General features: G+C 45.4%; 1 protein-coding gene across 2 annotated transcripts; it reads left to right on the forward strand.

The window, feature by feature from the left end:
- Nucleotides 1-98,224: 98,224 nt before the first annotated feature.
- Nucleotides 98,225-243,091, forward strand: LOC138581019 (polymerase delta-interacting protein 2-like). 2 transcript variants are annotated; one of them, XM_069652032.1, is made up of 11 exons: nt 98,225-98,428; nt 111,949-112,033; nt 139,133-139,230; nt 139,316-139,403; nt 143,792-143,861; nt 157,980-158,087; nt 158,688-158,824; nt 219,529-219,555; nt 231,542-231,667; nt 241,847-241,926; nt 242,161-243,091. In XM_069652032.1, exons 1-11 carry the CDS (start codon nt 98,274-98,276, stop codon nt 242,264-242,266), a joined length of 1,080 nt encoding a protein of 359 aa, XP_069508133.1. In that variant the 5' UTR covers nt 98,225-98,273; the 3' UTR covers nt 242,267-243,091. The 2 variants fall into 2 exon arrangements, with proteins under 2 accessions (XP_069508133.1, XP_069508134.1); XM_069652033.1 differs by having other exon boundaries at nt 98,230-98,428; nt 111,952-112,033.
- Nucleotides 243,092-271,496: the final 28,405 nt, after the last annotated feature.

Below are 271,496 nucleotides of genomic sequence, written 5' to 3' on the forward strand. Positions count from 1 at the left end.
TCGGGCTGGTCAACCGAGTTAGTGGCGCAACTATTTCAGAAAAGGAGGCGATGAAACGTCTGTAAAAGTTGGAAAAGCCCAAGAATGATTGAAGGGCTTTTACTGTAGTCGGGACAGGCCAATCCAGTACTGCCCGGACCTTGGAGGTGCACATAAGCACTCCCTTTTGTGATATTTGGAAACCCAAAAACTCCACAGACGATGCATGAAACACACACTTCTCCAGTTTTGCAAAGAGGGAGTGTTCTCTCAGACGGAGGAGAACAGAGCGTACATGGTGTATGTGTTGGGACAAGGTATCTGAATATATCAGGATGTCGTCCAAATATATTACGACGTAACAGTCCAACAGGTCCCTGAAAATGTCATTGACAAAGTGTTGGAACGTCGCTGGGGCGTTGCAAAGCCCGAAGGGCATTACACAGTATTCGTAAAGCCCGAATTTAGTTTTGAATGCCGTTTTCCATTCATCCCCCTCACGCATCCTCACCAAATTGTATGCTCCCCGTAAGTCCAACTTGGTGAAGATGGTAGAGGAGGTCATTTTATCAAGAAGCTCCGTAATGAGCGGTAGAGGATATTGGTTCTTGATTGTGACGTTATTAAGGGAACGATAATCGACACATGGACGTAAATCTCCTTCTTTTTTTTGTACGAAGAATATCGGGGAGGCCGCTGGTGAACGGGATGGACGTATGTGTCCCAAGCGTAATGCTTTGTCTATGTAATGTCGCAAGTGTTCTTCTTCCTTTCGAGCAAGGGAGTAGATACGACCATGTGGGATGACCGCCCCAGGTATAAGGTCAATGGGGCAGTCATAGTCTCGGTGTGGAGGCAGTTTTTCTGATAAGCCTTTGTCGAAGACATCCGAGTACTCTCGGTATTCCTCTGGAAGTACAGGGACTGGGATAGAGGATAAAGCACTGATGGAAGGTACACTTGCCACCAGGGCCAGGCAAGGGGAGAAGACTGCTGCCTCTTGAGTCCCTAGACATTTCTGACTGCAAAAAGAGGAAGAGAAGAGCACGGTTTGTTTAACCCAATTGATTACAGGGTTATGGGTTTGCAACCAGGATAGACCCAGAATCATACCAAACTGGGGGGCCGTAATGAGGTCAAAGGTGATGTATTCCGAATGACCCTGTAATGTGGACATTTGTAGTGCAGTGGTTTGTTCCGTGACTTGTCCGGATACCAAACCGGAACCGTCAACAGCATGTATGTCTTCAGGTCGTATTTTGGAAATTATAGGTAGCCCATAATGTTTAGCCAGGTTGGAATCCATATAATTCCCGCTAGCCCCTGAGTCTATCATTACCGGGTTGGAAAAAGAATTGACACCAGGGGCATTGAAGCACATAGTGAGATATACATGTGGAGACGGAAAACATGCATCCGAGCCCGGGTACGTTTGACTCATCCTAAAGGCCCGGTTTATGGACGAGTCCTGGCGTTTCCCGCCGGTTTAGTTGGTCTTTTAGGACATAGCCGTATATAATGTCCTGACTGGCCACAATAGAAACATAGGTTATTCAGTGCCCGTTTCTCTCGTTCAGCCTTAGACAATGGACCCCTGATGGCCCCAATTTGCATGGGTTCAACCTCGCCTTGAGGAATCGTAGTAGTGCTATCTGACCGGGAAGAGGTATGAATATCAGGGTACCGACGTTCGCCCCGTCTTTGCCGAATCCGAGCATCAACTTGGAGAACCAGGTCGAGTAACTCAGGAAAACCAGGTGGAAGGGCGGGCACCACTGACAAGGCGTCCTTTAGGTCCTCCGACAAACCTTTGTAGAAAACAGCCGCTTTCTTTTGTTCTGGCCAAGTGGTTTCAGCCGCCAACTGATTGAAACGGGCCAGGTAGGTCAACAGATCCGTCTTGCCTTGATTTATAGGTAAAAATTCTAAATCCGTGGTTTGTGCTTTGTATCGCATATCAAAAACGCTGTTCATGGATTGAATTAGCCGATCAAAGTCATAAAGAGCCGGATCATTAGCTTCCAACAAAGGATTAGCCCATGCTGTGGCAGTGCCGCCTAAATGGGAGAGAACGAAGGCCGCCTTAGTGGTAGCATCTGGAAACACCAAAGGACGACAAAGAAAGTGAAGGCGACATTGATTCACGAAAGTCCGATACGCCTTGGGATCCCCCAAAAAGCGTTCGGGTGGGGCCAAAGGAAATGGCCCAGGAAGAACCACCGGAGCTGGAGTTGGGGGAAATACAGGAGGAGGTGCCGCTGCAGCGCCATCCCCGAATTCCTCATCATGGGGTAATGGCTGCACAAAGCTCTGTAATACATCCATGCGTTGATGTAAGGTCGCATGGGTAGATGCCATATCGGTACGCAAGGCGGAAAAAGCCTGCATGAGAGCTGCCATCGGGTCAGATGCGGCTTCCATAACCAATAGGCGTTATGTTTGGGCTCCTAAATCTGTCACAACCCAGAGGTTGTTTTCTGGTTGTATGCAGTATTTCCTTTTGCTCAAGTAATCCTGGGCTTTTATGGAGATGCGCCCAAGACTTCTCTCCCAAGAGCTCAGCCTTCACGGATAAATAAACCTGACAGGTTGGGGGCTTGAGCGAAAAGGCCGGAGCAGAATCGTCAGAGCTAGAGGGACAAAGAACAAAACAAAGAAAACAGTTGTTCAGAAAAATGCAGCCAAGTAGTGTTGGATAACAAACAGCCAACACCACCCCCAACCCCCACTCTTACCTGCACCGTAGAAATAATATACCAGTAACCTACTAGTATCGAATTGTAGGGAGGGAGGAGTGGAAGTTTGCCAGTATCTTATGGTCACCAGGGCGAAGACCGCAGAGCGTCCCAAGTAGGTTCAAGGCAATCCAAAGTATAAACAGCAGAGCGTCCCAAATAAAGGTTCAAAGCAATCCAAAGGTAAACAGCAAAGCGTCCCAAATAAAGGTTCAAAGTAATCCAAAAGGTAAACAGCAAAGCGTCCCAAAATATAGTTTGAAGCAACAGAAGTAAAAGGAAAATTGAATTGGGAAGTGAGCGTTCACTTCACGCTAATTTCCTTACGGAGATGTTCGAGGTATCGGGTCACCAAAGTTTAAGGATTTAGAATTAGGAGGTCGAGAATGAGTAAGCCGGGTTCAGAATATCCAAGGGGAACAATCGAGGGAGGTTGGCGTCGGGAAGCAGGTACGGACAAGGCGAAGGCAATAAGTTGATTCAGGCGCTGGTTAGTCAAGGATTCAAGAAACGGGTCCGGGAGCTCGCAACTAGCAACAGTTTAGGAGCACTCGATCTCTGAGTAGATGGGAGTTATATATCGTTCCCAACAAATGAAATCATCGCAACGTCACGCGTACTTCACGCGGCTATGATAGCAGGCGTTGTGGGAGTTGTAGTCTCAGGGACTTTTACTTGCCGAATAGCGCTCGGATAATCGCCAAGGCAATTTCCAACCTGGCCGGGTCGTGACATTACCACCATGGCCCTGTTGGATTGTGGCGCTGCAGGAGTGTTTATGGATACTATGTGGGCACAAAAACAAGGGCTCCCTCTTGTACAAAGGGAGGAAGTCCAGAAGGTTGAAGGAGTCGATGGTTCCCCGCTTTCGTCGGGTCCTATCACCCACTCCACAGAAACCATGACGGTTCGCATCTTCCACCATTCGGAACAGCTACAGTTTGACTTAATCCGAGCAGCGCATTTCCCAGTAATTCTTGGAATCCCCTGGTTGAGGATGCATAATCCGCTCATAGATTGGACACAGAACACTTTGGCCTTCACTTCCTCATTTTGTAAACACAATTGTGGACTCCATCCCTCAGAAGAGCCGGTACAGGTCCTTACTCCTCTACAAGAAGGGGTAAACGAGATTTGTAAGGTCCCTCCGGAATTGACCGAATTCTCGGACCTCTTCAAAGACAACTCGGTTTTGGAGCTACCCCCACATCGGCCGGAAGACTGTGCCATCGAGTTGCTGCCTGATGCCCTAGTGCCATTCAGTCCCATGTTCTCCTTATCTCTTATGGAAAAGAGGGCCCGTCGCAAATATTTGGATTCCCATTTAGTTAATGGCCTTATTCGACCTTCCAAATCCCTGGCCGGTGCTTCTCTCTTCTTCATACCTAAGAAGGATTCTTCGGAGCTAAGGCCCTGTATTGATTATCGTGGCCTTAACAAGGTCACGGTTCGAGACCGTTACCCCATGCCCTTGATAGCAGACATTCTGGAAGCAGTCCAGGGTTCCACAATATTTTCTAAGTTGGACCTCCGTAGTGCTTATCATCTCCTACGAATTAGACATGGGGATGAATGGAAGACTGCCTTTCGGACCCCGTTTGGCCTTTTTGAGTATCGGGTGATGCCGTTCGGCCTAGTAAACGCACCCGCCATATTCCAACGCTTTATGGATCGCCTGTTTTCCGATCTGTTGTGTTGCAGTGTCATAGTTTATTTGGATGACATCTTGGTGTTCTCGAAGACCGACTCTGAACACGTGTGTCATCTTCAGACAGTATTCCAGCGTTTACGGTCGCAACAGCTATTGGTCAAGCTTGAGAAATGCCTCTTCTACCAGCCCTCTATTCCATACTTAGGATACATCCTCTCTCAGAAAGGAATCTCTATGGATCCGAGGAAGGTATCTGCCATCTTCGACTGGCCGGTTCCTGCATCCCTAAAGGACGTCCAACAGTTTCTGGGGTTAGCCAATTTCTATAGAAAATTTATCAATCACTTCTCACAGATCGTGCTTCCCATAACCGCCCTACTGAAGAAGGATGCCAAGCCCTTTCTTTGGTCGGAATCGGCCAACCAAGCCTTTATGGATCTGAAGAAAAGATTCTGCTCAGCGCCGATTCTGTCTCAACCGGATCAGGATCAGCCCTTCATAGTTGAGGCCGACACCTCGGCCAACGCCTTGGGAGCTGTTCTCCTTCAACTTAAGGATGGCAAGGAACATCCGTTAGCCTATCTTTCTAAAACTCTTTCAACAAGCCAACGGAATTACTCTGTAATAGAAAAATAACTTTTGGCTCTCAAGGTCGCTTGTGAAGAATGGAGACACCTACTACAAGGCGGGACCCATCCTTTCGTACTGACCATAAGAACCTGAAGGTACTCAGAAGTATGGATTGTGTCAACTCAAGGCAGGCCCGTTGGGCACATTTCTTTAGCCAGTATGATTTCGCTATAACGTACATACCAGGCACTCAGAATAGTCTGGCCGATGCTTTATCCAGAAGTCAGTCTTCTGAGTACCTCACACCTCCAGTCTGTAACCCTCTGTTTCCCCGAAGCAGGATTGTGGGATTAGTTTCTTCCTTCCTGCAAGAAATCAAGATGGTAACCAGACCGGACTTAGTCACCTCAGTACCTGGGAATCTACGTCCACAGATCCGTTGGTCGGAAGGACTTTTGCTTGTGGGACAGCGTTTGTATGTTCCCTCCAAAACCCTACAGCGGAAGGTCCTGGTCTGGGGCCATAACCATGTGACCGCTGGACATAGAGGAGTTAAAGGAACTACAGAGTTGATCTCTCGCTCATTCTTTTGGCCATCGCTCTCCCAGGATGTGAGACATCACTGTAGAACATGTATGGTGTGCGCACGGAATAAGAATACAACCCACAAACCATATGGGTTATTGACGCAACCAGAATTACCCAACAGACCGTGGTCTCAGATTTCTACGGACTTCATTGTAGACCTGCCCTTATCCCAGGGTTCGACCTGTCTCATGGTTACCATAGACACGTTTACTAAACTGGCGCATTTTTCTGCACTACAAAGAATACCGTCCGCCGCTCAGATGGCGGAAGTTTTTCTTAGGGACATATTCAGACTCCATGGTCTTCCTGATAAAATCATCTCTGACAGAGGTAGTCAATATACATCTCGATTTTGGGGAGCCCTATGCCACCGACTAGGGATAGAAAGGGCTTTATCATCTGGCTTCCACCCCCAGACCAATGGTCAGACGGAGTGACTTAACGCCTCCCTCGAGCAATACCTTAGGTGTTACATCAACAAGAATCAGGACAATTGGGTTAGCCTTCTGCCCACAGCAGAATTCGCATACAATAACGCAGTACATTCGGCGACGGGTCTTAGCCCTTTTTTCTGTTCTTATGGGTTTCACCCTCGTAGTATACTTCCTGTATTTTCCTCACCCTCTAATATACCCACTATTGAATCTACCTTGGATCATGTAACGGCCGCACACTCTACCACTCAACGGAGTTTGGCGGCCGCTAGGCACAAGTATAAGGTTTTTTCTGATAGGGCTTGCTTGCCCTGCCCTGATTGGAAGGAGGGTGATCGGGTTTGGTTATCAACCAGATTCTTGCCTAGATGGGTGCATTCGACCAAATTGACCCCCCGATTTGTAGGGCCTTATAAGATCATCAAGAAGATCAATCCAGTTGCTTATAAATTACAGCTTCCCAAGTCCATGCACCGGGTACACCCGGTTTTTCACTCCTCCCTCCTCCGTCCTGTTGATCCCCACATTTCAGTTAAGGAGGCTACAGGGCTGTCTAGTTATGCCAAATCCCTGCCCGAAGAATACGAAGTATCGGCCATCCGTGATTCCAGATATCGCAGGGGCAGGTTGGAATACCTGGTTTCCTGGAAGAACTACCCCAGTTCCGAGGACTCCTGGGAGCCTAATTCCTATATTCATGCACCCAGACTAGTCAAGAGTTTTCACCGGGCTCATCCGGGTAAGCCCGGGGGGATCGGCTCTGGAGGGGGGCATACTGTCACGCTCGGCCGCCGTTGGCGGCTGTGGAGACGCTGGCGATGGGGCGGCCATTGATTCAGCCGTCACGCTGCCGGCGTCCGCATGTAGCGGTCTAGTCTTCCGCCCCTCCTCTGCGTAGCCCATTTAACGTCATCCAACCCGGAAGCCCGCGCGTTGCAACCTTCGCGTCAGGCTCCGGGTTGGTACGCTGCAGTTTTCCGTTCCGTGGCTGCTGCCACCGTTCTCTCCCTTTGCTTCTCTTCCCTTCTCATTCCATCTCCTTCCTCTCCTCATTGCCTCCCACATCCTTCTCGTTCTTCCTCTCCCTCGTCTTGGCTAGCGTGTGTTTTTTTCCCCGTGCACTCTCTCTGTGCCCGGTTCCCTGCTGCTCTCCTCTTTGCTTAGCCGCTCTGCTTTCTGAAGTAGGTCCTCCTGCCTTTGCCCTGCCCAGTGGTCCTGCCAAGCTCTACTATAAGACCTGCAACAAGGGTTTTTTTGTGCCTGCTCGGCTTTTTCCCCTACACCGGTCTACCCCGGTTCGGGGGCCCCCTTTGCCCCGAGTTAGAGGGGCAGGGTGGCTTCCTCTCGGGGTAGGTCTTATCATCAGACAAGAGAGCAAGCGGTCTGGAGAAGGAGATTTGGAGCAGAACCGGAAGAGATACCCCCAGGTGAGCAGGAAGGAATTAAAGAAAGACGGGAACATGGGTGAAGTAGGGAGAAAGTAGGAGTTTATCTGACAACAATTCATTTAAACGTTTGTCAAAATCCCTGCATCAGTGCATGGATTTTTCTTTCCTTTGCTGCTCCTTCCTGCTCCACTCGTTGTAGTGCTGTTTCCTGTGCGCGCTTCCTTTCCCCCTTCTGCTGCGCTGCACCTTCATCCGAAAGCTAGGATTCCTCGCTGGCTACACTCAAGCAGGAGGATGGGCTTCCTGTACCTCCCGCAGTAACTTCTTTCGCACCCTTTCAAGGCCGAACTCCTGTTCCGCCTCCTTTGACCATGCGAGCAGCTAACTCTACACGTCATAAGCTGGTGAGCAGAGAGGGCAAACATACATACTCGACACACATCCCTACCCCTTCCGGGGTTTGTACTAATAATGACTGAGACTTTGATTTTCGTGTTGGCAATAAAAAGGCAATCGATTTATATTGTACCATAAGCAAGTAAATCTGAAAACATATTTATAAGCTTTATTCATAAGATTTACTCATGAATAAAAACTCTCATCTCTGTTGGACTTTTGGGCACATGGACCAAAGGGTGATAAAGTTTTTGTTCTTATCTTTTTCCGGCCCCCAAGAGTGTCATGAGGCTGATGACACTCTCCTGTGGCAGAAGACAGCTTCCTCCTGGCCCATGCCTCCATCTTCTTTCCAAGACTGTGAGACAGAGTGCATTGTCCTGTTCTTCTCTCGTTGTATGTTTCTTGTCCTCCTCCTTCTTTAGGGGTGGCGGCATCGGGTGAAGAAAATAGTCTTCTGCATTCGCAGAATGACTTTGCTGCGCTGCATTCGGAGTGTTGTTCAAGCTGGAGATCAGCTCCAGCTGGCCCTCCTTATATCTGGAAAATATGCCCTGAAGCCATGCAGATGGCTGTAGGCTCGGGCACCTACACCGGCTGGCTGGTGCCGATGGCCATCCAAACATAGGTGTTATCCTCTCTTGCCTCTCTATCTTCTTTTGTTTATCCCTTCCTTCTTTCCTTACGCCCTGTTGTTGGCCACTATCCGCCACATTTTGGTGTTGTCGCCCCTCCCCTTCTGCACTTTGTTGTGAAAGCTCCTTTCCTGTCCCAGAAGGTGTTTGTTAAAATGCCTGAGTGCCTGCATGGGGGTACAGTGGGGACAGGAGAAGGGAGGGTCGAAGGGAGGGTAAAGGAGCTGGCTCCCTTCCCCTTGTTGCGTGGGACTGCTGAGTATGCACAGTGTTTGGCCCTCTACCCCAGCCTAAGCACCTGTGCCCTTAAGGTTCCATTGGGAGCAGAGATTGCAAACGTACATACTCGACACACATACCTAACCCTGCTGGGATTTGTACTAATAATGACCGAGCCTTTGGTTTTCGTGGTGGCAATAAAAAGGCTATGGGGGTCATTCTGAGGTGGGCGGTAAAGGGTTACCGGCACCGGTAAGGATGCCGGTGCCGGTAACCCCTTACCGCCCTATTTCGAGGTTCCCTAGCGGGACCCGCTAAAAACATCTGGTCAGACCAGACATCCTTAGCGGGTCCCGTTAGGGGACCAGGGAGCAAATAACGGGCCCGCTATTTGCAGGCCCGTTATTAGCGCCTTCCCCATTCCCATTGAGACCTATGGGGGCTCGAATGGGAATGGGGAATGGTATTCGGCATGGGGACTTACCGGGTCCGCATAGGTTGGAATGTCCCGGTAAGTCCCCATTCCGCCAACCCCGACCTGGACCCGAGTTTGGAGGCAGCCATGGTGCTAAAAGCACCATGGCTGCCTCCAAACTTGGAATGGCCCCAATGAATGTTGGACTTTTGAGCACATGGGCCAGGGGGTGATAAAGTTATTTGTTTTTATCTTTTTCCGACCCCCAAGAGTGTCATTAGGCTGATGAAGCTCTCCTGTGGCAGTAGGCAGCTTCCTCCTGGCCCGTGCCACCACACCTGGATAGGTTCCCAGCCATCCGGCTTCCCCCCAAAAGTTCTTAGCTTATCTATCCCCCTTTGCAGCTAATGGGATGAGGATCCCTAAATGGAAAAACGTCCAGACCTTTTATTGATGGGTTGACCCCGTTTAACATGCCCATTTCTCCACCTCCTTCCTCGAAGGAAGACCTATGAGAGTATTCTCTGACCAGGCCAGTGCTACCCCCACTCCCATCCATTGCGGAGTCCCCCAGGGCTCTTGTACCTCGCCTACTCTGTACAAGATTTTGACCCTACCTCTCTTCAATGACCTAGATAATCATGTTATAGCATATACCAACTATGCTGATGATACCCAAGTTCTCCTCTCCCTCTCAGGTTCCTATGAGCAGGAGGCAGCCACACTCAACAAAACGTATGCTCTTAGCCAGGGTTGGATGGCAACCAATTGTCTGTGCCTCAACGGGGACAAAACAGAACTCCTCCTGGTAGGCCCAAAAGAAATTCTCAATAAACTAGACAGTCAATACAGTTCCTTTAGCATTGAGAACACTGCAATCACCACCCTGACAGCGGTCAAAATGCTGAGAGTCTTCTTGGACTCCACCCTCTCGATGACACAGCAAGTCAACACCATCTCTTCATCAGCTGCACTTAGTACCAAGATCATAAATGCAGTCAAACCGTACCTCTCCTCCACAAACTGTCTAAACATAGCCAGAGCCAGCATTGGAACAGAATTGGACTACTGCAACGCCCTGTTTCTAGACACCTCATCCAAAAACCAGAACAAACTTCAAGTTACCCAAAATAACGCCATTAGAGGGGCATTAAGCATTCCAAAAAGAGAGCACATTTCCAAAGCTAGAAGGGACGTCCACTGGCTACCGGTTAAAGAAAGGATACTCTTTAAAACCCTTTCCATCACACACATGTGCCTCTCTCTCCCTGGTCCTCCCGACCTATCAGAGATAATTCACTGCACCACCTTTAACAGACCCAGGTGGGCCCAGCACTCTGATAAGCTCTCAATCCTCACCTTTAAAAGAGCCAAAGCCGGAGGCACAAGCTTCCCTTTCTTGGCTCTGAAAAATTGGAACGTGCTACCACGTTCACTTAGGAAGGAAACCTCATTCACAGCACTCCGCAGAGCGCTCAAAACCAAGCTCTTTAACTAAAATGTAAGAACCAACAGCTTCCCATGTAACCCTGGAAACTGTCCAATCCATACCCATTTCACTGCAAGTGTACGTACTATGGCCTACCTGTATTATTGACCGTATATTGCCTGACTGTTCCCACCTTTATACCATATGTTTGTTTAAGCAAAGCCTTCTGTAACAGCCCCATGATGCCTCAGGGCCGTTTAGGCGCTTTATAAATTCAAATAAATGAAAATACAAAAATACAAAAAAAATGTATATCTGAAAGAGAGGTTAGATGAGAAACTAATCCCAAGGTAGTTGAAGATGTGAACTTCTGGGCTAAGAACACTTTTACTATACATAAAGGAGGATTTTGGAGTCCCTCTTCCTTTGTAACAGGACATTACTGCCGATTTCTGGGCATTGACCTTTAGGCCTAAATCATCCATGATCCTTGAAACACTTGTGTATAGGCACGTTATAAATGCCTTATCATATCATGAAAGCAGTATAACCATGGATGAGTTTCTGGAAGGCTTGTGGCCTACGCATGATCAATACTGTATCATCTGTGTAGGCCATCAACGGTAACACTCTATTGCCCATCCTAGGAACATCTGGGGTCAAATTAAGTGGCCATATAGCCGTTTATATACAGAGTTGAAAGTAGGGGCACCAGGCACATTCCTGGCGCACACCCATCTCGAGTGTAAAAAAGTCTGTACAATGGCCATTTTTCCCGCTCCTGACACAAGCCTTTTTAGAATGATGGAGCCTTGTCAGAAGCGTAACTATCCCCGGTGGGCAGTTTATGAACCCAATCACACGCTACAGGTTAGCCCGACTAACCTTGTCAAAGGCGGTGCTCAGGTCCACAGGTTGGCCACATGTAAAAAGAGGTCAGCCGGGATAATTTCCGGACCTGGCGCCCTATACGCATTTTAAGCTTTCATAGCTGAAAATATTCCCTCCACTGCAAAGGGAAGCATAAGCTCCTTCACCCAAAACAGTTTTGCGTCATTATTCCCAGACGCGGGCACCTGGTCATGTGGAGCGGCATTCTCAATCGCAGCTTTTCTATATGCCAAAGGGTTTTTATAATGCGCCCTTGTCACAATAATATCAGTTATAGAACGGGCAGGGATCTTAAGAGCGGCCCACCCTTCTCTGCTGCTCTCGAATGGTGATTGTGAATACACTCGAGACATTGGATATTAAGGTCGATAACTTAGCCAAGTTATCATTCAATTCACCCCTCACGCCTAATAAAGTATTGCTCTCCTGCCAATTTATTGATATCATTTCATTCATTTTTTCCCCACGGTCAACGGCTGGCCATTTCTGCCTTCTCTTAGGTCTATCCACCGAGACTTCTCCCAAAAGCTGATTGATTGGGCAAATGCCTCAGTGTTAGTTTTAGTTTGAGGACAATTGGAAAGTGATCACGAACTATGTCCTCGGCTACATGCAAATCCAGCACCTGGCTCCAGATTTTTAAAGGGACATAGAAATAGTCAATAACAAAACTGCACTGAGCAGAAAGAAATTTTGCTTTTCCTGGTATATCTTTGGGGAAGCGACCATTCACTGATCGCATTGCCCAATCATGCAGATTCTACAATAGCCTAAACCCTTCAACACATTCTGGGGTCCAACATTATTGGCTTGGGGGGCCCCTACCAAGCAATCTTCAGTGCCATCAAAAAGAGCCAGGCAAACCCCATCCCTCATTTTCATATTAAAGTCCACCCAGTATTAGGACCAAGTCCTGGCTGCCTGCTATGCCTATCAATTCGACCATCACGCTTGCCAGCCCTGACAGGCACCTATTCATATATTGACGATGAGGGCTACTATAGAAATGTACCATTAAAATGTCCATTACATCAGCCCTCTTAATCCTAACCACTTTTAGAAAGGAGATTGGAATTTCCAGGTTAACAAATTCACTAGAATAAGTAGACTTGACCAATATGGACAAACCACCAAAACAACAATCCCGTGCAATTTTATGTGCGGGGGTACAATATCCCACATAGCCATCCAATATTCCATTGTCAAGAGACCATTTTTCCTGGAGCAGGACAACATCCGCCTGCTCAAGGAAGGCCAACTCATCAGTTCTAGCCAACCTGGTTTTAACTCCTGCCAGATTCCAAGAGATCATTTGAAGTGGGCAGGCCAAGGTTGCATCAGCCATGAATGATGGGCATGGAGTAATACTGATCCCCCTGCCAAGACTAGATTAATCTGGAAGAGCTACAAAATGCTCTTCTTTCATGGGGCTGGATGGACCCGGGGGAGGTACAAAGGGCTCTTCTTCCATGGGGTCACAGATTAATGTCAAGATATGATCCATTATTGTGGAAGTCTGTGGCAGTCAATCAATGGCTTCCATCTCTTTGAGGCACTCAAAACGATTTCTAAGGGGTAGGTGACAGGAGGACCCCAGTGGGCCTCTAGCATCATGGGTCATCGATGTGGGACCCCCTTGCACCATATTCGTCAAATCCGTATGGGCCATGTCCTGTGGGCACTGGGGCACCCTAGGGGTGAATTAACAGGCGGGAGCCTGCCTCCTGCCGACAATAGGCACCCCCTTGGCCGGATAGAAGGAGCTCAAAGAAACCAGCCAAGCAATAGTGCTATTCCCAAAGGCCCCCAGGTTAGAATTTACCATATAGTCAGTCATTCTGGGATTTGCAAAAGCCACTACAATACAATCCCCTTGAATGGATTTACTTGTCGAGCAGACCGAAGGGACCATTCTGGTCATAAGGACGTGGTTCGGATTAACAGGTCTGGCATTTAGATTAGTGTTTATCCAATGTACAGCGTTATGGGCCAAAGACTTACTATCCTCTGGTAGGCCCGCCCACAGCATTAACAATCACGGCAACTAGGGGTAGAGCTTCTGGGGGAAGTTGCAACGTATTGAAGTAAGGCCCAGTGGCGGAGCCAGGGTGGGTGCACCCACAAGCCTCCTGCTGGTGCCCTATTATCTTCCCCCTGGCACCAAAAGCTGTCTCCGCTACTGGTAAGGCCTTGTACCCAGAGGGTAAGGGGGTGCTTGCTGGCAATCAATCCTGGCTGCAGCCACTTCTATGGGTTTATGGACATCCACCCTGGGGACTGGCCTTGGCTTCCACTCCGACCCCAGAAGAAACCGCTTGCACAGTGTGATGAATCCTGCAGACTCATCACTAATCCCCAGCCTAAATTCTCCTCCCACATGGCCAGGGGAAGGCATCCATTACCTGATCCTGACCGTGGGGATGGTATTCTGAGGGTGGATCAAATGGGAGGATATGGCTGTCGGGGGAGAGTGGTGACTCCAACAGGAGAGAAGCAGTATTCCTCTCTTTCTTGCAAGGAAGATCCCTTAATTCTAAAGTTTTTGATGGCCCTTTGTCATTATTTAGAGCCATCTATACACATGAAATATGTATCCCTTCGGTGCAGGCCTTTAGACCAGTATGTTTCCATACTCAGCTGAGGCAATTTATCAGTGTTAGGCTGCCCTCTGCTGTCCAAATAGAAAACTGCACCCCAGTTGTAGAAAGAAACCTAGGCTATGGACCTATGTACTGAAACACACACGTAATATGTAAACAATATCAAGTAAGAACACATTTTTAGACTGGCTATTAGAAGTAGGCGATGGAAGAAGTGGTGCAACTATAAAGTTGCCTCCAGCCTGTTTGTTAAATACACAAGACCCTGTAGAACAACTCTATGGTGACATTAACTTCAACACTGTTCATTGTTTTTGCATTTTTATATAGCGCTACAAACCCTCAGGCATCTGAGTGGTGCTTACCCACAGTGTTTGGTGCTCATTTATCGACCTCGGAAGGATGAAAGACTGAGTTTGGCCCTGCCGGGATTCGAACCTGCATCAGCAGGCTCTGCACAGATGTCAAAGCGAGCGCTCTACTCTTCGAACCTGCATCAGCAGGCTCTGCACAGATGTCAAAGCGAGCGCTCTACTCGCTGTGCTATCTGACCGGCTGTTATAGCTCAGCCACTTAAAGGCAGAGCAATACTAACTGTTAAAAATGAGCATTCTTTGGAACTGAACAACAAAGTGTTAAACTGTATGCCAGGATAAGAAGTTGCTTACAAAAGTTGAGATACTATAGCAAACGATGAGCCAAGTGATCATCTAGCACACCCTGAAGAGTTCCTCAACAGCTTAACACCAAAAGGAATGCATCCTCGTGAGCTAAATCTGAAAGTAGGTGCCGCAATTATGCTACTGCGCAATCTTATGCCATCACGGGCACTCTGCAATGGAACAATCTTGACAATTACACATCATAGAGGCCCGTGTAATCGAATTAGATACTGTTCTTATACCGCACATACCTCTCATTTCATCTGATGCATCTGATGCAAATATGCCTTTCAAATTCGAAAGAAGACAGTTCACTGGTGAGTCAACCTAAACGAGTACTGGGGCCCGGGATGTGCAAATTATGATGAATCATATGGAGTCCTCACGAAAACCCTACCTAAAGTCTCCTCACAGGTGGCCAGGGAAAGGCAGACACTTCCAGATCCTGACCATGGGGGCCGTGGTAGCTGGGAGGATCACCTTGGAGGAGAAGGGCCCCAGGGAAACAGGAGGACTTCATGGGATGAGGTGCAGTACTTGTCTACCTCCAGGAAGGGACTATCATTAATGCCAGTACATGTAATTGCATGTTGTCAAAGAGAACAAGTACTCCCTAAAGTTAATTGAAACAATGTGAGTGAAGATAATTATAACCTGTCATGTATTAAGGGTGAGACAAACTCTTACAAAAATTATAACACTCCCAGAAATAGGAAATCCTATGGGTCTCACAAAAAGCATGCAGCGAGGTCTTTAAAAACTACCAATCTGAAACTGGAAAAGCCTCAGTCCTTTGTGAAACCAAACAAATATGTTGTTTCCTTGTGATACTCCTTGAATTAATATGCTTAAGGAGAAAAATGAACTTGGTGGGGAAATTATTATGAGAAAACGGACTTTTGTATTAGGAACTTCACGTCCCAGAATTCCCAGAGTACTGGGACAGAGAAGAGGGCTGCAGAGGCACAAAGTTGCAGAGTGCAGCCCATTAGGGTTTAGGACCCACACCTGAGAATGGCTGAGTGCCATAAAAGGTTCCCTCAGGTGCAGGCCATTAGACCAAGGTGGAAGAAGGGGAGGCAGCCACAGCAGAAGCAGCAGCAGCAGCAGCAGCAGGGGAGCAGTAGTAGTAGCAGTGTATGGAGACATATTGGAGTCTCCATGAGGCAGCAGAGAAAGAAGTTGTGGAAGAGTCAGGATGCTGGGAGCAGAGTGGCAAGAGAAACTGATACCTGTCCAAAGAGGGTTGAGTGGGCTCAAGATTTCAGCTGCAGAAGACACACAACGGAAGCGCACCTTTTTGTGACTTTCCCCATTGTGAAGAGTTCAGCGGTGGCAGACGAGCACCGGATCGCTGGGGAAGTTTCAGCTGAAGAGGTCGCACAGCCGGAAGCATACCTTTCTGTGACTTTTCCACTGTGAAGTGGTCCGAGGTGGCCGTCGAGCACGGGTTCGCTGGTGAAGTTGCGAGGTCTCTGAAAGCAGCCAGCGCAGGGTGCAGGAAGCTGTGCAGGCGAGGTGGCTGGACCACCTAGGAGAGCTAAAGCAGACGAGCTGGAAGCAGCAAGTGAAATGGATCTGCACGCCAAAACCGGTGAGTTAATTATTCTATTGTGACCCCGAAGCACTCTGTGACTGCCTGTTGCTTGAATGCAGTTTTCCTTCTGAATACTGAACTGATAAAAAAACCAGTTGATGATTGTAACACATACCAAGCTGATAGAAACCAAAGTAGTTGGCATAAAGAGACTGCCAAAATTCCATATGACTGTTGTATAGTGGATTACCCTAAAAACCAACCACACATAGGGGCAATATCTCCAGAAGGGAACTTGAACCATCATTGCCAAAGACAAAAGGGGCTCACATGCAGGCAATTGGTAAATAGTCAATGTTGCCTAAGCCAAAAGTGAATAACTCAGCCTAATAGCATGTATAAAGAATATTGCCCAGGTGTAGAGAATGCTTCAAACCCACATTGCCAAACATAGCCAAAGAAGTGTGAAGAAGAGTTATTATTTGTGTTTAGTTAATAATGCAAAGGTGGAACAGGATTGGCAGCAGGGCTGCCCTTCTGATAAAAGAGGTTCAGGAGGAAGGAAGCATAGCCTGTCTTGTGTGTGGCAAACTCTCAGGTGTAATAAATAGCGCTAGTGTTATTCTTGTTCTCTTTGAAGACATTCTTAAAGCTAATGGTGTGAAGAAGAAGACATTGCTAAAACCCTTTAAGGTGACCCTTACAGAAGTACTTAGCGATAGTAGTTGGGCCTGGCAAAGGAATATACCAGGTCCTAGAACTGTGTGCAAATTGGTTCTGTTCACGCAGGAGAGCATGCCCACACAGGGAACTGCAGTAGTTTATCTTGTTTGGCAGGACGGTATACCAGACCAAGAGCATTTGTAATAATTGGTTCTGTTGTGGCTGGAATAAACCTGAGCAGAGTGTTGTAGAAATGGTAAGTCTTGCATTAGAGTATACCAGGAGAAAACTAATAAAGTACTGTGGTGTAGCAAAAATTATGACAAAGTGGTGCCAAAATATCTTGACAAAGACATTTGTTTTGAAGCTAATTAAGTTTTAAAATATGCTTAATGATGTCTGTTTTGATGAAGCAGTAGTTAAGTTAAAGTGGTGCTAACATATCCTGACAAACACATTTGTTTTGAAGTTAATGAAGTTCTGAATTGTTCATTGTTGATACCAGGAAGCTGTCTGAAGACCTTGTGGAAAGAGGAACGCTTTGTTAAATAATTGTGAACCATCATTGGAATCCAAGCTGGAAGCCTTGTGTCGTCACATTGGATTAGAAGGAGAACTGGAGGGAGTGTAATGAAACAGGATTTCCTTATACTTTTTGAACATTTAAAGAAAGACCTGCTTCAATCTGGGGAAGGGGAGTTCGGCAAAGTTATCAGAAGAAGCAGCTATTGTGGTGTGGCTTATACTGTGATATTTGTTGTTGTTAAACTACCATATATTTCCTTATTGATTTATTGTGTATGTAAGTGTGTGGGACAGAAACCTTTTTGTTAGAGTGTTTTCTTTTAGTTTATTTTAGGCAGGACAATCCTTGTTAGGGTAGGGATATCCAACGTTTTCAAGTTAATAAAAATTGCATCTTTTGAAAACGTTTCACAAAGTTGTCCGCCTCACATTTCTGACCACTCACAGAATACATTCATGAACATTTGGGAAGAATTTTTGAATACAGATCAAATAGAATTGAACAGCAAAGGCAAATATGGTACAATTCTCCTAATATAAGATGTCAGTTAGGGGAAACCTGGATCCAGCATTGCCATGAGTCAAAAGATATTCTAAAAGAAACAAAGAGGCACAAGTTGTACAATTCTCCTAATATTTGATATCAGTTGGGGGAAACCTGGAACAAGCATCGCCATGAGCCAAGAGGTGCTGAAAGAAAGTTTGACAGGCAGAGCTTGAAAAAACCCTCATATATGTGATGTCAATATGGGGGAAGTTGGAACAAGTAATAACTGAAGTCAACAAAGTTTTACTATTGAAGAAATACAATTGAGTGCTGCCTAAGTGGAATGTGAACCTTGCAGAGACCTGATAAGAGCATCAGGTAGTGAACCTATTTTGAAAAGAGCAACCTGGCAGGAGAGCACACCAGGGGATCTGCATGAGCCAAAAAGGAGATATTCTTGGCAGGATAGTAAACCAGGATATTAAGAGTTTCACTTAAGAGGTTTCCTGGCAGGAGAATATATCGGCAAACTCCATTTTGAACTGGTGTGTTAAAGAGAAACTTTGTCATATTAAGTTGTTGTTTCAATGGAACATTTTGTCAACCAGAGAATTAGAAAATACTTGTGTTTTTTCATACTTTTACCCATATTGGAGAGAAGACATTTGTTTAACCATCCTGAAAAGTAGGAAAGACTTTCCTTTGCTATATTTCAACTAGTGTTGAGGAAAAGACATTCTGTTTTGCCATCCTGAAAGACTAGGAGAGACATTGTCTTTGTTATATTCTAACCAGGGTTGTGGAAGAGAAATTTGTTTTGCCATCCTTAAGAAAGTATTAGGTTAAAGAGACATTTTCATTACCTTTCAGAGACTACAACCCTCTGCATTGTACACAAGGCCTTCTGGGGCCTAGGGCCGCAATACCTTCAACTCTCTCTTCCTAAATATCTTCCTTCTCGAGCTCTTCGCTCATCTGCCCCCAACTCCCACACTGTCAGTCGCTTCTCCAAGCAACGAGTTGGTGGCATATTACTCTTGTCGGCTGGGGCCTTACTCTTCCTGCCTCCCTGAATATTGAGGAGAACCATCTCCGGTTCCGGAAGCACCTCAAAACCTTCCTCTTTGCCTCTGCGTTCTCTCCCCCTCTCCCCTGCTGATTTCCTGACTGAAACTGCTCGGGTGACCTGGGCACCCTTTCTGATCTCTGGCTCAGGACCCATCAATTTCCCACTTGCACTGCCTCTGTGGCAACCCCTGCACCTGGGGACCGTTGTTCTGTATCCCTGCAGTCCCCCTACCAGCACTTTGTCAGCACTTACTTGCCACTTGATGGCCGTTTATTTATTTTTTCTTATTTATTCCACTTTTCCCATGTACTGCACTTTCCCCGCTCCCTTCCCCCACGCACTTTTCCTTTTCCCCCCTTCCCATGCACTTGCGCGATCTGAATAACACTTGGCCTAGTAGGATCGTTGTCTGTCCTCCCTTTGTATCCCCCCCTTGCCTCGTCGCGCCTTGAAACACTTGTGTATAGGTGCATTATAAATACCATATCATATCATATCATATTGTTAAAGCAGAACATTTTGAACAATTTTCCTGAAATAATCAAGGGGAAGGGAGCCAACCCCTGGACACAAGGATTGTTTTGTTGAAGTTATATGTTGACCTTTATGCACATTTGTGTTGAGTTGAAATTCAAAATATTTACCTTTCATCTTTGATTGTGTATGGTAGTTTGAGGGTCAAATTTGGTGTGGACACTAGGTCAGCCTGCTTTAGTTTTAGTTTCATGGGAAGGGACACTCACTTTAGGATAGGGAAGTGAGGCCTTTATCCAAACCCCTTTCTGTTAATAAAATGACTGATGTTGGGAATATTACCATTTTGTGTCCGCCTCTTATTTTCAACCCCTCACATATGGTGTAAAAAGTGGCATGTTGAACTGGTTGATTGAAACTAGGAACCTAATAATAACATATTTGCCCTCGAATGAAAGTCATTATTCAATGAGAGGAGGATTGGGTACTTGAGATTAATCATAACAACCCCCGTCTAAGAATCAAACAGAAGATCCTGACGAAATTCACTTTTCCCATACACCACCAAAAACCTTTTTTCCATAGTCAACTTTTGTTAGATACCCTAAGGGTATCTGATTATAATATAAGACGACACAGCCAGATAAGATTGGTCATAAAATCAGAAATAGATCTACCTTCTAATCCCTCTACCAGTGTTTTTCCCAGCCTTAGAAGACCTGCTCCACAATTGAGAAAACTGGATGAGTTGCTAGAGCCTGTTTCTGTGTTGGGAATAGAAGAACATATAGAAGTAGACCCTTCTTCTGCAACAGAAGAAGTATTATCTTTCTTAACCCAACCAGCTAGAGATCTTGATGTAGTTTAAGACCCTTCTTTTGTGAGGAAGATAATCTTAGAACAACAAGTGGGGTGGCGACATTAGAAGGATTAGTGGCTCAGTTAACTACCCATAAGATTCAAGCAGAAACTAGATTTCATGAAGGATTGGATAAACTTATTGCATCTTCACAATGACACCTATTTCCACAGGGGATTCTACAACCCTATAGAGAAGGAGAAGACTTGGGGAACTTCTCTATAATTTTTTTTTGCAGTTGGCATGACAACTCCACTGCGAAGATGAATTGAAAACTTGTTATCTAGCCACCTTATTGAGAGGGGAAATTCAAAATTCTTATCAATTGTTAAACCTTACAGGAACAGCCACTTTCGATTTAATCAAAGAAGAGTTATTGAAAATTGTAGGACAAACAGAACATTTTTACTAACAAAATCTTCTGAGTATTAAGTTAAATGCAGATGAATCACCAGTAGAACTATCAGCTAGAATCCAGAATACCCTATCTCTGTGGTTAGGAAAAAACTGTGTTACCAGAAGTATTAGAGATCCAAACCCTAGAACAGTTTGTGAATTCTGTACCTCCCTAGTTACAGAAAGCTATTCTACAGTTGAATAAACCCAGTTTAACTTTAGTTGTTGAAACGTCTCAACATTTTGTAGAAGCCAACTGTCATGTTTGAGCCCTTCATGAAGTAGAAGAAGTTAAAAGAGACATGAAAGGATTTCCTGGGGGTCCCCTTTTTAAAGATAGAAATCAAGATAATTTATCCAAAATCAAAATAAAAGAATCTTTTAGAGGAGAAAAAAGACCCAGAGTAGTTAGAAATGATAGAATAGCCGAAGAAGCGCGACTACAAAAGCCTAACCCATTAGTATGTTTCTCGTGTCGGCAATCTGGACATCTAGCCCGACATTGCTCTTCTAACAGAAAGGAAGAACCAATGAAAATCGGATATATAATGGGACAAGATGGGGAAGATGAAGAGGTAGACGAGGAGGAAGTAGAAATTACTAGTAATTAATACCTTGCTAGTAATACATTTAAGACTCATGACTATGTCACAGTTAATCGAATTGCAGTCATAGCCTTACTCAATTCTGGAAGTAAACAAGCTGAAATAAGATCTTATTTAATATCCTCCCGAAATCACGAAAAAAAAGGAAACCCAATTAGAGTTACATGTGTACATGGGGATGACGAGGTTTACCATAGAACCCCAGTTAAAATCAGGGTTCAAGGAGAGACCACTAAAATCAATGCAGCCATCATTCCAGGTTCCTAATTTCGAAAGACTTCAAAGAAATACAAGTAAAGCCTCCCTTCTTTATCCTCCAGTTGGCTCATGGGAGAAAGAAGGATTTCTATTAACAGACCCTGTTTCGAATTGGGAAATTCAAACTCAGAAACCTCTTCCTCAGATGGAGAAGGCAATTGGTTCTTTCAAAACCAATGAACCTAGATCAGGAGACCGAGACATTAGGGGAAGGGTATGTGATGGACTCCTTAAGAGTCATCACTGATCCCCAGCCTAAAGTCTCCTTCCATGTGGCCAGGGGATGGCAGCTGGTACCTGATATTGACACCGTGGGTGGTATTCTGAGGGTGGATCACATAGGAGGAGATGGTGTCACGGGAGAGTGGTGACGCCAACAGGAGAGAAGCAGCATTCCTCTCTTTCTTGCAAGGAAGATCCCTTAATTCTAGAGTTTTTGATGTCCTCTTGTCATTATTCAGAAACATGTAATTATAAAAATCTGAAAACGACTTTGTTCAAACAAAACCCTATTCAGTCTTCATGTGGACATGATAAACTTAGAACATATCCAACATCTAATGTTTACAGTAATTGTTATCTAAACAAAAGTGTCCAACAAACTAATTAAAAATCCTTTGAAACTTCCTTGGACTCCACGACCCAGAAAGCCTCAAGTACTGAGATGAGGAAGATACGCAAGGAGTTAATGTGAAGCGAATGTGATACCAAGTGCAACGCGCAGTCTAGTTGTCAAGATCCAAGTCAGCTGCGTGGGACATTTAAACCTGGAAATCACCTACAGCTGACAGACTGCAGAAGGGGATAGCAAAAAGGCTGCAGACTGCACAGAGCGGGAAGAGGGTTCAGATGCAGAGGCAAACTCAGAGCAGTGGGAAGTGCAGGAAACATCTGCCGGGATCGAACTTGATTCGTTCAGTACCAGAGATGAGGAACTCCAGTGAGGTCAAGGTGCACTGTGCGCAACAGGACCAGGTGAGACTTGGTCCTGCAGAGCGGCAGTGTTTCCATCGGTGAAGGGCTGACACGCCGAATCGGAAGCCAAATGAGACTCTGCCAAGAAGGGACAGCTTTACTGATGGAACCAAGCAAGGGCAGGCCAATGTGCTGCCTGATTATAGTTATTTGCTGCCACCAAACGAAAATCGCCATTAAAGTACTTTACAGCTTTAAAATGGCTGACTGCTTCCTGATGTCTGCCTTCAACGCCCACTGAGGCCCCAGCAAGCCATCCTGATTGGCTGCCTTTACCTATTTGTCCTCACATTGGGCGCCGGCAGGCGAAGCCGGCCCATATCTCCCAAGGCCCATTGCAAGAAGGCTGTCTCCTGTGTCTATGCCTGTTTGTGTTTGCCATCTGCCAGACCCCCTGTCTGTCACTCACCAGGTAACTTCTATGCTCTTCCTGCATTATCACCATGATGTAATGCTTAGTCACATGCACCTACGACTGCCTACTACCACATTCGCCTGTGGCACTCTAGGAAATTACATTTAGTGTGCAAAAAGCACTCATTGCTGGACTATCCCAAAACTGTTTTGCTAATCCCCCTCAATTGCCTGCTTACCTAACTGTATCTTCATCACTTGAAACTGCCATGATTAACAGTCACATTAGCGACTTGCACTCATAGTAGCCTGTTTTCGCTCGCCTGACACTATAACCGCACACTGTATTTTAGTTACCAATGTGATTTCGAATCTAGGTGACCTCTATTGCCTATTTGCACCTATTTGCGTGCACACTGTATTTTTAGCTACCAATGTGATCTTGAATCTAGGTGACCGCTAATGCCTATTTGCACCTATTTGCCTGCACACTGTATTTTTAGCTACCAATGTGATCTTGAATCTAGGTGACCGCTATTGCCTATTTGCACCTATTTGCCTGCACACTGTATTTTTAGCTACCAATGTGATCTTGAATCTAGGTGACCGCTATTGCCTATTTGCACCTATTTGCCTGCACACTGTATTTTTAGCTACCAATGTGATCTTGGATCTAGGTGACCGCTATTGCCTATTTGCACCTATTTGCCTGCACACTGTATTTTTAGCTACCAATGTGATCTTGGATCTAGGTGACCACTATTGCCTATTTGCACCTATTTGCCTGCACACTGTATTTTTAGCTACCAATGTGATTTCGGATCTAGGTGACCTCCATTGCCTATTTGCACCTGTTTGCCTGCACACTGTATTTCTAGCTACCAATGTGATTTCGAATCTAGGTAACCTCTATTGCCTATTTGCACCTATTTGCCTGCACACTGTATTTTTAGCTACCAATGTGATCTTGAATCTAGGTGACCGCTATTGCCTATTTGCACCTATTTGCCTGCACACTGCCTTAGCCAAAAGTAAACTTGCCTACTGTTGATTGTGCACTGCCCTAGCTAAAGTAAACTTGCCTACTGTTGATTTTGCCCGGCCCAGCATAATCGCACTTGCCTATTGCTGCAATGTACTTCCACCTAGGTGCACATCCACCATGCTCTTCAGGGCGCTCCTTATACTGTACCACATTCTGCCCTCCGAAGCAGCAATTATCACCCAGCTTCGCACACGTCCGGTTTGGCCGACACACCTTCAGCCATCAGACAACTTACCGCTCCCTAGTCTTGCCCCCCGACCCTGCGCATGGCGACCCCCAGAATGGACCCTATGACACCTACCCTAGGCCTCCAGCACCTCAACACTGACACTAACCCATACTTCAATGACCCAGCCCTCTGGCTCAAACACTTTGCTAGTAAACCCACTCCGAATCAACCGTGTTCCTTATCTCTCAGAAACAAAAGATTAGGCACCAGATTCCGCATACGCCCCACCCGTAGTAACCTCCCCAAGCAAACATGACACACACCACCGTGCTCACCCACTGCACCCACCAATGGCAACCCCCCCTCTAAAGAGGCGAAACTGCCGATTATCAAAGGCGCCCTCATCAATGCCAGATCCCTCCCAGCGCACGCTCTAGATATAGCAGACCTTATAACACCTTCAGATCTTGACTTCATTGCCATAGCTGAAACTTGGCTTCATGCAGCATCCGGTCCCTCCTTGTCCCTTGCCATACCACCCGGCTTCGGCATCATGAGATGTGACCGCACCTCTGCTTCCCACACCAGAGGTGGTGGCTTAGCCATCATCCACAAAACCACTCTGGATTTAAGAGTATCGACCAACACTAAACTCAAGTCCGCTGAACTTTTATCAGTCAAACTCGCACTTACACCTAATCAAACAGCCACACTCCACCTAATCTACAGGCCCCCAGGCCCTGCACCCTCATTTGTCAGCGAAATTTCTACCCTCCTCCTTGATAATGCAAAAACGAATTCACAAATTATCATCCTTGGAGACCTCAACCTGGGACTTGGCGACCCCAAAGATCCCATTGCACTAGACTTGGAAAACGCCTTTTCTAATACTGGCTTCACCGTGCACATCCAAGAGCCCACGCACTCTAAAGGCAGGACCCTAGACTGGCTAGCCAGCTCTAACTGCAATATCAACGTCCTGGCCAACAATCCGTGCTTATGGTCAGACCACCACATCATCACTTTTAATATTGAAGCTTCCCCCCGTATCCCAACCTTGATAGCGCCTGCTCTCCCGACCAGAAATAAAAAGGACATAACCAAGGAGAAACTTCTCCCTCTACTACTCGCTTCGCTTAAAGCGGCCACTGACTCTTGTAATGACCCCACCAACCTAGCTGACATTTATAACTGTAGCATGCTCACAGCTATAGGCTCTATTGCCCCCATTAAACTGAGGAAGGCCAAACCACGGGCACACCTTAACTCTTGGTTCACTCCACAGTTAAGAGTACTCTGCAAAATCAAACGCTGTGCCGAAAATCGTTGGAAAAGTCACCCTTCTGACACGCACAAAGACGTTTTTTTCTTGGCATCGCTCACCTACAAAGCAGCCATTATAGAGGCGAAAAAAGAGTCCCTTGATAATCGCATCTTGCAAGCTGACTCCAACTCTAAGGAACTCTTTAAAATCCTAAAAGAGCTTGAAACTCCCGTTACCCCTCCTGACACTTGCATTAAAGATAGCAAATGGTGTGCTAACATTCAGGCAGCGTTACTGAATAAAATCACCATGCTTCAAGCTAAAATCATAGCTAAACAAGACACCCTGAAATTGGACAATCGCCCCCCTACCCTAGCTGGGGCCCTCTCCCCTGACTTGCCTAATCTCAAACGGTTCGCCTTCTCACCGCTCACCACTGCGGAGGTGGAAAACATTATCCTGAGGATCAAACCCTCCAACTGCCAGGGTGATCCCTGCCCTGCACCAATCATTAAGGAATCTGGCCACGATTTGGCCCCATTTATCACTTCCTTCATCAATGCCTCCTTTAAAACAGGAACTGTCCCTGACAACCTTAAGAACGCATGGGTGATCCCCCTGCTCAAAAAACCCTCCCTTGACCCTAGCATACCCACCAACTACAGACCTATTACTACTGTCCCGTTCCTGCTAAAAATCCTAGACCGTGCAGCATACTTGCAAATCCAAGAGTACTTGGAAGCCAATAATCTTCTAGGTCTTAGACAATCTGACTTCTGCCCCAGACACGGAACAGAGACAGCTCTACTAGACCTAAAAACTCAAATTGAAGTCTTAAAGGACAACGGCAAACTTGCCATGTTACTTCTACTTGACCTCTATGCGGTATTCGATTTGGTCAACCACCAAATCTTATGCAAGCATCTTCACTCTGCTGCCCATTTCTCTCCGGCAGCTACGGCCTGGATCAAATCATTCTTGAGTAATAGATCTATGCGGGTCTTTTCTCAATCTGCAGCTGCAGATCCTTCCCCTATTCACTGCGGCGTCCTCCAGGGCTCTTGCGTGTCGCCAACACTCTATAATGTTTTTACAAAACCACTCTTTGATGTACTTGACTACCTGGGTGTCTCTTACATGAATTACGCTGACGACACCCAGATACTCATTCCCATCACTGGTGACTACTTGGCTCTGAATGACGTCTACCTGGTCATCCAAGCTTGGATGGCACAACACCAGCTATGCCTCAATGATGACAAGACTGAGCTCCTCATCTTGGGCACCACGCAACGCCTTAGTAAACTTGAGCCGGCCTACCAATCATTTGTCATTGATGGCAACACCATCCAAGTTTCGAAAGACACTAAAACCTTAGGGTCTACCTTGACGCCACCTTATCCCTTTCCCGACAAACAAATGCAGTCAGATCTGCCTCAGCATACACCTGCAAACTCATTGCAGCCTGCAGGCCATTTCTGACTACCCCAAACTCTGTCACACTGGCCAGAGCCCTCATCATGGCTAAAATCGACTATGGTAGCGCCCTCTACCTAGGAACCAGCCAAGAGAATCTGAACAAATTGCAAATCTCCCAGAACAACGCCATTAGAGCGGCCCTAAACATCCCGCGAAACCACCACATCTCGGAATCTAGATCCAATCTACACTGGCTACCGGTCACACAGAGAATTGCACTGAAAGCCTTAGGCCTTACCCACAAATGCCTAGCTAACCAAGCCCCCCCGTATCTCTGCAGCCGGCTATCCCGCCACGCGCCTACCCGCCCTCAAAGAACCGCCCAGACCCACTGTTTAACCATCCCTAGGTTCAAATTACAAAAAGCGGGTGGATCAAGCTTCCCCGTCTTAGCTTCCAAGCTTTGAAATGCCCTTCCCCTCACCATCAGATCAGAAGAATGCTTTAGTGCCTTCAAGTCCAAAACGAAATCCTGGCTTTTCAATCAGCCTTGAAACTCAGATTTCGTATGTACATGGGAGCCCTGTCCCAGTAAAACGCCTGCTCTAATCTCCACTCTGTAAATGATGTATATTTCTGTATGTTCTGAATACTTTGCACTGTATCTAAATTTGAATATATGTATGCTCGTTATGTAACCATGTCCTAAGTTGCGCCCTGATGCCTCCGGGCCTGACGATGCGCGTTAAAAATAAAACAAATACAAATAAAACAAATACAAATACAAATACAACCTCCTTGCAGCAGCTAAACGGTAAACCGGTAACTTAACCTAAACGAGTAGCAGGCCCTGGGATGTGTGAATACATGAATGAACATTTGGGAAGCATTTTTGTATACCGAGCAAATCGAATTGAACAGCAAAGGCAAATATGGCACAATTCTCCTGATATGAGATGTCATTTGGGGGAAACCTGGAACCTGCATTGCCATAAGCCAAAAGACATTGTAAAATAAACAAAGAGGTAAAGGTTGTACAATTTGTCTGATATGAGATGTCAATTGGGGAAACCTGGAATAAGCATTGCCAAGAGCCAAGAGGTGCTGAAAGAAAGGTTGACAGAAGAGCTTGAAGAAACCCTCATATATGGGATGTCATTATGGCGGAAGTTGGAGCAAGTAATAACTGAAGTCAACCAAGTTTTACTATTGAAGAAGTGCAATTGAGTGATACCTGTAAGGAACTCATGGTGGTAACATTAAGACGGACAGAAGTGATCACAGTTCAAGGGTGTTTATTAAACTGTATATGCAGGATGAAAAAACACCTAATCTAAACCTAAATTTAAGATGGGAGCAAGCTACAACCATCAAATAATAATAAGGCAGTACTAATGGCGTCTTGTCAAAATAAAAGGGCCTATACTAAGAAATACCTATTGCCAATCCTTACGCTAAATACAAACAAAGACTGTGGGATGATGTTCATAAGAAAGAAAGAAGTTTTCACAAATAATACGTCTGGATGTGTTAGCCGGGGGTCTCCCTGCCCCACGTTTTGAGCACGGGATAAGGAGGGATTCTGGAGCCCACCACGCGCTCGAGCTTTCCCAGCACAAGCCAAGAGTTCCGCTCTCAACCATCAGAGCCTTCGGTGGTTAAGTCTCTTTCCTACAAAAAGTCTCTTGCCTGTGAGGACTTGATGTATTCCAAAATAATAACAAAAGTTCCTTTCTGCTTGTATGTTGGGTGATGTCTTTTCACCCCTGGATGCCCATCTTCCGGGCTCGGATCCACCAAAAGTTCTTTGACCTTCGGTAGTTAGATTTCTTGCTTCCGAGGTTCTGATGGGTTAAATATAATAAACAAAATCTTCCTTTCTGATTGTACTTGAGGTTATATCTCTTCGCCCCTGGGTCCCCCGCTCAGACTCCTCTCGAATGTGGGGCTCCCTCCGTTGGGTTCACCCTGGCTTGTATTCAAATGATTTCTCTGTTACAATCACGTGTTGGTGGTGTGAACGCTTCTCACTGCTGAAACCCTCTCTTCTGGGCTCAGACCCTTCTCGAATGCTTGCTGTCCCCCCGTCGGATTCACTACAGCCTTTTACAATGGGTGATAGCTTTACACCTCTGGATCCCCCTTTTCCAGGCTCAGACCCCTCTTGACTGTTTGCCTTCTCACCATCGGGTTCACTACGGCTTTCAACACAATCTCATCTGTGTGAATCATGAATTTGAATGTCTTTTTAAACAGTTCACTGTGGACATCCCTCTGCCGGGTTCACTCTTGTCAATACACTATTCATTGGGCTATTTGGCTTCGCCCCTCTTTATCGGGATCCCTCCGTCGGGTCCACACTCACCAACTTTGCCAATTACACAGTTTCTTGAATAGTTCTGTCGGTCCAAGACTTTTGATTGTACAGAGGATTTTACGAGACCCTGTTTGACCACTTTGACCCCTTCTGCACCTTTCCCAAGACTTCTGGTAATGGTAGTTTCAACAATAGGGTAGTCACCCCGAGTTTCCGGAGTGAGTACCCATGTGAATGGCTCCTCTGTAGCTGGTTTTCCCCTTTTGTATCAATAGCTCTTTGTACTTTCTCCAATTAGCCACTTGCTACTTTCGTTCAACACAGTTCGGTTTCTTATTGGCTCTACTCTTGACTCACCGGCTGTAATGAATGGCTTGGCCTTTTTCTATTCTGTAGCGCCATTAACCTCACTGCGCGGAGCTCTTCTTTGATTGCATTGAAACCCTTGATGGTCAAGTTTTTTGTCTGCATCAGCTCCCACATCGTAATCTGGAGCCATTTTGCGTTTGTGCTGGCCTGCACTGCTGGAATGATGGATGCAAAGAATATTTCTGTTCTGCTAAACAGTCTATGCTCTGGTGGGATTGCATCCATAGACTCGTCCATTTTTGATGATGCATAGTTTCCCCTCTTCACTCTTGTCAACTCTACAGACCGCTTATTTCTCTTGCTAGAGTCCATCTTGGGAAATCCATCTACTTTGATATCCTTCTGGGGTACTACTACCACTGGTTTGTTCAGGTTCACCAGGGAGCAAGTCCCCCCCTAGTTGGGTGGTAGTTTCAAGTATGATTTTGATCTGCAGGCCCAATAATGATCCATCAATACTGTTATTCCAACCTTCATACCTTGAACGTTTACTGTCTGCTTACGTTCCTTGTTTTCTCTAACCGTTTACTGGACCATCGTTCTGGAAGCATAATACTGCTCTTTTGATTGGTACTATAGGCATTGGCCCAGCTTCGTTCTCCACCCATGTTGGTAACTTTGCACTTGCTTCCCATTCTTTCAGGCATTTGTTGTTTTCTCTTGTACTATTCAAACTGGAATTGTTTGGAGCACATGTGCCTTGCTCCCCACCACTCCTTCTTTCCATCCGCCGGCTGTGTATACCTGTCCATACACCAGCATCTGTGGTCTTTCCAAGCATCCCGGTTCTCCTATCTCTACTGGTCTTCTTTTGGGACATAGTAACTCTTTTTGTGTTCCTACCCTTGTTTCTTCCTTTTGTGGACCTTCAGTTATGTATTCTATGGCCTGATATTTCTTCCAGTAATCACCCATCATTTCTAAAGTCTTTGTATAGTTATCTTCATTTGGAAAAGTCTTTTTGGACATCCATTTTAAGGTAGCACTTTTCCCTTGAAATCTTCCCCTTATGGTGCACAACGATAAATGCATGAGGCATTGTGCCCTTGCTGCTGGGATTTCAGTTGTCACAAAAGTTTTGGAGGCACTCATGGCATAGGGGATGGGAGAGCAGACATTACAGCTCTCACCAGTGGTTTCTTTACCTGCTTTGATCATGTGCTTGTACCACGTGTTATTAGATGCCCGGGCTGAATCAGTTAGATCTGAATCGCCCTGACTTAAATCTAGGTCTGCACTGCGTCTACTCCTCTTGACTGGTTTGGCAGTGCTTATTGCCCAACCTGATATGATGGCCATGCTTGCCTGGATTGGGGTTACGTTAGTAGGAGTCACAGCTTGTGCAGCTACAAAAAGTATTCTTCGTACCAGAATGTGGGTAAAGAGGTAGCAACAGCAGAAGGCATAAAATATCACATTTGCATCTTTAATAATGGTACCCATAACTTACTCCTCTTCAGTATCTTGTGTTGCTCCAAATGTGAAGAACCCCCCTGAAATTCCTCATAAATGCATGATCATGTTTTTAATCTATGTTAGACCAAGCTCTATGGGTGTAGTATTGTGTGAGGGCGATGAAGAACAGTCGTTCCCACACAATACATATTCTGGGGTCTGTGAGCACTTCCAGGACAGATTTCTATGATGAAGTCATGGGTAAGTTTGGGCCAGAAAATGCAAAAATCCATGAAAAGCTAGAATAGGAGGCGCCCTTCTCGCTTGTTCAGACTGTATGACAAATTGATCGAAGTGATCCTGGAAAGTTAGGGGCCTCTGGGAAATCATGGAACACAGAAATAACAGTTGCCACTTTCACAATGAATAGCGATTTGTAAACAAGACAGTTAATCTGAATGTACAGGAAGACCTTGCCCTGGTTCTCTGGCTCTAGAGCATGTGAGTCTTGGCTGCAAGTCTCTGCTTGTCTTTGTCTTGGTTTGGTATTTTGTTCTTCCTCTTGCCTAAAATTGCCCCTTTCTTCTTCGCGGCTGGGAGAGGTCTCTGTCTGACAGGGGTTCACGTCTCCAATGTAGTTGCAGGCTCTATTTCCTCATGTGTTAACTGCTCGATCGGTTGCTTCCTCCACGGTATAGGGGCCACTAAACCTGGGCTTATACCAGGTTCGGGTAAAGTTCCGTAGCAGCACAGAGTCCCCAGGGGAAATTGCTGCTAAGCGATTTTTGTTGGCCTCTGGGATTTTGTCCTCCTCGCTCTTCTTTGACTTCTCCCGCCGTACCTGCAGTTGGTGAGAAATAAAAGATGCACTAGCATCTTGGCATCTGTTAAGGCCCTAGTGGGAGGAGCCGGGGGTAGTCGCATGCGCCATTCGGTCACCATCTCATGGGGTGTTAAATAGTGGTCGGAACAAGGCTGGTTGAACAATGCGAACAGGGTTAAGGATAGACAATGTAGCCAACTCTTATTTAGAGTTGCTTTTATTTTGCCTATATTTTCTTTGAATAGGCCATCTAGGCATTCGCATACCCCATTCGCTTGTGGGTGATAAGACAGAAAAACGTATGCTGTATCCTCTGTAAGGTTGTTATGTGCTGGAAAAATGCATTAGCAAAGTGAGGACCATTGGCAGACCGCAATACCTCACACTCCCCAGCGTGGGAAAACCTCTCTGAACAGGAACTGTGCAGCTCTAAGAGCATTGGGGTGTGAATAGGGAACGGCCTCGATCCATCTGAAAAATTGACACACAACCACTATTATATAGTGGTAGCCATGACACACTTAGAGCATATCTATATAATGTACATGGAGGTGTTGAAAAGGACCTAGTGGATGAGGCCCCATCAATTTCCCACTTGCACTGCCTCTCTGGCAACCCCTGCACCTGGGGACCGTTGTTCTGTATCCCTGCAGTCCCCCTACCAGCACTTTGTCTGCACTTACTTGCCACTTGATGGCCGTTTATTTATTTTTTCTTATTTATTGCACTTTTCCCATGTACTGCACTTTCCCCGCTCCCTTCCCCCACGCACTTTTCCTTTTCCCCCCTTCCCATGCACTTGCGCGATCTGAATAACACTTGACCTAGTAGGATCGTTGTCTGTCCTCCCTTTGTATCCCCCCCTTGCCTCGTCGCGCCTTGAAACACGTGTGTATAGGCGCATTATAAATAGCATATCATATCATATCATATTGTTCAAGCAGAACATTTTGAACAATTTTCCTGAAATAATCAAGGGGAAGGGAGCCAACCCCTGGACACAAGGATTGTTTTGTTGAAGTTATATGTTGACCTTTATGCACATTTGTGTTGAGTTGAAATTCAAAATATTTACCTTTCATCTTTGATTGTGTATGGTAGTTTGAGGGTCAAATTTGGTGTGGACACTAGGTCAGCCTGCTTTAGTTTTAGTTTCATGGGAAGGGACACTCACTTTAGGATAGGGAAGTGAGGCCTTTATCCAAACCCCTTTCTGTTAATAAAATGACTGATGTTGGGAATATTACCATTTTGTGTCCGCCTCTTATTTTCAACCCCTCACATATGGTGTAAAAAGTGGCATGTTGAACTGGTTGATTGAAACTAGGAACCTAATAATAACATATTTGCCCTCGAATGAAAGTCATTATTCAATGAGAGGAGGATTGGGTACTTGAGATTAATCATAACAACCCCCGTCTAAGAATCAAACAGAAGATCTTGACGAAATTCACTTTTCCCATACACCACCAAAAACCTTTTTTCCATAGTCAACTTTTGTTAGATACCCTAAGGGTATCTGATTATAATATAAGACGACACAGCCAGATAAGATTGGTCATAAAATCAGAAATAGATCTACCTTCTAATCCCTCTACCAGTGTTTTTCCCAGCCTTAGAAGACCTGCTCCAACATTGAGAAAACTGGATGAGTTGCTAGAGCCTGTTTCTGTGTTGGGAATAGAAGAACATATAGAGGTAGACCCTTCTTCTGCAACAGAAGAAGTATTTTCTTTCTTAACCCAACCAGCTAGAGATCTTGATGTAGTTTAAGACCCTTCTTTTGTGAGGAAGATAATCTTAGAACAACAAGTGGGATGGCGACATTAGAAGGATTAGTGGCTCAGTTAACTACCCCTAAGATTCAAGCAGAAACTAGATTTCATGCAGGATTGGATAAACTTATTGCATCTTCACAATGACACCTATTTCCACAGGGGATTCTACAACCCTATAGAGAAGGAGAAGACTTGGGGAACTTCTCTATAATTTTTTTTGCAGTTGGCAAGACAACTCCACTGGGAAGATGAATTGAAAACTTGTTATCTAGCCACCTTATTGAGAGGGGAAATTCAAAATTCTTATCAATTGTTAAACCTTACAGGAACAGCCACTTTCGATGTAATCAAAGAAGAGTTATTGAAAAATGTAGGACAAACAGAACATTTTTACTAACAAAATCTTCTGAGTGAATCACCAGTAGAACTATCAGCTAGAATCCAGAATACCCTATCTCTGTGGTTAGGAAAAAACTGTGTTACCAGAAGTATTAGAGATCCAAACCCTAGAACAGTTTGTGAATTCTGTACCTGCCTAGTTACAGAAAGCTACTCTACAGTTAAATAAACCCAGCTTAACTTTAGTTGTTGAAACGTCTCAACATTTTGTAGAAGCCAACTGTCATGTTTGAGCCCTTCATGAAGTAGAAGAAGTTAAAAGAGACATGAAAGGATTTCCTGGGGGTCCCCTTTTTAAAGATAGAAATCAAGATAATTTATCCAAAATCAAAATAAAAGAATCTTTTAGAGGAGAAAAAAGACCCAGAGTAGTTAGAAATGATAGAATAGCCGAAGAAGCGCGACTACAAAAGCCTAACCCATTAGTATGTTTCTCGTGTCGGCAATCTGGACATCTAGCCCGACATTGCTCTTCTAACAGAAAGGAAGAACCAATGAAAATCGGATATATAATGGGACAAGATGGGGAAGATGAAGAGGTAGACGAGGAGGAAGTAGAAATTACTAGTAATTAATACCTTGCTAGTAATACATTTAAGACTCATGACTATGTCACAGTTAATCGAATTGCAGTCATGGCCTTACTCAATTCTGGAAGTAAACAAGCTGAAATAAGATCTTATTTAATATCCTCCCGAAATCACGAAAAAAAAGGAAACCCAATTAGAGTTACATGTGTACATGGGGATGACGAGGTTTACCATAGAACCCCAGTTACAATCAGGGTTCAAGGAGAGACCACTAAAATCAATGCAGCCATCATTCCAGGTTCCTAATTTCGAAAGACTTCAAAGAAATACAAGTAAAGCCTCCCTTCTTTATCCTCCAGTTGGCTCATGGGAGAAAGAAGGATTTCTATTAACAAACCCTGTTTCGAATTGGGAAATTCAAACTCAGAAACCTCTTCCTCAGATGGAGAAGGCAATTGGTTCTTTCAAAACCAATGAACCTAGATCAGGAGACCGAGACATTAGGGGAAGGGTATGTGATGGACTCCTTAAGAGTCATCACTGATCCCCAGCCTAAAGTCTCCTTCCATGTGGCCAGGGGATGGCAGCTGGTACCTGATATTGACACCGTGGGTGGTATTCTGAGGGTGGATCACATAGGAGGAGATGGTGTCACGGGAGAGTGGTGACGCCAACAGGAGAGAAGCAGCATTCCTCTCTTTCTTGCAAGGAAGATCCCTTAATTCTAGAGTTTTTGATGTCCTCTTGTCATTATTCAGAAACATGTAATTATAAAAATCTGAAAACGACTTTGTTCAAACAAAACCCTATTCAGTCTTCATGTGGACATGATAAACTTAGAACATATCCAACATCTAATGTTTACAGTAATTGTTATCTAAACAAAAGTGTCCAACAAACTAATTAAAAATCCTTTGAAACTTCCTTGGACTCCACGACCCAGAAAGCCTCAAGTACTGAGATGAGGAAGATAAGCAAGGAGTTAATGTGAAGCGAATGTGATACCAAGTGCAACGCGCAGTCTAGTTGTCAAGATCCAAGTCAGCTGCGCGGGACATTTAAACCTGGAAATCACCTACAGCTGACAGACTGCAGAAGGGGATAGCAAAAAGGCTGCAGACTGCACAGAGCGGGAAGAGAGTTCAGATGCAGAGGCAAACTCAGAGCAGTAGGAAGTGCGGGAAACATCTGCCGGGATCGAACTTGATTCGTTCAGTACCAGAGATGAGGGACTCCAGTGAGGTCAAGGTGCACTGTGCGCAACAGGACCACGTGAGACGTGGTCCTGCAGAGCGGCAGTGTTTCCATCGGTGAAGGGCTGACACGCCGAATCGGAAGCCAAACGAGACTCTGCCAAGAAGGGACAGCTTTACTGATGGAACCAAGCAAGGGCAGGCCAATGTGCTGCCTGATTATAGTTATTTGCTGCCACCAAACGAAAATCGCCATTAAAGTACTTTACAGCTTTAAAATGGCTGACTGCTTCCTGATGTCTGCCTTCAACGCCCACTGAGGCCCCAGCAAGCCATCCTGATTGGCTGCCTTTACCTATTTGTCCTCACATTGGGCGCCGGCAGGCGAAGCCGGCCCATATCTCCCAAGGCCCATTGCAAGAAGGCTGTCTCCTGTGTCTATGCCTATTTGTGTCTGCCATCTGCCAGACCCCTGTCTGTCACTCACCAGGTAACTTCTATGCTCTTCCTGCATTATCACCATGATGTAATGCCTAGTCACATGTACCTACGACTGCCTACTACCACATTCGCCTGTGGCACTCTAGGAAATTACATTTAGTGTGCAAAAAGCACTCATTGCTGGACTATCCCAAAACTGTTTTGCTAATCCCCCTCAATTGCCTGCTTACCTAACTGTATCTTCATCACTTGAAACTGCCATGATTAACAGTCACATTAGCGACTTGCACTCATAGTAGCCTGTTTTCGCTCGCCTGACACTATAACCGCACACTGTATTTTAGTTACCAATGTGATTTCGAATCTAGGTGACCTCTATTGCCTATTTGCACCTATTTGCCTGCACACTGTATTTTTAGCTACCAATGTGATCTTGAATCTAGGTGACCGCTATTGCCTATTTGCACCTATTTGCCTGCACACTGTATTTTTAGCTACCAATGTGATCTTGAATCTAGGTGACCGCTATTGCCTATTTGCACCTATTTGCCTGCACACTGTATTTTTAGCTACCAATGTGATCTTGAATCTAGGTGACCGCTATTGCCTATTTGCACCTATTTGCCTGCACACTGTATTTTTAGCTACCAATGTGATCTTGGATCTAGGTGACCGCTATTGCCTATTTGCACCTATTTGCCTGCACACTGTATTTTTAGCTACCAATGTGATCTTGGATCTAGGTGACCACTATTGCCTATTTGCACCTATTTGCCTGCACACTGTATTTTTAGCTACCAATGTGATTTCGGATCTAGGTGACCTCCATTGCCTATTTGCACCTGTTTGCCTGCACACTGTATTTCTAGCTACCAATGTGATTTCGAATCTAGGTAACCTCTATTGCCTATTTGCACCTATTTGCCTGCACACTGTATTTTTAGCTACCAATGTGATCTTGAATCTAGGTGACCGCTATTGCCTATTTGCACCTATTTGCCTGCACACTGCCTTAGCCAAAAGTAAACTTGCCTACTGTTGATTGTGCACTGCCCTAGCTAAAGTAAACTTGCCTACTGTTGATTTTGCCCGGCCCAGCATAATCGCACTTGCCTATTGCTGCAACGTACTTCCACCTAGGTGCACATCCACCATGCTCTTCAGGGCGCTCCTTATACTGTACCACATTCTGCCCTCCGAAGCAGCAATTATCACCCAGCTTCGCACACGTCCGGTTTGGCCGACACACCTTCAGCCATCAGACAACTTACCGCTCCCTAGTCTTGCCCCCCGACCCTGCGCATGGCGACCCCCAGAATGGACCCTATGACACCTACCCTAGGCCTCCAGCACCTCAACACTGACACTAACCCATACTTCAATGACCCAGCCCTCTGGCTCAAACACTTTGCTAGTAAACCCACTCCGAATCAACCGTGTTCCTTATCTCTCAGAAACAAAAGATTAGGCACCAGATTCCGCATACGCCCCACCCGTAGTAACCTCCCCAAGCAAACATGACACACACCACCGTGCTCACCCACTGCACCCACCAATGGCAAACCCCCCTCTAAAGAGGCGAAACTGCCGATTATCAAAGGCGCCCTCATCAATGCCAGATCCCTCCCAGCGCACGCTCTAGATATAGCAGACCTTATAACACCTTCAGATCTTGACTTCATTGCCATAGCTGAAACTTGGCTTCATGCAGCATCCGGTCCCTCCTTGTCCCTTGCCATACCACCCGGCTTCGGCATCATGAGATGTGACCGCACCTCTGCTTCCCACACCAGAGGTGGTGGCTTAGCCATCATCCACAAAACCACTCTGGATTTAAGAGTATCGACCAACACTAAACTCAAGTCCGCTGAACTTTTATCAGTCAAACTCGCACTTACACCTAATCAAACAGCCACACTCCACCTAATCTACAGGCCCTGCACCCTCATTTGTCAGCGAAATTTCTACCCTCCTCCTTGATAATGCAAAAACGAACTCACAAATTATCATCCTTGGAGACCTCAACCTGGGACTTGGCGACCCCAAAGATCCCATTGCACTAGACTTGGAAAACGCCTTTTCTAATACTGGCTTCACCGTGCACATCCAAGAGCCCACGCACTCTAAAGGCAGGACCCTAGACTGGCTAGCCGGCTCTAACTGCAATATCAACGTCCTGGCCAACAATCCGTGCTTATGGTCAGACCACCACATCATCACTTTTAATATTGAAGCTTCCCCCCGTATCCCAACCTTGATAGCGCCTGCTCTCCCGACCAGAAATAAAAAGGACATAACCAAGGAGAAACTTCTCCCTCTACTACTCGCTTCGCTTAAAGTGGCCACTGACTCTTGTAATGACCCCACCAACCTAGCTGACATTTATAACTGTAGCATGCTCACAGCTATAGACTCTATTGCCCCCATTAAACTGAGGAAGGCCAAACCACGGGCACACCTTAACTCTTGGTTCACTCCACAGTTAAGAGTACTCTGCAAAATCAAACGCTGTGCCGAAAATCGTTGGAAAAGTCACCCTTCTGACACGCACAAAGACGTTTTTTTCTTGGCATCGCTCACCTACAAAGCAGCCATTATAGAGGCGAAAAAAGAGTCCCTTGATAATCGCATCTTGCAAGCTGACTCCAACTCTAAGGAACTCTTTAAAATCCTAAAAGAGCTTGAAACTCCCGTTACCCCTCCTGACACTTGCATTAAAGATAGCAAATGGTGTGCTAACATTCAGGCAGCGTTACTGAATAAAATCACCATGCTTCAAGCTAAAATCATAGCTAAACAAGACACCCTGAAATTGGACAATCGCCCCCCTACCCTAGCTGGGGCCCTCTCCCCTGACTTGCCTAATCTCAAACGGTTTGCCTTCTCACCGCTCACCACTGCGGAGGTGGAAAACATTATCCTGAGGATCAAACCCTCCAACTGCCAGGGTGATCCCTGCCCTGCACCAATCATTAAGGAATCTGGCCACGATTTGGCCCCATTTATCACTTCCTTCATCAATGCCTCCTTTAAAACAGGAACTGTCCCTGACAACCTTAAGAACGCATGGGTGATCCCCCTGCTCAAAAAACCCTCCCTTGACCCTAGCATACCCACCAACTACAGACCTATTACTACTGTCCCGTTCCTGCTAAAAATCCTAGACCGTGCAGCATACTTGCAAATCCAAGAGTACTTGGAAGCCAATAATCTTCTAGGTCTTAGACAATCTGACTTCTGCCCCAGACACGGAACAGAGACAGCTCTACTAGACCTAAAAACTCAAATTGAAGTCTTAAAGGACAATGGCAAACTTGCCATGTTACTTCTACTTGACCTCTATGCGGTATTCGATTTGGTCAACCACCAAATCTTATGCAAGCATCTTCACTCTGCTGCCCATTTCTCTCCGGCAGCTACGGCCTGGATCAAATCATTCTTGAGTAATAGATCTATGCGGGTCTTTTCTCAATCTGCAGCTGCAGATCCTTCCCCTATTCACTGCGGCGTCCTCCAGGGCTCTTGCGTGTCGCCAACACTCTATAATGTTTTTACAAAACCACTCTTTGATGTACTTGACTACCTGGGTGTCTCTTACATGAATTACGCTGACGACACCCAGATACTCATTCCCATCACTGGTGACTACTTGGCTCTGAATGACGTCTACCTGGTCATCCAAGCTTGGATGGCACAACACCAGCTATGCCTCAATGATGACAAGACTGAGCTCCTCATCTTGGGCACCACGCAACGCCTTAGTAAACTTGAGCCGGCCTACCAATCATTTGTCATTGATGGCAACACCATCCAAGTTTCGAAAGACACTAAAACCTTAGGGTCTACCTTGACGCCACCTTATCCCTTTCCCGACAAACAAATGCAGTCAGATCTGCCTCAGCATACACCTGCAAACTCATTGCAGCCTGCAGGCCATTTCTGACTACCCCAAACTCTGTCACACTGGCCAGAACCCTCATCATGGCTAAAATCGACTATGGTAGCGCCCTCTACCTAGGAACCAGCCAAGAGAATCTGAACAAATTGCAAATCTCCCAGAACAACGCCATTAGAGCGGCCCTAAACATCCCGCGAAACCACCACATCTCGGAATCTAGATCCAATCTACACTGGCTACCGGTCACACAGAGAATTGCACTGAAAGCCTTAGGCCTTACCCACAAATGCCTAGCTAACCAAGCCCCCCCGTATCTCTGCAGCCGGCTATCCCGCCACGCGCCTACCCGCCCTCAAAGAACCGCCCAGACCCACTGTTTAACCATCCCTAGGTTCAAATTACAAAAAGCGGGTGGATCAAGCTTCCCCGTCTTAGCTTCCAAGCTTTGAAATGCCCTTCCCCTCACCATCAGATCAGAAGAATGCTTTAGTGCCTTCAAGTCCAAAACGAAATCCTGGCTTTTCAATCAGCCTTGAAACTCAGATTTCGTATGTACATGGGAGCCCTGTCCCAGTAAAACGCCTGCTCTAATCTCCACTCTGTAAATGATGTATATTTCTGTATGTTCTGAATACTTTGCACTGTATCTAAATTTGAATATATGTATGCTCGTTATGTAACCATGTCCTAAGTTGCGCCCTGATGCCTCCGGGCCTGACGATGCGCGTTAAAAATAAAACAAATACAAATAAAACAAATACAAATACAAATACAACCTCCTTGCAGCAGCTAAACGGTAAACCGGTAACTTAACCTAAACGAGTAGCAGGCCCTGGGATGTGTGAATACATGAATGAACATTTGGGAAGCATTTTTGTATACCGAGCAAATCGAATTGAACAGCAAAGGCAAATATGGCACAATTCTCCTGATATGAGATGTCATTTGGGGGAAACCTGGAACCTGCATTGCCATAAGCCAAAAGACATTGTAAAATAAACAAAGAGGTAAAGGTTGTACAATTTGTCTGATATGAGATGTCAATTGGGGAAACCTGGAATAAGCATTGCCAAGAGCCAAGAGGTGCTGAAAGAAAGGTTGACAGAAGAGCTTGAAGAAACCCTCATATATGGGATGTCATTATGGCGGAAGTTGGAGCAAGTAATAACTGAAGTCAACCAAGTTTTACTATTGAAGAAGTGCAATTGAGTGATACCTGTAAGGAACTCATGGTGGTAACATTAAGACGGACAGAAGTGATCACAGTTCAAGGGTGTTTATTAAACTGTATATGCAGGATGAAAAAACACCTAATCTAAACCTAAATTTAAGATGGGAGCAAGCTACAACCATCAAATAATAATAAGGCAGTACTAATGGCGTCTTGTCAAAATAAAAGGGCCTATACTAAGAAATACCTATTGCCAATCCTTACGCTAAATACAAACAAAGACTGTGGGATGATGTTCATAAGAAAGAAAGAAGTTTTCACAAATAATACGTCTGGATGTGTTAGCCGGGGGTCTCCCTGCCCCACGTTTTGAGCACGGGATAAGGAGGGATTCTGGAGCCCACCACGCGCTCGAGCTTTCCCAGCACAAGCCAAGAGTTCCGCTCTCAACCATCAGAGCCTTCGGTGGTTAAGTCTCTTTCCTACAAAAAGTCTCTTGCCTGTGAGGACTTGATGTATTCCAAAATAATAACAAAAGTTCCTTTCTGCTTGTATGTTGGGTGATGTCTTTTCACCCCTGGATGCCCATCTTCCGGGCTCGGATCCACCAAAAGTTCTTTGACCTTCGGTAGTTAGATTTCTTGCTTCCGAGGTTCTGATGGGTTAAATATAATAAACAAAATCTTCCTTTCTGATTGTACTTGAGGTTATATCTCTTCGCCCCTGGGTCCCCCGCTCAGACTCCTCTCGAATGTGGGGCTCCCTCCGTTGGGTTCACCCTGGCTTGTATTCAAATGATTTCTCTGTTACAATCACGTGTTGGTGGTGTGAACGCTTCTCACTGCTGAAACCCTCTCTTCTGGGCTCAGACCCTTCTCGAATGCTTGCTGTCCCCCCGTCGGATTCACTACAGCCTTTTACAATGGGTGATAGCTTTACACCTCTGGATCCCCCTTTTCCAGGCTCAGACCCCTCTTGACTGTTTGCCTTCTCACCATCGGGTTCACTACGGCTTTCAACACAATCTCATCTGTGTGAATCATGAATTTGAATGTCTTTTTAAACAGTTCACTGTGGACATCCCTCTGCCGGGTTCACTCTTGTCAATACACTATTCATTGGGCTATTTGGCTTCGCCCCTCTTTATCGGGATCCCTCCGTCGGGTCCACACTCACCAACTTTGCCAATTACACAGTTTCTTGAATAGTTCTGTCGGTCCAAGACTTTTGATTGTACAGAGGATTTTACGAGACCCTGTTTGACCACTTTGACCCCTTCTGCACCTTTCCCAAGACTTCTGGTAATGGTAGTTTCAACACTAGGGTAGTCACCCCGAGTTTCCGGAGTGAGTACCCATGTGAATGGCTCCTCTGTAGCTGGTTTTCCCCTTTTGTATCAATAGCTCTTTGTACTTTCTCCAATTAGCCACTTGCTACTTTCGTTCAACACAGTTCGGTTTCTTATTGGCTCTACTCTTGACTCACCGGCTGTAATGAATGGCTTGGCCTTTTTCTATTCTGTAGCGCCATTAACCTCATTGCGCGGAGCTCTTCTTTGATTGCATTGAAACCCTTGACGGTCAAGTTTTTTGTCTGCATCAGCTCCCACATCGTAATCTGGAGCCATTTTGCGTTTGTGCTGGCCTGCACTGCTGGAATGATGGATGCAAAGAATATTTCTGTTCTGCTAAACAGTCTATGCTCTGGTGGGATTGCATCCATAGACTCGTCCATTTTTGATGATGCATAGTTTCCCCTCTTCACTCTTGTCAACTCTACAGACCGCTTATTTCTCTTGCTAGAGTCCATCTTGGGAAATCCATCTACTTTGATATCCTTCTGGGGTACTACTACCACTGGTTTGTTCAGGTTCACCAGGGAGCAAGTCCCCCCCTAGTTGGGTGGTAGTTTCAAGTATGATTTTGATCTGCAGGCCCAATAATGATCCATCAATACTGTTATTCCAACCTTCATACCTTGAACGTTTACTGTCTGCTTACGTTCCTTGTTTTCTCTAACCGTTTACTGGACCATCGTTCTGGAAGCATAATACTGCTCTTTTGATTGGTACTATAGGCATTGGCCCAGCTTCGTTCTCCACCCATGTTGGTAACTTTGCACTTGCTTCCCATTCTTTCAGGCATTTGTTGTTTTCTCTTGTACTATTCAAACTGGAATTGTTTGGAGCACATGTGCCTTGCTCCCCACCACTCCTTCTTTCCATCCGCCGGCTGTGTATACCTGTCCATACACCAGCATCTGTGGTCTTTCCAAGCATCCCGGTTCTCCTATCTCTACTGGTCTTCTTTTGGGACATAGTAACTCTTTTTGTGTTCCTACCCTTGTTTCTTCCTTTTGTGGACCTTCAGTTATGTATTCTATGGCCTGATATTTCTTCCAGTAATCACCCATCATTTCTAAAGTCTTTGTATAGTTATCTTCATTTGGAAAAGTCTTTTTGGACATCCATTTTAAGGTAGCACTTTTCCCTTGAAATCTTCCCCTTATGGTGCACAACGATAAATGCATGAGGCATTGTGCCCTTGCTGCTGGGATTTCAGTTGTCACAAACGTTTTGGAGGCACTCATGGCATAGGGGATGGGAGAGCAGACATTACAGCTCTCACCAGTGGTTTCTTTACCTGCTTTGATCATGTGCTTGTACCACGTGTTATTAGATGCCCGGGCTGAATCAGTTAGATCTGAATCGCCCTGACTTAAATCTAGGTCTGCACTGCGTCTACTCCTCTTGACTGGTTTGGCAGTGCTTATTGCCCAACCTGATATGATGGCCATGCTTGCCTGGATTGGGGTTACGTTAGTAGGAGTCACAGCTTGTGCAGCTACAAAAAGTATTCTTCGTACCAGAATGAGGGTAAAGAGGTAGCAACAGCAGAAGGCATAAAATATCACATTTGCATCTTTAATAATGGTACCCATAACTTACTCCTCTTCAGTATCTTGTGTTGCTCCAAATGTGAAGAACCCCCCTGAAATTCCTCATAAATGCATGATCATGTTTTTAATCTATGTTAGACCAAGCTCTATGGGTGCAGTATTGTGTGAGGGCGATGAAGAACAGTCGTTCCCACACAATACATATTCTGGGGTCTGTGAGCACTTCCAGGACAGATTTCTATGATGAAGTCATGGGTAAGTTTGGGCCAGAAAATGCAAAAATCCATGAAAAGCTAGAATAGGAGGCGCCCTTCTCGCTTGTTCAGACTGTATGACAAATTGATCGAAGTGATCCTGGAAAGTTAGGGGCCTCTGGGAAATCATGGAACACAGAAATAACAGTTGCCACTTTCACAATGAATAGCGATTTGTAAACAAGACAGTTAATCTGAATGTACAGGAAGACCTTGCCCTGGTTCTCTGGCTCTAGAGCATGTGAGTCTTGGCTGCAAGTCTCTGCTTGTCTTTGTCTTGGTTTGGTATTTTGTTCTTCCTCTTGCCTAAAATTGCCCCTTTGTTCTTCGCGGCTGGGAGAGGTCTCTGTCTGACAGGGGTTCACGTCTCCAATGTAGTTGCAGGCTCTATTTCCTCATGTGTTAACTGCTCGATCGGTTGCTTCCTCCACGGTATAGGGGCCACTAAACCTGGGCTTATACCAGGTTCGGGTAAAGTTCCGTAGCAGCACAGAGTCCCCAGGGGAAATTGCTGCTAAGCGATTTTTGTTGGCCTCTGGGATTTTGTCCTCCTCGCTCTTCTTTGACTTCTCCCGCCGTACCTGCAGTTGGTGAGAAATAAAAGATGCACTAGCATCTTGGCATCTGTTAAGGCCCTAGTGGGAGGAGCCGGGGGTAGTCGCATGCGCCATTCGGTCACCATCTCATGGGGTGTTAAATAGTGGTCGGAACAAGGCTGGTTGAACAATGCGAACAGGGTTAAGGATAGACAATGTAGCCAACTCTTATTTAGAGTTGCTTTTATTTTGCCTATATTTTCTTTGAATAGGCCATCTAGGCATTCGCATACCCCATTCGCTTGTGGGTGATAAGACAGAAAAACGTATGCTGTATCCTCTGTAAGGTTGTTATGTGCTGGAAAAATGCATTAGCAAAGTGAGGACCATTGGCAGACCGCAATACCTCACACTCCCCAGCGTGGGAAAACCTCTCTGAACAGGAACTGTGCAGCTCTAAGAGCATTGGGGTGTGAATAGGGAACGGCCTCGATCCATCTGAAAAATTGACACACAACCACTATTATATAGTGGTAGCCATGACACACTTAGAGCATATCTATATAATGTACATGGAGGTGTTGAAAAGGACCTAGTGGATGAGGCCCCATCAATTTCCCACTTGCACTGCCTCTCTGGCAACCCCTGCACCTGGGGACCGTTGTTCTGTATCCCTGCAGTCCCCCTACCAGCACTTTGTCTGCACTTACTTGCCACTTGATGGCCGTTTATTTATTTTTTCTTATTTATTGCACTTTTCCCATGTACTGCACTTTCCCCGCTCCCTTCCCCCACGCACTTTTCCTTTTCCCCCCTTCCCATGCACTTGCGCGATCTGAATAACACTTGACCTAGTAGGATCGTTGTCTGTCCTCCCTTTGTATCCCCCCCTTGCCTCGTCGCGCCTTGAAACACGTGTGTATAGGCGCATTATAAATAGCATATCATATCATATCATATTGTTCAAGCAGAACATTTTGAACAATTTTCCTGAAATAATCAAGGGGAAGGGAGCCAACCCCTGGACACAAGGATTGTTTTGTTGAAGTTATATGTTGACCTTTATGCACATTTGTGTTGAGTTGAAATTCAAAATATTTACCTTTCATCTTTGATTGTGTATGGTAGTTTGAGGGTCAAATTTGGTGTGGACACTAGGTCAGCCTGCTTTAGTTTTAGTTTCATGGGAAGGGACACTCACTTTAGGATAGGGAAGTCAGGCCTTTATCCAAACCCCTTTCTGTTAATAAAATGACTGATGTTGGGAATATTACCATTTTGTGTCCGCCTCTTATTTTCAACCCCTCACATATGGTGTAAAAAGTGGCATGTTGAACTGGTTGATTGAAACTAGGAACCTAATAATAACATATTTGCCCTCGAATGAAAGTCATTATTCAATGAGAGGAGGATTGGGTACTTGAGATTAATCATAACAACCCCCGTCTAAGAATCAAACAGAAGATCTTGACGAAATTCACTTTTCCCATACACCACCAAAAACCTTTTTTCCATAGTCAACTTTTGTTAGATACCCTAAGGGTATCTGATTATAATATAAGACGACACAGCCAGATAAGATTGGTCATAAAATCAGAAATAGATCTACCTTCTAATCCCTCTACCAGTGTTTTTCCCAGCCTTAGAAGACCTGCTCCAACATTGAGAAAACTGGATGAGTTGCTTGAGCCTGTTTCTGTGTTGGGAATAGAAGAACATATAGAAGTAGACCCTTCTTCTGCAACAGAAGAAGTATTTTCTTTCTTAACCCAACCAGCTAGAGATCTTGATGTAGTTTAAGACCCTTCTTTTGTGAGGAAGATAATCTTAGAACAACAAGTGGGATTGCGACATTAGAAGGATTAGTGGCTCAGTTAACTACCCCTAAGATTCAAGCAGAAACTAGATTTCATGAAGGATTGGATAAACTTATTGCATCTTCACAATGACACCTATTTCCACAGGGGATTCTACAACCCTATAGAGAAGGAGAAGACTTGGGGAACTTCTCTATAATTTTTTTTGCAGTTGGCAAGACAACTCCACTGGGAAGATGAATTGAAAACTTGTTATCTAGCCACCTTATTGAGAGGGGAAATTCAAAATTCTTATCAATTGTTAAACCTTACAGGAACAGCCACTTTCGATGTAATCAAAGAAGAGTTATTGAAAAATGTAGGACAAACAGAACATTTTTACTAACAAAATCTTCTGAGTATTAAGTTAAATGCAGATGAATCACCAGTAGAACTATCAGCTAGAATCCAGAATACCCTATCTCTGTGGTTAGGAAAAAACTGTGTTACCAGAAGTATTAGAGATCCAAACCCTAGAACAGTTTGTGAATTCTGTACCTGCCTAGTTACAGAAAGCTATTCTACAGTTGAATAAACCCAGTTTAACTTTAGTTGTTGAAACGTCTCAACATTAGTTAGAAGCCAACTGTCATGTTTGAGCCCTTCATAAAGTAGAAGAAGTTAAAAGAGACATGAAAGGATTTCCTGGGGGTCCCCCTTTTAAAGATAGAAATCAAGATAATTTATCCAAAATCAAAATAAAAGAATCTTTTAGAGGAGAAAAAAGACCCAGAGTAGTTAGAAATGATAGAATAGCCGAAGAAGCGCGACTACAAAAGCCTAACCCAATAGTATGTTTCTCGTGTCGGCAATCTGGACATCTAGCCCGACATTGCTCTTCTAACAGAAAGGAAGAACCAATGAAAATCGGATATATAATGGGACAAGATGGGGAAGATGAAGAGGTAGACGAGGAGGAAGTAGAAATTACTAGTAATTAATACCTTGCTAGTAATACATTTAAGACTCATGACTATGTCACAGTTAATCGAATTGCGGTCATAGCCTTACTCAATTCTGGAAGTAAACAAGCTGAAATAAGATCTTATTTAATATCCTCCCGAAATCACGAAAAAAAAGGAAACCCAATTAGAGTTACATGTGTACATGGGGATGACGAGGTTTACCATAGAACCCCAGTTACAATCAGGGTTCAAGGAGAGACCACTAAAATCAATGCAGCCATCATTCCAGGTTCCTAATTTCGAAAGACTTCAAAGAAATACAAGTAAAGCCTCCCTTCTCTATCCTCCAGTTGGCTCATGGGAGAAAGAAGGATTTCTATTAACAGACCCTGTTTCGAATTGGGAAATTCAAACTCAGAAACCTCTTCCTCAGATGGAGAAGGCAATTGGTTCTTTCAAAACCAATGAACCTAGATCAGGAGACCGAGACATTAGGGGAAGGGTATGTGATGGACTCCTTAAGAGTCATCACTGATCCCCAGCCTAAAGTCTCCTTCCATGTGGCCAGGGGATGGCAGCTGGTACCTGATATTGACCCCGTGGGTGGTATTCTGAGGGTGGATCACATAGGAGGAGATGGTGTCACGGGAGAGTGATGACGCCAACAGGAGAGAAGCAGCATTCCTCTCTTTCTTGCAAGGAAGATCCCTTAATTCTAGAGTTTTTGATGTCCTCTTGTCATTATTCAGAAACATGTAATTATAAAAATCTGAAAACGACTTTGTTCAAACAAAACCCTATTCAGTCTTCATGTGGTCATGATAAACTTAGAACATATCCAACATCTAATGTTTACAGTAATTGTTATCTAAACAAAAGTGTCCAACAAACTAATTAAAAATCCTTTGAAACTTCCTTGGACTCCACGACCCAGAAAGCCTCAAGTACTGAGATGAGGAAGATAAGCAAGGAGTTAATGTGGAGCAAATGTGATACCAAGTGCAACGCGCAGTCTAGTTGTCAAGATCCAAGTCAACTGCGCGGGACATTTAAACCTGGAAATCACCTACAGCTGACAGACTGCAGAAGGGGATAGCAAAAAGGCTGCAGACTGCACAGAGCGGGAAGAGAGTTCAGATGCAGAGGCAAACTCAGAGCAGTGGGAAGTGCGGGAAACATCTGCCGGGATCGAACTTGATTCGTTCAGTACAAGAGATGAGGGACTCCAGTGAGGTCAAGGTGCACTGTGCGCAACAGGACCAGGTGAGACGTGGTCCTGCAGAGCGGCAGTGTTTCCATCGGTGAAGGGCTGACACGCCGAATCGGAAGCCAAACGAGACTCTGCCAAGAAGGGACAGCTTTACTGATGGAACCAAGCAAGGGCAGGCCAATGTGCTGCCTGATTATAGTTATTTGCTGCTGTCATGCCCCGCGTTCCTGCACACGGACGACTAGGGTCATCCGTTTCCATGTGGAAGTTGCCTTGGCGACTATTTCCAAGTCGCGGGACACGCCGCACTACATTTCCCAGCATTTCCCCTTTTTGCGATCACATGACACGCCGACAACGCGTCTCACGTCCTGGGAAAGATACTCGTACTTAACTCAGCTTGTCCATGCAACGAGTGCTCCTAAAACTAAGCAGTTAGTTGAAGTGCCCGATTCTCGTTATCCTGTTTTCTGAATCTCCTGGACCCGGCTCTTGCTTTAAGGACTATTCCATACGTCTCCTCCCTTACCATTTCTGGCGCCAAAACCCTCGACTGTTTTCCCTTTGGTAATCGAACCCCTGGCTTTGTATACGGATTGCTCTCTCCTGCTCCTGTTTGTTGTGACGCTTTCGGATTTGCTTCCTCATCACTGAACTTCCAATTAAGTTTTGTTTATCTCTGGCTGCTATCTCCACGGACTTCCTAATTCCCCTTCAATATTCTACGCATTCTGGATTGTTTAATGGTACTTTTCATTTTGTCACAAAACACATCACTCTACGCATCAACGTGACTATATGAACGCTCTCCTGATTCTACTGGTCACAACCTGGATTGCTTGCCTTCACTTCAGGGACGCTTTGCTGAATTGAACAAGGGATTGCTTTTTGGACACTAGCGGCGCCCTCGTGCCGTTCGGGTTAGGTGAATCTCTGCACTAACTTCTACCAACTGGGACCTTCTTCCTGCATCACCTGGTTTCCGTGGTGTGTTTGGACTTAGATAAGGTTGTGGGATTTCTTTCTGGCTAAGCAGGTAAGAGAGGGTAATTGTGGGTGGCTGGTCGCTGCATTTTGGATAACCTTAGTTATTCTATTGAATCATTGTTTTGTTTGCTCCCTTAGCTCTGTTGTCGCTGCTCCTGCCTTTTCGCTCAAGCCCCTGGCCTGTTAGTTATAATTAAATTCCTACAGGCTATGCTCTTGGGGGGGAAGTCTTGTTTAGCATCACGCGCAAGGTGTCCCGGAAGAATCTGGTTCGCTGCACGTTCAAGCTACCCCAGAGCGGAAGGGCTTCCCGAGAGTGGATGCTGACTGTATCCTTTACACGACTGTATCCTTTTATAAAGTTTGTCTAAACTGTGACAGATTTAGGAGCCTTATTCTATTTTTGCCTGTCGGTCATGGACACCGGAGCTGATCAAATGGCTACTTTGATGCAAGCATTTGCGGCTTTGCGTACCGACATGGCATCAGCACATGCGACCCTCCATCAGCGCATGGATGTACTACAGAGTTTCGTGCAGCCACTACCACCCGATGAGGAGTTTGATGATGCTGTTGCCGCGGCAGCTCCTCCTACACCCCAAGTTCAACCTCCTGCTTCAGCCCCCATTGTACTTCCTGGACCTTTCCCCTTGGCCCCTCCGGAACGCTTTTTTGGAGATCCAAAAAATATATCGGTCCTTCATAAATCAGTGCCGTCTGCATTTTCTGTGTCGGCCACTGGCATTTCCTGATGCTGTTACTAAAGCAGCGTTCCTTCTTTCCCATTTGGGAGGAACAGCAGCGGCTTGGGCTAACCCGTTACTCGAAGCCAACGACCCAGCCTTGTATGATTTTGATACCCTTATTCAATCCATGAATAGAGTATTCGACATGCGTTACAAGGCACAAACTTCCGATCTCGAGTTCCTTGCTATCAGCCAGGGCAAAACAGACCTTTTATCCTACCTTGCCCGCTTTAATCAGTTAGCAGCGGAAACTACATGGCCCGAACAGAAGAAAGCAGCCGTCTTCTATAAGGGACTTTCGGAAGAGTTAAAAGACGCTCTATCAGTGGTACCGGCTCTACCGTCCAGTTTTCCGGAACTGGTAGACTTGGTTTTACAGGTCGATGCTAGGCTACGACAGAGACGTGGCGAACGACGTATCCCTGATCTTCGTCTTCCAGCCAAGTCAGAAACCTCCTCTTCTGCCTCTCCAGGAGAGGTCGAACCGATGCAAATAGGAGCTGTCAGAGGTCCATTAACCAAAGCCGAACGGGAACGGCGTATGGTTAACAATCTATGTTTCTATTGTGGCCAGTCAGGCCACTTCATCCGTGTATGCCCTAGGCGACCTGTCAAGACGGCGGGAAACGCCAGGACTCGTCCTTAAGCCGAGCCCTAAGGATGAGTCACCAAACGGATGGCTCGGAACAACGTTCCCCCTCCTCACACATCTACCTGGCTATGTATTTTGTGATCCCTGGTGTGGAGCCTTTCACCAATCCAGTCATGATTGATTCGGGGGCTAACGGTAACTTTATGGATATACAGTTGGCTCGGTGCCATGGTTTAATGGTAGTTCCTAAGGTTAGCCCTGAGGAGGTGCATGCTGTAGACGGTTCTCGTCTGGTATCCGGATGGGTAACGGAACAGACAACCCCGCTTTGCATGTCCACCACAGAAGGCCACACTGAAAATATAGTGTTTGACCTTATTTCAGCCCCTCAGTTTGGGATCATTCTTGGTCTCCCCTGGCTTCGGACTCACAACCCTGTAATCGACTGGATCCAACAGACGGTGCATTTTTCTTCTGTGTTTTGTACCCAACATTGTCTGCAAAACCCAGATATGACGTCTGTTACTCCTTGTTTGGCTTTGGTGGCTAATGTCCCCTCCATTAATGCCACGCGGAGAGATCCAACGTCCGAACTGCCGACGGTATACAAGGACTTTTCTGATGTCTTTGACAAGGGACTATCAGAGAAACTCCCTCCACACCGTTGTTACGACTGCCCCATCGACTTAGTGCCTGGGGCAGTGGTGCCTCATGGTCGTGTCTACTCCTTAACCGTCCAAGAAGAGGAACATCTAAAGAAGTATGTGGATAAAGCATTGCGTCTGGGACATATTCGACCTTCCCGGTCCCCTGCTGCCTCTCCCATATTTTTTGTGCCAAAAAAGGAGGGGGACCTACGCCCTTGCGTAGATTATAGGGCCTTGAACAAGATAACAATAAAAAACCAGTACCCGCTACCCCTCATAACGGAACTACTTGACAAGATGACATCTTCCACCATTTATACCAAATTAGATCTCAGAGGGGCATATAATTTGGTTAGAATGCGAAGCGGTGATGAATGGAAAACCGCTTTTAAGACGAAGTTTGGGCTCTACGAATACTGTGTCATGCTCTTTGGGCTTTGTAACGCCCCAGCCACTTTTCAGCACTTCGTTAACGACATCTTTGGAGACATGCTGGATTGTTATGTAGTGATCTACTTAGACGACATCCTGATATTTTCGGATTCACTCACTCAACACATCCAGCATGTCCGCTCCGTGCTGCGGCGTTTACGTACTCACTCCCTCTATGCTAAGCTAGAGAAATGTGTGTTCCACGCCGCCTCAGTTGAGTTCTTAGGGTTCCAAATATCAGCAAAAGGGGTGCTCATGTGCACTTCCAAAGTCAAAGCTATGATGGACTGGCCGGTTCCGGACTCTGTAAAAGCGCTCCAGTCTTTTCTGGGTTTTTCAAATTTTTACAGACGCTTTATTGCCTCCTTCTCTGAAATAGTGGCACCTCTTACTCGTCTCACTAGTCCCAAAGTCCCCTTTGTTTGGGACAACGAAGCCCAGTCGGCCTTTGAGGCATTAAAAAAGGCCTTCACCACAGCTCCTGTTCTACAACACCCAAACTCCTCTCTCCCTTTTATAGTGGAGGCTGATGCCTCCGCAATAGCGGTGGGGGCCATCCTGTCTCAGACCTGCCCTGCTACACAGCGGTTGCATCCGGTGGCCTATTTCTCCCGAAAACTGTTCCCGGCTGAACGCAACTATACCGTTATGGAGAGAGAGTTTCTGGCAATTCGAGCGGCTTTCAAGGAGTGGAGGCACCATCTCCTGGGTGCTTGACACACCATAACGGTGTACTCTGACCATCGGAACCTCCAAGCTCTTTCACATGCAAAATGTACTAATGCCCGCCAAATACGTTGGCATTTGTTCTTCACACTATTCGATTTCACGGTTACATATCGCCCTGGGCTTCTACATGGGAAGGCGGATGCCCTATCCCGTGTCGGTACCGGTTTTAACACCCAGGACTCGGTGTCGCCTATATTGCCCTCGGGTTCTGTGGTATGTGTCTGTTCGGTCTCCGCCTCACTCCTTGACCGAGTATGACAGTGGACCAAAGATCATGCTTCTTTTCTCAATACTTTGGATGCCCGAATCGTTACGGGTCTTCCTTATGTTCATGGGCTTTTGTATTTACCTGATGACCAAACCAGACGGAAGGCCTTGGAATGGGCACATGATACCCCGTTGGCTGCGCACCCGGGTCAGCTTAAAACCTATGACCTGTTACACCGATGGTGCTGGTGGCCGGGCATGAAGAAAGATTCTGATTCATACGTATCCAAGTGTGCGGTGTGTATTCAATGCAAGAGACAACCTGGGAAACCTTTCGGTCTATTGATGAAGATGCCTCTCCCACCACATCCGTGGCATACGGTTACTCTTGATTTCGTGGTGGAACTCCCCTTGGTCAGGGGGATGTCGACTGTACTTGTAGTAGTGGATGTTTTCACAAAGATGGCACGGTTTATACCATTTTCTGGTCTACCTACTGCTCCATTGTTGGCTAAACTATTCTTCGATCATGTGGTGCGTTTCTTCGATCTTCCTACAATCATGGTTTCCGATCGGGGCACCCAGTTTACCTCACGGTTCTGGAGAGCCCTTACCCATTCCTTGGGCATAGATGCACGGCTTTCATCATCCTACCACCCTCAAACGGACGGACAAACCGAACGCACCAATGGCACCATGGAGCAGTACCTTTGTTGTCTGTGCTTGCAACATCAGACCGACTGGTTGTCCGTTCTGGGAACCGCAGAATTTGCTTATAATAACTCTCGGCACTCTTCAACAGGTTGTTCCCCGTTTTACGCTTTGTATGGTCTACACCCAAGGATTCTTCCGCATGTCCTACCTTCATTGGACCAGATCCCTGCTGCAAAATCTACAAGAGACACCTTGGTTGCTATACGCGATTCGATTATGTCTCATCTACTGGCTGCGCAGTCCCGGACAAAAAAACAAGCGGATAGGCATCGTTCACCTGCCCCCTCTTATGCACCGAGTGATCGTGCCTGGCTCTCTACCAAGCATCTCAACATTCGGGGTAAACAAAAGCTTTTGCCTCGCTATGTAGGTCCTTATAAGGTACTGCATTGTCTCAATCCTGTTGCAATCCGTTTGGACATTCCATCTCATTGGCGGATTCACCCTGTTTTCCATGTTTCCCTCCTCCGCCCCTTTGTACTTGGTACCCGGCTTTCTGTTGCTCCCGCTCCCATCGATGTGCAGGGGGAAGACGAATACGAAGTGCATGCTATACTGGACACTCGTCTGCGTCACGGAGTACGATCTTACCTGATTGATTGGAAAGGTTACGGCCCCGAAGATAGAACTTGGGAACCGGCCTCAAATGTGCATGCACCCCGGCTTTTGCGTGCCTTCTTTTTGAAAAGATTGCGTGCCCGCAGGGGTAGTCGCTCTTTGCGGAGGGGTACTGTCATCCCCCGCGTTCCTGCACACGGACGACTAGGGTCATCCGTTTCCATGTGGAAGTTGCCTTGGCGACTATTTCCAAGTCACGGGGCACGCCGCACTACATTTCCCAGCATTTCCCCTTTTTGCGATCACATGACACGCCGACAACGCGTCTCACGTCCTGGGAAAGATACTCGTACTTAACTCAGCTTGTCCATGCAACGGGTGCTCCTAAAACTAAGCAGTTAGTTGAAGTGCCCGATTCTCGTTATCCTGTTTTCTGAATCTCCTGGACCCGGCTCTTGCTTTAAGGACTATTCCATACGTCTCCTCCCTTACCATTTCTGGCGCCAAAACCCTCGGCTGTTTTCCCTTTGGTAATCGAACCCCTGGCTTTGTATACGGATTGCTCTCTCCTGCTCCTGTTTGTTGTGACGCTTTCGGATTTGCTTCCTGATAACTGAACTTCCAATTAAGTTTTTTTTATCTCTGGCTGCTATCTCCACGGACTTCCTAATTCCCCTTCAATATTCTACGCATTCTGGATTGTTTAATGGTACTTTTCATTTTGTCACAAAACACATCACTCTACGCATCAACGTGACTATATGAACGCTCTCCTGATTCTACTGGTCACTACCTGGATTGCTTACCTTCACTTCAGGGACGCTTTGCTGAATTGAACAAGGGATTGCTTTTTGGACACTAGCGGCACCCTCGTGCCGTTCGGGTTAGGTGAATCTCTGCACTCACTTCTACCAACTGGGACCTTCTTCCTGCATCACCTGGTTTCCGTGGTGTGTTTGGACTTACATAAGGTTGTGGGATTTCTTTCTGGCTAAGCAGGTAAGAGAGGGTAATTGTGGGTGGCTGGTCGCTGCATTTTGGATAACCTTAGTTATTCTATTGAATCATTGTTTTGTTTGCTCCCTTAGCTCTGTTGTCGCTGCTCCTGCCTTTTCGCTCAAGCCCCTGGCCTGTTAGTTATAATTAAATTCCTACAGGCTATGCTCTTGGGGGGGAAGTCTTGTTTAGCATCGCGCGCAAGGTGTCCCGGAATAATCTGGTTCGCTGCACGTTCAAGCTACCCCAGAGCGGAAGGGCTTCCCGAGAGTGGATGCTGACTGTATCCTTTACACGACTGTATCCTTTTATAAAGTTTGTCTAAACTGTGACAGCTGCCACCAAACGAAAATCGCCATTAAAGTACTTTACAGCTTTAAAATGGCTGACTGCTTCCTGATGTCTGCCTTCAACGCCCACTGAGGCCCCAGCAAGCCATCCTGATTGGCTGCCTTTACCTATTTGTCCTCACATTGGGCGCCGGCAGGCGAAGCCGGCCCATATCTCCCAAGGCCCATTGCAAGAAGGCTGTCTCCTGTGTCTATGCCTGTTTGTGTCTGCCGTCTGCCAGACCCCCTGTCTGTCACTCACCAGGTAACCTCTATGCTCTTCCTGCATTATCACCATGATGTAATGCCTAGTCACATGCACCTACGACTGCCTACTACCACATTCGCCTGTGGCACTCTAGGAAATTACATTTAGTGTACAAAAAGCACTCCTTGCTGGACTATCCCAAAACTGTTTTGCTAATCCCCCTCAATTGCCTGCTTACCTAACTGTATCTTCATCACTTGAAACTGCCATGATTAACAGTCACATTAGCGACTTGCACTCATAGTAGCCTGTTTTCGCTCGCCTGACACTATAACCGCACACTGTATTTTAGTTACCAATGTGATTTCGAATCTAGGTGACCTCTATTGCCTATTTGCACCTATTTGCCCGCACACTGTATTTTTAGCTACCAATGTGATCTTGAATCTAGGTGACCGTTATTGCCTATTTGCACCTATTTGCCTGCACACTGTATTTTTAGCTACCAATGTGATCTTGAATCTGGGTGACCGCTATCGCCTATTTGCACCTATTTGCCTGCACACTGTATTTTTAGCTACCAATGTGATCTTGAATCTAGGTGACCACTATTGCCCATTTGCACCTATTTGCCTGCACACTGTATTTTTAGCTACCAATGTGATCTTGAATCTAGGTGACCGCTATTGCCTATTTGCATCTATTTGCCTGCACACTGTATTTTTATCTACCAATGTGATCTTGAATCTAGGTGACCACTATTGCCTATTTGCACCTATTTGCCTGCACACTGTATTTTTAGCTACCAATGTGATTTCGGATCTAGGTGACCTCCATTGCCTATTTGCACCTATTTGCCTGCACACTGTATTTCTAGCTACCAATGTGATTTCGAATCTAGGTAACCTCTATTGCCTATTTGCACCTATTTGCCTGCACACTGTATTTTTAGCTACCAATGTGATCTTGAATCTAGGTGACCGCTATTGCCTATTTGCACCTATTTGCCTGCACACTGCCTTAGCCAAAAGTAAACTTGCCTACTGTTGATTGTGCACTGCCCTAGCTAAAGTAAACTTGCCTACTGTTGATTTTGCCCGGCCCAGCATAATCGCACTTGCCTATTGCTGCAACGTACCTCCACCTAGGTGCACATCCACCATGCTCTTCAGGGCGCTCCTTATACGGTACCACATTCTGCCCTCCGAAGCAGCAATTATCACCCAGCTTCGCACACGTCCGGTATGGCCGACACACCTTCAGCCATCAGACACCTTACCGCTCCCTAGTCTTGCCCCCCGACCCTGCACATGGCGACCCCCAGAATGGACCCTATGACACCTACCCTAGGCCTCCAGCACCTCAACACTGACACTAACCCATACTTCAATGACCCAGCCCTCTGGCTCAAACACTTCGCTAGTAAACCCACTCCGAATCAACCGTGTTCCTTATCTCTCAGAAACAAAAGATTAGGCACCAGATTCCGCATACGCCCCACCCGTAGTAACCTCCCCAAGCAAACACGACACACACCACCGTGCTCACCCACTGCACCCACCAATGGCAAACCCCCCTCTAAAGAGGCGAAACTGCCGATTATCAAAGGAGGCGCCCTCATCAATGCCAGATCCCTCCCAGCGCACGCTCTAGATATAGCAGACCTTATAACACCCAGTGTTCGAAGTGAGCGGGAGCGGTCGGGAGCGGTGCTCCTCTACTTTTTAAAATTACGTTTTACAGCTCCTATACTTTTACTTTAAAAAGAAACCGTTCCGGAATGGTTTTGTTTAAAATAAAAGTGTAGGAAGACGTTGCAGCTTGCACTTTCAGTGCATTGCACTGAACATTCCCTTAAACAGCAGGTGCACGTGTTTGGGGGTTTGTATTGTGTGTAAGAGGGGGTGTGGTGATGGGGTTTGTGGGGAGCGGGGGCAGGCCAGCAGGGAACATAGTTCCACTACTTCTTTTGGTACACTTCGACCACTGATAACACCTTCAGATCTTGACTTCACTGCCATAGCTGAAACTTGGCTTCATGCAGCATCCGGTCCCTCCTTGTCCCTTGCCATACCACCCGGCTTCGGCATCATGAGATGTGACCGCACCTCTGCTTCCCACACCAGAGGTGGTGGCTTAGCCATCATCCACAAAACCACTCTGGATTTAAGAGTATCGACCAACACTAAACTCAAGTCCGCTGAACTTTTATCAGTCAAACTCGCACTTACACCTAATCAAACAGCCACACTCCACCTAATCTACAGGCCCCCAGGCCCTGCACCCTCATTTGTCGGCGAAATTTCTACCCTCCTCCTTGATAATGCAAAAACTAACTCACAAATTATCATCCTTGGAGACCTCAACCTGGGACTTGGCGACCCCAAAGATCCCATTGCACTAGACTTGGAAAACGCCCTTTCTAATACTGGCTTCACCGTGCACATCCAAGAGCCCACGCACTCTAAAGGCAGGACCCTAGACTGGCTAGCCAGCTCTAACTGCAATATCAACGTCCTGGCCAACACGCCGTGCTTATGGTCAGACCACCACATCATCACTTTTAATATTGAAGCTTCCCCCCGTATCCCAACCTTGATAGCGCCTGCTCTCCCGACCAGAAATAAAAAGGACATAACCAAGGAGAAACTTCTCCCTCTGCTACTCCCTTCGCTTAAAGCGGCCACTGACTCTTGTAATGACCCCACCACCGTAGCTGACATTTATAACTGTAGCATGCTCACAGCTATAGACTCTATTGCCCCCATTAAACTGAGGAAGGCCAAACCACGGGCACACCTTAACTCTTGGTTCACTCCACAGTTAAGAGTACTCTGCAAAATCAAACGCTGTGCCGAAAATCGTTGGAAAAGTCACCCTTCTGACACGCACAAAGACGTTTTTTTCTTGGCATCGCTCACCTACAAAGCAGCCATTATAGAGGCGAAAAAAGAGTCCCTTAATAATCGCATCTTGCAAGCTGACTCCAACTCTAAGGAACTCTTTAAAATCCTAAAAGAGCTTGAAACTCCCGTTACCCCTCCTGACACTTGCATTAAAGATAGCAAATGGTGTGCTAACATTCAGGCAGCGTTACTGAATAAAATCACCATGCTTCAAGCTAAAATCATAGCTAAACAAGACACCCTGAAATTGGACAATCGCCCCCCTACCCTAGCTGGGGCCCTCTCCCCTGACTTGCCTAATCTCAAACGGTTCGCCTTCTCACCGCTCACCACTGCGGAGGTGGAAAACATTATCCTGAGGATCAAACCCTCCAACTGCCAGGGTGATCCCTGCCCTGCCCCAATCATTAAGGAATCTGGCCACGATTTGGCCCCATTTATCACTTTCTTCATCAATGCCTCCTTTAAAACAGGAACTGTCCCAGACAACCTTAAGAACGCATGGGTGATCCCCCTGCTCAAAAAACCCTCCCTTGACCCTAGCATACCCACCAACTACAGACCTATTACTACTGTCCCGTTCCTGCTAAAAATCCTAGACCGTGCAGCATACTTGCAAATCCAAGAGTACTTGGAAGCCAATAATCTTCTAGGTCTTAGACAATCTGACTTCTGCCCCAGACACGGAACAGAGACAGCTCTACTAGACCTAAAAACTCAAATTGAGGTCTTAAAGGACAACGGCAAACTTGCCCTGTTACTTCTACTTGACCTCTATGCGGTATTCGATTTGGTCAACCACCAAATCTTATGCAAGCATCTTCACTCTGCTGACCATTTCTCTCAGGCAGCTACGGCCTGGATCAAATCATTCTTGAGTAATAGATCTATGCGGGTCTTTTCTCAATCTGCAGCTGCAGATCCTTCCCCTATTCACTGCGGCGTCCTCCAGGGCTCTTGCGTGTCGCCAACACTCTATAATGTTTTTACAAAACCACTCTTTGATGTACTTGACTACCTGGGTGTCTCTTACATGAATTACGCTGACGACACCCAGATACTCATTCCCGTCACTGGTGACTACTTGGCTCTGAATGACGTCTACCTGGTCATCCAAGCTTGGATGGCACAACACCAGCTATGCCTCAATGATGACAAGACTGAGCTCCTCATCTTGGGCACTACGCAACGCCTTAGTAAACTTGAGCCGGCCTACCAATCATTTGTCATTGATGGCAACACCATCCAAGTTTTGAAAGACACTAAAACCTTAGGGTCTACCTTGACGCCACCTTATCCCTTTCCCGACAAACAAATGCAGTCAGATCTGCCTCAGCATACACCTGCAAACTCATTGCAGCCTGCAGGCCATTTCTGACTACCCCAAACTCTGTCACACTGGCCAGAACCCTCATCATGGCTAAAATCGACTATGGTAGCGCCCTCTACCTAGGAACCAGCCAAGAGAATCTGAACAAATTGCAAATCTCCCAGAACAACGCCATTAGAGCGGCCCTAAACATCCCGCGAAACCACCACATCTCGGAACCTAGATCCAATCTACACTGGCTACCGGTCACACAGAGAATTGCACTGAAAGCCTTAGGCCTTACCCACAAATGCCTAGCTAACCAAGCCCCCCCGTATCTCTGCAGCCGGCTATCCCGCCACGCGCCTACCCGCCCTCAAAGAACCGCCCAGACCCACTGTTTAACCATCCCTAGGTTCAAATTACAAAAAGCGGGTGGATCAAGCTTCCCCGTCTTAGCTTCCAAGCTTTGAAATGCCCTTCCCCTCACCATCAGATCAGAAGAATGCTTTAGTGCCTTCAAGTCCAAAACGAAATCCTGGCTTTTCAATCAGCCTTGAAACTCAGATTTCGTATGTACATGGGAGCCCTGTCCCAGTAAAACGCCTGCTCTAATCTCCACTCTGTAAATGATGTATATTTCTGTATGTTCTGAATACTTTGCACTGTATCTAAATTTGAATATATGTATGCTCGTTATGTAACCATGTCCTAAGTTGCGCCCTGATGCCTCCGGGCCTGACGATGCGTGTTGAAAATAAAACAAATACAAATAAAACAAATACAAATACAAATACAACCTCCTTGCAGCAGCTAAACGGTAAACCGGTAACTTAACCTAAACGAGTAGCAGGCCCTGGGATGTGTGAATACATGAATGAACATTTGGGAAGCATTTTTGTATACCGAGCAAATCGAATTGAACAGCAAAGGCAAATATGGCACAATTCTCCTGATATGAGATGTCATTTGGGGGAAACCTGGAACCTGCATTGCCATAAGCCAAAAGACATTGTAAAATAAACAAAGAGGTAAAGGTTGTACAATTTGTCTGATATGAGATGTCAATTGGGGAAACCTGGAATAAGCATTGCCAAGAGCCAAGAGGTGCTGAAAGAAAGGTTGACAGAAGAGCTTGAAGAAACCCTCATATATGGGATGTCATTATGGCGGAAGTTGGAGCAAGTAATAACTGAAGTCAACCAAGTTTTACTATTGAAGAAGTGCAATTGAGTGATACCTGTGAGGAACTCATGGTGGTAACATTAAGACGGACAGAAGTGATCACAGTTCAAGGGTGTTTATTAAACTGTATATGCAGGATGAAAAAACACCTAATCTAAACCTAAATTTAAGATGGGAGCAAGCTACAACCATCAAATAATAATAAGCCAGTACTAGTGGCGTCTTGTCAAAATAAAAGGGCCTATACTAAGAAATACCTATTGCCAATCCTTACGCTAAATACAACAAAGACTGTGGGATGATGTTCATAAGAAAGAAAGAAGTTTTCACAAATAATACGTCTGGATGTGTTAGCCGGGGGTCTCCCTGCCCCACGTTTTGAGCACAGGATAAGGAGGGATTCTGGAGCCCACCACGCGCTCGAGCTTTCCCAGCACAAGCCAAGAGTTCCGCTCTCAACCATCAGAGCCTTCGGTGGTTAAGTCTCTTTCCTACAAAAAGTCTCTTGCCTGTGAGGACTTGATGTATTCCAAAATAATAACAAAAGTTCCTTTCTGCTTGTATGTTGGGTGATGTCTTTTCACCCCTGGATGCCCATCTTCCGGGCTCGGATCCACCAAAAGTTCTTTGACCTTCGGTAGTTAGATTTCTTGCTTCCGAGGTTCTGATGGGTTAAATATAATAAACAAAATCTTCCTTTCTGATTGTACTTGAGGTTATATCTCTTCGCCCCTGGGTCCCCCGCTCAGACTCCTCTCGAATGTGGGGCTCCCTCCGTTGGGTTCACCCTGGCTTGTATTCAAATGATTTCTCTGTTACAATCACGTGTTGGTGGTGTGAACGCTTCTCACTGCTGAAACCCTCTTTTCTGGGCTCAGACCCTTTTCGAATGCTTGCTGTCCCCCCGTCGGATTCACTACAGCCTTTTACAATGGGTGATAGCTTTACACCTCTGGATCCCCCTTTTCCAGGCTCAGACCCCTCTTGACTGTTTGCCTTCTCACCATCGGGTTCACTACGGCTTTCAACACAATCTCATCTGTGTGAATCATGAATTTGAATGTCTTTTTAAACAGTTCACTGTGGACATCCTTCTGCCGGGTTCACTCTTGTCAATACACTATTCATTGGGCTATTTGGCTTCGCCCCTCTTTATCGGGATCCCTCCGTCGGGTCCACACTCACCAACTTTGCCAATTACACAGTTTCTTGAATAGTTCTGTCGGTCCAAGACTTTCGATTGTACAGAGCATTTTACGAGACCCTGTTTGACCACTTTGACCCCTTCTGCACCTTTCCCAAGACTTCTGGTAATGGTAGTTTCAACAATAGGGTAGTCACCCCGAGTTTCCGGAGTGAGTACCCATGTGAATGGCTCCTCTGTAGCTGGTTTTCCCCTTTTGTATCAATAGCTCTTTGTACTTTCTCCAATTAGCCACTTGCTACTTTCGTTCAACACAGTTCGGTTTCTTATTGGCTCTACTCTTGACTCACCGGCTGTAATGAATGGCTTGGCCTTTTTCTATTCTGTAGCGCCATTAACCTCACTGCGCGGAGCTCTTCTTTGATTGCATTGAACCCCTTGACGGTCAAGTTTTTTGTCTGCATCAGCTCCCACATCGTAATCTGGAGCCATTTTGCGTTTGTGCTGGCCTGCACTGCTGGAATGATGGATGCAAAGAATATTTCTGTTCTGCTAAACAGTCTATGCTCTGGTGGGATTGCATCCATAGACTCGTCCATTTTTGATGATGCATAGTTTCCCCTCTTCACTCTTGTCAACTCTACAGACCGCTTCTTTCTCTTGCTAGAGTCCATCTTGGGTAATCCATCTACTTTGATATCCTTCTGGGGTACTACTACCACTGGTTTGTTCAGGTTCACCAGGGAGCAAGTCCCCCCCAGTTGGGTGGTTGTTTCAAGTATGATTTTGATCTGCAGGCCCAATAATGATCCATCAATACTGTTATTCCAACCTTCATACCTTGAACGTTTACTGTCTGCTTACGTTCCTTGTTTTCTCTAACCTTTACTGGACCATCGTTCTGGAAGCATAATACTGCTCTTTTGATTGGTACTATAGGCATTGGCCCAGCTTCGTTCTCCACCCATGTTGGTAACTTTGCACTTGCTTCCCATTCTTTCAGGCATTTGTTGTTTTCTCTTGTACTATTCAAACTGGAACTGTTTGGAGCACATATGCCTTGCTCCCCACCACTCCTTCTTTCCATCCGCCGGCTGTGTATACCTGTCCATACACCAGCATCTGTGGCCTTTCCAAGCATCCCGGTTCTCCTATCTCTACTGGTCTTCTTTTGGGACATAGTAACTCTTTTTGTGTTCCTACCCTTGTTTCTTCCTTTTGTGGACCTTCAGTTATGTATTCTATGGCCTGATATTTCTTCCAGTAATCACCCATCATTTCTAAAGTCTTTATATAGTTATCTTCATATGGAAAAGTCTTTTTGGACATCCATTTTAAGGTAGCACTTTTCCCTTGAAATCTTCCCCTTATGGTGCACAACGATAAATGCATGAGGCATTGTGCCCTTGCTGCTGGGATTTCAGTTGTCACAAAAGTTTTGGAGGCACTCATGGCATAGGGGATGGGAGAGCAGACATTACAGCTCTCACCAGTGGTTTCTTTACCTGCTTTGATCATGTGCTTGTACCACGTGTTATTAGATGCCCAGGCTGAATCAGTTAGATCTGAATCGCCCTGACTTAAATCTAGGTCTGCACTGCGTCTACTCCTCTTGACTGGTTTGGCAGTGCTTATTGCCCGACTTGATATGATGGCCATGCTTGCCTGGATTGGGGTTACGTTAGTAGGAGTCACAGCTTGTGCAGCTACAAAAAGTATTCTTCGTACCAGAATGAGGGTAAAGAGGTAGCAACAACAGAAGGCATAAAATATCACATTTGCATCTTTAATAATGGTACCCGTAACTTACTCCTCTTCAGTATCTTGTGTTGCTCCAAATGTGAAGAACCCCCCTGAAATTCCTCATAAATGCATGATCATGTTTTTAATCTATGTTAGACCAAGCTCTATGGGTGTAGTATTGTGTGAGGGCGATGAAGAACAGTCGTTCCCACACAATACAGATTCTGGGGTCTGTGAGCACTTCCAGGACAGATTTCTATGATGAAGTCATGGGTAGGTTTGGGCCAGAAAATGCAAAAATGCATGAAAAGCTAGAATAGGAGGCGCCCTTCTCGCTTGTTCAGACTGTATGACAAATTGATCGAAGTGATCCTGGAAAGTTAGGGGCCTCTGGGAAATCATGGAACACAGAAATAACAGTTGCCACTTTCACAATGAATAGCGATTTGTAAACAAGACAGTTAATCTGAATGTACAGGAAGACCTTGCCCTGGTTCTCTGGCTCTAGAGCATGTGAGTCTTGGCTGCAAGTCTCTGCTTGTCTTTGTCTTGGTTTGGTATTTTGTTCTTCCTCTTGCCTCAAATTGCCCCTTTCTTCTTCGCGGCTGGGAGAGGTCTCTGTCTGACAGGGGTTCACGTCTCCAATGTAGTTGCAGGCTCTATTGCCTCATGTGTTAACTGCTCGATCAGTTGCTTCCTCCACGGTATAGGGGCCACTAAACCTGGGCTTATACCAGGTTCGGGTAAAGTTCCGTAGCAGCACAGAGTCCCCAGGGGAAATTGGTGCTAAGCGATTTTTGTTGGCCTCTGGGATTTTGTCCTCCTCGCTCTTCTTTGACTTCTCCCGCCGTACCTGCAGTTGGTGAGAAATAAAAGATGCACTAGCATCTTGGCATCTGTTAAGGCCCTAGTGGGAGGAGCCGGGCGTAGTCGCATGCGCCATTCGGTCACCATCTCATGGGGTGTTAAAAAGTGGTCGGAACAAGGCTGGTTGAACAATGCGAACAGGGCTAAGGATAGACAATGTAGCCAACTCTTATTTAGAGTTGCTTTTATTTTGCCTATATTTTCTTTCAATAGGCCATTTAGGAATTCGCATATCCCATTCGCTTGTGGGTGATAAGACAGGAAAACGTATGCTGTATCCTCTGTAAGGTTGTTATGTGCTGGAAAAATTCATTAGCAAAGTAAGGACCATTGGCAGACCGCAATACCTCACACTCCCCAGCGTGGCAAAACCTCTCTGAACAGGAACTGTGCAGCTCTAAGAGCATTGGGGTGTGAATAGGGACCGGCCTCGATCCATCGGAAAAATTGACACACAACCACTATTATATAGTGGTAGCCATGACACACTTAGAGCATATCTATATAATGTACATGGAGGTGTTGAAAAGGACCTAGTGGATGAGGTATGGCTCCTCTCACCATCCTCAGAGTATGCCCTGCAATAACACTCTTACAGGTAACACAATTGTCTACAAAGGCAGTCACATGTTCTGCTAAATTGGGACAAAACCACTCTTCCCCAATAGTGAGCAGAAAGTACATCCTTCCCCATGTGGGTAGGATGGTCTGTAATAACGACAGTGGCATCACAAGCTTACCTGTACTTTCCTATCGCCATAGGACTTCTGATGGAGATATAGAGTATTCCCTTCTCACCCATACTTCTTTTCCCTCCCTGGGTGTACTTCCCTGTAACTCCATTATCTGTGTGACAGGTAACTTGCTGAACCCTTCTGTAACACCATCATGCGCACATGAATACGTGTGTGAGGTGGAGTGTCAAAGTCTGAAATATCAACAAAATATGCTGCGCGCTTCTGCATTTGCTGCTTCATTGCCCCTGGAGACTGGGTCCTCCCCCCACATGTGGGCCTTGCACTTCACGACTGCTATGCCTGCTGGGAGTTGAAGTGACCTTATGAGTCTGGTGTGAGAAACCAGAAGGTGTCTCACCCACTAGTCCCCAGGGATCTGTCATCCTGATGCCCAGGACACGGCCATCGCATTTGGATCCAGTTACTGAACGTGGACCAGTGTGGGAGGATCACCTGGGTGAGGGTTCTTCGGGCAGTGGGACACCATATGGTGAGACGTGGTATCCCCTTCCCTGTAACACCTTTACTCCATCCTACCAGGTACGATATTAAGGAACTCTTCCCCCATCCCCCTTTTACAACACAAACACTTTCTCGTGGACAGCCCGCTATGAGAGAAAACAGCCTAACACCCGAGAAGTGTACCTGACGTGTTCCAATACAATAGTCAGGCGAGTGCAGGCAATTACTGACCATCACACACACCTGACTTCCATTAAGCTTCCCCAAACGGATAAACGGCAGAGTTCTAGAGCACACTGAGCGAGCCAAAGCACACGAGGAAACCTCAGTTTCGAGACATCAGCTGAAGGAGAGAGGAAAGAAAGCAAAACAGAAGGGGATCGCAAGGAGGGAAGTTCCCTTGACCTTTTCAACAAGGCAATGTTACTTTCCAGAAACCTCGAGAATAGAAAGCGTAAGACCAGGAAACCAGGCCAAAGAATCCTGCATTGTGTGTCAGAGCTACCCGGGGCCCTCCTGCATCAATAATCAAGGCGGGGAGAATCACCAACTGCCGTGGTAACGTCCTTGGCTTCAAGAACAAAGCAATGTCAGTGAAATCAACACATCCAGTGAGTTGGGGAGATCGATACAAAACTAGTCTGTGTTGAAGGCAAGGTTGCAAGCAGCAACATTGTATGGCGAGCACTGGAACGAACATGGTTAAAATGCGTGTGATAAGAGACGGAAGTAAAGTTGAACTACTTATGAGTGACTGAACTTTAAAAGCAAGATACAAGACAGAGTGGTCAGCTCTGCATGGGTGCTCAATTGAAAGTCTCTGTAAGTGATCCAGCTGAGAAGTGGCAAAAGTGAAAGTGAGAAAAAGGTTATATCAAGAAGAGAACAAGTAATTGTGAATTGAAGTGGTCCTACAATGGTTCAAGCAAAACCCTGCGCACAATCGAAAGTCTTTGATTTTGATGAAGTAGAGAAATTTCGTCCCCCTTGTTAATTTGCATATTTAAGTAACTTTGGGTCTCACCCTAAATTACTAGGGGAATCCACATGTGGACCCCTTGCTCACTATTCTTAGAGAGGCACAGCTCCACCCTACTGATGAGGTCCAACCAGACCGAAACACGCGTCTGGGGTTGCTATTGGTACTCTTGTTCAGAGGAAAATTGCCTAGCATTTTGGTACTGGACTGCTCCAGGGCAGGACAAAGACTGATATGTTTAGGATATTTCTCCTCTGTGAAAGATAGTGAGCTAAAGACTCTGGGTAAGTCTCTCGTAACCAGGACTAATGTGTGGCAGAGGTACTCCCACAACCCCTCTTTTTAATTTGCATATTTAGGTAACTTTGGGTCTCACCCTAAGTTACTAGTGGAAGCCAGACGTGGACCCCTTGCTCACTATTCTTAGAGAGGTACAGCTCCACCCTGCTGATGAGGTCCAACCAGACCGAAACACGTGTCTGGGGTTGCTGTTGGTACTCTTGTTCAGAGGAACATTGCCACAATTTCAGTGCTGGACTGCCCCAGGGCAGGACAAAGATTGATATGTTTAGGATATTTCTCCTCTGTGAAAGATAGTGAGCTAAAGACTCTGGGTAAGTCTCTCATAACCAGTACTAATGTCTTGCAGAGGGACTCCCAGGACCCCCGTTGTTAATTTGCATATTTAAGTAACTTTGGGTCTCACCCTAAGTTACGAGGGGAATCCAGACGTGGGCCCCTTCCTCACTATTCTTAGAGAGGCACAGCTCCACCCTACTGATGAGGTCCAACCAGACAGAAACATGTGTCTGGGGTTGCTGTTGGTACTCTGGTTCAGAGGAAAATTGCCTAGCATTTCGGTGCTGGACTGCACCAGGGCAGGACAAAGATCGATATGTTTAGAATATTTCTCCTCTGTGAAAGATAGTGAGCTAAAGACTCTCGGTAAGTCTCTCGTAACCAGGACTAATGTCTGGCAGAGGGACTCCAGGACCCCCCTTGTTCATTTGCAATGTCCAGCACCTCCTTCTGACATTATTGTAATTTCCCCTTATCTACCTTGTACCACTTCTATGCGTATACTGGCAATATAGGTACCAAGTCATTTCTGAACTGCATTTCTGACGTGCTGCAGATCAAAATATCATCAACGTACTGTATGATGGTACTTTCCAATTGTACGTTGCCTTGATCCATCTGGAGGACCCTATTGAATATGCAAGGTGACTCACAGTACCCTTGTGGGAGCCTTTTGTGTTTCCACTTCTGATTCCTATATAGGAAGGAAGTCAAGTCCTGAGACTCTGTGTGAAGTGGTATAGAGAAGAAAGCATTCTTCAAAACTATCACCGTGAAGTGGGTAGCTTCCATGGGAAAGCTACATAGAATTGTCGCTGGATTTGAAACTAACGGAAATTCTGCGTCAACAATCTGCTTCAAAGGGCGCAAGTCTGGTATAAAATGCCATCATCCGTGGTTGCCTTTTTCATAGGGTTCCCCTGGCGGTATTGCACTGTGATTCTGACCAATGCTGCGATTGTCTCATAGATGCCCTCATCTGCCTCTCTTGACAGGGGATACTGTTTTGCCCTTGGTAGAATTACTCCTGGTTTAAGCTTTATCTTTACTGCCCCTATCCCTTTCAGTAGCCCCATATCATAGGGACTTGTGGCCCATAAGACACTGGGTACCCTCTCAAGCCTTCCTAAAAAAAATCGTGGTTGTGCTTTCTGTACCATAGCCATTCTCTGTGGCACTTCCCTGGAGGGTGTTCTCACCCAATATGTAAAGCTGATGTCAAATACCACTTCATGATCTGATCAATCGTCTTGGAACAGGTCTTTGCCAGTCACGTCAGTCCACTTGTACCCTTCCACTACTGCAATCACTGTCCTCCAAGATCGTCCTGTGTCATCTGTCCCATGTAATGTTATCCTATCTTCCCCCACTATTACCGCCTAGAGTTCTATTGGGATCCCTTTCCCCTCAGGCTCATCTAATGGAACCTCTGGCCTGAATATATAATTGTTGGGTAATCACAATGGGCCTCATTACGACCCAGGCGGTAAGTTACCGCCTGGTTCGTACCTTTACCACCATGGCGTAAACAGCGTTTACGCCATGGTGGTTGGCGGACTTACCGCCCCATTCCGAGGTTGGCGGGGCGGTAAGTCCCCAATCCCCATTTACCCTTCCCCATTCCCATTTTTGCCCCATAGGGCATAATGGGAGTGGGGAAGGCGTTAATTACGCCACCGTAAATTACGGTGGAGTAATTAACAACAAGGTCCCTTAGCGCCATGGATTTTAACACCTGCTAAAAGCAGGTGTTAAAAGCTCCATGGCGCTAAGGGACCTTGTACTCAGGCGGTAAGGGTCGGCGATGTTTACGCTGCCGTAAACCCCTTACCGCCTGGGTCCTAATGAGGCCCAATAGCTTTCCCTGAATCCCTGGAAGCCATGCTATCAATACCTCCACTCCATATTGGAACAGTTCAATGTCTGCTGGCACCCCTATCTGTACCATGTGCCCACACTATGCCTGAATAATAACCCTCACATTCATGTAATTAATTCCCGGTGTTGAACACACTATCCCCTGGTCTGTAAATGAGATGATCATACTGAGCTTACTCATTATGTCTCTTCCCATTATGTTCACTAGTGTTTGTCGGAAATACAATAGTGGTCATGCTCCCCTATAGAGAGTGAGAGTATATCTGTAAAAGGAACCAAATACATCGCCCCAGAGAGTCCCGGCGCATTCATGGCATTGATTGGCGTTGCGTATCCCACTTCCCTGATACAGGATCTAGTTGCCCCCATGTTCACAAGAAAGGAAAAATTCTTGTCACCTATCTTCACCACTATGTGTGGTCCTCTGCCGTGTTGGGTATAACTGATAGGATTGCACACATCAGGTTCATCTGTGGGCTGTCTTTTTGTGGGTATAATGGCATCCCTTTGCCCATGAATGGGTTGCCCCCACAACAGTCGCCCCCCCAACTTCCGAATGGGAGTCAATCCCACAGAGTCTGCTGCTTGGGGTGGCTCCATGTGTCTCTGCATTTGCTGTGCAGGTGGTGCGTGTGGGTATGGCTGCACGGGTCCCTGCATTTGTTGTGCCTGTGTCATCGGCTGATAGAATTGCATGTAAGCATCTTGGGTCTGTGCCCGTCGCTGTGTTTGGTCCTGGGCATAATAGTCAGTCTGTTCTGCCTGGTATGTGGGTTGGTGTGGCATTTCCTCATTCTGTTGCATCCCACCTCTGCTCCTACACACTCGAGAAATGTGCCCTATCTGTCTGCACACCCAACACTTTGGTGGTCCCCCCATTGATCTCTGATAGCCCACTTGAATCCCCTCTGGTCCTTGCTGTATTTGATGTCTATACCCTCTTTCCCTGGGTGTTCCTCCTCTCCCTCTAAACCCTTGGTGCATGTCTCCCCGCAAAGCCTCCCCCCCATGGGTTGTGGCCTGTACTGCGTATGTGGTGGACCTGCTCTTTCCGCGCTAGTTAACATCTTCCCTTCCATTGTATACTTTGATAATTTCTTCTGTACTATCTTTGCTTCCTCCTGTTTTCTGTCCTCACACTTTATTCTTGCGTTCTCTTGCATTAGCCTACAATAGTGTAATATATTAAGCTGAAGTTCTGACCAAGGTTTGGCCTCCATCCCCACTAGTTTCTTAAGCTGATTTTGCACCAGTTCAGGTAACCCCTGACACAATATATGATAAACTAACCCTTCTGTTTTGTCCCATGGTTCACGTGTCTCCAACCTCCATTTCTCCTGAATATATTGAAGTGGATCCTCGTCCTCCCCGATTTTGAGTGCCATCATTGTGCTAATGTCTGAGGTATCTGGGTACTGCACCCTTAGAGCGTGCAACACAGCCGCTCAACAATTAATGAATGGCGAACCATTGTGCGCCGTGTTCTGTCCTGTTACTCAGGGGTAACCAGCACTTTTCCATACATCATCTGCAATCATCCAGAGAATTGCTGAAAGCAAACGCTTCATGTCACCAACCGCTAATGACGTCCCTGCTGTCAGTCTCTCTACCTCATATATCCACTTTCCAGCAGTCAACAATGGTAACTTGCATCTTAATTTGTCTTTGTCCATCTGCTGCCATGGTATATATTGTGGTTGCCCTCCTCCCTTCTCTAATAGTGGGCACTGTGCCAGTGAATCCTTCTGCTTTGTCTCCTGATTTCTTTGGTGCCGGTAAACGCCCTTGTCATTTCTCCTTTCTTTCACCCTGGCAGATCTCTAAGCTTCTGCGCATATGGGGTGATACCGCCTGTGCTGTGCAATATATCTTTGGGACGCTGTAGCCATCCCCCTCTGTCTTCCCTTAGTCCGTCCATGGCTTTGTCGTATCCCCATACTGTGTCAATTGCAACTTCCCAGCTCACACACCCTGTCTAGCTGCGACCTTCCCGTCCAATTTAAGCAATATCTGTCTGGCTACCCATTCATTCGGTACTATTGGCTCTTGCTCCTCAAGGCTTCACCCTTTCCCCAGGTCATTTTCATTTAGCCTTGCCTGGATCCCGCTCCGCTCTTTGCATTTGCTGCATGTGTGCTGCGATCCGTTAGTCACCTGTTCAGCTTCACTTTGCCCCTCCCTCTTGGTATATGCTGGAGGTGCAAATGTGTGATTGGTGTATCCTGCCCTGCATTTAATTCTCTCGCGGGGTATAATCCCTGGGTTCCCACTGCTGCTCCTTCGTTCTCTCTGTTTGAGGAGGAGGGGGAGCCGAGGGAGATTCACTTTCTGCCTCTCGCTGGCTCAGCATCCATTGTCGTCGTGCCAGGTCCCCTTCCTCGTCCTGAAACATTTTCCACAACTCTAATATGACCATTTGTTTGCTTAACATTTTCCCTGTAAGCTTTGTGTATGTATGTGTGTAATTGTTGCTACACACATTTGGAAAAGCTCCCCTCTTTTGGCCAGGGCGTTGCCAATTTGCCCTCTGTGCCACAGGTCCATTCCACGGTATATATGCAGATTGTGTCCTTATATCGCAGGAGGGGCTTGCACATATGCTGTAGGGGTATGTCCCTCATGTTTTTACCTGAATACATCATATATCAATACTTACTTGACCTCAAATTGGGATTTCGACACATCCCCTTTTAAGACACACTTAATGTCTTTCACCTCAATATCATGTAACAAATACCTCTTATGACCCTTAAATCACCACATTAACCTCAGTCTCTCCGGTTCTTGACCAATACCACGGGTGTGCTCCGTGCACTGCCCTTCTGCAGCTCCCCACCCCGAAGGCTCAACTGACAATTCTGCTTATGTGCTTTCCACGCTCCGCCCTAAAGGCGCAACCATGGTTTCAAAACTCGATTATAGTTTTCAGTCACCTAAAAGCTCTGCGCCCTTCGTGCTCCTTAAGTCCTACACAACAACCTTGTGGGTGATGTCACCTCTACAATGAGGAAGAAATCGCTGACACCTGTCCCTTCAATCCATCTGCTTAGATAGTCCCTGAACACAAGAACAAACCGGACAGAACATATAAATACCATATACGTGTGGCCACCTTCCTGCCTAACCAACAGGGAAAACCAATAATTCACGTGGTCTACCTGTATCTATAGCATCGCCTTATAGATAAAATGTCTCTGCAAGACTTAACTAGGAGAACACCTTCCGTGATACAGCATAGATTTGTCTGCTAAACCCTATACACAGCAATACCGTCATACATAACCCAAGCTACAACGTTCACACCACGGGAAATCCAATATTGACATACCTTTTGCAATCCGTACCCTTAAGTCATGGGTGCACAACATATGGCCCGCGGGCCAGTTGCGGCCGGCCATGCTGTTTTTTCCGGCCCGCGAGGCACAAAGACTTTCCTAATAGAGGGCAGCCCGCAAGCAGCATCGGCCGCCCTCCATTAGGAAAGTCTTTGTTGTCTTCCAGGCCGGACAAAACACTGGCCGTCATTGGCTCAGCACACACGCACCACGTCACTCCTACGAGCCACGTAGTGCATGTGTGCTGCACCAATGGAGTGCCAGCACTACGGCTGGCGTGGCCAGTAAGGCTTGATGCCCGAAGGCATTTCAGCCTTGCTTGCCACGCCAGCCGTAGTACGATTCCACTTATCTCGCCAGCGTTCCAGCTTTCAGCACGTCTCCGGTAAGTGGTCTGTGTGTTTGTGTTTGTGTGTCGGGTCTGTTCTGCTGTATGTTCGTGTTGTGTATGTTGAGATTGGGTGGTGGGGGGGCATGTCGGATGTGTATGAATGTTTGTTTTTGAGTGTTTGTGTTGTGTATGTTGAGATGGGGGTGGGGGGTGTCGGATGTGTATGAATGTTTGTTTTTGAGTGTTTGTGTTGTGTATGTTGAGATGGGGGTGGGGGGTGTCGGATGTGTATGAATGTTTGTTTTTGAGTGTTTGTGTTGTGTATGTTGAGATGGGGGTGGGGGGTGTCGGATGTGCATGAATGTTTGCTTTTGAATGTTCGTGTTGTGTATGTTGAGATGCATGTATGGGTGCATGCTTCAGAGTTTGTGTGCTGAGTTGGGGGGTTTGGGTCTGTATGGGTGCATGCTTGAGAGTGTGTGTGCTGAGTTGGGGGGTGGGGGTTCGGGTCTGTATGGGTGTATGGTGTATGCTTGAGAGTGTGTGCTGAGTTGGGGGGTGGGGGGTTCGGGTCTGTATGGGTGCATGTTTGAGAGTGCGTGTGCTGAGTTGGGGGGTGGGGGGTTCGGGTCTGTATGGGTGCATGTTTGAGAGTGTGCTGATTTGGGGGGTGGGGGGTTTGGGTCTGTATGGGTGCATGCTTGAGAGTGTGTGTGCTGAGTTGGGGGGTGGGGGTTTTGGGTCTGTATGGGTGCAAGGTGTATGCTTGAGAGTGTGTGCTGAGTTGGGGGGGTGGAGGGTTCGGGTCTGCATGTTTGAGAGTGTGTGTGCTGAGTTGGGGGGGGGTTCGGGTCTGTATGGGTGCATGTTTGAGAGTGTGCTGATTTAGGGGGTGGGGGTTTGGGTCTGTATGGGTGCATGCTTGAGAGTGTGTGTGCTGAGTTGGGGGGTGGGGTTTTTGGGTCTGTATGGGTGCAAGGTGTATGCTTGAGAGTGTGGGCTGAGTTGGGGGGGTGGAGGGTTCGGGTCTGTATGGGTGCATGTTTGAGAGTGTGTGTGCTGAGTTGGGGGGTGGGGGGTTCGGGTCTGTATGGGTGCATGTTTGAGAGTGTGCTGATTTGGGGGTGGGGGGTTCGGGTCTGTGTGGGTGCATGCTTGAGAGTGTGTGTGCTGAGTTGGGGGGTGGGGGTTCGGGTCTGTATGGGTGCATGGTGTATGCTTGAGAGTGTGTGGTGAGTTGGGGGGTGGGGGGTTCGGGTCTGTATGGGTGCATGCTTGTGAGTGTGTTTGGAGCATAGTGTTTGGTTGGGGGTGAGGGGAGCCATGGGGCATAGTGTTTAGTTGGGGTTAGGGGGCCATGGGGCATAGTGTTTGGCTGGGGGTGAGGGACAGTGGGCATAGTGTTTGCTTGAGGCGTGGGGGCCATAGGGCATGGGTGGGAGCCATAGGGCATAGTGTTTGGTTTGGGGTGAGGGACAGGGGACATAGTGTTTGGTTGGGGGTGAGGGACAGGGGGGATAGTGTTTGCTTGGGGGGTGAGGGACAGGGGGCATAGTGTTTGGTTGGGGGTGGGAGCCGTGGGGCATAGTGTTTGGTTGGGGTTGAGGGGGCCATGGGGCATAGTGTTTAGTTGGGGGTGAGGAGACCATGGGGCATAGTGTTTGGTTTGGGGTGAGAAGCCATGGGGCATAGTGTTTGGTTGGGGGTGAGGGACAGGGGGGATAGTGTTTGGTTGGGGATGAGGGACAGGGGGCATATTGTTTGCTTGGGGGGTGAGGAACAGGGGGCATAGTGTTTGGTTGGGGGTGAGGGCCATGGGGCATAGTGTTTGCTTGGGGGGTGAGGGACAGGGGGCATAGTGTTTGGTTGGGGGTGAGGGGCAGGGGGCATAGTGTTTGGTTGCGGGTGAGGGGGCCATGGGGCATAGTGTTTGGTTGGGGGTGGGAGCCATGGGGCATAGTGTTTGGTTGGGGTGAGGGACAGTGGGCATAGTGTTTGCTTGAGGTGTGGGGGCCATGGGGCATAGTGTTTGGTTGGGGGTGGGAGCCATGGGGCATAGTGTTTGGTTTGGGGTGAGGGGGCCATGGGCATAGTGTTTGGTTGGGGGTGAGGGACAGGGGGCATAGTGTTTGGTTGGGGGGTGAGGGACAGGGGGCATAGAGTTTGGTTGGGGGTGGGAGCCAAGGGGCATAGTGTTTGGTTGGGGGTGAGGGGGCCATGGGGCATAGTGTTTGGTTGGGGGTGAGGGGGCCATGGGGCATAGTGTTTGGTTGGGGGTGAAGGACAGGGGGCATAGTGTTTGCTTGGGGGGTGAGGGACAGGGCGCATAGTGTTTGGTTGGGGGTGGGAGCCATGGGGCATAGTGTTTGGTTGGGGGGGTGGGTGTCATGGGGCAAGGTGTTTGGTTGGGAGGTGGGGGCCATGGGGCATGGTGTTTGGTTGGGGGTGGGAGCCATGGGGCATAGTGTTAGGTTGGAGGCTTGGGGGCCATGGGGCATAGTGTTTGGGTGAGGGGTGGGAGCCATGGGGCATAGTGTTTGGTTGGGGGTGGGAGCCATGGGGCATAGTGTTGCTTTTCAAGAGTGAACCCAATAATAAAGCTAAAACAGGCACAGTTAGGAGATGTACATCCTTTGCTTTTTTGAGGAAACCCGACTCAACGAAGGCCATACTGCTCTTGGGCAAACCAAACAGCAAAGTATATCAGTCCAAAATAACGGAATGTCCAATCAAGGGTCAATAAAATATATATAATTTAATTAAACAGACGATATACAATAACTAAATCGAAATAAATGATAACAATGGAAAATGTATAGTACAAAATGTAAGTTTGAAATGCAATAACAATCGTTACCCCTCAAAAACATATTCTTTTTCCATGTGTTTAATACAAATTGGGGGTTGAAAAAGCCTCCTGACATGTCCCGCCTACTGCCCCGCCCACTTTTACTTTTCGGCCCACTATAGCCCTCATGTAAGGTACTTTCGGCCCTCTGTCAAAATCAGTTGTGCACCCCTGCCTTAAGTCAATCGTCTAAGCAGACTGCCCAAACTGATCTCCCCAAGACTGAATGTTCCCTAGCCAAGAGCAAAAGTCAAACAACACCACTCCTCACCAAACCAAAGCTCCAACACAAACATCAAGCTGAACCTGTCCACTCCCTCCCCTTTTTGCCATATAGCTGACTCTATACTTACACTCTGTCGTCCACTGATGTTGTTCGGACACTGACTCTTCCCCCAACCTGTTACGCTGCCTTTCCGGTCTGCTGGGCGTCCCCCGGAAAGTGAGCAGGAATTTCTCCAAGGTGATTCCTGGGGACATCTTCATGATGTGCACCTCCCGTGTGACTCTCAACTTCCGTGGGTCACCTCACGGCAGGACAAGACGGCCTCGCGCTGATCAAATGTAGCGAACCATCCTCTGCTACCATCTGTTAAGAGCTTGCGGATGGGGCCTCACAACATTTGTCCAGATACCTAGCAGAGGAACTTGGGCCCATAAAAAACTTCCCACTGCAAGAACGGAAGACTCAGCCATGGGGCAAAATATACTGGGCCTCATTATAAGTGTGCCAGTCTGGAAACACGGTGCCGGTAAGCTTACCGGCACCGTTGTTTCCAGAACGGCACACTACAACTCTGCCGGGCGGGTGCCCTCCTGCCCACAGAGCTTTCACGGAAGCACCGGCATCGTTAACAACGGTGCCGGTGCTTCCGTGCCCCCCATTCCTAAAGAGTCCCACAGGACTCTATGGGAATGGGGACTTACAATTTGCCGGCGCCTGACTTTCCGGTCCGCCGGGGTTGTAATCCCCCGGTTTTAGCGGGAAGTCAGGTGCCGGTAAATACTTACGGGTCTGGCGGCAACCCGCTGGTATCACTGGCCCGGTAACCACCGGACCCATAATGATATGATATGGCATTTATAACGCGCCTATACACAAGTGTTTCAAGGCGCGACTGTCTTTATTATCCAACACAGACACGGATCATACAGGACAAATCATTCTCCCGCATTCTCATTTTCTGAGCCTGTGTCACACGGTTTTATGCACGGGTGACGCCGCAAAAATCGGGTCCACGCCAAAAACCTACGGGGTGTCCTCATAGGTCAGTTTGGGTTGACACACGTCCAGATTTAGTCTGGACTGGCTGTTTTTTTTAAGCTGTATCTGGTTGTCCGGTGGACAGAAAATAAAACTAGATTGTATTCCTCCGGTGGGACAGCAGCCTGAGTTTCAAGTCTCAGAAGCCAGGGACATAGCAGGAACAACCTGTCAGGTTTTAAAGTGTGCGTCAGCCAGAGCTAAATGGGCTTCCCACAGTGTTCCTTTGAGCTGTGATTTACAGCTCTGGTGTCAAATAAGGGGTGCCCAGTAGATAGAAATTCAGGGAAAATGTGTCATGTGCCTTTCATGTGCAAAATTCCAACTCTGTGTACAAGTGCTACGTTGGGGCAATTCACGTTGATGGCCCATATGCATTCAAAGCCAAGCCCGGACAACATGTCTCACTAGCTATTTGGTCTATTTGCGAAAGAAAATGCCAACTGCATATTTATAGAATAAATTAATCTGCCTGCTTATTTGAAAGCAAAAAACCTGTGCTTGTTTGTAAAGCTGCACATTTTATTTACACCTACGCAAAACAGCATGCTGGATGCTTGTTTCAATAATGAAAAAAGCAAGCACCGTTTATTAATAATACGACCAGCCCGTGGTGAATAGGACACCCAGGCCTGCCTCCTTTTTGTATTCTGCCACTTATAGCTTTGCAGTGATAAATGGAAAGTCAAACTACGAATATCAGAATGCAGATAAACAGTCAGCAGAGGATGCACCGCCCACACCTGACAAGGTGTGAGTAAATATACATCTCCTCTTCACAACCACCATATCCTCTCAGGATAGCTCAGCGGCGACGTGCTCGCCTTTGAAGCAAGATGACACGAAGCAACTCAAGTTCGATCCCTGGGTCGCGCCCTCTGGCTATTAAGTGCGTTATAAATAACCCATCATGTCATATGGAGTACAGTGGCGGGAAACCAATCGGCCAGTATTTATTTGCTTTTTATCCAATGCCAAATTACGTTTTAGGAAAAGCTGACCTGCAAGTCCCAGAATGCAAACAACTGTTGAATGAGTAGCCAGGGCTAGATGAGAGGAGTTAGGCATGTTTTCAGACCACTTCTCATTACTTAAAGCTTTGTTGGAATGTACTCTCCTCTCTGTAGATCTATCTATCTAACTAATTTCAAGTGAGAGTTGCACCAATTGTGGCTTCCAGGCCCACATCAACCTTTAAAGCCTGCTACTTGTAGATCTCCATTTCCACCATTCCTTTGTCTAAAGGAGCAAGATATTTATAATATTGCTTGATGATTTGCTTAACAAATGCAAGAACAGAGATAAAAGGGGGAGATGTCACTACAGGCCAGTTTCTGTGAAAACAAGAGGAACCTGGAAAAGTCACTAACCAGCTCAGGCCCTTATCTCAGCTGACCAAATAAATATGATTCTGGTGGAAAATATGGCCTGGCAGCGTTTTATGACTGGCCTATGCCTCTAAAAGGTTGGTAGAGTTTAGGAACAGCCATCTTAATGTTAGATTTCTGAAAAACAGCTTTTAAACTTTCTTGCACCTACAAAATGAATTGGGTTGAAATTAATGGCACCGTGTCTTACAAATTGCAAAAGGCCATTCTGTTATTGGTGTGTGCTTCATAACATGGTGAAACAATCACTCTGTTTTTCTCCATGTGACTTTCCTTGGGAATGTTTTTTTAAATGTCATATTAGTTGTATAAAACAACCTTAAACAAACATGCCATTAGATAAATGCAATGCATGGACATTTTGTAAAGTTGGCTTAGTGTGTTAATGTACCTGCTTCAGTGATGTATGTTACACCTGCCGATCTCTGCTGCAGGTTCTTAAGCCACTGAGTTAGTTCAAGGATTTGCTAACATTTAAAGATTAAAATGAAGCTAGAGTGATATTTTTACAGCTGCTTTTAAAACTAATAACATTTTTAGAAATTAAATGATCAGTGTCATCTGTTTACCTGGCAGGATGAGGAAGGGGGCTTAATGCAGATCTTGGATCCAATGCTGTCAGAGCCAGCTCAGCTTTTCATTGGAAAACAGGAGAATATATCATGTGCCTTATACAATTGCCTCTCATCTGGGTATTGCATCAAAGGCACACTGCCTTTGTCCTTAATGGCGCACTATTACTGCTTCCAGCCAGCTAGATGTCCCTGGGAGGGTGCATTACATTGTCCTTATACTGCACCCTAATTGTGCATCACAACTGGGTGCCTTTTGTGGGCGTGTTCCATTGTTCTATACAGTGCACAAGCCAGTCGCGGAGGTATCTCAAACCTTGGTGCCTCTGATGGTGGGTTGAGTTTTCCCATATTGCATTCTGTTATGTTTTTTGGCCTGAGTGTGTCTTTGTGGGTGCTTTGCCCTATATTGATCTGTATAATGTTCCCATTGGGATATCCCAAACAAAAGGCCTTTTAATCCAGCATATTACATGTTGTTTGTCACATCTAGATATACCTGATGTTACTAGATCATGTCTGAGCTGTGCATTTTTATGTTTTTATGTATGAGGGGTCCCAGCAAAGGTGAATCGCATTGTTGTACTGTGCCCTGTTCTGTTCACAACCAGGTACCCCAAAAAACCCACTTACAACCGCCTACTCAACCATTCTCACTCATTACATATTGAGCAAACATGCCACAAATGGCTAGAGAAAACATCCTCCTTAAACACGCCAAAGCCTGACATCTTTCTAACCATTGTGGAAACCCCATCAATTAACTCAAACACCCTGACAAGTCAAACAATGGATGTCTCCCACGTGGAAACAATACGCTTCTGGTGTACACTCCAAACTGCAAGCGTGATTTATTTTCCTACCTTTTCTTTTGTACTAATTTTCATATCTATAAAAGGGGCGTATCAAGGGTGTGTGTCTTCTAAACATGTCGGTGGCGTTTCATGCCTAGTTTTTGCTTTCACACAAAGGTGGCAGCCCTAATTCTATGTCTAGACAGCAGGCTAGATTATGCTTCCTCACTTTACAGAGAAACTCGAGCAGCATTAAACATCAAACAATATATTAAAAATTCCACACAATAATGAACTACATTTGCCAAAAAATTGTCCTTTTTTGTAGTCCATTTTTGATACGTTTAAATTTAACCATGTGACATGTCTAGCCAATCCTCTCACTGCCGGTCCCATAACCTTCTCTACAACTCCTTGTCCCTCCTCTTTCTTTGCTGCTCGGGCAGCACTTAACTACTTTTATTATAATAATATTTCGATTGTGATTGACTGTGAAATGCATAGTTTATGTTAATGTTAAAGGATATTTGTACCGCACACTATCACCACCGGAGTGGTCCCCTGGCGCTATGGCGGCTCTGAAAAAGGGAAGGGGGGTAAGTTAGTGGGAATAAGCTGGAAAAGTGCAAGAGAGCAGAGATGTGCTGTTGGCAACCTCAGCCCGGTGGGTCAGTTGGCTGGGCTTGGGGTGTTTTACGGTCGGTAGTCGTCCTGTGCTGTTGTGCAAGTCTATGTGTGGTTTGGTTTGTTGTTGCAGTGTAGTGAAGTTTGTGCGGATTGATGTGTTGTAGGCTTGGGGTTGTGTTTGTTTAGAGTGTGAGTGGTGTATGCAGAGGGGTGAAATTGTTAGTGGAATGGTTAATTGGCATTGCTGTCCTTGCAATTATGTCTAGGTGTGATGCTTGCTATAATATCACTATTCTATCTAAGTGTGGCACTTGCTAACATTCACACTTCCATCTAGATGCATGCAGGCTAAGTTAAGAATTCCGTCTCAGTGTGGCACATGCCAACATTCACAATCCTATCTAGCTGTGGCACAGGCTAAGTTAAGAATTCCATCTAAGTGTGGGACATGCTAACATTCCCAATCCTATCTAGATGTGGCGCAGACTAAAGTTAGGAATTACATCTAAGTTTGGCGCCTGCTAATATTCACAATCCTACATAGGGAGAATTGTAATACTTTAATGTGGCGCACACGCACGCAAGTAAACTTTAACACGTTTTATGACAGAACGTTCCGTATAAAACTCTCAGAGAAGGCGTAACGGAACGTGAGAAGGTTCAGGCCTCATCAAGTGAGGAGAAGGGGGCGTTCTCACACGGAAGAGGGCTTGGCGTGACGTGATTCCATTCCGGTGCCAGCCCGAGTTCATTTCTGTGAAGAGAGCATTCCGAGGGAAAAGCATTAGAGATTATCAAGCAATTCAGATAGCAAAGGAATATTAATGATCACTCAACACAGTGCTGCAGACACCTGCTGTTACAATTATCACTCGGAAGAGAGAAAAGAACAGTAGAGAAGCGAAATAGTGCCACCAGGGGGGAGACAAATATATAACATTTGTTTATTAAAAGATTGACAGCATAAAGCAGAAGTGCTCAGCACAACAGACAGACACACACCCAAGCAAAACTGGAGATAAGGTAAACCCCTGACCCACATTGAGCTGCACATTGATGGGAACAGGTGTCACACTTCCACACTCCCCTTCTGCACGGACACCCAGAGACCCGATACCTGGGGGCTGGTCCCTACGGCGGGGTAGACCGTCCCTTTCAGTTAATAGTGCTCGTGTTCGCCTGCGTGCCGGTGGTCGTGCGCAGCACCATTGGCGCTGTTGGAATCGGGTGCATGGGGGTTTGCCATGGCACTTGTTGTCGCGGCATATCTGCCCCGCCTCCCGGTGTCTTGTCCTATGACGGGCATCCAAGAAAGAACGATCCTGTGGTCGCCCTCACGCAATTCCCACACAGGGATCACGTGACCAGGAAGTGCCGGCTTAAAAGCGACTCGCTTTGGTCACCCGGCGCTTCTCAGCTGTTCGTCAGCATTGGGCTACAGCTTTCTGGCAAACCTTTCTTGAATTCATGAAACTTGGACCCTGGATTTCGTTTTTGGAACCTCTACGTATCGGATTTTCCCATATTGGATTTGTTGCAAGGTGCTCTTTGTCTTTTGGATTACTCTGTCCTCGGATTTGTTTTTGGACTGCTTTTTCCTCGACCCTTGGCTTTGGCATTTTGAACTGAAAGAGACAGAAACAGCAAGTACTAAATCCACACCTGGTACTGTCAGTCTAGAAAAATGGATACCTCTCATATGTGACCGCAAACGTATTCTGATGGCCGTGGGCCAACCGTCTCATGCACAATATGACAGAATATAGGTTTCCGAGTTTGCCAATGAACGGCCATTTTGATGTAACAAGAATCGCCATTTTGTTATCTAACCATTGTTCATTGCTTTCTGTTCTTATTGCTTCACAGTACATTTTCTGCTTACACTGCTTGACTGTAAAACATTGTTGTCTGTACGTGAAAGGACAAGGCCGTAGGGCCGTAAGGATAACAAAAGTTTGTTGAAACACAACGTAGGCAGTGCCAGGAAGAATGCCCGGCTCCCTCCCGAATGTAGCCTTAAAGCAGAGCTGCAGGGCATTTAATCATTTCGCAGCTGCCAGCCAGTCTCGTTATATGGTAGAATATGTTAGAATAAAGCAGCTAAAGGCTTGAATTATGCTCTTCTTACGGCCCGCCCTTGCTGAGCCCCGTTAGAGCGTGTTGGCTCCCAGGACATGAATAGCACCTCATAGATAGCAAGGTCTGGAATGCAGCTCTTCCCCCGTATGTATCTCGGTGCCAAGAACAGAAGCGCTGTGTTTTATTCAACTACTGAAAGATGCCTCCGCACTCACAAATTGCAAATTGTTACTAGAATAGATATTTGAAGGTGTCATAGTTGTCGAAAGTGTCCATCATCACACCAAGTTCAAAGAAACCTAATAAAGGGGGGTATTAAACATGTCATAGCTGATTGTTTGATATGCATTTTGTATATATGTAACTGATGTACATAATTCACGCTCTTGCGTCCCTCGAGGTCTAGAGATACACGTCGCGGGGCGTGAGACCGAGTTGGTCAACTGAGACTTTTGCTTTGCAATAAACCCTAGCTTTGGGAATACAACCTTGTGTCTGGCGTATCCATCATGTGTGGTGACTCGCCTTGTTTCCATAGACGTAAGGGACCCCTAAGGGCCCCTTTCAAGATGGCGTCTGAATAGGGACCCTCCCCCACTTGTTCCATCGCATAGGCTGTAATTGAGTAAGGCGGAGAACGGCGAGGACGGGACGATCGAGCCGGGATCAAGAGGTGTTTGGGGCGCCCTGTAGAAGTGATGAGAGACTCCTTTGCAGATCTGCACACATCTGATCCCTGATCGACGTGCCTGGCTAGAACAAGGAGGCGACGGTCCCGAAACGAGGCGGAAGCCAAGAAACGCAGACACAACGTCATTGGGTGCATCAGTATACAGACGACTTGTGTCCGAAAGGACAAATTGACTTATCAGGTGAGTCATTCCCCGATTCAAAGTAATCCTGATATTGGTTGAGTTGACTTTGCAAAATCAAACGCCCTAGGTAAGGTTGATTAACCAGGGGGAAGGTTGAAACATGCCTGGGGTATTGTCCACCCTAGCAGGGTTTTTCCGCTGTGGTAGACAATCTTTGGAAGAAGGCCAAATTGTACCACCTGGGGGAACGCCGGCGTATGAGATGTATGTGAAGTATGGAGTGGGTGTGATAATATTCTGCGAGACTTGGCATAGGCAAACCAGAAAGCAACAAGGCCATCAGTGGCCGATTAATGGTAGTTTTGAGATAGCGAGAATAGATAACTTGGAAAGGGTGTTGATAAGAAAGAAAGCGCGTCCTGCAGCATTTGATATCGTTAAGGGCTGGAGAAGGGAAGCAATGCTCCGATTTAGAAGTAGAGCGAAGCATGCGCGCAGGCATAAATCAAAAGGTGAAGTAGCGGAAGAGAAAGAAGAGGAGGAGTGGACTGAGAGTCTTAGGAGGTCAGGTAGGCGTGACCAGTTGAATATAGAAAAAATATACCCACAACGAGAATTACACATAGCAGATGAATTGATAGAAAACATATTGACCCATACAAAACAAGGCCCAAGATCAGAAGTGAGGCCAGACACGTCAGTAACTAGTGCCCAAACCCTGCCCGTAGCCCAAGCTCTCCCCCCGGTAGCTCAAGCCCTCCCACAGCCACAGACTGCGCACGTAACACTTCCTATTAGCCAACCAGGCCCACAACACACACTCCCTGTTCCCATTGTCCCATCCGCACCTGCCACCTTAGACACAGACTCGGTACCATCCGTTCCTCCCGGGGTTGAAGTTGAAACCACGGGGGCGAGAGGCGGGACTGAACAACAGGGATGCACAAGGGTAACTCGCAGTGCGATCAGCAAAGAAAGGAAGGTGGAATTGCAGCAACAGGCAGAGATGTATATAGATGGAAATGATGGGACGACAACATTGGCTTCGATATATGACTTCCGAAGAAGCAACGAAAGACAGGTAGTGCTGGAATGCATGGGTGAATATTTGGTGGAGAAATGGAAACAGTTAATTGGGAAATTACCACCGCAGCGATTGTTAGATTTGTGTGCATTAGCACGCTGTAGGGAGAGGGATGAAGAAGTGAGAGAACATGTATATGGACTTTTTGAACCTAAAGATGAATTAGATAATGATTATGCCGAAATGTTTACTACACCTGGGTACAGGAGTAGGGATATCAGGAGACATAGGAAGGAAACTGTAGAGCCATATATACAACGACGACATTCAATGTCGTCAGGGCAGAGGGGCGACAAGTTGAAAGTATGTATACGAGGAGCGTTTAGATGGATGTCGGATCCCAGTATCCCCACAATGGAGCTACATGAGATATTTGATGAATATTCCATGCCCATGAAAAGAAAAGCATTGCAGTCGATGGCTGAACATTTATTAGACAAAGATATAAAAAATGATAAGGCCAGCCCACCCGAAATAATGGCAGTATATAAAAGAGCACTACAGCAAGGGACAGGAGAAACAGCCCTATCACTTGATCTGGGAATATTGTTACACATGAGACAAGGGGGCGGGACAGTAAGTGGGGCATTTCCTATGAGAGAGGTCCCACCTACCTTTGTGCCCAAAGTAGAGGTTCCCGCAGCGGGCAATGTAGCGGCGCAGGTAACACCAGCCCATTATACCGCCCAATATGTGCATGTCCCCTTTTCCAGACAGGAGGTGAACAACATAAAGCAGACGATTCCTGATATAAGAAAGAATCCTGCAGGGTTTTACAAGGAAGTAGAGTCCTGTCTGCAATCATCCGTGCTTACCATGGGTGACATAGACCTAATATTCCCAGTTATCCTGCCAACAGACATATGGAAACAAATAAGAAAGGTGGATGACACAACGACCTTTGGCGCCACATGGGCGGACTTGATAATAGAAGACAGGAATAAAGCGGTTGGAGGAACACCGGGACCGAACCTGGTAGCATTACCAGCACGAATAGTACAGAAATTGAAGGAAATTGTCCCAGAGAAAAGAATTCAATGGGACAAATTGACTGCACGTGTACAAGGCAAGGATGAGTTAGCTACAGATTATTTTAACAGATTTGAAGAAGTATTTATAGACTTCAGTGGGCAGGATGTGAGCTCGGAAGCGGGAAAGAGGTTATTTGTTGACAAATATGTGAGGGGGTTAAAACTTCCAATCCAGGATCTAATAATGACATCAGAGAGTGCATGGCAAGCAAAAACGCTGAAGAAAGTATTACACATGGCCCAATATTATGAGAACAGAGTGACTGCGGATAAAGAAAAAGAGGAGAAGGATAGGGTAAATCTGAAAACACTGGTGCTACTGCAGCAAGTAGTAGGACACAATAGAGGGAGAGGGAACGCACAAGGAAGGAGTAATTTGAATATGCATGGGGGAACAGTGGGACCAAATCAGTGTGCGTATTGTAAGGAGGAAGGACACTGGCGAGCGCAATGTCCGCATCTGCAGAACAGAATTGGGTCAGGTCAGAGGAGACAGCATAGAGGACACCAAGGAGCGAATGGACCAAATAGGAATAGTGTGCAGCAGCACCACAATAATGGAGGTAATCAAAACTAAGCCCAAAACCAAAATGCCCCTAACCAGAGCCAGGGACAGCAAAACCAACAGTATGGGAACCAGAGTGGGGGAAATAGAGGGAAGAGTGGGAACGTTTTCGATACACAGCCAAAAACCTATTACAGTAACAGCAATGATTACACATCGGACGATGTGTTATTTCCCGAATAGGACAGCCCAGGACAGGGGTCGGAACCAGTGTCTATTCCCGTGAATAGGAGAGGACCCTCGGTAGAAATGAGAGTCGGGAATGAGGAGCACCGCTTTCTTGTAGATACAGGAGCGCAAAAGTGTTCAATAGACCACCACTTGGTTCCGGATATACCACTGTCAGGGCAAAAGAATGTTTCCGTAGGGTTTGCAGGTACACCAGTCATAGACCCAGTGTCCCAACCAGTCCCAGTTACTATAGGACCATTCACTGAACATTGTCCTTTCCTTTTAACAGAAAATTGTGGGGAGAACATGTTGGGATTAAATTTGTTGAAAAAATTAGGTTCCGTTATACATTGCACGGCAGACGGGGATTTCCTAATGATTTGGCCACAAGATGCCCCTGTGTCAGAATTCATGTCTGAAAATTTACCAGGAGAACTAAGTAAAGTGCCAACCTGTATATGGGCAATGCATGGCAACGATGTAGGATGCTTGAAAATAGAGCCAGTAAAAATAATTTTGAAAGAAGGTGTTACCCTACCGCGAATTCCCCAATACAGAATTTCGGCTGAAGGTGAGAAAGGATTGAGGAGTATTGTTACAGATTTGGTGAAATTAGTGTTGATTGAAGAAATTACAGGCAGTACATGCAACAGCCCGATTCTTCCAGTTTATAAAAAAGGAGGCAATGAAGTACCATACCGTTTTATAATTGATTTGCGCACGCTAAACAAAGTAGTAGATCCACAATTTCCTTTAGTGCCAGATGTCACTACAATATTGACAATGATACCTGTTTCAGCAGAATATTTTAGTGTAGTTGATCTAAAAAATACGTTCTTCAGCATTCCAGTGGACAAGGACAGCAGATATTTGTTTGCGTTCACATTAGGAGGACGATCATTTACATTCACGCGGATTCCGCAAGGTTACGCGGAAAGTCCGAGTATTTACAGTAGAGCATTGAAAGAGCAGCTAGACATGCTAGACTTACCAGTGGGTTGTGTACTCTTGCAATACATAGATGATCTATTATTAGCTGCTGACACAGAGCAGATTTGTAAAGAAAGGACTGTATTACTACTGTCACACCTAGTGGCACATGGCCATAAAGCTAGTTTGAAGGAATTTCAATATAATCGAAAGGAGGTGGCCTATTTGGGCTACCTACTTTCGAAAGAAGGGAGAAGGCTAACGCCAGAACGCATAGAAAGTATTTCTTGTATGCCTATTCCAAAGACACAGAAAGGAGTCAGAGCCATAATAGGCATGGCTTCATATTGCCGACAATGGATTGGTAATTTTGCGTTAATTGTGAAACCAATGGTGAATTTGACTAGAAAGGATGCGGTTATGCCTTTACAGTCGATGAGGAATGTCAGAAAGCATTTGATCAATTGAAAACTGCATTATGTTCGGCTCCAGTTTTGGGCACGCCGAATTATGAGAAGGTTTTTAGACTGTTTGTGTGTGAAAGTGAAGGATGTGCATTGGTGCTTTTGACACAGGAACAAGGTGGAAGAAATAGACCATGCAGCTATTTTTCTTCTGCGCTGGACCATGTAGCGCGCGCACTACCACGATGTTTGCGATCTGTCGCAGCGGCTGCTGCGTCAGTGAAACAAACGGAAGGGATGGTTTGGGGCATACTTTAATTCTGATGGTGCCACATGCCATAGACGTTCTATTAAATAGGACACAGACGCAACACCTCACCTCTGCTAAATTGACAAGATATGAGATTATCTTGTTAGGGCACCATATCCAAATTATGAGGTGTAGTGCTTTGAATCCTGCAGAATTAATGCCACTACCCATAAAAGAAATTGGGCAGAATGAATCACAACCCCCCCCCCCCACGATTGCTTAATGGTCACTGAGGAAGAAACCAAGGGGAGAGTTGATTTAAGTGTTACCCCACAGAAAGAGGCAGATGGAGAGTTATTTTGTGATGGCTCATGTTTTAAATTACCTGATGGCACGACAACTGCCGCATACGCTATCACTACCCTAGAGAGCGTTGTAGAAAGCAAAAGAATACCCTACAACTCAGCACAAGCCGTAGAGATAATAGCATTAACCAGAGCCTGTGAGATTTCTGAAAATTTGAATATGAATATATATACTGATAGTCAGTATGCTTTTGGGGTGGTTCATAACGTTGGTCGACTCTGGGCTGAGAGAGGGTTTTTGACATCACATGGTGCCAAAATTCAACATGGCCCTTTGATTTACGATTGCTGTCTGCACTCACGCTTCCAAAACGCCTAGCAATAGTGAAATGCGAGGCACACAAAAAGGTAACATGCAAAGTAGGAGAGGGAAACACGTTTGCAGACAGAATTGCGAAACAAACTGCCACTGATTTAAATACCAAAATGATGACGGTTCAGACTGAGGAAGTACCCTGTATGATAGAAAATGGAGTTGCCACAGTCAAAGAAATGCAGGCCGAAGCTACGGCCAATGAAATACAAGGGTGGGCAGAGGGCTCTGCTGAGTTAGATCTGGAAGGTTGTTGGGTGGACAAGGGAACTAGAAACTGGATATTGCCAAATTCATATGTGACTGCAATGGTCACAATGGCCCACAGCCCTACCCACAGCTGTGCGAAAAAGATAATACAGCACCTATCCACAGTATGGCAGAATGTAAACATAAAGAAGAATGCAGAGAGGTTGGTGCAGAACTGTATCACATGTTTACAACACAATGTAGGAAAGGGAACAGTGACTCCAATAGGCAGTTTTGGCAGCCCTCTATGCCTTTTGAGGTGATCCAATTTGATTTCATAGAGATGGAGAGATGCCAAAATTTGAAATAGGTCCTATTGGTGATTTGTGCATTCAGTAAGTGGGTGGAGGCATATCCCTTAAAGGACTGCATAGTAATGAGCACGGCAAAAGTAATGCTTAAAGAATATTTTTCCCGTTTTGGCTTGCCCCGTGTGTTATGGTCAGATAATGGCCCACATTTTGTGGGTGCAGTGGTGCTACAGATATGTGTGGGTCTTCAGATCGATAAGAGATTCCATAGTTCAAGGCATCTGAGTTTGGCCGGTCTTGTGGAGAGGCACAATGGGATTCTCAAGTCAAAGATCAGTAAAATATGTGCGGGAAGCAAGTTGAGTTGGGTGGATGCATTACCAATAGCGCTATTATGCATGCATACGTCTGTACAGGCTAAAACGGGGCTCTCCCCGTATGAATCGTAATGGGGAGGCCGGCAAATGTTTGGTGCGCACCTCAGCCAAAACGACTTAGAGAGGTAGAACATCCTGTGCTTAGTACTTATTGTGGCCTTTTAATGCAGAAATTGCGTTTGATTCATCAGCAGGTGCAGGAGGCATTACCAGTGAGGTACACCGGTCCGGGGCACGCGCTGGAGCCAGGAGACTGGGTGCTGCTTTAAAATTTTGAAACAAAGTAATCGTTAGCACCCAGGTGGCGCGGCCCCTATCAAGTACTCTTGGCAACACAGACGGCGATACGGGTGGATGGACGGAAGTCGTGGATCCATGCCACCCAGGCCAAAAAGGTTCCAACGTCACTGAAAGACTTGCCTGACCCAGACGACGGGAAAGAGGCAACGGTCCCAGAAACAGAAGAAACTGTTGCCAGTAAGCAGCCACCAAATCTGCCCAAAAGAGAAGTGAAACTCGAAACAAAGCCTGAGACGACTGCCAAAAAAGGGGAAGGGCAAAGAGTGCCCCAACGTTGCCCAGCAGAATCGACATCACTGTTGGCCGACACGAAATCTGCCTTGCAAATACCAGCAGGAACTAAACGTGTACCCCTTTGGTGCCCACCAGCACTTGCCAGCACGCCAAAAACCGAATCTGCATCACTGACGCGGCGCACACCAGCACATGCAGTAGCGCCACAGGCTGACTTTGAGCCTGAATCTGGAAGTGCACCGGCACTGTTCACGGATCACACAATACCAGGAGTAAGGCGATACAATTTGTGGCCTCGAAAGACAAAGTGATCCACAGTTCTTTGGCGTTTATATCAACCTCTGGTTCTGCTCATGGACAAAGAAGGAACTAGAGGTGTAGAGGAGAGAAGCGTGAGAATTGTGCAAGTCAGATAATTCAAGACTTGCGGCTCCTCGGTGCGATCATAAAAAGTACATGTGTCTGGAACCAGAGCGGACAAGCTGGGCACACATGGTACTAAGGCAATAAGATAACTGATCAAAAGTCCTCTGAGCAGTATGAGAAAGGACAAGTGATCTTGCCTAAAAATAAATAAGCAAATTCAGGATATAAAGGATTGGCAGAACTGAACTGTGACAATTCTGTTGAACTTATTGACATCAGAGCAAGCGCAACGAAGAGAGATATCCACGACGAACTGTAATAAGGAAGAAGAAGGACGATGAGAAACATGTCGGGACCGGTTCCAGCCTCCTCCTGCACCACTGCTGAGAATGAGTCAATTACAAAGACTGTAAGCTTAAGAAAAACGCATGGTAAAAAGAATTGTATGCTGGCACTGACAATAATTATGTTCTTTATGAGCGTGGTAGCACCAATAACGACAGCCCTAGTATTATGGTATGTGGAATCGATACACCCATTAGAAATGTTTTTACCAATAGTTAATATATCCACTACGGAAAGCCCGGTTCAGGTGATTACTTATACCCTGCCCACAATGGAAGAAAGACACGGGGAAGGGTTTGGGAATAACACCTTTTTATTAATTATGAATATGACACATGCAATTCTGAAGAAAACAAATTGCTGGGTATGTGCCCATTTACCACAGCATGCTGGGAAAGGAATAGGTTGGTATGTACAGCCATTACCATTAAGTTCTGCATGTAGTGCATCTTTAAGTGCAATGTTCTATGGGAAATGGAATGAGAGTAGTACGGGTCAATTAGACAGAACCAACATGAATGAGTTTGACGAAGTAATAATGAAGCCTGTGGGTTGTTCCATATTCCACAAAGCACAAGTAATGGCCCCAGAGCCCACGAGGAAAAGTACGCGAAAGATAACACGACAAAATAGAGGAGATAGATTGTCCCCACCAGAAAAAACATCTGTAATGACGTTTCCTGTAAGAACAGACGGGGACAAAGATGCAATTCCCCCTTCTTACACAGTGAATTATAGCCCAAGAACTGTCTCTTTTTGTCTAAAAAAGAAAGGCTCCTTTTCAGTCGGAACATATACTAGGTGCATGAATACAGTGGTATTGAAATGGGAAATAGAACCAGTATATGTGGGAGATCCAGTTTATTTTATATGCGGAGAGAAAGCATATCCTTGGTTGCCCAGAAACTGGGGAGGTACATGTTACCTAGGTCTACTGTTCCCAGGAGTATTCCTCTTAGAAACAGCAGACATGGCCAGACTATCCAGAGCTAGAGTCAAAAGGACTAGCGAGGGTGTTTTGATAGCGACTGATGTAGCAAAATCATTCATTCCATTCTTGGGGCAGATAGTGAACTCCTATAATATAAGGCAGCTTTCCAGAATACTAAAAAATACCATAAACACAACGATAGATATACTATTTAACATGATGTTGGAAGAAAGAGGAATCAGGTTAATGACGCTGCAAAATAGAATGGCTCTCAATGTGATCCTGGTTGATCGTGGGGGAATTTGCAAAATAGTGGGATCAGCGTGTTGTGTATATGTAGATGACTATTCCCCTACAATCTTTGAAGCAATAAAGAAAATGCATGTCCTAAGTTCCGAACTCCCTACTGGAGAAGGAAGCTGGGGAATAGGGTCTTGGTTTTGGGGAATTTTGCGTTCTTGGGGATGGAAGTTGATTTCAATATTAGTAGTGGTGTTTGGAATATTCATAAAGTGCTGTTGTTGCATACACTGCCTACCAATAGTTTGCGCTGAGGTAACTGAGGGATGTACTAAGGGATGTAGGCATATGATGACAAAAAGAAAACAAACTCATGGTTGGGCTGACCAAGACACAAATGAGATGAAAACGGTAAAAGAATTGATGGCGGCTATAGATATTGATGAAAATGATGATGTTTACGATAGCATGCAAAATTTAGACATAAGTACTTCAGACTTATCACATTAGAGGAGGTTTCAATAAATAGATGAGACGTTTGGCATACGGCCAAAGGAGGGTTTGTCATTCTAGAAAAATTGATACCTCTCATATGTGACCGCAAACGTATTCTGATGGCCGTGGGCCAACCGTCTCATGCCCGATACGACAGAATATAGGTTTCCGAGTTTGCCAATGAACGGCCATTTTGAGGTAACAAGAATCGCCATTTTGTTTTCTAACCATTGCTCATTGCTTTCTGTTCTTATTGCTTCAAAGTACATTTTCTGCTTACACTGCTCGACTGTAAAACATTGTTGTCTGAACGTGAAAGGACAAGGCCGCAGGGCCGCGAGGATAACAAAAGTTTGTTGAAACACAACGTAGGCAGCGCCAGGAAGAATGCCCGGCTCCCTCCCGAATGTATCCTTGAAGCAGAGGTGCAGGGCCTTTAATCATTTTGCAGCTTGCTGCCAGTCTCGTTATATGGTAGAATATGTTAGAATAAAGCAGCTAAAGGCTTGAATTATTCTCTTCTTACGGCCCCCCTTTGCTGAGCCCCGTTAGAGCATGTCGGCTCCCAGGACATGAATAGCACCTCATAGATAGCAAGGTCTGGAATGCAACCCTTCCCCCGTATGTAGCTCGCTTCCAAAAACAGAAGCGCTGTGTTCTATTCAACAACTGAAAGATGCCTCCGCACTCACAAATTGCAAATTGTTACTAGAATAGATATTTGAAGGTGTCATAGTTGTCGAAAGTGTCCATCATCACACCAAGTTCAAAGAAACCTAATAAAGGGGGGGTATTAAACATGTCATAGCTGATTGTTTGATATGCATTTTGTATATATGTAACTGATTTATGTAATTCACGCTATTGCGTCCCTCGAGGTCTAGAGATACACGTCGCGGGGGGTGAGACCGAGTTGGCCAACTGAGACTTTTGCTTTGCAATAAACCCTAGCTTTGGGAATACAACCTCGTGTCTTGCGTATCTATCGTGTGTGGTGACTCGCCTTGTTTCCATAGATGTAAGGGACCCCTAGGGGCCCCTTTCAGTACTTCGTTTACTCCACAGGTGGGCTCTGGTGTTCAGCAACTACTTACCTGCTCTCCACTCATTGAACCACCAGAGGGAACAACTAGGTCAAGAGCTATCACCAACCAGTCCCCGGGTAAGATCTCCTTGGGTATACATATTGCCTGATAGATAGTGGTGTTTAAACATACTTAACCCTGTGTTTTCCATTGCTGTCACCCGGGACCCGGTGTTCTTTGTTCTCTCCTCCTGTGGCTCCAATAACCGGTCAGTGAGTTCTTTTACTCCTCTCTGACTGGTACTTGGGGATGGAGGTATACATGTCTACATGGACTCAGGTCGTGACAACAGGCCCAAGATCCCTGTGTTAAACCACCAGAGTGCTAAAAATTCACAGGTCTTGTGAGGAATATGAGGAACTCCGTAAATGGGCCGAACCAGGCAGGGATCAAGCTGTACACACGCTCCATGGCAGGATCTTGGTGGATGACTTAATAAAGTTCTCCCAAGGGATGCAAGCCCTAAGAGGAGAGACCCCTGACAGATACTATGAGGGGCAAAGGGGAAGAAAGCCTGAAAGGCGTGCAGCAGCCACACCCTCTGCCCCCCGGGCAAACCACATAGAAAGAAGGGTGGTGGGAAAGGAGTGAGGTCATGGGGTAGAAAGGAAATAGGCTATACAGATGTAGAGTCCAATTCCAAGGAAATGGAAAGCAGAGACATTAAAAAGGGCATTGACAGGTCGTTGCGTTCATGCCAGGGCAAAATTTTAGACATTCTGGGCCCTATTACAAAAATATGGCAAATGGCTGAAGAGGCGAAACAACCAGAACAGAAGGTGGGTCCAGATATATTAGCAGGCTGGGCACAAAGGGCGATATGCCTATTGGGCAATGCCAACAACGTAATGCTAACTACATAACGCTGCAGGTCGATATTAGTCAAAATTGACCCAAAGATGAGTGAACTGGCCACTGTAGAATCATCAATAGACAACAAGGGCAAGCTCTTCGGAGACTCATTCATTAAGGACATGGCAAAATTCGTCAATACGTATGCCGCCATAGACAAAGCCCAAGCATCTCTGAAAAGGGTGTTTAGACAGAAGGTTTTCGGAAGGGCTTGCAGAGGAAGGGGCCGCTCAGCCAGCCGCTACATATCATAGAGGTCCAACTACAGTAGCAGGGGCAACTGGAGAGACCAACAAGAGCGCAGACCCAACCCCTTCTTTCAGTCGAGAGGAAGGGGTAGAGGCAGAGGCTGGCAAGGAAACGGCAGAGGCCAGCAAAAAAACACAGGTGAGACTAAAAGAAAGGGTGCCGAAGGCCCAGGGAAACCAGAAATCCAAGTAATAGGGGGGAGGATGCCAGTGGTCCTAGAACAGTGGAGACAATTATCAGGAGATGCTTGGATAGAACAGACACTACAGGGATTACAACTAGAATTCTATCAGGAACCTGTGCAAAAAGCATACCCGAGACCTATACAGTTCAGCGAAGAAGACAAAAATGTGTTAAACAAAGACATTTTAGATCTAGAAAAGAAGGGAGCCATCACATAGGTGACAGATTCAACACTATGCTTCATAATCAACATGTTCTTGGTAAAGGGAAAGAGGAAACAGACCGGTGATAAACCTCAGAGACTTAAACACATTCATTATATATAGACATTTCAAGACGGAAGGAATCCATCTGCTGAGAGATATTTTGCAAGCAGGCGATTGGCTAGTGAGGATAGACCTCAAAGACGCCTGCTTAATGATACCAATTGCAAAGAAACATTGGAAGTTCCTGCAATTCCGGTGGGGAGGTCAAACGTGGGATTCACATGCCTCCCATTCGGGCTAGCGTCAGTGCCCTCAGCGTTTACGAAACTGATGAAAACAGTAGTCAGCCACTTAAGAGAGTAGGGCATCCGATTTATAGTGTACCTAGATGACATCTGTCTGATGTGTCAGGACAAAGTAAGACTAGAACAACAAGCAAAAGTAACCTTCCTACTATTACAGAACCTGAGGTTTTTAATAAATTGGGATAAATCGCAATTAGCACCAACTCAAACGATAAAATAGCTGGGATTCGTGATAGGCACTAGAGAGGCCACACCTATCTTACCAATACCAAAAGTGAACCTGATCAAGAAAGAGATATAAGCGTGACAGCTGAATATATTCCAGGACTGCAGAACGAAGTAGCAGACTAGAATTCGAGACACTTGAGGGATGCCAGCGACTGGCAACTAGACATAGAGGTATTTCAGACCTTGATGGTAATGAGGGGCCCATGCAGGACAGACCTGTTCGCATCCAGGTTGAACACTCAGTTGGATCGGTTCTTTAGCTGGAGACCAGACCTAGTGGCGGATGCATTTTTACAGAAGTGGGGTGCGGAGAGAGAATATGCCTTCCCTCCATTCGCAATGATTGCGAGGATGTTATCGCAGGTCAGGAGACAAAAGGCAACCCTAATACTGGTGACACCGGACTGGAAGAGTCAGGTGTGGTTCCTGGACCTTCTGGAATTATTGATAGAGGAACCCTTACTACTCCCTCTGTTCCCAGAGTTACTTTGGGACCCAGCAAGGGAAATTCATCCTCTGATTCAGGAAGGCAGCATGAGACTGATCGCTTGGTCGATTTCTGGCGAATCTGGCAGACGCCAGGACTTTCGGGAAACGCTGGGTGATTCATCAAGGAAGCCTGGGCACCAAGGAAGCCTACAGGTTGGCTTGGGCACGATGGAATGGCTGGTGTGTGGAAAGGCAAATATTGTGTACAACGTACATTTCCAACCAGCCTTAGCAGCACAAGGCAAAGACTACAGGACAGTGAACACGTGTAGTTCGACCATATCAACGGGCACCTCAAGATTGAGAATGCACCAGTGGGTGAGCACACATTAGTATGCAAACTTCTCAGAGGGGTAAGGCTGTTGACACCATCGAGGCCCAGATATTCCCAGACTTGGTATATTAACATGGTACTGAATTTAATAACTGGCTAGATAACGACCAGCTGTCGAGGAAGTCTTTATCAGCAAAGCTTACCACACTGCATTGTCTCATTTCGTGTAAGATAGTGTCAGATGTTAAGGCACTAGAAGTAGATCGGAAGTCATTTGGCCCATCAGGGGTCACCTTCTATGTAAACAAAAGGACAAAGACAAGTATCATGACAGTTGTTTATACAACATTCCCTTTCCCTGACCAACCCAGATTATGTCTGGTTCGTTGTCTGAAGGCTTACGACAGAGCAACAAATATTTTAAGACTGGCAGGGGTGACACAATTGTTGAAAGCAATTAGGAAACCTTTCAAGGCTGTGACAGCAGCAACCTTAGCCAGATGTGTCAAATGGTGCATGACACAAGCAGGGATTGATATTGGGACTTATGGGGCCCATTCAATCAGAGGAGCAATGGCATCAAAAGCTTTTAACGCAGGAGCTAGGTTAGAAGACATTCTAAAAACAGCAGACTGGTCTAGAGATTAACGTTTAAAGAATTTTACTTTAAAGCAATAGATCAGATGTCTACATTGGTGGTGGGTAAGCTTTGAACTAGCATAATCCGAGCCTCCGGTCTTGACATAGAATACTGATTTTCCAAACTAACGTTATAGAAAGTCAAGATTCTATTAAAGACAGAGGCGAAGGTTTATCCCGCCCAATTCATCAATGCAAATGTTGATATATATTTCTGATGTAATGTATAGAAAATAAGACTGTGGTGAGAATTACATTTGACGGAGAATCACCCTATCGTAGCTTGCTTCAGATTTGTTATATTATTATTTGACAGGAACTGAGGCTAAAGCAGCAGGATTGTGAGAACAACAAGAAGGAACAGAGTTGTGTTATGGCGTCTACCGGTTGGGCCGCGTGAGTAACGGTTGAGACAGACAAAGAAAGAGGAAGGACATGGAGTTGGAAAGAAGGTTATGGGACTGGCAGTGAGAGGATTGGCTGGACATGTCACATGGTTCAATTTAAAAATATCAAAAATGGACTACAAAAAAGGACAATTTCTTGGGAATCTGTATTGTGTGGAATTTGTTATATATTGTTTGATGATTAATGCTGCTCGAGTTTCGTTTCTCAGTAAAGAGAGAAAGCATAATCCTTCGCCTCCATGTCTTTATAGAATATTGACTTTCTATAACGCTAGTATGGAAAATCAGTATTATCAACGATGATGTGTGGAACCCGCATGCACCACAAACTGCTTCTGGTGCACCTCAACTGTAAGTGTCCAGCGAAACCATTTTGTAAAAGATAGCAACCCTACAGTGGAAATAAAATCAGCAAAATAATAATAAAATGATGAGACTTGTTCGAGAAATCAAGAGCTGATGCACTCAGAATTCGGTTTAACAGTAACGAGGCTGCTCATGAAAGTATGAGTTGTGTAACCGAATGGCAGACATGCCAAGTCTCCCGCAACTCGCGGGAGTTTCCAGCAGAGGGAGACAAACTCCAAAACTCGCTCAGGAAATTCTTTTCTCCCGCTTTCTGGAGAAAAATCTTCCTCCCATGGCAATGCACTTGGGGACTTGTCAGACTGGTGATAAATTCGTGAGTCGGCTAATTAAACACAATCGGGGCAAAGGATTATAATTCCACACCTAGTGCTGAAACAACGAGACAGAAGAGATTAGTATGCCCTGTCACAGTCCATCAAAAGGCCTTGCCTTTAAATGTCTGGGCTGGTTTTCCCCTTTAAATGCTGCCGATGTGCATGCTGGGATTGCAAGATGGCGGCCCCTATGGCCAGGTTGTTGTTACTATCATTGAACTGGCACCAGGCACTGAAATCCGCCGGGAGGCAGCAGTTCAGGAGCCTCGGGTCCAGGTAAGAACAGTTTAATGAAAAACCTTTTTCATTACGGAAAATACAGCGAGAAAGGACCCGCTGTCGAGCGACACTTGCGCTTCGGGAGATCTCCATGTCCTATCTCTGACAGTACAGGGCACTGCTGTAGAAAGCTTACCCTGCTGTAGCCCTTAGTGCTCACAGGGAAATGATAAACGCACGCTGCACTTCAGGCGCCCTTAAGCACTGGAGTCGTTGTTTGGGGGCACCCAAGCGCTTAGATGTCCAGTGGAGAGGCCACGCGTTCCTGTCTTTGTTTGGAATTGTGGGACATCTAGTTTTTCTTCCCCGCTTGAAATCTAGGAAACGTATAACGTCCCAATCCAAGGAGGAAAACTGGGCTGGGTACCTTTCTCACACATGGTCCTGGGAATTTTGAGAGTTCGGGCACCAACGTGCACATGAATTTGCTGGATGATGCTCAACCCTGTGTGGAATGCAGCTCATACGCTGTCCCGCGAACACTGAGCGGTCAATGGTAGCGAAAGCAACTACTGTCCGGAGGAAGCTCGCTAGGTCCCAAAGCACTACCTGCACTGTTGACATCATATAGTTCCTTAGAGTGGACCTGTCGTCGGGCTGTAATACTGAGGCAGAAAGTAAAGTTTTAAAAACGTGTATGCGCGCGAGAAAGAAGATCGGAAGTTGTTGGAGTGGCCGTGGCCGGAAATTAACGTGGGCGGAGGTCATGGCTCCGAATTATATTATTTTGACCATTCCGATTACATGTGGGCAAAGGGGTGATTCAAGGACCTATGAGTGACATGGGGCAACCATCGGGTAATGTCTGACATTGGGAGACGTGCAATGAGCTTAATAAGGGGGCATACATTGTGCAGTGAGGGTGGCTTAGGGCACAACTGCAGATGAGGTAACTGCCGTGTTATTGGAGGAATAACTGCATTTGTTTGGTCATTATTTCGCCTTGTTTTTTTAAATTCATTATTAATGTGCATTAGTTCCAAATGGAACGTTTCACATACAAATGAAACTCCTAAAAATAAAATGCACACCTCATTTACTACAGAGATTTCTTTACACCAAATCATTCACAACAAACAAAGCAGAACAATCGTTATGCCCTACTCTTCTTCAAGCTCAGGTTTTACACAATAGTCTCCCATATTCCAAACAGAGCGATCCATACAACGAAATCGTTAGTATTGAGGCAATATTTGCAAAACCCATTATTACATATTCTTGATCATGCACAAATCTAGACAGTGTATTTATATAATAGTCTCCCGATTTAGTACATTAAGTTCATATATGTTGCAGTGACTCAAGGATGTTAACCTTTTTACATAATCAGCATATTCTTGGGTCATGTGAAATATGCCGCTGTGGGTCCATGGTAGTCAAAGTTGGTAAATGGTCCAGTCAAACCAGTAGTATAAATCTTCTAATGACTAATGAGGGACATTTGATTAAATATCGCTGGGGTTTCATTAAGTAATATTGACTCATTTTATAACCTGGGTATCTCCTTAACGTGGCCAAATGGGAGAAATTCGGTCCCCGGTACCATACATCCAGTTTCCAATCTAGATCCAACTTCGTTTGAACAGATCTAGAGTGGACTTTTCCCGAAAAGAGTGGTGATTTCTACTGGTAGAGTTCTTAAACACCTTACCCAAACAGTTTAGAAGAGGGCACTTGAGCTCTTTAACAGCCTTTAAATACAATGCCCTCTTCTTTCTTTGCACTGTACCTCCCAACTATCTTAGGCCCAACTCAACGTATCAGCTCTGTATGTACAGCTTGGGGTAGATTCGAAATGGACAGCCAGAACCTGCCCTACACAACTTTTAGCCAGCTGTGGTCTGCCATCCCTATTGCCTCCAAACCATACGTTGCGGCCGGGCAAAAAGTTTTGTACACCATAATCGTTCCCACTGGATTATAACCTGCAGATTCATTAGCAAATTTCCTAATTAGGGCTGTTAACATACAGGCTCTTTGACGCTTTCCACTCACAAGCATAGTATATCCTCCACCAGGCTCAAATTTCAGTCCCTTATATTTATACTCGTGGACCAATTCCACCATGCCCCTAAGCATTCTTGTTATTCTGTGCACCCAGCTACCCAAGGGTTTTCTGGCACCCTATAAATAAACAAACTAGTTGGCTTCCATATAGCAACACACTTGGTTCTGCATATCCCCACATATGTGTGATCCATGATGAAAATTTCGTCAGCATATGCAAGCCACTCTGTATATCACCAATTTTAGGGGGGCAGTAAGGAGCAGATTTTAGGAGGACTGGTAGATCAGCCATATATAAATTGAGAGAGTTTGGGCCAGCACGCAGCCCCGTTTAACTCCCATATTTGTCATTACTGGGCCCGTTCTCACCCGTCTCCATTCAATTGTACTTGCACACTTGTTTCTGTGTGCAGCTGCATTGTAGTATACAGGAATCTCTCAGGTACCCCGAGATTCCTGTGTCGAAAGCAGATTTCAGATCTATGAACGCCACATATAATGGTGGATTTCCCTTTTCACAAGCTTTAGGGATAACCAGGTCTAGCAATGTTATGTTGCGAGCTGTTGCACATCCTTGTCTAAAGCTGGTCTGAAATGTGTCTAGTATACCCCTCTGGTCCATCCAACTTACCAGCACCAGTGACGCAAATATTTTTCCCATTATATCTAACATGGATCAGAGCTGGTAGTTGGATGGCAAAGTTCTAATCCCTTCTTTGAAGACTGGTATTAATATAGCTAGTCTCCAAAACAATGGGATTACGCCCTCAGCTGAAACTTTATCAAACACACTTTTGGTGTCCATATTTCAGGGTGCAATTTCAGCACCACACTCACTAAGCCATTCGGACCTGGTGCTCTGGATCTTTTGTATTCGTATATGAAGCTCAATGTCCAGATGATCATAAATCATCTCAAAGGGAGTTTCCCTCTTCATAATTTCCCTGGCTGTAACCTCGTTACGGCTATAATAGTTGTCTAAGACACATTTCTCCTACACATTTACTCGTATAGGATTGACCATCTGCCTTTGCATAGACTAAGTATCTCCCAGATTTCTTTAGTGTCTTTCCGGCCAATGCCTGTATCACTTTTTGCCATTTAACGCCCTTTATGGAATGTTTATGGTGTTTTGCCCAATGGGGGAAGCACATATCCTTATCCAAACATGCATTATATATATATATATATTTTTTAACCTTCTGCTTAACTTCCCTGTTTTTATAATGCCAGTGTTCCCCACCGCAGCAAACACCTTGGATAGATTTAAAGCCCAAGTTTCAATATCATTTTCATCCATATTATCCAAGTTGGGACATATCCCAATCTCCTCGAAGTACTTGGAGATTTTACTCGGGTTCTTCACTGACCAGTTTATTCTATTTGCGCCATGGTTCACTGCCCCCCAACCCCCAGCATCCACCTGGATCTTTAACATAAACAGAGTGTGAGCGCTTCTGCTATTTTCAACCGACCCCAATTTCCTAACCTGCCCAATTAGGGAAGGGCTGCAAAAAAGGACTCTGATTGTCAGTTTACCATTACCATACCTGGTATATCGCCAACGGTACAACCATTTAACATAAACAAATTACATTTGCTCACAAATTTCGACCAAGTTTACCGTGTCTATTGGGCTTGGCGTGAAGCAATTTGCTTTTGGGCAGCATCCACTTCTTTTGTATCTAGAAAATGGGCATTCAAGTCACTCACAAACAGTATTGCGTCTGTCTCTAGGGAGTACCAGTTTGCAAGAATATCAACAACGTTTTCAAAGATGTCCTGAGTATATCCACTGCCTGGAGGGTCGTGCATTTTTAATAGTAAGATTCTAGTTTGATGGCATTGGTTACCATTTAACAACTCAACTGCTAGGACATTGTTCTCGTTTGTCCAAGAAGCTAGGCGCTGAGCAGAGAATTTGTTGCTCACCCATGTAACCAAACTGCTAAATGGGTGACCACGCCCCCCCTCTTTTTAAGGCCAGATTTAGAAAGATTTGAAACCATTCTGCCACCAAGTACATGATGAGCCAGCTTTCTTGCAGCATAAAGATCTGAGTCTTTTTTGATAGCTGATATGATCCGCGGGCGTTTAAAAGATGTAGATGGCTGCAAGCGTTCCATGTAAGAGCTCTAATTCACCGTCCTTGCTGAAAATTACTCTGGAGGAATTTTGCTAGCAATAACCACCCATGTTGATCGTTTATGATGGGAGCAGTGTTATGTGTCGTGGCTTTAGCCCCTGAATTTGACCCTCTTTGCTCAGTCTATTTCGTCCTGCCTTCTATAGGGTGATGGTTTTCACGAGGTTGTATATCTGCAACAAAATCGAACCCTAGTTTAAGAAAAGAGGAATTTTGCATTCTGATCTTTTCCGCTAATGAACAATTAGTTCAGTGAATCCTCGTAGTATGCATCCTGGTACTTTCAATCATTTGCACAAAATCAAAATCGTTTGTGTCAAAAACTCTCAATAGTGGAATCTTCTGCAGCAAATTCAGGAAAACTGAGCGATTTTAGATTATTGGCATATAAACTAGTGATCACAAAAGTCTTAGGGTTGGACCACTTTCCACTTAGGTCATTGTCCATTGGATCTACAGTTACTGGTACTGTCCTCTTATTTGCCATTGTTGTGCTAACATTAAGTCTGTCGGGAGTGAAACACCTTTCACCAATAATCCCACAGCTGACCTCAGACACTGAGCTGGTGTCATCTCATTCTGTATCTTCGTCACTGTGGGCTTTGGGACCCTCCGATTGCTCTCTAAGGACCCAACTCATTAACATGCCCATTCATTTTACCTCTGTTTCGTTTCCTGCCTGCTTTCTTTTAGCTTTTTTTTGGTACTGACGCACTTGCTTCCTGCTCAATGAACACCTGCTGTTTGCTAGGCCCCCTTTTTTGGGACCTATTTATATTTGACTGTTTGAGCTTCTGCCTTGTTTTCTGGTAAATTTCTGAGCATGTACCATTCCCCTCCTCTTCATCAGTAATATCCTTCTCCCCTTTCTCAAGCTTACTAACTTTCCCCACCGGTATCAATTCCTTGAATGCATTGTAAGCTTGTTCCACCAATCTACTGGGTTGGATTTCCTGCTCTTGCGTGGTCTGTGTTCAAGGGGCTTGTTCCCTGAAAATGATCAATTGGGTCAAGTCCTTTTTGTCAAATAGAGAGTCAAACATCCAATTTTGTGCAGCAGCCTCTCCTGTCTCCTCTATCAAATATGGCGTTCCTCAAGGAGCATTGATGTCACCTCTCCTATTTAACCTATATATGCGTTCCTTTTGCTCATTATTGGAAGACCTAAGGGTCTACTTTACCAACTATGCCGATTACACGCAGTTGGTCATCAAGTTTAGTGGGGACTACCTTCGGGATTAACCGACACGAAATAACATCTGCAATGCCATTGAGGGGTGGATGTCATCCAACTGGTTTTTATGGCCATTTGTAGAGCGCATGGTTGCTCGTAGACATCATGGCGCTAGAGGAAAAAGCCCAACCACAGAACCACATAACTTGGCCAAGATAACCAACAGCTTAGAACACATATGTTTTTAATGCTTTTCGAAAAGCTAGATGATTTGGCAGCAGTTTCAAAGATGGGGGAAGAGTGCTCCGTAATTGTGCTGCTGCAATCGAAAATGCACAGCCGCCCACCCGAGTAAGGCGAAAAGGGGGCACACGCCGCATGCCTGGGGCGGTTAGGGACATAGCTCTCAAATGTGGCGCACAGATACTCTGCTCCCTGATCATGTAAGGCGTGATGAACAATGCAAAAGGCTTTTAACCTGAATGCACTGGGCCATAGGGAGCCAATGAAGGGTGCGCAAAATGGGGGGATATATGGGACCCATACAGGGTACCCGTTGCCACCCTGGCAGCCAGATTCTGGAGACTTGGTAATCGGCCTACCAACCCTTTGGGCTGCGCCAAGTACAAGGAGTTGCAGGAGTCCAGCCTACTCAGAATCAAAGCTGCCGCCACCGCGGGGCGTAGTCTGGTTGGAATCAGATGGAGCACCTTTCTTATGATTTTCAACTGAAAATACCCCATCTGACATACCGCAGAAACCTGGGCAGTTATGGACAAGTTGGGAGACATAGTAACCCCAATATATTTTACCTTGATCGAAGGTACCGGAAGCAAACCCCGAGAAGAGGACCAGAAGGAGGAAACCCAGAGTGAAGGATTGGGAGGGGAACCCACCACCAGCACCTCGGTTTTCTCCCCATTTAATTTCAACCAGTTTCGTCCCATCCACTCTCCCACAGCTGTCAGGCACTTATGCAGGGATGCCGACACCTCAGACTGATTAAGGTCGAGGCGTATCAGTAGTTGAGTATCGTCAGCGTACGAATAGTACCTGACGCCGAAGGAGAGAATAAGGTACAACAACAGAAGGATATAAATGTTGAAAAGAATGGGGGATAAGACAGATCCCTGGGAGACACCACAGCTAAGGTGTCGGGACAAAGATGTGAATGGGGGAAGAGAGAGAGTTTGGGATCTATCGGACAAAAAGGAGCTGGAAAAGGTCAATACCTGTGTCATGAACTGCAGAGCACGCCCCTTTTGGACTTCCTGGTCCCTGTCTCAACGGGGCTTGCACTCCATAGTCTCCCAACATGGCCGTCCAGTGTAAACACCTCTTTCCGCTCCATGCGCTGGACATAGCCTATTCTATTTATAGACCACGCCTTCCGCGGCTCCACGCGTCTCAATGCTATCACAAGTGGCTACCAGACGTCTGCACCTAGTTCGCAGCTTTGTTTCCTTGTCCGCGTTCCCTTCCTCTTTCTAGCCCTTTTCTTTTTCCCTGTTTCCTGGATTCCCGTGCAAGTACGTCTATACAAGACTCCTAGATTACACGAACCCGGAAGTGAACGCAACCTGGAGTCGGAGGAGACTCGAGCAGCCCTAGTAAAAGCCAGGTCCATCCGCAAGAAGACAGCGACCAAGGACCCCAACAAGGAACGGATCCAGGTGAGAAGGGGGGGAACTCCTTGACAACCTGACCCGGAACACCAATATGGGCCAGGCGGGTGAGCAGGGTGGCGTTGTCCATGGTGTCGAATGCCGCTAGAAGATCTAAAAGAATCAGGGCGCCGACACCCCTCCCCTGCCGTCGACCAGCCAGGCCATATCATCCTGCACTGAGACAGACACTCTCCGTGCCCCTGCCAGGGACGGAACCCTTGTCTTAATGGCAATAACAAAAACAAAGAGGGGATGGCTGGAAGGTTTAGAATGAATATTAACCACTGGCAATGCTCTGGGCAACCCTCCAGACCACTGTTCTTCGCCTGCCAAGCCATTACAGAAGGGGAAAGACATATGCAAATCAGGCTTGGCCCTACCCCAAAAGTGGCAGTCCAGCCCGAACTGCTAGGCCACATCCCTTCTGCACGAGACCACAAGCATCCCCAAGCATGTTTCACCCTTGTTGGGGCTCATCAGTGAGGAGTAGTTTGGGTCTCTAGGCCCAGCAGGCACGGGACCCATGTCTGGGCATTCCCGTCCCACTCGGGGTGACAAAGCAAAAACAAAGAGGTGATGGCTGGAAGGTTTAGAATGAATTTAAGCACTGGCAGGCAAAAAACGATGGTCTGGAGGGTTGCTCAGAGCGATGCCAGAGGTTAAGATTCATTCTAAACCTTCCAGCCATCACCTCTTTTGTTTTGTTAATGACAATAAGACTGAGCTATTGATCTTCGGCTCTCCCCAGGCTTGAGCAAAATTACATTCCGCCTTTGCAAATTTTATGCTCCAAGGCAACAAGATCCTGACACAATCAAAAGTGAAGACCTTGAGGGTCTACATGGAGGCCTCCTTGAATTCGGTTGCCCATGTACAAAACCTTTTGAAAGACCTGCAATTACCATCTCAGCCTCCTTCAGGCCATACGCCCATTTCTCAACAAAGAATTCAGTAACCATTGCTTGTGCAACGATACTGTCTAGGTCAGACTATTGTAACATTTTAGTAAGTGGAGCACCAAAATCCAACCTTCCAGTGTTTCGGGTTATCCGGAGCGATGCAGTCCGGGTAGCTATGACTATCCCAAGAAGATCCCACATATCCAACATTGGGAAAGAGATACACTGGCTATCTGTGCAGGGACGTATCCAGTTCAAAATGGGCCTACTAATACACCACTCTCTATATGGTAAGGCACCAGGATACCTTAAAGCACTGGTCATTCTCTACACACCGCCCAGAATCTGCGATCATCTTAGCTTGCCAATCTGCAGGTAATTAGTTAAGAGAGCCAGAGGATTAGGTAGATCCTTCCCGGCAATGGCACCCTCCTTCTGGAACTCGTTACCTCTGTCAATCAGAGCAACGTCCAATTTGAGCCACTTCAAAAATAAAAAGAGAAAACGCACCTTTTCATATACATTTCCCAGGGCTCTGTTCTTCTCCGCCTGCCTTCTAAACACCTAGGGTTAATCTATGTCGTCTTGTGTCCCGTGCTTATGTTGTCCTTTGTGTTAATGTTACGCCCTAATGCCTGCAGGCATTTGGACGCATTACAAATAAATCAAATAAAATAAATCTATACTCTGCAGTATTCCTCAATGAACATTCAATTCCTCATTCTTCATTCCACACAATTGGAGCAGTATTTTAACTGCAAACTGCAGCGTTGAAGGTCTGCAAATCTAACAAGCAACTACTATCCACACTCCACTCCTCACTCAATTTCCACAGACTGCCTGAACGACGCTGGGGAGACACTTAATCACACGTCGTCATTCTGTGCAGCTTCCTTGTCTGCAACTGCGTGCAAATCCTCAGTGTATTTGCACTGGCGCTTCTTTCGGTGGAGCAGACCCTTGCCCATTATCTAGATTAACCTAGATTAATTAAAGGGTTGTCCACCATTGAAATGTGAGTTATGATCACTGCATACCTTTTCACTAATTGGGTTTTGCAGCATTACTTTCTCTATTTAGTCTGATTGAAAATGGGCAGTTATTTTCCCACCTGTGTCTGCTGCTCAGACCTCAACGCTTCGAGTAGTGAGCTGCTAAGACGTGCTGGGATTTCCATCCCCAGCGTAGCCTCTATTACTTGGTGCACAGTGTCTCTTATCAAATGGGTCACTCTGGTGCGTGCGTTCCACAGATTATAGGAACTATTTTTTGTTTTCTGTTTGGCAGTCCTAATTTAAATTAACAGTTAATCTCCATTTAGCGCAGTTTAAGAGTCACACAGTAAGCGTTTGCGTTCTCAGTCCTACTTGCAACACTTGCAGGGCATTTTCATTGGACGTTTTGCCTTTTAATACTGTGGATGGAACATTTTCATTTTGCAAGCTAATTCCACTGGAGGAGTTACCCTTCTTGTTGGCAATTTCTCCAGTGGAATTAGTGCCTGTAGTTTTTCAGAGCAGTAAAAGTAGCAGTAATTCAGTTACCGTCACTTTTTGCTGTTACTGCAAAACTTTTAATTGGGACAAGTGTGTCTTACCTGCCACCATTGATTCAGTTAGCAGTGTACAGTGCTTAAAAAAAACAAAAAAAGAGAACGTTTACTAGTGTCGCACCTACACATCCAACAACGTCTTGTGGGTAGTGACCATGTTTTCTATGTTGCATGCGTTCATCATGAAAACATTTGTTTGCAATCTTGGTTACAGCAATTTCCTGTTGCTGATTGTTGAAAGGAGTTTTAGTTAAGGAAAATGTGTAAAAGGTATTTACAGTCCTTAATAACTGAAGAGACTATTGGCTTTTGTTATGCTTTTAATTGCGAGTGAAATGTTTACAAAAATTGGATTCTGCAGGCATACTTCTCATCCTTTAGGTGCATCATTAATGTCTATCACAATGACACTATCATGGCCGAAGGCTCTCAACTTACTCTTCTCCTTTTTGACCGGCACCTGCCTTCTCCCATTAACTTCCTCTCTTCTCCTGCTATTCCTCCTCTCACCTCTCCGCCCCTACCGACGCGAGTACCACATGCCTGTACCCCTCCTTGGAAAATTTTCTAAAGTGGTAATCGGCTTCACTTAGCTACTCTGAACGCTCGTTCTGCTGTCAAACACTCCTGACATATGTCTCCTTCTTGAAGACTTTGAACTCCATGTCCTCACCCTTACCAAGATGTGGTTCAATGCCAGCTCTGTCACTGCTCTTGACACACTCCTAAGGGCTACGTACTCCTCTCCAAACCCAGGCGTAACTGGCCTAGAGGGGGGGTGGCCCTGGTTTTCCCTGAATGGGTCCCTGCTTCTATCGTACCTACTCAGTCCTTCCCCTCTTTCAATCCTTTGTCTGTAGGCTCAGAGTCTCTTACTCTCTCACCCTCGCTACCATCTACAGGCCCCCTGGCCCCATCTCTCTTCCTCTCTGAATGGGCTAACCTCAGCGCCTCGCTCCTGATATCCTCTTCAAAACTCCTCCTCAGTGACTTCAATATCCACGTCGAGACTCCTGAATCAGCCACCTCACTGTTCCTTGACCTCTGTTAGTCCCTCTTTCTCACTATTCCGTCCGGTCCGACCCACTCTGCCGGACACACTCTGGATCCCTTAATCTCTGGAGACATCCCGGTCACCACCCCCTCTCCTGGTCTGACCACTCGCTCCTCTCCTCCTGCCTGGGGGTCCTCTGTCTGAGCTGCCACCCTGCCCCCGCACTGCCAACCTCCTTTTCAGTCATTCGACAGATGAAGCGAGTTACAGTCGCTGCTTTTGCTTCCACTTATCCCCCTCCGACCCCGGCTTCTGACTCTCCCTCTGTCCTTGCTAATCTTCACCTCTTCATCTCCAACACCCTCGACATCCTTCCTTGCTAACATTCACTGCTCCATCTCCAGCACCCTCGCCTTGCCCCCCCCTGTCTTGAGGATCTGCCTGAAGCCTGCCTCCAAGATCTAGCATCTCCTGAAAACATAAGGTGCATAGTTGCTGAACGGAAGTGGCAGACCTCAGGTTCATTCTCTGACAAACCGGCCTGTATCCTGTTCCAAAGGCCATATCGTGTATCTATCCGCTAGGGCCCACAGCCAAGCCTGCATCGCTGGAGCCACCAACAACATGGCAAAATCTGCAAGGAACTTGCCAATCCTACTGCAGTCTCCACCCCTCTCTTTTCTTACCATGCTCTCTGTACCGCTTTGGCCTCCCATTTCACATATAAAACTCAGGACATCCTGTCCCCACACTCCTCCAGTTCTCGTTCTCCTCGATCTCTCCTCTGACTTTGACACAGTCAACCATTCTATCCTCATAAAACTCTGCATCACGGACCAGGCACTGGATTGGCTGACCTCTTTCCTCACTAACCGCCCTTCCCAGTTGCAGCTGAGCCCTTTCTCCTCCACCACTTCACTCTGTACCTGTAGCATCCCCCAGGGCTCTTGCCACATTAACCGCCCTTCCCAGTTGCAGCTGAGCCCTTTCTCCTCCAGCACTTCACTCTGTACCTGCAGCATCCCCCAGGGCTCTATCCTCGCCAACCTCCCTTCCCAGTTGCAGCTGAGCCCTTTCTCCTCCAGCACTTCACTCTGTACCTGCAGCGTCCCCCAGGGTTCTATCCTGCCACCATGGCTCTTCAATATCTATCTCGCCCATCTTGCTCACCGTATCTCCTCCTCGTCTCATTTCCAGTGTTATGCTGATGACGCACAGCTTTCCTTCAAACTTCCCTCTACTTCTTCCTCCTCTCTCATCCCTGATTGTCTGACGGCTATCCAGGCACGATGTGCGGCTGATTTGGGGTTGAATGCTCGAAGCGGAACTGTTCGCGAGAGAAAAGATGAAGATGATTATTTTTTCGCAATATCTTCGGTATTTTCTCCCCTGAACATTACCGACTTACCCACACACCCACCCCCCTACTTACCTTGCATTCCGTCTCGCTTTGTCCCTGTGATCGGGAACTGGTGTGCAGGGTCCATTCCCTTTTTTTGTTTGTTTTTGTCTTGTTTGGGTGAGCTGCGGGGGTCAGGCCCAAATGCTTTTATTTTATTTATTTTGGGGGGGGGGGGGGACTGCGCGACAGCTGCGGGGGACAACCCCCCTCACAGTAGCAGCCCTAGACAGAATTGAAAAGACCTACCCAACCAAAAGTTAGAAGGTTGAACATTTGGTATTACCTTCTTTAGGACTTCCCTCCTTGCTTGGACCATCTACCCTCACCATCCTGTATGGCCAATAAACCTTTGGGGTCATCTTCGACTCCTCTCCTTCCTTCACCCCTCACATTTCAGACCTTGCCATGAAGGCCCACTTCCAGCTGCACCTCCCTAGAGGCATTCTCTTTTCCCTCACCTTTCCCCAGAAGCTCAATTTTTCCAGAGCTCTGGTCCTCTCTAGGCTGGACTACTGCAACATGCCTCTTCCTCAATCTCCCCTTTTCCTCCCTACGCCCCCATCAGCTAATCCAGAATAGGGCTGCAATACTCATCCTCGGCCTCAAGCCCAGGAACTGTATCTCTACAGCCCTAAGATCTCTCCACTGGCTCCCGGTGGCCGCGAGGATCAAATTCAAGACCCTCTGCATCATCCACAAGGCATTCTGGGGCCTGGGGGGCCTTGCTATCTCCAACTTTATCTCCCTAAATACTTCTTTGCTGGAGCCCTCCGCTCTTCTAACTCCAATTCTCTGCTTGTCAAATGCTTCTCCAAGCATAGAGTCGGGGGGGGGGGGGGTAGGTCTCTCCGGCTGGTGCCAGTCTTTGGAACAGCCTCCCTGCCCCTCTCAGACTTGTGCTGGACCTCCTCAAGTTCCAGAAACTTCTCAAAACTTTTCTCTCCCCTGCTACTCGCCCCACTGCCACGGAGACTGGCGGCCGGTACCTTCATGAATCTTGCAGGCTAGCAGGCCCCTGCCCAGTGCGCACCCCCCCCCGTCCCCTCCCAGCACTGTCCTTGTTCGCTGCCTACCTGGAGGCTGTGCATCACACCCTTGGGCTTCCTCTTCCCATGGCACCCCTCGGCACTTCCCCTCAGGGCTCTCAGCAGCACTTTCTCATAGCTTGCTCGTTCTCTACCTCCTGCACTTCTCTTCAATGCACTTGCCCGTCCGAATGCCACAAGTCCTATTAGGACCACAATTGTATATTTACTGTTTTTTTTTGTGCCCTCTTTATTAATTACTCCCCTTGTTCCCTACCCATTTTGTCTTGTGGTGCTTGGAAACACCATTTGTTGTACCGGCACCAAAGAAATGTATAAACAAGAGGCAATTAATTATCTGTTTTGTTGTGTTTACATACTACTCGTACTACTTGCATGGTGGCAGTGTATTGTTTGTAGATGTTTAACTGTTTCGCCCAAAGTGTTTTTTTTTTTTTTGTCTAGACAGTGCCCTGACTATAGAGCACTGATCGGACATGATTGGAAAAAGCTTACATTGATAGTCGTTCAGAACGTGCTGGGCATTACCGAATAAAGCTCACATTGCTGGGGTCCTATAGCGCTGTATAGGTGCTGCCTGGAGGTATTTATTATGACTCGAAGTGCTCAAAAATAATTATTTTCTCTTAGCAGGAATCGCCCAGGGAACCTAGTGTTGGAGGCTGTTGGTGTCTTTGAGACTCCCAAATCTCAAGGCCAGTATGATGCCGGTCAGGTGAGGTGACTGATACTACTTTGCTTCACTAATGCCTGCATTGTTCGTTCCTCCCTATACCGCACACTTCAGTTCCAAACATGGTGAAGACATTTTTATAAAATATGTGAGGGGTCTTTTACTGCTTTGGAGGGTCACAGATACATTTTCTCTGCAGTTTATCTACACTCCACCCACTATTAGGAAGGATGTTGCTTGTTTCAGATACTGAACATTGCACTGGGTTGTTGAAAACAACTGCAGCGAAGCAGAACATTCTGGTTTCACAGACATATATTCAAGCATCCACAGCCCACTTTTGTGTGTAATTGTGTTACTATGCTTTTGTACTGCGCGTAATCACCACCGTAGTAACTTCAAAGTCCGTGTAGTGTCTTGTACAGAGGGAAACCGTACCTTCGTCTGCTAGGGAGGAGAGCAAGAGTGACATAAGAAGGAGGGAACGCTAGGAAGGAGATTGCAGACACAAGGAGGGAGTCAGACAGAGGGGAAATGCTTTGTTTTGATCACTTATCATTGTGTATGCTTGTTAGTTCACATTTAATGGACCATCCATCTTCCAGGGAGATGTGACCCAGACAAAGATTTTGCATTAATAAGGGCATTGTGATTCCAAGCAGGTTTTGGAAAAATGATGGGCTGGAGATGGAGTAGTCTTAGATGTGTGAGGGCCTCTAGTGCTTGGTTGCCATTGTCTGTCTATTCTGCATACATGAATAGCAGTGGTTCCTTTGTTTTGCTCTGCTGCCTCATCCACTTGTCTCACCTCTCACCGAAGTAAGTACTCTAGGTTCTCCACCTCCCCTATGATCCATCTCTTGATCCTGACAATGTCCCGTTCACCCATGCACTACTATTACCATCCTTGCCTTCATCCCCAGCGGATAGTTATAATTTGGGGTTTCCTGATTGACCATGTTTCCCAGCCTATCTAGAATGGTGGGTTCTGCAATGTTTTCCATGATCACAATGACCCATGTCTGTGCAGGTTCTCCCTGCTTGTGCACCATTGCTGGGACTCGTCTGTTCATCTTAATGATATCCGCCATCAGAGTGACTGCCCCTGCAAAACTAGACAATGCTTCAGATACCACTGTACCACTTATCATGAATCCAATGCTGGTTGGCAGAACCCCCATCTGAGCACAGCTTCCTCGTAGGACACCATCATTGTATATTTGGGTCGCAAGTACACGTGGCCTCAATTGGGTGGATGCAAGAGAAGTGAAAATCTGTCAATGGCTGGCATAAAAGAAGGTAAAGGTCTGCCGCCTTTTCACAAATGGGGAGCTGATCAGCAATGATGCATTGACATGGCAATTACCCTCCCTGTATGATTTATGCCATCAACAGTGTGTATGTTGATGGCATGGGAGGCACAGGACATGTCCTGCGGTTATGAGACATATCTGTTAGGCGAATGCACGGCTACAGCTACCTCACTGATCAAGGAGCACTGTGCAATGACATGTGAAGACCTAGACCTACGTGCCTTCATGCATCTACAGGTTCAAGCAGATGGCATTGAGTAGGCTGCTGGTCACATGCCCAAACCCTGCCACTTGGGCATCCTCATTGCCTGCGTCCTTCATGAAGGACCGATGAAGACAAGGATCTCGCCTGATGGGGCCAAGAGCCAGGCTGCTAAACTGCTTTTCACCACCAAGTATTTGATACTGCTACTTGCCCAAAGACATCGCCATGTGTCTGCTCCCTCCAGCCTATCCTCACCCTCACTAGGGCTCGAATGACCAAGCTCCCTGGGCAGCCCTGGCATTCTATCCTAGGGAACCTCATCAATATCACACTTGCCCCCATCCAAAACCCACAGACCACACGCCATCTGCTGATCAAGGCTTGCTCAGCTGATCGTGACCTCCTCTCATACAACAAACTTGACACCATGTTAATCACTGAAACATGGTTTACAGCATCTGCCATCCAAATATGTTTGACGTACTCCTGCCCCACGGTTACTGTACCCAAAATGCTGATCGGGCAGGAGGTGGAGTGGCAATCATCCACAAGAGCGATTGGCCACGCCTGCTGGTTCCCTGTATCTCACAAGGAATCATCACCGTCCACCTCCTATAGAGGCCACCTTACCGGAGTGACTTTCATTGCTGACATCTCCAACGTACTCTCCTCTGCTGAATTAGCACACACTAATTATGTCTTTCTCTGAGATTTAGTTTCTGAGTCTCAAGCTAAACGCTCGAAGCACAATTCTCAACTGACCGGATCCATGGACTTAAAACAATTGTATTCTCCCCATGCACAACAAAGGCAACACCCTAGACAGACTTCGCATGTTCTCCCCCGCTCCTAATCACCTGCACTGACCACACCGCCATCCGGCTACCGGTCACCCACTCGACTACGTCCCACAAGGGTCGGGCTAAATGACCCCTCACTTGGTGGCACACATTCTAAACCTTCCCAGTCAATGAACTAGAGACAACTATGCAGTCTTCCACACCACAATGAATGCCTCGGTCCACCTAAAATTATTCAACAATTAACTGATTCACACTCGTGCCCCCTTAATAACCAACCACGCTGAGAAGAAGCCATCCACCACTTGATAAACCACTGATCTCGCCTCCAACAAACGCTCAATCTGAGTCCTAGAGAATGGTGGTGCAAAAAACGTAACCTTGGAGAACTCGCCAATTTCTGAGGTACCAACAACTCCGGAAAAATACGACAGTATTGAAATCTGAAAGATCATTAATCAACCACCCACCACATTGCCGTCCCCTGAACCCCAGCACGCACACTATATCTCTGAACCAAATTCTTTCCTCTTCTTCCTCCCCCCCCCCCCTTGATTCCCCCCATGGATATCCTAAAACCAATTGCCTCTATCAAACCTACTTCCTACACTGACGACATCCTAGCATCCATCATTAACCAATTGACAGGCCAGGCCTCCACATCATTAATGCCTCCCTCATAGAAGGTTATTTCTAGACACCCTCAATGCTCGTCTCACGTGACCTCTTATGGAAAAACCAACCCTAAACCCAGGTGACCTGGCCAACTACCAGCCCTTTGCGAACTTCCTGTGTATTGGCAAAATCTAGGAAAAAGTAGTCACTACACAGCTACTCGCCACACTCAAACAACTTCCCCTTCTAAATGACAATCATTTAGTGTTCCGCCCTAAGTGTGGCATCGAGACAGCCACTGATGATGCTTTCTGAATCATGGATAACTGCAACTCGTCCCTCCTTGTCCCCAGTGACCTCTCTGCTGCATTCAACACTGGTGACCACTGCACCCTCCTCTCCCTCCATGCCAACAGGATGGTATTCTCTAGCACTGTCCTAAATTGGTTTATCACCTACCTCTCGAGCAGACACCAGTACATCCAGATTAACTCTTTGGATTCTCACGAACTCCTGACATCCAGACGCCTACGGAGTCCCTCAAGTCTCCATCATATCACCAATCTTTGTAACCTTTACATTGAGCCTCTGGGCATTCCTCAAAGATTTGCCGATACTCTGTTGTACGTGAGAGTTAAAAAGCCCACAGAGCATCAGTTGTCTCTGCGATTTACCTAGCTATCATCCAGTCTTGGATGTCGACTGTCTACCTCAAACTTAACCTGTCCAAGTACGGATTCATCCTTATTGGTCGACCCACTGAATGACAACTTGTCCAACCATAGCTTAATGATATGCGCCTATGAAAGTTTGATCCACAACTGTTGATTTCAGCAAAATCCTTCAGCTTTGTCATTGACTGCAGTTTATTCTTTGAGAAACAAATAGACAAGGAGGCTCAAACAGCAGGCTCCAAATCTCCACCCTTCACAAAATCAAACCCTTCATAACGCTGCAGGATTTCTGGACTGTAGTGCAGGCCCTTGTGGCCTCGCACACGAGGGAAAATACCCTCCTGACTGGGCTCCCAGCTGCTCACCTGCCTCCGCTAAAAGCAGGCCTGCCCGTCTTATTACAGTTGCACGGAAATTGGACCGATCTCACCCTCGTCCTATGCAGACTACATTGGCTTCTTCACCAGGCCAGGATACTGTTCAAGACTGCATATATCAATACCAAGAGGACACGAGTTGTACAACAGTTTACCTGGTGGCTACTCTACAAATATCTAGTGGCACACGCTCGTTGCGCATCAAATCGACTAAATGGCTTGAATCAGAACGCGTCTGTAAATGGAGGACCCGCAAATAATCCTTCCCCTGTCACGCAAACAACCCTCTGGCACTAGATTGCGATATCATCTCCGAATTCCCCCACAATTCTACAGTTTCACAAATCCCTCAAGGGTGTATGTGATTATCTTTTAAAAACAATTTTGTGTTGTAGACATGTAATTGAACACATTTATTGTGCTCTGCTATAAATAATGGCACAGGTAAGAAATATTGCTCCAGAAATCATTGATGTCGGAAGATGGGGAAATGTCATACATTGATCAAGTAGTGCAGCTGAAAACCATGTGGAAATGTGCAACTGCTTAAAAGCAAAACAAGAATCTCGCCACTTCAGTCTGAGGCAAGTCTGCTCTAGGAAACCAGGAGAGAGATTTACATACTCGTTTCCAAGTTACAAAGTGGTTAGCTTACATAAAATACTGAGTTTCAAGCCAGTGAAATAAAGCTTGCAGCGTTGAGCTTTAAACTGTGTTCTTTAACATTGTTTACAGATTTCATGACAGAAAAAGAACGGAATGGAATACATACATGCATTCACAGAAAGGAAGCAGTTGATCTACTAACCCTTTCAGGGGGGCAACCCCTGAATCCTCGCTCTCTCCTCCTCAAAACACTTTGTCGACGATATTCTTTTTTTAAACCGAATATCCGTGCTCGCAAAATCTAGCCCAATAGTATTGGCAAGTCGTTTTTATAAAGGGCGAGTACCATTTGCATGATACTCTACCTTGCTGGCGAGTATGGGGTTGTTAAACATATTTTTCATTTACTGCAAACACTTTGTTTGCAGTAAATGGCAAATACAAGCTTTTTGACAGCATTGCACCAAATATGAAGTGTGCTTATGGCGACATGCACCATTTTCCAGAAAGGACTGGTAAATATTTTGTTTTTTTCTAACCTTGGGGCAAGTGCATTTCTCTTAGGTCGAGTATGTAAACTAAGGAACTCGCCCTCCAGGTCTAGTGGGATTGTTAAGAATTTGAATATAGAACACATTATGTGCCACTTACATTCCTGCATTATTTTCTTTGCCTCTGTTTCAGTGAACAACATTGTGGGGGACGATTATATCACTGGCTACCATCTCTCAAAGCATGGCTTTTTCAGCAACACTTGACCAAGGACTAATCCCAATGGATGCACAGATCTCCACTCGCAGTGCTGCGCTGTTAAAAGATACCAGCCCATGATTGGCTACCTACACTCTGTACAGCGTTCCTCTGCTCTAGAGCTAGGTCTGCGCTTTAAATAATGCATGGATGAATTGGGCGCAGTAATGTGCGAGGAACGGTTTGTCACATCACCACCCTATCGGCCCATTCTCCTCCACACATCCACCCCCCCACATGGCTCCTAGTGTTGCACTGACAAACCAGTACGCATACTTTCGTTGGTTTCACATGCACTCCAGTGGGAAAGACTTACTTTGAGGTGTAACCTGTTCATCACTGTCGGCATGTATCACTTTCGATTCCAGTTCACCGATCCGGCCACTGGCGACTGTCTTAACTTTCGGTGCAGTTGGTTGTAGTCTGTATGCTATTGGCGGGAATGGATGTGTTTTGCGTTATGCTACCCGAGTTGCGCAATACTCCTAGGGATGTGGGTCTGTATGCAGAAGTGCCTAAGAATGTTTGCCAAGTATCTTCTGTTTCTCATGCTCCCTTCTTTTCCATGCCCCAAGGTACAACAACATAGTATGAGGCTGTGCTTTGTGTGTTTATTTCAGCTTTGCTGAAGCCTGGCAATCTCCCTCTATTTATTTATGGGTACACCACTAGTGTTGACACTCTACTCTTTGTGGGAGGGGTGTGGCTGTCGGTCCAGCATGGATGTGGTATCTCCTGAGGCTGTCGTGCTATCACTCTGAAAAGATGAGGGTTTGGCTAGCTGGGGTCCTCTACAGTGCTGGAGGGGTCTAATAGTGTCTTACTTTGTGGGTGCCAGGTCTACACTGCTAATCTTTCTCAGAATGCCATTCTCTATCTTCAAGGCTTTTCCGTGTCTCTGTAACGCTGCTTGCAATATTGATCCTGTTTGTCTGGTTCTGCCCCATTGTCTCTCAATGTGTATTGTCTGGCGTGTGTACAGCTTGTTTGAAGTGGTTGGGATTTGCATGTGTTGCTTCATTGCCCTCGCCTGTGGAGGGGGCATGATTCTGCTGGAGTTGGGAAGGTCTGCCGGAGGGGTCTAGGGTATGCAGGTGGACCACCTTAGTGGTCAAATGCTGGCACGCCGTAGGGGGTGTGGAGAGGACTGCCTTTGTGCCAAGGCCGTTGCTCATTGGCAGGTACTGGCACTAGGAGTTCAGTAATGCATGATTTCAGTTGTCTTGCCATGGATGGCATGTGTTGCATGCCACTGGCTCTCTGCCCTCTGAGAATTCTGGAACAGTGTTTAAGTTGATTTATTGGAGTGGTGCCATCATTATTACTATAGGCGCGAGTGCTAGGGCCATGTTTGTTTGTAACCCACGTAGTAGCCATCAGCAAATGTAGGAGGTTGTAGTTGTATGCTGGGTGTACAGCAGAGTTGCGTGTCCTAGTTCTATTGTTGCAGGGTCAACTGTTTGCATGAGGATTGTTGTTTGCACATAAATGCAGGGTTTGATTTGTTTGTGGGCACATGGCATTCCCTTCTGCTTGGGCAATGCTTGGATTATGTATCCAGCTGCACATGGGACCTAGCCTTTTACTCTTTGCATGTGGTGTTCAGTGCACTTTTTTTTTAATCCTTTTTGGCTGGTGGAAGTTGTCCTGGTTAAGCACTATTGCCCATGTAGGAAATTGGGTGAATGGACAGTTTGTTTCTTGACTTTGCGTGTAGGTGTATTGAAAAGATATGATCACCTTGTTTGGAGCATTTGTTTTGTGCTTCTGTTGGTTATCCTCCCATGCCATCAATGAAAGGTTTTCTTGTTTTTCTGCACTTCTGGATATGTATCAAACGGGTGAATCTGCCCAGCTCTTCTCTGCACTGCAGTGTTAGCGTTTTTTGTGCATATGCTATTCCAAGTGGGGTATCTTTGGTGATTGCATCGCATTCGGCCTACTCTTTAACAATAAGCTCCATTCTTCATTCACACAAACATCCATGATACCTTCTTTACTCAGGACAAAGTGTGTTCTAAGAACTTCTGTTTTCGTGGTTGCATTATTTGCTAGTAGTATTTGACATGCATATAGGTACCGAGTATTTTACAAGTGGCGTGTTGACCGGAGCCTGGTTCCGTTTTGGGTGTCATTTGAAAACTTAATTTGGAGATTATTTCCATAGGAAATGTCCTCGCTCAGTGCCATATGTGGTCAAGCATGGGGCTTCGAGTTTTATCATTGGCACGGCATCCTTTTTCTCGGTTTTTTTTTCTTTCTTAAAGTATCCAATGCCATGTAAAGTGGTCTTGTATAGTGCAGCTCTGCCATTTTGACAGTGTTGTAGCTTGTGGCTCTGCAAGAGCGGAGCAAAGGTATTGATTGGGTGTAAGCTAAGGGAGATGCAGAACATACGATGAATACACTATCACAAAAAACGTCCAAAGATTTCTGGAAAATAATTAAACTTGTATGCTCCACAAAAAGCAATTTTAAGTAATGGTGTCTGAATACCAGTGGACATACCACTAAAATGAATTGTACAGAAAGCAAGGGTCCATAGAAGAATCAGCTTTGCCACTTCATCATTTCGCCATCTTGATGAAGAAATTCTAAAAAAAAAATCATGCAAATTAGTTTGAGAGCCCCCGTACCCGATGGTCTAACCAACAAGATGTTAAAAGAAAATCCTGAGGAATGGGCAGACTTCTGCACTATACTATTTGCAATCCTGTTGAATGAACAGGCAAATCCAGCATCATGGAAGAGTGCAATTGTCGTCCTTATATTTAAAAAGGGAATAAGATCAGAACCTAAAAACTACCGACCAGTTGCCTTCCTTGATGTGCTAGGAAAACTGTTTGTCATTCAATTGCAACATCAACTGACGCACGGGACCAAAATGACATCAACATACGACCAAAGGCAAACAGGCTTTGTTAAAGGCGTGGGCTGTGGTCTGAATCTTTTCCTGATCAATGTGTTAATAGAGGCTATTAGACAAGGAAGCAAAATCTACCTTGCATTCATTGATTTAGCCCATGCCTTCGACAGCGTAGATGGAGATCTCCTATGGACAAAGTTAAAACAAAATTGTCCAGTGACTCTGATCCTGGCAATCAAGGCTTTGCACTCAAACACTAAGATAAGAATCAGCCTAGAACAAGAAGGAACGCTGCCTGCCCCTATAAGAACACAGAGGCGTCCCCGGGAAAGCAATTCCTGTTAGGAGTGAAGGTAGAGCAGAGAGAATCACTTGGAGCGTCCTTAGCAACCTGAGAGGCAGTGGGAGGAGCCAAGACCCACTGTCGGGGAGTGCAAGGGAAACCCTGAGCAGCCGAAGTGGAGATCCGTGGTAGAGACTGCACCCCCGAAGGAGGGCTGTGCCGGAGAGTGAAGGGAGAAAGGAAGATACGGTAAGGAACGGGGGGAGAGACCGAAGAGAAAAGCTGGGTGGGGGGGGGGCGCCAGGAGAGAGAAACTAAGGAAAGGCTTGCAGGCGCTCCGAAAGGCAGAACAAGTAAGAGAGAGTGAGGTGTCGCAGAGAGCGGTGCAAGACTAGGGCAAAGAGTGAGAAGGTGTCACAGAGAACGACAGAAAGCAAGGGCAATGGCTGGGCTTAGCAGAGCCAAGAGGAGACACAGAGCGTCGGAACCCAAAGGAGAGTGAAACTCGTGGGTTGAAATGCACCACCACTGGGAGACCTGGGGTGAAGTACCTCCCGGTGGCGGCCATGTTAAAAAGAACTAGACTGCGCAAGCTGCATAGCAGATCAGCATGGTGGGGCATTCAATGGCAGTGAGAGCGCCATCTATCCCATAGTCACCAGGATAGGAGGCGCATGACAGTATGCCACCTTCCACCCTAGGGTATCCCCGGTTTACCCAAATGGGTGCGATGCAATCTGCCAAGGTGGGGTGCATGCACAAAGGACTTGGGTTCCCAGGGGTCTTCTGAGTTGGGGTAGCCCTTCCAGTGCACCAAGTACTCCAGTCGTCCCCTGCGGTACCTGGAATCCCAAATCTGGGCGACTTCATACTCCTCGGTACTGCTAGACAACTGTGGTGAAACCCGGCGTATGGGCCAAGGCGAAGCATTTGTTTTCAGCCGGGTGTACGAGGGAGGTGTGGAAAACAGGCTGGATCCGACTGAGACCCTTGCGGCAACCTGAAACGATAAGCCACAGGGTTGATCCAGGCGATGATCTCATACAGACCCAAACATCTGGGAAATAGTTTAGAGGGGCGAACCCAGCGAGGGAAGTACTTCGAGCCTATATTCCATTGGGGAACTGGAGAACGCTTGCGGTCTGCTTGGGTCTTGTTCGTTGTGAGTCCAAAAGATTGGCCATCGCGATTCGTTCTGCCTCCGAGATCTCTGCCAATGAAGCTCCTATGGAAGGTATGTTTGGTGGGTTGAGACAACACTGGTAGAACACTGGTAGAAGGCTGCAGGGATGTACACCATAGGTACAATAGAAGGGACTGATCCCAACTGCAGAGTGGACTGAGTTGTTGTAAGCAAATTCTGCTATCGAGAGTAAGGAGACAAAGTTGTTTTATTGAGTTGGTGTAGCATCTTAAATATTGCTCCAATGTCCCATTGAGCCGCTCTGTCTGCCCATTGGTTTGTGGATGAAAGCCTGAAGACAGAGCCCTCTCAATAACTAGTGGGGAACATGAGGCTTTCCAAAATCGGCAGGTGGACTGGCTTCCTCCTGTCAGATACTATTTTGTCCGGAAGACCGTGTAAGCGATAGATGTCCCGGATAAACACCTCCGCCATGACAGATGCAGACGGAAGACCAGCCAGATGGGAGAATTGAGCCAGCTTGGAATGAGTGTCTACCATTACCATGATACATGTACATCCCTCTGAGACTGGACGCTCAACAATAAAGTCAGTGGAAATGTGGCTCCAGGATCTGGATGGCAATATGTCTTGTTCAAGCAGACCAATGGGTTTTTGTGTTCGGTTCTTGCCTCTAGAACAGATCGGACAGGCTTTGGTATACTTCTCCACATCCGATGCCATGCTTGGCCAGTAGAAGGAATGCGTGACTAAGTCCAGAATACCCTTCTTGTCACGGTGTCCCGCAGCCATATGGTCCTGACACCAAGATATGGCCTTGAGATGTAGTTTTTGTTCTGGTAGGTACAATCTTCGGTTGACAGATATGAGACCATCCTTGTTGTCAATGAGAGGATGGTACCTGTTGGGGATTGACGGTCTGGTACAGATGATAGCCTCTTTAACTTCTTGCATGAAGGTGGAAACCTGCAGTATAATCCGGTTTCTGGGGAAGAAGTTGTACTGCGCAAAGAAATGGGCCCATCTTGCCTGATGGGGAATTAATGCAGTCCATGTGTTGTAGCACCTTAAGATTTTTGTGATCTGTTCTTATGATAAACTTGTAGGTACTGCCCTGGAGCAGGTGTGTCCATTCCTCACAGGCTATCTTCATGGCCAAGGGTTCTCTCTCTTACGGAATAGTTACTTTGACTGGGGGTCAGTGGCTTGGACAGGTATCCCACTGGGTGTTCGACTCTGTCATGTTCTTGAAGCAACATGGCTCCTACCGCGATGGCAGATGCGTCAGCCTCCACTATGAAAACATTGGACTGGTCGGGTTGGTGCAGTATGGGGGCAGAGCAGAACAGTTCCTTGAGGTGTTGTACACCTGATCCGGAGGCTGTAGAGCTGATGCAGTGCAGCCAAACGACTGCGTCATCTTAAACCTAGAATGGAGATTCTCAAAATTCTTGATGGTGGTACCGACATGCTCTTCATAACTGAAACCTAACTATCAGACAACTACAAGGTAATAGTAACATCTATCCCCAATAACTACTCGTCCAAGTCAACTGGATAGTCAAAAGGGAATAAGGTATTGCCGTAGCTCACAAGGAACACTTCAAAATCTTGACTTCACAACTCCTTAACTACTCTAATGGTGGATTGTGAGGTGGATCAAGTGTACTCCACTATCAAACCAATCTCTCCTTCCTGCTTGCGTACAGATACAAGGCGAAAGGTGGGCCCTAGTGTGGAACACTCCCAGCGCTTCCCTCCAAAATACAGTGAATTGATTGTTTAGCAAGAAGGTCACAGGTTGTTGGAGGTGGTGCCCTCCCCTCCTTTTCTAAAGAGTAAAAGGCAGAGACTCGGACCCGTGCGCTTCTTTAGGAAGGATGAATATCCACACAGTTGATTGGGTGAAAACCACTTCTGTTTTATTGTTATAAAACAGACATGCTGTTCTCTATGAGGCTGCTCATAGAGAACAGCATACGTGCACTTCAAGCCTTACAAATCCAATCCTATCAGGACTTTAAAATCAGCCCAGACCTACAGAGGGCAGCTTAAACCGCCTACTAACTACGGCCTATACAGGACTGGACAGCCCAGGACCCTTTTGGGCATCAACTGAAATACACGAGCCTTGAAAACGACCCTAGAGGTCAAAACACATGTCGGTTGACCACACAAGGCCACATGTCTGGGAACCCAAGTGGTTTTCACCCAATCAGCTGTGTGGATATACATCCTTCCTAAAGAAGCACATGGGATCCGGGACTCTGCCTTTTACTTATGTACAGATCATCATACAACAGAATTGCCAGCCTAGTGCTCCTTCGGACAGCTTTCACTTCAAAAACATGCTGAAGGGAGCAACACATACTGCAAGCACCACCCTCGATGCAATCTTTTGTGAAGGCCTAATGATCACCTATGCAGAATGACCATCTAATGATTCCTTTTGCTACCAACACACCAATACCTCAACTCTTCAAACTTGCGTACAACCGCTGCCAGGAGGTTCTGTAAAATTCTTAACCTGGAAGAACTTTGGAAACCTTGCTTTTCATAACTTTATTTCGACGTAGAGCCATAAAAGACAAAACATTAAATAATACACAAATTTAAAACCTCAGATACATTTCCTATAGATATTCAATCAGGTTAAGAACTGCTTTGAATTAGAGATGGTCTTAATATTACCTGATTATAACACACAGGTTACTAAGTTCATGCCAAAGCAACTTGAGATAGTACGCAACATACTATTAATGGACCGTAAACCTTGAAGTTCTGGGACAGAGGGCCTCACTCGAGGGCCTGTTACCATCCCCCACCCCTCCGTCCCCCCCATGGCACATTTCATCCCGAGAGCACAGTCCACTGACATATTTTCACAAGACAGTTGATTAAGTTCTATTGGGGAGTTTAACGGGGCTTGGCAACCCTAATTAAAATTCAATAGGCCATCATATGCATTGCCTCCCTGTGGATGGATCCTGGTACAGTGTGTAATTTGTTCCCGAGTAACAAATGGACAGCCCCTTACTACACGGATCTAGTGAATGCACTTGTTTAGGATAGCATCACTAGGCTCATGGTAGTTTGAGGCCAGTTTAGGGACCTTTATGAAGGCAGTGACACCCCACACAGCTGTTCACAATGCAACAGGCTTAGTGTTGTTAGCAGTTGACCTACAAGGGGCACAACCCATCACAGCCCACTTGTTGCCCTTCCAGATACAGTGGTTGCCCAGGGTGCCCTACCTACCTTAAGGCCCAGGAGGTGCGCCAACGGGAGGGGCAAAACCGTGGACGCGTTTGTTTAAATCTATCTTGGGAAGTTCCTCATTACCCACTGGTGCAATTTTATAATTGTACTTACTTCAGGCCCATTGACGAGACTACCACCACCATGCACACTAATGTTGTCTGGACCTTTTTTGGGCATAGATGAATCCGCTTGCACTAGTTTGTTTGGGTCTCTTCCGTCATCCGCCTGGCCAATCAATTGCCCCGCCCTACATATGCCCCTGCCAACCAAGTTGATGAAACGGGAAACTTTGAGAATCGAGATTTCAATAGCACATATTTACATTGACAAACGGTGGATGTTGGATCCGTCTCTCCCGCCCCCCAACCCCCTTAGAGTGATTTGGTATAGAGTTGACCGCTTGCTCGCGGGGAGCAAAAAACCAAGTGGTCTTTTGACAGAAAATCACTAAATGCCCCTGCTAATTAAACCTGTGTTCCCATTTCTGCGGTCCCTCTGTTCTCATTCCGAGATTTCTTCGTCCACTGGTGGCCCATTGTGAAACCCCTGCATGCAGGTAGTTAGCTTGATCAATTTTGTGAGACAAGGGGGCTCATCAGAAGCAAGCATCTTAGGCGACGTTCTATTACCCATTCTTGGAGTTGAGTTAATGAAGGGGATCAGATTGCAGTTAGTCTGGCTGGCGATGACTAAGGAATTGAAACAACTGGAGCTGCAGGGGTCGTTGTTATGTTATCTTTAGGGGAGGAGGTGTTTTATGGTGTCTTTCATGTTATTATTGCATCAGTCCTTGGTCTAGTGGAATACTGTATCAAGTTTGTGAAAGGGCTAGCTAGTTCATACAGCCTTAGGAGGCTTACGAGAAAAGGGGTCAAGTTTGAGTGGAACTCTGGGTGTGCAGAAGAGTTTGAACTGCCAAGAGACAGCTTCTACAACAAGGCATACATTAGTTTTCAAAAATTGATTAGCATTGTTTGCTAATTAGTTTTCTTGATTGACAAGCAAGCATATTTGATTAGCAATGTTATACTACTATTTTTAATGTCACCAGAAGTTATTTGGGTCCAAGATATAAAATGAGCAACAATACAGCATTTTTGTGAACCGCTGAAGTAAGACATTAATCAGATGAGTGTCTGTAAAAGATGTGATAATGACTCTATGAAAGCAGTTTTCAGTACAAGGCTCTATGCAGCTGTGTGCAGTTGGTGTTGCACAGGGCAGTGTCCTATTTATTGTATGCTCGTTTCAGGACTCAAAAACAAATGATAAAGGAAATTCATAGCCTCAGACGAAGCATGTACTATGGTGTTGCTAACCCATTATCAGTGGACGGCGGGGCCACCAACCGCTCTCAAGTCCGAACCAGGTATGACCAAGCGCAGCATTCCAGCCTTGAATTGCCATGAAAGCAGTATTTATCGCTATGAGGACTTTGAGCCGCCATCTGTGGTGCAGACATTTTGGTTTTTCAGGGAACCAGGCTTTGCGCAGGAACTTAAGGTAAGCCATGATGTGGGCAGCCGGGGTTGAGGTGTGGCCCTCCAGTGGCGATTCGGCCTGAGGCACCACTTGCAGGGACTGTTTGGCAAGCAGTGCCGCAGTCAGCTACTTGCAAATTCCAGATTGGCCAGCTGTCTCTCCCAGGTGCTAATATATAATAAAATAAATAGTAGAGCCAAGCGAGCCTGGCGGCTAGCTTCAGTGTATGGCATTGCAGTAGATCTGTAAATGTACAGACCGGATGGAAGTATTGATCACTACTTTGCATAAACACCTAGTCCACATTGTGTATTCATAATGTAAGGGGAAAAAAGGAAGAGGCTAAGCAGATCTGATGGCATAGAAGGCAACTGGGCAAACTAGGTGGACTATTTTAGTTTGGGGGCCATCTCACTTTCAGGGTAGCTGGTAAAAAGCAACAGGGTGATGAGGTAGAATGTCAGAGTTTGGGCTCAGCTCATGGGTGGAGCACCAGTTGTACAGACCAGCAGGTCGCTGAACTAGGTTTACCATCGAAAGAATTTGGCCACGTGGCCATGTACAGTTTCTCAACTTTGATTGCTCCTCTTAAATCCAGCCACTGTTTGTATCTCGCCACCTCTCCTTTCTGCCAGACTAATTTCCGAAATGAGACAGCTGCTGTGGAGATATCCACTGATAGTGTTCTACCGCCCTTGCAGCTGGCCTGACTAGGGCTCCTAAACTGGATTGCTACTTTGAAGCTCCCACAGTTTGTATTTTGCCATATTCACTTTTGCCTTACTGGGCCTCCAAACTTAGATTGCTGATTTGAATCTTGCCACTTTTTGTACTTCGCCACCTTTTAGTTTTTGCCAGACTTAGTTTCCCAGTTTAGATTGCTGGTGGAAACATGCCCACCAATTGTGTTCTGCCGCGCTTGCATTTGGCCTGTCTAGGGCTCCTAATCTAGACTCCTACTTTAAAGCTCACCACTGTTGGTATTTTGCTGCACTTGTACTTTGTCTGGCCACATTTCCCAGTTTTGAATTCTTCGGAGTCTGGTCGAGGTTTGTTTTGCCACACCTGCATTTTGCTTGACTAGGGCACCTAAATGATGATGCTGCTGCTATACAAATACCAAATAACATAACTCTGGACAGAGCTTCTGTAATACCCCAATTGGTAATTGTGTCACTAAAGAAACCTCTTAACCTGAATTTTGACACCCTGGAACGTTCTTCAAGTTCTGGACTTAGATTTCTACCACTAGGTGACTCTGCCACCCTGAATTTATCCGCTACCATATTCTGTGATTTTAAATTAAGCTGCGTTGAGTTTCTTACTTAGAATTTGTCAATACTGGACGCTGCCACTTTGAATTCTCTCACTGTAAATACTTCTCCACTGGGCAACTCTGTCATGTACACTTTGCCACTGCAAGATTCTGTTATCTTGGACTGTGCTGCTGTGAATTTTCTATCTTTGAACTTGCCACTGCCCCACTTTAAATTCTGGCACTGTGAGTTGTAGAATTTTGCATTTGCCACTGCAACTGTCACTCTGAATGTTGGTACTGTGAGAACTGTCACTCTGAGCCTCGAATTCTGCTGGGAAATATCTAACTCTGAATTTTGCTACTTTAAAATCCTATTGCGCTGAACTGAACTCGGTTGCTTTGAGCCGCCCCACCTTGAACTCTTTTAGGTTTTGTGCACCTTGCCTCGCTTAAGCTCTGACAATATGATCCTTTTCTCCTCTCTTTGAACTTTGCTGCAGTGAACTCTGCCTCAGTTTTTCCCCTGTGAGGTTAGACTCACTTCTAACTATGCCGCGGTGGGACAACGCCACATGGAATTTCAGCACTATGAAATCTTGCCACTTTATAGCACACCTGCTAGAGTTTGCCACCTCTGAACCACACCACTCTGCCACACAACATTTAACAATCGCCCTCCCACTGCTAATCCTGGAAAACCTCAACCTTCTGCCTCAAACACTACCTCTGTGAAGCTGGGGTTCCCAAGCACCATGAGGCTCTGAGACTGAGATACAACCACCAGAGAGAGGCTTTCACCACTGTTTATCTGATACCACTACAAGGCCCCAACAAAGTGAGCCTAAACCATCCGGAAGTTAAAGCCTCATTGAGCCACTCGCCAGTACAAGGCATCATTGTTACGGGGATTCTCCGGTATCCTGTATACTCACCCTAAACATAACATGCTCTACCTCTACAGCAGCAAAAACCTAAAGCCACCACAAACTGCACACACTCCAGCACCCAACAGGAAACTAAACCAATTACACACACATCACCCATACACACTCATACACCAAACACCACATACCACATAACACCTACCAACTAAAAACAAACCAGTACAACGTGATCTGTTTTCCAAACTGAAGCTACTGTTAGGAAACATTTTCTTTACAGCACATTTCCTTCCATTTCTATCGAACCCCCCCGCCCCAATCTGACCTCCTTGTTTTGCAGTGCACCAATTCCTTAAGATTCACTACACTGGCTTTTACTCATTTGTCAAGGGGAAACTGCATGTCCTTCAGGCTGTCGGTACTGGGAGACATTGTTTCCCTTAGTTTTGTTACTTTGTTGGCACTAAAGTGGCATCACTTTAGTAACTTTTAATCATTTTACAATGGGGTACACTTTTTGTTTTGCCTTAGACTGACACCTGATACTGAGAGGATTTTTGGTTACTGTAGCTGTGCTTAAAGGACAAGCTGGTGGCAGCAGTTACTTTTTGCAATTTTTTTTTTTGTTTTTTTGTTGGTGTATTTCGTTTTATCCTTATCGCGTTTACCGTGTTTGCCTACTAACTGAAGTTAGTGGCCAAGACCGTGCCACGATGTTTTTCGCTTATCCTTTGGACATCTTGTGTTTTACCCTTCTTCCTGACCTGTGAGGTCAGAAAAATCCTTATATGGACTTCCAGTACCTGGGAAAGCGGAGGCTTTTGGCAGGCTACTAGAGGGCTATGGGTGTTTGCTGCCAGGAAGTGGGTTGGGACGGTTGTCCCTATCCACAAACTGGTTTAGATGTCTGAGTGGTATACATGAGTTTTGCCGCCAGTGGTCCTGATTGGACTGCTGCGTGTGTGTGTCAGTCTCAGATCTGCCATTGGCTAGTGGGAGTTTCATCTCCTACCTGACTTTTGGTATAAGAGGACCCCTTCACTCACTCTAGATCAGTGGTCTTCAAACTTTTTTGGCCTGGGCCCCCCTGAGCAAAGTTTGGGCAGGCCGGGCCCCCCCAAAAGTGCCAGATGGACAGTATGTAGAAATCGCTATGAACATTTGCGTGCCGTCACCGCACCCTACTCCCAGTACAGACCCTGGGCTCTCCCCACCCTACTACCACCACTATCCCAGTGCTGCCGCCCATCCTGCTACCACCACAGTCCCATAACACAAGCATACACACATCCATACACATTTAAATAAAAAATAAATCGCCATAAATGTACTTCGCGTGGTTGCTAAAATGCCCCGCTCCAGGTTGCTCTGCCCGTACGTGCGAGGAGGCAGGCGCAGGAGCACCCCCTCGCACATGCATACATGCAGTGCATCAGCTAGCATTTCCAATGAGCTATGCACGGCTGGCGAAGCAAAACACCCCCAGCGTTGCATGGCTCAGTGATCATGTGCGGCTGGGGAAATGAACTGTCAAAGGCAAACAGTTTCCCTTGGACAGTTCAGCCAGCCCAGGAGCACTCCCTCAGCTGGAAAAAGCAGCTGAGGGAGTGCTCAGTGTTTCACTGGGCTGGCTCCTCGGCTCCTCCATAATGGGTGAGGTGGCCAGTGGGTGACGCCCCCTCACCCATTATGGATGAGCCGGCAGGCTTGGACTGGCCTATAGGGCAATAGGGCGATGATCGTACCAAAAATGCAAAATGCTAGTGTAGGCCAGTAAAAATGGGCCACTTTTTTTTTACCATTGTTGCTGAATAAATATTCTTTAAATATCACCATTTGTTTATATTTGAACAAAAAACAACCCCTTGGGTACTATTCAAACAGTCTGTGACTAAACACTGAATATCCATTTGCAACTGCTGGCCATTTTTTCATTGGTGCCTAAGACCGTTGTATGGCCCAGTCTGACCATGTGAGCTGCCCCTTCCCATTTCCTCGAATCTAAAAAAAGATATATATATATACAATTTTTTTATTTATTTTTTTTTTTTATACATTTCATGCTGGGCTCTGGCGCACCCCCCTGGGAGGAGGCCGCGCACCCCACAGTTTGAAGACCTCTGCTCTAGAGAGATCCCGAAAGAAACCAAAGTAGCCAAGAATACTGTCCAGCTGCAAGGCCCGCGAGAAGACAGAACAGTTGGACGAAGGCCTGGTGACCAACTTCTGCTGCTGTCCTGTGGACGATCTGCAGCAGTTCTGCAAGAGAACTGCGACCCTTAGAGTGGAGGGGTCATTCATTCTCGATGTTAACTCCGAGTCCTACGAAGAAGAACCTTCAGAAGTGACCCTGGACTGCCCATTGGCTGACCAGCTCTGAGTTTGGGCTTCTTTGCTGCTGACGTTTCGGTCCGGAGCTGAGGCCTGGAACCTGGGTGATCTTCAGCTTGTGCAACAAGACTTACCTCTGCAAAATGCCATGGTCCTAGCTTCAATGGGAGCCAAGATAGGAGGCAGTCTGACCGCGTCACCATGCATCAGTTGTATCATCCGAAACTGCTTACCTGCTTCCAGTCCTGTCCTGAGAGGGGCCTTGCATCAAGTTCTTTTGCATTTCTTAACTGGAAGACCTTGCACCAGCATTAGTCGCCGGCCAGAGGAGTGCTTGAACCTGCAGAGCCTGGCGATGAAGGGCTGACGGTGGGAAAAGCAACCTCGGACCCTCTTCAGCAGACCTGCCAACCGCTACAAAGAATCTGAGTACACGAGGTGAGTTGTAGCGGTACTGATCTGAACCCCTATCTCCCTCCTAAAACGTTTTGATAACTTTGATAACTTTTGTACTAGTTTGGCGTTGCCAATGCTTGTTCACCCAAGCACTCCGAAAGTTGGGGACACATTTGTTAGATTAACTTGTCCCCTAATCCTTGGAACTGGCGATTTGACACCAGAGACCCCAGTTTCATTTTTTTCCAGCTTCACAAAACTGAATGTAACTTTGCTGAAATTTTGGTCACAAGGCCCCATACATCTTGGCGATGGCCTTCTGAAATTAGGATTGTATCTCTGTGGACCTGTAGTGCTTATACTCATCTGTACCTTCCTTTTCAGTGGTTTGATATGTATGGTTCCATACCCCAGTGATTGTGTATATGTGTCTATTAGGGTTGTGTGATATTACCTGTTAGTCATTTTTCACTGTTGTTTGGCCATAAGTAAAGAAGTATGTTTGTCTGTGTTCCTTGACTGTTACACTGTGTGTGCTCATTGTGGGCCCTTACAAGCTCACCACCCCTTGAAACTTAGCCTAGACCGCTTGCCTTGCTAATGTGCACTGGTTTGGCTACAGCTCCCAGAGTTGTCCCTGTCACAATATTAAGTTGGCCATCTATACATCTGTCCACCAGGCCAGAGTATAGAAAATCAGTTCTAACGGCTAACAGCACATCAAAGCTCTCTTGTGCTTTTTCTCCTCTCAATCCCGCTAACTGAGCCCTGCTTCGTTTGCAGATCCACCAGAGTGCCTGGAGACAATAAAATGGCAGCAGTGCACGGTATAAATAGGCTGAAAGAAATTGGGCATCGTAAAACTACCTTGCAGTGGGTGAGAGTGTTCCTGAATGGCAGAACATACATGGCATGGCTTCTCCCTTTCAGTTCGAACTGCCCACCCATTACCTGTGCAGCTCCTTGGGGATCGAGCCTCTCGCTGCTTCTGTTCAACCTTATGATCCCATTAATGAAGGTCATACAATTCTATGGGATAACCATGTTAAAACTATGCAGATGATGCACAAAAATCACTGATGTCCAGAAACGCCAGCACCACACCCTGCGACTGCCTTGGCCAAATAAGCCAAAGGGTGATGGCAAATCACCTAAAAGTTTCTACCATGGTCTTTTGAAAATGGGTAACTGTCCCAAAACATTTTAAAGGGACAACGTAGGAATATTAATGGACAATGGACTCAAGCTGGAACCCCAGGTCAATGCTATAATAAAAATAAAATGGTTCCATCTCTGCTCCATCTGACAGATTATGCCCTATCCCTTCTTTGCGCACAGATCACTGGTCATCATATCTCTGATTCGCTCAAGAATGGAATACGCGTTCAGCCTTTATCTTGGTATGCCTGACAACCTTACAATGAAACTGCAACAAATTCTTTTACTCCCTCATTTCACAGGAGGGTACACACCGGCTCTCAGAGCACTCTGATAGCCTCCAATAATTTGCTTTTCAAAAGACCCTTTGCCGGATTTCAAACACAAAATGTACACCTGAACCCACACATCCCTAGCCAATGCACTACCACACAAGCTCAAGGCCTTCTTTATGGACACAAAGCCCTCAATGCTTCCTACGCTTTATGCCTAGAAAGCTTGCACGCATGCTGAGCTCGAGGTACTTCCAATCTGCAACCTCAACACACACAAATCTTGCCTTCCCCTCTCCTCCCAACCAAACTCACCCCTTCTACTTCAGATACAGATCCCTTGGAGACAATGCAAATGGCACTGGTGCCCAGTACAAATCCTAATGGCATAATTCTACATATATGTGGGTGTTTAACGTATGGCATATTCTTGCCACAGAAACCTCGTCACTTGGACCACAAGCGACTTTGGACATATGTTTGCATCATCATTAAGGTGTAGTTTGGGTCTCTAGACCCAAAAAGGTTGAGAACTGCGTCTGGGCGTACCTGTATTAAACGCACTATGGTTTTGCCATCCCACTGTCTAGGCTTTGTCTCTGAAATCGATGCTGGTAAATGGAAATGCTCACTTCCTGCATTTTTTTTTTTTTGTGCAGTTCTTCATGAGCTCAGTAGGGTGTTGCATGTGCGCATAGTTCTGTAGTGCAGAAGGAGTAACATAAGCCCTGAAAAGGGTAGCGATACACCTAAGCTAATCTCTGAGAACAGGAGGAGGCGGAGAGGGCCATGAGTGACAATGTTTCATGGAAATTCTCCCAACCCAATGCCACTACCTATCTATATGACCTGAACCAGGGCCTCTGATATAACAGTTTGACAAGAGAGGCAAGTCTAACTGTGCAAAATGTCTTTTTTTAAATTTATCTTTTTACCAATTACTTTATACTTTTGTAGCTTTTTGAACAGGAGCACTCCAAAAATCAATTGCAGGGTTTGAAATTGCTGGGAGCAAAGGGCTATTTAGCTTCTGCTTCTACCCTGGGAGAGCCTGGTTAGTTTAATACCAACAGTTACCAGTAGCTATTATTGGCTCCCCTTCCCAACTTGTGCCTTACAAACCTTCATATGTGACATTAATCTTGAGTGTTTTAGAATGTAAATAAAGAGGAATTGGGACACATCTAGGGCACATTTAAATGGAATAGATCATACTACATGATGGATAAAAGGTTAAGTGTGCATCTAAAGTGGAAGTAACATTTGCAGAGTACTCGCTTCTGGTTCCCCAGCGGTAGCTTCTGGCTACTGGGGGATGCCAGACAACCAGTCACTGAGTTAGCTCCTGCTCATCGAATCTGAATTTCAGAACCTGCCATTACAACAAGATCTTCTATCACTGTCGTACACATTGATGGTATAGTAACATATTAAAACATTGGATACAAGGCTAGCATACAATATTCACTTTTTCCTGCTGTGGTAAAGCTCTTTAGGCAAGTCGGTGAAATCCCAAGACACCCGGCATGCCTTCCAACAGACACCACCAAATACTGTTGTTTGGTATTTTAACAAGCAGTGTTGGAGGCCTACTGTTTGTTCAAATCTTTTAAACCACAACTAACCGTCTTTTTTCCGTCTGGATCTCCCATGTGTCCTTTTGAGTATTACACCAGATGAGGTCATAATACCACTTGTCTGGTTTAGTGGAATGATTATCCATCCTTTTAATCATCATCTCCCGCCTTGCCAATAGCAGTGTTATGACATGAAACCAGCTATCATTTCTTTTGTATGAGCTTTACAGCCCAAGGTAACATTTTGCCTGGCAGTCCCCCTCCCCAAACCTCAAAACAAGGATATTTCTCTCTGGGCAATACCCCCTCCCCATACCTCTGAACATCGTATATTATTCCCCATGCCCCCAGACCCCCATGTATTTCGGTTCTCCATCTGCATGGTCCCTGAATCTGTCGATCTTGCTTTCTATGGTCCTCAGTTGGTGAGGATTAATGCATAGTTGCATATTTCACTTTTGCAATCCCCTAATGGATGTTGGTACTCCCACCTCCATGGCTGTACGCATCTCACAGGTCTAAGCTTTATGCGCATCCTCCTGTAGCACCCTCACGCTGCTAACAGCCCCTGCGTTAATTTAACAAAAGATTCCTGTAGAGACTTGTTTATTCAGATATTAAACGCCCCGTCTGTCAGTGCATTCTGCTATCTATCTTCCACATCTCTCCTTGGCTTCTGACACTATCCCTTCCTTCTTTTTTAAACATGATGTAGTCATTCCCTTCTCAATTAAACCTTCTCTGGCCTTTACCTTACCTGTTAATTACCAGCCTATTTCTGTCCTTCATTTTCTCGCCAAATTGCTACAACTGGTTATCTATACTCCAATCTCTATTCCCCTAAATCTTGACTTGTTGCTACTTTCTGCTCTGCACCCCAGTGTTCTTTAAGCTCTTACCTCTCTGTTCTGTGCCTCCGTGGTTTCATTCCTATCTTACTGAACATGCATTTTCTGTCTCCCGAGCCGGCCAAACGTCCTATGCCTGCTCCCTGCAATACAGGGTTTCGTATTTGATCCATTTCTTTTCTCACTTTGCACGGTTCTTTATCTTGTCTCTTCCTCAAGCTATCCTGTCAGTTTTATGCTTATGATTCACAAATCTTCCTGTCCCTCTTCACTCAGGTTCTGTCTGCTTCTTAGCTGTCCAAGCATGGATGTATAAGACACAATCCTGCCAAAACTGCTTCTTGCTTCCCGCTGGCCTCTTCTTCCCTCCTACGCTCCTTTCTTTTTCCACCTCTGCTTGTAATCTAGGTGTCACATTGATTCCTTTCTTTCTCTCCCTTTTTCCATTTCACTTGAAGATGTTCATAGAGAGAAAATTATCGTTTATAAATGTTTCGAGTCCTTCCCGCACCCCAACTCTCTGATCTCATCACTTAATACTCTCCCTCCCACTCGCTTCACTCTCAATTACATCTACTTTATATCTCTAAACCACTCTGTGCTTCATCTGGTTTCCTCTCCTTCTCTTTACTTTCCACTAAGTTCTCAAACTCTCTTCCCCTTTCTGTTCACTCTTCTACCTCTCTGCATATCATTCGTACACGATTGAAGACCCACTTGTTCAAAAAATGGAATGTCTTAAACTTGTTTTTATCCACTTCATCTAATTAATTGTACTTTTTTAAAAATATTTCTTTTTTTGTGTGTAACTTTGATTATATAAATACAACTTCCCTTTAAATCGCCATGTACAGACCCCTTGAGCTACATCGTCCAAGCACATGGACATTGAAACGGGAATGGTCTGATATTGATGAACACCTGCATCACCTTCCTAGGACTTTAAGACCCCCTACAGATGTTGGGAGCGAAGTCAACTATCTTTTATACATAGCAAGTCATGGACGGATGAGTAAAATGTACATTCTTTTATCCTCGCCCTGTAGTCGCCTCCACCCATCTAGATCACAAAGCTCAGTACCCACGGCTAAGACACAGATTACTATAACGGTCTAGTATTTGTTGACGTATCCATGCATTTTATTTTTATTTTTTTAGTTTACTTTTCATTTACTAACATTTATTGGTAGGATTTCCGGTAGCAAGCACATGCTCCTGGTCCACCAAAATTCTTGGCCTTGCATTGGTGAGGATCTGCCATGAGTAGGGTCTGGTCATACTGGATTACAATATCATTCTTTTCCATTTTGGATGCTTAATCAGGTTTTTTTTTATTATTTTTTTTTTTTTATAGTAAGCCTTGTGCTACAGGACCACCACCCTTCACTTGAACTTGATATCAACCCCAGCAAGGTGTTCTTTGCTCGGGCGAAGTACCAGCTCAAGAAGTTTGTAATGAAGAGTCCTAGGTTCAGTAATTTCCAGAGGTATCCCATTTACTTTATTAAGGGCATTCCGCCTCATGCAGTGGGGATTAGCAGTAGCAGTTTCCTTTCGCCCAAAGAACTGAACAGTCTGCAGTTGGCTGGCATGGTTCCTCAGCATACCTCTAAATCTGGAAAAGCGACCCATCGATGCTGAGTTCTCATTGTGTTAGTCACACCCCATTACTCTGCGCAAGTCAGCAACTTCTTTAATGTTGCATCAAAGTAACCAGTGTCAACATTGCTGGCATATGCATTGAGCAATGCTAAATTCTTGCTAAGCAATTGCTCCAGTAATAATAAATATTGACCCTTGGGATCTACTGTAACTTTGCACAAGTAAACCACACGCTATGATGGATCGGGATAGCAACTCCATGTGAATTCGAGAAGTTGGTTAACAATGGGAGGAAAAACATGGTTTGCAAACGAGTGAGATGAACCCTTAGCAAAATGGGTTTCCTGCACCATAATTATCTAGCCGTTGTCTTTTTCTAGATTTGATCACATTTAAACCCTTCATGTTCCCGGTCACAGCTGTAATGCCTGCGCGGGAATGAGGTCCCTTAGGAGTGTTTGGGAACATACTCATTGCCAACAACATGGAAAATCAGAGCATTTTTTGTTGCAATGCAGTATGTTCATTTAAAGCCTAATTAAACATACGGTCTAGATCCAAAGTTTGGATATCTATGCTGATGCCCACACTATATCTTAGATGCAGCTACAGCCCCCTCCTTTTCCTCCTCACTGGTCATATCCCAAACCGCCAATGTGTTACTTGGGTGGGGTGTGGAGGGGGCCCACTCGCCCCCCCACCGTCCCTCCACCACCTCCAATAAGGTCCTATAGCAGGAGAACTTAAACAGCTCAAATGAAAGGACCCACCCCCATACAGACTCAGAATTATTTGAAGTTTAACCTGGGTCCATATCTCGTGTTGGCAATGTACAAAGATTGCAATGCCATACACCTTTTTACCAGATGCTCGTGTTTAAGGCTAACTTGGTTGAGAGGCGGGCCTGGGCTACTGGCTCTACATATTCCAATCTAAGTGGTTTTGGGCTGTGGGCAGTGGCAATCATTGGCAGATCGGTACTGAAATAGATTGGTTATGCTGGTGTTTTGAATAACATAGCCTTGTCTTGGTATATAAATTTCATTTTGGCGGGAAACCAACTCTGATATTAGCATAACGTCAGTGTCTCCTTTTTGATATTGAGAGGTTCTTCTAGCTGCCTGCATTGTCGGGGTAAAGTCTGAGAATATAGCATCCTTGGAATTTTTTAACTGCAAGTTCATTTCGACTGAGTCACTCTCGGCATTGGTTTGCAAGTGCTAGAGATACAGGTGATGCTAGGTCGAGTGGCATTTTCGGTGCCGGACAGACTCCCTGTGCCCTATGAGCTCTCTCAATCATAAACTGATTAGACTACACTGAATGGCTGACTATTTTAGGTAGGTGCTTATCCAGAAACAGTTCACCTGGTCCCTTTACACCTATTTTGGGAATGTCTGCAATTGTGAATGTCTAGATCGAGACTCCAGGTCGTTGTTTTGGGCCTGAATAGGAGGTTGTTATTTTTTTTTCTTTTCATTTTTTATCAGTTCCAAGTCTACTTCTAGCCTGTGGGTAGTCTCTTCTGCATTGCTTACCTGCTTTGCAGCCTCTAAAATTCTGCCACGATCTGTGTAATCCTGCGATGCTTCAACCTTGCTGTTCAGGATGTCTATTTTCACATCCAAAGATTAAAGTGTGCCCTTCATTTAAGTAATTATAGCTCCTATTTTGAGCTTTTGCTGTTCAACTTGCATCTGGACAATCCATTTGGAACCTTAGGTCAAAGGTCGACATCATAGGGGGAAATTCATCCAGTGGTGCAGCTTTGTTAAATGGTAATGGTATTTTTACCGTGCACTGTCACCAGCGGAGTTGGTCCCCAGGCGCTCTGGCGGATCTGCAAATGAGAAGGTGGGATGGGTTAGTAAGGTGAAGAGGGAGTAGGATAGTGAGAGGAGTGGTGTTCTGTTGGCAGCCTCTACTCGGTATACACTGGGTGCTGAGCTTTGGTGCGAGCATTGGATCGGTGTCAGTCCGCGTGTGCTGTTGGTGCGGCTTATGTGTTGCAGTGTTGTGAAGTGCGTGCTGCTTGTTGGGGGGAGAGATGGTTGTGTGAGTTTTCTTGAGTGGGATAAGCATGCAGAGAGTTTGAGCTTACATTGGTTAGTGGGTTACCTGACATTTAACATGCTAATATTCACAGTTCTCTCTAAGTGTAGCACTTGCTGTCCTTCATAATTCCGTGTAAGTGTGGCCTTTGCTAACCTTGACAATCCTATCTAGATGCGATGCAGGCTAATGTTCACAATTCTAAGGTGGCACGTGCTAACATTCAAGTTTCACGTAAGTGCAGGCATGCTAACATTAGCAATCTTATCTAGATGCGAAGCAGGCCAATGTTTTATGTTTTTTTTTTATGACAAACTATGAATTCGTAATGGCTGTGTAAATCATCTTTGTAACTTTTTTTTAAAATGGCATGTATGTCTTAAATTGCAGCTGTTTCTGCACAAGGTGTTTGGGTACCGGGGCGTGGTGCTGTTTCCTTGGTTGGCCCGTCTCTATGACCGTGATGTTGCGTCGGCCAATGGAGTCAGGTGAGCAGCTTGGCATCAAGAGATGCTTGGTTCAGATGCTTCTTTGCCACTATGGGCTGCTTATCATTCCGTTTCTTTCTCTTAGCACTGAGAAGACTGGCACCAAGGAGGTGAAGGGGAAAACGCACCCTTACTACCAGGTGCTGGTGGACAACCGCGACTGCCCCCACATTGTGAGTTTAACCCTCTGACATCAATGTGTCGCAGTACTAGGACACACTCCCAGCTCTACATCTGGAGCTTAGTCTTCTACTCTGCACTCTGTTATTATTAAACTAGGACCTACACACAGCCCTGTCAGTGCAGTGAAGCTTAATGTTGGAATTCTCTGGTGCATGCATAATGTCGCTAATGCATTTATCTTTGCCTACAGCACCCCTGCTACTCTGCTCAATGACACATTTGTCTCTCTCTCGCGCTCCCTCTCTCTCGCGCCCGCTCCCCCTCTCTCTCTCTCTCGCGCCCACTCCCTCTCTCTCTCTCGCGCCCGCTCCCTCTCTCGTGCGCCCGCTCCCTCTCTCTCTCTCTCTCGCCCGCTCCCTCCCTCCCTCTCTCTCTCGCCCGCTCCCTCTCTCGCCCGCTCCCGCGCTCTCTCGCCCTACATTATCTCTTTGTAGTCTAATACCTGGACAACACATAATATTGCAAGTCCAAAATCCAATTCTGATTTACTCCACCACTTGCTATTCCAGTGTAGAGGCCTACATACAGCTCTACCAGTGCACCTCCTTTTTTTGTTTTTTTTGTTTTTGTTGACCTGGTCATGGCCTGCTATTCAAAGACCGCTCCACCGGTGCTACTCTATCCTTGCATACCGCATCGCCTGATACTCTGTACATTGATAAATATCACTGTGCAAGTGCATTCCATTCCAAACATTTTGCACCCCTTTCCATTGCAATACTGAGACCCAGGGACAGTGAGTGCACCACATGCTGGCCCGCAGCACTCCCTGCTTTACCTGATCCCAGGGACTGCATTGCTAATATACTTCACTCATTAACACCCACCCCTTCCTTTCCTTATTCAACCCTGCAATGCAGAGAAACCTACCTACTGGCCTCCCCACCACCTGTGGCTTGATGGGGAAACATGCTAGGCTGTGTTTGAGGAGCAGTAATTGCAAGGTTGTATTATCCAAAGAAGCGAACAGTTGATAGAAATGTGTGCAATGAGAATCTTTTCCTCAAGGTTTACCATAATGCCAAACAAAGGAAAAAACATGCTTAAGGTCTGAAGTTGGAAGTACGAGCATGTAGGCATGTGCACAGTGTTATGTGAGTAAAGTGTGTGGTAATTTAGTCATGTTGAATAATCATGCCATTCCTTGCAATTTGGGAGGTAGAATGTTCACTTTTATTATACACTGTTTCGTCTTCATTTTTTTTTTTTCTCCCTCTCCTAAAATGTCCCTTACTGCAAATCGGGTCAGTTGGTAAACTCAATTCTCCCCCTTTCTCTCTCAAAAGCACTCACTGTTGTGATCTAAAGTGATGGGGGGAAATGGTGAACTGTAATTAGGATTGCAAAGTGCCAATCTACATGCCTCCTGGAAGCGGTCGTCATGTGGGGTCCTCCCTTGTTCAGGTGACACATGGACTGGGGAGAACGGAAAAAAAGGAAATTAAGTCGGACCTCCCCCAGTAGTGTCGAGAAAATTTCAAGAAACTGAAAACAAAGGATATGATGTATTTTATTTGTATCACGCTCGTGTTTCAGAGCGCGACTAGGTAAGGGAGGGGAACAAGGGAGAACACAGCACAACATAAAAAGCGATCTTACTAGGCCTAGTGACATTGAGAACGCGCAAGTGCATGGGGAAAGGGGGGGAAAAAGGGGAAAATGTGCATGGAAGGGGCAGAGTGGAAAGTGCAGAAGTCGAGGAGCGTAGATAAATAAAATAAATAGAAAATTGAGGCAAACTGGAGTAGTGCAGCCAGCAAGTGGAAAGTGCTGTGTTTAAGGCAGCAGACTGGGTAAGTCTGAATAAGTGCAGAAAAAGAAGACGAATGGAGGGGGGGTGGCTGTATGGGTACAGATACAGTCCCCAGTGCAAGGGGTGGCCAGGAGGCAGTGCAGGAAGGTGGCAGGGTGAGCAGGTACCTGGGCCCACGGGACAGGGTGGCCAGGTGCACAGTGCCAAGAGAGCAGATCAGCAGGGGAGAAGGGGAGTGAAGGCAGAAGCAAAGAGGAAGGTTTTGAGGTGCTTCCGGAACCGGAGATGGTTCTCAAGTTTTGGAGTGGCAGGGAGGCTGTTCCAGAGGGAGGCCCCAGCCGAAGATGGAGATCTACCACCAGCTCGTTTCTTTGAAAAACGACGGACCCTGCGGGAGTTAGAGGTAGAGGAGCGAAGAGCTTGAGAGGGGAGGTATTTGCGGAGGGATAGCTGGAGGTATTTTGAACCCAGACCCCAGAAAGCCTTGTGGACAATGCAGAGGGTTTTGCACTGGGAGCCAATGGAGAGCTTTCAAAGCTGGAGAGATACGATCCCAGGGCTTGCGGGCAAGGACAAGTCTCGCAGTCCTGTTCTGGATAAGTTGTAGAGGGCGGAGAGTAGAGGCAGGTAGATTTAGAAAGAGGCTGTTACAATAGTCCAAGCTAGAGGGAACCAGAGCTTGGGGTACCATGAGCTTCTGGGGGAAGGAGAGGAAAGGCAGAATACCTCTGAGGAGGTGCAGTCGGAAGTGTATTTTTTTTTTATTTTTTTTTTAGAGACATCAGAGATATGGGCCGAGAAGGAAAGTGTGGAGTCAAAGATGACGCCAAGGTTCTTAGCCTCGCAGGTAGTGGTAGGAGGAGGGCCAAAGGAGGCCGGCCAGAGAGTGAGGGAAAAGGATGGAGATGGTGTGCCGATGAGGAGGATCTCCGTCTTGCTGGCATTCAGACAAAGATCATTGGCGGCACACCAATTTTGAATGGCAGTTAGGCAGTCAGAGATGAGAGAGTGAGAGGAGGTGGCTGAGGGCAGCCGGAAAATGAGTTGTCATCAGCGTAGCACTGGAAATTTGAGCAGAAAATGGCAATGCAGTGGGCGAGAGTTGCCAGGTATTGGTTGAAAAGCCAGGGTGAGAGGTTAGATCCCTGGGGAACCCCACAGGTGGAGAGAAAGATAGATGATAGGAAAGACCCCAGTTCGACCTGGGAGGGTCGATCAGAGAGGAAAGAGGTCAGGCAGGCCAGAGCCTGATCCGTGATACCCAGATTATCACAGAGACGGTTGAGCAGGATGGTGTGGTTGACCGTGTCGAAGGCAGAAGAGAGATCAAGAAGGACGAGGACAGAGGGAATGTTAGAATCAAGGTTGGAGAGCAGATCTTCACGGATATTAAAGCGAGCAGTTTCCGTGCTTCTGGCCGCTCTTAAGCCAGACTGGTAGTCATGGAGACAACCAACAGAATCTGAATGAAGGTTAAGGTGAGAGATGGCCAGCTTTTCCAGGAGTTTGCCCAGAAAGGGGGTAATGGAAATTGTGCGATAGTTTGCCGGACAGGAAGGATCAGCTGTGGGTTTCTTGAGAAGAGGATGCACAAGGGAGTGCTTCAGAGGGGAGGGGAAGGATCCTGAGGCAAAAGAGTGGTTGCAAAAATCAGCAAGGGTAGGAGCGAGGGTGTCAATATGTGGTCCTTGATGGTATTGGAGGAACAGGGCTGAACCTGTTTTGACGGAGGCTTTCATAGATCGGACTTGTCTAGCGACCTATAGGAAAGGAAGAGAAGGATGGTGCGGGGGTGCTTAAAGGGGGGTCTCCAAGGACAGACTGAGAGAGAATAGGAGGGGGAGGGGAGGCGAGGGTGGACAGGATGTCCTGGGTTTTAGAGATTAAGTGCGAGGCAAGGGCATTGCAGAGAGCCTGGGAGGCAAGAGGAGGGAAGGAGACTGCTGCAGGGTTGGCAAGCTCCTTGCAGATTTTAAAGAGTTCGGCCAAGTTTTGGATGCCGCAGAGACACAGGCTTGAATGTGGGCTCTCTTCTTAGTGCGGAGAGAGAGTCGGTATTGCCTTTGTAGCAGGCGACCGGCCAGTTTGTCAGAGGATGAGCAAGAAGACCTCCATTTCCTCTCAGCCGCCCTACAGGAAAGATTAAAGCAGGGAGGCCTCTGAATAGTTGAGAACCATCTGACTGAAATGTGCTTCTTTCTACTGACCCACAGATCTTTATTGAATGTTCTGGTCAAAGTTTGTGTGTGGTTGCTCAGAGGATGCAGAAAAACTTGCTCTCTCATGGCCAATATTTTGTAATGCATGTTTAGTAGGTCCTAGGGTTTCTGTTGCATGTCTATGGTTGGTAGTGTTTAGCGGTGGTGCTTGTGAAGAGAAAGGTATAGATGGTCTCTGTCCTTGTGCATGTGCAAAGAAGTATGTGGGCTCATGTGAGAGGCTTCCTTTTGAGACACGTCACAGCAGCCACGTCTTTTCAATAGAGCACATCTTTTTGCGTGCTGCCCTTGCTTACCCGCTGCTTCACCTTCTCCCCTGTGTGATGCATTTGTGCTCTGAAGTAGCCGTGGTGACGTTGGGGTTTCTCCGTTTGGGTCTCTTGAGCATCTCCTGCCTCTTTTGCAGAGAGCACAGACTGAAGCAGTGACGTTTCTCGCCAGCCATGATGACAGCCGTGCCCTCTATGCAATTCCAGGTAAAAGCTGCTTTGCTTCTGTATCTGTAAATTTTGTACTGCTTCTCAACATGCCGGGAACCCCTCTGCTCCCCTCCCCACCAATGTTTATAAGGGAAGCTCTATCTTCTGGTCTGCCAGCACCTTTGTTTTGCAGTGGGATATGATATGGCATTTATAACGCGCCTATACACAAGTGTTTCAAGGCACGATGAGGCAAGGGAGGGGGGGGGGACAGAGGGAAGAAAGCGATCTTACTAGCCCAGGTGACTGTGAGATCGCGCAAGTGCAGGGGAGGGCAGAAGTGCAGGGGGCAGTGCAGTACATAAGATAACCGTGAAAAATAAAGAGAATTAAAACAGAGATAATAAATAAAAAGTAGGGCCAGCTGGTGACAAGGGTAAGGGCAGACATCAGGTGTTGTGCTGGTAGGGGGCTGTCCGGGATGCAGAAACAGTCCCCGAATGCAAGGGTTGCCCAGGGTGGGGGGGGGGGAGGCAGTGCAGGTGTGCAACTGGCGGGAGGGGACATGGGCCTGGGATCAGAGGGTAGCCAGATAAACCAGAGCAGTTTCAGTTTCAACCAGGAGATCAGCAGGGGAGCAGAGGAGAGAAAGCCGAAGCAAAGAGGAAGGACTTGAGGTGTTTCCGGAACCAGAGATGGTTCTCCTGAAGTTTCAGAGAGGCGGGGAGGCTGTTCCACAGGGGGGCCCCAGCAGAAGAAAGAGACCTACCACCAACTCGTTGCTTGGAGAAGCAACTGACCCTGAGGTAGTTGGAGGTGGATGAGCAAAGAGCTCGCGAAGGAAAATATTTAGGAAGAGGGAGTTTAAGGTATTGAGGCCCCAGAAGGCCTTGTGGGCGATTCAGAGGGTTTTGAACTTAATCCTCGCCGCCACTGTGCAGAGATTTCAGTCCTGGAGAGATATGATCCCTGGGCTTGATGCAAGGACAAGTCTTGCAGTCCTGTTCTGGATGAGTTGCAGAGGGCGGAGAGTACAGGCAGGCAGATTTGGAAACGGGCTCTTGCAGTAGACCATCCTAGAGAGAACCAGAGCTCTGGAGACCGTGAGCTCCTGGGGGAAGGAGAGGAAAGGAAGAATACCTCTGAGGAGGTAGTTTGACTTCTTGGAGGCATCAGAGATGTGATGAGAAAAGGAGTGTGTGGAGTCTAAGATGTATCCAATGTTTTTAGCCTCACAGGTGGGTGCTGGAAGAGGGCCAAGAGAGGCCAGCCAGAGAGTAACAGGAAAGGAGGGAGCAAGTGTGCCGATGAGGAGAATCTGTCTTACTGGCATTAAGGCAGAGATCATTTGTGGCACACCACTCCTGGATAGCAGACAGTCGGAGATAAGAGGAGAAGAGGTGGCGGAAGGGAGCCTGAAACTGAGGTTATCCGCATAGCACTGAAAGTTGGGGCAGAGAGTGGCAATGTGGTGGGCAAGCAGTGCCAGGTATTGGTTGAACAGCCAGGGAGAGGGGTTTAGACCCCTGGGGAACACCACAGCTAGAGATAGAGGAGAGGAAGGGTGCTGAATCGTGTCCTTTTTCCTAATTCACTGGGGGAAGGGAGACGCACTGCACTTCCCCAGTGTTGTGGTAATGGATGTTGTTCACTTGATTTGGGGAGACTCTACCGCCCACTTGTTTGTATTGGCTGCAAAGGGTGAGGGTGTAGGCGTCACCTGTGGTGCTCTCTGCCCTTCACTGTCTGGCAGATTGCTCTTGAATTCCGGTAAACTACTTAGATCTGCTTTTCTGAAATAAGAGCTCCAATTCGATTTTGCTTTTTGCCAACCTTGAATGGACTTGCAATCATCCACTTGTGAGGATGATTAATGGCCCGTTCTATCGGGTGATTATCACATGTTCCTTCCATCACTGGTCCTTACTTTGGAAAGGCAAAGATTCCATGCCAGAAGAATCAAGCAACCACACTAGCCCCAATAATTGTAACCGCCCCTCCCCTTGTCCTGAGCATTTGTGTATACCTATTGCAAAGAAGTCCCATTTGTGCTTTCTCCTAAGATTTCGGGCATCATCGATGGAAGCAGGATCCTCCCATCTGTATGTAATAAAGCTCTGTTACTTTAACTTTTTCATTTAGATGTGTTCTATAGATATTGTTCTTATTCAGGCTTCTGGTGGTACATCTTTCTGGTGTTTTTTGTTTCTTTTTATCTTAAAAGTCTGATATCAGGCCACCACAACTTTAGTTTGTGGTGGTAATTTGTGGTTGGGCTGTGTGGTTGAAAGTTCTAAGCTGATACACTCACAAGAGGTCTTCTGCAATACAAGAGGAAGCTGACTCAAAGCTTAAGATGATATTCAAAGCATCTTCGCGATGTAACAACTGTGTAATTTCCTAGCCCGTAAACCAGGCCGCGATACATCTATTCACCAGCATCCACACTCGCTCTCACCATCTTGTACACTAGCCACGGGTCAGTGACGGTCACCATAATGCCCTTGTCATTAATATTATTTTATGTTGGTTCATATCTCCTCCCCTCCACCCCCTCTCCTTCTTTTGACCTGACTACTCAATCGGGAGTCCTTATCGGAGGTCTTCTCAGAGGATTGTACCCATCAGGGGCCATAATAATCCAAGGGTCCTAGAGCAATTGGTGCCCTGCTTTGTCTGTATGAGTATTCTCAGGCAACTGATGGCAAGTATACTACTGGTTTGTGGGATATACCCAATTGTTGTTGTAGTACTGCTGGTAACCTGTTTGGTATCTCTACAAAGCACCATGTTTAACTTCAGTGTGTTGTACTGCAGGCAGACCTGATTGATCACTTGTTGCTGAGTGTCACACAAATGGCATCAATCTCTGGGCTTTCCTCACGCTCTCTGCTCTGATTGTTATTGGGCAGACAAGAGAACCAGTCCTGCAAGGTCAAAATGAACAACACCGATCTAGTGTTACAAGTGCTTATTGAGCTTGTGATCTGCCTGGATAAGAATAGTGTGAAGTGTGTCTGGGGATTTGACCAGCAGTAAAAATCGCAACACAAAGCCTGGGGACAGATCTGCAACACTTGAATATGGCAGCAGCCAAGATGTTTGAATGAATACAGCTCTGGGATGAGATTGTGCCTTTGCTTTGAATCTTTGAAAAATGTGCCCGTGCTGTTATATTCCCAGTCTTTAAGCATTTGTCTTTTTTTTTATTTTATTTTGTTTTATCGGAGATTTGTAAGGCGCCTGTACAACAAATGGTGTTTCAAGGCACCACAAGACAAAAAAAGGGGGCGGGGGACAAGGGAGATGGATACCAATAATGGTCCTACCAGGCCTTTTGACATTCAGATTGTGCAGGTGCAGTAACACCAAGTCGGACGGACGAGTCTGCGCGAAGTGCTAGGTTGAGAAGGGAAATTCAGGGTAGAGAGGAGAGAGTGCAAGGGAACCATGGGGTTAAGGGGAGTGACATTCAGATTGTGCAGGTGCAGTAACACCAAGTCGGACGGACGAGTCTGCGCGAAGTGCTAGGTTGAGAAGGGAAATTCAGGGTAGAGAGGAGAGAGTGCAAGGGAACCATGGGGTTAAGGGGAGTGGCGAGAAGTGGGAGGGGAGGCGAGCGGGTTGGAGGGATGTGGAGGGATGTGGAGGGGGGGAGAGGGTAATGGGGCCTAGAGAGTGCTAAGTGGAGGCCAGGAGGGCAAGTGCCAGGGAATTGCAGGGAGTGAGGGTCCACATGCTAAGTGCGAGGTGGGGCAGTGGATTGGGTGGGGGGGGGGCGGTCTGATGCCCTGTAGAACTCGGAAGGAACCAGGCAGCCAGCCACGGCAGCAGACAGGGTTGTTAGCCAGGTAGAGGGAAGGAAGAAGAGAAAAGGAGGGTCTAGAGGAGCTTCTGGAACTTTAGGAACTTTAGGAGGTCTGTCCCAAGCCTGATAAGGGCTGGGAGACCATTCCAGAGCGGGAGCTCCCACTCTCTGCTTAGAGAAGCATCTGATTTGCAGAGAGGTAGAGCTTGGAGACCAAAAGGCTCTAGCACAGAGGTATTTGGGGAGAGGGAGTTGGATGTCACGGGGTCTCGGGCCTCAAAGCCTTGTGGATGATGCAGAGGGTATTAAATTTGATCCTAGCAGCAACTGGGAGCCAGTGGAGAGATTCTAGGGCTGGTGAGATGCTGTCCCTGGGCTTGAGGCCAAGGATGAATCTTGCAGTCCTACTCTGGATTACTGGAAGGAGGCGAAAGGAAGTTTGACTAAGAGGCTGTTGCAGTAGTCCAGCCTAGTGAGGACCAGAGCGCTGGAGACGTTGAGTTTCTGGTGATATTGAGTACTTTAAAGTACCTTTTTAAATAGTAAATGTGTCAAAATAAAATATTACATGGATAAGAATACAGTTCCATATAATGAGGATAAAATACAACCTTATGATAAAATCCTGAAATGAGAAGTTCTCTTGGCAAGCAGTTTCCTAGCGAACTGCAGGAAGGATTGATTGGAATATTTATCGTAAGCAGTAAGTAAATACCATGGAGCCAGGCAACAAGTTCAATTGCCTAGGTTCTGCAGCACAGGCAATAACAATCTCTTGTATTTGGTAGAAAGAGCACAAAAAAGGAAATGCTACAGTGATTCAACTGTTTTGGGGCAAAAGGCACAAAAGCTAGACTTCATTGATTCTGCATTCCAGGGGGAAGTAACCAAATGTAAGCCCGGACAAATAAACTTTAAATTGGAAAGTAATACATAGTATTTATTATTCATGAAGGGACCAAAGCAAATAAGGCTGTATACGTGAACACGAAGTAAAGGCGTCAAGCAGTTTATTAGTCTTTTTTTAATATTTTTTTTTTTTGGTCTTGAATATGACTTCAGTAGGTATTGTATTTGTTTATTTAAATAGCACTCTTTCCACATTTGTATGGCCTCAATGCGCTTTTTCCGGTTGGAACGCCCTCGTGACCATGGTCAATGTGCTGGAAAGTTCTAGGAAGTTTGGATTAGAAGATGCATGTGTGCATTTTTGCTGGTCTAGGACTTGGGTGGCTGGCTAAACTCTACTAAGCAGCCTCGAAGAGGCCAGGCATGTGAGTGGGCACTGTTGGTGGTTGCGATAGTGCTATTGTTGAGAGAGTCGATATGTGGCCAGCTATGCTGAATTTCTTTTCGTAGGTAGTCGCCGTATGCCAATGCCAATGGCAGAGGTGTTGAGGTACATCAGGTGTTTCAGTGTCAACGGCTATATGTGCTGCTAGACTGGAAAGCATAGCCGTAGCTGCGTTCTACGGTGTCCACAGACGTGGTGACGAGTATATATACTGTATTCTTCAAGGTAATACAAACCATAGTCTTCGGAGTTGTTCGGCTGGAGCGATCTTTGTCCAGTGCGGATGGCATGGTCTCGGTATTCATGGTCTCTAGTACAAGGGTCTGAGCATGCGCTGAGCGTGGGTGAGTTGTTGTGGTGTACCTCAGTGAGGGCTGCAGGCTTCCCTGGTCTATTTGGTGAGCGCGGGTGAGTTTGTTTGCGGTGTGCCACAGTGAAGTCTGCTGGTTTGACTGGTGTATTTGTCAGGAGGGAATGTTGTGCATAGGGTGGTAGTGTCTGAATGTCTTGATAGTTGATCTTTTATTACACACACAGTGCCTGGAGACCATGGAAATGGCAGCAGTGTATGGTATAAATCGGCCATAAATTCAAAATGAAGTATAAATAATCTAAGGAAAGGTTAGCTTGACTTTAGATGTCTGATCCATGATACAAATATGGCATGATCACTACACCAGAGATCTTCGATATTAAGACCGCTTTAAAAGTAAAACCAGCATGCGTTAAAATTGTTCAGACACATGGGCTAGGCCGAATTCTCTATCGTCAGCAACATTTGGGGCACAAATGAGCAAGGCCAAAAGTGTTTTTATGAGGGCATTTGGAACAGTCTGCAAGGTCCCTCAAGTATTATGGAAATAAAATACTTGACTCCAAGTGCCACTGTGCGTACATTGGCCTACTAGACCTTGAGCATCATATAGAAAAAAATAATTTTTACCAACACGCAGAGGCCCCAGGTCAACGGTAGGCCACAAAAATAGCCCCCGTTAAAGTGCTTGTCGCTTTCAGAGGGCTTTCACAATGACTGCAGGCAAAGACTTGAAGACCAGACTGTTGAGATGGATTTCTAGAATCTGACCTGGTGGACCGATTTATTCTTTATTTATTTTTTTAGGAGGCCATCCTAGTTATAGTAAACCAGGAACTCTGAAAGGTTAGCCAAAATCCAAACATGGTAAACATGGAGAGCAGTCAGGAGAGTGTGAGTGGGGTCAGGGGTCCACATAGTGAAGCACACAATAATTCAATTTAGACCAGAATGTATAAAAGTATATATTTTAGGCCTTATGCATACACTAAAAGAAATGAAACTAGCAGGCGATACTATTGCACAATACTCAATAAACCTATATACATTCACCATAGGCTCTTAAAATGCATTCAAATGACTTAATCAATATGAGCAAAGTACATTAATGCAATGAAGATGGAACCAAGTCACAAGTGATTTTTCCCTAACTTCAGCAGTCCAATCCCTTTTGAAGAATGGGGCAGTGTACCTGCTAGGACAGTTTTTCTGAAGTCCAGCTAAGGACTTAGTAAAACCATGCAACTGAGACAGTACAAAACTCCACTCTTAGTATAACGCTGTACCACCTGAGTATTGTGTATCGTAGACTGAGCTGCCAGGCTTATCTTGGGAGGGAGAGAGGGTAGTAGGAAGGTGGTACAAAGAACTTGTAGTATAGCAAGGGTTCAACAGAACCACTTACAACCAGAAGTATTATACAAAAATAAAGATGTATTGTATTATAAATACAATTGGGCTAAGGTAAGTCTTGGGGATAAGTACTTTGTAATAGTCCTAAACACATTATAAAAACAAAACACAATGCTTGAAGGTACACAGACCAAAGCATAAACCTGCTTCAGAATAACTACCAGTATTTCTAGGGAGGTCAGACCTTGTCAAACACATTTAGTATAGGACACATTTATTAATTGGGAGTAAAACCATAGGTTACCTTTTTAGATTACTTTACAGTTAGTCCTGCAGTGACACTCATTTTAATAAATCACTTAATAAACCAACCCTGTTACCAGGATAGTTTTCGGAATAATGGAACATAAATTCAAGGAACAGTAGAAACCTATAACCACCTTCAGGATAACAGTTATATACTAGGTGAGTGAGACCTTGTGGTATAATGTACAATTACGGTTGCTTTTCAGATCAGGGGAACACAAAGTTTTTGCTTCCCTTAGTCTTAGGATGGCAAACGGGTATTCAAGGGAAGTAAAACCAAAGGCAACACTCATTCTAGACAGGCTATAGAGCAGGTCGGGGGAAGCAAGATCCAGTTGGTGAACGTATACACTAATATTCTGAAAGAAATAGTTAAGTGAAGCTAACAGCATTACTTTTGCAAAAGAGGCATAACCAATTCACAAATGAGTAAAATAACCTTACATATTCGCAGAATGGCAGAACACATTCAAGGCAAGTGAGAACTTTTGTAACTGCTCACTCTCAGTGGGGCAGACACCAACCAACTCTTTCACAAGTAAGTATCTTTTAAACCCCTGCTATACTTTGCAAGACATCCTTTTCTTATCCAGTCTTTCCCTAGTCTATTGCATGTGTTCTCGCAGAGGCAGAAGCGGGACCCTGAAGATCTAGCAGATAGCTGTAGGCAGGGTGAGATGGGGTTCAGTTGCAGGGAAAGTCAGAGTTCTTCAAACTGGCAAGTAATTCACTGAAGAGTTAGTTCTGGTCCAGGTACTACAAAGAAGACATACTAGGAGGATTCCAGCAGTGGGCCTGGGTGAACTGGATCAGAGATCTCGCAATCGCACCCCAAAGCAACACAGGAATCACAGAAGCTTAAGCTAAGTAAATACTGCAGACAACACAGTACGTCAGCACAGAAGAAGAGATTGCAGCGGGGTAAACTTCAGGGTCTGCAGCCAAAAACCTGGTTGATTTTAATTCCTTGTCATGAAGACTGGAGACTGGATACTGGAGGGGGCTTTGCAGCAGGGATCAACTGGGAAGGCTCCAGGCAAGAGTTTCTTCGTGGCTGGATGCAGCGCTGTAGTTTTTGCGCCCTTTTCAGGAGCCAGAAGACTGAATATCGCTGGCTGGATTCCGTCTCTCATCTGGTCCAGCACTCTGGGGATTTTGTGTCTCTGGAGAGCCAGGGGGAGGCCACAAATGTTTCCGTTCTATTTGGAAGACCATGCACCATGTGACGGCTCGAGGTCCCAGGGTATTGGGGGTATTGCAGCCTGCAACGTCGCAGTACGACGTGGGATGTCTCAAAATGCAGGTCTTCTTAAGTCTAGTGGATCTCACTAGGCTCTGGGTTGGGATTGCCGGATCGATTGGAAGGAAGGGTTACAGCAGGCTCCCGTACACATCAGGCTCTCCGGTCGCTGGAAAATGCAATGGCCGTTGTTTCTTCATCTTCCTCTTTGATTTCAGCTCCGGTGGTCGACTTGTCAAAAGCTTCCAGGTTGGCGTAATTAACAGGAACTATAGCACAACATCTACAATCTTTAGCCGCATTTTACAGAAAGGGGTGGTCTGGCTGTCCATTCGGGACAGCCAGCCCCCCATTGAGACTGGCTCCTTTCAGGCAAGGTAAAAAACAAATGGCTGCAGAGCTTTGGACTACTCCCTCCCTTCCTATCTTCTAAGACACTCTGGAGCCTTGGCAGGGGAAGACCTCAAACTACAAGCAAGAAAGAAATGGTGAAATAAGGAGGATCCCACCATTTTAGAAATATGGTGGCCCTTCTGTGCATTACCAAGGCTGAATTAACAGCCTGCGAGTAAAAATGACTAAAAGTAATACAGGTAAAACCATTGCCACCAGCTATTCAAGCAGACTTGCAATTGTAACAATGTTACAGGTGAGTTAGAAAGAGGATACATTATATCTATCCCCCAGCACTCCACATAAGGTAGCTCACTATGTAAAATGTATAGGGGGATGAAAATCCCTCTTTACTACTTGTGAACTGTTGTTCATCCAAGTACATGAAAGAGAAATTAACAGGGGTGCCCATAGGGGCAACACAGCCTATGCCCAAAAGTTGTTAGGAAACTATAACTTCAACCATACACTATGAAGAGACATAAAAAGGTCACCCATTAAAAGAGTAAGACTAGGTGAGAGGGGAAAAGGATTCCCCTTCACCTAGGCATACAGTAAAATAGTTACCTAGTCAAAGCAAAACGTTCTGGAGTTGACACAGGTCTGGAAAATTTATCATACACATGAAAATCTTACCTAACGGAACCCGAAAGTCTCAGGAACCCACAATGCTTCCGCCCCAGAATGTGTCTGTTGCAGGTAGGTTACTTGGGTTGATGACTGTTCCAAAGAACAGAAGCAACAAAGTTACTATGTCAGTAAGTTGTTATTTTTCAGATGGTATTACCCAGGTTTGATGATGAAAAGGCAGTGGAATGGAATGTTTGGATACAAAGGGACTAGTTTCCGATGCTATCCTATGGAGAACAGGGTGGAGACAAATGCTTTGCATTCATTTACCCTCATGACTCTGATGTTCCCATATGACTTGATGGGTTGACTGGGGTCACTGGAGGTTGGATTTCTTGCTTTTAATTCCAGCAAGAGGTGCCCGGGAGGTGCATGTGCAAGGATTCTTCCAGTCTGGTCCAGGTGCAAGAATCAACCCCTGGCAATGAAGAAATGCAGGATTCACTGATGCAGATTTCAGCGCACGTCACAGGATGGGGGAAGGCGAGTGCCAGCGACTGCCACAGCACACAGACTGCGCCAGGTGTCCTTCCGGTCACTGTTGAAGAATCTTCTCTAGGACCAGATCCTTTGATGCTGGGATGCTGACATTTAGAGGGATTGGTGTTTCATAGAAACTATGGAGGGGAAGTTGCCAAAAGAGAAATCTTTCCCAACAAAGACAGGCCATAGACTGGAAGTCTGAAGCCCCCTAAGATAAGGATCAGGCTGTTGTAACTAGCCACAGCTGCATGCTGTCGTAGGTGAGTAGTTGAGTCTGCAAGCAGAGCCTCTAGAGATAGCTGGGTGAAGAAAGCCTGTTGGAAGCCCCTTCAAGATGTCCCGCGAAGGGCTGGATTTGGCAGAAGCACAGTTGTGACCCTTTTAAAATGGATCACACGATGCTCTGGTCCAGAGAAAGGATTATGGGACAAGGATGCAGGAGAGAGGCCACGAGGAGGAGCCGCTTCAGAGATCTACGTGAGGATGTCCGATGGAGCAGTATTTGGTGAAGAGCAGGAAAAATGCTGTTTGGTACCCAGAAGAGACTCTTATCCAGTTGATCACAAAGGACTGTAGCTCCTGGGAGAGGCGAATGGAGATCCCTGGACAAAGGATCCAGATGTTCTGCTGGATCAGAGGGAGGCTGAAACAGGATTCACGCTGATGGAGAGGTAGACTTTCACCCTGAGAAGGATCGAACGACCGCAGCACAGCCTGCATTGAGGATTGTACCTTTCACAGTTAGTTGCATTAAGTTCCAGGTAGCTTCTGGTGAATAGCTCAGGTTTTCAATAACACACTTAGCACTGAGGACCACCTCGGCTCCTCAATCGGCAACTGTACACGGCTTAGTTTTGCTACCATCCGATTGGGGAGGTGTCTCGGTCTAGGGGAGGGGACGCTCATCCAGCACAAACTGAATTGCATTCAACCAGGAAATCTTTGTGAGGGCAAGATGGTGATCCTCGATTTTAAAAGCACAAGAATTGCAACAGAGGAAATGGCCGGGTAATAGGACTTAAACAATGCCTTGGTGCTCCCTTTTGCTGCTGCTCGGTGTGAAATTGGCTAGAAACACATACAAAAGGTGTTTGTGTTGCAGCCAAAAAACAAAATACACTGCTGCCGCAAGCCTTTGACCCAACCCACTTTCTGGCTAAGGAAAATTGAGACAAAATTTGCTGTTTTGGGACTAGTACTCCTGCTGAAGTAGCCACATGGGCTACTTGGGTCAACGCATTTAATTTGTTCAAGCTTCCAGTGAACCTGTGGGGAAAAGCCCTCCCTGTAAACCGAAATGTCTTCCAGGCACAAAGCCAGCAAAAACACTGGGAGATGACTAATGTAAAGACTGCCTGGTAAATCCCCAAAGTTGCACAGAGGTTCTGGTGTGGGATCAAGCCAAACGCAATAATGGAAATTGACAGAGTGCAAAGCAAAACCCAGCTTTGACATCAAAATAAAGCAGGGACAGCATACAAGTCTCAAAGCTCTCAGCATGCTTAACAAAAACAGTTGCTTTTAAGTCGACACTTCGTCATAATTGGTATCACAATGTATCTAAACCTACAGGGTGAAGGGATTGGTTAATAGGAACAACTACATACTCTTTCTATATGGGTTAAACTTCTGATGAGTAACAAAATCCAATGGCTCCTCCTGAAACCACCTCTAAATTGAGAACAGTAAAAAGACATCCCTTCTACAATATATTGATTAGTCTTGATACATACTGGGCAGCCTAACATTTGGGGTTTTGATGGGTTGGCTCTGTACTGACCAACCTTGGACAACTGACAGGTCATCCGGACATGAGCCAGACTGGGGTAATTGTAGAGAAGCCAATGGACTGCTTTCCTTTCAATTAAAGAAAATACCATCCCCCTATTCCTAAGCCATGAGCCAGGGTAATACCTTTGTAGTTGGCCTTGCATGGCGTCTTGTGTCTAGGAATATGCGTGAGGAATGAGACAGGTGTCCGGTCTGTCCTATCTGTTGGTTACTAATGAATAAACACTGTTCTTCAATTATGGGTCACGTGTGATGGGACCGTGTTTGGAATTTTCACCCTGCATTTGTTGGGATTTTGTCTAACATTAGTTATGTTAAAGGATATTTGTACCGCGCACTATCACCAGCGGAGTGGTCCCCTGACGCTCTGGCGGCTCTGAAAAGGGAAGGGGGGGTGAGTTAGTGGGAATAAGCTGGAAAAGTGCAAGAGAGCAGTGATGTGCTGTTGGCAGCCTCAGCCCGGTGGGTCTGTTGACTGGGCTTGGGGTGTTTTACGGTTGGTAGACATTGTGTGCTGTTGTGCGAGTCGGTGTGGTTTGTTTTGTTGTTGTAGTGAAGTTTGTGCGGATTGTTGTGTTGTAGGCTTGTGGTTGTGTTTGGTTAGAGTTTGAGAGGTGTATGCAGAGGGGTGAAATCGTAATTGGCGTTGCTGTCCTTGCAGTTATGTCTAGGTGTGATGCTTGCTATCATTCACTATTCCATCTGGGTGTGGCACTTGCTAATCTTCAGTATCCTAACTGGATGTGAGGCAGGCTAGTGATCACTATTACACCCTAGTGTGGCACATACTAACCTTCAATTTTTCTAGATACGACGCAGGCTAAAGTTTAGAATTCCATCTAGGTGTGACACATGCCAACATTCACATTTCTATCCGGATGCGACGAAGGCTAAAGTTAAGAATTCTGTCTAAGTGGGGCACATGCTTACATTGGGAAGTATGTTCGTAAGTAATGCAAAACAACGTTTACGGTCCAGTCAGGAGTGTCTGTAAGTGTGCATAGTGTAAGTTCATGACACTGTACTTTATGGAGAGGTAAGGTAGAGTGGCAAGAGCTTTCTGGAGTAGAGTAATTGCTCTACACCCCACCCCACCCACACTTAGGTTTTGTTGGTGTCTGTTGATTGCTGGCTTCATTGGCTTCCCCTGCAGACACATCTTGGAGTCGCCAATGTAGGAGCCACCCTTGTCCTTGGAGCCCTTAGCCGCAGGGGCTGCCGGGCAGTGGGCTGCCCAGGGAGGAACAGTTAAGGCCGGGGAGCTAGCCCATAATGGGAGGCGGAGGGGGAGGGGGGAAGGGGGAAGGGGAAAGGGTGAAGGGGGAAGGGGAGGGGGAGGACTGGGAGGCGGGCTTTAGGATGGGAAGAGCCTCGGAGAGAGCCGGGGCTGCAAGGCAGCACGCTGGGCCTGGGGGCAGCACAAAGCAAGGTCCAAGATTTTAGAAGGGCCAGGGGGCTCACCTGGGGAGGCCGGATATTAAATGCGTGATCCCTGGGTGCAGCAAGCGTGGTCTTCTGTGCCTAATGCAGGCAGCCAATCACGGGACGGGGGGGGGCTGGGAGGCGGACTTTAGGACGGGAAGAGCCTCAGAGAGAACCGGGGCTGCAAGGCAGCACACGGAGCCTGGGGGCAGCACAAAGCAAGGCCCAAGATTTTAGAGGGGTCAGGGGGCTCACCTGGGGACGCCGGATATTCCTTTTACCACCGGGAACACTCTTGTTGTTCATTGTGCGGTCTTTAGTTTTATGGTTCACTCGCACCTGGCTCACAATGGTTGGTTGTGCTCTTCCAAATTTTAATTAGACGGGAGTATTCTTCTTGCCCTGGGAATCGTTATCTTGTGCTTTTTCTGCAGCATTCGGATTCTCCCTAATTTCTCAGTAACCTTGGCCTTGTCTACCAGCTACTGCTTGAGCTCTGCACACATTTTTCTGTGATTTAAGCATCTTAAATTTGTGTGATGTCTTGAGGCCTTTCATTAACTTGCGGTGGCTTCCATTTTGGAAAGTATGGCGGCTCATTACTGTTGCGGTTCTAATTTAGTGAGCTGTATTCACGTATTGTTCATGTTGCATTCAGCTTCTACATTATTTGTTAGTATTCTTCATGTCTTTATGGATGCAATGTTAGTATTCTTTGTGTATACATGCATACTTGACCTAATGTTCAGATTCTTCATGGTGAGTGCATATTTGCTTTGTGTCTAATGCATGCATGCATGCATGCATGCATGCATATGTAATGTCTGTGTTGGCTTGGTTTTACTCGTGCCATCTTCAGCTCATAGTGTGGTCATTTCCTTTTGTACTTGCCTGGGATATGAGTGTTATGTTTATCTTAGTGAGTAGTGCTTCTCACCTCTGTTATTGGACCGGGGCAGAGGCAGTAGCTATAGATGATGTATTTTCATCTGCCTCCCAACACTAAAGTCTGCCAAGGTAACCCAAAAATGGATTTCTGATTGTAACATGTAAGGAAGATCTGTGTGAAGAAAGTTGCTCTAATTTCCTTCCCTTTTGTTCACCCTCTTACCCACAACTAACACCAGAGTTTGTTTTCACAGGACTAGATTATGTAGGCCATGAAGATATCCTTCCCTACACCTCCAGTGACCATGGTCCCATTCAGCATGAACTGTTTGGCAGGTTCTTCACTTATAGCTCTGAGGAAGGTAAGCTTATTTTTCTTTCTTTTTTAAAAAAATATTCTTTATTTATAATAAGATAATTAAATGAGCGAGGGAAGGGTCAAGGACTGCATGTCCATTAATAGTGCACCTCCTTCCGAATCTCTGGATTTTACTGTAGGTTTGTTGTGCTCAGAGGGGTGTTGCAGGGGAAGCTGACAACATTTTAAAAAATTGATTGCTATAGCACACGGATCTGCAACCTGCAGCTCTCCACGTGGTTTGAACTAGGATTCCCATGATCCTTAACCATTGACTATGTTGGCTACAACTGATGGGAGTTGCGGTCCAAAACATTGAGAGAGCCAACGGTTACAGACCTCTGCTATAGTGGGATAGTCCAGGAATTAGGGACCACGTGAGTTGGTTAAAAATCATGGGTATTGAGCTAAATGGCAAATCCCATACTTCAGCGCCTGCACACTCGCCGTGATATCGGAGTGTTGCTGCAGTACTTGCTACCCTCCCCACTTTCATCAGTTGCTTTAACAAATTCCCAAAGTGGTAGTTGCAGAAAGTATATATTAGAAAAGGAGCTTTACTTGTGGAATTAACAAGCACACACTTTGTGCTGTCTGTTTACAGCCCCCCTATTAGTTGTTCAGGAGACCCTGCGGGCATGGCAGGAGAAGAATCACCATTGGCTGGAGCTGTCCGATGTCCACCGCGAGACTACAGAGAACCTGCGGGTCACTGCTACACCGTTCTACATGGGCATGAGGGTAGGTAGGCTTTAGGGGTCTGGGATATTTGTGATCCGCAACATCTACTGTTCGGCTTACAATGTAAGTATTATCTACACATTGACGGCATACTTTCTAGACTTCTTGGCACAAATTGAACTTTTTCTCTGAGTTCTTGAAGCAGAAAACTATTTTCCCAAGCAGAGGGACCCAGTAGATGGGTGGATGGGGGGGGGGGGCATGCGGGGGGGGAGGAGAAATGGAACCTTAACAGGATCACAACACTAAAAGCAGGGCTGGGCCATTGGATGAGTCTGCAATGTAGCAGGATATCCACAAATCCACAGTTAAAGGGGTAGTTCAGTTAGATGTATTGGCCCAATCGATCAGGCATGTATTTTATAGCATATATAGATTGTTCTTAAAAGAAATTCCAATGCAATTTACCAGAGTTTTTCTCACTTTAACACATGCAAAAACGACTGGTTGGGTACTGTCCTCTTGTGCTAATCTTATCCATTGATCCATCACTGTGTTCAAATGCCCTTGCATCACTAATTCAGATCACCCGCCCCTAATGCTGACATCACTAGACGCTCCCGTCCCATTTCACAATTCCAATGCACGTCTCATGTGAACGTCCGCTGTGCGCAATGTATTAACATCTCCATGGAAATGCCAAGACTCCTCGTTCCTCGACAAGTGTAAACAAACCCTGTCCGATCACACAACGTTGGCCTTTTTTTCTTTTGTGTCAGTGTATTTAATTTCGAGCTTCCCCGACATATTTCTGCTCTGTTCAGCTATCTGCCAAGTATGACACACTGAGAATCGCTACTTATACTGCCTAAAAGGAATTAACTCAGTAGTTGCTTTTCATTTCTTCTATTCTGGAGAAATGTCTTTACCAAACCATATATATATTTTTTTAATAGTTTTTATTATCATTTTATAGTAACTACCCGTCAACATGACAATTAACGGTACAACCCATAAAATAAAAACAATACAGTAGTTTGGTGCTCCATCTCCCTTCATATGACCTTATGTATTCATAAAGTCTTGGATCGTTCCAATCCAAGCTGTCTGTGTGCGTGGCATTAATCAACATTGGCCAGCGGTTTCAGTGCAAGTCCCTTCTGCCAGTCAGTTGCACATTATGCGCCCAGAACCACCCACCCTTAAGCCCCCCCTTCCCTGGAGTTCTAACTAAACCGATGTTCTCTTCAGTCATCCTCTCCTGAATTTTGGGCTTGTGTGATGGGGTATTGTACATACGGCCCCCATAATATCTCTAGGCCTAGCCTGGGGGGTGTGTTAATCTGCCAGTCTCCATTTCATTACAATACAGTATGCCTTCCCACCATTGCACCGTGCTTGAGGGCTGTGTTGCCCCCACGTCATTGCTACCCTTCTTTTGGCCAAAATCAGTAATAACGCAGCCAGTTTCCTCATTTGACCTGGTATGTGCTTATTATAACCCAACAATGCCTTAATTGGTGCCGGTTCAACCTTTTCTCCCACTATTACACTTAATATTTCCAAACACTTGTTCCCAGAATGTCGTATCACCGGGCATCCCCACACTACATGCAAGAAATACGCTGGTGAGGCAACGCATCTTGTACGCTTATTCGAAGTGTCCGGGAAGATTTTATGCAGCCTTGCCGGGGAGTAGTAGAATTGATGCAGATACTTAAGTGAATCAACTTAAATCTTGTATTAAGAGCCACCTTTCTCGTCTCCCCAGCAGTAGGCCCATGTGTCATCTGTGATTGTGCACCCCAGTGATTGTTCCCATCTCGTCCTACCCCGGTATCTAGACTCCTATTGTACAGTGTGGATACAACCCTACCATTGTCGGCGCGTCTAAGTATTGTGGTGTCCAGTACATGGAACACATCCTTTTCTTTAGGGCAGGCAGGAAAAATCTCTTTCAGAGATTCCTTTAGCCATTACAGAAACGGGTCTAAAGGTGTGAGATTACCCTTGCTCCTTATTTCATCTATCGTTAGGAACTGCCCTTTCCGGAAATAGATCTCTAAGCAGGATATGTTAAAGCGTTTCATACAGCACACATAGCCCATTTCATTGGTTATTTGCACTCCCGGGATGTATATAACTAGGCGAGCCAGAGAGTAAATAACTTCCCCTTTCAATATGTGTTCGATATGAGCCCATGACTTACAAGTCAATTCTACCATGTTGGTTGCTTTCGAGATTCTGTCGGGTGCTTTCAAAATGAACGGTCTAAGAAGGTTCTGTCTGCCTGAACCGGTAGAGCAGAAATCTCGCCTGGGCGGCTTTGTAGTATTTGTCAAAGTCTGGCATCGCCAGTCCCCCTCGATCTATTGGGGCCACCAATTTCTCCCATGACACTCGCGCCTGCTAACCTGCCCACATGAACCGCAGAGTTTCCAATTGAAACTCTCGGCCGTATGCCTTGGAAGTGACCAGGGTACATTGAGAAACACGTATAGGAAGTGCAGAAGTAGCACCATTTTAACCCACGATATTCTACCATATAGGTTCAGTGGCAAATCCATCCATCTATCCACTAATGACCTGGCCTGTTCCAGCACCCGTTGATGGTTGTGATTATATTGTTCCTCCAGGGATCGTGCAATATTTATACCCAAATATCGAGTGTAGGGTCTCATGCCACTAGAATCCACACTCCTCATTAAATAGTCTTGTGCCTGCTGTGAGCCGGAATAGCACCGATTCTTGTGGCATTGATTTTCAACACGGGAGAAGTCTCAAAGTCCCTACTTCACCCATAATCGGACTTAGGTTATGTTTCGCATCTGTGACCTAGAGAACCATATCGTCTGTGTATAGAGAGAGGACTACCTTATGTTTGTATAGTTGTATCCCTCTGTGGCGGTGCCGCTCCCTGATCACCTCAGCCAAGGGTTTGATAGCCAATGCCAATAATAACGGTGATAGAGGGCACCCCTGTCTTGTGCCTCTCTCCAGGGCTAAGACAGTTGTGAGCTAACCGTTCCCACTGGCACTCGGTGAGGTATAAAGCATCTTTACCAGGGTAATGAATCCCTCCCCATCCAGTACTGTGAAAAGGGCCATTCTACGGAGTCCAATGCTTTTGTGGCATCCAATAGCGCCGCTACGATCGACTCATCCTGTGGAGCCGCCGACAATAGCCAAAATATCCTTCGTAACCCATAAAGGGGAGCGCCCCGGTATGAATACTGACTGGTCCGCTTTCACACTTTGGTGCATCAGTGGGGCCAGTCTGGATGCCGGAGTTTTGGACAGGATCTTATTGTCCATGTTGAGAAGAGATATTGGGCGATAAGAGGAGCAGTCATCGGCTGCCTTATCTGGTTTCAGCAGCAGCACCACCACTGCCTCCCTCAATGACTGTGGAAGTCAGCCATCCCTCAGCCTTTGTCGGTACATCTCTAGTAAATATGGATCCAATTTCCCTGCAAAGTATTTATAGAATTCAACTGTATAACCGTCCGGGCCTAGGGCCTTCCCTGATGACAACGATTTGATTGCCGACAGGATCTCCTCTAGTGATATGGGGCAGCCAAACCATTCCCTTTTCCTCTGCTGTGCACCAATAAAATGCAACCTGATCCAAATAACTATTTTAGCTCATGTTGTGACACGCAGGTTTGTGAGGAATACAGGCGACTGTAAAATGCACAGAATTCCTGGACAATATCTGCATTCTGGAATTGATCCTCCCCTTGTTCATTCCTAATAGATAAGCCGTGCCCCCTTGTCATATCTGGTCTCGCAGCCCTTGCAAGCAACCTACCGGGTCGCTGCTCCTCCCCATATTGTCACACTGCTGCTTTCCCCAGGAGGAACTTCACTTCTCTCTGTGCCAACTCTCCAAATTACTTCAATAGAGTTTTTATTTCTGCCGGCGTGGGTTTCGACGCCTCTGCTTGTAGTTGTCCTATCCGAGCCTCACTGTCTACCAATTGTTTATTTCAATATCCCAGCCTCCTTTTGAAATACACTCCCCCCTCCCCCACCCTTATAACATATTTAAAACTCTCCCACAGTGCCACATGGGATTCCACCGCCCCCCCCCCCCCCACCCTCCAGAGTTTGCTTTAAAAAAAAAAATGTATGGCCTTCGATATCCCTTCCCGGAATACCCCATCTGCCAGACCTTTGCTCCTCCCCCCGCCCCCTTGTCTCCCAGGTACTGCCAAGGCCATTGCCACTGCAGCATGATCTGATAGTGTGCGTGCCAGTATAACTACTTCGGATACCCAGCCTGCAATTGTGTTGGAGATAGAAAAAAATAGTCCAACCGTAAGGCTGAATTATGAACCGATGTGTGAAGTGTATATCCTGCGCCCTCTGGGTGATTGGTCCTCAACACATCATCCACTTCCCTTGTCCACACATCCCTTAGCTTATGTGTCATTTTCGGCAGTGGCCGATGGGTACCCACCCCCCATCCTGTCCTGGTCTATTTCCATTACCACAATTCCCCTACCCATATGATCTCCCCAGGCGGGGTCCCCTCCAGTTGACATGTTAGCCATCCCAGAGTTTCAAGTGAGTCCTGATTGGGACCATAATAGTTCATCAGGGTGAATACTCAGCCATGTATAGTCCCGTGTACCATTAAGGCTTGCCCCTCCTGGTCCTTAACCTGCGAGGTTAAGCAGAACCCAACCGTGTTTCGCACTAGGCTACACACACCCCTGGAATAAGGACTAGGAGGAGAATTCGCGGCGACAGCCCCAGCCTCACCCAAATTCCGTTTCTCCCCCTGGGATAAAATGCATCTCCTGAAGAAACGCTATGTCCACATGGTGACGTTTCATGTATAGTATTACCTTGCAAAATTTATATGGACAGTTTAGGCCCCTAACATTCCATGTCCTACTCTTAATTGTTTGAGCCATCTTGTCGCAGCAACTCCCCTGCATTCCCGACATTTCCCCTCGGTGTAAACTGTAATATAGCACCGCCCCCCTGACCAGTAAGGAAAAGCAACCCCGGAAACCACTGTTTTCTCGCAACTCCCCTTTCAATCACACCCCCCCCCCCCCAACCTGCCAGTTGTACCCCCAAACAGCAAACAAATGCTCATGCATGAGGGTGAACCAGGGCCCAGTCGCCCTTGCAAACCCCATTAAGGAATGTAGCTCCGTCTGCCAGTTGCATAAATAGTCTTTTTCAACAATAGTCACTTGTAACCCATGTTCCACATTGTACGGGGAGTTCCCCTTATTAATTGTTCTCTCTGGGACATGGTGCTCTGGGCAGTTATTCCAAAACAGTGTTTACTTCATCCGGGTTGTGGAAAAATATTACTCGACCATTATGCTCAACCCCGAGCTTGGCGGGGAACAGCATCGCATATTCAATGTCTCTCTCCCGAAGTCTTTTTTTTTTTTTTTTCTTGACATCAGGTCTTCCTGGACAACTGCACTTTGTCGGAGAAGTCCAGGAAGAGACAGATCGGGATGCTCTGATATGTCAAAGATCCTTTCTCTCTGGCCTTTCGCAGGGCCATATCTCTATCTCAGTAGTTCAATAGTCGAACAATAATCTGTCTAGTTGGTTCCCCGGGTACTGGTCTCCTTCTACTTGGGATGTGGTGTGCTCTCAACTATGAATACCGCTGAAAAATCTTCACATCCAAGGATTTCTCTCAGTAGTTTCTCCACCATTGATTCCATAGTGTCGGTCCACCGCCTCGGGCACACCCATTATTATTCTCAAGTTCTTCCTACGGGAACAGGATTCGAGGTCATCCTGCTTGTCTGTTAGTTCTTTGAGTGCCCTCTTGACCAATGTCTGGTCTCTTCGCAGAGGTGCAGGATTTGTCCTCAACAGTGGATACCCGGTTCTCGACCTCATCCAGGCGTTCCCCATGTTTGTCCAGACGTACCTGCATGTGATCAACCTTGCATGTCAGGTTATCCATTTTCCCATCTAATGATTGTATGTTTGCCTGCACCTAACGCAGCATCTTTTTTATATCACGCAGTGCTCCTCCTGGGTCCGGGACGGTGGGTTTAGCAGTACCACCAGTGGAGTCCTCCCCCCGTGGCTAGGTGTTTTGCTGGTGTGGGAGCCTTGAACTGCAGCTTCAATAGCGGTTTGCCTGCTTTCTGCGATTTAGACATGGTGTCACTGTTGGGCTGTGGTATTCTCCCTGTTTAAAGCCGCACCTTTGATGTATTCTTCAGGGCTCCCAACAAGCAAGCATATATTTAGCCGTCCCTTTCCCTGTTATTTTCGCTCTGCCTTCCTCCTTGCCGTCCATACTTCTCAGGGTCCCCAAGATACCGGACTCAGTCCCTCGCTGCCCCTCTCTGTTTTAACTGCGCCGAGCCAAAACAGCACAAAGTATCAACCACTCCTTGACTCTTATCCCTAGTGATGTGGAGGGGGCACGAGGAAGAGCAAGGCTCCTACAGACTCAAGATTTCCAGATTGCCCATGTTGCCTCCCACCTTGCGATCACAGTAGTTGGGGCCGGTGTTTTGGTTGTGATTTAAATGTCTCCTCCCAGGTATGGGTGCCAGATATTGGAAGGCACTCGCCAAAACGTCATCAGTTCTCCCTTTTGAGTTGTCTGAAAGCATGCAGTCTCGCAATCCCAGCATGGGCCTCACCCCTCTAGTCCCGTTGGGGGATCCGGGTTCTTCTGCCAGCAGCCCCCGCTCCTTGCCTGATCTGGTCCACAATATGGGGGCAAGAGCTAGGATGGGCCTCACTGGAGCAGCTTCTCCCTCCCTTCCTGTTGCGTCATGCTATGCCCCCGCTCTCAGGTGGACGGAGCAGTCCCTTGCGCCGTGCTCCTCGCCCCCAGCTGGCCACTGTCCTACGTAGATTGCTCCCGGGTGGGTCCTCACCGGTTACTAGCTGGCACTGGGGACCTACGCTGCTGTGCACCACTAGGAGTCTCTGCACACTCGCCAGCATCAGTCTCTCGGCACACTGCCACCCGCAGCGGGTTGCCTCTGTGCGCAGCTCTAGTCCTCAAGCCACGCCGTCGGATGCTGCCTTAATTCAGAGCTCTGTTCACCGCTACGCTCTTAGACAGTTCTCCGATTGTCGTGGGACACTCTCCCCTGTCCCTCACTTCTTCACTGGATCTCGCACTCCTTGCATCCACGTCGGCAGGGCCACATCTCTTCTATCTCAACATTTGGGTGTTACAAGCACTACGTTCTCCACCAATTGGGCTCGCCGGTCCCTCAAATTGTCTTTGGGTGTCCACCCAATTGTTCATGCACCACTTATAAGTACTGCAGATCGGATTGCGACAGGATTTCTTCGGATAGTCGGGGTTGCTCGGCAGCTCACAGGCCTGCAGCCATCTTGACTGGGCTCTCTAGCACCCCTCTACCAAACCATATTGTCCTTGCAAACTTTTAAAGTTTGATCCTATTAATCTTGTCTTTTCATAATGTGTTTTGTAACATGGCTGTTTGTTCGCTTGTCCTTCTTTAACATTCAGTGTTGAGGGGAAACCTCTTTTCTTTACTCTATAGAAAAAAAAAAGTTTTTATTTACCTCACTGATTCTGTGCTTCTTCACTATTCGGGAACTATGGCAACAATTCAGCCCTACCTGTATGAGCCGTAATATTCAGAAGAGTCCATCCTTGAAAGAGAAACTCGACGATGTGGAATCGAATGAAAGTCTTGAGGATCAATCACCAGAGCCTGAACCCTGTCGCATGGAACATGTTTCCACCTGGTGTACCTGCAATAGATGTGAGCTTATGCCTACTCTGGTGGAGAAGTGCTGTTGCAGAGAAAACTCTGGCTGCTTGGCCTACATTGCCAAAGAAGACATGAGCTGCATGACTTCAGGGCTGCCTGCCTTACAAGATCCGTGTTGCCAATGATGATGGTCCTCAGCACAAACTTCGAGTTAAAGTACGCCCTCGTAATCCAAGTAACGAATATGTTCACTCTATATATGTTGTGTGTTGGACGACCCTGCATCAGTATAACTTGGCTGGATCACTGAAAAAATAATAATTTGTCTGTAAATTGAATAAATTACTCATTCTAAACTGAAACCAAAGTGTTCATTTTTAGATTTATCGTCCGAACATTTACGTTTCTTTCACTTGGAAGTATCTCCCAAACTGTTTTTGCTGGAATGTGCTCACATTTCTAATTGATCCCTACTTGAAATCACAAGTACTGTCAGTACTTTGCACGAAAAGGTACTTTTCAAAGCATAACAATGCCTTAAATTTTACAAGGTAGTGGAAACAAAATGAATGCAATTCTTGTGTTCATTCAAGGAAACTATTTCTGTATCTCTTACATAGGTGGTACAGACTTGTGGCATATCGTGCCTTTATTTGGTGGCGTCATGGAAGAGTGGGATTTCGTGTTCAACGAGTAATACCTGCCTGTGTGGTTTGAGCCATTTGTGATGGATTCCCCAGTAACCACGGACAATACTGTGCATTTATACAGACAGTACCTCGACCGCAGCAGTATAAAATTAAGTGCCATCCACCATACCAAAATAAATAAAGAGTTAACAAAACAAAGGGGGTTCTGGGAGTCTCTCTACCAACACAAACACAGCCCTTGGGTGGATGGCCCCTGGGAGAGTCTCAACCAAGTCTTTAGCTCACTGTCCCTTTCACAGAGAAGACATATCCCTTCATATCAGTCTTTGTCCTGCCCAGGGGCAGTCCAGCACCGAAATCTTAGGCAATTCTCCTCTGAACAAGAATACCAACAGCAACCCCATACACGTGTTTCAGCCTTGTTGGGCATCATCAGTGAAGTGGAGCTGTGCCAATCTCTGAGAATAGTGAGCAAGGGGCCCACGTCTGGATTCCCCTGGTAACTTAGTGTGAGACCCAAAGTGACTTAATATGCAAAACAAAGGGGGTTCTGGGAGTCTCTCTACCAGCACGAACACAGCCCATTGACCTGTTCTTGGGTGGATGGCCCTTGCTCACTGTAACAAATGGGATATGACCCTTCAAGATTGTGGGAAAACCTGGAGAGGTCAATTATTTGGCTGACTTGGGCAATCCTAAGGGGGCTGCTAGGGTCTTTTGCACCAACCGTCTAAAAGCCTATGTCTCAAGACCAGAAGTGGAGCTTTGCTTCTAGCTTCAGCTCAGGAGGAGGAGGAGGAGGAGGAGGAGGAGGAGGAGGAGAGTGAGCCTCTACCCGATCTCCTCAGGGGACAACCTTTTAGATGAGAAGATAGGAGTTAATATCCCTTCTAATCTGACATTGGAACAACAGGAGGAGTGCAAGTTTCTGTTAAATTAGGTTGCCTCCCTGTTTTCACTATCACCAGGCTTGACCCCTTGGGGCCAGCATGATATTCTCACTGATGACTGTTTACCTGTTACAGTATGTCAGATCATGTAAGGACCCACATAAAGGAAGAAGTCAACAAGATGCTTGATGTTGGGGTAATGGCGCCATCTACCAGTCCATGGTCTAGTTCAGTTGTGCTAGTGCCAAAGGCAGGATCCAAGGAGTTGAGATTCTGTGTGGACTATAGAGCTCTGAATGCAGTCACGACTACTGATGCCCATCCTTTACCCAGGACAGATGCTTTGGTGGACAAACTTGGTTCAGCCAGGTACCTCAGTACATTTGACCTCACGTCAGGCTATTGGCAAATAGCCCCGACAGACCATGTCAAGGAGAAAACTGCATTTTCAACCTCAGCATGCCTCTACCAGTTTAACGTAATGCCTGTTGGACTAAAGAACGCACCTGCAACATTCCAAAGGATGGTTAATCAAGTTCTGAATGGGATGGAGGACTTCTGCATGGCATAACTGGATGACATTGCAGTGTTCAGCCCTACTTGGAAAGAACATGTTGACCACTTAGGATATGTTTTGCAGGCTCTTGAGCAGGCCCATCTGACCATAAAGGCAATTAAATGTCAAATTGGTCAGAGCAAAGTGGTCTACCTTGGACATGAGGCAGGAGGAGGTGAAATGAGGCCATTGCCTAGTAAAGTACAAGCTGTACAAGAATGGGCCACCACTACTACTCAAACCCAAGTGAGAGCCGTCTTAGGTCTCACTGGTTATTACAGGAACTTCAGAGAACTATGGGAGCATAGCTTCTCCATTGAATGTGGCCTCCTTTCCCAAATTCCCCAAGAAGGTCCGGTGGAATGAGGAGTGCACTAAGGCATTTGAAGGACTTAAGAAAGCCCTTTGTCAAGCTCCAGTCTTAAGAGCTGCTGACTACAGCCAAACCTTCATTGTGCAAACAGATGCTTCCAATACAGGCATAGGTAGGTGCAGTTTTGAGTCAGCTAGATGAGAAAGGTAGGGAACACCCTAATCAGCAGGAAGCTGAAGGAACCTGAGACAAGGTGGGCAACCATAGAACGAGAGTGTTTTGCCATTGTGTGGTTTCTGAAGAAGTTTAGACCATACTTGTATGGATCTACTTTTGTGATTCAGACAGACCACCAACCCTTGAGATGCTTAATGCAGATGAAAGGGGAAAATCCTAAATTGTTAGGATGGTCAATCAGCCTACAGGGGTTTGATTTTACCATTGCACACATGTCACAGGGTGTAATCGCCAAAATGCTGATGGTTTCTCCAGAATGTATGACCGACTGGAGTAAGGAGATTCATCCAGGGGTGGATTAAACATTCCTGTCCCTTAGTCTGTGGGGGACGAGTGTTAGGGAGAATTCTCATAAATGTGCCAATTCCCTTCACCTTGGAGACCCCCAGCAACTTTGCTGTATTTTGGGGACTTGATTTTTTTTACCTGGAAAGAGTGTGAGCCTTTTTTCCCCACTCTTTCATGCATTTTGATGTGTGTTTTACTCTTGTGTTCTTTTATTATGGAGTTTTAGATAACTCCATAGGCATCATCTTTTCATGTGTGTCGCACAGCACCCTCGGTGCAGTGACACAGGGTAGCCTTTTAGGTTGTCCCAAGGTTTAAGTACCTTGCTGGGATGAACTACTGTTTCCCAGAGAATGTAAAGTTAAATTGACTTTACTAGTCTTTTTAAATTCCTAGACCCAGCGCACACTATCTTACAATGGTTCTCCGTTATTTCATCGTGGTACTTTTCATCGTAGGACTTTTCATCGCCAAAAACTTTTTTTTATTTATGGGGGGTGGGGGGGGGGGTTCCCTCCCTTACTTAATCATACCCCAACAAAACACCCCCCAAAAAATATTTTTTTAAAGAGTTTTGGCAATGAAAAGTCCCACGATGAAATGCGTGTATACCCTTACAATGGAGTGCTGAAGGCGTTACTTGGTATCCCCTGTGTCTAGAAACTCATGTAGCAGTCAAATGCTACCCCTTCCTATCGAAATGGCTGGTGGCAGTGGTTTTACAACGAACTACCATGATGTTGCCCAACCGTGAACACTGGTAGCTAAAAATTGCAGGAGCCATGTTTTTCAAGATGGCGCCTTAAGCCCCTTTGTTTAAACGGGTCCCGGTATTCTTTTTTCACCATTTCTTTTTGGAAAGGTCCTTCTAGTGTTTGTCTCTGCGCGCCAAACTAGGTTTGGTCCCTTTGTTTCTACGCCTTTGGCAGGCTTCAGGACTGAAGACCGCCTCTGGCGCTCGAGTGTCTGGGGTGGGCAGGAAGTGAGGGAGGTGCCCGAAACGCACTGTGCTTAGTCTCATAGGAGACCCAAATGCACTCTGGCCTGATTGGCTGGCTGACTGTCCGGCAAGAACAGCCACCCTACTGGGTGAGTGACAGCTAGGCTAGAATGAATGGGGAAAAAACTGTCAGAAAGGCGAGTCCTCTTGGACTGGAAAGCAGAGTCGACCACTGGAACGAAAGAACCGAAGACTAGCTGGAAGAGGACGGCTGCTTCACCTACTGGACCGTTGGTTTACCCGGTGGAGCGCTGCTGCAGGTCCGAATCGCCTAGTTCACCTCGACAGTGAAGCCCCTTCAAGGACGACTTCTTCCTTGAAGTTGGTAGGACCAATCAACTTGTAAGCCACTTGGACACCACTCTTGGAGCTGGTTAGGATTAACCGGGGGGGGGGGGGACGACACCAGCTTGTGTGCTTGAAGAATAGCAACCAGAAACGAAGATTTGCCAATTTGCGACCAGCCTGCGTGCAGTGCATGAGTCCCCCGACATCTTCCCTCTTGTCCCCACGACTGAGGCTCAGGAACAGCGAGACCTGCAGGAACTGCCAGGAACAGAAGTCTTCAGCTGCATCTTTTTCTTCAACCTAAGGTACTGTGAAAACCTGACCGAGAGAACTTACCTCTCACTGCGAAAGTGCATACAACTTTGGCAACTTGCAGGCCTAGTCAGCTTGTGACCCGACATGTGAACCTTTCTTCCGTGAACTACTTCTAAGAACCGTGGCAATTACTTTTCTGTTTTAAATACCAGAACCGTTTTTACCTATACAAGACACTAGCCCATTGACTTTGGCCTATCTGTTGCATTGAATCAACTCCTCTGGTGAACTCAAAATATTTGCACTGTTTTAAAGTAACTGTAGTAATATTCGTTTTATCAACTTGTGCCTTTTTGCTCCTACTTCAATGCCATTTAGCTCAGACTTCAAGGGAGCTCCATTGCTCAGTATTGTAGTATATTTTCTTGTGTGATATTGGTTGCCTCATTTAGTGAATGCTTTATAAATGATTGTGTAATAAATTAATAATTGTTTTACCAATAAACCTTTAGTGTAAGTGTCTATCTGAATACTTGTTATTATAGACCTTTGTGTAACATCCTTACAAGCTCACATTCCCTCTTGAGATACGCCTGGCTGCTCAGCTCGCTACCAAAAACTGTGTGGTACAGACTTATACCAAAGGTTGGTTTTGCTTACACCTGTAGTCCTAGTTGTGTGTAGTGGTCCCAGAGGGTACTGCATACAAACTTTGCCTAACAGTGGGGGGGGGGGGGATTCCCAAATTGTCCTTTATAGGCAAGGTCATACAGTGGTGCAGTGGCCCAAGACTAAAACCAAAGATCTGACCATGGAAGGCCGATCAGGCAAGACCACCACCAACGGGGGAATCCTGCTAACTCTTTCAGTATTACAATTTAAACAAATTCCCAATCTCTGTTGTGTGTACGAGTAACTGGTAACTAAGGTGGTCCATGCCCGATCCGGACACTATCAAGATTGACCAAGAAAGAACTGTGGGACACCATGAATCCCAAAGACCAATTGTGACTGCTTATTTGCATCCAAAAAGGTGGGCCTGCACTTGTGGAAAGAAATGTGATCCGCGGTCCTATAGAAAGGCTGTCTAATTCGTGAATCCCTGACTCTGCCCTTTCTTCATTTTATTTTGTATCAAACAAATTAGGTTTTTGGACTTGGTCCAAAGTGAACTTTTATGTGTAGTTGTCCGACAGCACCATTTATTCTCTTCTGAAGTCCCATAGACTTGTTCGTCAGATGGTAGCCTGAGTGAAATCTGTGACAAAAAGCAAACTGAACATTTCTTTCTCATGAAAAAGGTAATCATCACTTTGAGCTCCAATAAAAGCAGCCAGGGCATGTGTGGAATGCAGGCCCACCTCCTGTGCAGAGCAGTACAAATCCTGACCAGCAAAGATGCATAACAGTCCTTGTAGAGATTAGATTTATAAAATCAGCACCTGGGGGGGGAGGATCTTAGGAGGCCACTGTGACTCATCGGGAGGACGTGGACTCTAGACATTTTAGGCAAGTTTAATTCAATAATAGTCAGAAAGCCCAAGCTATACCTATGGCTATGGGGTGTTCCCCCACCTAAAGAATAACCAAGGTGCTTGTCAGTTGTCTGTTTCTCAATGTCCAAAAAGAATTACCATCTGACCCGATCACTTATCAACAAAATAAAGGCAGGATAATGGCTCCCTTCTCCTGTGTCATGCTCCCAGAAGGAAGTAGGTTGTTTCTTTTCTTTGGCAGTTATCAGTTCCAACTGAGATCCCTTTCTGGCCTTGCAAGAACACCTTCCAAGCACAGGAGTGATCTACAGATCCTAACATCGATGGATCTGCTGCCGAGGTAAGCCCTGCTGGGCTCCGTTATACAGAAGCATTAGGCCATTTAAAAATGGTTGCCTCGACCCACTTGTCTTGCTGCCCTGATGCCTACCTGCATGTAGGCCCGCCTCTTCATGCAGCCAATAGGCTGATTGCACCTGAAATTGAACTACCTAAAGGGGACCGACATCCACCCCCTTTAAAGTCCGACTTTTAAGGCCTCACTCAGATACCTGTCATGCCGTGGATGCCCATCTGCCCGCCACCACCTCTGCAGTCTTGATGCATACCTGTCCGCGACTGCACTCTGCCGCTCTGCAAACGGCGTTCTGACAAGTCATGCAAGGTAAGAAGAGCCTCTACTCATCAGCGAAATGCATTTGTATATCTATACCCAACTGATACCTAGAGCGCTATCCCCATACCTTCCCCAACGCGCTGCCTACCTGCATTGCACTGGCTCAGGAATACAGAGCTCCATTTACCCATGCTCCAGACAAGTTCTCACACTCAGTCGGTCCATGAGACCGCTTTAACCCCACAGATTCACAAGCGCCATTGCATCACTTTCCCCGAAACACATGCTGGCTCAAATCTCCACAGATTGCGAGTTCCCCCAAGGCCCCTTATTGTATTTGCATCATGCGATCAGCAGCTCCCCTGCCCGCAATGCGTTAACACTACACAAGTGCACCACAGTATTGCCATTCAAGCCCAAACCTGATTAAATCCGCCCAATTGCGCTTGTAAGAAAGACACATTGCTCCCGCCCCACTCCATTCCTCCCCCTGCGCTCAATAGGCAAGCCATCTTCCCAACACTGCAACACGTTATTTTGCAGCGCACCAACAAGCTGCCCCCACACCATTCCACCGCTGCTCCCTCTCCATTACCAGATGCTCTCCCGCTGCATCACGTGGCTCTGCACTCAGTGACACCAGACAAGCCTAAACACTCTCATAACCCGAGCACACAACCTGAGACCACCAACATTCTACACACTATCACACTCGACAGATTCATTTTGCCATATGATGCCTATCCCAGCACATTTAAATGTACCTGGGATGCTTCCCCCCTCGCCTCACTCCTATTGGCAACCTTACCAATGCATTAGGATACAATACCAAATGCTGCAGAGCACAGCTAGCTACAAACCATCTACGGGACAAAGCTGCATCCCCTGACACACTCTGGGTGTCATGACCTACAGAACGCGCCCCTTTTGGACTTCCTGGTCCTTGTCTCAACGGGGCTTACACTCCCTGGTACTCCCAACATGGCCGTCCAGCGTGACACCTTCCTTGCTCCTCACGTTGGACGTAGCGTGTTCTATTAATAGACCACACCCCACGCGGCTCTGCGGGGCTCAATGCTATTGCGAAGTAACGACCAGACGTGTGCTCTGTAGCTCGCGGTATTGTTTCCCTGATTCTGTCCCTTCTAACTCCATTCCTAGTCCCTCTCCTTTCTTTCTTACTTCCTGGACTCGTGTGCTGTGTAGTGCACCTTCTTAATTTCCCGGATTCCTAGATCCTTGCATCCCGAAACTTTGAACGCACGCTGGAGTCGGAAGAGACTCGTGCAGCCTTATTCAAGACCCGATCCGTCCGCAAGAAGGCATCGACCAAGAAATCCAGCAAAGATCGGACTCCGGTGAGAAGGGGGGAACTCCTTGACACTGGGTCTTCATCTTTACTCACCACTGACACCGGCACTCACCATGCCCCCTTGGCTACTCCAGATACACCAACTAAGCATTCATCAAGTCAGAATTATGTCACGCGCCAACCCTTGCTTACAAGAGGATTGACCTGTATCCTTAGGCTCGGAACCTTCCCCCAGGAGTTACTGCGCAACAATCTTACTTTTCCCTCACTAGGGGCAGCCAGACTCAGCTGGCACACGAGTGCCCCTATCCATCTACTCGCCAATGAGGAACAGGCTCCTACACCTACTGGCCTAGCCATGCAGGCACAGGCCCTATAGTGTGAGCTAATCCATGTGTGTTTCCCCTGGAGCACACACGATTTATTTCCACGATCTTTTGCTTGAACAGTACTTTGATATTCTAGCCACTACAGAATCATGGTGCCTGTGGCCCACTGCTCACCTAAGCCATCCCTTCCAACGATACCACCTACAGGGCTGACTGTCTCAATGCTATAGAAGGCGGAGCACCCCTCATAGCCAAAACCTCCCTACAAATCGGATCCTCCCCAGAACCCGCTACTCCAGGATTTGAAAATTTGAAATGCCTCTCCACAAGCTCTCTAGCAATCCCCAAACCATGTTGAACATACTCCTGATCTACAGGCAATCAAATGGCCCCAGCCACCCTGACCTTGACATCCCTCTTGTTCACTCCTTTCATAAAACCAAGGACCAAATTAATCTTCTTTGGGGATTTCAACCTCGAATTCAACAACGCATCTGACCCCAAAGCTGCTGGCCCATTGTCGGCATTAGCAGGCATGAACCTTACCCAACTGATAGAAGCACCCACACACTCCAAAGGACACACCTTGGACTGGATCCTCACGTTGAGATCTCGTCCATAAGTACAGTACCGTGGTCTGATCACTTTCTCATCCACTTCGATCTTTCCCTTACCAATTCCCTCATAGCGCATGCAGCTGCGCAGAAGCCAATACGAGTGTGCAACACCCGCAACCTGACACAACGGGCACTAAAACCCACACTGCTGGCCTCGCTTGGTGCATTCCCACAGGCACCAAACTGGATCCCTTAGGACCTGGCTGAACACTGCCACGCATGTTTGCCATGGATCTACATGCCCCATTTAGAACTAAAACCTAAACCCCCACAAACCCAAAAACACCTGGTTCTCGAGGAACTAGTCTTGTTACAAAGGAACAAAAGGGCTCTTGAGAAAAAGTTACACTTTCCCTAATAACTGCTCGGCTCTAGCCACTGCTGCCCTCTCATACAAGAAAGCAGTAGTCGGCCTGAAAACAAACACCTACAATACTAGAATTTCGAATGCGGCCTACAACACCGCAGAGCTTTTCTCCATCCTGATAGTACTTGAAACTCCTATCCCCAGTTCTACCATTACTCTCTCAAAGCTTGGTGTACCACCATTCAAGAAACCATGTCACACAAACTAGAGACTCTTTGCACTGAAATTGGCATCAGAAAAGCCCTTCTTGCTGCTAAAGCTCCCACACATGAGCTCCCTGATCGGTCTAGTGTCGCTCTCGTCCGTCCCCACTTTTTCATTCTGCCATGTCTCGCAGGAACATGTCCTAAAAACTAGTCTGTCATTAAATCCCTTTCATCAGTATTGAGTTCCCTGAAGAGGACCCGTAGGGTCGAAACGCGTGTTGGCATCGATTCGGACGATTGGCCCATGAATATTGCACTTGGTCTTACTTTGGTGTGGAAAATTAGGCACTTATCTGGGCAAGTGGCCCGTGTTTATTTCATTTTTATTTCCATTTGATTTGGTCTTGTCAACCAAGTTGAGCACACTTGGGTTGTGCTCAACTGGGCGTGACTAACCACCATGTGTATATATCGTAGATTGGTTTGAAAATGCAATTGAAAATGTTATCCATAAACTGCAGAATATTGTTTTGGGAATTGAACTTTGATCCCAAAGATTTATGCTCGGTCTATGATTAATGTAATTAAACTACCAACTGTTCTGAGGCAGATCACAATCTCTCATATTATTTACAAATCTTATAAGTTTGAAGAGTTCAAGCGTGGAGTAGGGGAAATATTGTAACAATTGATTTAAAAGTTAGTTGGGTTGGGGTAGCCCTTCTTTCCCACCCAAACCGCAGCTAATACTCACTTTGTGTGTCTATTTGAGCATTGAATACGATCACCACAAACATTTAACTGGTTGAACGCTTTGCGCACCCAGCTACTAGTTGCCCCACAAATATTTCTAATTTAAAATGAATATTAATAGGTGGTGTATGTATGCGCTGCATTATGAGACCTTGAAGCTGAGGAAGGCCAGTCAGCCAATTGGGGATATAAGACTTGAAGGGCAGTGGGGCACAGTTATATGGCATATAGCTAATTGATGTGGGGATATAATAGTTGATAAATTAAAATTGTTGGGGTGCGGTGGGTAAGCGTAGGGGTTAAAGTGGATGTGAACTTTGTTTTTTTACTCATAGTTGGTACCCAGATGTTATCGAGACAAAAGGTTAAGAAAGGGCCTAGTGCCTTTAAAGGAGCCATGAGGTATTAGGGACTGTTGGTTGGGGTTGCTTAACTGGATGGGAACAGAATTGGGGAGGGTGAGGGAAGAACAAAGTCATTGGAAGTTGAGGGTAGGTGCTTATTGTACTATATTAATAAATTGAGACGCAGACCAGGATGGGATATAGTTCAGAACTGCTATTATAATGTAAATATTGGGGCTCAAAAACTCTGTGATGATAGAGAGTTGGGATGATGCTATTTTCGATCTGTTTTTGTGTGCGTTTTTGGGTGTTTTTTGTTGTCATTTAAATGTAGTTTGTGTATGATGCTGATCTCTATCCCGTCAGCAGTGGATAACTGTATAGATGCAGATGCCCGGTCCTTGCTCGGACTAGAGGTTCATACGAGAGTGACTACTAATGTGTGTCTTAGGAAGGTGGTGTAATACCCTATACTGTTTATATTTAGGTTAAGAATGGGAATAACCATAGATAACTGATTATCAGATGACTGTATTGACATTTTGTTCATGGAATGTAGGGGGACTAAATAATCCAAGGAAAAGAAAGGAAGTATTAATGAGATTGAAGAGGGAAAGGGCGAATGTGGTTTTCTTGCAAGAGACCCATTTGTTGGACGAATCTAAAAATCTATTGCATAATCAAGAGGAGTAGGAATACTTTTCCACAAGGGATTAGATAGGAGTGTGGAGAGGTTGACTATGGATAATGACGGAAGAGTGATATTGGTAGATGTAAAGTATGAAGGGAATGTAATTACGTTGGGATCCATATATGGCCCCAGCGCTAAGGGTAACAGTTTTTTAAAAGAAATTACTTCTTTACTGCGATGTATGTGCGGGGATCATATTATATTGTGGGAGATTTTAATTGTTTCCAACCACAAGCTGGACCGTTCAGCGCAGCGCCGATATACTGCGGAAAGTACAAGCAAAGCACTTGGTGAACTCCTGAACAATCTGGAGTTGAGAGAGGTAAAACCAACCATGTCAAGATGGCGCCTAAAAACGTATATATTGAAGGATCAGGAAGTACAGACGTGCCTTAAATCCTTTAAGACCTTTTATGAAATGAATAGAGGCTCAGCCACTGAGCAAGTAGTCTGGGATTGTTTTAAAGCAGCAATTAAGGGAGAATTAATAAACATTACAGCCCGCACAAGGAAAAAGGGGATGGTGGAACTGAAACGTCTGGAGAGTAAGTTTGACAAGGAGCAATGCAGACAAAGTAGAGATGGATAGTGTGTGTGAATCCTTGAGGAGCGTGATGGATAAACAGAGTGAAAAAGGTCTATTTTTTTTATGAGGCAGGAATATTGGGAACAGGGAAATAAGGGGGTAGATTGCGTACACAAGTTGAAGGGTTTGATTGATGAAGCCTATATTTCAAAAATGGTGAATGATCAGGGATTGGCTAAGGTCAAAAGGGAGGAGATTTGTGAATGTTTTAAGAATTATTATGAGTCCTTGTTGGAAATTCTGTTTCCGTATACAACTGTCCTCTTAGAGTTTTTTAGAAACCAATGTTGACTGCGGAGCAAACATCAAATATTGATCAACCGATCAAGGAGGAGGAGATATTGAGAGCAATTGATCAACTCAATATAGGTAAATCATCGGGCCTGGATGGGTTGCCTGTTGAGTTCTACCGGGCACTAGTCTCTGAATGGGCTTCAGTATTCTGTAGCCTTTATAACAATTTCATGGCTGAAGGGGTTATGTGCCCAACAATGCGAGAGGCATGCATTTCTGTAATTCCAAAACTGGCTAGGGACCAAACAAAATGTGAGAACTAGAGACCAATGTCTCTATTGAATGTGGATACTAAAATATTCACTAGAATACTGAAGAACAGGCTGGACCTGTACATTGGTGTACTAATTGGGAACTCTCAAGTTGGGTTTATGCGTGGGAGGCATGGCTATGACCACATCAGAACTATAATTGATATATTGGGTCTTCCCAAGGATGAAATTGAAAACATGTTAATATTTATGGATGCAGAGAAAGCGTTTGATCAGGTAAATTGTGTTTTTTTTTTTTAATTATACTCCTTAAGAGGATGGGATTTGGGGAGGCTTTTCTGAGAACCATTAAAGCGTTACATTCAAGTATTAGTGCAAAGATATAGTGCTAAGAACTGAACTTTCTACATTCTTTCCGTTGACTAAGGGTACCAGACAGGGATGTCCACTGTTGCCTTTTCTTTTTAATCTGGCGCTCAAACCCCTGATGGCTTGTATCAAACAGGGGGCTGAAAGTAGGGCAGGGGGAAATTAAAAGTGTTATGCTATGCGGATGACATGACAATAATCTTATGTAACCCAAAGGAAGGGGGGGGCTCAAAAGTATGTTTGAGGAGGTGGGACGCTTGTCTGGGCACAGGGTCAACTGGGAGAAATCGGTGGCCTTTCTCTGGAATATCAGCCAGCCAAGAAGTGATTTGAACCTGTGGAATACAGGAACAGTGAAGTATCTGGGTATTCATCTGGTTCGTGACCTGAAAAAGATGGTGGAATTTAATGTAACTAAGATAGTAGAGGTACTCCAAAGGGATGTATTAAAATGGGATTGGCTGGTACTTTTGCAATAAAAATTGTGCTTTTGCCCAAGTCCTTTTATATTATCCAATCCATCCCACTAAGGTTTACGAAGATCATCAGGCGAATTGATAGTGTTTCAGAAGTTTCTGACAGGGGAAGCTTTGAGAACTTTTAGGACTGGTATGGGGAGAATATTTGGATCCACTATGATGCTTCATTGTGGCATAATCTGAGGCTACAGATTAGTAACAAGACTGTGTGCTGCCGGAGCTGGATTAAGAAAGGTATCTTTTGAGTTTGCGATGTGTGGAAGGATGGTCAGATGATCCCTTTTGAGTTGCTCAGAAGAAACTTTGGATTAGGGAAAAGAGAACACAAGCAGTATATGGAATTGAAGTCTCTTCTTTTGGAAAGATTGGCAATGTTGGATGGCCCTATGAGAGACCAATGATTTGTGGCGTTCTTCAGTCTTGGACAAGACCTAGCCAGAAAAATCAAACAATTGGAATACTTAAGAAAGAAATCAATCGCAAACTACATGCCATAACCCTAGGCAGATACCACAAAAATCAAAGGATACCACAAGGGCTGCGAATACAGTTAAGCCCAACGCTCTGCAAGGAAAGAAAAGACTTTGTGAGGAAATGGGAGGCTATCCTGAATAAGTGCTCCCTAGACCTGATATTACTCACCAAACAAGAACTGGCCAACAATTTAACCACATTACACACGGAAATAGAAGAAATGGAGAAATAATTGGTGAACACATTGAATCAGGAAGAAGTGCAAACCATTCTTGAGGACATAAACAACAAACTGGCAGAGTATAAATCGGAATAAAAAAGTAAGGAAATTCCGCAGGGACACATACGACTATTTGAATGGTGAGGTATACACTTGGATGGAAAAGTACGGGCCTCCAGTAGGCAAACCTAAACCCAGATCCGACAATAGCGGTGACACATCAAGCTCTGGACCAGAGAACAACCCCGCTCAGACGGAAGGAGAGGAGGAGCAGGAAGCCAGAAACACAAGCCCCAGACAGAGACCAAAAGCCTCCATGAGTGAATCTTCCTCTTTTTTTAGAGAGAGGCCAGAAAGAACAAAAAGAACCAGGAGGGGTAAGAGGAAAACCAAGAGAGGGACCAGAAACGAGACAGAAACAGAGGAAAGTTTAGTGTTGAATTTATCCTCAAGAACACTAACAGATCAAGAAATAAAGACATTACACAAAGGGCTCATTTTTGTACCCACATACAATAGTTCTTTATACACGGGTAGAACTTTTAAAACTCGTGAGAAATATGGAGCTGAAGGTGTTCTTTAATGAATTAGAGGAGACAGAGGGGAGAAGTAGACTAAGAAGAACTGAAAGAATTCAGAGGGAAGAGTGGTTTTATCCCACCGATCAGTGTGCCATCCATTGATATTTTCCAAAAACAGAAAATTAAAGATCTGGAGAAAATCAACTTCAAATCCAAAGGGAGTGGGAACATGAAACCCCATGAATGGGGGCTCATCAAGAAACTATACAGTGATACGGAATTGACCATAAGAAGTGCAGACAAAGGGGGAGCATTAGTTCTCCTAGACACAGCAGATTACGACGCGGAATGCATGAGACAGCTGAATGACCCCAACACACATGCACGACTGGATAGAGACCCCACGGTTGAAATAAAGCAGAATTTGGAAGAGTTATTGACTAAAGCAGAACAACTTAGTCGGATCATTCATCACACTAGAAAATTTCTAACCAACAGCTTTCCAAAGGTTCCCCATTTCTACACACTACCTAAAGTGCATAAAGGACTCTCAAACCCACCGGGCAGACCCATAGTCGCTGGTACTAACAGCATCTTTCAACCTTTAGGGATCTACATTGACCTCTTTTTACAACCTTTGATACAAAAAACAAGTACGTATGTAAAGGATACCACACATTTTTTAAAAAAAATATTTGAGTGAAGCTGAATATACAGAAAATGACATTTTGTTTACAATAGATGTGAAAAGCCTCTACACGTCGATCCCACATGATCAGGGAAGAGCTGCAGTAGAGTGGCTGTTACTCCAAGAAGGGGACATTCCAGCTCAAAGGGAATTCATCATGACCCTACTTGAATTCATCAGTGAGAATTTGTACTTTCAGTACAAGGATACGTTTTTTTTTTTCTGCAGCAGCCGGAACATCTATGGGGGCCACAATGGCACCATCCTACGCCAATGCATTTATGAACAAATTCGAGGTTGATCATGTTCTGAAGCATGAAGGTTGGAAAGGCAAAATTGGACTATGGATTTGTTACATTAACATTTTTGGGATCTGGCAGGGTACCAAAGATGAATTAGAGGAATTCTTGAGATATCTAAACAGTATAGATCAACGGATACAGTTCACCTCAGAATTCTCCACAGAAATGATACACTTTCTGGATGTTGAAGTTGGAAAGAAAAGTACAGGCTACAGAACTAACATTTACCAAAAACCCACACATAGGAACAATATCTTACACAAGTTGAGTTCATCAACCAAGCTTGATAAAGAACCTATCTTACAGCCAAATGCTGGGAGTAAAAAGAATCGTCAGTGACCCTGAAGACTATGCAGAGGCTATAAACAAAATGGGGACCAAATTCTTGCATCGTGGCTGCACCAGATCTGAAATCGAGGAAACGGTACAAAGACTTGCAATGAAAGAAAGAGAAGAACTCCTAAAACCAAAGCAAAAGACAGAAGAAACACCTCCAATGGTGTTTGTCTCCAAATATTCTAAACAGAGCAAACGCATCAAAGATATAATTAGAAAAAACTGGAGAATATTAACCCTGGATGAGAGTGGAGCCCCTTTTCAAAGAAGTGCCTACATTTGCTTACCAGAGAAGCCCGAATTTTAAAGACAAATTGGTGAAAACAAGGAGCTTTCAAAGTAGGAAGGACCCCACTGAGACTGGAACATTTCCATGCCTCAATTGTTCCAATTGCGGGTATATACTCAAGGGGAACATAGTGAACCATCCACACACTGGTGAAAAAATAAAACTTAGACACTTTGGGACATGTAATTCTAATAACATCTACTCCATAAAACGCCTGTGCTGGCTTTACTATGTGGGACAATCGTCACGCACAGCTAAAGTGAGATGGAATGAGCATCGCTCATGTATACGTAATCATAACAAAAACTCAGCAGTGGCACGACACTGGGACTTAAAAAAACGTAATCTGTCACAGATAAGATTCCAAATACTTGAGGTGGTAAAGAAAGGGAGCCACATATGAATTTGCAACAGAGACTTGACCAGAGGGAATCCTTCTGGATTGATAAACTCGGAACATTGACTCCAAGAGGACTGAATGAGGAGATCAATTTCTCTTGTTTCCTATAACAATGTCTGGACCACATACGTAGCAATTTGTTTTGTAAATTATCTTTGTATACAATCTTTGGTGATGGTGGACTTTGTCAAGAAGGGTTGATTAATGTTTCCAACACAGTAGTTGAATAATACTTAGCAATTAGATAAGTGCAGTTACCACATGCATATACAAAATACACCGCATCTGATTCTTGGAGGATACCAGATAGGTATAGTTTAGGTGATGAATTTCACTTGGTATCATGAAGCACTCCCCTTAATAAAGAAAAAAAGGGGCAAAGACACGGAGTGCAACACATGTGTGCACCTGATGTCACACAGACAGAGGATCTATGAGTATACACACGGCAACATTAGTTTCCGTGCAGTACACCTTTAAATATGCGTGACTGTTTGCAATAGCATAGGTAATGAGTCTTCATCACACGGGTGAATACGCCTGTACCCGCGTAACATGTATATAGATGTGGTTCGTACAACACCACAATAACCTTTCCTGTGAATGCATTCGAGTTGTTACCTTGCACGGCGGCATGACCGCTGCAAACCAGCAACATGCACTCGAGCGGTCGCCATGGTGATCTACAGTCTCGCCCTCCCATTCACGTGGGAAGGTGGCACTGGAGGCGCATCCGCAGTGTCCAATCCAGGACAGCGGGCGTTGCCACGATCACCATGACGATGGAATAATCTAGTCACACACGAGCCCACGCATACGCGACTCTTTCCATGAGACAGCGAATACAGAGCACAGCGCAGGTAAGACGCCCCGCTCGGTTACTGCGAATGATTTAAAAGCACAGTAATTAAAATACACCACAGAGAAGCTCATTACTTCTCTTTTTTGAACAGGGAGGTTCTCCAGAGACGCGTGCCCCCTTACAAGGCGACACCTAGACTGAAAGGAAGCTTAAGGTAAACGCAACACTAGAGTAGAGTGTTGACACGTGGATTTCTCTAACAATGCTTCTCACAAGGTTAACTAATAGATGTATTGTCACTTTCCCCTCTTTCTTTTCGACTGACCTATATGATGGGATTTGTCATGCAACAATATTTACCTACTTGATGGTATGTACTTTTATAATTTGCATAATTTTGGTTATGATGTATTGATATTAATGTTGTTTAAATGTAGCCCTGAAGATGGTGCTATGCACCGAAATGCATTGTCAAAAGCTGTTGCTTTAAGCGGAAGATTGCTTGTTCGCCTAAAGCAACGTGTGATTAAAACACAAATTCATTATAAAATATTTGAAGAAAGTATCTGAATTTTTATTTGCAATCCTTCAATTTAAAGGTTTGGAAACTAACAGCACTCTAAGCACCCAAGTGACAATTTAAATACAAGCCAACAATATCTAGAAGAACGAATTGAGCTGCCTAAGGGGAGCAAGGAGGAGCACTGGATTTTATTATGTGGTTTCCACTCTGTTTTTCATTCGTCTGTTCTTCAGTCTTCCCCATGTATGGTATTGACATATCTCAGAATTATGCCATTGGATGTTTGTGTGAATGCTTGGGACAAATTGCGACAGGCATGGGAAGTGGAGTTAGGCAAGAATATATCGGTGAAAGAGTGGGAATTTTTGATGAGTTGGGACACATTGAAAGATGGATTTGAATTTGAGATATGTACGTCGGAGGATTCTGTGTCGACTTTACTGGACCCCAGCACGGATGGTTGGCTTGGGTATGATAATGTTAAAGGACATTTGTACCGCGCACTATCCCCACCGGAGTGGTCCCTTTGCACTCTGACGGCTCTGAAAGAGGAGGGGAGGTTGAGTTAGTGGGAGGAAGCAGGAAAAGTGCAAGAGAGCAGTGATGTGCTGTTGGCGGCCTCAGTCTGGTGGGTCCGTTGGCTGGGCCTGGGGTGTTTGTTGTGCAAGTCTGTGTGTTTTTGTTTTGTTGTTGCAATGTAGTGAAGTTTGTGCGGTTGCTGTAGGTTTTTGTTTGGTTTGGAGTTTGAGAGGTGTATGCAAAAGGGGAAATGGTTAGTGGAGTTGGTTAGTTTGCCTCTCTATCCTGAATTGAGGCACTCTGCTTGCGTAGTCTCCCCTGATGCGCCTCTGTCCTGATCTGGGTACGTCTGGCATAGAAGGTTCCTTACTCCTCTGGCCCCCACCTCTATCATGCTCCCTCATAGCCCCCACCAGTCCTCCCTTCATACTCCTGTGGCCAGTGCACCTGCCAATGACTGATGATTATTTGTGTTGGGGCTGTGGATGTAGTGGCGGTAATTTGTTACATATGCTATGGGGATGTTTAAGAGTGGATGGTTTTTTGGAAAGGTGTGTTGAGCAGATTGGACCTATCGTTGGGAGTGACACTACCAAGAACAGCATATTCAACAATTCTGTTCTCTTAATAAGGAGAGATGTGAAGTTGCTCGAAAGCGCAGTAGATGGATCAACAGAGTGTTGGTGGTGGCGGCAAAGCAAATTCTGAAAGTGTGGAAGACACAGAAAAAGCCAGATGTGGAGGGATGGCTGTTGGATATGCGAACATTGTCGAGTTATGAGAAAGTCATGCTAAAAAAACAAATGCGATAGGACTCTTATTCAGAAGTATGGGGCCCATTCAACGAACTGTTTGGTTAATGTTCACATTGAAGGACTTTTTGGTGGAAAGTAAGACATGCGGTGAGACGAGACTAATACATATTGTCTATTTGTTGTCTGTCCATGTTTGTCAAAGGTGTACTAATTATTTATGTAATGTGTGTCAGATTATTATAGTGATATAGTTGATTAGTTATAGTGGGTAGTTTTAGGTGATATATACGGTTATAGTGTTAATACGTTTGTAGAGGTTATAATTACGATGTATTGAAGATGTATCCACTGCTTTGATGATTATGATGTTTGTTTCTTTGTTTTGTGGTTATAAAAAATCATAAAGTGTTGGAAAAAAATAAGCAAAAAAATTGGGTGGAGCCTATAGGAATCTATGGAGGGAAAGATACAAAAAGAAAATATTTTTTAACGGTCCTCATTGAAACAAATCTAGCAATGTTGGGAATGGCATATTAAAAATGCACAGTACTGTTGCCTGCATTGTGTTCAGAAACCTAGGTGTTGGGATTCTTAAAGTGACACAAAGTAGGTTTGAAAAAACATTCATGGTATTGTGGATCAAGCTTGAAATGTAAGATTTAAGAACACACATTTGAAAGGGTGGGTAGGTGGGCGGGTTTGAGTGTAGATTTACCATACTTGACACATGGTTAAAATATGTTCATAGGTATGCTTATAATTCCACTACTACAAGCAAGCTACACAGCTTCTAAATATTCCTTTTGCCTGCCTCTCTCTGGCAGCCCCAGCCATGAAGTCACTTGCAGTTCTTATAGCGCCCAATTAAACATTAGAATGACACTTTACACCATTGTATGAACTAAAGCATTAAGGCTGAGGTAAGTGAGAGAAATATTGAGCTTGCTTTGTTTTAAGCATTTCACTCCCTGACTACCATCTGATAAAGTAGTCTAGGGGACTAATACAATGCATCATCCTGGCATAATATTTTCATTTAGTCCACTATTGGGTATTGAAACTTTACTAAATGTGCATCCATTGCCATGCTTGTAAATGGATATGGCCTTGCACTCTCAATTTGGTGGCACGTTGTTATTATGAAGGATCATTCTGATAGTAATTTTCCAAATAGGAACCCCTTCCAAACACCCTCAAGCACAAATAAAATTAAAATGCACTTTGTAGGTTAATACTTTTTTTACATATAAATCTTTCCAGTGTCCAAGCGGCACATTGATGGTGCACTTTGTGAACTGTTGCAGCGAAGCATGCCGTTGCTGTAGGAAGTGTGCCATGCCCTAAGAAGTGGGGCAGATTGATAATTGGATTGTGTGAAGCAACTAAGTAAATCAACTTCTCTCCTGGTTCCCCTGTACACAGTAGGCTACTGATTTAGTGTTCTGCTTGGGTCCTTCACTTCCTGTTATGAAGGCTGAGCAACGCAAAACCTTGTGTCGAGGTTGCATGCATCCCAGAATGGTGGGGATTCTGCCTTGATGCAGCCTGATCATTGAACAGCGGTTTTGCATAAAAGCTTGCTTAAATTAAAACATTCTAAGTGGAACATAAATAAAAGAATGGCAGAAAGGAATTTGCAAGGCCCCTCAAGGAAAGCCTGCATGGGGAGGCCTCCTGAATATGAACTGACAGCATCTTCTGAAAAACCACTTTGATCAAGCAGACACATTAAAAGGTGTGCTGCATAACTGTACAAGCCCTAACCCGACAGATCCGGTCAATGGGGCATCTCCAATCCACCTCCCCCTCATTTGTGGAGAACTGGTGGCGTTGCAGTAGGTTAAGGGTGAGTGCGTACCCTGCGAGAAACTGGTAGCCTGCTGAAGGATATTCTGGCTTGTGGGTTCAGAGTCATATAATGTTAGGGGATCAGAGAAAGTACATATTTGCCTCAGTCACTGACAACGTTGGGACCCAAATCAAGGGTCCTGACTGACCTAATTAATGCCCAGAGAGCAGCTACATTAGTCACCATTGGCCTAGATCTTCCAGTCTAGCAATACAGTGCTTTGGCACTACGGCTGAAGAATTTGTGTAAGGCAGAAAGACCTCTCTTCCCTCGCTTTGAGTCCCAACATTTTGCCAAATTCTTGCGATGCAGTGATCCTTTTCTTCTAGTGAATCCCCATCTAGATCTCGGTGTGGATGTGACATTTTGACTGCCAACTGTCCCCTAGTCTACCAAAGATGTGGGCTTCCGCAATAGTTTCTTTTAGTTTCCCAGACAGTGGGCCCAGGTTTGATTTAGTGACAGTGATGTCTTCTATGACTGCAGCATGTGAAGCCATTATGCCACACAGGCAGCCTTTCTTGCTTCCTGGCAGAGACCTAAAATGAACGTTCTGGTTTGTTCAAATCCAGTAACCTGGCAACTGTACTCGGTGGGTGTGGTGTGACGAGTTGTGCCCTGGCCAGGAGTTTACCAAGGGTGGGTGTGGGTGTGGGTGTGGGTGTGGGTGTGGGTGTGGGTGTATGTGTATACCTACGAGTGGGATATGGGGGGTTTGTTTCCTTAAATGTCCATTAAAGTTTGTATGTGGTAAGCAGCACTGATTGGCTGGCTGCTGAATGTTTCAGTGGTGCTAGTGAGGGGGGGGGGGGTCTGACCTTTACCTCTGGTTTTAAGGTATGAGACTTTGAACCCTTAACTTGTTAAATTCTGTGACTTGATCACAGCACTCCAGAACTCATCTGAGGACAGCGATGGAAACTCTGCAACAGCATCTCTGGAACTCTTTTACAAAAAACATGACCACAAAGTTATGCTACTCCTGTGACAAGTAGGAACCCTTTGCTGCACTCCAGCCCTTGATCTAGCAGGGCCAGTCCAAAACCCATCAATGCAAAGCCTTTTTGTGCTCCACTGAATGTTGTAACTATACTGTGTCGCATGTGCTCCACGTAAGAGCACTACATCTTTCCAGTGGCCCAGTGTAGCTGTTAAATGTTAAAGGTATTTGTATCGAGCACCGTCACCAACGGAGTTGGTCCCCAGGCGCTCTGGTGGATCTGCAAATGAGAAGGTGAGATGGGTTAGTAGGTGAAGCGGGAGTAGGGTAGGGAGAGGAGTGGTGTTTTTTTGGCAGCTTCAACTCGGTATACACCGGGTGCTGAGCTTTGGTGCAAGTATCGGATCGATGTTGGTTCTCGTGTGCCGTTGGTGCGGCTTATGTGTTGTTGCAGTGTTATGAAGTGAGTGCGGGTTGTTGTGCGAGAGATGGTTGTGAGAGATTTATGAGTGAGAAGTCTGCAGAAATTCTGAGTTTTTTGTTAGTGGGTTATAGGAAGTTTAATATGCTAACATTCAGAACTCTGTCTGAGTGTGGCGCTCGCTAATCCTCGCAATCTCATCAGGATGGGTGAAGGGGTTACGCCTGGCAGTGTTTTAGATTTGTGTGAGGCGTTCCATGTGCTAACTAACACGCTCTGTAAGTGTTCTAATTCTGATTGCTGAACGTTTTTCTTCGTTGTCTGACTTTCAAGCAGGATCCTGCAACCACCAATCTAGTGTGGGGTCCTCCAAAGGCTTGCCCTGCTGCTCTTTGTTTTGACTGCAACCTGCGCCCCTGGCTGAGTTCACTTTCTGCTTCTTGGAACCCAATGTTCCTGTGACTGTTTCCTTCATTGAACCCACACATGTGGTTTTCCTGACTTGCAATGCGGCCCTTTTTTATTTCTACCAGGGTCGTTTCCTAATTACCCTGCCCATCCGGCAGGCAACTACAACCTCTCCAGCTGGGTTTGGGCCACTACTCTACAGGCCCTAGCCTCTTCATCCATGACAACTATGCTGCTTAACAAGGACCTGTTTTTATGAGGGCTGTTCTGCTTAGAAATATAAGAATGCCACTTGACCTCTAAGCAGAGGACCTGACCGATGTGGCTGAGCCTATAGGCCAAGGGAGTTTTCATTGGTTTTGATGGAACTACTGCTACCTTGACTGCATTTTGTCTAGTGGTACCTTGTAAGTGGATGATGGAATTTCTTTTCAAAGCACTAGGACATTGTTGGGCTGTAGGGCAGCATGGTGTCTTTTCTGGTGTTGGCAGTTACAATTGAACAGCTTACAGACAGCTTTAGACCGTAGAAACTACACAAGGGCATTAAGTGAGTGGTTTTGCTGCCTATAGCATTTCGATTTTATGCAGACTCCTTTCTTCTGGTTACCTTGTAAACCTCTCATTACAATCACACATGTTGAATGTTTTGGTTGCCCATTATCTGCTTGGAAGGCACATTAGTCTAAATCCGAAATGGTTTACAAAACGTACAGGGTTGTGTCAGAACTTCACAGCTGCCCATTCAAGCAACAGCATGAGTACGTGTGACCCAAATAACTCGAATATGCAGTCAATTTCTGATGATCCAGCACAAAAAAGAAAATGTAAGTGCATGGCTCTCCACCCCCAATTCGGTTAGTCCATCTTTTGCTGTCTCTTCAATGAATAAAGGACTATTTTGGATGTATATTGAAATGCTAGTGTTGGGTAGATTTTCATTTTTATGCACAATGTCCTCTACATGCGAGTCCCCCTCCCCCCCCCTACGTTTTGCTGGACTACTGGATATTTGGTCTGTGTGCCTGTGGGAGCTTTTCTCCACACTCCTTCTTTTAGCCTATCTTTTGGGATACTTTGTATTTCTTTTTACATCATTTTCTTGAAGTTCTACTTTCCTCCAAGTTTTATGGCATCTGTCTTTTGATTTTTGCATCACACACTACTCTCTGTGCAGTGTTCCTGGGAGCCCTTTGGGCTTCCCTTTTTATTTTCTGTTATAGGAAGGATACAAATATCCCCCTCTTTTTTTTTTTTTTTATATTGTGGGATCAGCACCCCCCACCTCTCCTTATGTATATAATCTGAATGACTGGTGGCAGTGGTGTTATCCTACCTACTTTCTTTTAATTTCTACTCGCAGGCTGTGCTTACAGCCACAGTAATGCTCAGATGGATCACCATTAACCTAAAATGGTGACTGTTCTTTTTCACCAATTCAAGGTGGCTTGTACCTTCTTGTTCCTTCGTCTGCGGCGGGGAGGTCCTGGTTTACCTTTTGTCTTCAGCAGGATACCATTGTGAACCCTGCCAAGGCTCCCGTGTGTCTGTGAAGATGGAGAAACTTGGGAGGACTCAGAACAATGCTGTTCTTTGTCTTACGCTGTGCCTGCCTGGTGTATGGGTGCTGAGATTGACTGGGTTCCTACATAAGAGGTATTGATTCTGAGGCTGAAGACCAGCTGACACCTGCAATAGAAGAACAAAGGAGGAGGAAGAGGAGCGATGTCTGCAGCAACTTCCATCTGACCGGCCCTTAGATGCCTTCTCAGTAATCGCTGCTGTCAACCCCTTCTTCCAAGCATCCGGAGAGCCCCGAAAAGAACTACTCTCTCCCTTAGACTGGTGAGTCTTATCGGTCTGAAGACAACCTGCATTTTGAGCCATCCCACGACGAGCTGTGACCTTCACGGGCTGCAAACTGCCAATACCCTGGGACCTGTGGCCACTTTGTAGTGCATCAACCTACAAACGTCAAATCCTCCTGAAACTATGGACTCCTTATGGGACCTCAAGAGGCAAGATTTCAGTCCTTGAAGTCCCTCATTAGATTTCTGTACCGTGAAAGTGAGACGAATCGACGGGGCAGTAATCGTTCTTCACTGGTGTCTTGAAAAGGGTGCCAAAATGACAGAACCCCGACAAATCCTTTAACCAAAGCCTCTCCACTGGACTGCTGCTGTAAGATCAATCGCAGTGTCACCTCTTTCTTCTGCCTGACCAAGAATCCGGTGTCCGTTGCTGCTACATTGTGGGGGCATTGTGCTGCATTCGCTGCTTCACTCCTAATGTATTGAGAAACTCTTGGTTGAACTTACCTAAAGTTGCTTTGCTGCTCCTGTGTTGCTGGAGTGCTGATTCGTGTTTGAAGTTTTCCCATACATGTCTGCCCAGACCTAACACCTGTGTACCTACAGGAAGCCTTCTCTGAAATCCCTGACCCTTTTTCCCAACCAAAAGTGTTACTTGCTTGCTACGGAAGACTTCCTCTGAAACTTGTAAACTTTTTTCAGCTTGTGCCTGATCTGTTTTGCTCTCCAATCTGACTCCGAGACACTCCTACTAAAAAACATATAGTATAACTTTTAGTGTGTCGGTGTTTCTATGTGTATACTTTAAGTTCTTTGCACTGCCTACAACCTTTTCTCCCTCCTAAAATAAGCCAGGCTGCTCATCCATTGCTACCAACTAAACTTGTGTGGTTTAGGCCTATACTAAGAGTTGGATCCCTGTGTCCCAAGTGAGAGTCTTCAAAAGTCCTAGAATTAGTGGACTTTTGTAAAGCGCACTAACAAGTACATGTTACAGCTTCAATGTTGAATCTGTCCTAAACTTACCCCTAAGTCGCTAATGGGATTGGTAGTATACCATTATTGCGTGCATTCTTACATAGGAGAATATACTTCATTTGGGGGTGTTGTGCATCTCTGGCATCTACACTATTTTTAGCCTTTTTTCTTTGCTAGTGCTGCTGGCATGTAAAAGGATCTGAACTAAATGTTGACTGTTCATCACACTGAGAAAACCTGCAGATCACATAGACACTAGCCCTCTTTGCTATTTGGTGGAAACATGACCAAGAACATCTGTGTATCCAAAGTATTAGGTTTTCTGGTTGGTTAATCCCAGACACCATCTTTTTCTAAGCAGAATCTTGGTGACTTTTTGGTCTAGTGTGATGGGTAGTGGCAGTATCCAAAGTGATTATGTACTGGGACCTAGTTCATTATATGAATGTATCTTCAAAGTATGTTGTACTTAAGTTAAACTACATTAAATGAGTGAGTTGGTTCCCTGCTTGCCCGCATGAGTGTCTGTAGGATGACACTCTGCTGCATATGCTTTGGATGTAACAATTGGTACAAGAGTGCTGGGGTATTGTATGGAGCAGGCTTACTTGGTTAATGCAGCAAAGTCTTAGGATTCTCCTTTCTATTGATGATGATGTTTGGAGACTGCATTCCGCTCATAGATCTGGTTAGGTAAAGAAAAGGTGTCAATGCTAGCACAGTGAGCGCCTCCTAAAACAGACTGCTGCCTATGTGAAAAGCAGCTGTTAGAACTTTGTTTATTGTGAAGTAATGGCTTTAGGTCATGATGCCAAACTCCTAGTGCTGATAAACTGTGGGCTTGGGAGACTAGTATGATCAGATACTAGAACATTGGTTGGATTTCTAGGCACAGCCTGGATGCATTAAGGAGTTTTAAAATGACATAGTTGACGATTTATCCAACATGTTCGTTAGGTGTCATTGGTCATGTGAGCAGGGGTTGAGCATTAAAAGTGGGAGGACATCCCATTTCGAGTTTTGAAATTGTAAAGTGTCCATCATATACCACCTTTCTGTGAATTGTTTGCATGGGGCTACTATCTGAGTATATCTACTGTCCTAATAATGTGCTACTTTATAAATATGAAGAATATTTGACTGCACTTATGGGAAATTGTCATTAGTTGTATACTGAAATGTTATGCGCTATTCAGAAGTCGATTGCAGGCAATGTATTCTCTTTGGGCATCTACTATGTGGTCAGAGGAGCAAGTGATTTGATTCTATGTTATGGTTTTAGTTTGTTGGTGCTTGTTTGCTGACATCGATCAGCTAAGCAAACACTCAAATAAAATGTGAAAAGGGTAGTTTCACACAGATCAATGTTAAATTGGGTCCTGGAAATTAAATCTTCACTTTTTAAATTCCACAATTCTATACAATTTGTAACATTAGTGACACATTGACCACTTTTGTCTAAAATAATCAAAGTAAAGCCAAGTAGATAATAGGTCCTGTAAAATGGGTAAATCATTGTAATGTGTACTCCTTTCTAAATTGACAGATCAGACTACATGCTTTTATTTACTTCCGTTTTTTAAAACACTGTTGTAAGTGAACTAATGACTAGTAAACACTACTTGTGAATTTTGGAGTTCCAAGTTAAAAGTTCAACCTCCTAATGTCAATCTCAACTATGTACCAACATACACTACAACTACAATGCCTCCAAAATTATTCCTTTTTTTTTTTTAAAGGAAACTAAGCCCAAAATGGGCATCTGGGGGAGTGTTAGGGGAGGTTAGTTCAGATATAAATGATGCCTGGGCTGGAAGCAATCGTGACAGGTCGCCAGTGGGCAGAAGTGGTCGGGGTTATGTGGTGAAACTCGTGCATGCGTGAATGGAATGAAAAGATGATGGGAATACAAAATGGGTATCTGTTTGGGCCATCTTGGAATGTTTGTACCTTCTAATCGTTAATGTACATAATCTGACTACTTGTATGTTACCATTTCTTTCTAAGAGCAGTCACATTCTCTTGTTTAGGGCTCAAATTAAACATTAAATGTAAGAGCAGTGTCGCACACTGTAGTGGACCAAGTTCCTTTTTCAATCGGCTATTGTTCAATATATGGTTAACATAACTATGATCAAAAATGAATGACTTCCCTCCCATGCAATATACATACAAAACCTCATAAGTGACAATTGATCCCAAAAAATATATAAATATATAGTGTAATTAGTTCTTGTCAAGAATTTTGAACAAGTGGTTTTGGTTAGTCTACATTTTTGGCAGCCTTCTTGCAGGCATCAGACACTAATAAATAGCAGTGTTTCATTGATAAATGTAAGTTATTTTAAATGCCCCATGTTGAGATGGATTTCCAAAATCAACCCTCGTGGGTAGATTTTACGAGGAAATCTGAGTTATGGTGAACATGGAGGTTGAGTTTAGCCAAAACCCAATCAAGGTAGTTTGGAGAGAGTGCAGTCCAGGCTTAATCTCAGAAGAGTGAGCGTGGCCCGGGGCCCTGATGAGTCCACACAGAAGAATTCGAGCATGATTTCCCCAGCCAACAAAAAAAATAATTCTTAAGAGCAGTAATTCATACTAAAGACACATTGGTATTTCCTCCAATGAGAGGGTCCAAAACCTTTCAGCAGTTCCTGTGTTGTACAGCTGGTCGACAGATAAGACAGGAAGGTAATGTACCTCCTCTGCATGATGGCATAGTACATATGTATTGAGTATAGGCATAGTTAGTGAAACAATTGTTGCAGGCAGAGTGCAATTGGGACAATCTAGTTTTGCAATCTGTGTTTGCGCTACAGTAGTGGACAAAAGAGAATAGGTAGCAAGGAAAACCCTTTTGTTAACCCTCCACAAACCCCACGGTCACAACAGACACATCACTCTCTGTGTGGAGAGCCCATTGTCCCCACCAAACAGTGCAGGAAATGTGGTTTACAAAGCACTACAAATACTCCAACATCAGATAAATGGGAAGATGTTGCTGATTATACCAAACGGCACAACAACCATGTTTTATGTCAACAAACTGGGCGGAACTCACTCCTATCCACATTGGCAAACTAGAAATACAAATCAGCCTTCAGATCATAAGTGGGAATTGCATTCGGACACTATAAACAACATTTTTACACAAGGGGGGCAACCAAACCTATCTTTTTGGCACTTAAGAAAACGCAAAATGCTCAAGTTCTGCCCCCGGGTTCCTGCAGACGGAATCCAAGGGGAATGTACTGCATCATATTTGCTTATGCTTTTCCTCCAACCCCAGTCTTAAACAGAGTAATGCACAAAATGCTCCAAGAACACTTAAACAATTATCCTAATTGTGCCACTGTGGGCACGTCGGACGCAGTATTCCCACCTTCTGAAGTTGTCAGTTTGCCCACCAATAAAGCTAACATGCCCATACGACATGTCACAGAATTGGGGATTGATCCTACATCCTCAGATGAACCATTTAGCAGCTTCGCTCATGAAGTCAGTTTGGCCACCTTAATTTTCCTGACGGACGCAAAAGACGCCTGTAAACCGAACACTAGTCATTGCTACTTTAACAAATGGAAAAGGTTCGTAGTATGGTGTAGAAGGTCAAAATATCAACCCAATCGTCTGTTCACCATCAGATATACAACACTGTCTACTACACTTGTTAGACTCGAGTCTTGTCTTTAACTCATTAAAAGTCCATTTCGCACTACTTTCTGGATATACAACTTCACAAAAACAGTTTCATGGTGGAAAATTCCAGTAGTGAAAGCTTTAATGGAAGGAGAAAAACGGCTTTACAGTCTAATCGCAAAACCCACCTCCAGGTTGGGATTTGAATGTTGTCTTAAGCAATCTCATGGGGCCACCTTTTGATCCAATGCATAAGGGAAGCCTTAAGGATATCACTTGTAATGGCCATAACAGTTTTGTGTATATTCAGAGGCTAAGTGAGCTTCAGGCCTTGCTGATTAAGGAAGCCTTTGTAACAATACATAAGAATAAGGTGGTCTGAAGAACACATTCACGCTTCTCACCAAAGTACATTTCTAAGTTCCACGTCAACCAGTCCATTGAATTGCCAGCTTTCTTTCGAAATCCACAGAACTCTGATGAAACAGCTCTACGCACACTAGATGCTCGAATGGCAGTTGTCTACTACCTCACGAAGACAAAATCGCTCAGAAAAACAGATTGGTTCTTTGTATCTCTAGCAGCCTGAGAAAAGGGAATCCTGTTCCAAAGCCTAGCATTGCTAGATGGATTGTAAAATGCATACAGCGGTGTTGGCACACTAGCAAACACTGCCATTCACACCAAAAGCACACTACAATCATAATATAGGGGCTACATTCGCATTCATGTCCTAATGGAGGTGATTTGCACAGGTAGAAACGTGGAGTTCAGTGCAAACATTTACTCCGCATTATTGTGTGGACGCTCAAGCCAGGAATCGCAAGTGGGATGGGCAGTATTACAAAATATTAACCCACCAACTTCATCTAGTACTGCTTGCTAGTCTATGCAAAGCCTTTGAGTCTTAGCAGATCCACCAGCCTTGGAAGACAAACATCACATACTTGTAATAGTCTTTATGATGTATGTATCTGCTTAGGTTCACATGTGCCCACCCCTCCTTCCCTTGTTGGGAGTAGAAGATATGATACACATGTTTGTTTTTGTTTTTTTGTGAGGATTTTGCAACACAATTATTCATTCATATCTCACTGTACACTTCATGTAATCTCGGGACAGAAAGGATCATGGGCACAGTACATGTCACAGTTGGGGTGATATTACAGGAATGCCCTGTCAATGTCTCTTTTCAAAAACGATGTATGTAATACTCTGCACCAACCACTAGATGTTAGCCTATGCAAATGAAACGGAGAAGTACTCAGATTTGGATAACATTGATAGAGCCAATCACCAGTACTATTCTCTTTACTTAAGAAGTCCAGCCCTAAGATGTATGGAGACTGTTGCTCGAAAATTGCAGGTTTCAGTACAAGGTTTCTCCAGGGAAGGTATTCTCTACAGGGATGCAATGATCTTATGGTGGTGATTTAAAACAGTTCAAAACTATTTCAAAGTTCAATAACAATTTGTTAGAAGACTAGTAAGTTCTCCTCTCTTCCAGACCCAAGGCTAACCCAGGAGCAGCATACTTGAAACAGGTTCGACAACCAAAGCGAAGTAAGAAGGAGCTAGGAGACTTGGAGCTTTTCACCCAATTCAGGGTTCGAAATTGAGGGGAGCTAGGAGCTATTTAGCTCCTGTTTGTTTCCTAGAAGAGCCTGCTTAGCTTGATCCCGACATCTACCAGGTGCTCATTTTGGGTCTCCAGGCCAACTAATGTCAAACACACCTAAGTGAATTTAACTGTGTGCTTGGAACAATCGACAAATAAACACTAGGACACATGGCTGCAAAATTCAAAGCATAAGGGGTCAACAATAATGGAAGAAAATAAATGTTTGCGTCTTACGTGGATGTTAGATTTGTGGAATATTATGTTAAATGTTAAAGGACATTTGTACCGCGCACTATCACCACCGAAGTGATCCCCTGGCGGCTCTGAAAAAGGGGAGGAGAAGGGGGTGGATTAGTGGGAATAAGCTGGAAAAGTGCAAGAGAGCAGTGATGTGCTGTTGGCAGCCTCAGCCCGGTGGGTCCGTCGGCTGGGCTTCGGGTGTTTTATGGTCCGTAGTCGTTGTGTGCTCTTGTGCAAGTCTATGTGTGGTTTGTTTTGTTGTTGCATTGTTGTGAAGTTTGTGCGGATTGCTGCGTTTAGGGCTTGTGGTTGTGTTTGGTTATAGTTTGAGAGGTGAATGCAGAGGGATGGAATTGTTAGTTGGTTGGTTAGTTGGCATTGCTGTCCTTGCAATTGTGGGATTCTATCTAGGTCCGGTACATGCTAAATCACATTTCTATCTAGATGCTGCGCAAGCTAGGTTCATAATTGTAATTGTGGTGCATGCTAAGAATCACATATGCTAACGATCACATTTCTGAAATTCCATCTAGGTGTGGTATTTGCTAACAATCATATTTCCATCTAGATGCAACGCGGGCTAAACTTGAGAAATCCCATCTTAAGTGCGGCATATGCTAGCAGTCACATTTTGTCTAGATTTGGTGCAGGCTAATCTTTGTGGTTCTCTCGGGGTATGGTACTGATTAACATTATACTGCAGGCCATTGAAAGGTAAGTTAGAGTGGCAGGAGCTTTCTGGAGTAGAGTAATTGCTCTACTGCCCACCCATGCCAGCACTTACAGTTTTGTCGGTGTCTGGTGGCTTCATTGGCTTCCCCTGCTGACACCTGCAGACATTCTGGAGCCGCCATAGTGGGAGCCGCCCTTGGCCTTGGGGCCCTTAGCCGCAGGGGCTGCCGGGCAGAGGGCTGCCCTGGGAGGGCTGGTTATGAGATGAGGGGCAGCCGATCACTGCCCGTGGGTGGGATGGGAGGCGGGTTGGAGGGGGAGAGACCAGGAAATAGTGGCTGGGGCTCGTAGGGAATCCAGACAGTGTTTCTGTCCCAAAATGGGCACCGCGCATCGCTGCTCCACTCAACTGCCTCCGTAATGAGGAAATTATGTTACTAGCTCCTTGTTAACTAGTGCTAGCTCCTGGTCACTGCCTACTGTTGGGTACCCAGGAGGTACTTTTTAGCTCCTGCTTATCCAATTGTAATTTTGATCCCTGCAATGTTTTCCTATGGAGGATTGGGGGGAGGACGGAAGGGGGGTGGAGGGGCAGGCTCTGGTATGCTTACTTCCAAACCACACCTGACTTTGATTTTCCCAGGAGGTCCCAATGGATTATCTGGAGTTGCTGGGAGCTGGGTCTTCGGTTTTTTTTATTTGGGTGAGGAGTCGGCCAGGTGTTGTAGATTCAAGTGGTTTGGTAATGTTTATTTATATAGCGCCTATACAAATCCAGAGTTTCAAAGCACTGAAGCGGAGGAGGGTTTCAGCAAGGGGAGAAAAGTCATTCAGAGGCCTTGAATTTCTGAACAGTAGAAGTCTGCCCATGCAGAGTAAGTGCATAAATACAGTTAACAGTCTAGATCAAAGCAAATATTCTGACGATGATTCTGCAATTTATCCAAGAGCATCGAGACGCAACCATGCAGGAGGGAAGACTGGGAAAGAAATTATCTTCGAGGCATTGTCCTTCAGATCGGGCAAGTGCACAGAATGTACAGGAGAGTGGTGGGGGGGGACAAGTGCAGGGGGGGTGGAAACAAGTGTGCCCCGTTAGTCAAACTGGTAGGTGCTAAGAGATGCCGTTCTCATGGGTCATTGACCAAGTGCAATAGCAGTGGGGCAAGTGCAGGCCCTGAGGCAATTGCTGGAGGACTGGCGAGGGTGCCAGGGACCTGTGAGATCTGAGGTACGCCCAGCGGCCAGTAAGCATGCTGTGTGGAAAGGGAGGAGAGAGGTGGAGAGAGAGGTTAGGCGGACCTAGGGGGAGAGGGAAGGAAGAGAAGACTAATGATTTGAGGAGTTTCCGGAACTTAAGGAGATCAGGCTCAAGGCGGAGGGTGCAGGGAGGATATTCCAAAGGGATGCCTCTGCTGAGGATAAAGATCTCCCTCCAAATCTGTGCTTAGAGAACTGGCTCACTCGCAGTAGGTTGGAGGTAGATTAGCGGAGGGCTCGGGAGGGACCGCATTTAGGAAGGCATTGATGCAGATAGGTGGGTCCCAGGCCACAAAAAGCGGTGTGGAAAATGCAGAGGTTCTTGAACTTGATCATTGCAGCCACGGGAAACTAGTGGAGGGATTTCAGTGCCGGAGCGATGCGGTCCCTGGGCTTGAGGCCAAGGATAAGTCTTGCGGTTCTGTTCTGGATGAGTTGCAGAGGGTGCAAAGCAGAAGCAGGGAGGTTGAGAAAGAGGCTGTTGGAGTAATCTAGCTGTGAGAGAACCACGGCTCTGGAGACCGTGAGCCTCTGGGAGAAGGTGAGAAAAGAAGAGTACCTCTGAGGAGGTGCAGCTGGTAGTTGGACTTTTTAGAGATGTCAGAAATGTGAGTGGAGAAAGAGTGAGTGAAGTCGGAGATGACCACTAGGTTTTTTGCCTCACATGTGGGTGTGGGTGCGGGTGCAGGGCCAAGGGTGGCCGTCCAGAGTGAGTGGGAGCAGGAGTCCCAATGCAAATGAGCTCAGTCTTGCTGGCATTGAGGCAGAGGTTGTTTGCAGCACACCATGACTGAATGGCGGACAGGCAGCCAGATATGAGCAAGGTAGAGTAGGTGGCTGTGGGTAGCCTGAAGAAGAGGTGTGTGTCATCCACATAACAGTAGAGGTTGGAGGTTAAGCTGGCAATCACACGTGCCAGGGCGGCCATGTACACATTGAAGAACCAGGGGGATAGGTTAGATCCCTGGCGGACGCTGCAGGTTGAAAGAGTGATAGTAGAGAGAAAGGACCCAAGTTCTACCTGGGATGGGTGGTCAGAAAGGAAGGAGGTAAACCAGGCCAGAGCCTGACCTATCATTCCCAGGGTGTCACAGAGACATGCGATCAGGATGTTGTGATTTACCATGTCAAAGGCAGAGGTGAGGTCAAGAAGAATGAGGACAGAGACGTGTTGGTGTCACGATTTGAGAGCAGGTCTTCTTCACAGGTGTTCAGAAGAGAAGTTTCTGTGCCTCTGTATGCTCTAAAGCCAGACTGATGGTCGTGGATGCAACCAGCAGATTCAGTGTGGAGGGTGAGTTGAGGGAGAGCCAGTTTCTCCAGAGGTTGGCACAGGAAAGGGGTGATGGAGATGGGATGGGATGGTAGTTTGCCGGCATGGAGGGGTCGGCTGAGGGCTTCTTAAGCAGAAGGTGCACAAGGGAGTGCTTGTGAGAAGTTGGGAAAACTCCAGTGGCAAAAGGGAGATTGCAGAGATCAACCAAGGCTGGAGCGAAGAGACAATGTTGTCCTCAATGGTTTTTGATGGGCGGGGGGGGGGGTCACCTGTTTGGATGAGGCCTTCATAGACCGTGACTTGTCTGACAACCTCGTCATGTGTGATGGGAGTGAGAGAAGTTGTGGAAGGGCCGAGGGAGGCTCTGGGGGTGTTGGTGTATGATGATGTGGTGTGGAAGTGTGAGAGGAAAGTATGCCGTAGGTTTTTGCCGTGAAGTGAGAAGCCAGGGCTGAGCAGAGGTCCTGAGTGGGTGTGACAGAAGAGTAGGCTGCTCTAGGATTGGCCAGGTCCTTACAGATTTTGAAAGGTTTGATGCCGCTGAGATGCAGGCTTGAATAAAGACTCTTCTTGGTGTGAATGCAGAGTCGATATTGCCTTTGAAGGAGGTGGCAGGCCAGTTTGTCAGAGGGTCTGCCAGATGCATTCAATTTCAGCTCAGCTGTTCTGGACTTGGTTTGAGGACAGCCAGATCAGAGTCTCTCACCAAGAGTTGCACTTTTTGGAAGGCTTCAGTCGACCCTCATGACGGGGGCAAGAGCTTAAAGGGTGTTGGAGATGGAGAGATTGAAATTGGCGATGGCTGTGTCAGGGTGGGAGTCAGCCACAGGAGTAGGAAGCGTAGAGTAGGAGGCGGCAAAGGCAGCCACTGTCACTCTTTTCATGGGTCTGGTGATTTTGAATCTAAGTGGCTGTGCTGGTTGTGCCGATGCAAGAGGAGAGAAGAGCTTCAAGTGTGAAGAGAGAAGAGTGGTCTGTCCAAGAGAGAGAGGGATGTCGGTGATGAGAGCATCCAAAGTGTGGCCCGCTGTGTGCATGGACCCAGAAGGTAAAATGGAGAGGGTGAGGGAATTGCATGCATTGTAGAAGGGTCCTGAGGAGTATGTAGAGTCGAGGTGGATGTTGTGGTCACCCAGCAGGAGTGTTGAGAGGAGGAGGGGGAGTAGAGAGTAGGTTAGGTCAGCCCATTCCAAGAGGAAGAGAGTGGATTGTCTTGGTGGCTAATAGAAGGTGACCATAGGGAGAGCGGATTTGGCAGAGAGTGAGATCCTGCAGACAAGGCATTCAAAAGAGTAGGTCTGAGTGGGGATGATGGACACCGGTATCTATTCTGGGAAGATCAATGTCACTCCCCCTCCTGAACCCTTGGGCCTGGGTACAGAGAGGAACTTGTATCCTTCGGGGAGGAGTGGGTCAATGCACATGACAGAGCTGTCATTGAACCATGTCTCTGTGATGGCGAGCACATCAAGATCCATGTGTTCAGATGTTGGACGAGTGTTTGACGGCAGAGCGAGAGTTTAGCGTGCCAATGTGGAGCAGCTTGCCATCTTTGAGGGTCTTCCGAGTGGGGGGTGAGGGGGCGCAGGGGACTGTGGTCCCCCCGAGGGTGGCTGGAGAGCCAGAGGAATAGTGAAGGATGTCGGAGTCGAGGCCGACAAGGGAACCAGGACAGTAAGAAAAGGCCAGGTTGGGGGGAGGAGGAGGAGGAGGAGGAGGAGGAGGAGGAGGAGGAGGAGGAGGAGGATTGCCAGGCTGATGCACTGGGGCACATGTATGGGGGGGCTAGAGGGGAAAGACCATGAGTGTAGGGACGGAGAGTGCCAGGGGGTGAGTTTCCATACAGGCACTTTCTAAGCAGAAGGGGGGGCGGACACAGCTAAAATCGACCTTCATACAGACTGGCACTTTCTAAGCAGAAGGGGGGCACAGCTAAAAACGATTTTATACAAGCAACAGATGTTGAGGGGCCCTGGAGGAGCAGCATGACAATACAGTGGATGGTGAAGTAAGTCACAATGGGTGCAGGCAGAGAACCTGGTCAACCTGAGGCATTATCGAAGTTGGAGGCACAGAAGAGATTTTATGAGGCTGGGCAGCCAATGTACTCACTTGATGGCGTGGGTCAGGAGGAAACCGGTGGAATGTTGAGCCAAATTTGTTTTTGAAAGCATGTTGACTGAATGGTGTTAGGAAGGTGGGCCCGGAGCACGGCCGAGCACGTCCAGGCACCGACATGGCTCTTGTGCTATGGAACTTCCAAGATGTGGAGACAAATTGGTCCCACTAGTCCAAGAGTCGAAGCACTGATTAGGGTCTTCTGAGCTCAAGCAGAGGAGCATAGCTTCACTGGAGAGAATGATGGTCTACTGCAGAAGTCCTCCTCTGGTCGTCAATGGGCTGCTCTTCATCGAAGGATTCTTGGCTCACACATAGATCTGAAAAATGGCTTCAGGAGTCGTCCTCATATCCAAAACTGGGGCTGAAAGCAAGTGCAAGCCCACCAATGGAAATGATCTGCACCATTCCAACTGCCAGTAGTTGCCCAATCAAGGACAACTGCTGGTTTCACATCCACCATCTGACTTTCTGGCACCGAAGATGTGGACCGGAACTAGACAGTCCCAGCCCCCTTTCTGTGGCACACACAAAGGCTCAATATCCCGCAAAAGCAGCAGCTTTCCTGGGCAAATCATGACCTTTTATGGGATTTACTGACCTGAGAAGGGAGGAAAAAGTCCAAACTACAATATGGCCAAAGAACAAAAGAAAATCTTGTGGCACAGCCATTTTAGCACACAAACCGCATAACTGTAACAACGGAACAGCTACCACCAGCGTGTCTTTCTCTGCATATAAAAGCAACCAGAAATCCCATATATAAAACATTAGAAAAAAACAAAAGGCATCTATATTGCACCACACTATATGGTGCTGTGTACACTGTAAAAATACAAGACTTCAAAAGCGGAACAAAGTTTCCCCGTACTGACTGTCTGAAGGATTGGTCAGTTTCCCCATAACAAATGAGCAACAGGAAGGTAAAGCTGAAGGCTTTACTTTCCTTGGAGTAAGGTCCGGATCAAAAAGAAAGCAAAAATAAAAATAGTAGGGAAAATTATAGAGGGGAAAGTTGCAAAATGGCTTTCCTAGCACACGTCTCCACCCTCCCCCCCGCGAAACCCCCCCCCCTCCCCCAAGCCCCAAACACCCCTTTGTTTAGGGAGATTTTTCATTTGTATGCCAAATCACTGTTGGGTAACATTTTCATTTGTCATGAATCTTCCTGACCTGTGTCAACACCAGGACTTTTTGCTAGACTGTATCCCCTCTCACCTAGTTTTTTACACTTTTAATGGGTGACCTTTTTAAGTCGCTCCAAAGTGTGTGATTGGAGTTATTGTTTCCTATAACTTTGGACTGACTGTAAAGTACTGTGGCAGCAAACAGCATTTTAAATGCAGTCGCTTCCTTTTAATTTCTCTTTAATGTACTTGGGTGAACTGTTACCAAGGGGTAAAGTGGGATTTGCATCCCCTTTAAATTTTATATAGTGAGCTAGCACACCCTGCCTTATGTGGAGTGCTGGGGAGATGCTTACCTGGTAACATGTTATGTTACAATTTGCAAGTTTACTTGAATGGCTGGTGGCAGGGAAACTACGTTTGGCTGTCATAATTACTTGCAGGCTGTCAAATCAGCCGCGGTAATGCACAAGAGGGCCACCATTCTGCTAGAAGGGCGGGCTCCTTCTTTTTTCACCATTCCCCGTTTGCTGCTTGTTTCCAGATCTTCTGCCATTCTGCGCAGGAATGACCTTGGTTGAAGTTTTGTCTTGGCCAGGAATCCTTTGTATTCCCTGCAGAGGCTCCAGAGTGTCTGAGAATGCAGGAGGTGAGGGAGGAGTCCACAACTCTGCACCCCTTTGTCTTTCCCCTTGCCTGAAGGGAGCCAGTTTCCACTACGGGGGGCTGACTATCCCGTTTGGCCAGCCAGACCTTCCCTTTGTGTAAACTGCAGGTAGAGTTTGCAGAAGTTGGGCTGTAGTTTCTGATAGACTCAGATCCAGGAAGCTGCTGACAAGTCGACCACTGGAGCTGAATCCGAAGAAAAGGAGATAGATGAAGTAAAGATGTATGTAGCATTTCCAGTGACCAGAGAGCCTGCTGTGTAACCGAGCCTGATGCAACCCTTCCTTCCTTCCAATTGACCTGGGGGTCCCGAATGCAACGACTCCTACACAGAGGCTGTTGAGTTTCACTTGTCTCAAGAAGACCTGCAAAACAAGCCATCCCTCAACATGCTGTGACCTTCCTGGGTGGCAAACCGCCAATACCAGGGACCTCGAGCCTGAGTGCAGTGCATGGTCTTTCGAAGTCCAACTCCTGCTGAAACTTTGGACTCCTGCTGGACCTCCAGAGACACGATTCGAATCCCTGAAGGCCCCTCACCAGAGTACAGGACCGAGCGAGTGAAGAGAATCCGACCAGCGATATTCGTCCTTCATCTGTTTACTGTAAAAAGGCAGAAAATCTACAAAGTGGCAATAAACCAGGAAGAATCCTTAGTTGGATGCCTTTTTCTGATGACCGCTGCTGTGAGTGCCCATCCAAGGTCAGTTTCTTTCATCACCACACCAAGAATCTAGGGACCGGGTCCTGTGCTGATGCATCCTGAAGGCATCCACCTGGAAGCTCTTCTTTTCTACTAAGATACTGTGTTGGCTTGGGTAATACTTATTTTAAGCCTTGTGTGAATCATGTGAGGCTGAGTGGGTGATTTGTGTGGTTGGGAGTTTTCCCATACCATTCACCCAGGCCTAATGCTGGAACGCATATAGGGAGCCTTCTTTGAAGTCCCTGAACACTTTTAACTAACTCTAAAGCTATTACTTACTTGTTGAAGATGATATCCACTGTAACTCTTTCCTGCATCTGAACCCTATCTAGACCTGCCAACAGCTGGATCCTAAACCACAAGGGTCCCTCTTCTGCCTCTGAGAAAACTCCTGCTATAGACTAGGAATGGACTACAAAAGATGAGGCTTCTGTCTTGAAAACGATAACTAGTGTAAAAGTACTTACTTGTAAATGTGTTAGTGTTGTAACTGTATCTCTGAAATGGAATAAGTTACAGTGGGCCTCATTACGAGTTTGGAGGTAGCCATGCTGTTTTTAGCGGCATGGCTACCCCAAACTCTGGTCCGGGTCCCGCAAAAGGGGACTTACCAGGCCATTCAGACCTCAAAGGGCCCGGTAATTCCCTTTTGCAGGACCCGGAAACAGTACATCCCCATTCCCATTTGAGCCCCCAAAGGGCTCAATGGGAATGAGGAGGATGCTAACAACGGGCCCGTTAATGACAGGCCCGTTGTTAGCATCCTGCACTGCTAGCGGGTCCCGCACTGCACATCTGGTCTGGCCAGGCATCCAGAGCGGGACCCGCTGCAGACCTCATAATGTGGCGGCCCGGAATGAACGATGCTGGTCCCTTACCGGTACCGTTCATTCTGAGGCCGCCGCACTCCTAATGAGGCCCAATGTGTTATAAAAGTTATTAGCTAGCTTTAAGTTGCTGGATATATATATATATATATATATATATATATATATATATCCCACTCCTCTTAAAGGTAATTATGTTGGTACTATTTTATTATTCTTAACTGAATGAGTGTAAAAGCTTACCAAAAAGTTCACCTACCTTTGAATAACTGATTGTCATTCTTAGTGTACCATTGGGTTTTGCTTTCCCTGATCTGCGTAGTGCATTTCTAAAACAGTCTTGGAGTTGCTTGTAGCACCTGTGAAAAGTATATAGATCCTTACTTACCTTGAACTGCGATTTCCTTGCTTAAGTCTGAGAGTTTTTATTTAACTTAGAATTGTATAATACACTTCTGAAAAGTATCATTGGTCCAACTATCTATTCCTAGATTAGTAATGGTGTCAAAGTTATGTACAAATAGATTATACTGACCTTGAATAGCTGCTGCTCTTCTAAACTTGTAACACTGGATTGTGTTTTTCCTGAATTGCCCTAGTGCACTTCTAAAATGGGTTCACTGAGTTTATACTTGCCTTTCAGTACGTTAAGGCCTGTAGGTAATATACAAGTTAAGTTACTCCCTCTCAACTATCCGTCTGAACTGTGTTCTAAAAAGGTAGCATTGATGTGTAATTATCCATTCTTGAAAGAAGAAAGTTACGCATGTTGCAAGATAGGCTTGCAACAGTGTTGGTCTAATTAGGTGATTCTGTAACTAAATAACACTGTATATTCTGACCAATACGGCATCATTTATTTTTTACAATACATGGTGTTTCAGTGGACCGCATGTATGCTACAATGTCTTTGTACCAAGCTACAGCCCTCATTCCCTCCTAAAATAAGCCAGGCTGCTCTGTCTACGCTACCAAACATTCTCAGGTGGTACAGCCTTGTAGTAAGCTGCCTACAATATGGTTTTATGAAGTCCTTTGTTGGACTTTAAAAAAACTGTCCCTAACAAGCCTCACCTGTGAAACCCCCTGCACGGTTTTTGTTGAACTTCTGGACCTTTTTCTTGTTCTCCTGAATGAGCAGAACCTCTTTTGCCCCCCCCCCCCACCCTATCGCCATTCATTCTTTTTGCTCTGACCATGGGAACCCTGTTCATAAAACAAAGTAAAAACAAAATGGGGTCTTGCTTTCCTTCATCCTTTTTAAAGGCTTCTGTGTTTCACTTTTGTAGCACACCGCACCTTTTGTGCAGTGTTGCTGGGAGCCTTTGGCCTCTCCTTTTTATATTATTTTATTGTCCTTGAACTAGTGTTCGCAAGGTTAGTGAGATACTTTTGTTATGTTAGTGGTACTTGTATAGCGCACCGTCGCCAACGGAATTGGTCCCCAGGTGCTCTAGCGGATCTGCAAACAGAAAGGGTGGGTAGGGTTAGTCGGGAAAGAGGGGAGAAGGAGAATGGGAGAGGTGGTGTGCTGTTGGCAGCTTCAGCTCGGTATACACAGAGTGCTGGGCTTTGGTGCTAGTATCGGATTGGCGAAGGCCTCGAGTGCTGTGGGTGAAGTTTGTGTTGTTGATGCAGTGTGGTAAAGTGCGTGCAGATTTCTGGGAGAGAGATGGTTGTGTGGTTTTAAGTATGTAGAAGATTGAAGGTTGGGTTAGTGGGGTCTGTATCCTGATTCAGGTGCTTATGGTTCCGTTACAGTTGTATACCTGTGGATTGGGATGTCGCTGGTTCCTCGTGGGCCGACTCGCTTTGGTAATGTTGCGTTGATCCAACTGTATCCTATTGAGTATAGTATGGATTGGTAGGTGCGTCAGAACCCATATCTTACAGTGTGGGACTGGGTGGGTAGTAACTATTCTCAGGTTATCTAGTGTGACCCTGGTCCGTTAAAGCTTTGAATGGTTCAGGGTCGGAGTCGTGTTGGTGTGTTGTCCTAGTGGATCCGTATTGGTGAGCCTGTATATTCAGACGTTCGTATCCTTCTATCCTGACTGGTTCTTTGGTTTCCGTGGGGTGAACATCCTTGGGACTATTGTTTAGTTGTAGTTTTGGGTGGTGGGGCGTTGTGCTTCCTGCTTTGTATTGATGGACAGTGTGTAGTGATGAAACATTCTGTTTCTCACCCATTGCATTGCGGCCCGTGGTGCAGTGCTTCCTTACCCCCTCTGTATTTTGTCCTTGGGGCAGTTGGGGAAGGTAATAGTTAAGGTCATGGTCCTCTTGATGATCCGTTCTAGTCTTTCTTTCTTAGTTTGCTGTGTTAACTGTCTTTGGTCGTATTGCAGCTGTCTCCCGTTTGGACCTTTTAGTATGTCGTGATGGTTACCTTGTTTTTTTCCCAGTGATTGATCGGTGTGTATCGCGGTCGCTCTACGTTCATTGTTGTTTTTTTTAATTTTTTTTTATGTCGGTGCCCCTGTGGCCAGTCCTTCTAGTTATGACGTGAAGAGCCAGGTTTTGAGTAATTTCCTGAATGATAGGTGGTTTCTTGTGTTACGCATGTACTTTGGAAGGTCGTTCCAGGTTTTCGGGGCTTGGTGAGAGAAGGAGGATCCTCCAAGTTTTCTTTTGTTGTAGGGCTTCGGTTCCAGGCGGATGTCCATGCTTGATCTGAGCGTTCTTGTTGGTTGATGTAGGTGCAGTTTGTCTCTTAGGAACTCAGCACCTTCGTTGTGTACTGCTCTGTGTGTAATGCACATTGTTTTGAATTTTATTTGTTGTTTTATTGGTAGCCAATGCAGTGTTGTCAGCGCTGGTGCGGTGTTCTCTTCGGGGTAGTTTCAGAAGTATGAGAAAACAGCTAAGTTCCCAACTTGGGAACTCACGTCCCCTGTACACTTTATATGTCTGGAATATCAGACCATTAATTAGTTGTAACTTAAACAGTATTATAAATATTATTTCCAAAGAGAATTCAAATTAACTAGTTTTGAAAAAACAACTGTTCAAGAAATAAGCATTTAATCAGATAGGGTCACAAGAATCAATCTTCATTTTATTCATAATGTTGAAGCTGTGGAGGGCCCAACGCGTTTCGAGTGATTCAACACTCTTCATCAGGGGCAGATCAATTTCTACAAAAGATATGTACAATAATATTTACATGAATATTTTTAAATCCTTTTTTAAGTCCAATAATTCAACATAAACAGAGACATTATAGTTAACATAGATATTTATCTAGTGAGTAACCATTTCTGTACTGTATGGCTTGATAACTTAAATAGGGACCAATTGTCCACGGGTGCTAGTGTCATCTCCAAACAATCTGTTTAGACTTGGTGTAAGCAAAATATCGCTGGGAGCTATATCGTGTAATACCCAATAATCATAGTGAAAGGGAAGGAAGTTACATCTAGCGTGTTTTTTTGCCAGGACACAAGTCAATTTCCCGGGACTAACCTTGAGATGATTTGTTTATATAAGAGTATCTTCCACTGGAGAAAAAATCTCCGGATTACTCAGGAAACCGGGGTACACGGTGTAAAGGATTAATCCTCTCTGAAAAACAGGGGGGGAAAAAAATAGTAACGTGTATGTAAACCAATACAACTCTGAAAGATATAGATAGGTAACTGGCACTTACTGCTGTCAGCGAGGTGAAAAAATAAACAGTTCCATCTGGTAGTAGATGTGACAAAAATCTTCTTTAGCAGGTAAACCCATCTAAATGTAAACCAAACTTGTATGGTCTGAGGGCTGTTCACATGCTCTATAGAAGGATGAAAAATCATGAAGGAAGCTATCAAGTGCTTCAGGATGGCTATGTATTATTAATTGTGTATGCTAGCAAAGTACTGCTTGCAAAAAAAGGGGGGAACGTTTCTCTAGAGCTTACCTGTAGATAACAGTGCTGCAGCATTTAAATAGGAAGACCGAAGTTCGTCCGATTCCATACACAGCGCCATCGGGGATTTTGTCGAATCACCTGATGACGTCCTCGCACACATGCGCGTGCGACGGTACTACAGTGATCCTAATACGATTTGTTTAGTATATAAGGCCTTGAGCTGCATAGTTTCAAAAGTAGTCTGGCTGCTGCGTTTTGAATGCGTTGTAGTTTTTATAGGAGTCGTTCAGGCATGCCTAGGTATAGGCTATTGGCGTAGTCTACCTTGGACATGACGAGTGCGATGATGGTCGTTGTTTTGTTGGCGAAATATAGGAACGGAAAGATTCTCTTTGCTGCTCGCAGGAGGAAGAAGCATTTCTTGACGAGAGCGTTTACTTGTGGCTCTAGCGTGAGAGTATTGTCCATCAGAACCCCCAGGTTTTTTACAATCCGCGAAAGTGCTGGGGTTGTCCCGAGTTCCCTTGGCCAAGGGATGAATTGGTTTTCTCCTTTTTTTTTTTTTTTTTTTTTTTTTTTTTTTTTGTGACGATCATTATTTAAGTTTTGCCTGGGTTGATTTTGAGAGTTGGAGATTAACCAGAAGAATACATTGCAGAGGCAGTTTTCTAGTGTTGAGTTTCTTTCCGGGTTGTCCTGTATTTTTGAAGATTATTTGTGTATCGTCCGCGTAGTTGTAGCAGGTGAGTCCTTCGGTCTTCCTATTTAAATGCTGCAGCACTGTTATCTACAGGTAAGCTCTAGAGAAACCTTCCCCCCTTTTTTTGCAAGCAGTACTTTGCTAGCATACACAATTAATAATACATAGCCATCCTGAAGCACTTGATAGCTTCCTTCATGATTTTTCATCCTTCTATAGAGCATGTGAACAGCCCTCAGACCATACAAGTTTGGTTTACATTTAGATGGGTTTACCTGCTAAAGAAGATTTTTGTCACATCTACTACCAGATGGAACTGTTTATTTTTTCACCTCGCTGACAGCAGTAAGTGCCAGTTACCTATCTATATCTTTCAGAGTTGTATTGGTTTACATACACGTTACTATTTTTTTCCCCCCTGTTTTTCAGAGAGGATTAATCCTTTACACCGTGTACCCCGGTTTCCTGAGTAATCCGGAGATTTTTTCTCCAGTGGAAGATACTCTTATATAAACAAATCATCTCAAGGTTAGTCCCGGCTTTTGATGATTCTGATAAGTAGATACAGCTAGATGTTGAATAGTAGCGGGGAGAAGGATGATCCTTGTGGTACTCCACAGGTGGAATCTCTTGGGCTGGATTTGAAGGGTTCCATCCATACGGTTTCCTTTCTGTTTGTTAGGAAAGATTTGATCCATAGTAGGGCGGTGTCTGTTATTCCAAGTCCTTCTAATCTTGTTATGAGGGTGTCATGGTCGACTGAGTCAAATGCTGCCGATAGGTCTAGGAGTATCAAGGCAGTGCTGTTGTCTGAGTCTGCGTTGAATTTTAGATCGTCCCATATTGAGATTAGAGCTGATTCTGTTCCTCTCATTGGTCTGAAGCCAACTTGTGCCTGGCCTAGTAGGCCGTGCTCTTCTATAAACTCTTGGGTTGTTTTGTATATGTAAGTTTCGAGCAGCTTAGCTGTATACGGTATGTTGGAGATGGGTCTGTAGTTGGAAAGGTCCTCTAAGTTTCCCACTGTATCTTTGAGTAGTGGCCTGATGTATGCAGTTTTGAAGGCTTGTGGCACTTTCCCAGTTGCGATGGAATGGTTGAGGACGTTCCTGTGATATTCCATGGGCGTTCCCGGTTTAAGAATTGATTTGTATGTCTGGTGGGCAGGGGTCTTCGGGGGACCCTGAGTTATTGCTTTCATTCACCAGTTTGACGAATGTCTCCACTGATATTTCTGGAAAGCTTCGTAGTTTGTTTGGGTGTTCCTCCCCGGTGTAGGTTGAACCATTTTGCCATTGACCGTTTATTAGAAGAAGCAAAGGGTTTTTCTTTGGCGATGTTGTCTATAGTAGTTCTAATCCAGGAATGCAGCAGGGTTACCTTTTTGTCCAGGTCTTCATCTTCTTTGAGTGTTGGGTCTGGTTTGTTTAGCTCCAGCAGTTCGTTCAGGTTTGATGGTTCTCCAATTTCTTTTCATGGTTTTCGTTGTTTTGTCCAGTGGATTGTTAGCATTGTCCTTTTGATTACAAAGGGGATGATGAGGTGGTCGCTCCAGGGTATTTGGTTTGGGGGAGCCGTGGTGAGGTGTAGTTTGTTCACGGAGATTGCGTTAAGTGTATGTCCTGCCGAGTGGGTTGCTCCTTTTGACTAGTTGTTGCAGGTTCATTGCTACTAGTTGGCTGGTTAGCGATTTTTGTATGGTTCTGCTTTCTCCAGATGTTGAAAACTCCTAGGACTATCAGGTGATTGTGTTTGATGGCTAGGACGCTGATTGGTTCTGTGAAGGAGTCTACGAAGGTTGCATCATAGGTTGGTGGTCTATATATAAGTACGAATTTCAGGTTTGTTTTGGGTGTTATGGGTGTTACTGCTAGACGTATGATTAGGGATTTGCATTTATCGATGATTAGTGGGTCTTCCAGGTTGATATCCAGGTTTTCCTTGTGAATGATTGCCAGCCCTCCCCCTCTTTTGGTTTTTCTGTTTGATTGGACGCATTTGAAGTATTCAGGCAAGCAGTTGAGGGTGATCTTGTAATTGTCGTCTAGCCAAGCTTCTGTTACAAATAAGATGTCAATCCCTCCGTCGCAGAGCACATCCTATATCTCGGTGGCATGTTTGGACATTGAACTTGCATTGATGAGGTTGCAGTGTATCTTTTTGGTGTGGTTTTGTTTGTTGGTTGTTCCTTGTTTTGGTTTGTGGTTGTTTGGTTGCAGTGTATCATTGTTGGCATTGATTGGGGGTGGATGAGGATCAGCAAAGGCTGCATCTTCATTGTAGGAGAGCGTGTGAGGATCAACGGAAGCTGCATCTTCATTGGAGCGGTCTGCTAGATTGAAAGCTTGGCTGTTCAGTGATGTTGCTTCTCTGTTTGTGCTGGTTAGGTGAAGGTCCATGAAGGCTTGTTCTTCGTTGAATTGGTCAGTTAGGTTCATGTTTGGGTTGTTGGTTATGAGATCTTCGTCGTCATGTCCGGTATAGCGCTGGTGTCCTTCTGTTCTTATGATGTATGGGGTCGGACTCTAGCCACATTCTTCTTGGGTGTTCCCATCTTTTTTCTGGTTGTCCCGGAATGTTCTTTGTGTGTCTTGATGTCTCTGTCGTTGGGGTATCCTGGTTCTGGGGTTGTTGCGAGGTATGGTGTGAGATGTAAGGAATTTTCCCTTTGGAATTTTGTTCTAGTCGTTTTGGTTTTTGGCGTTGTTTCCTCTATTTGAGGTTGTTGCTTCAGTGTGGTAGGTTGGATTTGTGTGCCTGTGTCCAGTGTGGCCTTGTCTTGTGCCCTTTCTCTGCGTCCCTTTCTGATCCGGGACATTTTGGTGCTCAGTGCAGAGGTGCCGGTTGAGTAGTTGGCTGCTGTGTCTTGTGAGGGGAGTGCTGGTATTTCTTCTTGTGTTGGTAGGATTGGGTGCTTTTCTGGTAGGTATAGGGGGAGCAAGAGGGCTCAGGTGGGGCTAGATTGGGCCCAGATGGAGGCGCAGGGCAGGTTACACAGGGGCGCACTCGCCTGCTTCGCTGTGACCAGAAAAGGCGAGCAGGAGCAGTGACCAAACGCTAGGCCCTACAGTGCAGCAAAAGGGACCAATCAGGACGGTTGTGGGCGGGATGGGAGGCTGGAGGCGGGTGGTTCGGGAAGTGGATGGGGAGAAGGTCCGGAGGTGTAGGGGGGGAGCAAGAGGGCTCAGGTGGGGCTAGATTTGGCCCAAATGGAGGTGCAGGGCAAGTTACACAGGGGCGCGCTCACCTGCTTCGCTGTTAACTATGGATACAAATATGCACTATGTTCTCCCACTCACTGTAATTACAGAGTGTGGCAACCCTTTGTCAAAGATTTGAATTTGTATATTAGAGACACAACAGATCTCCTAACAAAATACAAGGCCTAGAATGGGAATTTAACCATTTAACTTTCTTTTGGTTTCCCTAGATGTGACATGTCTATACACATCCATTCTACACTATAATGGGTTACAAGCTTGTCAATTTTTTCTGGACACCAGATAGATCAGTTTTAAACAACAAAATGAAATGATTATGGTATTAATGAAGTTTTGTTTGGAACCTAATATTTTTCTATTTGTTGAGAAATTGTATAGACAGAAATGTGGTACCGCCATGGGTTCCAGCATAGCCCCCTCTCCATCCTTATGCCAATTTATACATGGAGTGGTAGGAACAAAAAATGGCTTTGTCTGAAACCAATGATAACTATGTGAATCAGAAATTCTGTTGGTATAGATACATTGACAACCTATTCATAGTATGGTAGAAGCCTGTAAAATGGGGGCACGATTCCTGGAGAGGTTACACTAGGAATAACATCACTAAGCATGTAATCAGATAGTCCATTGAGACAAAGGATCTCCTCAAAGTTAATATAAGGTGTAATGAAATAGACAAAATCAGATTCATTACGACCTTTAGTTCTCAATTGGATGACATTAGAAAGATTCTTCATAAGCATTGGTCCATTTTAAAAGCTGATGTGGATCTTTAAGTCCAAAGGTGATAGGCCATTAATGACTGTTTCTAAGGTAAAATCTCTTATATGACTGAGTCCAGGATGGTGTCAGACAAGTGGTTACACAATAGAAGGACTAAAAATGGGATTGAAAAATGTAACAATTGCAAAATTTGTATCTATGCAGACAGGAAAGAATCAGTGAATTATGGTTACATTTCGAAAACAAATTGGAAGATTAGGCTGAAAATCAATTGTTTAACAAAGTTTGTTGTGTATGCAATTGTGTCCCCATGTGAACTGATGATTTGCCAACTCAAAATACTTATTTTGCAACACTACAGAGCAATTCTTAATAAGGGAAGTAATTATCCTTTGGCCGTACATTTTGCCGAAAAACATAATAATGATGCTACATTGATGAAATTCTTTGCACTGGGCCGAAAAAGGAGTGGCAATAGGGAACACAAATTAAGAAAATTGGAGTCAAGCTCATAGTGACATTTCACACCAAAAAACCAAGAGGACATAATGCTGGTGAGGAGCTGGCAATCCATTTAATGGATGATTAAATAAGATCCATTGACTATTTAATTAATCTGAATGAATATGCACTGAGAATTATGACATCAATGTAAATACTGACATTGTAATGCAAGAAATGTGTTAGATGGGTAGTTGCACTACAATGGTGGATGGAGAATAATTGACTGTACAAGAGCCATATAGATAGATGATATATTTGTCAATTTCTATACACATGCTGGTTGCATAGCCTTGTCCGGTACATATCATGCACTTTGCAGCACAGAAGCACTTTAATACAATTGCAGCCCACTAGGGAAGGACGTATATCGATACTACAGGTTATCCATTATTTTGGGAAATAAGGTGGTAGGAACTATTATTCTTTAATAAGAGCTGTATAGAAAAGTATGTATTTTTTTTTATACACATTTGGTTGCATACCTTTGTCCAGTACAGAATATGCACTTTAAAGCACAGAAGCAATTGATTTATCTGTAGAGAACCAGAAATGGATTGGCAGCCCACTAGGGCAGGACGTGTTTTGATACAGGTTCTCCATTAATTTGGGAAATCTGGTGGCAGGAATTAACATTTTAGCTAACGTGCCGCCGCACGAGATTTGGCTCGATAGGTTTACACATTCACAGCCGCCGCCATGCAGAATTTACTGCAATGGTTTTTATTATTTATTAGCATTGGGACATTTGATCCAGTGGGTTTATTTTTTATATATAATAGTCAAACACATCAGTAAGGGAAGACACACAGGTGAACACTTGTTAGGGTTAAGAATAATAAGAAGGTATTTTTACCTTTTTATATATGGCTTTGAGCCATAGAAAACCAGCCCAAGATGGCCACCTGGATTTCGCTAGGATCTATGGTTTCGAAGCTCTAGTCACATGACCTAACATAGGGCGTTCCCTGAACTTGGTAAAAATAAAAAGTCTGATTCGGTTAGTCTGCAACTATTCGCCTGAGGAAGTCCCCGAGCAGGGATGGAACGCGTGGCAAGAATCAGCGGTTGGGGGGCATTTTAAACCGGTCATAAGTCCATGCTGACTGGTATGTGGTTTCACATGATGTTTTTCTTTTAAACAAGAATAAAGATTTTTTTTTTAGCACAAAGTATTTGGTATCGAGTGCTTGGTTTATTTTTGCTGAGCCCAAGGTGCGAGTCCCTGATTGCTGGACAACACTACAAGCTTGGCAGTTGTTTATATATATATTTGAATGAAATTTGACCGAATTTCGACCAAAACATTCTGTCAAAAGTGAAAGGCCAAATGTTTTTCGACCAACTATGCGAATACCAAACGTTCATTCGTGGAGCCTGTAAAACTGCACCAAATCTGCAGAACAACGTTGGAGCACGAAGAACCCTTTTCTGGTAGTATTTTTCTCTCGACTGCTGCTAGGACATCCCTTCCAGAGTCACTCCTTTCATCACAATGACCAAGAAACGGAGACTGTGTCCACCACTGCTGCACCATGAAAGAATCCAGCTGCTGCATCTTCACAACTCCTCCGGTACTGTGGGGACTCATGGTAGTACCTACCTTTAGTCATTCTGTCGCTCCTTTGCTGCTGGACTTCTGATTCCGGTGTTTGGGTGTTCACCCATACCCTTCGCCCAGGCCTAACGCTTGTGCACCCATAGGGAGCCGTTTCCCTAAGGCCCCTGAATCTTTTTGACCCACAAAAGCATCATACTTGTAAATGTAGAATCCTCTGGAACTTTGTCTTTTCTGATGCTGTGACTGCTTTACCCCCCAATCTGACTTTGAAAAACTCATACCTAAATAGGGATGGACTGCTAAAGCCTTAAGGCCTCTGAAAAGTAATACAAGTATTGGCCTACTATTGTTGGTGTGGTTTAACCTTTTTATTCCTATTACAGATCATTTTTGAAGCTGCTATAACAACTGATTTTACTTTGAACTGTGTTCATGGATTGTATAATTCTTTCTTATGGTTTACTCACCTGAAGTATTGCATTTGTTTTCTCTTGTGTTGATTAGTTAAACTATTGCTTATCTGAATAACCGTACTGTGTGTATATAAAATAAATATCTATTTTACGATGTCTACAAGTGTGTGAGTTTCTTTAGGCCTATGTGTTCATTATATTTACCTGCAGCTCACATCTCCCTCCTAAGGTAAGCCTGGCTGCTCTACTACCAAAACCTTGAGTAGTAGAGGTTTCTACTAGAAGGCGGGCCTGAATAGCAAGGAATTGTTTTATAAAGTCTTGCCACATGAAAACTCCCCTAACAAGCCCCCCCGCCAGTCTAGTGAAAGGGGATCTAATCTACTCCAGGATGGATTTCCTGGTTAGCCCATCAGCATTGCTACTTTGAAGACCTATGTGTCATGATGCCTACCCCCGGAGCACCAGGTCAGGCCCAGCACCCCCGGAAGCAGGCATCATGCCCTCGGGTAAAAGCCCAGCGGCCCCTTATAGGGGCTCTTTGGACTCAGTCCTGGCGCCTTTGGCGCCAGGCTCATGTTGGACATCAGTCCTGGCGCCATAGGCGCCAGGCTCATAAAGGGAGGTGTTTTGTGCACTTACCTGATGCAGACCATGCTGCACGCTTCAGGCCTCCCTGAGACCTGAAAGGGACTATTTTTTCATAGGGACTATTTTTTCACACGGGCGTGGCCAGGGAAGGATACATACCTATTTGGGGAAGGATGCATACCTGGGACTTCTTTGGAGGCTATTTACGCCACGCCCAGACAGCAGCTCATGCTTCGCGTTGTTCTGCTTCCTGCAGCTTAACGCTCACCGTGTCTGCTCCTGCTCCTGGACTCCAGCCACGCCCACCTCGAACCTGGAAGACCTGCAAGGAAGGAAGAGAAGAGAAAGGTGAAAACCAAGGACTATTTCAAACTTCTTACCTGCATCCGGAATCTTCTCGCCAGCATCCCTGAAGAAAGACTTCCATTTAAAAGCATCGCGTTGCTCGCTGCAACGCCACGCTTCACTCACCTGTCCTCGAGACATCTCCCGGCTCCATCGCGGCTGTCGGCATCGGACGCCACATCTCTGCACCTAGGGGAGAGAGGAAGAAACAAAAGGTGAGCAGAAGGAACACAGAAGGAAAGCCTGATTAACAGCCATAATACTTACCGGCTTTTCTTCCACATTTCGGGTCGGCGCCGCCCCGTTGGCAGGTACTGTACCCCGGCCCCTATGGGGAAAGGACAAGAAACATTTCTGGGGAATGATAAGGACATTTAGAGGGATCGCCCTCATCACTACTCACCTCGGCAGTTTAACCCCTCGACGCATCGCCTTCATTTTGCACCTGAAATAAAGGACCGATCACAGGTTAGAAAGACAACATAAAGGGGTCCTCACTTGAACTTTGAACTTTCATACTTACGGCGCATCGCTCAGGAAAGTCAAGTGGATTTTGCCAGCGCCATTCTGAAAACCAGTGAAGTAACTGGACGAACACGCGCCCCTGCACCAGAAGCAGGATGGAGAGTTCATCCTTCCAAACCATAAGGTGAGCTTAAACCGGGGTTTGGAGGAAGTTAGAGAGGAACGAAGGGGGAAGGGGGAAAAGGGGGAGCTAGCACACTATTCTGCAGACTGTTAATCCCCTTTCTCATCTGCAGAAGGATATTCCTACGGGCCAGGCAATCACGATTTGGAGGTCCTGTCCAATCGGTGTTCCAGGCCCTGCGCATCACGCTAGAAGAGGCCACAGCAATCCAGACTAGACCAGCGCCCCCGTGGGAACCAGGTGAGCGTTACACTATGGACCACTTATATGATCCTCTCCATTCATGGTCATCAGCCTCTGTAAGGGTTTATGGTCAGTCTGCACAGTGAAGTGAGTCCCAAAGAGTAGGCTCTCCAATTCCTAAGAACCTACGCAATGGAAAAACGCGTTTTCCACAGTGGCCCACCTGAACTCTGTTCTTAAGCTGGCGACTGATTAAACATCCAGGATGTTCAATGCCTTTGTCATCTATCTGAGAGAACACTGATCCCAGGGTCAGAGGTATCTGTCTGCACTATGAAAGGTCTCTGGAAATCGGGTGCACAGACGACAGGGGCCTGGCAAAGGAAATTGTTCAAGACTGGGGCGGCCGTCTTGAACCAACTGTTATTCTTGGGTTCTTTGGAGCAGTGAGAGCAGTCATAGGGGCAGCTATGGTGTCATAGTCTGCCATAAAATTCCTTAATACTCCAAAATGCTCTCAATTGCGTTTCAGTTGTGGGAGTGGCTCAGTCTTGTGCAGCTAGTACTTTGCCAAAAGAAAATCTTTCCTTTCCTCCCACAATGTTTCAAAAATGTTGCCTAAAAATATGCCAGCTGTAATGATGAGTCAACAAAATATTGTAAGCTGTCCCATGTTTTCATACGTTTGGGCTTGGGAGGGGGATGATGTTGAATGTTAACTCTACGTTTGTGTACTTGCACTGTATACATCATTTCTGAGCATACGACTGCCTTTTCTTAATTGGTCAAGTTTTACACTTTAGTTATTCCCACTCTGATGCAAGTTTTTCATTTTTGTCTTCTAGGAAACTCAAAATACCCCTGTGTATTGGGTAAGTTATCATCGAGGAGCGAGTTGCGGGCAGGGGTTTAGGTCCACAAACATGTGGGCTGGGGTAATTAACTGGGGGTTTTAGGCCCTTTTTGGCTCAACTATTATTCAGTTATGGAACAGAGTTTGATTATTGTTGGGCATATTTCCAAGCGGGTATGGGAGTCATTGGTGTGATGGCTTGAGGTTTTCCCTCAAATATTGTCATGACGGCCTGTAGCCCTGGTTTGCCAAGTATGCATGTTTTCAAGAAATTCATGGGCCTGCCTGTATCCTGGCTGGACTCAGTCCTGTTGAGCATTTGGATCGAGAGGGTCATGTGACCTACTGCCTCACTTGTTGAGCCTCCTCTGCGCACCTCCTGCCAAGGACCAAAAGTAACAAAGGGTAACTCCATGTTTGGAGTGAAAGGGTTCTAGGGCCAGAGACCCTGCTCAATCCTGAACTTCAGTTCTCGCCCTTTGTCTGACTCCTGGTGCCTGGAATCCTTTGATCCAGTGACTCTCCATTCACTGGGGTTTGCCACTGTTTGCTCACAGGACCAAGGAGCATCCCTAGCATGGCCCTGTTACACGTCCGTTGGCTGCCTATAGCCCCATTCAAGCCCACCTATGAGCTTACACATTTCCAGCCGTCCTTTCCCTTCTTCCATTGCTGCTCAACACCTACGGTCTCTTAGCCTTAACCCTTCCTTAACTCTCTTCACTTGCCTATTTTACAATGTTCCATCATCGACTTTGACTCCATTCCTCCTAGTACTGACTCTTTAACCACAAGTCTTCTACCTCACTACACCACTCAAAACATATGCTCCTGTTCTCCCAAGATCTCAAACGCATCTATGCCCCTCTCCTACCACACACTTGCTTGACTCCCACACCTCTTAACTCTTTCACTTGACCGCAGGAATCCACAATACCTATGCAACAAGTCTTCATACATCACTGACCAGTCTAACTCTTGACACCTTCAGCATTCACTTCTTGCTATCATGGCTCAGTGACACTAGCGGTTCTCCAAATCAACGCTGCTACCTTCTTCCACTCTCCCCGACCTGTTCGAAAGAGTAGTGGTGTAGGGTTCCTTATTACTATGCCTTCCCGACTGATCACCCTATGCACCTCTGGCATCTGCCTTTCGTCTATTGAATATGCCATCATTTAACTCTTCCCATACCTCTACTCCTTAAGCTCTTCTGGCTCTTCTGGCGCTCTCTCAAACCCCACCGCCCGCTCTCCACAGTCCCCCACTTCTTTCCCTGATCTGAGCCTTCTCCTTGAGTCACTTCTAAAGACGTCCCCAATGTCAGGATGATAGTTGTACCTTCTAAAGCCTTCCACAGCCACCTGCCTTTAACTTTACTCCTTCATGATCCCTCCACAGCTAGCCTACTTGCTCTGGTAAGAACTCCCTTGAACTTGTCGTTTTCTCTACTTCTCCTCCTCTGACCTCTCCATTGATCCCTTCGCGCCTGATCACTCCATTGTTCACTTTCACATCTCAGTCCCTCTACCCCTCCTTCTCTCTTCAATGACCAAGAGTACAATGACCAAGCAGGACCCTTTCACTTTGATTATGTGAAGAGCTCTCTTGTTTCGCACCTATTCATGTCTCTTCCATTGACCATGCTTTTTGAAAACTTTCTGTATGCACTTCTGACTTTCTTTGACCAATACACTCCTGCTCAAATATTCACACCTTCTGGTCGCTGTCCTCCGCCCTGGATCATTTGAGACCCAGACGCTCAAAACAAACATGCATAATGACAAATGATGCTGACGCAAATCGCATTCCTGCCCTACAAAAATTCCCTCGCTGCCCCAACTTCAGCATTTGACTCTGCCAAATTCCTACTTCACAAACTGAATCTCATCCCTTCAGAATCACCCAGGCAAACTTTCTACCTTCCAGGCTGTGTTCACACAACCCATGCCAATATGCATAGCCTCCTCCCTTTTTGCTACTGACTTTGCTCACTACTTTTCCTCTACAATCTCTAATATTTATAACTCACTCAAACCCTCCTCTCCCTCACCCACCCTCCTGTGTACCACCTTTCCCCCTGCCCTTTCTACTTTAGACTACTTCTTCACTACCGCTCCTACCGAAATGATCCTTCTCAACACCAACCCATCTTGCTCTCCTATCTAACCATTTGATCCTCAATGGTCAGAGTTGGTCTCAATCCGCTGCTCTGATCTGTCTGAGCTCTTCAATCACTCTATGCTGGAGTCTTCTGCATCTTTCAAATCTGCAACTATCTTATCTTTTGAAGAAAATCCTGAACGTACTAGCAAACTACTGCCCAGTTTCCTTCCCTCCTGCAATATTCAAAGGTCCTTGAACGGGTGCTCTTCAACTGGATCACTAAATATCTTGAGTACCAATTTTGATTGGGTAGTAATAGTAATGTATGTAAATATGTCCTGTGTGAAGCGCTTTAGATTAAATCGATATTTATATTTTAAAAGAAATTGCCTTGCAAATGCACTTCAATCTGGCTTGTGTAGCAAACGCTGCGAGATTGCACTTATGCTTGTCTACACTTTTCGCTCTGATACTTACCACTGCAAACTCTATTTTATACTCCTCCTTTTGGACCTTGCCGGCACTGTCAATGTATATCCTCTCTTCTCCTCGCCCTCATCACCTGGGATTTCACAAATGAACAGTTGCCTGTATTCTCTCCTGCCTGGAAGGTCACCTCTATAAAATCACCTGGAACTAGAAAACCACTCTCCTCCCCGCTCACCCTGGTACTTCCATTCCTCCATCCTAGAACCACATACTTTCCTTTGGCTTGCACTATCACTTCTTTGCTGACTACACAAATCTTTTTCTCCTTTCCTTCCTGCATCCTAGTCTCGCTGCACTCTGTCACTGGAGGGCTCTCTGCTGGATCATACTAAATTCTGCAAAAATTGAGGTGGTCTATCTTCCATTTTACAATTATTTAGTATTTTTATAAAGAGCACATCAGCCCGTGGGCATCGTGGCACTGATGTGCCATACTTGCCCTTCCCTATCTCTTTCCCACCTGAACTTCTTGCTCCCACACCCATGGCTCACAACCTTGGGGGTCCTCTTTGATAGCAACCTCCAACTTCAACAATTCATTACTGCCAATGCCTATACTGCACATATTAACCTTCAGAATATCTGTCAATTGTTTACATTTCCAATCTATGTACACTCTAAAATCCACCCTTGTGCTCAGCAAACTAGACTTCTGCTTGAGCATACTCCTTGACCTTCCTTGCTACTACATTCCTCTCTAGACAGATTCCACGATCTGCCCTCAACAACATGCCCAGATCCGCTTCTAATTGCTGACGCCATGCCGGCTGGGTCTCCGTACACATCTGCACCCTTTTCAAGTTCCTTCTACTAGTCTGCAAATCTATTGTTTGTCTTGCTCCTCAGAACCTGACTGACTAATCGCTTCCCATTGTGTTCCCTCTGCTCTTCTCTGCACACAACCTCCCCCACCCTGGATTTTCTCCTCGCTTTCACTCTTTCTTCCGGAATGAGACCTGGACAAAGAGGACTCCTGGTGTTTGCCAGAAACCTTTATCAAATAATATATGGGTTGGAAACTGCGTCGCCGTCGCTAATGTAGGAGGTATTTCCCTACCTCAACCAAAAACTAAGGGACTGCCTGTGGCACGATGTCCAAAGCAAAAAAAAGTCCTGGGTCTAAAAGGAAATCTAAGGTTCTGAGGGTAATGTCTCTGGAAATGAGAAATTGGCAGATGTTCAATTTCAACAAAAAAGTAGAACTCCAACAAAAGTTCCAAATGTATAATGTTGACAGTTCCAGGGAACGACTCCTGTCCTCGGGTTTCTCTCCACCAAAATACAAGTTCAAAAGACTAACCAAGTTTGTTGTAGCCCAAGCGGGTAACTCCCCTCCTCTTGGTATTACAATTTACTCCAGGGGAAATTACTCCATTCCCCGGGTCCTTTCACATTCAAAGTTATCCAAACATCCTAAGGGCATGAATCTTCCGTGAAAGTCCCGTAGAAGTCCCGCTTTGCCTGGAGACGCTGTCCCTGTTGCTGTTGGATACCGTTTATTTCTTCACGGCGTGCATCTTGATTTGAACTGTGGCACGTACTCATATTACCAGGAGGTGAAGATTGTCTACACGCAGAACTTTATTTGTGTTTAAATCTGGTTATATGTAGTTATAACCTTTGTTTTTGTTCTGTTTAGGCTCCTCTCTTTGTGTGGAGGCGGGCCTATATAAACGGGAACACGCGCGCACCGCGCGCGCGCACCCGTGAAAGTCCCGTAGAAGTCCCGCTTTGCCGCTTCGCCGAGTTCGCGAGCGAAGCGGAGCGTGAATTTTTATAAAGGTGTGTTTTTAAGCTTTAAGCTGTTTTAACAACCAAAAAGGTAATTAATCACATTGCTGGTCTTTGCAACACATAGGAGGGTGCTAGGCGACGTATAATAATATAACAAGGCTTAGCTTTTATTTGTTTTGGGCGATATGAGTCGCAATCTGTACACCCTGCGAACGGGCATGCCTCAGGTAGAATGCCAAAGTGTATCATGTCCCACAAAATCAACACAAAATTTGGTGCGTGTCTCCACCCCGATTGATCCTCTGCTTAAAGCAAGGATGTGTCCCTTACAAAAGACACCAACCTCAAGTTCTAGATCTAAGGTTGTAAAACCAATTGGAGTGGTGGGTGACATTAGATGCTTCTTTCCAGACTCTCGTGGCAAACAATGGGAAAACCCCAAGGTTGCTCAGGTTGACCAGGAACGGGGCTTGACCATTGAGAGTACTAAGTGTTGAAGCTGATTGCATTAATGTATTATCTTCTGTGAAAGTGTCCCCGGAAGTTAATGTTGTGCCACTTACAGTGGCCCTGTGCTCAGAGCGAGCGGTTAGCACTGGTGAGATCGTACCTGACACGATCTTAGATGTAAAATTGGATGATGTAGCTATTATTGACTTATCTGTAGCGGAATCAAATTTTACCATACAAGAAAACTTTGAAAATTTATCTTATTCCCCTCAGATGTTGTCTAGTATTGATCTAACACAACCGAATCAATCATCTTCATTCCTAGCTCCTACTCCACGTAGGAGTCTAGGTATTGAAAAAGATTCAGTGTCACAAAAATCACCCAAATTTATTGAATTAACATTAGAAGCCATGAATTTAACTTTGCAGACGTTGATGCAATTATTTAATTTACTCAGTGCCAAAATGGACTCACAAAGTGTGCAACTATCTGCAGTGTTGAATTGGCAGGCTAGCCAGCCTTATTCTACATGCTGCCATAGACGGCCACCGAAAGAAAGTTTTCCTGTGATGGTGGATCAGAAGCTTCCACCAATGCTTGAGCCAGCTGATAGAGCTACAAATATCGACACTCCTAAGCTGGTATCAGATCCCAAAGCTAAGATACCGTCGAGGAACTTATTCCAGTTGGTCACGAACACTTTTGTTCCGCAGGTTTTACCTGGTTTTTCCACAATAATAACAGAGAATACATCATCTAACATACATAGTGGTGAAGAAGCGGTGCAGGTTATAGACGAGCTGGCAGATGTAAACATCCAATCCTCTTGTAAATTGTATACTATCTTTGATAAAAAAGGAAATATATCTCACTCAAAAGTACGATCCCTAGGTGAGAAAAAAACTAAAAATATGTCCTTACCTAAAGTAATGGCTACAGCGGCCTCGAAGCAATTTATTAAAAAGATCAATTTACCTACGAAAAATGCACTAATAACCTCTAATGCTGTATCAAAAAAATACGCGTTATTGAACCAACAACGCAATATGAAAGCTGTTAAAAAACAAAGAGTTGCTGCCTTGCAAACGGCTTATGAACCGTTAGATGAGTTAGTTGCGGCGGTGAAAGAACATGAGGGCAAGAGGAACTCGGCTGCAGTCCCTAAATTAAAAATTGCTCAGGTTTCTAAAAAATCTCAGGGTGCTTTAGCAGAGCTGAAGGTGTCAGGACCCAATAGCACAAAAGCGCTCCTAGGGCTGCCAAACAGTCCAACTTGTAGCCCAGATAAGCCACAACCTGAGTTACTATTAAGAAGACTAGAGCTCAGAAAAGCTGTTGATGCATACATGGATAGTTTTATGTCTTTGCCAAGCCTACAGGCTCCATCATTATGCCCCATTGTGCCTGAATTTGCACCAAGAGCGGCTGATATAAAAACTGCCGAGAGTGGAGATGCGGGTTCAAGGACGAGATGTCCGCAAGCACAGCCTTCCATAAAATCGTGTCTTGCTTCAAAGCCAAAAGTGAGGTTTGCGGATGACAAAAATATAATAAATGAAATTGAAATTGATGAATTTGCTGTACATGAAGCGGATTTAACCAAAGTATTTCAAACTCTTTATCCCCCTTCGCATACAGATGCACGATCTGTTACGAAGGAGACTATTAAAAACAAGAATAAGAAACTAATTAGTATCCCTATAAGTCAAGACAAACAAACTCTTGCTCTAGTTCTGAGCTGCCGTCCCCTTCCTTATCAACAATTTCTTTTGAACCGGCAGAGTATTTTAGAATTATTTTCAGACATCACAGCTCTGGAAGAAGTTGAATCCTCGGACATTGAACAAGTTGAATTTTTTAATAAAGATTCATTGAGTATGGTTTGTCTATTGTTGCGATCAAAAATTGTTAGAAATCTAATTTGGGAGGCTAAAGAACAATTGGCGTCAATGGGATTCATATTATTATCTGGGCCCGCGAGTACTAATACAAAACTGGAGGTAACTCCTAAAACTCCTGCAATTAGGTCTACTAATCCTAGAAACATTGATCCAGACACAAAATCTAAATGTTGTTGCTCTTGTGACTCTAATAGCTAACTACCCAGTAAGATAAAGACAAAAAGCGTATTTTCCATGGTATCGTGGAATACGCGTGGCTTTAGGCATTTAATAAATAACAAAGCTAACATTTTGAATAACTTTGATCTTGTTTTGCTGCAAGAAACATGGATGTCCCATAAACCTTCTTGGGACAACCATGAGATATACTTTACAGCAGCTTTGAAAAAATCAAAGGGACGACCGATGGCAGGCCTTTTAACGGCCGCAAAACTTAGCTCGAAAGCCAATATTGTGCATGCATTGGCTCTAAATTCATATGTGCAATTAACAGTTTTATCGATTCAGTCGATTCTTTATGCGGTAGTTAATTTATATTGGAATCATAAGAGCTATGAAGAAGAGAAATTTCTTTCTGAAATCTCAATTGTTTTGGATTATATTGCTCAGGTCCCTGAAATCTGCTACACAATTGTAGCGGGGGATTTGAATTTACATTGTGGATCACAAGATCACAAAGTAGAAAACACATGCATAACTTTATGGGAACAACTTATGGCTTCAAGAAGTTTAAATCTGTTAAATGGGAGTCAGTATGATCACAGTGGTACACAATACACGTGGCGACAGGGGCAACATACGGCTACAATCGACTACATTTATGTAGACGATAAATTGTTGTCAAAAATAAAAACATTTGTGATCTGTCCGCATCCTGATAGTGATCACTGTATGTTAACCCTAGAATGGTTTGAATCAGGTAATGTAGAGGTTTTTTCCCCTCATCCTGATAAAGGGATCATAGTAGTGAATAATAGCTTGAATCGAATAAAATGGACCGAAGCAAATGTGCACCAATTTGACCAAATGTTGCAATCAGCCTTTCTGCCCTCAAAAAATCATAATCAAGGGAGTAGTGTTGCATATCATGATCTTATGCAATATTTTGCCCCTCGTAGTTCAAATAACCATCGAGTTGCACAAAACCGTCATATATTTAACGAAGATGCAAGAATTAGGAAAACGTTGTTTTGTTCTGAGAAGCGTGTGGCTATGAAATTGCCACTAGATGAGCAAGTATCTGCTCTAAAAAAGGCTAAAACGACATACAGGAATTGGTGTCGCTGGCATAGAATTAAATTGATGCAAATAGATGGAGAATCTATGCTCAAAGCCTTGCATGGACACAACACGGCCCGTGTTTGGAAATTATTAAACACAGCACTTGTGCCATCGCAAATAGCCCTCCAAGTTCATACCGTGCCTGAAGTTGAATGGGTAAAACATTATTCGAAGTTGTATGCAAGCCCAACTGAAACTAGGTCCATGGGGCAAGAGGGAAACCATGATCCTTTTCACATAAACATCGCGAAACCAGACATACTATATTTTATAAATAAAATCAGTAAGTCAAGAGCTCCGGGACCGGATGGTTTGTCCAATCATCGATTCAAGCAACAGCCTGAGGCTTGGGCCGATATCTTATGCCAAATTTTTGAACAAATTAATGTGACACAACTCATTCCTGATTCATGGAGACGATCCATAATAGTGCCCATATATAAGAGCGGGGATCGGCGAATACCGAATAACTATAGACCGATTGCCCTGTTGGACGCCCCTGGAAAATTATATAGTCGAATAATTTTACAAGAATTAAATAACTGGGCTATCCAACAGGGCAAAAGAGATCCCTTTCAATCGGGCTTTGTTGCAGGAATGGGAACTGGCTTAAATTTAACAACATTAAATTTGTTAAAGTCAAAATATCATAAGCTTGGGCAGCCACTTTACATGGCTTTTGTTGACTTTCGAAATGCATTCGACTCAATAGACCGTGGGCTCTTGTTTCAGAAATTGCATAAATATGGGTGCCCCTCTTCTTTGCTTACTGTGATTAAAAAACTTCACACGAATACGAGTATACAAATTAAATTGTCACTTGAAGGGCTACTATCTTCTGAGATTAGAACGTTCAGAGGTCTAAGACAAGGTTGCATTCTGGCATCAACCCTATTTAATTTGTTTTTGCTAGATTTGGGTGTAAGCCTACAGGTAAGCATGGCAGATGCACCGAAATTAGGCACCCAAAAGATTATGTGGCTCCTGTATGCGGACGATTTAGTGTTGGTATCACTTACCCCAAACGGGTTACAAGAGCTGTTGAATAAATTAGCGGATTACACGACTTAAAAACAATTTAATAATCAACACAAATAAAACGCAAATTGTGTCTTGTCTTAGAAAAGCTAATCCAAAAATGATGAATTATCAATGGAAGGTGTCCACTATGTCTTTGAAGAAAGTATTATACTATAAATATTTGGGCCTTCCATTTTCAGGGACAAGAACAAACTCGATTCTTGAGGACACTATCAAAGCTAAAAGTATGGCTTTGACATCACAAGCCAAAATTATCCTATTTAAGTATGGGCAATTTACTACAAGTCATGTCAAGAATTTCTATATGCAGAAAGTCGTCCCAATTCTGTCTTATGGGGCTGAAACTTTCCCGCCTAGGGAAAGACGATACTGGGACCATTTTGAAGGAAAGTTTTGGAAAACAGTTTTTTGCCTGCCATCTTGTACCCCGATATGGCTAATAAGATATGAATTGGGCTTGATCTCTATGTATGCACAGGTGTTGTGGAAATTTTGCAATTTTTATCGTAAACTTTTATTGGGATTACAATCAGATAACATTTTGGGATTCGTTGGCCATCATATATGTTCCTCACCAGATACATTTTCTAAGAATTGGAGGCTGTTTGTGCTAAATGCTCTTGCGGATGCAGAGATTTCTATAGAGATGCTCCTCTCTAATCCGAGTAAAGCCAAAATAAATTTATATCGCCATGATTGGATTATAACCCAACAGGTTTGCTCTGGCTATGTTGACTTTGACATCAATATTTTCCCTCATAAAAAAATCAGACAAATGAGTGACTATTTGGTTAAATGCCCGTCTATTGTGGTTCGTGCCACTATGTTAAGAATACGATTGAATTTGTGTTCAACTAATCAAATTTTAGCAAGACGTGGAATTATTCCCAAAAGTGAAGCCTTTTGTCGGTTCTGTACTAATATGAATCAAATTGAGACGTTAAGCCACGTAATAGTAGAATGTTTGGCTTTGTCCGGATTGAGAGAGCAATATTTCAAAAATGTAATGCAATTTTCTTGCCTGCGCTCACACTATGAAATATGGATTGCCTTGATCACGAGTAACAGAACAGTAGTACACATTGCTTTAACTCATACATTGCTTTAACTCAATTTGTCCAAACAGTGTTACCATATACTGCTAAGGATGATGCCAATTGATGTCGAAGTGCCTTTAAATTATTTATATTGTTTAGTACTTTCAAAGCTGTGTGCTTTAAAGTCGACTTTTACATTTTTAATTACCAAGATCCTTTAATTTTAAAAAGAATGCTGAGAAATCCCTTTGTGAAATTGCAATAGAATGTAATGAAATTATTATGCCTCCTTATGTTTATGGAGGTAATATATCTATCTTAAAATAAGTTGATAGACATATAGTTGTATTTTCGTTTTGCCTTGTATAGTCCAATGTTTAAAGTGTGGCAAATTTGTGATGCTCTGAATTTGAAAGGTTGAAACTTTTAACCATATCAAATAAAAAAAAAAAAAAAAAGAAATCTTCCTTGGGATTCTCTGACTCAAAAAAAACCTGGTATACTCTCCTGCCAGGTTCCTTTCCACAATCGCTGGAGTTCACTTTACACACACTTTGGCTTTGCCTGGTACACTCTCCACCGAGGACTTTCTTTAGCATACAATGCCCCTACGGCTTCTCTTAGTTTTACCCAAGTTTGTACTGTGGGTCCCTAACCCCATTTTCACTGTCTAGGGTTTCCAATGCTGTGCCAGACAGTGCTTCAGCATACCAACCCTTTCTCTGGGCTCACCGGCTGCTTTCTTGCGCTCTCTCTGCATCTCTAACTCCAAATAGGGTGCATCTCTGGATTTCTCTGACCCTGCAGCTACCTCGGCTGTCAGGAAGCACTGCTGGCTTTATTTCATCTTTCTGCAGCCTTCAGAGCTTCACTGGGTATGCTGCTTTGCCGCTCCATCTCCTGTGGTGCCGCCAGCGTCTGTACTCTCGGTTTCTCTGCTCGGCTGTCCTCGCAACAGCTGGGTGAGAAGACCACCAACACCATACTTCTCTTCCCGGCATGGTTTTAAAGTGTCTGGCCAATCTGATTCTTCAGCTACTAGACTGCTGATATTGGTTCTCCCTGGGAGTACTCATTGCTCCTTGCCTCTTCCACGTCTGTTTTTGTCACTTTGTTCAATATCTGATATTGAGGAGTACTGTCAGTATATTTCTCAAGTTGCCGAAGAGGATGATGGCAGTATGCCATTAGGGCATGAGTAATGGAGGGGATACCATGTCTGACCCAATGTCATGTCATCCCCCGTGAGGGTTGCACGCCCCCAACCCATGTGGTCCTCCCTCTAATAGCTGCACGCAGGGTCAGGATCAGGTAGCGGCTGCCGTCCCCTTGCCACATGAGTTGAGGCTATCTCAGGGAAAGGAGTGATAACATCGGATTCATCACACCATGTTCTTCAAATAAATTCAAATACAACGAAATACAAATCTACCTCGGACAAAAGAAAACTAAAGTAGAGGGCCATCAGAAACAAGATGATTAACTGTAGTTTTAGAAAGTCAGTTGTCTCTCCCTTCCAAGGTTGTACATTTTGAAATGGAATTTCCATGTTTAGGTAGGACTTGCATGCATCAGCACAACCTGGGAGGAAAGACACAGACCAAGGTGGGTCTGTGGAATCCTTGTTACTCTATAAGGTACTGTTAACCATTTGCCTCTAATGTCCTAAAAATTGATCCCATTCCCTAAAATAATCATTATTTCCACCCTCACCATATATTGCTTGTTGTGAGCAATCTAATATTTTACTACACAAATTGCAAACTATTTCTCTTTTTTTGAAAACCGCAAACCATAGCTATTTTAATCTTGTATGCCTTTTTGAAGTTAACCGACAAGTGTTAAGTAGAAGTCTAGGGTCGCAAATGTATGTGGTCTCTGTGTGGGCACTTTTTCAATATTGTATGTGCAATTGCTAATCTGCTCGTACCCCTGCCATCTCACCCCCACCTCCTTTTTATTTAGTGGCGTTACTGCATTCGTCTGGAAAACATGAGCCTGGAAACTGTGCAGCTGAGAGAGCGGCACTGGCGAATATTCAGTCTGACTGGGACACTGGAGACGGTGCGGGGTCGTGGGGTGGTGGGACGGGTAAGTACTACTCTCCACATCAAATAACTTTCTGTATTTGGTGAGCACTCGTAACAAAGACAGACTTACTGAAAGAAACCTCTTAACTGGCTGGTATTTTACTATGTCTGGGGGTTGGCACAACCAGGGGATCATCAGGCAATCCATGACTCGTAAATTTTGGTCTGATAAGGTTTATTTTACAACACAAAAAGGCTAACTATTTTGGTGGACTGGATATAAAAGAAATCAAAGGGGTGCAATTCCAGCTTGCTTAAGGTCCATAGTTATCAGTCTGTCCCTTAGTTGCTTTGAGATCCATCTTCTGGCAGTTAAGTCAGTCCACGAGATTTCAGTTGTCCACTGTACTTCTTTCTTGGCTTATTTCAGACTTTCTGTGGTTGTCCTCTTGGTTAAGATAAGTCCTTATAGGTGTTATTTACTCCTGCAATGGTTGAGGGATCTTGGATACTTTTCACATGCTGTCACATCTAGTCAAGGTCTTGCCAGATCTCACTGGGCCTGGGCAGCTTCCATTTTGCCCCTTGTAAACTGGTTTGACCACTGCCAGTACTGTTCTGTTAGCTCCCCTCTTCCCCAAGATACACTGGCTCTCTTCAACCTCTAATATGCCTGGTTACTTCCCTTTCCTCTTTGACATCACAAAATTAGCAGGCCCTCTTTAAACTCCTGAAATTACCCCAACTGCTTTGGCTTTGTCTGTTTTTGCTTGCCCTACCCCCCCTCCCCCGCCTTCCCTTCTTTTCCGGTTTCTCTTCCCACCTCTTCTCTGGGTGCTATTTAGCCCTTTTTGGCTTTTGGCACATTTCCTATTCCCCCCTCATGCAACTTTGTTCCATTTCTCTTGGTCTGCTCCTTCTCCCCCGCTCATTTCTCCCTCCTTCTCTCTGTTCAACTCTTTCCACTTGCCACCTCTGCCCCTTACTTGCTTCTCTGCAGATCTTCACTCCCCTGTCCCTCCTTTCACGTTCTTGCTTCCTCCTCATCTCTGCTTCTGGATGCCTGGCTCGCTCCTGCCCGCTCTCTTCTCGAGCACTTACTTGCCCACAACATCCTGATCACTCGTCTGAGGTACCCTGGTCATCATGGATCAAGCTCTGGCATGGCTATCCTCTTGGAACGACCTTCCCAGGTTGAACTTCGGGCCTTCCTCTCCACCACCACACACTCCACATGTGGTGTTCCCGAGGGCTCCATCCTCTCCCCACTGGTTTTTCAAGGTCTACATGGCTCCCTCATCTCTACCTTTCCATCTAACTTTGTGTTCCGCGGACGACGCGGAGCTCTTTCAAGCTACCCTCAGCCGCCGCCGCCGCCGCCTCCTCCTTGCTCATCCCGGACTCTCTCTCCACCATTGAGGCATGGCACGCCTCTACTGATCTCTTCCTTAATGCCAGTAAAACGGAGATCCTTCTCATTGGGACCCCCGCTTTTCCGCCCTCACCCTGGCTGGCCTCCCTTGGCCCTGTGCCCTCACCCAAAAAACTATGGGATTATCTTCGACTCCTCTCTCTCTCCTTCTCTCCACACATCACAGACGTTTCCAAAAAGTCCCATTTCCAACTGCACCTCTTTAGAGGTAGTCTTCCTTTTCTCACCTTCCCCCAGAAGCTGACTGTCTCCAGAGCCCTGGTTCTCCCTAACCTCCTTCTCAATTTACCTAACTCTGCCATTCGCCCTCTTCAACTCGTCTAGAACAGGACCGCAAGACTTATCCTTGGCTTCAAGCTTAGGGACCGCATCTCTCTGGCTCTGAAATCCCTCCCCTGGCTCCCGGTGGCTGCAAGGATCAAGTTCAAGACCTTCTGCATCGTCCACAAGGCTTTCTGGGGCTGGGGCCTGTACTATCTCCAACGCTCTCTTCCTAAGTACCTTCCTACTAGATCCCTCCGCTCGTCTACTTCATCTCTCTGTGGGTAAGTCGCTTCTCCAAGCAGAGACTGGGTGGTAGATCCGTCTCCTCTGCGGGTGCCTCCCTATAGAATGGCCTCCCTGCTGCTCTCCACCTTGAGCCGGATCTCCTTAAGTTCGTGAAGCTCCTCAGGACCTTCCTTTTCTCCTCTTCCTTCTCTCTGCCTCTCCGCTGCTAACCCGTCACCTCCTTCTCACTGCCTCTCCTCTGCTACCCTTCCCCTCTTCCTCCTGCATCATTATGCTGACTCACTGGCTGCTTAGTGTTCCTCAGACATTCAGAACACCAGAAGCCCCCCCCCCAATCCAGTCCCTTGCACTTGCCTGCTGGCCCTTCCGTGCTGCTGCCTGGCCTACATTGCACTACCTGGGTGTTTCCCTTGGGGAGGCCCTTCCAACTTTCCTCTCTCCTGCACTTCTTTGCGCACTGATACTTGGCCTAGTAAGAGTTTGTCTTGTTCCCCACCACCCCCCCCCCCGTACCACCCGCCCCCTGCCTGGTTGTGCCTTGCAACACTTGTGTATAGGCGCATTATAAATAACTAAACAATCAAACAACTCTTTGCTCCATAACACTACTGTGCTCCTTCTGATACTCACCCAACATTGAATTTACTCTGCTTAAATAAGTGGTCCCTCTTTTGGGGCCTTCTGATGTTGTCCCACACTCAGCTGTGCCATTTCCAATTCTAAGCATCACGATTAGCTCCTTAGACTAAATTGATATATCCAGACTGGTTCAGATTAGTCTATGCCTCTTACTGCGTCTCCGGACCACAACCTCAGGGGTTGTCTAGGATCCCCTCTTTGACCATGAATATTCTCCCAGAGGGCTTGAGGTCTAACGCAGGGTCACATCTAATGGTTCTTCACAAATGAAACCACTGTTGAATGTTCATTGATACACATCTGGGGAACCCTACGTCTTCCCATCACATTGCTTGTCCAAGGTGTATTGAGACTGAACAACCTGGCACTAAAAACCTGCTACCCACCCGTATTTGTTACCCAAAGTCCATGTTCTGGAGTTTGGTTGGGACCGTTGAAGGTGGGGGTCAGATAGTTGTGACCCTAAAGACTGCAGTAGTGGGTGGTGGTACTGAGACCCCATGTTCTTGCTAGTCTCCTCAATTACTCTCAAACGCGTGACCTTGTCACAGGGTACAGTCTGAAAGGTATGCAAGACTGAGATGAGTTGGTCACTTGTCAAGTGGAGCTTGTGCCATGCAGCTGCCGAAAGCAGTAGAGTGAAGTGAAAACATTGACTACCATAAAATGGATCGCAGAATTGGTGGAAAAAATGTTCAAGAAACAGAGAAATAAAATATGCCCATTCAATAGGCCATCTCTAGAAATTTATCTAGTTGCAAGCCTTTCTCCACAGTACTTTTGAATTTAAGATGAACTCACTCACCCACCCCTCTGCCAACTACCCTCCCCCCAATTTAACATAGGCTCTTCAAGATACTGACGGCTCTTACTTGTATTCAGTTGCATCCAACTTTGCATGTGGCCTTCATGCCATGTTGGTATGTGTAATTCTTTTCCCGTTAGGATGAGCCCGGAAACTGTTGCTGTCTCGCTTCGTGACAACTCGTCCATCGACCTGCCCGCCGAACCCGGCACCGACCCGGCTACCCAACCCCTCTGGAGCCCTTACCTGGGAGTACCAGACTACAGCTCACCCTGAGCCCACCATTTAAATCAATTTGCCTTGAAAAAGACTTAGGTCGAAACCCGCGTCGGCTGTTTGCACTTAACCATGTTGATTTCTTGGCAATCATTGCCACAAAGATGTTTTCTTTATCTTTGATCAAACCAAAAAACGCAAAATATAAAAAACAAGCACCAACAACCTATTGTCTCGATCATGAATAGTATTCACCAAGCATAATTGCAACCTCATGGACTAATATATCCATCCAGCGCCCACACTGATCCACGGAATTGTCATCCCTGCCGATGTTGCTGTTTGTTGGTTTGCTCGTTGGGGAGGAAAATAAAAACATCTGGAGAGCGAAACAAGAGTGCCCGGGAGAGCGTGGAGAATTCTTGTCTCCACTAGCGGGTGACGGTCTGAGGCCTCTATTGCAGCAGCCAGTTGGGGGAATTATGGACGGTGTGGACAACCTGTGCTGCAGTCTGAATGAAGTACGGAAGAACAGCCTCCTTATATCCATCTTGGTCTATTAACTCTAACGCAGTAAAAGGTACCTGCACCTGCCCGCACGTAACTGCAACTCTACTTGTTTTCCCGTTTCTCTTGGAACATTACAGAAACACAGTTTATAAACGGACCAGCAGAGCTGGGGCGGGGGTCCTCTGTGTACCCCTCGAGCTGGTTGGGTGTGCCCCTCCAGCTTGTGCCTTTGTGTTTAATCCCGGGTTCCTGACTCTGCAATATGAATATGAATTTGGCAGCCACTGACAAATTGTCTGAATATTAACTTGGATATACCGTGTCTGCTTCTGGTTAATATTGTACGGCAAAACTGACTGATTTTATACGTTTTATACATTATTATTACTTTATTTTCTTACATGGGTCATTTTTGTTTTACTGCTGATTTTTAACTGCAGGGTGTTTAGTAAATCTGCAATGCTTGCAATAGAATTTATTATATGCTGGCATTTTACTTATAGTATTATTTAAGTGTTTTTAGTAAGGGGTTAGTTTGGGTCGGGTATTTTTGGGCATTTAATGTGTTTTTGTATTTTGCTATTGTGTGACCTGCTTGATGTAGTACGAACAACCCTTTTTAGTGATTTTCTGAACATACCTTACAACACCATACAATGGCAAAGCGGAAGGCAGAAAGAGCCTCATCACCAGGGTCCAGCAGAAATAGAATTACTAGGATGATCAAACCAATACACAAGGTGAACTCCTTGATCACCGAAATACAATGTTTTTATATGACCTTGATGGCATAGAATGTACTAAAAGATGTGGTAACAACAACTGGTGGGCAGCAGGAGGGTAATGTAAGGGTTATGTTACAACCAGTGCAGCTCCAATCCAGACCCAGTGTCTCAAATTGTTAGGGGCCCTTGAGGAGAGGGATCTGATCAATGTGATCGAGCCCTGTGATGTGTTGGCACCAGAAGGCAGAACAGGGAATAATAATAGACCACAAGGTCCTGAGGAGGATCTGCTGGCACCCTTCGAGAGAAGCCAGAAACCGGGGCAGGAAGGGCGAATAAATTGTTTTCCCTGCAGTGGTCCTCCGGTCAGGGGAGGAGGTGGTCCTGTGGTAGCATAGTGGAAGTTTACTCCGAAAAGACAACGTCCCCACCTATAGCTCGATTAGAGGGGTCTAAAGAAATACTACAGCTAGGAAGGTGTAATGAGAATCCGGGCAGTCATGAAGGAGAAAGTGAAACTGACCAAATACAAGATATAGGGATGATTGGAATTAATCCCATGTTTTGCCTTGCAAATGTATTTGAACCCCTTGCAAAGGAAGGGTTGGGTGACAATCCAGGGAAGACTACCCCCCCCTAAGCGAAGGGGAATCCAAAATAGAATTAAGAAATTTGGGAAGCTATTTGGTAAAGGTGTACTCGTCGACACAAATATAAAAAAAAACATAATTTAATCGTGGATAATCACACTGATTTAGGGACCCAGACCTCCCCTATCAGTTTATCTGAGACCCCCCTCACCTACTTCATTACCAAGATATAATATTTACACAGGGGAGTTGGTCCCAATAGCACAAATCCCTAAGGATCCTGGAGCTTTCGATAAAAGGATGTACACCGAAAAACTATCCCCCATTGTCTGCGTCAAACCTTACCCAATTCGGAAGCCCTCAAACACACTGGCCTAAAAACATCAGGGGAAATGTAAGGCACATAAAGGACATCCCTCAGTTCTCGTTGTTAATGTCCCCTGACTAACACCTATATCATATGAGGACCAGAGGCTCCCACTAACAAATGTATGCACTGGTTTAGGCATAGAAGGTGATACCTATCCATAATAAGAGATGATCTTGTCCAGTGTTCCAGAGGTCCTTTGCCACAGTCTGGACTAGTCTATATCCAGATATATCTGCGTTCAGGGACTCCTGCGAATTGATATAAGGACCTACCGCCTGACAATGTCAGGATTATTTTGAAGTCGACTGAATCACTCCAAAACAGTTGAGAGGGGTGGATGCAGGACCCTCTGGAGAGAACGCATGAAGAAGAGGGGCAAGGAGAATGTCTCGAAGACAGTGCCTTAGGGAGATTTGCGTACAGTCGATTGACTGGCTGGAGAGTCGAGTAAAACTATGGTATCTGACTTCACATTCCTATCATGGAATGTGGCGGGAATGGCCAGGCTGCTGGAAGATTCAGATTGGTGCTTGTTTGTACTTGGACATCAGGTGTTCCTATTACCGGAGACATGGGTATGCGTGTCTTTCCCACTCCAAGGCTATACAACCTTCTTTGTCGCTACAGTAAAAGAGCGTAGGGGGAGGCCAAGTGGGGGTATTCTGGTGTGAGTAGACGTTAACTTGGGATGGAAGATTGTTAGTCACCCAACCAATTCCATGGACCTACAGTTTCAAACTGTGGAAACCAGAGAGGGTAAAGCCTTGTATCTATTTAATGTATATAACTGGTCCATACAAAATGGAAGTGGTGGAGAAGCTACAGGGGATAATTGACTCATGGCCTTTGGAAGGCCGGGAAAATATAGTATTATCCTTTCAGAGGACCTTGATCTGCAAATTGAGCCGATGGGGGCATTAGAGAGACTATGGACAGACTGGGACATCCCTATGTTAGTGGCAGTCTCCCCTAGGAAGGTTCACCTCTTAGCGACAGATATGGCCTGTGTTTTGGATAATTTGTACTTGAGGGCATGTAACAGAGGGTTCCGGAATGAACCTGCAACTAAAACATTTGGGGGGGGAATAATGCTGATCGCCTAATAGATTATATTTTAATCTCAGAACGACTGGGCCTGGTGGAGTGAGTTTTTAAGGTTTGGGCATGAACCGAAAGTGGTCATTTTCCACTAGCAATTAAAATCAAAGGAAACTGGCTAAGCCTAGGAAACCCCCAGGAGTTCAATAACACCCAGCCAAGTTTTATATCGGGCCATGCCCGTTGATCAATCAAATGGGCCAATCTGATGGATCAGGAACTCCAGCCTGCTGTATATGATGCCATCCTGGATAATCTGGCAATTATTAGCAGAGAAGGAACTACATACAATGAGATCTTGAGGGAGTTTGAGAAACTTAAGGGTTATCTGACCCGCATATAACACTCCCAGCGGTGGTAGTAAAGAGCAAGATACTCACACAGGCTGGTATGATCACGGGTGTAGCGAAGCAAAGAAAAAAATCATGGCATGTGCCTGTGCAGCCCTGTGGATAGATGGAGATGAATTGTGCTTTGTTAAATCGGAATACAAAACCCGAATTAGAACATGGAAAAGCTCATTTGTCCATGAACAACGGAGTGTTCTCCACAATGCACTGGAGAGTGGCAGTGACATACTATTTTGGAAGCTGGTTACCGACCGGGAGTTGAAGGGCGAACGCTCACTCCACGGTAGTATTAATGCAGAAGATTGGCATCACCACTTTTCCAACCTGTACAAATTGGCTGATGAGAACACTCCACACCGGTGTTGGAATGTGATGAAGGCCTTGAACAACACAGGGGAACCCTGATCATATCAAGGCAAGAAGTGGAAAAATCCCTGAGGGCCCAAAAAAAGCAGGAAGACCTTGGTCCTGATCTCATCCGAGCAGATCTGTTTAAAGACCAGCTGTAAGTGTGAGCACTGACATGGTGTAGAGTTTTCGGTTCGGTTTCACATGCCCTCCCTGCACCCCAACCCCGCCCCGCCACTGTGGCAAAGATCGGTTATCATACCAGTCTATAAAAAGGGTGGCAGGGTAAGCCCTGCAAACTACTGCCCAATATCGTTATTGGACGGAGCAGGGAAAACCTTTTGGCAAGATAATCCTAAACCACCTTCAGGAATGGGCAAATTTGAATAACGTGATCACTGATCTCCAAGCGGGTTTTAGAAAGAAATGGGGGGACGATAGACCAGTGCTTCATGTTCTATCTGTTGATACAGAAGCACATAGTTTTGCAAAATCGGAAACTATATGCTATGTTTTTGGATCTTTGTACGGATTTTGATTCAGTTTCTAGAGAAGCCCGGAGGATCCGGTTAAGTAGAACCCCCCCCCCTCCCCACACACCCCCATATTTTGGTCTCGATTGGGGGGACACTATATATGAACTACTTAGCAACAGTAGGCTATGGCCTTGGGCGTGAGGAGACCCATTCATTTAATGTCAATAAACGAGTCAGACAGGGGTGTGTCCTGGCCCCTCTTCTTTTTAATAAATATATCTCGGGAAATCATAGATGCCTTGAGAGAATGCCAGGACTGCCCCCAAAATGGCAGACAAGAAATATCCTGCACATTTCTACGCAGAGGATGCAGTTATTCTCGCCACTACGCCCGAGGGCCTGAACAAATCATTGAATGGTTTTTATTAAAATGTAAAGAACTGCCCTTGGAGTTCAATACTGAGAAATCTAAAGTATTGGTCTTTAAACCAAGGTTTGTAAAAAAGAAATAAAAAAAAGTGCCTTGACTATCGAGGTCAGTTATGTCCCTTTGCAGCAGGTTGGGTTTTTTGACTACTTGGGAGTCGGGTGCCACGAGATCAGAGGGTGGAACCCAGAGGTGGAAAGGTCGAGAATAAAGCTGGGGAAATACAGTGGGGCTACCAGATCTTTCTATAAATGGCACGAGAGTGGATCAGTTTCCCCAGCGCTTAATCTTTATAAAAACCAAGCCTTTCCTGCAGTCCTCTTTGATTTGAAAATATGGGTATACGCTGCTTCATGGAAATGGAGTCTCTGTGAACGATGGTTCTTGAAGAATGTGCTTATGCTTCCTGAAAATGACCCATCGCCATTGGTATACTTGGGACTTTGTTAATGCAGTGTCGTCTCAGCTAGCCCTCAAACCTGTCCTCTACTGGATAAAACTGTGGCAAAATGAGGGCCTGGACCATTATTGGGACGCGCTGTTATATCTAATGGCTCTGGAAGCAGGCAAAAGCTTGGGCTTGGTGGCCCATGTTAAGAATACCATGTATGCCCTTGAAGCAGGAGAATACTGGGAAAACCCTATCGCTTGGTCGCAACTGTCTGTCAAGGACTTGAATAAATGTGCCAAAGATCGTCAAGGGCCCAATTGGTAATGAAAGCCCAAACATTAAAGACTGGGAGATAATACATTGAACTGGGTATGGGGTATTTTGGAGGTATTTAGATCTAATTAACCCAGCATATGAAAGATCCCTGTATTTACGAGTGAGGTTAGGAATATTCCACATAGCCTCATTCACTAAATCGGGGAGGAATGCAGGGGGGGTACAGGGGGGAATACCCCATGTGTGGGCCAGCCTGTGAAACCTTGATACACTTTTTATTGATCTACCCTAGTGCAATAACCGTGAGAAAATGGCATGTGAGCCCGCTGTGTAGCATAGGGCTTGGTTGCAAAGAAAGAGGGCCGTGAAATGGATATTAAGATTAAGCACTTTTTTTTCAGCCCAGGTACTGTGATATAACCATTAATGAAGCTGCTAAGGATTGATTACTATTATGGCTTTGAGGCCGCAAGCAATTCTCTCATTTGTTTTACTGTTTTTAATATCAAGTGGCCTGATATTTTATTGTTCATATAAGGTTTGAAGCTGAAAGTATTCTGTTGTATTGTTCTTAACATCATGTGGTTTTTATTATGTTACTAAGGAATCATTGTGGAATTTTATTGAGAATTATATGTGTAAATTAAATCTGAAGTTTTTATAAATGAATAAAGGTTTTTCAAGCATGAAATCCTTTGCCCTTATCCCCAGATCTCCATTAATTACACATATTCTAATACAAGCCTGTCAACTGGATTGAAGCGAGTCTTTAAACTGCTATCCTGATGACCTACACTGTAAACAAGGAACAGAATGCTTTTTACATTCAATAAAAAAACAACCCTTGGTCTGAAGTGCATAAGTTGATTCATTTGACTATGTTCTTACTGTAAATTCTACTGTATGAGATGACATAGGATGCCTGTGGAAAGGCTGTAATATTCTAGTCTTTCTGAAGCCCCCATGCACCAATTTAATGTAGCCATTGGGCTCTGTCAAGCCAGGGGACTGGAGTATGTGGGGGGGTTGTCATTCTTGACCTGCAAGATTGCTCACCTTTGTGGCCTTCCTTTTTAGGAGCCAGTTCTATCGAAGGAGGAGCCAGCCTTTCAGTACAGCAGTCATGTGTCTTTGCAGGCGCCCAGTGGCCACATGTGGTGAGTCCTCCGCCCTGTGTGCATTAAATGATCAGCAAAAGTGACTGTACTAGAAACCCCACTCCCCCCGCCAGCTATTTTCCTGTCCGCCACGATTCTTTGCAATCCATGCTCTAACAATTCCCTCCCCTCCTCCCCCGACATTCTGACATTGTTCCCTACTACAACTCCACAGAAGGTGCACTGTTATCCTACCAGCACTTTAACTAATATTGTCTTTGTTTCTGTTTTCAGGGGCACATTTCGCATGGAACGAGAGGATGGTTACCTGTTTGATTGCCGCATTCCTCCTTTTTCCTTGGAGAGCCGCCCTGAAGATCTTCCAGGATATGGAACATAATGGGGGCTCTTTTAGAGACTGGTGATGGGGGCACATCTTCTTGCCTTCAATGCTCCGTATGAACAGAAGAATGCTGTTTGGCCCTCACCTTTCTGACACACCTTGGGATAGGCCTAGCCTCTGTGAGGCAAGAACTGGGGGTACACGTCCGACTGGCCTGTTGATCAAGGAATTCCGCCACTCCCCTCAGTGAGGGTCAAGTCCAGGATTTTTGTAGGGGCTCTCATTAATGCCTTGAGGAGTAATGGGAGGCCAGGGTGAATTTTGTTCTTTCCGTTCAGTAGATGCGCGATGATCCAGGACCTGAACTTGGCACTCTTCCACTCCAGCGACTGTTGTAAATATGTCGCCTTTAATGTGTTATTTATTCATTTCTTTGGACTGTTAGAAAATGGAATGGCATGAATAGTATTTTATGGGAGGTCTTTGCAGTGACCCCCACATGGTTCGTGATTTTGAGTGGCTTATGGGAGTCAGGCTGCATTGGAAAAGTTTGTGTTGTGTGTAGTTATCCATGTACATTTTTCCTGTAAGTAAATTGGATTCATGTTTTGTAATTGAAATGATGGCACTCTGGAAGCCTCCCACCAAATCGCCCTTCACAGAAACCAACACTGCTTTCTTGTAATGAACAAGACTTCCCTCGTACTCGACACTCCTGTTGACCGACCAAATCTAGGAAAAGAAAGTGGAGACCAACATCTGCCTAAAAATGTACAAAATGATCTTTGCTTGAAAAACTGTATGATGGCTCAAAATCTCTGAATTTGGAATTGTGTACAAGATATGAAATCTCTCAATAAACTGTTCATGCTGTACCTCAAATGTTTTATTTTCCAATTTCTTTGTTTCACAATTACAAAAGTAGAAGAACAAAATAAATAGAAATGAATGCAAACTGGCCCAGTTTACCAAGTAAAAGAAGAATTTGCTTTGCCAAAGCAATTTGCATGTGTTTGTTTATAAAGCACTCCAAGCCTGGCGGTATCTAGGCACGCGCATTGCAGGTTTCTCCGAGATACATTATTACAAGTCATATAAGGCAAATGAAGCAAGGAATTATTTACAACATTAACATGGGTTTAACAATCATTCAAACTCTGGTATATACACAGTGGATTAAGCAGTGATATAAATCTAGCATATAAAGGTGAATTAACATTAGCATTGTTAAGAATAAGGCACATGGCATCATATTCACAAGGAGAAGAGGTCATCGTAGTATTCATTTTAGGAATAATAATGATAGCCTGGAATGCGTTATAAATCCCGAGCATGGACCCAACTTTTTGTTTTTCTACTGAAGCTATAGAAGGAGGGGTCAGTTCTTAAGGTAGAGGGAAATGAGTCCCAAAGCTGGGCTGCCATGACAGGAAAGCTACTTCCCCTGCTTTCTTGAGCTTGTATCTGGGGACTTTCAGACAGAATGAGTGCATGGTCCTGGTGGGGCATGTAGATGAGTTTCTAGCAAATTTATCCATGATGTATTTGGGGGCTGTATTAGTTAAGCATTTGTGGGTAAGGGATACCGTTCTCAACTGACTTCTATCTTTGACTGAATGCCAGTTGATATTGCGTCTGGCCTCAGATGTTTTGTCGTCTTGGAATGCTTAATACAGTTTGTACGTCATTATTCTGTAGTATTTGAAGTTAATTAACAGTGTGTTTTTGCTTGAGCCAAGATAGAGTGCATTACAATAGTCAATTTATGTAATACCTTCCAATACTCGACTCATTACCAATCTAAACAGTAATTCAATGTACCCTGTTGCCATCAAATCTTATTCCATCTTCCAAACCCCCACCCACTGTGGGTAACATACTAGGAGCATGTTGCCAGATTTGTAGGTTTCAGAATGACTGGTTTTAGCTTTTACTCTCTTCAGCAATTAAGGTGTGTATCTTTACAACCAGACTTACCTTCAGCACCAAAAGTAGCTAAACCTGTGTTCTTTCCTTCCAATATGAATTCTGGACAAATTAACATATGGTCAACTGTTTCTGTTATAAGGTAGTCACGCCCTTTGCTCCTGGGCATGTTATCCAAGGCATATTGGATGAGTATTACTGTTACATATTTGGAAAGTCACAACAAAGCCAATACGAAAATTAATCATTGCACCTTCTCGTCTCTATATGAAAATGGGTGAGGGGGATGATCAGTTCAAATGTATAGGCTTACTTTAAAGATGCATTATTTCAAAGACTGCCCTTTTCAATATGTTCCTTCTGACTTCCATTTCATAGTTTTTACATGTTGAGGAAGATTTCCTCCAAGACTATGCCATATTCATATAATTTCAATACTGATCAAGTCTGCAATTAACCTGATGTACAAAGAATATTGGGGCATGAATCAAGGCGCTTGGAGTTTCATGACGGTAGATGTATTATCTCGGCCACTTTGCTACTTATTGTACATCTTCTTACTTTTAGCATGTGTCCTTATTACTTGCTTTCTGTGTTTATAATCCCCTTTATAGTCGGCCCAATTCTCAAAATAAGTCCTTACCGGAACCATTTGGATTGATGGGCATAATAAGTGATGTTGAAGGAAAATTTGCATTTCTTTCTATTAAAGCTTGTACTAACATAGTACAGGCTACTGCTGATGATATGACTATTCCATGATAAATGAGTGTGTCACAGTGAACCAAGAAAAGTGTATCCATCTAATTTCTTTAAAATGTCTGTCCACCTCACATCTTTTTTAAATAGCGCTCCTTCCCAAACTTATGTTGTTCAGCCCTAGTTTATTTTTGTTAACATTTCTTGAAGTTTTACCTTAAATGGAGAAATTACTCAATTGGGGGTGGATACTAATCCCACTGATGCCTCCAATACATTGAGCAGAATAAACACAATGTTCTCCCCTAATAATGTTACTTACAAGCAAGTTCTTGAGATGGGTGATTTTACTCTGTTTGTTTGATCTTTCTGAAGTAAGCGCATTCACTCTGTCCTCATCCTATTCGATCTCTTCTGCCTTCGACACAGTCAACCATACCATCCTGCTCAACGTCTGTGAAAACCTGGATATCGCCCATCGAGCTCTGACCTGGATTACCTCTTTCCTCTCTGATTGACCCTCCCAGGTCCAACTTGGGTCCTTCCTTTCATCTATCTCCCTTTTCTACCTGTGGTGTACCCCAGGGGTCTAACCTCTCACCCTGGCTTTTCAACCAATACCAGGCAACTCTCACCCACTGCATTGCCATTTTCCACTCCAATTTCCAGTGCCATGCTGTTTTCAGGCTTCCCTCGGCCACCTCCCCTCCTTCTCTCATCTCTGATTGCCTAACTGCCATGCAGGATTGGTGTGCCGCCAACAATCTCTGCCTGAATGCTAGCAAGACGGAGCTCCTCCTCATCGGCACACCTTCTCTCCTTTCCCCTCACTCTCTGGCCGGCCTCCCTTGACTCTACTCCCACCCCCACTTCGAGGCTAAGAATTTAGGGGTCATCTTTGATTCCACGATTTCCTTCTCTGCCCGCATCTCCGATGTCTCTAAAAAATCAAACTTCCTACTGCACCTCCTCAGGGGTACTCTGCCTTTCCTCTCCTTCCCCTAGAAACTCACTGTCTTCCGAGCCCTGGCTCTCTCTAAGTTGGATTATTGTAACAGCCTCTTTCTAAATCTACCTGCCACTTCTCTCCGCCCCTTGCAACTCATCCAGAACAGAACTGCAAGACTTGTCCTTGGCCTCAAGCGCTGGGATCCATATCTCTCCGGCCCTGAAATCTCTCCACTGGCTCCCTGTGGATGCAAGGATTACATTCAAAACGCTCTGCATTGTCCACAAGGCTTTCTGGGGCCAGGGTCCAAAATACCTTCAACTATTCCTCTGTAAATACCTCCCCTCTCGAGCTCTTTGCTCCTCTACCTCTAACTCCATCAGGGTCAGTCGTTTTTCAAAGAAGCGAGCTGTGGGTAGGTCTGTCTTTGGCTGGGGCCTCCCTCTGGAACAGCCTCCCTGACACTCGAACTTGAGGAGAACCATCGCCAGATCCGGAAGCACCTCAAGACCTTCCTCTTTGATTCTGCCTTCGCCCATCCTCTCCCCTGCTGATCTTCTCTCTAATGGCACCGTGCACCTGGACTACCCTGTTTTCCGGGCCCAGGTACCTACTCACCCAGCCGCACTGCCTCAGGGCAATCCCCTGCACTGGGGTCTGTATCTGTAACCATACGGATCCCACTCCCCCTTTTTTCCTGCACTTATGAGACATACTCTGTCTGCTGCCTTAAACCCAACCCAGCACTTGCCACTTTCTGGCTGCCCTACCACTGTTTGTTGCCTTTTATTATTTATTGATTTTATCATTTAATCGGTTTTCCTTTGCTCCGCACTTTCACTTCTCCCCCGCCCTTCCATGCACTTTTCCCCTTTCCCTCTCCCATGCACTTGCGCGTTCTCAATGTCACTGGGCCTAGTAAGATCGTTGTTTTTGTTCTCCCTTGTTCCTCTCCCTTACCTTGTCGTGGTCTGAAACACTTGTGTACGAGCGCGATACAAATAAAATATCAATATCACTCTCCCTACTACTTTCCCAAAGTAGCCACTAGTCCGTGGTAGAGCTTGATGTGGCACATGTGTGTTCCCTCATTCCTTTATTCGGCCTCTGCATTGTTTGCTATTTCTGAATCGGCTTGCAGAGATGGCACATCTATCTTGCACTTTAAACTGCACCACGTATAGCCTCTGTCCTATAGTAAAGAGGAGTTTTTTAAAGCGCGTCGCCATCACATGATCCATTTTCAGTTTATGTGGGGCCTAAAGGTGAATGTAACTTGTGAAAAGTATGTTGCACAGATGGGACCACCAGGTGTCTTTGATTTTGACCTGTAGTACCTCACTTGCTTCTTGAACTGTAAGCATCTAGCTCACTGAAGAAGGCATTTGGTTGCCTTTTGTGCTGTTCAGCTCTTCCTTCTTCCTCATACTGTCATCTTGGGCAAGATTTAGTATCTACTGCAACTGTCGTCACCTGTAACTGCTACCACATTGATCCAACAGACAGAGGGATTTTCTCAGGCAGTTCCCTCATTAATATTTTTCAGGGATAATTTCTTATTGATCTGTACATTAGCAGCATGCCCTCTTTAGACTGGTGAACTTAGTCGAAGGCTGGGTTTCCTTACCATTTTATCAAGGCCTCCCAACAGATATCTGTAGACTGAAAGCAGTAACGTAATGTGTGGGCACCGCCCGCCAGAGCCATCGCTTGAATGTTCCAAACAGGGTTGGACTGGTACAAGAAATAGACCTAGACACCCAAATAAAAGTGGCCCTCCCCTCGCCTCATGACCCTTGACCTCTGATGACATCACTGGAAGGGATGTCATTTGACCCCACCCGAAAGTGACATCCTGGGAAGCGATGAAACACGACCTTTCACCCCTTGACAAAACAGGAAGTGGCATCAAATAGCATTGTTCGTAAGTACACTACGAAAAATATGGTTATTTCACTAATGTGATATACATTTCATACAAGAATGGATCGCCATATGTATCATTAATATCTGTGTGTATAGATCCATATTGTCAAATTACTGTGAATGCAAGCAGATGTCCAAGGCCAAATGATAATGTTATTGTATAGCACTTACGCTTAAGCTCTTTTATAGAACAAATATGCATACAATATCGCCCAACCTCTGTTGGTACTCATTTATCAACCTCAGAAGGATGAAAGGCTGAGATGGCCTTGCTGGGATTCGAACCTGCAGATCACACACATCGCAGCAGAGAGCGCTCAACCCACTGAGCTATCATATCGCCTATAGTAAAATGAGCAATTATTCTGTAGTGAATACCATTAAACTGGTAACTGAAATTTAACAGCAGACCAGTTAAGTTCATCTGCAGGTCTGGTCCAAAGTTGGCCGCATGTCAAGCCAGCGTGCATCTACTTTCAGGCTTCAGAGGTTGGCAAAATAGGGAAAGCAGCGCACTCGCGGGACATCCCATACTCTGAGCACTCGTTACCTCATACATACATACAAACAAACATCCTGAACTGCATGCCAGGGAGATGGGAAAGATAGACACATTACAACAAAGCATTTGTTGTGGCACAATGAAGTCAATGGCCACTTGATTTGCAATGGTCAAATATTTGTACACTGTACAGAAGCTTTTAGGCACAAGGATTTTGTCAAGTGACCGAGGACACCGAGATGGAATGTCTTGTGATGATCGTAACAGAGACAATGATGGAAAGAAAATACATGCTATTAACTGCAACTTGCGAAAAGAAAAATACATAGTCCGAAATGGATGCTTTATTCTACTCTAAAATTGGTCGTTTGTCACCAATATAAGCACAGCTGGGGGTGGATAGACAATACGTGTGCTTCCAAAATTCGACAACACGCTTCATGCACACTCACCAGATATTCACACACGTCACGTGCCACCTCAGTAATGAACAAATGCAGATGGTTATGAAAGAATGATTGGAGTTTGTGCTCCTTACTCTCCATTTAACTTCCTGACGCTGTCGTGTTACGTTAAGGTGCTCCCGTATTCCCGCACAGCTGATCTTCTGGGAAAGCAGCAGCTGGCCACAGGAAGTGGAGCGCCGAAGCTCATGGGCATGTCTAACATCCAATACCAGTACCATGTGTATTGTGTATCTAATTTAAATGTTTATAGCACCTAAAGCCGCAGCGCTTTATAACCCCTCCTTTAAATGATCCCCCCCCCCCAATCAAGCCTGAAGAGCAAGCCTACAGCACCTTCTTCACTGGGACCCTTCAGTGACGTGGGTGCAGGAAACCTTAGTTGTGGAAACTGGTCTAGATTAGAAGCTAATACCACCCTGGGATATGGGGATAATGTGTTCAGTGTGCCTGTCGCACCACTGGGGCACACTAGCGGATAATGGAGGTGGGGCCTCTGACTCAGTCAGACATGGCTGCATCTGTGCCCAGCTTGAGCTCTGCTTGTGCTCTACAGCCTCTTGACCATGGCAGAGCAAGCAGAAGAGACAAAGGCCGAGAAGCTTATTTTTCCAGGTGAGACATTTCAAAAGAAAATGAGGATGGTTAGTACGACAGAAGAGGCACATCATTTAATGAAAAGTTGCTTAAAAGAGTCTAGGACCAGACACACGCTCAGCTGCCTCACGTGCTCAGATGTGACTCACACACAAACAGGTTTATTTTCCACAGCTCTCCTTGCTGGCCGAACTGGCAGTGGGCTAGTTTGATTGCTATTTTGGTCCAAACTTCCTCTCACCCATCACCTCCTAAGGTCCCTCCACATCTCTCCTCCTGCTTGCTCTGTACCCTTTGATTTACTTCACCCGCTACCACTCCACCTCTAAGCCCTTCTACCTGTCTTTAGTGCCTTGAAACATCCTTAGGTGAGGGAAAGCGGTGTAGAGCAACCAAAATAACAGCAGGTTCTCTTCTTCCCTCTTTTTTTCCTCCCCCCTACTTCTCGGATCTTCCAAACCCACTGGAGACGGCGGAAGAACTACACAAACAGCCATCAAGACATAACATGCCGTGGCCGTATTATACGTACCCAGGTCCCAGAGTCTTCTTACCTCCGCTCTCAGGGCCAGACTCCTCTCCGCTGCCAGGCTGTGGCACCTGTGGTGGGGGGCAGGGCCGGCAGGCTGCTGGGCTGGCTGCCTGTGTGCCCTGGGCACCTGGGCTGGCCTCAGCCTGGCTGCTGCTGCGCTCCTCCTATGCAGCCTCCTCTGAGTCGCGGTCCTCCCTCCTCGTGTCTGTGCACGGGCCGTGGCTCTCCCTCTCTGACGGGAGTCGCTTGTGGCTGCACAGAGTCTGTGTCGGCGGCTGCTGCAGCCGCATTTTCATTGGCCCAATGGCCTGCCTGTTGTTCCAGCGGCCCCCAGGCACAACAAGAAGTTGCTTTCAACTTTGCAAAGTGCAACAAATGTGTTGCGTCCTGCAAAGTTGAAAGCAACTTAATGTGCGTGCCTGTGCCGTAGGCCCAGCAGGCAGCCAGCCTCCAGGCTCCAGCCTGCCCTGTTGCCCGCAGGTGTTAGTTTAGTTTGCAAATTGCACACTGGCCAGCCCCTTAGAGTTGCGGCATGGTGACGGCCGCCTTATTAAGATGCACACAGCATGCAAATCAATCATCAAAGCAAGGTAACATATGTTACCTTGCTTTGATGAATTATGCCGTTGCGAGTGGTTTTCTCGCTCAAGCCGGCTCAGGCGTGGGCAGAAACCGGCCCCCAGGGACTCGCCCGCATAGAAATGATTTCGGCCCGGCCATGGGGTGGGTGGCCGATGGGCCAATCCGACCCTTGTTCCAAATGCTTAGGACTGGGCAGGTGATTGTGCCATGCTGCGTTCAGTTGTTTTGTTTGCATTATTCTTTAGTATTCGTTTGTTTGGAGACTTGGAAAGAGGTTGTCCTTCCATAATAGTCTGAATAAACTCTGTACTGGTGGAGTATGTTTCTTGAGAGCGGCCATTTCATGCAGGCTCTGTTGTCTACTTGGAAATGCTGGTTTCTGCTGCTTGCTAATGTCCATTGTTTCATCCCATTCTAAAAGGGAATTGGATTGGAAAACCTGTGCCTGCTGACCATTGCCCTGGTAGAGTTTGAGCGCCATGGTTTTTGTTGTTGCGCTCTCTATAATTTCTAATGAATGTCTTTAAAGAAGCTCTACCATAAATCAACTCTTACTTGTTAACCATTTAAAAGGTACTTTTCTACTGTGATGGTTGCTGTCTTAATGCGTGCATGACTTCTATTCAACTATTTAAGTGGCCGTCTTTTTTTTTTCTTCTCAGGAATGTTTTTCAGCCATTGCAGTCTCTCAGTCCTCCTGTGTGCGCCAATTGCTGACCATGCTGTTAATTTTTGTACTCCACAGTCCGGGGGCTGCATATATCGCTAACCTGCTCAGTCGGTACCAACCACAAACATAGAGATTTTCATATCGACACAAAGGTAATGGGTACTTCTGACCTGCATCCATTAACGCTAAAGGTTTCTGCATCTGCCTTTCTGCTATCTGACTAACACTCCCTGCCCTCCTTTCTTACTGAGCCATGCACAGCGAGGCCAATGTTATTGGCAGAAGGGTGCTATTTAATACCACTTTACATTATATTAGTAGCATGATTCTGTAATGCCTTACCTTTCACAACCTAATTTTGTATATAGCACTGAATCTTTGTTTACAGAGGATACTAACTCAATTTCCTTTGTTTTAGTCCCTGATAATTCTACTCCATATTTAAACCGGGAAGAGTGTTGCGGTGAGTGGGTGGCTACTATAGCTAAAAATATTTACTTCACTACACTCGGATAGTGCAACCCAATCTGTTCTTTTAAGCTTTCTTTTTTTCCTAATATGATGTCTGTTAGTCACCTGGTAAGGAATACCCTTTATTTATGTTTTCTCTTACTATATGATCAGTACTGTACTAAATTGAAATTGCCTGCTAGTATTGAGATTTTAACTTCCTATTGACTGATATAATCCAGACTTAAAGGAATTTCTTAATCTCGTGGATAGCTTTGAATTATCCATTGTTTAACCAACGTTTCTCAATTTCACATCCGACGTCCTTGTGTAGGTCTCGTACATGTCAGAGGACTAAAAATAACTCTGGGAACAGTATCTTTCTTGCTTCATAGTCTATCATTTTTAATATTTTACAATTCTGACACTCGCTCTCCATCCCTGTGGTTACCCACCCTAATCATAGGACCTTCTCAACACGGAGTACACATTTCAATCCTGTTTTTTTCCCTTTGTAATAAAAGCAGATTAGAAAGCGACAGTTTGCTATTGCTCTGCCCCCCTAAAACCTAGAAAACGTAAACCATGGTTCTCTCCATCCTTTAAAACCTTCCAGAAAGTACAGTAAAAAAGGGAGAAAATGCAGTAAACATTAAAATGCAGGATTACTGGCCAGCTGTCCTTTGGACATAGCAGGGCTAATTTTGAGGCTAAAGGTGAGTTTCTTTAAACTCCAATTTAGCAAGCCATAACACTTGTAGGGAACTATTCAAGATTGTGGACTTATACCTTCCCTGCATATATTCATACCTTACCTATTGCCACACAGAAGAAAGTTAACAATATTAACTCTTTCTTTTAAAAATCTGATATTCATCATGAAAGATCCTCTACTAAACTGGACCGTCCTGTCTGTCCTTCTCCAGTTGAATATGTTCTTGAAGGTGTCCCCGTTTTCAGGTTTCAACCTGTTCTAGCTGAAGATGTTGCTCCTCTGCTTCCCGTTATGATGCCTTTCCAACTTTAATCGTATCCCGTCATCCAAGTTTCTGTTTTTCTCTCCAGAACAAACTGTGGCGGATCAGAAGTATGCAGACACTCGGAGGACTTTTTTACCTTGTCTTCATTAAAGGAATAAGGACTCATTTTCCTTATCGCTGTGGGGTGTTCCCCACCTACTTTACTAAGGTGCTTGTTAGTCTTGAGTCAATCAATGCCCCAAGGAATGGGTCAGCTGTCCAAAACTAACATATCTGTTAAGGATAGGTTTGGATATTTAGGAGTACCAACACTTGCAAAGAATATCAGTGTAAAAGGATACACGTAGGGTATATTCAAAAGGATACACGTAGAGTCTTCCGGAGATGACTCGATGTACAGCGTAATCGGTTGAATTCAGACCTTCCAACTGATGTCACTCTTTGACTATTAGGGAGACAGCCAAAGGGAGGAATCAGTGGAAAGGGCGTGTAATTTATAGGAACCACCAGCCTGTTGGAGAAATACGAAGGAATCAATATAGTTCTGTTTGAAAACCACTAACTAGGAATGTCTCTAGAAGCTCCACAGGTGTGCAAAACAAACCAACGACAAAGAAAAGGGAGTTAGTAAGGAAACTAACCCGAACGGAACGAGGTTCACACTAGATACGGGGTGGTGCACGCAGGGTAGCGTCCATGAAGTTTTAGTGCACTAGCTTTAGAGTGAATAAGAGAAATGGTGGAGAACAGGTAAATCCTGGAAGTCCGTGGGTCATAGAGTGCAAAATCAAGCAGAGGTTGGTAAGTCCTATAGCTGGAATTGGCATGTGACTTGAAGAAACAGTCATAGGCAAATGAAGCAGGATCTACTCTCACCATAGTATGAGAAGTATCATCCCCTCCATGGATACAGCTGGTCAGGAGCGGGTGTAGAGAGGACTGCCGGGTGCTCCTGTACGCAACTGCAGGAGGACAGAACAAGAGCAGCTGCAATCAGGCGGACGACGCCGCCGGGTAGCGCTGCAGGCAGCAGCAAAGGAGAACGCTCCAGAAGTTCAGTAAGCCTTTTCCCAATAGCGTGGATGTCGCAGAATGATGCGGCAGAGTGACGGCGGCTCTGAGCAGCAAGAAGAATGTTCTGAACAAAGAACGTGGAACGAAGACAAGAAGAACAGCAGTTCCGGAACGCAGACAGCAATCAACGATCAAAAGCACTGAAACCAGGAAGCTTCGGGTTTAAGTACGTGTCAGCTGATGATTGCGTGTCACGTGAACTAACGTAACCTCAGCTGACAATCGCGTATGCGGGGTGAGCCCCTTGTGAGGCACTACGCGCATGTGAGGCAGACGGGAATTCAGGTAGGGATGAAGGAAACGAGTCCATAGTAAAAGAAATTGCTAATTAGTGTTAACGTGATCTTTTGCCAGGAGGTTTATCCAAAAGCCACCAGTGAGTGTAGAACGGCCTGGCCGTCCTCTGGGCTGAGCGATAAGATGTCGGGGAGAAGCCATACTTGACGGGCATGACAATATCTCACCCTACCACTAGTTTAATCAACTAAGGTCTGGAGAATGACTCCCTTCTCCTGACGGTTGTGCTTTTACACTTTCACTTCTTTCATAGTCCTGGTTATCCTACAATTTTCCAAAAGTCTTGTTATCCTTTGTATCAGCTCCCATAGTTTCCTTATGGGCCTGACAGTCTTTCTCTCCTCTTTTAAGGGGGTTTTCTTAACCCTCGTTTGGATCCTTCAATCTGGGTTACAGGTTTATGAATGTTCTTGTCTAATACCTTCTCTTCTGGGGCTTTTGTTTTCCATATAATTATCATTCAGCTTTTCCTCCCGTAAAATTTCTTTGACAGCGTTTATCCTGGGTACTTCTCTGGTCTTTAATTCATAGTTTTCTCTCTCTATTCTGACTCTTCATGTCTTGCAGAAGGGATTACTTTCCTCTTTTCACAAGTTAAAGATATCCCATTTCAATTTCTCTCACTTTGTGAATTCTATGCTTCTCTTTATCACATGGACACAGTTTAACTTTATCAACTTGGTTTTCCCAGTTTTATCATAGGTACTGGAACAAGTTTCTCTGATGCAATGAGTACCCTTCGGCTTCCCGCTATCCCTGTTGTTCCCATTACCTACAGCTTTGTGGGGGAATGTCCAAGGTCCCAGCAGGTACTTGGGAACCTCTCCTTCCTTCTCGTTGCTTCTTGGTTTGCTTTTCACGTCGTCTGCTTCTTGCATATTTCTCCCTCCGTTTTGGCTTCTCAATGCCAGTAAGGTCGACCAGAACTTTAATTGCATCCTCCGTCAGGTGGTGTCAGCGTAGTTGAAAGGGCAGCCTGTCCACTATGATTGCAGTCTTTTTTTATTATTCATTTTAAAAAGCTTTATTCAGTATAAACCTTTAGCAACAATCTATACAACCTAAAAAAATGCAGAGAGTTTAATATATTTCTAATAAAGTCTATTAAAAAAAGACCAGTGTCAATAAAATTAAATAGCTCATCTTTCGAGGAGAGCAAATGCTTGCAGCCTCTATGGCCTAAATTGCAATCGGATGCTCAATCTTACCATATCTGTTACACAAATCCATACATGGTTGCTTATATATAAAAAAAAAAAAAATCAGGTTTGGCCTCGGAGTGGGCAACTGTCCATACACATTTTATTAATTATTATTACTACAGGGTCCAGTACACTCCCTTTCTTTAATCCTCCGCCTTGGCAACCAGGCTATATGGGCAGGGGAGTTGCTAGGTCTGGAAAAGACCCAGGGCTACGCTGATGTCGGAACTGTTGGGACTAGGGGCTAGCTAGCCTTTTGGCTGTAGCTCCTGAGATTATATCTGGGGCTAAAACCAAAAGACCAGGGGCTATAGCCCCCTTAGCCCCCCCCTAGCGACGCCTCTGTATATGGGTATATCTTGCTGTGGCAAAAACAACCTTCCGGTTTACTGAGTGTATCAAGTACAACATAGCTTCATGAGTGCGTTGAATCCCTTCAGCGTTCAATAATGGTTTCAAATACGTGTACCTCAATTTCATAGTGATAGGACAGATTAGCATGTAATGCACAGTTTCTTTTGCGGCTCTGCCCATAGGTCATAAACCAGACCTGGAGGGAGCCCATGATCGAGTATACCATGCTGTCTGAAGAATCCCTAACCTCAGTAGGGCATATTGTGATCGACCATCATATTGGTTGATACAAACTCTGAGGCATTTCTACGTAGAGCATCTTGGCTTCCTGCTGTTCTCTGGATCTTATTTTTGCCTTTTCTTTCAGAGAAGCTATAGAGGTCCTGGAACAGCCAGTTGGATTGTCCCATAGGAAGTCTACATCCAACTCATAGAGCATTTGTTTTACACGAGTTGGCCAGCTGCAGCTCTTACCCCCCCCCCACACCACCTCCCGACCCACCCTCCAGTGTCACAACATTTTTCAATGAATCCCAATACAGTTCGAACCCTGGGGAACTCCAGACTCTTACCCAATACAACACTGGTTTTAGAGCAATTTGATCGGCTATGGGGAAAATGCCAAGGTCCAAAAGTACTGATGAGGTTGGGGCATTTTTGGGTAACGGAAGCAGTTTTTTTTCATAAACTTGGTTTCCTGTATAGATGGAGATGGTGCATTAGCCTAGCCCGAGATATCCGAGCCATAAAGAGATGCTGGCAGAGCTTGTTTTCCATAGAGATCCAGAGCCGTGGAAATTGCTCCGCTACCATGACTGAAGAAGAAAGATTGAATCCCCCTGCTATACTTTCCTAGACTGAGCAATTGCTCTGTTCATCTGCCTAATTCATGTGACCGGGTTCATAGGTAGTCAAAATGTTTGACTTGTTCCAATCTAGTGCCATCGATTTCTATTCTCAAAGGATCACTCCTAGCAAAACATGCTTTAAAAACCATCACGTTAGTTTTGTTTATATTCAGCTCTAATTGCAGCTCTTTACTTTTAGCCATAAAGATCTCCAGTGATTTAACCAGGCCTTTTGGGGTTGCTGCAAAAATTACTGTCATCCGCGTAGAGAAGGGCTGGCCATTTCTTAGACTCAGTTCGTGGGGCATCCGGGCAGCCCTTTGTGAGTGCATCCACCATCCCTTGGATATAGATGCAAAAAGGGAGCAGAGCCTGGACACACCCCTGGCAGACCCCTTTGTTTACTTCAAATGACCTTGTCTGTTTGCCCCTGAGCACATAGCATACAGAAGCCTGGGACCCTGAATGCAGCAATTTGATTGATTCCACCAATTGCAAAGGGGCACCCCGATCATTCAAAATGTGCCAGAGTGTTCCTTGAGACTGCATCAAAAATCCCAAAATATTGCATACAGCTTGATCTTGCACAAAATAGTAACCTTTGGATCACCAAAAACAGAAAACAGTGGTCCAAAGTTCCTCTACCACATCCGGCCTGTAAATCTGTGATTACTTGGACTGCCTCTGCCCAGTTTTGAAGTTGGGTTAGAATTATTTTGGCAATTTTATTTCCGGCACTATCTAGGAGCAAGATTGGAAAGTAGTTCCCTGGGCTGTCTCTGCCCCCTTTTATTTATAAATGAGGACTATTGTGGCATTTTGCCAAGACTTTGGAACAACCCCTGTTGTGATTACAACATTGAAGACCTTACAGAGAATGGGTACCCAGATCGTTATTTCGTCTTAGTAGAAATCTGCCGGCATAAAAGCGGGTCCCGCTGCTTTCCCAACTTTTTGCAAACTTTAAGCAGCTACCATCTTGTTAAGTGAGATTTGCCAGTCCCTGTGGTATTTTAACGGCTCAAAATCACAATTTTTGTGCCTCCCATGTAGGACTTTCAGAATTCTCATATAGTTTTGTGAAGTGCGCCCACCAGACATATTTGGGAATACAGCATTGTTGATGCTGGTCCCCGTCCAACTCCAGCTTCCAGAAATGAATGGTGTGCCCCGCCACCAAAGTCATCTGCAGAGCACCCCACCGCTCTTTAGCATATTCTTTTTTTTCTTATTGATTAATCTTTGATATTCGGCTCTAAAGGACCACAACTTGGCCTCGTCTAAGGTTGCATCGAATTTCTCAAACAAAGTCAACTTTCTTTGCATCAGTGCAGTCCTTGTCATACCAAGCATTGGCTACCTGGGCCTTCCTTTTAATCCTTCCTACTGGGTATGTCGGATACGGAGTTAAATTCTTGACCAGCACAAATTTTGATATCTTAATATCTAACATGGTATCACTGCATATATTCCCTACATTAGTTAGTATTGCAGAATATAGTTCTGTTTTTTCATTCCATTCCGCAATATAGGCCCATTTAATAGACCTTCTTAGTATGTCCCTCCACAACAATTGCTTGATCCATAGCAGGTACAATTTCGGTTTGAGATGGTGACCTCTGTCTTAAAATATCAACCACAAGAGGGTGATGATCGCTCTCTTGTCTTTCTACCACTTCAAAGTCATAGATTGTATCCCACCTATTACCTGAGATAAAAACATAATCAATATGGGAAGATCCATTGTAGCCATTGAATGTCATTTTAGCTGGACAATCTTTTGGAAACCTGCCGTTACATGCTCTCAGATTTAGATTTAAAAGAATACATGCTGATTTCACAGCAGTTTTATGTATTCTTTTTGGGGGTTCAGCTGTTAAAGTAGGGATAACCCAAGCAATATCTTGGTCATCCCAGTTCTAGCTGGAGATTCAAATCTCTTGACACCAAGTTGAATTGCTTCTCAAAATCTTCAGATTATTCGAGTTTATTAACCCCTGAAGGGTAAGCAAAGTACTCTTTCGGGTTTTCTCATGTACAAAGATTGAACAGTTAAAAACTGCTCACCCCCGTTTGTTGACACAATTAGCAACTGTAGATCTGGGAAATTTGTCTCAAGGTTATACAGCTTCCAACCCAAACTGACATCCATCTAGATCAGAAGGCTACCAGTAGGACTACCCTTGGGCCCTTTTGTAGCCGGAGTTAAATACGTTCTATAACCCTGGAACTCCAGTACCCAAGTTTCTTGAAAGAGTATTACCTGGTACCTTCTAACATAGGAGCATTAGTCAGGGTCCGGAATTACTCTATTAAATGCTGCTATATTCCATGAGAGCATTTTGTATGTTTAAGGGCCACTTGTAACACTCCCTTGCCTCTTCAGTCAATCTATTTGATCTAAAACGGAGATGGCTACATTTTCACAATTTTCTTAAAATCTTCTCTCATTTCCCAGTTCGGTGGTGGTGTGAGGTTTAGTTGGTGGCCTTATTTGGATTGTTTTGCATTTTGTTCTCTTCTTTCTGTTTTCCATTTGTCTGATTGCCTTTCTTGTGATGGGGCATTGTTGTAGTGTCTCTGGTGGATGGAGGTAAGTGAGTATGCAGACAGTTTTGATGTCCAGATATGGCCTTAGTTTGGGCTGGGTAGGAGAGGCAGCTGTGATAAGAGGCAGTCTGGATATTTCTTGGGTGTCCCAGCAGTCTTAATGAAACGGTTCCGCTATTAGCGACGGGGGTTCATGGAAATGTCTCTTTTGATTTTGAGTAGTAGTGAGGTTGAGGGTGCTGGGTGTGTGGTTATACAGCAAGGTAGGCCAGCTATGTGTCCTGGTATTCCAGTGGTTATAATGAAAGGAACAGCCCAGTATGTGCAAGGTGTTTAGGCAGTCAGAATAGATAAACTGCCCAGTTATGTGCTGGGTATGCGGATAGTTATAATGGGCAAAGCAGCCAAACTATGTTTTGGGTATAAAGACAGTTACAATGGTGAAGTATTCGAGCTATGGTATTGGGTATAAAGACAGGATTCTAATTATAGAGAGGCGTTGCTTGTTACAAGAGCCAGCGGTTAAAGAGGAGACCTAGTAATGTACGAGCTATGTAGCAAGATTGTAACATGGTCACACTGTTATGTTCTGAGTATGTGGGCGATTGTAAAGGGCGGTCCTGATATGTGTTAGGTCTTTAAGGATAACCTGGCTGTGTGCGGAGCAAATGGGTAGTTATTGCATGTTTGCTCTCCGAGGCCCTCCGTGAGTAGGCGGTTTGAGATTGCGACTGGTGTAATGGGAGGCAGAGTCTCTGTGGGTTCTCTTGAAGTTTGTTCAGCTAATAGTTTGCAAAGTGTACAACGTTTAGGTACTTTTCATTAGTAGGTTAGGTGTGTTAAGTATAGAGGTGGCTCCAATTATAGAGCTATTAATATGGGTTCTTCTGAGCAGTGGTGGAAATGGAAAGGGGGCCCCACAAGGGGCAGGGTGGAGTTTGGAGGAGGGGGCAGAGTTCTGAGGGGTGAGAGCTGGCAGTTGAACACCGCTTAAAGGAAATGTTCAAAATAATAGTTTAAAAATGGTGCAGTTTCTTTCCAATCTCCACAATGTACACCAATTCCACTTAAAAATAACTTCCATGGAAGTGGTGCACCCAAAATACTAAGGGTAATGCAGTGATATTTAGTACATTAAGGGATCCATAGACACGCTCTGCAGTAGAAGGCTACATGGGTTGCTCCGCAGGTTGAGAGACCTTCGCTGAGATGTCATATGTTAAAAACTGGTTGTTCATCCTATGACTTTTTGCAATTCCTTATTAAAAAAACAAGTGCTATAAAATGTGTCTGGCTGGTCGCTTGATTATATTCAGGGGAGAGGTGGTGGTATTTCTGACCCCTAGTGAAAATCAAAGGTTGGCACAGATGAACCCACAGTTTAATTTCCTAATAACTGTATTTATTTGTGATTAAGCAGTTTGACAAGCATAAAACATCTTTATAAATATAACCTGTGATTACACACAAAGGAAGGGGCACAGAAATTGCACAGTATCTGTGTGATAGTCTGACAAAAAAGAAACACATTTAAAGAAAAACAGTGAATGCAAGTTTAAGCAGCATTTTTGAGTTTGGAAATTACTTCTTTTTTTTCTATGGGAGTGTAAGATGTATATTTGCAAAACAATAGTGTACCCAACCTGAAGCCTGCTTGTGACAGTGATGGTCCCCACCCCCAGTGGTAGTCTTGGAACATTGATTCAGGGGTGTCCCTTTCAAGCCAGAAGAAAGAAAACATGCAATAAAACCCTTGAAATTCAGCAGATGTGGGAAGTCATGACTCGCCGCGTTCCTGTTGCAAATACAAATAATACGAGAAGGGATCGCACATACATATTATAAGAGAAGGGATTCACACTATAAAACAGCATTATGGGGGGCGACATCAACTGGAGCACGCTGAGTTAAGCTGATATATATATATTTCTGAGGCTTGTGGATCTGCTTAGATCACATGCTATGCATAGGCCGACTTCTAGTGGTAATCGCAGAGTATTACATTATTTGGATTTCGAAACTCGAAAAGGGACGTCGACTGGGCATATCAGAAATACTATCCCTAGTCTGACGTCCACTGTACCCATGGTCCTTCACGCGTTACGGTCCCTTAGACTGTTTTATTCCACCAACATAGTCATACGCAAGTTGCAGTGTTTCCTTCTGGCAAACGCCTTTTATAATCTAAGTTTAATTGTAGACTTTTTCTCTTTCCTTTCGATCGCCGTCAACACCGTCGGATCTTCTTCAGCACCTTTCGAGGATGGAATCATCATTGACAACGACTGCATTTATTGCCTCAACTGACTTTGTCTTACAGCCTACATAGGCCTCGGCCCTTCACAATAGGAAGAGTGGGGGAAAATCATACATTTCTTCCCTTTTAGAGAATGCCTAATCTTTCCCCCCCTTTAACTTTCCATCGCTGTGCTGCCATTGCCCCGTGTTATGAGAAAGACACCTTTTAAATGTTGTCCTTCCTGCAACAGGATGTATCCCTGGAAGACGACCCTGAAAAACACTGCAAATCCTGCAAGTTGTTTAGACCTAAAAACCTTAAAAGGACCATAAAACAAAACACTGGGCCCACCACGCCATGCAAGCCAAAGCCGCCATTGACGTGGAGGTAGCTTCCAGCGATGGCAGCGTCGATGTCCTAAGTTATGCCGAGCGCGATCGGGACTTGCAAGATACTGCATGCAAGTCCCTGACTCCATTAAGCAGACTGGCAGTCCTGTTATAGGGGCTGCAACCAGCAGCTCTGGCCCTCACACTCCACGCCACACCAAACACACATCCCACGGCTGACAGTCAATCGCATCGACCGTTGAAGCCCATGCAGTGTCAAAGGGAAGGTCCTCCAAATCATCTCTGTCCTCTGGCTCGGCACACTCATCGCATTACAGGCCCCCGAAACAGACGTCTGAGTCAGTTTCCGACACCGCATCTAAAACAGACCACCTATCGGGCGCCGAAGAACATGGGTCCAAAAGCGCTTTGACAGCCCCTTCCACTACCTACATGATGAGAGAACTCATCAAGAAACAGATTCCGGACACAATCTTAAAGTCCAAGGCATAGACATCTTCTAAATCTTCAATGTCCCTACTGTCAGTATACGCTTCTTCCCAGAATAAAGGCCCTTCTCTCACCAAAGACACTCTTTCAGGGACCATGCAACACATACAGCCTTCACCAATAGAGAGGGTACCCCTACTACTCATCTACAGGACACCCCTGTTCCCTCACTGTTTCCTAGTTCCACTCTATGGACTCCAGAGACTTTTGAAACCGTAATGCGGAGAATGTCTTGCTTTGTCAACTTCTTTAACTTCCACTCTGATGCACTTACTAGCCTTAAAGGGCCCTCTCAAGGGGAAGCAGCTAAGGATCAATCAGCTGCCAAAAGACCATGTTTAGAGCCCACTACCACACAGGACACCTCAAGATCTATATTTTATAGACACCTCAGGTTCTGAAGATCCTGGGTCGCAAGGGTACCAATATGATCCTGACCAATATTACGACGATGACGACGTCTGTCATCCTATCACCAGACCATCAGGATCAGCCAGTGGCTGACTCCCCAGTAGATAACCAGCTCCAGTACAATGAGCACCTTCTGTAGGCCGCAGAACATTTTAAAATTGACACACAGAAGGCCCACGTGGATAAGGACTTTGTGGAAGACATTCTTGGGGACAAAAAGTCTGTGACACAATTCATTCCCCTGATGCAATACATTCAAAGATGTATTAAGCCTTCCTTACTCCCGCCTAACCTTATGAGGACCGTTAACACCCGCATTGAAAACATTTTCAGACCGGCCCCTTCTGACCCCCTATACATCAGGGGTCAGTGAATACCCGACTCCCTGGTTGTTACCACCACAAGGAAGAGAACGGGCACACTGCTAGCCTCTGCGAAGGCCCCTCCTGATAAGGAGAGCAAGAAAATGTACACTCTGGGCATAAAAGTTGCTTCCTCGGCTGCCTATCAGGCAAGAATTGCCAATAATACCACCCTTTTGGCTAGCTGCAATTGCCATAAGTGGGATCAAGTACTACAGCAAATTTAAACAGTCCCAGAGCCTTTTAAATCACAGCTCCTAAACATAGTGTCTGAGGGTATGCAAGTGGCCAAGTGCATCCTAAAGAACAACCTGGATGCTGCTGATAATGCAGGCCAGATAATAGCAGAAGGCACTTTAATTAAACGCCACGCCTGGTTAAGGCAATTGGGCATCAAACTCGAAACATAAGCCACCTTGCTAAACATGCCTATTGAGCCTAATGCCCTGGTTGGTAAAGCGTTTGAGGTTGCCATTAAAAGTGCAAACGAGGAGTATGATACCCTAAATCCCTTGGCCAACTATCAAACAAGCCTTTTGCGCAAAGAGGCGCTTTTAACCCATGGCAGTTTTGTGGGCAAAACTCACAACGCTCTTTCAGTTATAATCAAGGTGGCCAATCGTCCTCATGGGGTTCCTCAGAGGGACAGTCCTCCTGTCAGAACTTTCAAAGAGGCTACAAAAGGTCTAGAAGCAGAGGTAGGGCCTCATCAGCCAGTGGCTACACACCACCAAAACAATGACGCCCCGCTCCAGGTCCCCTCCCATGCCACTCCAGTAGGAGGTCGCATTTTACACTTTACCCATGCATGGGGGGGATTACCTCAGACAAGTGGGTACTATCCACCGTAGTGGGCGGGTACTGTATAGAGTTTATACAAACACCACCCAACCACCTGCGAAGACAAAAGGAACCGATACAAGAAGAACAACGCATATTGCTAGGAGGAGGTCAAGGCACTGCTGGAGAAGGATGCCATAGAAATCGTCCCAACAGACCAGGTAAACAAGGGTATTTATTCAACGTACTTCCTTGTGCCAAAGAAAAAGACCTAACAATGCATCCAGTCCTAGACCTGCGACCAGCGAACACATGTCAAGCCACAAAGGTTTTGCATGACAACACTGCAGGAAGAAATCTCCTACTGAAACAAGGGGACTACATGGCAACACTGGGTATGAAAGATGCATACTTTCATATTTCAATGTTCCCAGCACACAGAAAATACCTGCGCTTCAAGATAGCGGAACCAGTTCAAGGTGCTCACCTTCGGCATAGCCTCACCTCCAAGGGTATTGACCAAAGTGCTGACAGTAGTAGCTGCGCACTTACGCAGAGAATCAATCCCAGTGCATCCTTATCTGGACGACTGGCTAATAACAGGGTAATCCCCTTAAATTTGCAAGCACAACACCCAAAGAAGTATCAACCTTCTGTTCCAATTGGGGTTCTCCATCAATGAGAAAGAAATCAAGTCTCGTCCCCAGTCAAACAAAGCAATGTCTGGGAGCTGTCATAAGGACAAGGGAGGGGCTAGTCTTCCCCTCAAACACAAGAGTTCAAAACAATGCTGTTGCAAATATCTCACTACTTACCAGTCACCAAATAACTGTACGCTAGGCAATGTGCCTGCTCGGGATGATGGCTTCATGCATTTATCTAGCTCCACATTCAGGGCTGCACATGCGCCCAATGCAGGAGTGGTTAGCGAAACAATGGTCTCAGGCAAGCGGTTAGTGAAACGATCTAGTGGGTGTTTTGCTAACCAGCTCTTGGCTGGTGATCCAAGGGAAATCTGCTAAAAGGAAAACCCTTTCCCAATCCACCAGTTCAAGCGATAGTTACTACAGACGCCTCACTCTCCAGATGGGGGGAGTCCATTACCTTCACCACACAGTGCATGGACAGTGGACTCACACCACAGCCCAAACCCACATCAACCTTCTGGAACTACTAGCTTTTCAACTGCATCTATTAAGTAGAGAGTACAAGTGCTCAGAGACAGAACCACTGCCATGTTTTACCTGAACGAGCAGGGAGGTGCACACTCTCCAAGTCTGTCCAGACTATCCCTGAAAATTTGGAAGGGGGCGCCCAAACCAAACATGGTCCTAGTCTCTCAACGCGTTCCAGGGGAACTCGATACTCTGGCAGACACTGAGCAGAAACCCTCTACCCGAGGAGCACGAGTGGCAGCTCAACAAAGAAATTCTAAACAAAATCTTCTTCCTAGGGGGTTATCCGCCTTTAGACTTGTTCGCCACAAACCAAAACAAAACACATAATGCCCAGACTTCGCATCCAGGTTTCCCCAAACTCAATTCCGAGAGCCCCTATGTGGGCAAGACAACCATGGTTATGACATTTGCTCAAACTGGCGATGTGCAAACAGCTTAAACCCCTGTGCTCCTACAACATGCTGTCCCAGCACAGGGGGGGGGGGGCTACACTCCATCCACATCCTCAGTCTATGAACTTGGCAGCCTGGCTCCTGAAGTCATAGAGTTCGGACACTTATAACTACCTCAAAGGTGTATGGATATCCTAAAGAAGGCATGCAAACCCAACACATGACACTGCTACTTCAACAAGTGGAAAAGATTTGTGATATGGTGCCGATCACAAGCCTTAAATACAATTGATGGTTCACCAGCAAACATTCCTCACTACATGCTTTATCTACTAGACTCTCGCCTGATATATAACTCCATGAGAAGAACTACTGACACCACAAGCACACCCTATGTAAAGCTACATTCTGTATGTTTAAAATGTACTAAAGATTAATTGTATCTGAAGATGTGTTTTAAGGTGCAGAGGAGAAGGATGCAACCTTGACACCTAGGTTGCGTGATATGCAGAAAAAACAAAGAAGTTCCCTAGCCGGGAACCTACGTCCCCTGCACACTATCCTTTGTCTGGAAAACCAGACCAACAATTTAGAAGTGTTCACACATGACGTTCAATCAATATAAATATATCAATTAATAGAATATTCTTGAAAGAAAATTTCTCAAACAGACAGTTTTAGGTCACAAGAAACCATCTTCTTTTTATTCATGATGTCGAAGACAGGAGGGGCCCAACGCGTTTCAAGTGCTTCACACTCTTCATCAGGGGCAATAAGTGATTTCTAAAGAGAAATTATAATTTGAACTTACATTAATGATTGAACATAATTTTTGTAAACAATTTGAACAATATATGTTCTATACATTAATACCATATAACTGCCTTTACATCATCTGGGTGTTTGTAGTTTAACATTGTTCTCATCTTTAGGCATTTATCATAACCATTTAGATTTTCTAGTAATGGGAATCTCAATGCTGTATATTTTATACTGTTTTAAGAAAGCAAATCCAAAATATTATTAATATAACATTCGCAAAAAATAAGTGCATAGATATTCCTAACTGTGGTGGTAAGAGTGACTAACTCCAAGAAGTCATGGTGTGCAGCTAACTAGGCTGAAAAAAAGATTTTAGAGAGAAAGCTTCTAACCTTGTATTTACAAACTCTACAGTGTACAGCTCTACAGCAAGTTGATATCGGGTTGGGAAAGTCCTCAGGGTGGGAGTTTCCCAATGTAGTCTGCTAAGTGCGACAAGGGGCTTAATGGGCTTCTGCTTCCCGGTATTATCTGTTAGACAAGGCCAGAATGGGACTTGGTTAATAATTAGAGACTAAGGACTCAAATGGAGATAACTGCTCCTAGGTACATTAAAAAGGACTTGCATAGAAGTCAGGACATCTGCTTCCTGAGTAGAAGCGGCGGGTAACACCAGTAAGTCAGACTTTCAGGACTCCATGGGTGCCGTCCGGGTCCAAAAAATAGTAATAATGTGGGATGCAGTTAAACTACTGTGGACATCCTGGAAGTGGAGTCCACAAGAGGGAGGACTTTCCCAACCTGATATCAACTTGCTGGCATCACACTGTAGAGTTTGTAAATACAAGGTTAGAAGTTTTCTCTCTAAAATCTTTTTTTCAGACTAGTTAGCTGCACACCATAACTTCTTGGAGTTAGCCACTCTTACCACCACAGTTAGGAATATCTATGCACTTATTTTTTGCGAATGTTATATTAATAATATTTTGGATTTGCCTTCTTAAAACCAGTATAAAATATACAGCATTGAGATTCCCATTACTAGAAAATCTAAATGGTTATGATAAATGCCTATAGATGAGAACAATGTTAAACTACAAACACCCAGATGATGTAAAGGCAGTTATATGGTATTAATGTATAGAACATATATTGTTCAAATTGTTTACAAAAATTATGTTAAATCATTAATGTAAGTTCAAATTATAATTTCTCTTTAGAAATCATTTATTGCCCCTGATGAAGAGTGTGAAGCACTCGAAACGCGTTGGGGCCCCTCCTGTCTTCGACATCATGAATAAAAAGAAGATGGTTTCTTGTGACCTAAAACTGTCTGAGAAATTTTCTTTCAAGAATATTCTATTAATTGATATATTTATATTGATTGAACATCATGTGTGAACACTTCTAAATTGTTGGTCTGGTTTTCCAGACAAATGATAGTGTGGAGGGGATGTAAGTTCCTGGCTAGGGAACTTGATATATAACTCCATCAAGGTTCACCTAGCGGCCCTGTCGGCATACACCATCTCGCAAAACAAGCTGTCTTGGTGGAAAGTTCCTATTATCAAGGCTTTAATGGAGGGAGTAAAGCTACTTTACCCTCCAATTTCCAATCCTCCACCAGGTTGAGATCTTAATGTGGTACTCTCAAAGCTTATGGGTCCAGTCCAGCCTCTAACACCTAACCTTCAAAACAGCTTTCTTAGTAGCAATCGGCTCCATAAAATGGGTCAGTGAGCTACACGCATTGTCAGTACAAGACCCTTTCTTTGTTATCCACAAGGACAAGGCAGTTCTTGGAACACATCCTATGAGGAGAAGAGCAACTGAACTGCAGCAGTTACACAAAGTTGGGAACTAGAGTGCGCGCCTCACCCCCTCTTTTTTCTACATATTGGTTCTAGAGTCCCGGGCTCCAGAGGCAGCAGCAACGGGGCCACCATGCCCTACCTAGAAGAGCCACATTGATGGTTTTACCTCCTCCCCCACCATGGAAAAAATTGTGCTATTGGAGAAGAGTTGGTTCCTGGTTACCAGAATTGACTACAGCTACCATAATTCTCTGAAACCAAAATTGAGACTAATCAGTAACACCTGAAAAGACTGTCTCCCTGAAGATTGTAAGCGACATGAAAGCGCTTGGAGGAGAAGAGCAACTGAACTACAGCAGGTATACAAAGCTGGGAACTAGAGTGCGCGCCTCACCCCCTCTTTTTTCTACAGGCCTGGGCAAGGGCATGCTTTCAAATTACCAGGAGCCTGTCCAAGAAGAAGATCCAAGTGGTAGGTATGCTGCAAAATAAACTGAGTAAGCAGTGTGTTTAAAATATTAATTTTCCACATGTTGCATGCAGGAGCGGGGAAGCGTACGTATGGCTAAGAAAGAGAACTGACCTGTGTGTGCTGGCCACTAAAACACAGATATTCTAAATCAGTAGCTCAATCACACCAAACAATACATTTATATATGACAGATAAATAATGTAATATATATCTATGTTAATTTTTAAACAAACTTTGTTAGTACAGCATCAGATATTACAGGGATTTAAGTTAACCCATTGCCTGTACAAATTCCCTGACGTTGTAAACTATCTCATTACCAATGAAAAAAACTAAAAATCTTTAACTCTTATGGCATTTCATCGCCCATGCAAATTGTGAATGGGTACAGTTGGTGCACCCATGGGAACTTCCTACGGATGTACTTGGTACTAGTTTACAATTCTTCGTAGGATGCTAAGTTGAAAAATGTATACTTTCATTAGCCATACATAAAATAAAAAGGAAAACTCATACATGTGAAGAAAAAGAAAAGGGGGGGGATAGGACATTAATATTCTTGACACTGACAGTCTGCACACGTTATCTAGATTGGCCACAAAAAATGATAAACAGGCTCTCAATTCATCCACTGGAGGTGAATAAAAACAGGTAAATAAAAACATTGATGTACAATATAGTAATATTGATACACATTGTATAACTTTGATAATGTATATTGATAACGTATAACAATTGACATGTGCAACATTGATACACATACTATATAGTACACATTGATGTACAATATAGTATATAAATAAAGGCACTGTATAGATAAACTGAGGCAATAGCTTTGAATTCAAATTGCAACCATATCCTATTAAAGTGCAGCTCTCGAGTCACAGAGGGCTCACCATTCTGAACAGAATTTGGACTTGTAACCATTCCTGTGGCTAAACATCTCTGGATTCAGGTATAGCACCTGATTGGGAACCTCGTTTCCATTAAGTGGATCAAAAAACGGATGTGCTTGTGTGGATATTAAAAGACAAAGTCTATGTAGCAAATCTTAAGGTACATAGTTCTCAAGCACATTTATTGTGCTTGCTTGGATAAAATAAAGCATATAAACCACATAGGGTCCTTACATCAGACATATTTTCTGGCTTTTGGCTATTCTATGCTGTGACTGCCTTGTCAATAACAAAAAATGTTTTGATTTTTTTTCCTTTTCTTCCCATATATTTCTTTTTAATTGATGTGTAAGGATAATAAATGTAGGTTTGTTTCATGTTTTCAACATACTTTACCATGAATTGTAAATTCGCTCCATGTACACCCAGAGGAAGCTCATGGGACCGATACAAGTGTAGGCATTCAACATTTGAATAGGCAATAAAATGTTGCGATTTCAAATTCCAAACCATGTAGAATTTCTATTGGCAATTAGTTACGCAATCCTTCTAACACCTTCCTTCATACTATTATAAAGTCTGTCTGAGAAGTAACAGATTTTCAATACGTTGTTCATTTTGCAAATTAAATGTATTTGGTTTGATTAGATACTGATTCCGAATATTTGTGTTCTTAGTTGCCAGCCCACACTCGCTACAGTAGAGGGAGTTCCATCTCTTTTCTTGTCACAAATTCAATGTGTGTTATGCCTGAGACTGCGATACACCACAGTGACATCATTTTACTTTTGGGGCCATGCAGAGGAGAGGTGATCACCTGTTTTTCTTTAAAAATACTTGTGTAGTGTGACACGGTCATAGGCTTGACCTTGTCAGGGGAAGGAACAGACATCGCTCACAGCCTGGGGTAGAAGGCCTACGAGGGTGTATACCAGAGCCAGTCCTATCCCAGAGGTGCAGTGAGGGAGTTGGGAGAGCCCCAGCCCCTGAACCTCCTGATTGTGCCTTGTGTTTGAAGACTTCTACAAGAAACGGCAGTTTGAGCCACTCCAGCACTGCTGTGCTAGTTTTCAGTTTCATGAATAGCAATGAGTTGGAAGGTGATGACGCTTGGCTCTCATGCAGGTCATGCTAGCACATTGCTCTAGTCAGCCAACATGGCACTGGTGCTGGCCCACTACTGTAATAACTTGCAGCACTGCTGCATTAGGGTGGGGGGCTCGGGCACATTTTGTGGGCAGATGCCAGCCAGGGTACAGCTCAGTAACTTAGCTAGAAGGTGGCAACGCACCTGTCTAATGGCCAGTCTCAGTAAGACCGCTCAGTGGGCATATTGAGGTTCTTGTTAAGAAGGGCACTGTCCCTTTTTCTTCTGAAATGCAGCCAGTGTGGTGTGCACAATACATAGATACGCCCGACTGCCAACTCACTTTGCTTCTTGTCATAGAGTTGCCAATATTAGTGGGGCATAGGGGCACTGACACAGAGAGGACCGCAACAGGTCAGTCACCAGCATTACCAGAGGGGCAAAGCCAGCAAAATATCCATTGCCAAGTAGTGCCTGTGAAGAATGCCAAACTGTAATAGAACTTGCAAAAGTGTTTGGCACGCAAGTTCATCAGTTCAGCAATGATTTTGTCTACATTTGTACATCAATTTACTTGCAAATGAAAGCTCTATTTCCTATAGAATAGGCGGTCAACGTGTTTCAATGGCCACATATAAAATATGAGGAAATTGATAACAAGGATGTGTTTAAAGAAGCAGTTAAATATCAGCAGGATTATTACTAGTTTGATAGCATTGGTAAAACATGCAATATTTGGAAATGGTGCGTGTTTTAAGACTGCCAAATTCTGAGTTCTGTACTGTAACTCTTTTTCCGGCTGCTTCAGAGTTAAGGAAAATTCTTAAACACAAAAATACTTCCTGTGTTAATACCAGATACACCCAGTGGCATGGCTGCGAACTTTTGATTTTTGCTAATGACCACATTGAGCATCCCGAGGTCGAAACAACCCGTTTTAGACCACATTTTGGAGTAGGAATTGAAAAATAAAGAAATAGGATTTACAGGAAAGAATAAACAATTATTTCAGCAACTGTCGCCTAACCTGCTGAGCTGTCTTTCCTCAGCATCCGGCTTTTGGATTTCTAACCTATGCCCCCTACTTCTTTTGTGCCTGCCAAACAGCATTGGCTTGCCAAGCCCTCTCTTTCTACACCCCCCCACCCAAATTAAGGCTGAGATGGTTCATTGATGAGTCAGCCTTTCTCCTTTAAAGTGAGCTGTACTTGCTACTTTTCTAAGATTCAAGCTATCACTTCACTAAGCCTTAGCCCAGCAGGAGCCAGAAGCCGCAGCACCAAGCCATTTAAAATCACAATCTGTCTTTTTTTTCATTTTTGTTAACCCACATGCAGAATATCCACCAAAGTTTGGGGACAATTCCTATTACAGCATGTTTACAGCAACATGGTAGGGTGGCCAACTGTCCCGTATTTTTCAGGATTGTCCCATATTTGGGGACTCTGTCGCG

This window comes from Ambystoma mexicanum, chromosome 3p (assembly GCF_040938575.1).
Source record: "Ambystoma mexicanum isolate Mex_15411 chromosome 3p, UKY_AmexF1_1, whole genome shotgun sequence".
NCBI classification, from domain to species: Eukaryota; Metazoa; Chordata; class Amphibia; order Caudata; family Ambystomatidae; genus Ambystoma; species Ambystoma mexicanum.

Coding starts and splice junctions, on each gene's coding strand:
- LOC138581019 (XM_069652032.1), top strand. CDS start 98,274: ATGTCTGGGCTGGTTTTCCCCTTTAAATGCTGCCGATGTGCATGCTGG. Junction 112,034..139,132: donor GCCAGTATGATGCCGGTCAG/GTGAGGTGACTG, acceptor CTTAAATTGCAG/CTGTTTCTGCACAAGGTGTT. Junction 231,668..241,846: donor GTCGTGGGGTGGTGGGACGG/GTAAGTACTACT, acceptor CTTCCTTTTTAG/GAGCCAGTTCTATCGAAGGA.